A 260,039-nucleotide genomic window follows, 5' to 3' on the forward strand; every position below is an offset into this window, starting at 1 on the left:
TTGGTAGTTCTGTAAAGTCAAGTACCTAATGTTAAATCTCACTGTTATGAACAAACTGCTAATTCATTTTGCTGGATGGATTCAGCACACTAAAAATAAAAATCAAATACAATTTGAAAAGTATAGGTGTTACCTGGGGGACAAAATAAATGGCAGTAGTAGATTCCTAAGCCACAACAGATGTTTTAAAGACTGAAGAAGTTAAGTTTCTTTGCACTGTAATGACAGACCATGTTCTGGATTAATTTTGTATGTGTGTGTATACATATGTTGGGAAGATATATATATAGAAAAGTTAGATTGGTTTATATTACCTTTAGATAATGTATTCATACAACAAAGAAGTCTAAAGCTTAAACACTTTTGAGTCTTTTGGACTGCATCTCATTAAATCTGCCTCTATTAATGGAACATCCCAAATTACTTTCCTGTTTCACTTGGTGAAGTTTGGTGACAGAGTGTGCTGTCTAGTTACTTAATTGTTTTGGTTTTTTCTTCCCCAGAGAGAATGATTGTCACTATGTCTTATTTTAGGATAGGACTTTATTGAATCCTGCAAGTAAGGTTAAAAAAGGGAACAATTTGCAGTAAATTCTAAAGGGAATTTTACATTGTTATGGGACAGTTAATTCAAAATTAAAAATTGTTATTTCTTCCCAACAACACTAAATAAGAAAATGAAAGGTATAAAACTATGTTTTCAAGATTGATTATTCAATATTGCTGGGAAAGCTATTTGCAAAACATACTCAAGTGTGTTAATTCATCAGCAGAATGTGGCCAAAATTGCCTCACTTTTCTACCAGCTCAAAAATGATAGAGATTATATAGTAAAATAATCACATTCCAGTTGTGCCTGCATTGATTTAGCAGACAGTCTGAGGTGTTCCAGGGTTGCTTACAGAAGATAGATTTTCTTCTTTTGCATTTTTTTCCCTACCTCTTTGTATAATATGAATAACTGCTTCTGTTGAAATCTAAATGGGTAACCCTTCAATTAATATAAAAGACACCGTCAAAAAGTTTTCTAAACATTTTTTTGCTATTTAAAAACTATCTTCGTTTATCACAGCATAATGTCTTATGGTCTGTCTTTTTCTATTAGGTAGGACAGGAATTGTTCCTTTCTTGTGTAAATCAAATTCCTTCTGTATGCACTAAAGCTGTCTTCGGTATGTTTTTTTACTTCTTGCTTGCAGAATAATACCAATGTTTTTGAAATCACAGATATTCAGATGTGCCTTAGGTTTTGTTCTAGACACCCAGTGTTTTGCTGTGGAGCAAGGAAATCCTACATTTTTACATGGTAACCATGTTATTTAGACAGCCTTTCTAAATTGATATATGCTAATTAGACTTGGAGAGTAAAGTTGATTTCTCTATGTGAAAGAAGGAAATACCCTTTGACCTATGCTTTTCTTAAACTGTCACTGTTTTACTGAGTAAGAAACGATGAACACTCTAATTACTTTTGGAACCGTACTGGGTAGTTGGGTGTTCAGGAAAATCCCGATTTAGATAGCCCACCAGTAATAGCTGGCTTTGTGCTAAATGCTATGAAAAAACAACCCTGGAAAAACTCTTGCATAAATCTTGTCTGTTGTGTGGGGAACCTATTCACACAAAGCTAACAGACTTAGAATCATAGCATGCTTTGGGTTGGAAGGGACCTTTAGAGGTCATCTAGCCCAACCCCCCTGCAGTGAGCAGGGACAGCTTTAACCGGATCAGGTTGCTCAGAGCCCCGTCCAACCTGGCCTTGAACGTGTCTAGGGATGGGGCCTCCACTACCTCTCTGGGCAATCTGTTCCCGTGCTTGACCACCCTCATTGTAAAAAATTTCTTTCTTATGTCTAGTCTAAATCTATTCTTCTTTAGTTTAAATCCATTTTTTTTAAATCCAATTCCTTGTCCTGTCACTTCATGAAGTCCAGTTAGGTTGACCCTGGGTGGTTACACAGCTTCTTCAGTAAGTATGTAGGCCAACTATTTCTGTGTCTCCCTTACCTATTCTCATTCAGCTTTCTGCCTCTCTTGAAGTTCTTAGCAAGAGCTCTGGGAAGGAGACCACTAGGCAAAGACATTTTGTGTTAGCTCTTTTTCTCTTGTGCAGAGTGAAGCATCCAGAAATTCAGTCTGACCCTTGGGGTGGTGGGTCGTTGTCTGTGTGACTGAAACTGTTCATGAGGATGACAGATACCTGAACTAGGAACAAGGTCTTGACCTTTTTTATACCTCATCTGTTTAGATTTTTTTGTAGGAGTTCAGAAATCTTTTTCTTCTCTACTTCTCACAGTTCCAGGTTGTGTCAACAACCGTGTCTAGGAATGAGACAGAAATTCATGCAACTTATCAATAAATGCATGTCTTAATGTTTATCTTGCACACTGTGTTTCTTCCTTCCTGAAAACATGGAGCCGGATCCAATTCTTACATTTGAGTGTGCTGAAGCCTCTGCTCTTTTGTCTGTTGACCTTAATCAAGTTTGTCCTCATTGCTAAGGCCTTGCAAATTGCTGTTTCAGCACAGTTTGTGTGCTGAAAAATATAGTCGGTTATGATTAACAGTTATATGAGAGGTGAGAGATCCTACACTTACATTTACTTCCTCCCTGGTGGTGAATGTGTATTCAAATGAAGATACTGCACTTCTGAGCAGATGCCATGCAGCAAAATCTGTAGGCTGTTTCCTATATTCTTAACTGTTGGAACATTCCCACTTTGAAACTTAAGCAAATATTAACTGGATCACAGCAGAAGAGAATAAATCGAATTCTGTGTTAGTTTCAGCCCTGTTCTGGGAAGGTGTTATCTCTTGCTTCTCTATTGTTTTCAACATTTGTTTATCTGTATTTCAAATATTTACGACAAGAGAGGTTGATTACCACACCCATTCCCCAACAAGACTGTAATATTTTAGAGTAATTGCTGGGAATGGACACAACTCAGTCCAAGCAGAGGAGGTTATTAAGCTTGGGTCTTCCGTTACATGAATTCCTAAACTCTGATGTGTTGATATGATTTGAATTGAAATGATATTAACACTTCTCACAGTATAAGCATTCTTTTCTCTTGTATTAAACAAAACAATCCACAAAACCTCCCAAAAAACCTGAAAACGAGATTCTACTTTTTCATACAAGTTGGAAAACTCAGTTTGCTATCAAGCACTTTCTTTTTGTTTTTGAGGAAAAAGTATTTATAACTGGACTGTCTGAATTAAATTTAACTTAGTTTGGCATCATGAAAGCTGAATGCTTTAGAATCTTTAAATTTCTTATCTCTGGTAAAAACTGTCTGTGGTATAAATGCTACTTTCAGGTACATTTCACAATATGCAAATATTGACACTTCGGGGACACAGCCATATTTTCAAATATGGCAGATATTTAGAAGTATGAGATAACTGAAAATCATTAAAAAAAATGTACATAAGTGTCTAATGACCATATTTATTAAAAGTAATAATTGTTTACAGATCAGCTTGATAATAGTTGTCAAAAAGTTTAGATAGAGTTTGGAGGAAGAGCAGATTCTGGTGCTTTTGGTTTGGTTAGGCGCCTACATGTGTGTCTCTAGGCACCTAAATGAAGTTCTGAAAATGGCTTATGTTCCTGTGATACTTACAGAAATGTTGTTCAGATATCTTGTAAAAAGTGAGAGTCTTTCATAGAGCAGGGAGGAAGAAATAGAAGAACTCCAAACCACTTGACCAATAAAAAGGTATTAAAACCACAAAATAGCTCAGATTCCCAGTTTTGACATCTGTTTGAGAAAAGGAATAAGGACGCACAAAGAAAAGGCAGGGCTTCCAAATGGAACAGGGCTTCCAAATGGAACAGGGCTTCCAAATGGAACAGGGCTTCAGCTGCTCCTAGGCTGGCTTAGCTCTGCAAGATCAAAGCAGATGTGGAGTTAGGCCCTGCACCTCTGGTTTGCTTTAGCATGAGGGGAAGGGTCTATAGGACTTTCAGGTCTTCCACTGACTACTAACAAAAAGTATGGATTATTACACGCCACCACTAGGAAATTGCTTTACGCAGAGTTGGAAATTAAAAATAAATAAAACCCGATATAATTCTTTACAATACATTGTCATCTTCTCCATCCTAAAGGATGACCCTTACCCTTCAGCAGAGTTGGTTCGCATTTCAGAGTTTTTGCATACACTATATAATGTGTATAGGAAATAGAACAGTTTGGGGATTGTCTACATTGCCAAGGAACAGTACCCCCTCTTTTGTCATATACATAAATGCATAAAATCAAGGAGGAAAAAAACCCCTTGTATAAACGAAGAAATAGTCACAGACTGCTAAAGACTTAATATGTCCTTGACTGATTTACACCTTCAGACTTACATGGGAAACTTAACAGCAGCTATAGTAATGAGATACTTCATTTTTATATTAAATCACATTGAGATTAATGTCTTTGGAGAAACTTAAAACCTTCATTAAAGGATTTGTACAGGAGGTGAAGTTGCTCACATATCCAGGAAAAGTTACAAGAACCCAGCCAAGGATAGTGTGAAGTTCCTGGGACACTGAACATGGGAAGAATGATTCTCCCTCTGGTGTTTGCGATGCCTTGTTAGAGGACTAAGTTTCTGCTTTCTTTAGAAGTTTTAATACACTGGACTTATTTAAGTAACAACTCCATGTAAAATACATCTTTTGCATATTTATAGATAGGCAATTGCAATTTAAGCTATGGATTTTGTTTGGGATATATCAATAGGACTGTTACCTCCTGTAAAATTTCCGGCAAACTTAGCAGCTGGCATTTTCATTTGGGGGAAGTTTCTTTCAGATGACAAAATTAGGTTACTTCAGCCAACAGCAACAGCATAACTAGACTTTACATATTTAAGAGGAACTCAAATAGAGGGCTATTAAAAAGAGGATGCAATGCAAGTCTGTTTTGCTGGTATTTCCTTTCCCTTTCTTGGTGTGAGCTGTGCTGAATTTGCCTTCCAAATGATATAATATTTGTTTGTTTTCCCTGTTATATAACCATTTCTAAAGTTTTGTTAAGTGCTGTGACACTTAGACCAAGCTGTCTTTTTCCTACCCCTGATGTGCATTAATTGAAGTGAAATGAAAAACAGACAACTGCCACATATTATTTCTCCTTGAAAAGCTTCCCCTGTGATTGATTTTTCAATCCCATTTCTATGTTGCTCTACTTATTAGTATTAGTCTCATTACCTCACTTGTGTTCCTTGCTGTGATCGTAGCCCATCTAAAAATTACATCTTACAAATTCCCTTTATTTAGGGAAGTGTCCCACTGGTTTTTGGTTTGTTGTTTTTTTGTTTTTTTTTTAACAGCTGGGCCCTGGTTGAGGAAATGTTTCTTGTGCAAGCACACGGGAGCTCCACCTGCTCCCTGCTTGCATTGACGTTATTGAGAATAGCATCAGCAGCTTGGTTTAAACCTGACTCACGTTAGCCCTGAGAATTCACTTCTGTCAAGCTGAGTTTAGAGTTTTTGGATTTGTCCTGTTGTTGCAGGTGACTGCTTAGTAAAAGCTGTGTGGCTGCATAGATTTTTCTTGCAATATTTACTCCTCTTTCCCACAGAGCAAAGAGAAGCTAAGAACGTGATAGGGAGCTAATAGCTGACAAATCGCCATATCACCTTTTCCCTAGCTAAGGCTCAGCAATTTTCCCGCTAAAAACTCATGCGATACGTTTTCAGAAATGACAATTCATGCTTTAGCAGCTCTGCTGTTCTTAAGGGAAATTCCGCGCTGGCAGCGCGCTTCCAGGCCTCCCAACGCGGGGTGCCTCCCCCGAGCACCCCCCGCGCTGCCCGCGCTCTCGGGGCGCTCCGTGGCTCTGTCGTTTCCCACCGTCACCAGTGGGTGACTCTCTTGGCACTGCTTAGCGTGCTCCCCGGCCGGCCGCTGGGACAGGGGCTGGAAAGAAACGGATCGTTTTCTTGTCTTGAGTTCTGCACCTAAGGAAAGGAAAATTAAAAAAAAAAAAAAAAAAAAAAGCTTAAAGGATTAAACCACTTTCCTTAACAGTACAAAACTTGTTTTCCCTAGAAAGCAACTCTTTAGAATCAAGGCTCTAAAATAATAAACGAAAGAACCGAGAACCATTTCTTACTTGTTTTCAAGGAACGATGTAGCCTGTGGTCGTTTATCTTGCTGCGCACATCCCAGACAAAGACCTGAGTGTTTGCTGAGGAAACAGAACGGTGGCACAAGCAACTTCCACTGTGCAGCTGCCAGGCTCGCTGCTGGGCTGGCCCGCGGGATGCACTTGTTTCCATTGGTATTGCTTAGCCCCTCCCAGCTGGACCAGTGGGTAACGAAATGTGAATTGGACCCTTAAAACAAAGTTCGTAAGCCCACAACTTAGCAGACATACAGATGTCTCCACTTACCCTTGCTATTTTTGTAGCAGCTACGCAGAAATGCCATAAAGTTATTGTCACTACAAGAACAGAAGAACTTTTTAAAGTAGTACTTTCCTACCTTAGAGAAGAGCTGCAATATCTAGCAAATGCTGCAGAGCTGGAAGAACAGCTTCATGGAAGTAGAGTTTCTCAGTCATTGACTTAAAACCATTTTGCACTATTACAGTTCGGGGAAGTTTGGTATTTTTGTTTTGTTTGGTTTTTTGGTTGTTTTTTTTTTTTGAGATAGGAAGTTATTTTTCCCCAGACTGCAAGTTAAGTCTGAACTTAAAGTGGCTTCTTCTTTTGTTCAGCTCTGGTTTTATTTTGAGTTATACTGAGACTATCTTACAATGTCAGCTGTGATAATTGAACTGGATAAGCTTTCTTCAGATGCAATTGAGAGCAAAAAGGATTCCAAGTCAGATTTTAAGGAAGGCAAATTCAGTGAATCATGTGCCGATTATCATGGGTTTCAACTTCACTGCTCGCATTCTGCTCCAGCTGGTAAGCATGCCTTTATATAAGCTATTTCCTCAGATCTGTGTCTATTTACACATGTAACATATTGCAAGTAAACTGTAAGACCCAATAAGGAAAACACTGAATTCGTTGCTGTCACATGCATGCAATATATGAATTTCTATGAAAATATGAGTTACTTTAGGTAAAGGGTAGAACATATGTCTATTTAAAAAAAAATTCAGTGTCTCCCGAACACTCTAGCACATGGGGTACTGCTGGAAGAAGAGCCAAGGAGATCGCTACCTTTGCATTACCTGGAAGATGAGCTTTCTGTAGCAGATGACATAGATTTTGTGTAAGTTAAGAGCAGCCTTGACAGCTGCTCTGGTATTAGACTTTGCAAGGTGTGTGTATATAAGCTGTGCTCTCTAGTGCTGTGGCTCCTCTTCTGCTTTCCTCTGCTTTTTTTTATCACATCAGGGCTTGTAAAGAAGGAATTGCGCGTGCTGTAAGGTTGGGTTTCTTTCATGACCAGTGTGGCTCATTTGTTTTTATTTTGTGACAGGTGTTACATATATCTAGAATAGGACCCCAAAAATGTCAGTTAAATAAGCATCATGACATTTCAATTTTTCTGAAAATTCATAGTCATGAAAAGTACAGAATGTAGCTGCCTTGGATTGTCTACTATAACCAAGGGGAAGCATCTGCAGTTAATCAATGGAATCTCAGTTACGCCCTTAAAGCCATCTAAAGTATTGGATGGTCATTCATCTAGGCGCAATACCTTTTAAGAATGACGACTCTGATTTCTTGTGGACTACATTTGTATTTTGACTTGCACAACCCCAAAGGGATAACTTGATTTTGATCATGTTTTCATTTGCTCGTGACCCTCGGAACAAAGCATAAACAAGAGAAATGGAGATTATCTGAATGTAAGTGACACTTTAGCCTGTGACAGGACAACCAACCTGCAGTGGAAGACTGCAACTTTCACTTGGCTAAAGTAGGTGAACATGTAAATAAAACTTTGATATTTTTTAACTCTGTAACAAACTTTCTGAACATTGTTTTACTTATAAATTTGGTTCTTACACATTATAACGGTCAAATGTTTGGAATGTCATGCTATCTATTCTTTTGCAAGAAAACCGGATAGCCTGTGCTTTCCCTAATCGAAATTTTCTAACTTTACTTCCCATAAAGCCTTCACTAACTTTTGTCAAACAGAGTTTTCTCAGTAGATTCACTTTTGAAAGTTTGTCTTGTATGTTAGCAGGTTTTTGCAAGGTCAGGAATCAGGTGTCTGTCTGTTCTCCTGGGATCCTATAACATAACTTCATACTTACCTCTCCTACCCTAAAGAAGTGGCTCTAAAGAGTTTATGCCTTTGCTAGCTGATATACTTTGCTATGTTCCCTAAGCATCAAAGTAAACTGTTCTAGCCTGTCCAGTAGATCAAGAGAAAATGAACTTTCAGCATGAGCAGCATATTGTTTGTGGAACTATACCATGCAGAGTTCTGTGGGAAAGAGATATTAAAAAAATCAAACCTCCTTGTTGGGATTCTTCCATTTGGAAAAATAGTTGTTTTCTTTTTAAAACAATTACATCTTGCAAATATTTGTTGCAAACACTGTTTACTATTCCTAAAGCAGGAACAGTGCTAGTACGCATCTTTGACAAATGTGTTGTCAGAGATTGAAGATTTTTCTTGTTTTGTGTGTTTTGCATCATGGGAAGAATCAAATAAATGCTGATACATTGTCTTAGTATTTTGGGGTTTTATTAATTATGACCTAAAGCAAATGCAATCTCATCTTTTGCCTTCTGAAATTTTCCTTGGTATATTTATTTTACCGGGGTTTAAAGTAAGCAAGCCCTTTGTAGTTTCCAGTGTTGCCTTGGGTTGGCTGAAGTCTGAATGGACCAGTGTAAACAAGTCCTACTTGGCTTCTACATGTCATTTCCTAAAAGGAACTTCTACTTGCTCAGCCATGGCTGTTGATAAAAATAAACAGCTTTTGCTTACACTAAAATGATGGACTTTATTTCTTCATGGGTAGGCTATTTCCCAACAATGATGTTTCATAGGTAAAATGAAAACTTTGAGCTATGGGAAGTAACTGAAACTTTGCTCTTAGAATTTAGTTTTTTGACATAGCAATAAGAGCATGAAAATCTTCAATCGAATCAACATCCTACATCAGGGTGCTGTACTGAGGTTTGCTAGTGTTGGCTCCTCTGCCTCACAGGACTCCACCCTCTACAGTTGCAGCCTTGGGAATCTTACCTCTAGGCTCAATGCTTGTTTAGATTTCCAATGTTTTTAAAGACAATTTAAAGAACTCTCCTCTAAAATCTCTCAAATCACCAACAAATGGTAGCTTAAGGTACATAGGCAATGCAAATATAAGTACTCGGTGTGAACCTACAAAAAAACAGCAAGAGAAGAACATGTCCTTTTTCTTCTGTTCAGTCTGCTGGCCACACACTGAGTTGTGTTATGAGAGGTTTATTGTTTAAAATTTATTATGCTGTGCTTGTACTATGATATTTGTATATAAAGCAAAGTATTCAATATAGAGAGATTATCACTTAAGACAAACTTTTCTTCTTGTAGTACTGACGTGTTAATTTTAAATGTAACACCTAACAGTGTAAATACAGAAAAGTGAATACTCTGACAAAGTAAAGTGGCATCCTGAAATAGCCTGATGTCCTTGGGATGGAAAATGGAAACATTGCTGGGACAGAAAAATATTAACCATATTTTTATTTTGTTCCTGCTTTAACCAAACCCATTATAATAGGATGTAAATGTTAAATTACTTTCCTACACCTCTTTTGTTAAATGAGAAAGAATGTTGTTATAAATAAGCTTAACTTTCTGTATGTCATTCCATTTTCAATTCTGGTGCAAGTCCCAATCCTGAGGCATATTTATTTGGGATCTGCAGGTATGTCAGAAAATATTGCAGAGAGTAATAATACTAGAATAAGAACAACAGTATTATTAAATTAACATTCTGTGTATAGAATACAGACTTTTTCAATGCAGAGCATTACTGAATTCTTTGGGAGTATATCACTTGCAGTGTAATATTGAGACATTGTTTCAAAAGATGAAATCCTGAAATGCGTGAACAAGGTCGGTTGATGAATGCTGCATGAACAGGTCGATGACCAATGTTGGTTTCCACAACACTTAGGTTACCTGGACTCTGGGTGAAAGTTTGAATGGAGCAGTGATTCTTGTAGACACAGTGGATGATGTGAGGTTGATGGGTTTTTAGAGATGCCAAGCTATCTTTAAGAAAATAAAGCTTATTTTGATTTACATGCTACTTACCCTGCAAAGAAGAATTTTTAATACAATATGAGAACATGAATGCCAGTGTCAAAGCTACAGCAATTTGTCTTCACCAATGGGCAACAGAAGGCTATTCATGATATAGGAATATAGAACCAGATCTCTGTTGCATTTGCCAGGGTAGAATTTCCTCCAGGGCCTGTTGCATTTGCAGTTCAGACTTCTCACAGGAAGCAAAACTAATCTGAATATTCCAGCTGTAAACATTTGTGCAGATTTAAACCTTATTATCCCTGAGAGATGCTGTTCTGCTTCATCTCTTATTAGCCTGGAAATGACTGAAAACATTCAACCTACAATAATGGCCTTTATCTCCTAATCTTTGGTTTACAACTTTAAGACAAATCATACTCAGAAACATTCCTCCACATAAATTCTCTAATGTGTTCCTAGGGATGGTTTTGTCCAAATAACTCTTGATCAAGAATAAAGAAACCTCTTAAAGTATCTATACCAAAAAAAAAAAGCGTGAGCCATAAGTAAGGTCTTAGTGGTCTTAGTAGCACAACTAGTAGTGGTGGGGTCAGAGTGCAGCACTCAAACTCTCCTGAAGTGAGACATGCACTAAATTGCACAGTTTTGACTCTGTGACTTTTGGTAGAATGGTACAAGGCTAGAGAAACTTTTTTTTTTTTTTTTTCTGCCTTTTTTGTGGCTCCTTTACTGATGAGATTTTAGGGGAAGGGATGTGAAAGTTGTTTTCCAGAGAATAGTTGCTATGTTTCAGAAGTTATTTTTAATGCTGGTCTATTTATGTATTAGAAATCACCCATATGCTTATGAGGGTATAAAAGGAACAAAATGAAGTATTAAACTCATAGCAACTAAAGGGTGAAAAATTAAGGACACATTCCTGCAGAATGCTTTGATCCATGTGGCACAAAGAACACAGGCCAGCAGGGTGCTCAGGGAAAGGAAAATGGGGTAAAGATGATATAACTGAGTAAATACTTTCAAGTGTTCAGTATTTTGTGTTCAAGACCATCAATGTAGCAGGTGTATATATAGAGAGGTAACAACCGTATTTTTCTATTTTAGCAGAGCTTGAGGGGTAGAAGAGCAGAGGGGATGGTTTGAGTTTCACCAACATAAAATGAAGTCCCTTTCTAAACATCAGAACATGTGGCGATTAAGATGAAAGGATGAGCAAAGCTTGTCTTCATTTGCCACCACAACAAATATGATGAAAAGGACAATAATTTAGCAAATTTCCCTACAGCTATCTGCCCCTCTTTTCCTTTCCAAGATGGTTATGAGTAGGCAGCACCAGAGTGAGCTCCGAGTGCTTGCTCTTATCCCTCTCAGCAACCTGTCTAGATATCTTGCTGCATCACCCCCTCTGAAAAACTTTTCACAATGCACGTATCACAGCTTTATGGAAGTGCTGCATAGCAGAGGAATAAAATTATGTACTGTGTGATATCAGATGAAACTAGAATGCAAAGTGGTGGAGTGCTGTCTTCAAAAAAGAGCATTTCCTTTATTGAAATGGAAATATTTAACAGGAATTTTACTGGGGAGAAAATCCAAACTAATCTACAGCTTTTACTTGAATTTTTTTTTGATTGCGAAGCCTTATATGAATATCCCTTAACTGAATGTATGTCTGTCATTCCTGAAACATCAAAATACTTCTGCTTACTGAAAGTCTACTAAACCAGTGTTTCTTATTTAAAAACTTTAGAAGGTAGTTTAATTGCTGAATGAAATTTTCTCTTTCTCTTTTTTTTTTAATTTTGAGAAGTGCTTCAATCATGGTTGCATCACAATGTCCAGGGAGCTGAATAAATAAGTTGTGGCTTTGTGCATTTTACCACATCACCAATTTGCCTTAATTACTCACACTATGATTGTATAATCAAAACAAAAAGGGAGCAGACACCATAAACAGGAAATTATGTCTAATGGTTACAATCCAACTGAAGTCCCTGTGTTCAAGTGAGCTCTGTAGGAAGCTGCAGTGCAACGCAGAATCAGAACTTGAAACACCTACACTAAAGTAATTTTTGAAACTATGTGTTTATTTGAAGTGAACAAACCTAACAAAGTAATCTTTGCACAAAGATTAAGTGCTATTTTTCTGCTTTTCCATTTTCTCTCATAAAACAAAAGGTGAAGAAATGCATCTTTTTTCTGTCATTTCAAGGAGCAATTGAGAGACTCCTGTCAGGAAGATCAATATTCAGAAATAATCCTTCTACTTGTTATGCCACGTCAAGCCAACATTTAGTTGAAAGCCACCAATAAACAAAATTAATTCAGCAGTAGAGCAGAAATACAAGTTATTAGCAGTCTCCTAAACTTAATGCAACAGTTTGTATGTCATTATTTCTGACATATAACATTATTTTTAATTCTAACTTTACCTTGGAGGCAGACTTTGTTATGTCTAAATCACCATAAGTAAAATGCTGCCAGTTTTGAAAATTATGTGGGCATCTTACATAGTGGAGGGAAAGGGGGGAGACAGCGTGTTTGTTCATACGTGCGTGGAGGCTGGGAGTCAAACTTACGTAGTATGTCTTCAGTCAAACTGAGACTTTAGTATTAGCAAGAGTCAGTCTTTTTGCTCTTCAGTCCAATGATGTACTAGGAGCTACAACTGGAAGATCTTTCTCTTTTTGGCACTACCCTTTTGTCATGGTTTAACCTCAGCCAGAAACTAACACCACACAGCCACTCACTCACTCCCCCCTGGTGGGATGGGGAAGAGAATCAGAAGAGTAGAAGTCAGAAAACTCGTGGGTTGAGATAAAGACAGTTGAATAGGTAAAGCAAAACAAGAAATTCCTTCACTACATCCCATGGGCAGGCAGGTGTTCAGCCATCTCCAGGAAAGCAGGGCTCCATCGTGTATAACAGTTACTTGGGAAGACAAATGCCATCACTCTGAATGTGCCCTCCTTCATTCTTCTTCCCCAACTTTATATGCTGAGCATGATGTCATATGGTGTGGGATATCCCTTTGGTCAGCTGGGGTCAGCTGTCCCAGCCATGTCCCCTCCCAACTTCTTGTGCCCCCCCCAGCCTACTCGCTGGTGGGGTGGGGTGAGAAGCAGAAAAGGCCTTGACTCTGTGTAAGCACTGCTCAGCAATAATGAAAACATCCCTGTATTATCAACACTTTTTTCAGTACAAATCTAAAACATAGTGCCATACTAGCTACTATAAAGAAAATTAACTCTATCCCAGCCAAAACCAGCACACCTCTGTCCCAAAATTTCATTAATAATACACAAAATAAGCCTGTAGCTAATGAATAATTCAGAGATTGCGGAGAGGCCTAATGTACTGAGGCATTTACCTCTGCCCCCGGGGGTCATGACTTCTATCCTCACATGGCTGCAATAAATGGAAACTAAGCTGGATATAGAAATTTAATTTTTCCCAGAGGCATAGTTTCTCTTCTGTGCTCTCCCTTCCTCTAATGAGCTATTTACTTTCAATTTGAGACTGGTGTAGGTCAACTAATTCTGAATGAAGATGCTCTAATGATTTATAATTGTGGATTTTATTTCCCAAATTCCCTCAGTAGCAATAGATGAAGTATGTCTACACAAAGAATATGCTGCCCTCCCAGATATCACTAAAACATTCCCTGATTTGAAAGGTGAAGTCAATACTTACAAAACAGATCAGTGCAGACTTGGTAATAAAGGTCAAAAAATGGACCAGGGTGTATCTTATGGCACATTATATCTTACACCTGCAAAGCCTGAATACAGCAATGAAATTGTATTTTAGTTGTTAAAAGTGAGTCTGTATGCTTGCCTGTTCTCCTTGAATAATGAACATAAATCGACAAGCCAGTCTCCAGTATAATATAGGATGCAAGATGACTCACTGTGGATGCAGAGGTCACTAAGGTATTTAAGGTTTCTTAAAAATTTAGGTCTGGGGATATGTCTCTATATGCTATTATAACAACATGTTTTAAAAAAACAAGTTTAAATATCATGAGTGTTATAAGTAGAGTGGACTGATGGCCATGTATCGATAACTTTGACGGTAAGTAAAGAAGGATGCTCCTTTGGTGATGCAGAATACATTTGTGTTCCATGTTTGAACACAGCCTTTACTATAAGATCTGATGGCTGTGCCTAGACAGCATGCAATGAGGAAACAAATTATGTCATTGAGTATATGGTCTATAAGGTATTGCTTACTATAGCTTCTTTCTTTTGTATTAATAAAACAGCCCATATTTGGGTTTCTGTTACACTGTCATATATATATATATATATATAAATATAAATATAAATACATATAAAACTCTAGCAGATTTTCCAGACCTTTGTGATATTTATATTAGTATTGTAATGTGGCCTAAGTTAATCTGATTTAAAAAAACCAACAACACTTCCTGAAAACACAAGTTTAGTAACATTTAGAAGGGATATCATGGGAGAGAGAGTATTATACAGAGAGTTATCTGTGCAGGCAGCTGAATGTTATAAATAGAAAGAGTTTTGAGTGGCGCTGGAAGACACAAGCGTGTTTTTCCAAAAGCACATGGTGAGAAAGAATTTGGCTGCCTATTAGTCTCAATCCTAAAATGTACTGCTTTGCTGGTAAAATAATAAATTGAGATGGTATCTTTAGGAGTTATGCATTCATATATGCAAAAGTATTAGTAATTATTTAGGTCTTTATCATATTTGTGCTCCCACCTTTGCAGGGGGGCATGGTGAAGTCACTTAGATCCACAGACACCAATCTCTCGAGCCAGTGCTATTATGCCAAGCTTCTCTGGTTGTATGTATTTTGTAAAGAGAATTAACTTCAGGTTTCTGTTTTAATGCATTGATTGAACATTTAAGGTGACTATTTCTAAAATACATATGTCCTTTGCCGTATCAAAACGAAATAGATAGCACTTCAAAACAGCATCCTAAGTTACATCACATATCATAAATGTTTTAAGTAAGCCATAGTCTTCCTTATTTCGGTGCTGTACTTCTGTTTTGCTTTGTAATGCAGTGTGCTTTATGAAAACTCACATTGTAGTCAGCTACTGATATTAATTATTTCAGAATGATACTAACAAGAAAGGTAATAAAATGTTTAGTGAATTCCATTTGAAACAGAATGATGTATGTTGAAGATGAACTATGTCAGTCTTACCTGAGTCCTAAAGCACAAGCTAATTTCTACAGTGCCCTTTTCTTGCATATTTGGAAGTAAAGAGTTTTCTTGTACTTCTATTTAGAAAGGAAATTCTCTCTCATTTACATGTATCAACAAGGTTTTCTTCTGGTTTAAATGCTCTTTTCCTTAATTTCTTTGTTTCTCCCATTCTTTTCCTTGCAGGATTAGGAATAACAGGTCAATTCATTGTTAGTCATTATGGATACAAAGTTTGCTGGCAGTTATACTGTGCATGGTACTGGGACTGTGAATAAGAGGTTAAAACAGATTTCTGCTTTCCCTACCTGGGCATCGAGAAAGGACTAAATACCAGGATTCCACGAAGTCACTGAAATAATTTGAGTCAGACTATAGTGCAAGCTTTTTCTCATCTCATCTCATCTTGGTATATCTTTGCCTTTTATATTCCAAATATTTTGATTTTGACTCTCCAAAGCGGCTCCCACATCTCTTTCCATTCAGAAGTTTTCAATTCTGCAAGAAAAGATTATAAAATATTCAATGAAAACACTCATGTAGGAATATTAATTTACTCAGTCTTTCCTTCACCCCAACAACATTCTGCAGAACCTGAACAAGGAAGATAATGAATTATTTAAGTGAACCACCATCAAAATCTCATGTTGCCATGCCATAGATTTATGCTTCAAATTCCTGCTGTCTGATTCTATTTTGCCAAAGGATGAGATATAGAAGGTCTGCACAGTTTCTTTTTCAGGATCCTCACTAAGGCAAGCTCCGTTAGTGCAGCTTTAAAGAGGCAAAAATTAATGTATAGAGGATCTTGACCTGTAGGCCTTGCCAAGCCAAAACGACTTTTTTTATTCAATGGAGTTTTGGTAGACTAAAGACTAGAATATGGCCAGTCTTTCGGAAAGGCAATTTCTGATGTACATCAATCAAGAGTATAATTATATTAATCTGTAGGTTTTCTAAAATGACTGTCTTGAAAAATGCATGGACTCTGGAAGTTGCCTCTGAGAAAACAAAGGACTACAGAAAGATGAGCCTAGTTTTGCTACAACGCTTCAGCTGGCTGCTCATTGTGGCTCTGCGGAATGCCTAATATGAGGTGCCAATTGTCACTGCTCACTTCTATTGACTAAACAATGTTATTTTAGAGATAAAACAGTAGTAAAAATAGCAAGTGTAATCATGGTAGCACTGATATATTTTCTTTCTGTCAAAAAAGGACAAAAGCTTGAGTCATTCAGGATTAAGGAACTCTGTGTCTGTGTATATTTATGTGCCTTTTTTATTTTTGTTTATAAAAACCCAAGGAGAACATAAATCTTCAGAATTCAAGGATGATCAAAACTAAGTTGAATGAAGTTAATTCCAAATGTTGACATCTTATTCTTCTTGAGAGTGACTTGGCCTTGTTCTCTGACTAATTTAAGTAAATGATGTATCATATGTGGGTTTTTATATCTTCTTCCTTCATTTCTGGAAGAACAGTTTTGTACACACTTTTCACACAGGATACACTACTGGCTTGTTCACTTACCTCAGGAAGGAAATAGCGAGGGCTATTTGAAGAAGTACAAATAGGTGTCCCATTTATAGGCATTTTGTCATCCTCAGAATTCTCAAACTTTAATACAATGCATTTTTTCGACTTTCTGCACTTTCTCTTCATATTATCTGTTACAGTGGACATATATGTGATAAGTATTACTTTTATTTTTAGAAAACCTTGTTTCCTAATGTTATAATTTTGATGGCCATGTGCTTTCCTTTTAATCTTCTTCGCTTTGCTGGGAAAAGCAAAGCACAGAAAATAAGGGAACTCTTGGGGGGAACTGTTATGCTTTTCTGTCCTTCATAAGACTTACAGAAATTCCCATACAGACTCAGGCCTACCTTGTTTGGTATCCTGTTTCTGGCAGTGATCAGTATCTGCTGTTTCAGAGGAAACAAAAGGAAAACATCTTGTTGGCCATGTTTCCAGTACCTCCTCAAGGATATCCTACCACTTGATCCGACTAAACAGCACTGAAGTCCTGCAGGAGGTATGGCACTCGGCTTGAGAAAAATCAGTCTTCAGTTGCATAAATGCAGAGTATAGTCACTTGAAACAGAAGTTCCCAAACCGCTGCATTTAGCTAGTTCAAAACTGGGGTAAAATGTACTTAAATGAGTCTGAAAGAAGAAGAAGAAATAAAAAAAGGACCCTCTAGAACGAATCATCTTATGATTTTCACTGAAAACCCTTATAACTGACATTAGGAATTTGGCTCGTAATCTTGTACTCACGTTTTGGCACCAATGTTGATTCCTTTCTTTCTATGTAGCTCATATTTTTGAGTTTCACAAGGTCTGTTACTCTCATTCTTCTTCATGACCAGAACATACTCTCCTCTCCTTTTTGATTTACTCAATATAGAGCACTTGAAACAGTCTTCCTCTCTGCTCAAATTCCTAACTTTCTTGCTGACCTCTGCACAAAGGTAACTTTTCTCATCTGTCCGTCAAGATTTTTGATTCAGTTTCATCTCACTTGTGACTTTTCACTTCACAGTGCATGTCTATTTTTTATTTTTAGCATCTGTTTTCTCACTCATTCCTTTACACCTCTCACTTTTGCAGTGACAACTTTTTCCAAGTATATCACACACTTTAAACATGCATCTTCAGTTCCTTTCTTAAAACCAATTGTTTAAGTTTCAGGTAGTTTCAGTACCTTAACTTTTCTTATCCCACTCTTTTATTACTCTAGCTTATCTCTCATTAATAAGACACTTTGTGACTTTCTCTGCTGGTGCCAATGGCATGATCCTACTGACATTAATTATTTCCATTTCTTTCATGCTTTTCTTTTCTATCTTAATCTTAAAAAAAAAAGAAAGAAACTGTTATTCTCTCCTTTTTTAAAAAGTCTACAAAATTGTATTTTTAATATATACTTTCTGTGGAGAAGAGAACTAAAATAAGGAGGGGAGTTTGAAGTTGGTATTTCTAGGCATTTTTTGTAAGTGCAGTTCACAAAACTACACAAGATCTGATATGATGTACGCCATCTATGTAAATTTGAATGTCTCTTTCTCTGTTATTATTTAGGCAATTTTCTGAAGAATGAGATGTGAAGAGGTTGAGGACCCTCAATTAAAAAAAAAAAGAATCAAATGCTAAAGCTTCTTCTCATTTTGCACAGCTATGGGTTGACTTAGCATTTCTGGAAAAATAGGTCCTGACTCATGTGCCCAAGACCATGAAGGAGCTGGTGAACCATAAACTCTATAGAGCTGCTTGCAGGATTTTTAAAAAAATTAATAAATAGTGAATGTATTTTTCAATTTTTCCCAATTACATTATTAATTTGGCATGCCTTATAAAGCTTACTGAATGTACTTCAGCAAGAATAAAATATAACACTTCCTACTTCTAGACAGGAAAGATATTTTTAAGGTATTGGTAATCTCTTTTCATAAAATGGCAAAAATGTACAAGGAATCAGGATATGCTCTGTTAAATCCAAAGAGAAGGCCAAGGCCAGTATTGGAGCTTGAGTGCCTTTTTGATCTCCAAGTGATAAGCGTGTTATCCTTTATCTTTCCAATTTTAAAAGTAGGCACAGTAAGGGCAAGGTTTTCTGCTGCTGTAAAGCTGAGAACAAGCCATTCATTCACAGAATTACACCTGTTTGATTCAGCTGGGGGATTTACCCCAACTTGTAATGCAGACATACATAATTTTTAATCCTGTAGAATATTGCCACAGGGAGGTTCAACTGTGAGCATAAAAGTTGTCTTGTCTGAATCACATAGCGAAACTCTTGTGAGAAGTCATTTGGAGGAAGTGAGGACGCTACAAAGACAATTCCATTGTTTCCCCTTCATCGGAGAAAGCTTTTGGTGCAATAAAGTGGCCATTTACTCATACTGCTACACTTTAAGAGTTAATCTTTCTGTTAAAAAATATCATAAAGCAACTTTAGCTACTGCGAAGAAACAGTTTAAGTGAGTTTTGAAGAAAGATTTTTACTTTATGGGGTTTTTATAGAAATGCAAATTGATTTGTTTGGAGTAATTCTTGCAGATAGCTCTGCAGAAATGAATTTGTAACTAACAGCTTAGAGTGAAAAAACGTTTTGGCTGTTTCTCCTGAAAAGATGAGGGAGAGAACCAAGGAATCTCTTGGATGTGCCAAGCTTGTGGCAATGTGCTTTTCGAAGCATTTTATGTGGTGATTTGAGATCTTGTTAAAACCTGGAACAACTCACAGTGCATATATACATACGTTGACTTCTTCAAGAACAGATTGGGAAGGCGACCACTTGGCACCGTCAGCGCTCCTTTGTTCGGTGCCGTGCGTGCCATGTGCGAGTGAAACAAAGGTGTGGGTGCGATCCAGGCTTTGGTTGTGTAACGGCAAGTGAGACATAATCATACGCCCGAATGTTCCCTCTCTTCTTCTGAGAAGATATTTAAAAATAAGGGATATAAAAACCAGATGAATGTTACAAATATGAAGCTACCACGCATTCCAAGTTGGCTTGTTAGCTTTGTTCAAACTGTCCTCCAAAAATAGCTCTGATGATAATGCCACAAGTTTAATGATGCCATGGGACTATTTCTCTCAGCTGCTGTGCAGGGCAAAAGTTTTCTCTTATTCATCTTTTTTTCTAAATTAGGAGAAAAAGCCCTAAATATGCTGTTCAAACACATGAAAGAACACACCATCTTGTTAGTTAATTAGCAAAGGTTATGCAGGCTTGTTCTGGAACACCATCATGGGGATTTTTTATAAGAAGTTAGAGTAGCTACTTGCTGTCAGACTACCTGACCAGAATTTTCCTTTCATTACAGGTACGATTAATATTAGGAAACATGATCCCAATAATGTTAAAAACTTGAAATAACTGTCATGAACCTGATATGAGGCTGCAAAGTTTTTAAGGACTTTTCATCCAATAGTATATCTTCCATACAAAGCAACTACCAGCAAGCCAATTCCTTTCCTCTCTTCTCTAACAAAGTTACCAGTATCGAAATCGGCTCCAAATGTGCTTTTGTTCCTCAAACTGAAGATGATGATAAGATGCAAACAAAAGCGACTCTGCAGAGCTCTCTTAAGAAATCCAAACGGTTTTGGAAGAACTTTTTATAACAAAAAAAAGGGTTTGACTGTTTAAGAGTCAAGCTGATAATTTTGTTCCCAAAAGTGGGAACTACTATGGGCTCATATTTTCCTCTTGCCATTACAGTATGAATTACATTTTGACACATTTTATAACTTTAAAAAGATCCTCCAAGGACCAAGACTCCAAGCAGCAGTACAAATAACTCCTACTGATATTTGCATGTCATGGGAGAAGACTTGGCTCCTGAAATTGCTGTTGTGCGAGCAGTCATCCTGGGCAGCACATTGCTAACACCACAGCATGGTACCCAGTGCTGTCTTAAGCTCTTGCACTTCTCTTTCACACCGTGTCATGTATCTAAATTTTCCTATGAAAGGGATACTGAGCAGCCTGACTGCACAAAGTTCTTTGTTTTCCCCCTCTGCACTGGCACGCACGAGCACTGGCTCTGAGGCTGCTTGTTTAAGAAACCCTGGGCCTTGTCCTGCATTCCTCTGTGTCAGCCTCGGGTAGCTGCAGCACAACATGGGGATATAATGGAAGTTGAAACTGCAGTCCTATTGACTTGGACGTTGTTAATGCTTAAAACATTCTCCAGCAGACAGTAGTTGCACAGCATCAGCATACTACAAATACACTACACCTTGAATTTAAAGTTCCTTTGTTGATTATTCCTTCATGAAACTTTAGTTCCAACAAAAAATGACAGTCAAATCTTACAGGGAGTCACACAAGTAATTATCAGAACTTAGTCTTTAGATATTGGTAGTTGCACAAAATGTCAAAAAGATTAAATTATCAAGAAATTCCGAAGGTGAATTTCAACTTAGCCATGTTCTTGCAGCATATGTTTAGGCTAAAATCTGATATCAGTGTTTCAAAGTATGTAGCTAAAATTAAACATCACAAGGTGTAGTGGGAAGAATTGTAAGCTTAGTTATCTCAAGAAGTTTGACCACTTCTTTTGCGAAGGTTTTGTTGTATGGAAACAAATAGTGAAAATTACATCCTTTAATGACAGAATATGGACATTTCCTGATTAAAGCTTTTTTTTTTTTTACAAAAGTGTATAAAAACACCCCTCTGTTAGAAACCCACTAGTTAATGGGTTTTCAGAGAAGAAAACTGGTTAACAATTACTATTAACAAGGACTTTGGCCAACAGTGTGTTAATAGAATTTTTGTGTTTCTTGACACTTTTTTCATTATATATGCCTTTGCAATTGTAGCCTAGAAAAAGGATGGGGATTTGCAAAATACCTTTTAAGACAATGGCATTTTTTAATTACCAGCCTTTTGCAGACTGAACATACAACTGTAGTTTTTATTTAAATAAGAAACCTTGATATAAATAACTTCTGTGATGTACATGTTGCATTTTAGAACTTACGTTAAATTTTATCAGATTCGATGACACTTTATAGGGAGTAATGTGGGCTTTAGATTTTTTGTCTTTGCATCTGTGTTAATGAGGAGTGTTTTCTAGCATCACAGTATCAAGATCCTGAATGTACAGGAGCTATGTGGTAATGCTGCAGCATATGTTAGCAAATCTTTGAAAAACACCTAGAAAATCAATAGCACAGCAAAACAAAGGTCTTTCTGCTCCACACAATTCACTCAGATGGCATTTACTGCAGAAACTGGACACTGCGTACAAAGAAAAGAATTAGCAACTATGACGTGACACGATATTTCTTCAACTTTACTGCTTCTGGACTGTTTAATACATTTTTTTAGCTTGGGCACAAGTTAGTATTTATAAGGAAAGTCATCAGACTTCACTGTTGATGTAAGAGTATCATTAATTAAACGTTAAAAGGTAATTTTTTAATCGTATTCATTTGTGAAAGCTATTTTTCATAGTATCTGGTTTGACACGTAGCATAGTTATTTACATGATGTATGTTAAAAACTACTACATTAGAAAGTTATGCCCTTCTGTAGCTAACTTTGCTTTTGAAGAACACTGCAGAACCAGGTGTAATATGTAAAAGCTGGCTACTTGGTCTGGAGTTGGCTTAGCTGAAAAATAGGTGAAAATTGGAGGATTTATTAGTTCTGCAACCATACTCTGAAATGACTAGGGCTCTGCGTGAGCACAGCTTTCCTTTTACATAGTGCACTGAATCAAGGCTGCTGTGAGTACTGTTATTTCTATATTCTCACATTACTTAGAAACCATTAGTAGATGTGTCCACAGCTTTTTTCATGATGATTAAATTTGGCACAGCATTCAAATAGGAGGGCTTCCACAGAAACTTGGGAGGCTTTGTGCCAACTTAGGCTAGGAAACGGGACTTTAAGTTTCGACTTCCTTATTTACTATTCAACCTTTCCCATGTGGTCTCTTCCGTGCTGTTTTGGGCTACTGATGACCCCTACATTTGTTACTATTTTCGCATATATAACAGGAAGAACATGATTGTGGAGTCATTGCATTCAGTTTGCAATCCTCTGTCAATATTTGAAATGCTGAAATTCCTTTTATTTTATGTTGATGTCTTCAACATTTGCTTCTTATACCTGTAGGCACTGATGTATCACAAGTTTCTTGCTGTCCTTTGGCATGATTTTACTTCCTAAAATCAGACAGGCAGAGTAGTTGGTAGTATTTGGGATGGTGTACAAAACCAGTACTGTTTGCACAGTTTCTACTAATCAAATTGTCAGAAGTGACTGGTATTGAGACTAGGGTTTCCAGTATTTTCTTAACACGGAACGAGTGGTCTTACAGTTGCACTATAGATGAAGTTATAGAGGTGGTCTCTGTATTTTTTTAAAATAAGACTCAGATCAAAAGTTAACTTATTTTTTTCTTTCTTTTCTTTTTTCTTATTAAACTGTGGCAAATTTACTTAGCCAGAATGCAGATTTTTCCCCTGGCTGAATTTGGTAGCTCAGTGTGGACTTTTTAGGACAAAAGCTGGAGAGTGGTGAGAAAGCTACTCTCTGTTGATGGTGAGGAAGCACATCTTCAATACTGAAAATGTGAATCCACATTCTCCATAAAGAAACAAGCCTGTAATATGTATGTCACTGATAGACTCTGGAATCAATAATTAAAAATAAATCAGCATTGTGTCACTTAGCTAATGAAATATATTGCCATAAATTCCTCTTTTTTTTTTTTTAGATGCTGGAAGTTGTCCTTGATTTATTTTACCAGAAATGACTGTGCTAACATGGTGATGCTGAGACATTCAGTCTCTGTTCTTATCATGCAATCCTTCTGCAGAACATAAAAATGATCAACGCAGGCATGGCTTCATGGATAATTTCTTTTCATCTTGTGTATTCCTCTATCAATAACCTTTCTGATTCCCTTTCTACTTAATTAACATGATGGAAGATTTTTACTTTGAAATATGAAAATACAGATCCATAAGTACTGGGTAAGATGTGCTTTGCCTGTTTTTATTTCTGTCTTTGCGGTATCATTGATTCATTTCTTTATACGAAAGAGTGTTGTTACAAGAAACAAAAGCTCAGCCTTTGCTTCCTTGAAATCTTGGAACAGTGAGTTTCATACTCAGCTTATCTGTAGTACAAGCACAGCATTTTCCAGCAGGCCAAGTTTGGACTAGCTAGTTATGCAATGCCAAAGCCAAGCAGAGTCTAAGAAGGAGAAATGAAATGGTATCCTCACTCAGAAAGGGAGATGATAGATTTTTGCGTTAAGTGGTGCATTAGTGGTCCCTGCTGTTCAGTGGCTTCTTTGGAGTCCTTCGGTTTCCTTACATTTATTGAAGGATAAAGGGCTACTTCTAGTCTTGGGGGGGGGGGGTGTAGGGTGGTGGCGTCTTTTTTTTCCTCCCCCCTGCTTTAAACAGCCTAGAGGAAACCTGAGGAAGCTGCCTCCACCAAATGGCTGCAGTAACTTAAAGCTCTTTTTTTTATGTTTTCTCCTATTAATATTATTCTCATCTTCAATATTGATATTCCAACTCTTGTGTTGTGATTCTCACCCTCCTTAGAGTTTGAAATAGAGAACTGATATGACTGATAGTTCAACACACCCTCTTTAACATGAAGAATGAAAAGAAATACTGGTTCTTCCAAGGGTAAATTTATGTTCCAGCAAAAAATCTTGTCGGATCAAATTCTAAATCCCTGTTGCAGTTGCATATAATCTTTGTATAGCATTGTCAATAAGAGAAAACCTCTCTAAAGGTATACAAATATGGTTTGTTTACTACTTTGTTTTGAACTTATTTAATCTGTGTGACCTGAAGCAATCATCCATTAGGCTGATTTTAATTTTTAGCCTAAATTATAATGGCTTGAAATGTATAATTGATTCAAAACATAACTGTTTCACTGTTTTGGAAGGTAAGGCAATAAGGTAGACCCACCTCTTCCTTTTCTTGATCCCACATTGCTTTTCTGTGTTCTTCCTCCACAATCGGTGTTTTCCTGAAGCCAGAGAAAAATAATGAGAAATCTTCTTTAGAGCTTTCAGGAGTGGAGTTTTTATAGGGTGATACCACAAATGTGTTTGGTCATGACTTGAGAGTTAGGCATCTCCTGAAATACTGCTGAAGAACCAACCTAGGAGTGCACCAGTGGCATGGTACCATTGAAATTCATGCTTAGTAATTGCTGACCCACGTTAATTCCTGAATCATGCAAGGGATTTCCTTGGGAGTACTGTGTCGACCGTTCAGCATGCTGGAGACTGTTCTAATAACTTACTATGTTCCACATTGTTAACAACATCATAGCAAAGACCATCACATGCTTCTGCCCACAGCTGTTTAATTTGCTGGTAGAGACATGGCCTCAGAACTTCGGCATATTGGACCTACACAGAAAGCATGCTCATTCAGCCAAAATGCCATTGGCAAGTATTCTTTCTTGTTGAGTTCGTACTCTAGAAGGGATGGAGAAAGCAATTGCAGCAACTGGGTTTTGCACTCTGAAACGTTACTAATGGGACATTGCATGTTTTGTCTCATACGCTAAACACCCATTTTGTACCACCTAATAGTTTGGAGGTGGAGGGAGGAGGGTTTTTTTTTTTTACTATAATAGCTACTTTTCATAAGATACCCATGCTTATTGTTTATCTATAGCATTTATGACAAAACAATAAGACCTAGGAGAAACGGGTCTTGAAACTGTACTTTTCATGCCAGATCTGTTCCCCCAGAAATTGTCAGATGGGATCTCTTCCTGGAGGATTAACTGCTGCTTCCTCTTCCCCATCCTTTTCTCTTAAGCCAAGTGCTTAAACAGTCCTGGAAGTTTGACTGCTAAACCCCAATTCTTACTCAGTAATGTTGTTTGTCTTATACTGAAGTCTTGCTTAGGGATGGTTCTATAGCATCTGGGTAAGGTTAGCCTTTTCATTTCCAGAATTTTTAATCTAACGTTTGTGTTAATACATTCCTGTTTCACAATGGGTCAGATACCAGAGGGATTGAGTTAGAACTCTTGTTCAAATGATCTTTTTTGGATTAAAGTGGATTTCCTTGCTTTCTTATTATTGTCCCGGTCTTTGTTTAAAGTGATCTGGCAGTTCCCACTCCATAAACTGAAGGACTTGCTTGTTTAACCTGAAGTTACCATCTGTTGAAGGATAAAAATGTAAATTCACTAGTTCAATGGGAATTGAATATTTAAATGTTTTGATTATTCCACTTGTGCTTATTTTAGGGACCTGAATAACCTGAGTTAATCTCACTCTTGTGATTAAAGATGTAGCTGCGCTAGTAAGTGTTTCAGGGAAAAGCACGGGGCAGGTATATACTGTATTACCTGCTCTCATAGCTGCTTATCTGCATGTTCTTCCTCTGCACTACCCACTGCACTGTAGCTGAAAATTAATCATCTTCTCTGTGATCTGAATGTGGACATGAGCAGTTACCACTGCTCTGCACTACACTGTTTTCTTAATGTTTCTCACGTTGATTTTTTTCTTAACACCAAAAAGTTTCAAAAAGCTCATCCCTGATTTCTGTCTCTATCTTTTAATTTGAGCAGTAAATTGGAATACCTTCTCTTTGAAAACTTGACAATTAATGTTTCGGAGAAAAAATTTATTTTTATCATTTAAATGCTCTGCAGAAGGATTTTTCTTGTTTCTTTTGTTTGGTTTCTGTGGAGGCATTTTTGTTTGGTATTGAAACTATATAATTACTTGATAGCATAAATATTAGCCTAAGTAGTCTCAGGTATCTGCTCCATAGAAATTATTTTTTTTTACAGTCTTAACCTTGGCTTATTTCCTTCTTTAAAACTCAACTTTTGGTTTGATTTAAAATGATCACACACTACTTTCATGCAAGTTCGAGTCCAGTCTTCTGGTAAAATTATTTATAAAGATGAAAGCACAAAAATCTGTGAAGTTGCTTACATCTACTTGAAGAGGGTCCCCAGTTGGTAAATCTCTAAATCTCTCCCCCTCAAAAAAAATTATCTAAATAGATTTCATAAGCCTTAACCTCTTTGGAATCACTCCTTTTTAAAGATATTGATACATTTCAATGGCTGTAATTAATCAACATATTAACATTGTTATTATAAGCTAATATATTTATTATATTGGAGTAATTTTTTCATTAGTTCTGCCCATCTTCACCCATCTTTGGTGTTTGTATATTTTGACCATACACCACAAGGGAGTCTGGACAAAAATTATGCACTTATTTAATCAAACAGGCTATATATAAAAACTCATACTTTTTCATACCTTCATAGCAGCATTCAATATACTTTGTTTGATTGAGTTGATATAAATTAATCCTGACAAAACAATAAGTTGTAGCATACTCTGGCCTTACAAAGCAAATCAGACAAGTAAATCTTATAAGAAAATTTTCTTGTCATTTGGATATAGGAAGAAATGTCTGAAATTGTGTTAAAGAATTCAGTACAGATGGGAATTGTTATTATGGAAATTTTAACTGCTTGGATATAGAATAGGGAATAAATACTGCTAATTACATGAGGATTCATTAATTGTAAACATAATATCGCATAGGGTTTTTTTTCTACTGCTGACCGACACAACAAGGTGAGTAATAGGGTAAGTAAAAAGCATGATCTAGAAGAACAGGCAATAAAAAGCAACCCGTGGAGGAAGTAGATTATTTGTATTGCAATAATATGAAACACACATATGATATGAAGGTATAGGAAAAATAATTTTTTAATTAGTTTTTCACTTTGAGAAATGGTATCAAAATGTGTATATATCTGAGGAAGACTTCCAAATAGAATCAAATTCCAAATACTGCAAAATGCAAACAAATTATCTGTTAGAAATATTCTGCAAAATTTTGGAATAAGTGTTGATAAAAAGAAAACTGAAGGCTTAGCAATAGATGAAGAATTAAATGCAAAGTATGGTTTCAGAAAGGTAGATTTTATCAGGCAAAACTCTTAACTTCTACAGTTTAAAACAAATTTCTTGGATTTAACTAAAACACTATGTGAACCAACCTGGGAAATTAGCACTTGAATGAGACAGGCAACCCCATTTAGTAGAAGAATTGTAAATGCTAAGATACAGTTGGAAAGAATGAATGTGGCCAAAATGGTACATATTGTTGTAGGTATACATTATGGCATACTTTCTGTTGAACTTAAGCAACATGCAGGAAAGCAATGGAGAAGCCTCACATTTGCCAATGTTTGGAAAACAAGGAAAAAGGGACTGTTTATATTTTCTTTATTTTTTTAAAGTGCTCCAAAAAAAAAAAAATTCCAAAGTACTTCTTAATGTGAAAATTTTAAAATTAGTTTTTTGTCTAAGAAGCAAAATTACAGATTTTCTGTACATTTTTAAATAATAAAAGAGGGAAATGGGAAGCCTGTTAGCAAATTGAAAGGCTTTTATTGAATCCATGTAGTACGGCTACTTTACAGAGCAAAACCCCTCAGTTCTCTCTTACATACTTGTATTCCCAACTGAAATGAATGGGTCTGAACAAATACAACCACTTTCACAACACTACATTTTATTATTTTTTATCATACATTAGTCCTGTTCCCAGGCAAACATATTTATTTGAAGCACATCTGTCTGTTCCTGACTGTGCTATTGCCTCCAAATATATATGACTATAAGCTGTGAGTGGCTAGTGACAGTCCCTGTATTAAGGAAAATACATTCTATAATGTGTTTTGTGTAACTATCACTGGATCTTGATCATTGAGCCCTGGAGGCCCTTATGGGGACCCATAAAAACATTACTGGCAAAGACAAATAAAATGATGCCAAGAATTACGATCCTGGAGGGACATTGGTCCAAGAAGTGCAGCTTCAGATTTGAATATATTTGATCATATAAGTAATGTAAATATTTCATTGACTTCGATTTGGCCTGCAATTCTTTCAGTCACAGAGACGTCTTTCTCACAGAGAATTTTTCAGGCTCCCTATTGACACCAGAGAGTAATACTTTGCACTGCAGGATCTCTATCAGCCTCGACTGTATTGTATTAATCAATTTAATTTATACTATTAGATATTAAGTATTGACTAAAACTTGAGTTTAGTCAAGTTTTAACAGTTTTGTGTCTAATGGTGCTAAATGGTGGCTTCCAGCATTTTCATATGAGCAAATGAGAACTGAAGAGGGGAGCGGTCTTTCCTTCTGTGGTGATAAACCATTACTAGTTTTGAAAACTTGAATATTCTTCCTATAGCAACTTGGAACAAAATGCGCAAGCCATTTATCTGGAGGAAAGAAAAAATCACCACAAAAAAACCACAAAAAAAGCCCAGCTCTTTCTTAGATGAGATATTTTTTGTATCTTTTGGTTTGAAGGTGAAACAGAACAAAGCTACAATGATGATAGGTTTTGGCAGAAAAGGTTGCCCTACCATGTCCTAAGAAGGGCAAGGAAGCTGGTGAAGGGTCTGGAGCACAAGTCTTATGAGGAGCAGCTGAGGGAACTGGGGTTGTTTAGCCTGGAGAAGAGGAGGCTGAGGGGAGACCTTATCATTCTCTACAACTACCTGAAAGGAGGGTGTAGTGAGGTGGGTGTTGGTCTCTTTTCTCAGGTAGTAAGTGACAGGACAAGAAGAAATGGCCTCAAGTTGTGCCAGGGGAGGTTTCGATTGGATACTAGGAAAAATTTCTTCACCGAAAGGGTTATCAAGCACTGGAACAGGCTGCCCAGGGAATTGGTTGAGTCCCCATCTCTGGAGGAATTTAAAAGATGTGTAGATGTGGCACTTAGGGACATGGTTTAGTGGTGGATTTGGCAATGTTAGGTTTATGGTTGGGCCTGATGATCTCCAAGGTCTTTCCAACCCAAATGATTCTATGATTCTGATTTATTAACATGGTCCATGTTGATAGCTTTTATTTTCCAATAAGACTTTTGAGAGAAAGTCAGAATACAGTTATATATTTAAGTCTAATCTAAATGGATCTCTCTTCACAACACAATAGGATTTTTTTCTTTCTTATGGCTAAAAAATGTTGTAGTTCTAGACTTACCCATTGGGGTGTTTTTTTCTAAGTGATTGACTTTCTTCTGCGTAGCCCACCTTTGTCTGTGTGCTACAGTTCTGGTATTCCTTGACCAAACAGCAATTTAAGCCAGCATTAAACTAAACTGTGGTTGATCAGCACATGGCACTTTCGCAGAAGATGGAATCTCATCTGCAGTGCTCTGCTTGGCTCAAGGTTGTCTGGGATCAAGTAGTTGGGTTTCTAAAAAGGATGAGTGTGCTTTATCAAGCCATTTCTGTATTGCAGTAATTGGTTTCCCAGTTCATGTAAATTGATTTTAAAATGTTATTTTTTATGTTATCTTTTATTTTTCAAATGCTATCTTGGTGACGAGTATGGTATTTTAGGATGCCTATGCATCAAGATGACTCAGTTTTACTGTTCAGAACAAGTTTCAATTTTAAAACCTGGCTTTTGTTATATTTTTTAACATATTTTCATATGATTTTTCTGCAGTGTACAGTACTGTAACATTTAATATTCCATTTGTGATATGGAAGTAAATGTCATTAATTGTTTCTGTAGCAGCAACCTGCCTCAACTAAAGGGATTTCAAAGCTATAATTGTATTAATATCTTTGCAACTAAATTATATTTGATACAAGTAAGTCTCATGAAGGACATTTTCAAAAATTTAAAAGTTATTTGAAAACATTTTGTGGTGCAGGACTGATTTTCTCGATTGAAAGCTAGATTTTCTTTGGAAATATTTTGCATGTCAGAAAAGTATTTTTCACTATTTTTAATAGCACAAACTTAAGTTTTTTACTCCAGTGAGGCACAAGGTAGTTAATGAGTATTCTTTTGAATCTATGCCTTTAAATTCTGTATTTTCTGCACATAGTGTGAATTATCATGATTTATTTCCAGTTGCCTTTTTTTTTTTTTTTTTTTATAATAGTGTTCTCTTTTTGAAAGAGGAGTTCATGACTAAGAGACTTAGGGTTGGTCATGACTAAGAGACTTAGGGTTGAAGACTGTTATTTTAATTGACCGCCCTGAGACTGTTCATGTAGCTTTCTCTCGTGTTGCTCTGGAAACATGGAAGTGGCCTAAGAGAGGATGGAAAGAGTTCACAAGGCTGGCTGGATGTCACCTCAGCTACCACAGGATTGACCTGAAGTTTCTCTATTGCCCCTGCTCTTAGCCCTGACCCCAGGAGAGGCCTTGACTAGCTATCACTGGCCTTTGGCTATTTTCAGGCCCCTGGAGTCAATGTGACAGTAGCCGGAAGGAACAAAAAGTGGAACTGGTTAAAAATGAGTCCTTCTCAAGTTCTTCCTGACCCAGATGCCAGAATGAAATAACTAAGAGTTTCTTGCTAGGGTGTAACTGAACTTGGCTTGATAGATGTCATATTTCAAAAGCCCGAGCCTGTCGACGGTTGATAAAGTGCTGTCTCTTGCCTTTAAAATAAACAGAAACTCTTCTGTGTTTAGTACTTGAAGGGAAGAATTGAATACAATTAACAGTTTATGCATTATGTAAACCACATGTTAAACTTTTAAACCTAAGGTTTTCAGACTTTAAACAGTTTAGAAAATTTCTCAATAAAATTATCTGCTTTCTTTCACAGTATGTAGAATGCAGAGAGATAATTTTCTGAGGGGACCTGTTGTTCTTTTCTTGCACGCTTGAAGCCTGAGCTCACCGAACCGAGCTCTTCTGTGGCTGCAAACATGCAGGACCTCCGCCTGCTTGTCAAAGCTGCTGTCCCAGCGCTTCTCGGTGCTCCAGCAGCACCGTGTCCCAGGGACAGTCCTCTGCCGGGCTGGAGCTTCCCTTCTGCAAGCTCTTGGTAGCATTGGAAGGTTTGGGGTGAAAGTATGGTCTGCTACAAACAGTGCCCAAGTGAATTCAAATGCTTCAATGGATTTTGGATAAGACCCAACATACATATATAATGCAGCCAGAAATGATTGATGATGGGATGGAAAACACTAAAGAAATCCCCTGCCATCTGGTATTGTTGATAGTTTGCTGGCATGACGTCTTGCAGATTCCTGTACAGGCTGCCTTTGAGAATAGGTGTAAATATTGGTCTTTGCTATTATCATTAAAAGATGTAAATACATTTGGGAGGAAGGGTGTAACAATGATCTGACCAAGATCAGTTATGTGCACAGAAAAAGAAAGCAAGCTTTACTTCAAAGTAACCTGTAGCCATTATCTATTAACTATTACCGCTTCGACAGTTAACTGTTGACAATACTTGGAAATGCAGTACTGGTTAGTGCTGTTTTCCAAATGAGATTCCATCAGCTTCAATTTATTTTACTACACTTTCAGGAAGTGCCATTCTGAGTGAACAAAAAAATTCTGTAATCTCTCTGGCTAATCCAAGTATAACTGTTTATAGCGTGGAGCAACCCAAGGGTAAGAGATTGAGTTTTATAGGCCAGGGCGTAGATTTTTTTTTGATTGTGTGAGCCTTTGTTATGAATTTACTAATTAATAAAAAATAAAATAAACAGAAAGATCTCTGAATCAGATGGAAAACATTTCCAAACTGACTTTATGATGATCAATTGCTGCTTCATGCCTAGCTTTTTGTTTCAGTGTTTATAGCAAAAGACTCATGTGTACAGATACCAAGTGCCAAGTTCAGTAGCAAACAAATTTAATCATTTCACCACGCTACATGCTTTGAAAGTACATATAATTTATGCTGCAGATGTGTTTTCTTCAATGAAGCACTTTTAAGGAGAGGTAAAATGTGTGGTACAGAGGGGCCAAACTAGAGGTTTAAATTATATCTTTACCAAAACCACCTGATGAATGGTGTGTCTCTGTCATGCACGAACAGTGGTTGTTGAATTCAGATTACTTTGCATGTGTAGATGGCAGTGACCTACTTTTAACTACACCAATTAACTTTTGTGAAAACAGATCTACCCAGTGTACCAAAACAGATTGAATGTGCTGTCTAGTGTCTCGAGTTTGTGATAGCAAGTTTCCCAGGAAAAAAAAAAAAAATCTAGTGTATGCAAGATGAAACAATTACAACAAAGCAGGCAATGAAATGTTGGAGGTCTGTTTATTTTGCATTTAATTTGAACTTGGCATTTTTCATTGTTTGATAGGAATGGAACTTTGCATTGGTGTTCGTATGCGTGTGTTCATGTACCCATTTACAGCTGGTTATGCTGTCAGTTATGAATTGGGGGAAAAAGTTAGTCCCTTTCATGGCTCTGTACCACAGCTGTAACTTTAACACAGCCACTGGTACTGTCAAGCTGTGTAGAACACAGTTTTTATTTCTGGGGAAAAAAAAAATTTCAAAAGACATGGGGTTGCCTTATGAATGTTTTTTTTTAATTGCAGAAATGTGTAGCTAATATTTTCATGACAGTCATAGTCTATTTTCACTTTTCAAAATGAGCTGTGCACAATGTTTCTGAGGAATCGAGTAATTCATTCTATATGGTATTTCTTTTAGTAACTGATGAACTATAGCATCTTATACTATCTGTGCACTTGAACTGTATGTGCAGCAGTATTAGTGGTGATTTGTGCTCTTTGAAACATTTTGTGAAGCCTTTGGGTTAATCTGTGTTCAGTTATGTCTGTCACCAACTGTACCATGTAAGATGACTGGAATGCAACTGTACAGGAATATTTGCTTTAATTTTTAGGGTTTGCATGGTCAAAATTTCTGTTCGCTCCTCTGAACTGACTTTATGGAACAGAGCTAAGGGTTAACTTTAAAAACCCCACAAACAAAAAAAAAACCCAAATTCCTTAACACCAAGCTCTTGGTATGTTCAACTCTTTTATGACCACTGTTCACATAGCTGTACTGTCTCCTTATTAGTATTTTTAGGTGAACTCTTGTAGTCTTGGATAGAAAGTCAAGTACTTTGAAACATCAACTCAGATGATCCAGAGATATGTAGGGAAAATGGTACAATATGTCCTCCCATAATAATTTGTTGGTATTTGTGATTCAACAGATTTATTGGAAACAAAACAAACTTTATGGGAGCTTAAAGACAGCTATTGCAAATAGTACTGTAAAAAATCTTTAGTGATTTTAATTGTGCTTAGAAGCAATGAAGCCTCCAAAGCTGGTATTTCCTATAAGAATATTATGACCTCAGGATAATGTAACTAGAACTATTCCCATTTCTTTTCAATCCCGTATAAGGGAAACAAAGGAAAACCAAGATCAGTAGTATTATGTAAGCTATCCAGACTAAAATTCATCCCAAATGCTTTTCAATAAAGCAAAGCATTCCTTTCATCTACTCAGTGACAATTAGAAGTGAAAGCTGCGTAGTTTATTTGAAAACCTTCTAAGCAATGTCTGAAAATATTATAAGCAATGATAGAAATGAGGGGTTTTTTTTCCTGTCACCAGCTACCCCAGTGTTCTGACTGCTTCATGTTACTCTCTAACTTAGCAGCTCAGATGTTTCAGGTACATTTACTGTGAAAAGGAGTAGAAACAACACTGCAAAATCCTGCATAGTAGGATTTATTTTACTATTATTTTTTAGGTGATGTATGAAAATAGGATACCTTTTTAAGCAATTGCTTTGGAATGAAGACACTGATAAACCAGAAAGATTTCCTCAGATAAGGAGTAGTAACACTCTGCATCTTTCATTCGAGCATAAAGTGCCTGAAGCATCTCAAAGAATATTAGAAATGTTAGTCAAATTGAGCCTTGCACTGTGCGTGGATAATAGTGGTTGACTGGATACAGAGCTAGGATTTTGCATATCACAGAGTAAGATGATGATGATAAGGACAACTCTACTCTTTTGACTGCTCATTTCATTCAGGTTTAATAGTAGCAATATTAACAAAAATGTAAAATTAATGAAAGTTCAGTATTCATTAATCTGGCAAGATGCCAATGCCTTTACAGAGAAGAACAATTGTGCTGTATCTTGTTAAACATTCTGGGCCTGAGTTTCCAACATGAAGGGTTTAGATTGGCTTTTATCATTTTAAAAAACACATCACTAGAATAATATATGCAGCTCAACCAAATTTCCCTCTCTATAACCTCATTTGATGCTTTGCAGTGTCCTGTCCTTCGGGACTTTTTATACTGCCAAGTCAAACTGCAGTGCTGTTACATTTCGGATGCCTAGATGAAGTTACTGGGAAACCATATAGTTTGAGTCAAAGAGAGAATATCTCCAAAAAATACTATAGAAAGTATTTGGAATACTTCTAAGATATTGCAAAGCTACCAGATAGAAAAATCCACCTGTTTTCTTTGTGAAGGTTTTTCCCACTATTCAACTGAAGCATGTATTTCAAAGCAAACTTTCTCATTAACTTGCACAAAATCTTAATGTAAAGAAACACCCTATTAGCAAAACCGTAATTGATGCAGACTAGGTGTTTCCATGGCAAATGATCTGTTCCTAAGTTCTGGTCTCGTTTCATGCTGTATCCTGTGGTGGGCTATATGCCGACTGAGGGCTTTTTAAAAATAAAGATGTATTTAAAACAAACAAAACCAAACCACAAATGGTACCCAAAAGGTACGTTATCTTGAAAATATCTGCCATCACTTGGTATTTGAAAGGTGCTCAAACCTTCAGGACTTTTACTCTTTTGATATCCATAAATACTCATCTCTGCCTTTGAACTAATGAGGGCATACACTTACTTTAGCATTATTTTTCTGTAGCTTCAGGAACAGCTGGTAGGGTAGCTGCCTGGTCCCTCTGCTAGGTCATCTGAGACTCTCTTGCTGACTTGTCACATTCTGCTTCCTAAAAATGACAGAGACGTAGGGCTGTGGCAAGGGGGGAACACCCAGGTCTCTTTCTTTGTGCTCACTAAATTCTGACTTTGAAAGTGTGACACTTTGGGTTTGTTTTTTATACTTGTAGTATTTGGGATTTCCTGTCATATTCACATCCTAATCTGTCACCACAAGGTAGTGTTCCAGATCACTTGATTTTCTCTTTGCTTAACAAATTCAAGTTGTCTTGTCCAAGGTGACACAGACTCACCATCATGGAAGGTCAGCACTGTTCCCAACACGACTCTTTGCAAGCTGAATGGAAATGGGTAGATGAGAGATGGCTGCAAGCCCCATTTCCATGAGGAATGTTCGTGTTTTCCTAGGCTACTTCTTAGTTTACATTAAATTCTCCAATATATTTTGAAGAGAACCATGCCTTTTCCTGGGGTTAAATGCTGATGTTTAAATGAATGTCAGTGTCTTCTCTCTGATCTGATTAGCTGTATCTGTCCTATGTACTATACTAATTTAAGTCATTAAAGAAGGTAGAGGATTTGAAATATGAATTAATGACTCCAGTTTTCAGTGGTTGTTGGGTCTTTTGCTTATTTGACTAACTCATATGCTGTTTCTGCTATAGCTGAGTTTTCAGAAGCAAAGGTAGTGAGAGTTTGTGGCACCATAATTATTTTATGAAAATTGGTAAACACTGATGAGAGAAGGTTGCACAAGCTTGTTGAACTGTAGCTGTGTTGATGGCTTTGAGTATAATGGTACATTATGAAAGGAAGGCATGTGGTCTACTGATTAGACCAGGGCATCGGGGTTTCTCAATTCTCTTCTCAACTATTCTACAGTCTTGCTTGGGTGCCTTTGAGTAAATCAGTTGAGCTTTTTGAAGCTATGTTTACTCATTCATAAAACTGCTTTAATGCCTGTGGTCTAAGGTTGCTGTGTGCTTCCTGCTGTTAAAATTTAAAACTTCATTACTCTATATTTGTATGTTGTAATTATTGTTAATTATCAGTGTGTTCAAAAAATGAGAGGCGATCAAATTATAAAAATGGACAACTGGTATCAGAAAATAACACAAACTGTAATTGCTATTACAGATAACTTAGACAATGAATGAAGTAGGGTACTAACTGCCAGTGGTACAGAGCTGAAGGTCCAAATCAAGAGAAACTATAGGGCTATCTAGAAAAAAAATAATTAGTAGATATTTATTATACTTTGCACCAGTAAAACTCGTGTTGACCTTATAATTTTTGGAAGCTTATTCTTATTCTGTGTAAGTATATGTCAGTCCACTTCAAGGGGTATGGCAGAATTCACCATCATGAAATACACTTGGCTTTTATTGTTGAAATGAAAAGCTATTGATGTTATTTGGAGCTACTCAGCAGAAGTTAAACTACATCTGAAAAGCCTAACAAGCCATACAACATAATTTTGCTTTTGCAAGTATATTTTCTTTCAGTATTTTTCTGGCATTGTATGGGGGTTTTTTTTGTGTTCTCCAATTTAATACATCAGGATTTTGCAATGACAGCAGTGTTATGAGAAGACATGTTCACAGGACATGTGACTTTGTGATTCTAGTGGGTACCACTGAAGTGAGCAGCAGCCCAGTCACAGCAGAGAGGAATTCCCGCTCCCCTTCCCTCCTGTTCCCTGTGCTTGCTCCCACCCGCAGCACACAGTACGCACCAGCTCTCACATGCATTGAGCTCGTTGGTGAGCTGCTTCAACTTGCAAACCCTGCAGACAACCTTTTTTTTTTTCCTGCCGATTTGATTTTCTGTTATGTTAGCTAACTGAAACAGCCCAGGGATGGATTTGATGGATGCCAGAGCGAGAGCGAGGGAACAGGCAGGAGTGTGTGGCTGGAGGAGGGGGGAGCAAGTTTAGTGGGGTGCAGAAGCAAAATGCTTTTGTGACCAGCTGGAATGACTTAGTGCTGCCAGAACCGTATATAGCTTGTTCCCTTCCAATCAGCAGTTTCTCATTTTGTGGCAGATGTCAATGTTGACAGATTTTGGAGTCTCTCTCCTTAAGTTTGCAAAGAAAGGTTTTCCTTCTTTCTTTCATTTTGTCTTCCTTATTTCCTTTTCTTGTGTCTTTCTGCTGTGACTGTTAAGTAAAATAATGATGCAGGTATAACAGAGCTTATTTAATAATCCCTTGTCTATACACAAAGGCACTCTTCTCCTCCCACTTTCTTCATACCATCCATAATCTCCAGAGGGAACCCTGTGGTACATAATTTCAAGTGGGTGGTCAGGCTCTGCATATTTGAGTGCTCCCAGATTTGCCTGTAGAAGCTGGAATGTCTGCAGTGTGGGCTCTATTGTTCTCTCCACTTTTTAGAGACTTGTGGATGACTGCATGACAAATATTAAAACTATTCCTGACCATTAAACATTTCTCGTCTTTTCCTACTCTGTTGCATTTAGAGCTATTTTCACTTCTTAAGAAATTTCTACATAAATGGCAGGCTAGATAATCGCTTGAGCACTGGGCTATACTAGGCTCCTTTTGCCGTCTCTTTCCATAAATGTGGGTTAATCAGGTGCGACTCGCAAGGAGCTGCAGAATCTGAAAGACACAAGAGCCAGGATGGAAGTTTCCTCATAGAAATGCGTGAGCTCATATGACAAAGTAACTGTTTTTATTAGAACTGCACTTAAAAAAAAATTATTACAATACACTGATTTATGGGGCAAACTGTAACGGAGCAGTTGGCCACATTTTTCTGTTAGCCTTTTATCTCTTTTAGACATTAGCGGCACTTCTAAACACGTTTTCTTATTACCCTTGTACAAGCCAAGGGTGAGTCCAGTGCCACGTAAATCCAGTTTGTTGTAAACTGAATCCAGTACTGCATAAAAGTTTCTTACTCAGTGTTTCTTCATATCTCAGGTCATGTTAAAAGTATTTTCTCCCTGATAGTCTGAAAGAAGCAGAAGCCGTTATCTTCCTATGCTTTGACCATTAACAAAATGCTCACCATCACTGAGAACTTTTTTTGTCAATACATCCAAGCACAGAGACTAAGAATTTCATTACCTTATACTGTACTCTTGACTCTGTGCTGTTTGTGGCTCAATCTAGGATGTAGAAAAAGTTCTGGTGAGATCTATCTGGTTTGTGCTTCTTTTCCTTACAAACTACCACGCTTGCTCTCTATGAATGGGAAAATTGAGATTTTATTCCATTCCTGCTGAATTAGGAAACGTTGAACAGCTTAATCTAGGGGAACATCCACTGTCCTTGCAGAATTTTGGGTCAGGCAATACATACTCACTCCTTCAACATTTAGGTTTTTCAGATGTCTCAAGTCCTTCATAATGCAGCAAAGTGAGTAAAATTGCTGGATTGGTCACAACTAAACAGATATTCTACTTCCAGTTTGCAGTTTTAAAACACATAAGGATTAGATATGCACCTTTTCATGAAAAGATATTGCTAATATTTTTCTGTCCTTCATTTTACAGGAGGTATGTGCTTTTTGTATGAATACTTTTTCAAATGTTAAATTGCCTATTTGTAGAGCATTAATATTTTCCTTCAACCCTGTGAATTACTAGTTCACAGCAGTTTATTGTGAAGACTTGAAACTCTCAGGAATGGTGAGAAGATGTAGTACTTGTCGAACCCCCACTTTTCTGACAGGATGTTTAAAGCAAGTTCTCCTAACCAAGCAATAGAAAATTAAATCCATAAAATCTCTTGAGATTAAATCCATAAAATCTCTTGAGAGCTTAGTCCAACTCACACTGGAAACTCAGTGTTATTTGTCTGCTCCCTGAGAAGAGATGGTGCCAGTGAGCATTTTTTTTAAATGTGTGCAGCCATTAGTCTTAAATCCTTGCATTTAGGTTATTTTCACTCAAATTCCTTCAGACTGTCATCCATCAATTTTGAATATGTTAATTAAGGACATCATTATGCACACTTGGAGTCTGAGTAATGTGGGCTAGCCGGGCCCCGGGGAGGTCTCTGGCCCAAGCTGATGCTGCCAGTGGGGCTGCCCACTGGGACAGACCTGCGTGCCCTGAAATCCCCCAAGGACCAGAGCCCCTTTGGGCAACCTGAGCCACTACCTGACTGTCCTCATGGGGAAAATGCTTCTCCTTATACCCAGCTTAAAATTCTCTCATTTGAAACTTGTCTTTTGTCCTACTTCCATGCACCTGCACAAAAAGCCTGGTGCCATCTTGTCAGTAACGTCCCCATAGGTGCCCAGGGCTGCTGTTAGGTGTCTCCAAAGCCGTCTCTTCTCCAGGCTGAGCAAGCCCAGCTCTCCTGAAGCCCAACTCACAGGGCATGTGCTACAGCCATCTAACATGCTGGTCCAATAAAATTGCTGCATTCGGTGTTTTGTTTAGTAAAATTTTCCTGATTTTTGGTATGTACTTGCCATGCACCTACTTTGTAGCTGTTCATTTCTAATAGTATTTATGCAATGCTGTTGCTGCTCAACACAACAGCTGAATAGCAAAAACTATTGGATTACCTAAGTGATTACCTCTAACTACTTCGGCTTCTATGTTGATAAACTGTGCCCACCCATATTACGCAATTCCTGTGGAAAAAAGTACCTTCTGTATGATGCTATATTCTCTGTGTGGTTTCAGGGCATGCTTGGTTAAATACTGAAAATGTAGAAAGCTTTGTGTGGTATCCTGAAAACATAGTATCCCACGTATTCCTTATGGTATTATATAGTGACTTTTTAAAAAAACTTGCATTACTCAATTTCATATCTTAAATTGTTTCAAAGTATACTCTGAGATGTAAAGTTTATGAATTTTTACACCCTAAAATCTGCATGAATATTTTCCATGGTATTTTCTTTCTTCATTTTATTTGAAATCTGAAAAGTAATAGCAGTAATTTTGTATTTTGCTTTGTCGCCTGGACAGATTATGGACAATATTTATTGTATTCATTATATTAAAGAAAGTGAGAGTCAGCCTGGTTGCATTCACCCTAACATAACTGTTGATTTAACCAGAAAGCTATTGTGTACAAATCAGATTATTTGGTTCCTTAAACTTAGTCTTAAAACTATTGTACAAGTATGGCTTGACCAGCCCCACATGTGTATAATGGTCAAGCATATGGATAGCTTGGATTTTGTACTGGAGGGACTCCAACCATTTGCATCATTTGACATGTATTTGTATGTGCATTTGTATTGATCAATGCATCATTTTCAGTCTCTTTTATTTGGAATGTATTGCCAAGAACAAAACAGAAAACTGAAGTAATAATCATGTATATATTGAAGTGAAAGAAAATGTAAAACAGCTAAATTTGACCAGTGTTTCAAATTCATGTTCTTTGATGAAAAATTGGAGGTCAGCATAAATATTTTGTGAAATGCACATTTGTAATGAGAAAATGCTTTTATCCCTATCAAAAAATAGCTAGCAGTTTGCAGCTACATGAGGTTTTATTGTATACACCTAAATCCTAAGCACAGAGTTAATCTGTGTGCTTTAGATGCTGAGATCTAAAAATATGTTTATTCTACAGCTAGAACATGCTTGTACTGGAAAGAAAAAGGGGTTAGAATTTTGGTTGCTGAAATGCCCCTTTTTTCTTTAATTCATATAGCTTACTAGAACTTTTCATGTCCTTTTAAAGCCAGTGAATTTTCTGGGGCATAATACCTCTTGCTTTGAACTGTCCAAATGAAATATAGGACTTCAGATAAAAAAGCTAAAGTCTGCCAAAAACCAAATCAATAGAATCCTGCAGCTTTACGGTACAATACATGCATGGGTTGAGGTGGGTTGCAAATAAAAGATGGTGAGGTGGACTTGGGTATTTCCAGAAACATCACACAATTGATGGCACCGGACAGCAGGTGCAAGCTTTACTGGTTTTCCGTGTCACTTATATCTCCTGTATTTAGCTGTGCATGCGCCAAACAGTATTTTTTATATCATGTTGCAATGTAAGATAAAGTTGGTTGCACTTTTTGAAGTGACCAGCTTACCCGGCGAATAAAGGGCTTCATGCTGACCAGTACTTAGGAGTTTACCATATAAGGAAACCTTTCATCTGGTTTAATGGTGTTTAGTACAGCTTAGTAGCCTTGGGCCTATGACATCATCCGCTATGCCATAAAAGGCTTCCTTGGGTAGAATTGCTCATTGACATTTTGTTCTGTTATTGCTTTGCAGTGTAACTGAGTACTTGAAGATTTTAGCTAATTATTTGTCTTCAACTATAATGAAAACTGTAGTCATTGGGATAAAGAAAAGCTAAGTTTCTTATGATGATGTTGAATCCTTTATCTGACATGGTGAACACTTTAAAAATAAGAATTCAGTAATCTAATTATAAAGCATGATTGAGTTATGTTTGGGTAACTTCAGCTATCATTGTTTTGTGTTGCTTGATATTTTTCATTTTCTTAAGAAAAAGGGAATCCCCATTTGTCTGCCAAATTAACTTTTTTTTTTTTTTTTTTTTTTGTTATCTTTATCTATATTTTCTATTCTCCAAAAATTATTTTGGTAACTTCTTTGCTGCACTCTTTAGATCCTGTCAGGAGCACAGTAATTGCCTCACATCGCAAGTCTTACAGGCTTTAATCCATGCATTGAAGGACTCCAAAATTGGTATCTACCTAACTCCTTCCCAAAACCTCACTCGCACAAAATATATGAAAGAAGTTCACTTCATACTGATAACATAGTTGTGGCAATCAGAGTTAATTAGGCTTTGTATGAAAATGGTTTTGTTTGGTTTAAACCTATTTTTGAGAACGAGGTGGAGGGAGGAAAATCTTTTCCATGTCATAATGCATTGTTCTTATCAAAGTGGAAATTCAACATTGAATTTCATCTCACGCTTTTTTACCCAGTGACTCATTACCATGAGATCATTCTGCAGTTCTTCATTCTTTGACTTTAAATTCTGCGAATAATTTATTATCAGCAACAACTGCTGTTACTTCACTGTTCACTCTTTTTTTCCTCCTCATGTACACATATTTTGAGCAGCTTAGGTCCCAGTACATTATCCATTAATAATTTTTCTGCCATTATGAAATCTATCCATTTATTTTTATCTTTTGTTGTTATCTTTTAAATAGGTAATAATCTATTTTAAAAAATCAGTCATATGTTATAGCACCTCAGTTGTTGAGGGGTTTTAAGAAAATTTTGTAAGAGAAATTGTTGAAAGGTTTTTTGGAAACAACCATACACTATACCAGGTGCTTCATTCTTGGTCATATGCTTGTCTGCTTCTAGTAGCTTTATGAGACACGATTTCTGTGTTTGAGAGCCAGTTTTTTTGTTTTGGTTTTAATTATCTATGCATCTACAAAGTCTAGATTTTGCCTCATTATTGGTAATATGTCTAGCTAGGAATTCATACTTATTTCTTCACATTTCCAGGGTGTACCAGGCAGATATGTTTAAATAGCAGTCACCTTTGGTCTCTTCATACCTGTTGTATGTTGGCCATTTCTAGTGATAGGATAAACCACTGTAAATAATCCTACAATTTCTTATTTACCTTTCTATAAAACCCAACCCACAGAATATGCAATTCTATCAGTGATTTTTTTTTTTTACAAAACAGATTATCATCAAAATATATATTTGGGTTTTTTAAGGTTGCAATTATTTTGATGCTTCAAATGGCTCTGTTCCTGAATATAACTCTTAGCTCTGTTCCACAGAATATATCAAAGGCTTAGAAATATGGGCTTACTTTTTACTGTTAATTTTTATTATTTATATTTTGTGTTATTAGTACAATAAAAAATAAGACTGTAAGGCACTACCTCATTTGAAGCATGCAAATAATTCAAATTCAGTGGAATAATGAGTGCCCTTAGAATACACTTCTTGCATATGAATTTTGACAGATAAGATTGGTGTCCTCTCCACCCTTCCAGTGGTTTTATGGCATAAACTGTGCATCATGGGTTATCTACCTCCTCAAAATATGAACTGAAGAGCTGTACCGGACTTAAAGTACTCTGAGACTAAAATCTGCTTAGCATCCTGACTTAGCCAGGGACTTCAGTTTGGTATTTTGTTAAAGGCTACCCCTTATGTTGCTCTGAAATTTTTCCTGTGTATACTCCTGCTACCAATCAGAAAAGTATTTGGTCAAATGAATATTGTTTCAAAAATCCAAGAACTTTCAGAGAATCAAATTTCTAAACAATTCTGGCATGCAGGGGAGAGTTCTGCTTTTTCCTCAATTGTGTTTATACAGAATGGTCACATACCCCATAAAAAATGGATTGTGTTCTTCTCTTTAGGAGAGAGAGATTTCTCCCTTTTAAAACACATAAATCTTTGAATCTTCCCAATTCTACAAAAAAACCCTGTGTATCACAGTACAATTAGAGCTGTAGGGCAGTTAATTTTGTAAGCAGCAGGCGGACAGTGCAAGCGAATGTTGCTCTGTATTCAGCTGTTGTCCTGGCACAATATTCCTTGCAAAGCACGGATCAAATGTCACTTCAGTTCACCGAGGACACTGAAACATAATGTTAAGAGATTTCAGCCTTAGCTAACCTGGTGTTTTACTTGTGCATCAAAAAAAGTTCACTCAGGTTTGAATAGCTATAAGATAGGAAAGGATGGTTGTAAAAAATGCTGTCACACTTTAAAAACAACTTACTTGGGAGGATCAAAGAGCGAAGAACCCCCATGAACGAGTCAGGTATGATACTGTAGTCCCATGTGACTGCTTTGGCCTTTTGTGAGCTCACACTAAGTTAATAGCAGTTTATACGCATATCTCTGAGTTTTCAGCTTATGTGAAATTAATAATAAGTGTGCTCAGATAAACAAAAAAATCCCCCCAAACCCTGTGGCCAAATACCATAAGCAACAATTTACAGATTCAGGAAAGAATATGACTTCATTATAGTATCTTGGGATTTTTTACAAGTACTTTCCTTACTGTGTTGTGAAATGTATCTGTAGCATCACAAAAAAATAAGCTAAATGTGAAATACAAATGAGCAGTGCACAGGATCAGGACTTCAAATTTTTACCACTGATTATCTCAAATTATGGAAACAGACAAGCCACCCAGAACATGTGTTGTCCATACGGGCAATTTCATGCTAAAATTAAAAACTAATGTCCTCTGCCCAGTAACTTTGTAAATCAGATACTAAATTTTTAGTAGGGACAACTAAAATCTTAATTACAAGGCTTAAGAGATGGGGATATTTTGGAAAATCCCCACAAAAATCAAGATTTTTGTTTTCATAATATATGATATGTATGTGAGCACCTCTAACAGATCTGGTGGGTTGTATTTATATGCAGTTAGACCTACCAAGTTAGAGTTATTTACTAGCAGCTAGCTGGCAGAATCTTGCTTTTATAATAGATAGATTTGTGAATGACATGAAAAATGGTAGGACCAACCTTATGCTATTGTTAATGTGCCAGTGGAACTATGCCAATTTTTAAATCAGCCGAGGATTATCCTGGTCGTTTTCTGTTGTTCAGTGTTGTCTTTCTGATGTAGTTAAGAATTCACAGGCTCTGAAGAACAAAAGGCTAAATTTTTAAACACATGATTCAACAGGAGAAAAAGGATTTGTTGTATCCTTCAGATTAGTGAGATAAATCTCTGAAGCTGTAGCTTTGGCTTCATATTCTAAAATGCCATTATTCATTGTCTTCCCATATTTATCAAGTGCAGTGAAATCTAGAGTACTACTTAGGGTGTGGGACATCTCTTGCCACCACTAGGAAAGGCGATCAAAGAAACAAGAAGACTGAAATGAAAAGAGATTATTAAGATAATGTTTGGTGGTATACAAAAGTTTATGTATACGGAAGGTGAAAACACCTAAACCTAATAGGCTAAAAAATAAGCTAAACTTATTTAAGATATGGAAAAAGAAATATCAAAGACTAAACTTTAACTAGCCATCTTTTCTGGTGTTGATCTTGTCATTGAGAGTTAAGACTAAAAACTGAGTTGACATATGACTATTACAAAAACAATTTGTGTTTATTAAGTGCTGCATGTTTGAATTAATTTGTTTGTAGCTACTGATTTGATTGGTACTATGATTTGAAATTTAGCTGTAACTAAGCATCTTTTAAAATGTTGATGAATACCATGCGACAAAAATGATAACACAATCTTTCTGGAGCAACATACAGATTAGTTTGCTCAGTGTGGTGCTAGCTGTCTGACTGCTACTGCTTAACATCCATCTATGAATCCATCACTTGATAAAAAGCAAAGCAGTGCCGGGGCGGGGCGGGGGGGGAAGCAAATACAGCCTAAATACAGTGAAGAACGTCATATTTTCTGCTAGCACTAGAAACCTTATTTCTCAAACCAAAGTCACGGCCAGAAAACAAAATGAGAATTATTGCAGAAAAAAAATTGAGAACCAAACAGAAAGCATAACTAAGCCATAGCGTATATCACTGTGTACTGCATCCTCAGCGTGCTGTATGGCCCTGGATACCTCACTGAAATACAACACAGCAGAGCCAGAAGTACTTGGGAAAGGGCCAGAGCCAGAAAATGCCTTCTGTCCCAGGGAGAAAGCAAATGGCTAAAAGTGGAAAGGATCCATCAAACTAAGACTAGAAAGAAAATGGCAAGCAGGGACCCAGTCAGTATTTAGTCTTTTGTATAACCCAGGGATTGGAAGATACTCCATGACAGGATCAAATGAGCAGAAATAAGGCAAAATGAAGCAGAGAAGGACACGCTTTGCCTTGCTGCTATGTGTCGTAGAGTTCAAGAGAGTTGAAAGGGGGTTAGAGAAGCATGGAGGATGTGTCGGGGCGACAGAAAACCTGGCTCTGATGCTGGAGCTCTCCACGCTACACACCGCGGGAAGGCGGCAGGCCTTGCTAGCAGAATAATCAATCTCCGTCCAACCTTTTTCCTCATATTCTTTTTCCAGTAACCCTATGTTTATATCCCTCAGAAACATGGTATTAGGCTAGACAGGCATTTTCAAGAGGCAGTATGCCCGAGCTAACCAGGTGAGGATTTATGTTGTGTTAGGTCAGCCTGGCAAGGGCTGTTTCTGTAACTCTCATGTTCCCCAGTATCTGCCCGCCTGCCCGAAAGCCTTCAGCATCACCAGTGGTCATTGGAAGACTTTTGGCTGCCCCATTGCTTTCATGTGACCCATTCCCCATATATTGATCTAGATGAAATGGGGGTCCACGCCTTATCTTCTACATACAATGTAGGACAGATGATGACAGCGTTTATTAAGGCATGCTGGGTGCTTGGTTTGGAGGCATACTATGCTTAAACGGGGAATACTTTTTATCTTAAATCAGACTTGTGGCAGGTTAAGGTAAAATGTTAGCAAAGACACTCCCTCGCAGTGCGGTCTGCTATGTTTATGGGAGTTTTGCTGTTCAGCTGCAGCATAGCCAGGATGCCACATTGCTCTGCTGCAGAGGACAGGAAGGATCAGTCAGCTGTTCCTCACTATGAGGTATTTGAGAGAAAAATGGTGTGATGGAGCTCTATGCTTGCATCTCAGGGAACTCAGAGTGGTGAGCAAACATGCCTGAAAAGGGGGGGAACTCATATGTCTTAAGCTGCGTGCTCTTCTCTACAACATCTTCACTAGGCCAGTGTTCTGCAAGGCTGATGCTGAGCAGCTCCACCAACAGTTTCTGGGTTTTCTTCTCACTAGCAGGACAAAGGAAAGCATAGATTCAGAATAACAGAACATGGGTGTTTTGCTTACAAGTATGACAGATGACTGGACTTAAAGGTCCTGCCCAAAGCTTTCTTGAAATCAATGCAAAAAAATGACACGAGTTTAAATAAGCTTTAGCTGGAGTCAACACCTCTACATCCTAAATTTGTGTGTTATACAGGGGACAGACACCAGCAGCTGGGAGTCAAGTCAGTCCCCCAGACATCTTCAATATATAAGGAAGGATTCTTTTCCAAAGGCTTATTGATATAATTAATAATGCATATAAAAATTAATCAGTCATATTTCAGAGTTTTTGTACCAGCTCTTTATGCTTTTATTTGATATTACTCTTTTTAGAGCTTATACAATGCCACTTAAAATCATCTGAGAGTACAAGTCTAATAAATACCCCTGTTCTGAGTTTGACTGTAGAAATGAGATGGAGACATCTCTGGAGCCATAAGTTAATTTCAATTGACATCACTGACATTTGCAATTTGAAGGACTGACAATCTGCACTTCCCATGGGAAAAATCTGCCATTGGAGAAGCTAAGTGGGCTTGGCCCAAGTGAGCTTTCTGACTTGTGTTGTTGCTTACCCAATCTTATGATGATTATACTTGTCTTACAGAACCAGAGGAAGTCCTCCTGCACTGTTTCTCTTTGTTTTCTCTCTTTTACACATCATATGAAGTAAAAAGAGGCCACCCACTTAAATAGTATAGTTCTTATCAGGGTAGAATTTATCATAAGGTATGCGTTCATATTAAACCAATGTAAACACTAAGCACAGGTATTTAACCAGATATGGCAAATCTTCATTGATAATCAAAATAATCAATTGGTAATCAAATTATTTAGTCTGGTTATATCAATACTCAAGGCACTTTGCATAAATGTCTATGTTATATGCCTGTTCCCTTTCTTATGAGCTGTGTCATGATTCATATTCACAAACAAAGAGACTGGAAGAGGTTAAATAATTTGCTTTATTGTGCAGCATGTGTCTTGCAGAACCAGGAGAGGAGCTCAGACCACCCATCTTCCAGAGTCACTGTAGAACTAGTCCCTGCTTTATAATTCAAATAAAGATTATAAAAAATTCTTTATGAGAAAATAAATTGTAATGTCAGGCTCATCTATCAGTTTAATCTTCTACTACATGAGTTTTCATTGTTAGAATGAAGCAATTTCTCCGTGTTTACTGTAAATCATATTTATGCATTCCTTTCTAGCCCCACAAATGCCATCACTGACCTTTGGAGGAACTGAAAGGCTCCTCATTTGTTAAAGCACCAGCTTGCACATCTGGTTTTTGCTACATCAGCTGACAGAAGTTGTAACATTAAATATGTTTACAGACCTTCATTTTTCACATTGGTGATGCTATTTAAGATATCATTACCACATTAAACTTCATTTTGTTTCTGTTGAACAAATGAGAGAAGAACTCATCTTTATGAATAAATTTCACTCTGCATTCATTTTATTAATTATCTGAGAATTTAAGTAGTTAATATCACTACAGTTCACTGTGTTGGGATAAATTTTGAGTCTTTCCTACAGACTGAATACATTTTGTTTGACCTATAAACCAATATAGACAAATCATACTGGTTATCAAAGTTTTACCCAATAATGAAGACAACTCATACAACTATCTCGTATTTTTTCATTGCTTGGAGAGGAAAACAGAAGGAACAGTCTCCAGTATAGTTCCTTCATTTTCATATGAAAATAGCTAACTCATTACTATAAATATGATTTAAGATTTGTGAAGGGGAGTTTAAAGATGCTCTTTTCTGAGTGCTCAAATTTGACTTTTTTTCATGCTGAAAAGTTTGATTTTATCTAGACTCTTGTTCTGATCACTCTAGTTTTGTGGTACTTAAGCATACTTTATATGTAGAAATTACCATCTAGTCTGGATTTAGGTTGATTATTACTATAACTATTCTTCATGGCAGCAACAAAGCTAGTGTCATGTTGGGTACTGTTGAGCTTCTATTAATAGCTATTCAGAATAGCTATTAAGTTTATTTTTTATATTTAATGCTATTACTAAAATGTTATGAGAACAGCTTAATGTCAAACCTATATAACAAAAATGTAATGCAAAAATAAAAATATATTGATTAAAAAATCTTTTTATGTAACTATAGATTTAGATGTGTTAAACCTGTTTCCAACAGGTGACAGTACTGGAAAAGACTACATTTGGTCACTTTGGAACTCTAGGGTCAAAATATTTTCATGATCAATTCCTAGAAATCTTCCCATGATAAAAGATTTTAATCTGAAGAATTTCTATTATGATTTGTTGGGGACGAAATTATACATCCCACTTACCCTAAATTCACAGGTGTGTAGTGAAGAAAAACTTAGTTTCACTAAAGAGGGCTTTTGTTGTGAAACAAATGGCTATGGCACTGCGATGACCAAAGCAGAGAGTCGATATGTTTTTACATGATTGAATTAAAAAGATAAATTTAAAAGCTTATGTTAATATAATTTTGCAAAATCAAAATGCAAAAAATTTAAGAAATCGTGCTTTTAAAGTTGACTAAGAACAAAAAAATTTCTTCTCTGTGAGATGAACCATAATTGCATACAAGGGAACATTTTTGCCCTACATGGGTGAAAAAGTATGTGCTATGTAATTGCAGATTGCATCATAACAGATGTATAAGATGCTAATTCAGATTCTACAAGTAGCTCTACAGTTGTCATTCCCAAGCTTTCAGGTACTTGATTTTTCTGATTTTCCAAGTACAATAAAGTTGTCTAATAAAGTTTTTTGTGGTGGGTTTTTTTGTTTGTTTGTTTGTTGAAGGTATGTGTCAAACGCAGTACTAATTTTTATCAACTACCTGAAAAGTATTTCAGGATTACTGTGAGAAATGTAGGCTGTATAATAAGGATGTGCAACTCCAAATTTTGTGAGACTTAACGAAGGCAAACTGCACAAACAGACTGTAAAAATAATCAAAAAGACTAACGCAGGTATATTCCTAAAATGCATCAAGGGTTCAGAAGTACTGGAGTATCTGCTGCTTCTTGTGGTACTTCAACACTTTTATTTATTCAGGATGGGAAAATAACTCAGGAACTGGTGCACTTTTCATTTTTTAATCTGAAATATGATCAAGGACCACTCTAGAGCTGAATTTGGCTTGTTCTGTCTATTTATCTATATATCTACCACATTTGAAATTATTTTTCTTTGTTTTTCAGCTTCAGAAATTCCTAGAAGGACTGTAAGCCTTTAGCACTATTGTGTTGAAAGATATTCTCTTTCAGTTTTTAAGTTGATGTGACAAATATAACGGGAACTGTTGGAGCTATGCGGTGAAGTAGGATCATGCTGTCAGAGCCTACTGCTAAGAAACAGAAGGGAAGGAAATGATGAGAAAGTGAGCTGTGGGGAAATTCAGCATTTATGGCTTTCACTTTTTTCCTATATTTTTATCTTTAGTGTTCCAGAGGGCCATTGAGTTTCCTGTTAATTTGCTCCACTTTTAGGTGGTCAGATGGTACTGTCACTAGAGGACATAAAAATAACTGCAGGTCTTATCAGTAGCAAAACCCAAGCTGAAACACAGGTCGAAGTTCAATTTTTAGTTTAATCTACAGGTCTGCTGGAATACAGAACTGAAAAATTGAATGTTAGCAGAGATTATGGACAGAAAAAGGAAGAAAATTATAGCAAATGCTCCTGGTGGGTCATTTTGATGTTCTCCGATCCTTAGTTTACAAGTGTTGAAGGACTTAAAACCTTTGCACTGCAGGGGAAAGCAGAAGTAGGATTTTTTTTTAGCTGGATTTAGTTAGTCAATAGGGAAAATGGTTTTGTATAATACACTCAAAGCTATTCTGTTTGAGATGTTATAAACTGCTTCTATGAGGCAGTATATTACTGTCTATAATGAAATTTGTGAGGTCAAAGGAAAACTGGTTGTCTTAACCGTATTTCAAAATCAGTTTGATCTGGGTTTTTTTTCTGAAGTATCCTAGGGTGTGGATTTTGCAGTCTGGCCACGATCCTGTAGCTATTTATTAATACATGTGAATAAGAGATTGAGATGCTTTAAAAAAAAAAAAAAATCATTTGATAGTTAAAATGCCACATTTCTGAGTCTTCAAATAATGGTGCTCAGATGGTATCACTGGGAAACAGCCACCATGCCTCATCCTTTCCTGCGGGGGGAAATGCTCCTGTTCAGCAAGGGCTCCTTCCTGGCTAGCACGTATGTCTTGTGTGTGTGTTTTGTTTTCTGGCTTCAGTCTTTCTCATATATATGCATAATGAAAAGAAAAAAAAAAAAAAACCATAGATAGGAAAATATGAAAGCCATAATCGCAAATCTCTATGGTTGCACATGTAGCTGTGTGGGTTCATCTCCTGAAAATGACACAGTTAAATTCCTCTTGAAGCCAAGTAACTGGCCAAAGGTCTATATTTCAGAAAGATATTCTGCCTATGCCAACAATGTTCTCCTAATAGATTCCAAGAACTAGAAATTTCTATTAATTTGGTATCATGTGATGGGGAGCACAAGCTCTGATTAGATGGTAAGTGAAGTGATCTTTGTACTTTCAGAGGCTGTTAGACCATATAATTATTTCTTTTGGGCTCCATTTCTCAGAGGACACAGTGAAAATCTGCTTTTTCCAGAAATGAGAATGAAGATGTGTAGTGATGGGCAGTTTTTTAGTGGCTGATGGACAAGTCTTGTACAAATGTGTTCATCATTAATCCTTAATACAAAATTTTAAAGCCTATACTTCATTCAAATTAATCTAGTTTATCAAAAATATATAGATTTCCATAGTTAGAATTACAGTCCTTCCTTACCTCTGAATCTTTCCACACAGACTTCTGTTTCTCTGAAGTACCTGCTCTGGGTGATATAACAAGCAGCAATTTCTTCTTTTTTTTTTTTTTTTATTTTTTTTTATTTTAATCAGTGGGATTTGTTCAGAGATGCTACAGCCTTTCATCCCTAGCATTCTCTGCCCAAATGTTCTGCAGGGATCCCCTCATACCTGTCAGCAGCACAGACTGCTCAGGAACTCAGGCAAGACTTGTACTATAACCTGAAGATGACAAGGTGCAGATTTTTTTGGTGTATATTCTGGTAAGATGATCCTCAGTCCAGGAGCTGCTGTTCAGGCAGCTCTGCCTTGTGCTCTCTTTAATTAGCTGTCTGCTCTTGTTGCAAAATGCTGCTGCAGTGAGCCTCTGGAGGGAGATTTTTTCCTAAGACAGTGTTGCATTGCTCCAGCAATGTTTCCTGGCTAGAGAAGAGCTGCTCTGCCAGAGCGCTGCTTGGGAACTCGGGATGATGCACAGGGATGCAGGGACAGGCCATGCTAAAGCAGTTTAGCTACAGAGCAGTGTACCACTGAGATAAGTGACTTTTTTTTTTTCTTCTTCTTTCTTGTTTCTCTGCAAATTGAAGAAATATCTCTGATGGAAAGATGGCATTTGGAAAGAAGCAGCAGGTTTTGCACTAAGAGGTTCTACAAACATCTTTTAGTTTAGGGAATTTTAGGGAGTCTGAATATCTGTCCCCAGGGAAGCCCTGTGGCTGCTTTGAACACATCAAGGATGAGCTTAAAGCTACATTGGTCTCTCTTTTCCCATAAATCATGCTTTCTATCGTACCTGTTACCCAAGGTGTAACACAGAAAAAAATGTTGTGTAAAAAATCCTGACAAAGATGTGTTTGGTAGAACTGGGGAACAAGTACTGGTCTTACGCAACTTGCTATTACTTTTTGCAGATGATGTTAGAAAATCTGTGTAATAGTCAAAATATTAATTTATTGGACTTCAGATTATTTGATTACTTAGCTTTTTGTGAATATTTAAACTTAACAGGGGACATGATATAAAAAAATACATCAGGAATAGTTAAATACATAATCCCATAACATGTTGTATTTCTGTGAGTCCCTATGAGATTTCTTCGGCAAATCTGGGATACGCTCCCACAGCAAAGTTCTGTCTAATGGTGGCTACAAAATGTCATGTCTTCTGGCTGTGGCAGTATGTGAATGAAACGAGGGGCCTTGTCTTTGAATTATGGGCTGAAAAAAAAGAATAAACTACCCATAGAAACAGTAAGATCTTTGTAATCTTTCGCTATATCTCCTGAATACTGGAGTGAATCTTTGGGTTATTTGGGTTTTTTATTTCCCCTATTTGATTTGCTTAGTAAAGTAATTGGATAAAGAAGAAAATATTCATTCAAGTTGGCAAAACTGTACCAAAACAAATTATGAGATCTCATACATGCTTGCTTCCCCAGTTATAAATAAATTCAGAGCTCCCTCTAGTGACATTTCAAAATACAATGTTTTTTCTTTGAGTTAGTCCGTTTTAAAGTAAAATCAAACATTCCATTAGTCCATCGAGCAAAAATAATTAAACAAATATGGATAATTAATTTAAATCATTTAGGAGGTGCAAAAATGTGGGAACTTTTCCTCTGCAGTTCCTTGTTTCTCAGCCCTCAAAATGTTGTAACCAATTTCCAGTCACTGTGTCTCACTGTTTCTTTCCTCTTCGACAAATTCTTTTACTCTTCTGAAGTACAATATCTCAAAGATGTGAGCCTGTACACTTGCCAGATGTGTTTTCTCATGAGTTTCCCATTACTTCCTGCTCCCAGTCATTAGCGTGTGAAATGCCTTTCCTGTAATATTTTGGTGCTTCAAGGCTTGATGTCAGCAGGAATACGAAGAAGCATTGACAACTGTGAAGATGAAGAATTGTCAAGGAGTCCTTCAATTAGGTTAATTTTGGCTTTGTTTTGAGAAACAGGGGAAAAGAGAAGGCTCAGATTGGCAGTTGATATAAATAAACTCTATTTTAGGCCCAAATCAGATCTGTCCCAAGTCACTTTGAGGGGGAGCAGTATCCGGTCTGCCTGTATCTAGTCATTTTTTTTCCTTCTGTCAATGCCCAGAGAGCCCAAACAAAATCAGACACTCACTATAATAGGAAAGGCTCGTACATTTTGTATGAGAAATAACCAGTGCTCCAAAGTAATCATGAGCTAAATATAATATAGATAAGAAAGGAAAGTGGTATTATCCCATATGATAGGAAAAAAAAAAAAAAAATTGGTACTCCTTCCATAAAGGAATCAAGGGTTTGTCCTCACTGTTGGGTAGAGGTACATATGGGCTCACTCTACCCAGCCCTGAGTTTCCTTGCCTGAAATAATAAAACCTGCTGGGAGGAAGGGTATCTCCATTTGGGCACAGTCCTCTGTCTGTGTGTTTAAAAGTCTACTGGACTCTTGTTTTGCTGCCTGAGAAATAGATGAATCAAGGTGTTTATTGACTGCATCTGACTTAGATGCCCCTCTCTGCTAATAGGCATTCTTCAGCTTTCATGCTGCCAACAATTTGTAGCCCTAGCTTAAGGCTAAATCCAGACGAGCTTATTTCCAGCTGTCCTGACTGTAGGCTTTGATCAGCCTGGCATTCATTAAGCTTGCTTCTCCTATTCAAAAACCTCAGTTCAGACTTTGTTAGGAAAGTTCAGAATTTAATTGCAGCTAGAGTAAATGCCATTCATCACTGAAACTGCATAAGCAAACACCTTCTAGAGTTCACTTTTAAAATGAAATACCAAAAAAGTTTGGATTGACTCAGTGCCTGTGCCAAATTAACTGTTTAAGGGGGACAGGAGGTACCAAGAAGAGGTTCTGGGTTTTTTCTGTAAGATTTTTTAAAATAAAAGTGGTATGTTAATTTCTCCTCTACAGGATGTTCTCTCCTAAGTTATCTTCCCGTAGTTAGCTTCGTGAAGCTAGTCTGCATTGACTGTGTTATTAACTGATGCGTTCAACTTGAACCGATTTGTATGACTCCCTAATCATATCACATCTCTGCAGGATAAGCAGAGCAGCACAGCTCAGCCACGCTGATCTTTCACCCCAGTGTATCTATATATCAGGGAAATGGAAATACGATTTCCAGTAGCTGTTTCTGCTAGATGCATTGCAGTACCAGATGCTTTCTTTTAGGGAATTTTTGTTTGGACATCTGCAGGAAGACTCTGGCACTTTAGGCTTCAGTATGTGATGCTTTATAGCCTCTTTCTTTTTTCTTAGTCTGCATATACTCTTGGAAGAATATCTGTGAAGTTGATGGTTTTATGATATGTTTGCCTTACGAAGCATATAGCGCTTATAATGAAACTTGGCCTTTGACTTACATTCTTTATCTTAAGTTCATTTTTAAGGTTCTTTCTTGCATGAGAATTTGAGATTAAATCTTTTTTGGTGGGCATTTCCCAAATGCTGTCTAATAAAGAACTCTATGAAGAACTGGTGCAGATTGGGGAAATAAACAATTGTATCGGGAATAGTTGTCAGGACTTTATCCTACTGATTTCTTTCCAAAGGTCCCTCTGAGGACCCTTTCTTATAAGGTCATGACATTTAAATGTTCATATTTTTGACTACTATTTTGGTGTCCTGTCCAAAGAATCTGTAAGAGTTGTGCTGCTGCAAGCTCTCTCTTTAATTCATGCAACACAGAATAAATAAACCTGTGTTATTTAAATAGAAAAATTTAGAGAAATTTTGGGAAAAAGATTCTCAGTGGTTTTCTTTCATGCTATAATGCTGTCTCCTCTTGGATAATGGAACAACAGTGTGTTACTTAGGGAGATACAAAGATGGTAGAAAGGTTTAAATGTGGTTTTGCAAGCTATTTTAATATATCTAAAATAAGAAAATGTCTTTCAATAAACTTCTGCATAAAAACAACTTTTTGGCAGATTTCCCAAGAGAATGGCCTTTGGACTATTTTAGGTAGAATAGGTCAGTTTACCTAATGCTGAAATAAGACTACGCAAAGGTCATGTTTGTTGCTTACACCTGGAGTGATGCTTTCATACATTTTACAATGATGGAGTTAATCTTTTGAGTCTTGAGAATTCAAATTAAATTGATTGAAATTAAGACTTTTTTCTTCCTACCTATGGTACCATGAGGAAAAATATTGTTACTGAGCCAAATATCCTGCTAACCAGCAGCAGCAATTTTACCCATGGTAACACAAAACCACGAAGAGGACCTGGTGCTTTCCATTAGCATCAGTGAGGGTAGAACTGTTAATTTCTTTTGATGTTTTGATCTGCTGCTGTAAATTTAGTGACAGAAAGTTGCTGTAAAACTTTCCTTACGTGCTTATCAGCTAAATAAATCAGAGGCTAGTAAAATTCTGATCAGATAATTGTGCAATCAAAAAAGAACACGTAGAGAGTACAGAAGATCATTTATCTTTACGTGCAATTGAACTTGTACATAAAATGAAAACATGCTTCTGTTTCCAATTAATGAAGGAGACCATTTAAGTTGATACTGTTTAAGTGTGAGTTGACATGAGAAAAACACAAAAGCATGCTGAAGAGCCATTCATTCCCTCTGAAGCTAGAGTCTCACAATTTTCCATCTAGCTGATAGGAGAGCAGTAGAAATCACTTGGCCTTGAGGCAAGATAACTCTCATATAGTAATAATTCAGCTGTTCAAACCAGTCTTGTTCATTTCTAACGACTACTGACTTGAGTGAGTCAGTTTTAAACCTTACACTGTTCCCTGGAAATTCATTCTGAAATAACCATTGTATTCCCATTTTACTTAAATCATCTTTCGTTTAAAAGAATAGTATTTCATATTTCTTCATTTTCATACCATTAGTCTACATGTGGAGAATAGATTCAATTATCTTTTTGGGTGTCTACTTTTAGATTTAAGTTGTGATTGTGATAATGGATATTATCAATCTCTTCAATTAGTTTCAACAGTTCTAAAAAATATCCAAACGCACATATGGGAAGATTTACTGAAAACTAAAGTGTAATGTATCCAGTTCAAGAATGGTACATATGACAGTAAACAACATCCTTTACTTTTCTGGTTTTTGACATCATCACTTTTGACCATATTACCTGGGCACACAAAAACTCTGCAGATTCACACACAGAAGTTAAACTTGTATGGCTGAAAAGAATCTCATGGGATTTAGCATATCATAGTTTACTTATTCTACTTCATGTCACAGGCTTTCTGGTTTGCCGGGACGCCAGCAGTCCCATTGTTGTTACCCTCACCCAGACAGAATTATTTAAATTTGGTGATCGTTATACTAACATTTTTAGACAGAACATAAATTATTTTCCTGTTGATATTATTTACAGAACTATCCAAGGGGAACATGCCATTTCTAAAGGAACCAAAATTTCATCCATTGGAAATTTATTACTACAGGCCTGTCAGTCGATCTCGGTGCTGGGGAAGGTTATGGAGCAGATCATCTTAAGTGTCATCACGTGGCATGTACAGGACAACCAGACGATCAGGCCCAGTCAGCGTGGGCTTATGAAAGGCAGGTCCTGCTTGACTAACCCGATCTTCTATGACAAGGTGACCCACTTAGTGCACGAGGGAAAGCCTGTGAATGTTGTCTACCCGGACTTTAGTAAAGCCTTTGACACAGTTTCCTACGGCATTCTCCTGGAGAAACTGGCTGTTTGTGGCTTGGACGGATGTACTCTTCGCTGGGTAAAAAACAGGCTGGATGGCCGGGCCCAAAGAGTTGTGGTGAATGGAGTTCAATCCAGTCAGCGGCCGGTCACAAGTGGTGTTCCCCAGGGCTCAGTTTTGGGCCAGTTCTGTTTAATATCTTTAACCAATGGTCTGGACGAGGAGATCGAGTGCACCCTCAGTAAATTTGCAGGTGACACCAAGTTAGGTGGGAGTGTTGATCTGCTCAAGGGTAGGAAGGCTCTACAGAGGGACCTGGACAGGCTGGACCGATGGGCCAAGGCCAGTTGTATGAGGTTCAACAAGGCCAAGTGCCGGGTCCTGCACTTGGGTCACAACAACCCCATGCAATGCTACAGGCTTGGGGAAGGGTGGCTGCAAAGCTGCCTGGCCAAAAAGGACCTGGGGGTGTTGGTCGGGAGCCATCCGAACATGAGCCAGCAGTGTGCCCAGGTGGCCAAGAAGGCCAACAGCATCCTGGCCTGTATCAGGAATAGTGTGGCCAGCAGGAGCATGGAAGCGATTGTTCCCCTGTACTTGGCACTGGTGAGGCTGTACCTGGAATACTGTGTCCAGTTTTGGGCCCCTCACTACAAGAAGGACATTGAGGTGCTGGAGCGTGTTCAGAGAAGGACAACAAGGCTGGTGAAGGGTCTAGAGAACAGGCCTTATGAGGAGTGGCTCAGGGAACTGGGATTGTTTAGCCTAGAGAAGAGGAGGCTGAGAGGAGACCTTATCGCTCTCTACAACTACCTGAAAGGAGGTTGTAGTGAGGTGGGTGTTGGTCTCTTCTCCCAAGTAGTTAGCGATAGGACGAGAGGAAATGGGCTTAAGCCGCGCCAGGGGAGGTTTAGGTTGGAAATTAGGAAAATTTCTTTACAGAAAGGGTGGTCAAGCATTGGAACAGGCTGCCCAGAGAGGTGGTGGAGTCACCATCCCTGGAAGTGTTCAAAAAACAGGTAGATGTGGCACTTGGGGACATGGTTTAGTCTAGTCTGCACTTGTTTGGTTTAGAGTGGACTTGGTAGTGTAGGTTAATGGCTGGACCTGATGATCTTAAAGGTCTTTTCCAACCTAAACGATTCTATGATTCTATGACATGCTGATTGACACCAGCCAATAGCCTGCTGGTTAGGCCACCCTTGGTGGACAATTGAGGTTGGCAGTCCTTGCTCCACATCACAGTGTGAGGATTTACAAGTGCTTCCTACTACCGTAGTGAGGGTCTACATTAATACAGCAGGCTGTTGTTACTGAACAATAAAATTTGTGCGTTTCTTCATACTCAGTGCTGTATCAAGGCCTGGTCAAGCTACTCACTCAGTACAGAAACACTGACCATCGAAAGGCCAATAGAAATGTTCATTTGTATCCCATATTTGTGGGTGTAAGAGTATAACATGCACCAACAGCGACTTGCTGGGTACCGTCATGAGTTGAGCTGTCCTTAGCAACAAGATTAGTGGGATGCAGTCAGCAGTTTTGAGATTATCACACTTTGGAGCATGGACTTTTTTATTCACAACCATTTACTACATTTTAGCTTCTTAATGCAGGAAAATAGCTGTTTAAAACCTCTACCTTGTACTTTATGAATAACACCATTTTTTCATGCGTTTACAATGTCTTGCACAAAATTAGAAGCATAAATTCGCCAAATGCAAATTGAAAACAGTGAACTTTTAAAATTTCACATACCTTTATAAGCAGCAGGAATTTGAAGTACATCATAAGCACACATTTGAAGTACATCATAAGTACATCATAAGCACATATTTGTATGGACAGGTAAAATTCTGTGGTCCGCATTTCTGTTGGCTGCAGTAGACCTGAGATGGCATCCTTGTTTCTCATGGCAATGGGTTGGACTACTGCTATATTCGCAGCAGCCATGGTATATGGATATCATAGACCACTGGCATGTAACAAGTAAGGGCTGTATGCTTGGCAAGTCATGCAGCTGTATCAATCTGTCCAGCCTGACTCTTTCTACAGGAGAACCACAACTCTCCATCGTCCCATCCTTTGCACTCAGTCTCCCCACTCGCGTGGCTTTTAGGAGTGTTTAAACCAAGAGAGTGTTGTTCCAGGGACAATGGGATGGACAGATGATGTTACTTGCAGTGGAATGAAGGCAGTCCTTTAACAGCTGTCTTTGGTATTACGGTATTCTCTTAATAAAATGTGGTACACAGAAACGCTACATATCAGCTCAAGGTGTTGTAGAGGAGCAGTGGGGATTCCCAGTGAAGAAAACACTAGCCCTGTTCATAGAGGAGGTCAGACTACTGATATGGTTAAAAGAGAGAGACTGTGTTGAGAGAGTCCAGAACGTGTTGAAACAAAACCAAAATAAATGTTAGCATACAAAATTATTCAAAAATAAATACACTCCTAATAAAGCAGAGTAAGTATTCAATGTTTTCTCTATTTTCTCTCTTCCTTTACTATGAATTAATTTTTGCAGTAGGAATTCTTTGTAAATAACAGAAGGGAGGGACAACTCTGAGGGACAACTCCTGTTGCCTCAGTGCAGCAGCCTGGCAGAAGCCAGGTTGTCTTATTCCCTTTTCTTGGGGCTCAGAGCAGAGGAGATGGCACCCCGTCAGCAGGTGTAGGGGATGGGAAAGAAGGGCTCACACTACCCGGGGCAATCAACAAAATAATCGCTGGTGCTGGGAGATGGAATGGGTGAGCCCGCAGGACGGCCAGGTACGGAGGCTGGGCCTCCCGGCTAATGCCAGGTGCAGAGGCTGGGCCGGTGGTAGGGCCCTGGCCGGGCACTCCTGCGGCGCCATGTTGATGGCGTCGTGCAGGGGAGCCCTGGCACGGTGTAGTGGTGGCAGGGGAGCCATGCTGGAGGTGGATCCACTTCCATCGGTTCTTCTTGGTCTTCCGGTGGATCCACCTCCATGGGCTCCACACCATCAGCCACATGAGCGATGGCCATCGCTACCGTGTGGCTGATGGTTCCCCCCGTCTGACGCCGCCTCCTCTTCCTCCGCCCCTCCTGCAGCCGCCTCTCTGCCTTCCCACGCAAACGTGGGCAGCCGCTTGCCTTGCTGCGGTGGGACCCCTTTCTTCCAATCATTCTTGGAATCCAAGGGCCTCAAAGCTCAGCGAATGGTGGGCCAGCTGCTGGGGTCCCTGTATTTATAGGGTCTTGAACAAACAGCAGTGAGGTAGCTCATGGCACCAGGAGGCCACTGTGATGGCAATGCATGTGGCCAAATATGGCTGTTCTGGGAGCTGGGGGGCCTGTGGCCTGAGAGATGGCCTCACGTGGGAGCAGGAGGGGGGTCAGGGGGGCTGAGGGCCCCTTTCCTGGGATCTCTCCCCTGCGCCCTTCTGCTGCCCCTTGGGCACAGGGACTGCCCTCCACCTCCCCTGCGTGCCTGGGCTCCAGCCCCCTCCTCATCCCGTGCCTGGGCTCCCCTGGACGAGACGGTAGCAGCAGTGTTCCAGGAGGGTCGGGGGTCCTCGGTGACCCCCCACCAACCCGGGTCCCTGCAAGTGGGGCAGCCCCCCGTGCCCGACAGTGGCTGAGAAGGGGGTGAAGCATCCAGACATCCCGCCGGCAGGAAAGGGAGGCGCAGCCGGCCCGCGCGGGGCCTTCCAGCGCTCCATAAAAGAATTGCTGATTGCCCAGTGTTGCGTGGGCCCTTCTTCCCCGTCCCCTGGCCCTGCCCCGGGAGCGTGGGGAGGTGCCGTCTCCTCTGCACGGAGCCCCGAGGGAGAGGGGAGGAGAGGAGGGGGCCTGGCGTCCTTTGGGCCGCTGGGCAGGTTTCTCAGCACTGGGAGTAGGTTTAACCTGTGACTTTCCTAACATTTTCCAGTGTTAGGTGTGCAAGCGTATGCGCTGTGTGCACACACGTGTGCATAGGTATATAGTCCTAAAAAATTTCTATTCGTGATATCTGGGGATTACTCAGTGTTTTTTCATACTGACAGCATAAACTATGATATTAATTTGTCTTGGAGTACATTATTGCAAAATATCTCTAAAAGACTCTGTTATTTGAAACCACTTTTCAAATAATTTTGTGCCAGTGAAATCTTTATGTGAAAAAGGTTAAAAAAAAATCTCTTAAATGCTCTCCATGTAAGTGTCTCTATGTACTACAGATAGCCATTTGCTTTTCCTTTTTCCTTCAAGCTGACTTTTCAGTGGGATTGATCCATGCAGTGAGTCAGTCAGTACCTCATGATCACCAGACTGGGGCTTTTGTTTCTCCTTTTTGAAGAGTTTCACCTACTCAAGAGTAGGGGAACAGGGGGGGGAAAAAATATCTGTGGAGGATGTTTTATAGTTTGACACATATTTAGAAGTCCCTTGAAAAGTTAATACTTTTGAGGTGGTTAATTTTTGAGAGTTCCTAGTGGACACTGAACTGTTTTTGTGTTTCCCAACAATGTCTTCATCAAACTAATGACAGCCTGAAAGATCCAGTGTTTGGGAGCAGCTGTAGAAATACCCATTTTAGAATGTGTAAAAAATAGGATGGGCAGAAACCAAAAGGGACAATTTAAATGTTACATCTTTTTATCATTTTTATGCTTTGGTTCTATAAATTTCATGACCTGTTAAGGATTTAGAGATGGTGTGGTTGCATACCAGAACAAATCAGGAAAAGAAATCTCTGTAATTGCTACTGTTTAAAAGAATTGTCTGTTATTTCTGGATGAGGGAACCTGGAATGCAGGAAAGTTACTGTATCAGAAAGTATCTATGGTGTGACAAAAATGAAATATTTAATTTTGGAAACTGGAAAATAAGGTTAGGTCTTTGATTACTTTTAGGAAATGCATAGAAGGTTGATTTAAATGACTGACTTAGAAAACATGTAAGGGAAAAGAGGAGTATTCTCCAGTACCACATGTATTTACACAATTAGTTTTTTGACCCCTAATATCTTTTTTCTTTCTCCCACTTTCATTATTGTTCATCAGTTTCTGCAATGAAATAAAAAGAAGACAAATCTTTGTTACTGTACAATCCCAGTTCAGTTCTAGAGAAGATCAGGCCTAAGAACATGATTCCAGTTCTCTGCTACTAGTGACTTTAACTAATTAAATTGTACATAATCTCTTTTTAGTTTAGGTCTGACTTTTTTTTTCCTCTAGATATTGGTGGTGTAGCTGCTCAAGTAGTTACATATAACCTCAGTGTAAACATTTGCCCCTACTCCAATTTTGTTTATTGTCCTCCTTGGAAGTTAGGTTTGAGTTTTATGAAACCACAATTTATGAAAACTCCTTTTTCTTTTTTTATTGCTCTAATCTTTCAAAATAATTTAAACTTAATGCAGTCTTCACAAAGGAAGCGGTTGTTTGCCAATGGCTTTGTTTCAACAGTCAGATTACACCGTGTTTTCCAATTATCAAAATATTAAGAAGCATATAGAGGGCAATAAAGTCTATAAAAACATTTTACCTGCCTTTCATTTAAATATACATACATATAAGTTTTGCTTTCAAATCTATTTTCCTAAGTGTTCAGTTTCTTCTTCACACTTTTTTTATATTCAATGAGTTTCCACATCCTATCCTTTTTCCTTTCACCTTTGTAAATTACAACCTGTGTATTTGGAATCTGTCTCAGTTCCTTAGACTTACAGGGTATAAGGGGCTTGCACGTGTTTGCATGTCAGTGAGTGTGTAATCAACTTTTGTTAGTAATTACAAATGATATTCAGGTAGTTCACCTTTATTTTGCACTCCAAACCTGTCTTTCTTTTGGTAGATGCTTACAGGAAAAATGGTATTGGACAGATGCAAGGGAGATTTTTGCAAAGATATTGCAGATAACTTGATTGAAAATGGAAGTTAACAACCTTTCAGACTTTGCTGATCTTCTCAGCACCACCTACGGCCTGAATCCAGCTGAGTTCCTGCCCCAGTTTCCATTCCTCTGAGCAGACATACTCAGACCAACCCCAGCCCTGCAAGTGGGCAAGCCCATGCCTATTTTACTGCTGGAGCCTGGTGCTGTCAGCATGCTTACACAGCCCCCCAGCTGAATGTAACTCACACCAACCACAGCTCCTCAGGAAACTTTTAAAATGCATTTAGCATGTATGCACCAGCTTCAGCAAAGCAGCTGGGTAGGTCACGGGCCAGAAAAAGAAAAATGTAGAAGCTGTCATAGCTGTCTGTGATAGCAGGGGGACAACACTGTGATCTTAAAAGATTCATTGAGTGCTGTGCCTCAGAGCATATAGCGGTGTGTAAACTGTCCCAAATTCCAGGTGTCTCCTATCTAGCAGATGTTTCCTATTTCTTTTACCAAAGCAGTTCTAGGAGGCACTGGTTTGTATAAATTATTAAGTATTTATCATAGCAGCAATTTTCACCCAGCTGAAATCACATGCCATCAAATACCTTCTCCTGTGGTCAAATAAATATTTAGTTGGTGTGAAATGGGCTTAGGGAGAGCAGAGATTTGAATTATTGTTATACTTTCTAGAAGAACATTTATCATCAGTCTCATGGCTGTTTGGTGCTGGTAGATGCAGCTCCATTAATAACCAGGGAAAAGGGGAGGAAAACCTAGGACTGAATGCCCAGCTGTGGGTAGGGCACAGACAGATGGGTCCAAGGCAAGAGAGGCATAGAAATGAAACATTTGAGTTTCTCTGAAAATTATAATATCCTTAACATCTTGTCTCTCCCTCACCCCACTGCTTGTTAACATAGGAATAACCTTAGCACTATTGATCCCTAGAGGACAGAACTCATGGGTCATGACAGTGTTTTTTAAGTTGATCCTTGCAATTACTGGTAACTGGATTATTTTCATCACTCTTGGTTGTGATTTCTGGTTTCAGCAGCTAGTTTCAAAAGAAAAAAAAAAAGCTGAGGTGTTCACCTATGGGTGTCTCTTTCAAAATACAAAGTTGTAGTTGAAAGCCAAGAATGCGTAACAGTGAATGGTTCAGTATTTTTTTAAATGAGGCCAGATAAGGCAACAGAAGCAGGGCTCCCTTGTGGAAGGTAGAGTAGTTCCTACAAGCCCCTGCCTTCTGCAAGCAATGGTCTACTTCCAGCCCACCTAGCAATGGGAAATCCACATCCGTCTTAGTGTCATGCTACCTCTGTGGCATCCGTGCAGTCCTCTCCTTCCAGGCGTGTAAGGGAGGCTACACCAATTTACTTCATGGGCTGCTTCAAGTCCTGTGTCTTACCTCTTGTTGAGAATAAAGGCATCTCAGTGCATGAAATGCTCTAGGTGCTAGGTTGAGAAAGCTGCATGAGCACAGAGGCAGCATGAGCTATCCCACTGCAAAGGAGGAAGAGCAATAGCTGTCAGCTGTTCTCTGAACAGGCTAATTTTTTTAATTTTTATCACTCATGCTTGAGTCTGTTTACACAGAAAGGAGAACCCCATGGCACAAATAACTCAGACAAATAATTAACTTATTTATCTGAAATAAATCTAAGCCTCTCCGGGAAGTTGCAGCATGCTTCCTCTTCCTGATGCCTCTCCTGAAATCTGCATCCCAGAGAAAAGCAGTGGCATAAAAATGACAAGTGCCTCATATTCAAACAAACAGCTGTTTCAGGGACATATCAGTGAGCATTTTCCTCCCACCATAGTTGAGCATTATTTTGCACATTTTTTTTCTCCAGTACTGACAGAAGGACAGAAATGAAAGCCAGAAAAAAGTTCAACTGTTCAACTGTCCAAGCTCACTTTCCTCGTTTACCTCCTGTTCTCATCTGCTGCTTTTTTCTGTGAACACGGGCTCCTTTTCACAGCATAAACTGTTTCCCCGTTGCGACTCCTTTCCTGCAGAACAATTCATCAACACCAAGATTAACTGATTTATGTTATTACCATTTTTCCTGCCACATGTCACCAGGGTGGTCTTTGCTTTTAAGTCCAGGGAAGAGGTCCAGATACACCGTGTTTGTAGCAATAGGGATTGTCTTTATTTGTGTACATTCCTAACAGATAGACAGTTTACAGAGAGTATGCTGTGATTTTTCTTTGGGGGAGAAGGAAAAAAAAAAAAAAAAAAAGAAAAGAAAAGATGCCAGAGCCATCATTTTTGAAGGAACAGTGAAAAACTTTAACTTGGTTTAACCATTCTTGACAATGCTACCTGTGAAGTTAGATTAGTTCTCTTAGGCTTATTCAGGTTTTGCAACATTTTTTTCAGAACATTAATACATCTATATATTGGGTTTTATGCATATTTTCTTTTTTTTGCTCTTTGTTCTTTTTTTGTTTTGTTCTTTTTTTTCCATTTAATTCTTCCATAAGCCATCAGCAAATAGGAAATGGATTTATAATCTTTCTTTTCTCTAAATTTTACTTTTACCTGATTTCTCATACAATGTACTTCTGTCTCTTGTGGAGGGTGGTTACCTTGCAACCTCCTAAACTTAAAGCATCAGCAGATCTTTAATGAGGCGTATTTCCTCTGCTCCTCACCCTCTCTACTACAGGTACATGATTTGCTCTTGCTGTTGCTTATCATGCTAGTGTTATTATATTGTTATGTACTACTGTTGTTATATTGTTACTATCACTGGTATAAATTTGCCCTTGTAAAAAGGGAATCTCTTTTTTGCAATACCCAGAATTGAGTTAAATTCTAACATGTCAAGAAATTCTACATTATTATTTTCTTGGAGACTGAATGACTGTAAAGCAGATGTCCTCAGAATAAATAAATACCTGCTCACCATTACTATTTTTTTTGTAATGAATATTTCTTTTCAGACTAGTTTTCTTTTGCTGCTACTTTTGATTTACTTTTACTTTTCATTTTTATTTATTTTAGTTTTATCTTACTTGAGGAGACTAGGCTTAAATGTAAAATGTTTGGTACTACAGTACTATAATCTCTAAAATATTCCATGTTTCACTGGACATTGAACAATTTTATTTACTTTAATCCTAAATAAATCTGTTTAGGTATATCAAGCCTCTATCAGTTTAATAATTAAGTCCTATTCAGCGGAAAATAACCTGGCGCTATTTACATTGGCCAGTGGATGTCACTGTTACAATGCAAATATAACTAAAAATAGCCATGGATAACTTTGAATAGTGATATCAATGAATTAAAAAAAAAAAAGGCTTATTTTTCTTAATAAGCCGTTATTGCTGTGATTCATTAAACTTGGGGATGAGAAAAAAATACAGGCAATTAACCTATTCCAACTATTGGTCGGGATGGGATTATTTACTCTGCCTGGTGTGCAGACCTTTGGTGCACAGCGCTGAATCAGCCGCATCCTGCTGCTCTGGGCTGTTAGACATAGGGTGGAAGCAGGCTGTGGCTGAGGGAGCAGCTCTGGCAACCTCTTCTTGTGGCTCCATCATCGTGATGTGACTGGAAGCAGTTGTCATATACACTGAGTCATGCCATGGGAACCATCTTTCATTCAGAAGCTACATTTACATTTGAAAAATATGGCAGTAACAACATGGGGTGCCAGGCTCGCATATTTTCTTGACATCTTTTTTGCTGTCTTTTGCCAAGCAACTACTAATCACAAAATTCATGGTTTTCATTGTTCATTGCCATTGCAACATCAGTCAGTATAAACAGAACGATTGCTTGGAGCGATGACAAATATCTCATACACACACACAAATTTTATATATATACACACACACGTATGTATATATATAAAAAAAAGTATGTTTTTGTCTCAACTACCACTACATGACTCAAAAAGTGTTATGCTTGGAGATGGAGAACTGGCAAAGAGTGGTCAGAAAAAAATGCACAATTTTCAGGGGGCTCTAAAGATTATTTTTCACTCTTCTCCTTTCCCTACCTCCACCTGCCTTTCCCAGAACAACCTTCACCCCCTACGCGGTCCCCCGCAGCACTCCATAGCACAGCGTGCTAAAGCCTGCTGTGTTAGCGTGATTCTTTTCCTGGAAAAAGTAGTGAGAAATATGCATATGTATATTTGTATGTATATATTTGTGTAAATACATGTATACATAAAGGTACAGACACACAGAGTTCAACGTGCTGACAGTGTGCAGAGGCAGCCTGAGCTATCCAAGCCAAGCTGATGGTTCTCAAACCCCCATGGATTCCTCTAGGCTGTTACTGCCTGGGGGTTTTGCAGCCATAAAGTTTCTCAGGTAACATTCTCACCTGGTGTTGGATTGAGCTTTGTTTGACTCGTAAGACAGTTAACAGCAAAAACATATTAAAACATGGGGCTTTTCATTTGGATAATATTTGTTGAAAGCTAAAACTGCTAATAACATGCCCTATCTCCCTTTAAAAGTTCAATTTGCAGAGATCATGCTTCCTCTCCATAAGCACCTTACCATTCGTCTTCTTAGGTTCCAGAATGTCTTCCTTCGGTCACACCAGTTTAAGTGCCTTAATTGAGCTAGAAACTTAGGTGTTGCCAGTAATCTGGCAAAACATTTTCCTGAAGTAGTTAAAAATATGACTCTGCTTCTCTGAAGCTTAAAATAGATGGTAGAATGGCTGAAGCCTACCTACCCACTGGCTTTTCCCACGCGCATGCGGGCTCGGGAGAAGTGGTACATTTGCCGGGTTACTCTCTTTTCTCCTACACGTGCTGTATTGGGGACCTATCCTTGAGTATTCTGCTGTACTGTTTTGGGGAACTGAAGGATCTGGTTCAAGTGACGCAGCGTATGCTTGCAACCATGCAACTTAGACAATCTTACTGGAATATGATTTCTTTACACTTCTAAAGGAATAAAGGAGAGAAGAATGCTTCAATAATGATTTTAAATAAATGTTTTGCCACTGTTCTTAAACCTCTGATTGCACATCATACAGCTATCAAGCACTTCTGCAGCACTGACAGTACGTGCTTTTGAGATAAGCAGCAAAACAAGAAGCATGTGACTGAGGTGAACTGGTATTTTCATCTTGAGAAACTGCAGTCCTTGGATTTGGACAACATACAAAAGTACTATATATCTCTTGTTTTCAGTTTGTAGAGGGAAATGGTATCTATTTGATTTCAAGTGTAAAGCTTTTGTATATATTTTAAAAAGAAGAAGTTAAAATGAGTATGTGAAAACAATTTGCAGATTTTGCCTTGGGTGCATAGAGACTGACAAATATTTTTCTGCTCTTGACAGCTTACTTCATCTGTATAGCTCTAAATAATGCTGAAATAAGATACAGTACAGTCAGTCAGTTCACGTTACTTCTGCAGCAGTACGAGTCAGGAACAACATTCACTTAAAGAGCAGTACAAATCGTTGAACACCACTGAACAGGCTATTGAGACATACCACTTCAGAGCATGTGAAATCAAAACACTATATGCAAACAAGTAGGTACGTACTGATTTCTATTTTCTTTTTGTGACGATCATGGAAATAGAACTGATTACTAATGTCTCTTCATCTGCTACCAAATATATGTTTTTCAGTAAATAAAACGCATGCAAATAAGTTGACAGATCAAAAACTGCTACTGTCTTACAGATGAGCATTTTTAAAAAGTTTTTAATTTACAAGAATACATTTTCAGAGTAACTAGCGTGGCTAACTTACCTAAAACAATGAAGCATTGTGTAATTAATCAGTAGAATTCCATATTAACACCATAATCATGAATACTTACATTACAAAAACATTGCTGTTTCTAAAGATTTTGAATGGCTACAAACCTACCTAATACAAACAGAAAAAGTAGACTTGGAAAGCTGTGTCTGTGCATACACTATTATTGCCTGAATTTACAGCTATCTTATTAAGTAAAATAAATGCAATTCTATAGTGTGCAATTCCATTTCGACTGAAGATAATCAGCCTTTTTTCAGGTTGTTTAGAATCAGATATTGAATAGCTAGTAAATTCATTTCACGTGAAAGCCTTTTAAAAATGGATTTGGAAATAGAGCCCTACCAACTTTAAGGTAAATAACCTGTTATACTTAAATTGAAGATATTATACACAGCGCTTCTAGCTTTCTGTTAATTCAGGCCTGCAAGGTAGCATAAATGATGTAGCCAGTAGGATGAAGCAAGATGGAAAACTTGGCCTGAATTTAAACAGATGATAGATTCGGTTACTCAGTAGCGCTATTTATGTATGTCATTCTAATACATTTGTGTTAATTGAAATGTTCCTAATGACATAAAGACAAAAGCCTTATGAACTTTCATCTTAATCTTGAACTCCAAACCTTTTAGACACTCTTACACCTCTCCATCAGCCAATTCCACCCCAAAACCTAGCAACTATAGAACAATATAGTAACAGATTTCCCAAGAAAGTTCAGAAAGCGGGTTTGGGAAAAAGCATCCATTATCGCTGTTTCTCTGTTGAAGTCAGACGGAATGTCCCTCTTCCCCTGGGTGGGCGCTGGCAGCAAGCTGGTCCCCTTACGAGCCTCCGGGAGCCTGCAGGAATGCCCTTCCCACTTACGTCCTATATAAAGTCTATAGACTATATCGCGAGAGAGACACAGGTAGTACCTGTATGTATTCCTTTGTGTTCTCACCCCACAGTGAAATGAGAGTATGTTGTGCTTCTTGCATGGATGCCTCACAGGGAAAAAGTGAGAGGAAGTGAGGCAGAACAAACTATTTGCTTGCTATTTGCTTTGTCTAAAGAAAATCATGTTAAAAATGCTCTATGCCCTTCCATCTAATGTAAAAGCCAAAAGAAAAATGCCATTTTTCTCACAGGAAAAAAAATTATTATATCCTTTGCACTGATATTTGTGCACTTTCACAACTTCTCCATTTTCCATTTAAAAGAAGAGGAAGAAAGAGAAAGTTAAACTAGTAATGACCTCTTCAGAGAAGAAAACCTTCATTTCACTGTAGTATCTTAGAAAATTATACGTAAAGGGATATGAAGCTGACTGCATTTTTGTATTGTTTCTGTGGCCACACACACCTCATTTTTTCAATATATGGTATCTTTCAAATGCAAAAGATTCAGGATAAGACAACTGGAGAAATACAACACTGCCTGAAACTGTAAAGAAGAATTTAAACGGGGAATGGGGGAGGAAGAGGAACAATAAAAAGAAATCTGTTTTTTTGGTTAACTCTGATTTACATTCTGGTTTTGCAGGTGTGCCTGGTGAGTAGTCCACAAGCCCCAGCATTCATACTTTTGTTTATTATTCTTTAACAGTACATACGTGTTCCAAGAGACTGTTCTTTTTACAGCATTTGGCATGTAATTACTATTTGTCCAGCGTACAAGTAATGTACAAATATCCTGTCTGCAGTGAGTTCACTTGGCTAATGGAAGAGGTGTAGAAATAAATATATCTTCTGAGGGTAAGCCATGTTTTTCCAGACTAATAGACTATCTGTGTGTGCACAGGAACAAAGTGTAATCTGGACATCCTTTAAATAAATCCTTGAGAATGTTCACAGCTGATTTGACTCAAGTCCTTTTAGCTCATATGGAGCTAATTAAGTGCCATTAAATTAGTGTGGTGTTTGCAGACAAGGAAAGCACTCCTCTCCTATCATCCACTTCCTGAGGTACAATTTTTCTTCAGGTATCATGCACTACTGCATTACTTTGACTTTCTGGGTTGCAAATTCAACAAGACGGTATTTAAATTCTGAAACGTTTTTTCTTCATGACTCTTTAAAACAGAAATACGTAAGCTTTTTTTATTATTTGAAAGTTTCAGAGATGCTGATAAATCATGACCAAATTAAAAGCAATTTGTGATCACAAATATATTACGTTTGAAAATCTCACCGCACTTTTCCATCAGTCTTACGTATTTTGAAAATCTACATAAAATAGTTATGGAACAAAGTGCTGTACTTTTGCCTTGTAATAAAAAGAAAAAAAGCCTTTTTTTTTCTTTTTTAAGCCCACCTTATTGCACTTGAATGTGATGTTAAGGACACTCAGAGAGATCAATTTTATAAAAAAGCATCTGCAACATTACTATTGCTTATCTTCTTGTTTTGTAACAGTATAGCTCTTCCCAGGCCAGAATATAGGATCGCTAGGCCAGATGGCACCATGCTAATTTCTCTGCAAAACATCGTCTATAGCATTAATGCTGGGCGGCATGAGTCTTGTGGGAGTTCACCTGGTAGAGCCAAGCAGGCGAGATCTGTGGTGGTGGAATGCAGAAGTCTGTGGGATGGGATAACCCACCTCAGTATGCTTCTTCCAAAATGATGGGGAGGTGATTGATGCATGGTAAATATGTGTGTGGGCTTGCAGCTCACACATTTGGCATCGATCCGCTCTCAGATGCTGCTGTCAGAGAAAATACATGCCATACTTTAGCGGAGAGCTGGAATGAGGACGTAGTACCCGGCATGGGGCTGCGCGGCCATGAAGGAGCCTGGTCATGCAGCAGGACATAAGGCCAAAGCTGCACGTGAGCGTGATACTGAAGAGAGAAATTTCTGTGGAGATGCTAACCGAAACACCCTGTTGTGATTTCATTGATGATGCTGCAATGAAGAAATAGGCATCTTTGAAGAAATTCTCAGTAGTTGCTTTCGCTTTGGAAGATGGCAGGTTGGCCGACAAGGAATTCAGGCATGCTGTCAGATAAATTTAAAAGTAAAATTGCTATATCTGAACTTCAGTGTTTTACACAAGTTGGAAAGGAAAAGGCTGATATTGCTGTGCCGTGACATTACAGTACTGTGCCAGCTGCTGCCAAGAGGATATCCTAATGCGTTCGTTGAACTATTTTGTTTGTATTAGTGTAATCCTAGGACTTTCATCTGCGGACTTGGACTTTGCTGTTCTGAGTTCTGTAAAAAAATGTATAGCAGGAAAGACTGTCTTTCCTGAACGAACCGTATCAATTAATTTTACTACTCTCTCATGTACAGGTAACATGTCAAGCTCACGTACTGTTGCCATACTGTTTGCATCTTGATATGAGTGGAAATAGCCAAATGACATGCAGGTAGAGGTTTTACATAGTAAGTGGCTGGCCACGCTCATAAACCATGTTCATTCCTCCCCCATTTCGCCTTTTCTTGCTGCTCCTTTTAACAGTTTGTAAGGTGCCTTTTCTTGGCTTTGTTGGGGGTTGGAGAGATCGGTTGAAAAATTGTAGTTGGGCAACAGAGCAGGTATGTGGCCGAAGAAATCCAAATAGTAAGAACTAACAGGTTCTAAACAGAATTAGCTTGGAGGTGATGAAAGACTTGGCTGTCAGAAACGCACTAAGCAGTAATAGAGGGTTAATCTCTAAACCAAGGAGCTGATAGTAAATCTGGGAACAAATACCTAAATGATTTTTTTTTTTTTTTTTTACTGTAAATTTAGACTATACAGCTAAGGACTATGTTAACCTCTTTTTTCTAAAAGTTTCTACTACTGTCACTCTTCAGGCTCCTGCGCAGAGAACACGGTACTAAAGAAAAGATGCACACATTTGCAGAATAGATCTATACAGTGGAAACAAATTAAACAAATTAAATGACAGATAACTTCATCATTGATAGTGATTTTTTTTCTTTTTTTAGTCTATCTGGTTATTTTCTTCTTTATTTGACAAATTAGGCTGCTAATCAGAAATAGAATTATATTGCAGCAGTTTGGCAGCTGCTAATGCAGAGCTGGATAACAATAATTTTTCTTGCTGTTTGCTTCAGATAAAATGTGAAATAAGAAAACTGAGATGTATAATAGAAAAGAAAAATATGACTGTGCAGAAGGTTGCCCACCTGGGAAGTTTGGATAGGCACGTGTACTGGATGCTGCTACTATAATTCTGTTTTTTCCCTCTTCACCTGTTTCTGGACATTGGTGCTTTCTTTATAATCTCTTTGCATTATCATAGAAGGGTTTTTTAGCAAACTGACATTTCCCTGTCTTTTCACTTTTGTTCCAAGGATTCCAGTGTATACCAGGCACAAGAATACTGAACGCCTTTGAATTCTAGTTTGGCATTTTGACCCAAATACTTTAGAACAGAATTGAGCTTCTTTGCTGAGGGAACTTAGATTTTCCTAAACACATGAACTGTAAGTTTCTTTCTGTTTCTCATGTTAACTGGATAAGTTACAGCCAAAACTGGAAAAGTAACTTTATTCAGGGAAATTACTAGGATGTAAACATGAATCTATAAAACACAAGCTTAAAACTAAGCATGCAATTACTGAGCTACAGAATCAAGGCCCAAACACTTTATATTATTCAGAAAACACAGTCAAATCAATGGATAAGACAAAATTCTGTCTAGCCAGAGAGAAAAGGTCTCTTTAATTACAATAAAAATTAAATATTAAAATATGTAAATCAGTGAGATTTCAAGGGTTAGTGTCTTAGCAACACAAAGTAAAATCTTTATAGAAATGTTCAATTTTTCAATTCATCTACTACACACTTGAGCATGCTCCATAATCTGCCTTCTAGACCTTCTCCATAGTGACTGACAGCTTTATCAGAGCTAATGAAGGACCTTCTCATCATGCTAGTGTCTATGGCAAGATTCCCATTGTTTTCAGTAAGATCAGAACATTTGCAAACAATTTTACTGCAAATATTGAACAAGATGAATTTTGCATTGTAGAGCTTTAAATAGTACAGAACTGTCCTTCTTGAAAGAGATGGACTCAACAATTCTGTAAGCATTAAGTTTTCATACTATTTAAATGTATTACATAAAAAGTGATAGTAAATCAATAATTTTGGGTGCTGCTGTAAACATTTAGTGCCTTCACTCAGACAACATTTTAGACTAAGGAATCACCCTGATCTCAAAAACCTTCTTGCAAATTGTTTAGAAATTGTACTTTGCAAGAATTTTAGAAATTGGTATGTTTGAGAAAGGACATTTCATTTTGAATTTATATTATAGGCCATTTAATATCACCTTGCTATTTTGCGCTTTGACAAGCTGCATAAGCATCTATTCAACAAAGTCCTTCATTACAGATATGAAAAAATAATGTAACTTTATAGTTTGTTTTAATAACAATTCAAAATTATGTGTCTGCCTCCTGGTTTGTTAGTCTGGTTCCAACTCCCTTGCATTTGCTTTTTACTACAACCTCTGTTATAACCATTGAAGGTCATCTAATCCAACCTCCCATTCTGAAGCTTTACCATTGCCGTCACCAAACTGGGTCAGACATAGCTTGGTTAAGGCAAATTTTGAAAACCTTCAAGGATAGGTATTTCACTACTGTGTGGGTAACCTGTTCTGACAGTGCATTACCAATGCTGTAAAAACTTACTCCTAGGGTTCAGTCTGAACCTCACATGCCATAATGTGTGGCTGTTGCCACTAATCAGACCATTTAGCACTAAAAAGTTTGGTACTGTCATCTTTGTAAGTGACTTTCAAGTAGTTGTAGGCTGCTGGAACTCCTTAGTTTATTTTTCAGATTAAATAAAACCAGTTTCTTCAACTTCTCACAGTTTATATGTTGTAGACCCCTGACCATCTTGGGTAGCCCTTTTATGGACCTTCTCCAGTTCTCCAACACCTTTCCTGAACTGAGAGGATGTGAAGTGGGAAAGCTAAACACAAAATTGCAGGTGCAGCTACAGTCATGCCAAGTAAAGGGGATTAATAACCCTTTGATCTGCTGGCTACATTTCTCCTAAGGTTTGCCTTATTTGTGATGCAAGTTGGCTGGTATTCAAGCTGTTGTTTCCCATAACCTTCAGGTCCTTCCTGTCAGAGCTGCTGCTCAGCCTGAACTGATGTATGGGGTTTTGCCAGGTGCACAATTATCCACTCGCTGAACCTCAGGAGTTTCTTTTGGAGTAAGTTTAGTTTTCTTTCTGGGCAATAGTTAACAGCTGGCTATTATTAACTTTTGAGATGGCTTTATTTCTTAAGGAAATAATTGGCATATGCCACTTACCACAGGCTAATTAGGTTTTAATTTAAGGTTCTATTTCCTGTGACTTTCTGAAAAGCACTATGGAAGTACAAAATTTAATTAAAAATGTGTCTGTCTCATAGTCTATATTTCTAGCAAAACAACATCCTAATAGAAAGTAAATCTGGAGGCTCAGTCCTCCTGTTCTTATCAGGCAAAATTATTACAGATCCCAAGTAATACAGATATGCATAGAGCTACACATATGATGATGAAGCGAGACAAAAATAGCAAATCTTAACTTTCTAATCTCTCCTGACAAAGACTCTATCTCATGAAAAAGGTATGTCTATCTATAAAACAGAGTTAATCTTAATGTCAAAACCAAATACTTCAAACCCGAGCAAAAACTCAGTCAGATGTGCGGGTACATGTGGTGGGTTGACCCTGGCTGGATGCCAAGTGCCCACCAAAGCTGCTCTATCGCTCCCCTCCTCAGCTGGACAGGGGAGAGAAAATATAACAAAAAAACTCATGGGTCAAGATAAGGATGGGGAGAGATCACTCAGCAATTACCATCACAGGCAAAACAGGCTCAACTTGGGGAAAATCAGTTTAATTTACTACCAATCAAAACTGAGTAGGAGAGAGGAGTGAGAACATGTGGAGGGTAATGAGAAATAAACCCAAATCTCGAAACACCTTCCCCCCACCCCTCCCTTCTTCCCGGGCTCAACTTCACTCCCGATTTTCTCCCCCTGCTCCCCCGAGCAGCGCAGGGGGACGGGGCATGGGGGTCGGGGTCAGCTCATCCCACGCTGTCTCTGCCGCTCCTTCCTCCTCAGGGCAGGACTCCTCACCCTCTGCCCCTGCTCCAGCGTGGGGTCCCTCCCACGGCAGACAGTCCTCCAGGCACTGCTCCAGCGTGGCTCCTTCCCACGGGCTGCAGCTCTTCCCCAACTGCTCCAGCGTGGGTCCCCTCCACGGGGTGCAGCCCTTCAGGAGCAGCCTGCTCCAGCGTGGGTCCCCCGCGGGGTCACAGCTCCTGCCAGCAAACCTGCTCCAGCCTGGGCTCCTCTCTCCCCACGGCTCCACAGGCCCTGCCAGGAGCCTGCTCCAGCGCGGGCTTCCCCCGGGCTCCCAGCCTCCTTGGGGCACATCCCCCTGCTCCGGCGTGGGCTCCTCCCCGGGGGCAGGGGGATCTCTGCTCCCCCGGGGGCCTGCATGGCTGCAGGGGCACAGCTGCCTCAGCAGGGGCTGCACCAGGGGCTGCAGGGGAATCTCTGCTCCGTGCCTGGAGCCCCTCCTGCCCTCCTCCTGCACGGACCTGGGCGGCTGCAGAGCCCTTCCTCTCGCATCTTCTCACTCCTCTCTCCGGCTGCACTTTGGGGCCCTGCTTGTTTCTGTTTCCCCTTCTTCAATCTGCTAGCCCAGAGGCGCTGCCACCGTCGCTGCTGGGCTCGGCCTTGGCCAGCGCCGGGTCCATCTTGGAGCCGGCTGGCACTGGCTCTGTGGGACACGGGGGAAGCTGCCAGCAGCCACCCCTGTAGCCTCCCTGCCCCCCCCCCCCCCCCAAAAAAAAACCTTGCCATGCAAACCCAAGACAGTACATCAGCCTTAAGCTTTTGAGTCACAATTTTGGTTCTGTTGACTTGCAGAGGTATAAGGTTTAAGTCTAGTTCTGTTTGATCCTGATCTCTTCACTAAGTCCAGAGTTTTGACCTATTTTAGAAAAGGTTTATAAAATGTTACAAAGAGATAATGTGAGACTTTGCTTGATATAACTAATGATTTCAAAAGATAAAGTATTCATTAGCCATTGAGTGTGAGGTTAGATTTTTGTTTTAACAAGCTTCAGAGCCAATGTAGCTTGTGCATATGAAGCTTAAGAATGTATGCATTTCCTACGTATCTTAGCCATCAATTCGTAATTGTTCTGTTGTCTGCACTCTAAAAATACTGTTAAACTGGACCAATCTCTCTTTATTTACCAAAGCATTTTCTTTCCGGATTCTCATATTATTTTACAATTATCAAGCTTAGTCAGTTGGCAGTGTGAAGGATTTATTTTAAAATACCTTTGTAGAGATTTTTTTTTTCTTCTATTTGCAGACCTTACCCCCAGCTGTCGTATCTGTAGTTTCATGCATATGTGCTATCTACTGCTAAAAATAGAGCTGTATTATTAAGAAACAAGTAGAAAAATAACTCATTTCTGTCCCCAGAATTTAATTCTTCTGCTGGGTTTCTGGGCGCTATCTTAGCCTGCCTTTCTCTCCCCATTGTTCTGTGCACTAATAGGGTCGGATAAATCCATTTGAATTTAGGAGTTCTGTAACTCTCCATGGAGGACTGTGGACCAGAAATTAGGTGGATGGCCCTGAGTACCAGGCAGCCGACAGCCTCTTTTCCAAGAGTGTGTGAGAGAACCTCTTTAGGCTGTAATTTTACTAATCAACACCTTTTCTTCCCCTCTGCATTTTGTAGTTTATTATCATCAGAGAGTAGTTAGTGGTCCTCTTTTGTTTTCCTCTAGTAAGAAAGGGAGCAGCAGCATGCTACTCTTCTACCTCACCTGCAAGTCAAAGGTGCCCGCCAAGGTCTCTTGGAGAAATAGGTCTGGCCTAGAACTTTATAAAGGTTTAGACCATTACAGTGAAAGAACTACACTTCCTGTTTGCAGACTGCATATGACTAACGGCTAGGTTTATAGTGTGTATTATACTTACTTTTTTCCCCTGGTGACTCTCAGCTGCTGGGTATAGATTTGGTTTCAATCCCTACTTATCCATTCTAATGTCTACATTAAAGCTTGCAAGAAACCAGAAGGACTTGATTCTACCTCCTCTTTTGGCTTGCTCCTGGTTTTCCAGCATTTGTTGATCAACAAGAGGCAGCCTGGCTGGTCTCCACTTGCCTTATTCTGCCATGCAACATCTGTTGTGCTGTCTCTCAGCAGGAAAGAGCTGTTCCCAGCAGTTTTCCTGAAAATGCAGGAGTGTGGAGGAATGCATCTATTACTTTCAGTGTGTAGAAAGCCACCGGAGACTGACAAATGAGTAGGATAATGCCTTCACAGCACCATAGCTTCTGCATCTTTTCCTGAACTAACTTACAAACAGCCTTCTGCCAGTGTTCCAAACAAAACCACAATTTGCTCAGCTACCCTGAGGAGGTAAGGTTATTTTTTTCCCTTATGGTAACAGTTGGATGTGTCAGCTGCGTGTTACATAAGAGCAATGTCTGGTATACTCTAGAAAACTAAAGTGCTGGAGAATACCTCTCCGGTTAGGATGCAATTTTTATTTTATCTATCTACCTATATGAGCCCTTGTACGGATGTATTGCTTTATATATGGCTGTTCAGTATGTTTTCATAGTGGAAAAACATCCTTATACTAAAGAAGAAGCATGTATCCATCGTGGTTGTTTAACTAAACTGATATAGACACAGTAGTACGACTTTATAGTACAGACCGGCCTGTAGTAAGGGGTGGCAGTTGTGTAATTTTTTAAGCAGATGGTACACTACAAACCCCAGTCAACTATGGGGAAGTTCGGGCTTTGCTTTACTGTCGGAGGAAATCTCTGGCACATCTTCCAGCACACAAATGGAGCCACAAACTTTGAAGGAATGATACCGATTTTGCCGCTAGCTGCACAGGTTACAGCAGGTGGTTTAATTAACCTCTGTCGAGTAAGTAACGTGTGTATCCCTAATGGAGAAGAGGAGATACCTACTGCTAGACGCAGGCTGGAATATTGGACTGACTGAATTTAGGAGGATCAGAAAAACAGATTATTGTGGTAGAAAAATTAAAACCAAAACATTCTACAGTAGTTGAATGATACTATCATGAAACTTAATCAGAATCCAGAGAGAATAACATGAGCGGAGGGAGACAGGGAAAGAAATTAAAGCCTTATAAATTTGAATCTTTTATCATCGATGATCTTTCAAGGTCCCTTCCAACCCAAAGCATTCTATGATTCTGTGATCATCTGGAATGAGCCTCTTGGCATACGCTGTGGAGAAAAGGGAAATTATAACACAAATAGCATAGAAATGGGCCACGTCAGGCCTCGAATGTGCATTTTAGTGTCTTTTTGTAAAAAGCTATCTCCAGTAAGATTAAGACTGTAAGTTTTATAACATATATGGAAGAAAAAAGCTGGTGACGCAACACAGGTTTATGGTGCGAGGACAGGGACGGAGAGGCTGAAACACAAACTTAATTTGCGAAGCCTAGATGTAAATGCATCTGTTGCCAGGTAAAGGAGGTGCGATTTATACGCAGCTTCCCTTTAGCTCACAGTAACACCTGATGTCTTTTGAAGAGACACAAGGGTAACAGGAATAATAAAACCAGCCCGCTGACGGATTTTCGGGCGACGCGGGGCTGGGGCCGGCGCTCCCCTCACAGGGGCCGGGTGGGCTTTCCCGCCCGAAGGGCGGGCGCTGACCCCGCCGGGCATCAGCCGCAGCCGGCTGCCTTCCCCTTCACGGGCGCCTGGGGGAAGCCGCCGGCTCCAGCCCGCCCCCCGCCACCCCGGGGCCCCGCCGGGCATCAGCCGCAGCCGGCTGCCTTCCCCTTCACGGGCGCCTGGGGGGAGCCGCCGGCTCCGAGCCCGCTCCCCGCCAGGCCGCCGCCGGCGCCATTCCCTCGGGCTCCGCTGCGCGGCGGGCCGGGCCGGGCCGCTCCCCCCGTTGCCAGAGCAACGGCGGCGCCGGGGGCTGCGGGCCGGGCCGGGGCGGGCCGAGCCGGGCCGGGGCGGGCCAGGCCGCGCCGCTGGGTTCCCGCCCCCCCGCCGCCGCCGCCGCCGCCCCGCAGCCGGCGGGCTGGCAGCTGGCGGGCTGCCGTCCGCCAAGATGGTTCACCATTCGGGCTCCATCCAGTCCTTTAGGCAGCAGAAAGGTGAGTGGAAACCCCTCTGGCCACCGGGGCGGCCCCGGCGCCGCTGCCCGCCGTGCAGGTGCCCGGGGAGGGGACACCCACGCACATATCCACACACACCCACGCACATATACGGACATACACGCCGCCTCCAGCCGGTGCGGGTCCCCGCTGCGGTTTCCGTGCAGGGAACGCCCCGGGGGGTGCCAGGTGCATCGTGTATGTGCGTGCCTGCACACACGCCCCTGTGTGTCCGCATGCGGGCTGCCAGCCCGGCTTGTGCTCCCGCAGGCGCCTTGACGCTTTCGGCTCCCGTGCGGGGTTTGGAGCGATGGGGCTGCAGCGCACGGGGAGCAGCCGGCGGGGCGAGCCGCCCTCCCGCGCCCCAGCGGCTGGCGGGGGCCGGGCCGGGTCGGGCCGGTCAGGCCCGGCCCGGCCCGGCCCCCGCCAGCCGCTCCCTCGGCGGGAAAGTTTTTCTCCCTGAGAAACGGTGCCGCGTTGTTGTTTCCAGTTGCTGCACAGGTGATTGTAGCGATGTCCACATGCGTGGTGTGGGCAGGTCGTTCACTCTCTGGAGTTTGCTGCTGCTGTTTCTCCTTTAGTCTTCCTGTTCTGCTATCATCCAAATATAAATCCTGAGAAAGAGTAAGAACTGTAATTGTGCGTGGGGGGCTCGGGCGTGACAGGTGCAAATACTACTTCGGGTCAGTCCTTCTGTCTGGTTGGTTGGTTGGTTGGGGTTTTTAATTGCAAAACAAAAGCTTTTGCTCGTCAACAAATAAATACAAAGGTAAATTTTCAGTTGTGATTACAGCCGCCATAAAACCTTTATTGTGTTCGCAATAGAAAAAAGTGAATTCCCACAAGAAACTTTGTTTATTTTTCTCTTGATCCTGGAACTGTTCTTTTTAGTGTATTTTTTTTTCTCTCTAATTCTACTTTGACAGGAAAGATGAAACCAAGATTATTTTCATTATGAGCATCCCTTTGAACTCTTCCCATTGTTCTAGTTGTTAACAAATTCCTTTTTTTCTTACAGTATGCCATAAATTATGATTTAATATGGTATGCTTCATACATAAATCATGGTTTCACTTATTGGATTTTGCCTCATTGAAGTTCTTCTCTTTGAATGGTTGGTGGAAAATAAATAATTCAAAGCACTTATTCCATTCTGGTAATTCCATAATAAATTTAGTTCCTTCCTGTAGAGGATTTGCATTTACTGCCTATCTTGTGTGCAGTAATGAGTGGTGCTGTTTCAAATTGTAAAGTGTCTAGTTTAGTCAGGTTTGAAGTTTAATTCGTATTAAAAAAAAAAAAATCTTTTTTTCAACTGATATATATGTGTTTATAAAAGTATCAGGTGACCTGGAGCCACAGTGTTAATACTCAGTTTTTTATAAGAAAATATTTCTTATATTAGAGCAATGATTAGCAAGCTCCTGAGTCCCTGTCAAGACCCGTCAGGAGCTATTCAGCTGTTCTGTAATAATCTTAAAAAAAACCCCACCCAAAAACTAACTTCATTAAGTTCAGGGATGAAACTTAGTTGCTTGAAACTAAGCTATGCCATGTGATTTATGAAATTGTGTGTTTGCGGTAGTTGCAAAACTTCGTAATAAGCTAGTGGGTTTTGCCAGTTACTTATTGAGAAGTAGATTGTTGTTCTCTCCTCCTTATTCCTGAAGAAATCCTGATTAAGGTGCCTTTCCAGCCATAAGGCTTTGGAAGAGAAAGGATGCTCTTACGGAGCTATGGAGCCTGCACAGATTGACTAGAGGGCATACTGCTTCCCTGAACATCTCATGCGCAGTGTGGTGTGTGCTAAATCCACCTGAATGAGTTTGGTCTCTGTTTTTCTCAACCTACAGCTTTTAGGGATGGGAGAGGACAGCATGAAATGTTGGGCAAAACGCTACAAAGAAACTAAGCAAGCAAATTGGAATCAAAAACTCATCATCTAATTGTGAGGTATTTAAAAGAAGCTGAGAATCTGGTACTCTGAAGTTCATAGGCACTGATCTCTCAGCAGCAGAGAGCATTGTGTTATTTTGAATAGTTTTTTCGAATTGGTATTTTATATCATTCTCCTACTTTAAGATTTCAGTTGCTGTCATTTCCAACTTACTGTAGCTCAGATTTTGACTAAAGGCACTGTTTGTTTTCTAGCTTTCTAGCTAGTTTTCTAGCACAAAACAGTGCCCTAAATTCCCTTTTTTACAGAATCAGTGGTAATCCTCATGAAATGGCCAACTGCCCATCACAGCTGTGCCTTGTATGCTCCACTTGCATTAAGACCAAGCTTCATTTCTTTGCGGGGGACTCAAAGGGCATTATTTTTATGTGGATTCTCAGTTATATAGGAAAGACATGAGTCAACAAAGGTAACAGTTCCTGAAAACAAACAGAAATTAATTTTAACCTTTTTAGAAACAGAGCCTGCACCTATTGCCAGGTAATATAATACTCAAACTTGCTGAAGAGAGGTAACTTTTAAGATGGGAGATAGAATGGGCTACAGTGCGTTTTATTTGCTTACCCACAATTTTTGTTCTTCTACTTGTATCCGAAGGTACGCCTGTCAAAAAGAGCAATGTCCTAAAGGTAGACTAATCTGTGTCTCTGCACAGTAGTGTGTAGATCTGTTGAGCCATCTGTATAGTGTTTTGTGGCTATTTTTAACCTCTGCTGTGGCAGAAACTGCTTTTTCTGAAACTACTTTCTTTGGTAATATTCTCAAAGATAACAATTTTATTATTAAATGTCTACCCTTATACATTTTACCTTCAAAAGGTGATGCAAGCTGTGACCTCTGAAGAATTATGTCGGAGGAAAAAGGACAAAATGTTTCTTATTTACTTGTTTTTTCCCAACCATCCTTTAGAAAAAACAAATCTCCGTCCTCAGACATTAATATACAGTTTTGCTTAAAACTGCTAAATAATAAATAGTTACCCAGGAAGGAGAAATAGTAATGTTGATGAGTGCAAAGATCATCTCCATAGATAATTTGTAGCTTAATAATTCCATGGAAAGACAGCTCGTAGGATTTGGTATCTGATCTCAATCACAATTGAATAACAATCTTTTAAATGCAGGATATAAAAGTATACGGTAGCCTTACAGTAGACTTTGTTTTCTGTAATGGGTATGGGACTGGTGCAAAGCAATTGCTTGTTTTATTAGGAAGCTCTACTGAAAAAAATACATCCTTTAGAAGGAAAGGCAATCTAATTTGCAAGAGGCTCTTCTTTTAACAGATGCTTGATGATGAGTGGGTTTGAATGTTTCTGGCCTGACAGAAGGTAAAACCTGCGTTTAGGGTGCAGGTCAAGGCAATTATGATGCTTAAAATTTTAAATACCTAGGACTTTGGTCCTGATACACAGACTGCAATTTCCTGTATACTCTGCTGGATGTTTTTATTGGCTATTGTTTTTTTTAATACCCCTATCAAATCTTTTTAATGAAAGAATTCAAGGCTGGGGAAAAAAAAAAAAAAGAAAAGGTGTTCATGCCGTAAAATTGAGTTGCTTTTAGCATGGTGTACGAGTTTTAGGACCATGGACCACAGATGAAAATCCAGTGGCTACCTTGGGGTACTTCTCATGCTTCCTTTTCAAAGTGTCTAACAGGACAGGAAGGAGCTCAGCAACTTCAATACTCATTATGTCTTTAATGAGAGTGCTGATTTAGGTTCTCAAGGGATTTATCTTGAAATTGCTTGACTTCTGAACAAATCATCCTCAAATCCATTATCTCCCTAAAAGATGTATTCCTAGATCTGAACTTCTGATCAGTGCCAAATATTCTGTTTAATTTTATATGTTAGCCACCTGAAGTTGCAGCATGGTTTAGATGGACTGAGGGTTGGGCTGAGAATCTCTAAAAATCTACATTCTCCCTTCGTGGAGGCACTTACTACTTCATTAACTGGTCTTGTTAAACCACTTTGAGCTACTTAGAGGAATGCTGCTGTTGTAAAGTAGAGCTTTTTCTTATTCTTCTACTCTAATTTTAAGATCTTAATGACCTGCATTCTTTATAAAACAACTTGTGAATTTAATTTGCATTTAACTTGTGCATTTAAATGCAGGTTTGTAAAGATCACATTTTTTATATGGCTCCAGAGTTGTCGCTATTCAGAAACTTGGACTTGTAATTATGATTCCCATGGAGAATTCTCCAAGGATGTTTGATACTTCAGTGGCACCAATGGATCTAGTAAGTTTAGTAATCCAAAGAGACTGCTGAAATTACTAGAAGATGCAATTCTGTCGTTAAAAAATTTATGAGAGATTTTAACTCTTAGCTGTTGTTCTCCAGAGCAGAAAGGTCAGGTTTCCATGTCAGCGTGAGTAAAGAAATTTTTAGGGCTCAGCTCTTTCATTTGCATTCCAAGGAGCACTAACATGTACAGAAAATTTCAAAGCTACCCTCATCAATACGTTCCCTTAAAATGATACCATAGTCGAATAGTGCCATTTATAATGCTCTTTCAGGCCACTGAAAAGCAAGGCCCAATTTTTAATAAGATTTACCTGGCTATATTTGCTTTTACTTTTGTTGCCTGGTACAGCTGCACAACTTAAGATGCACTTCACCTTTTTCAGTCAGACACCTCAGAAGGGCCCATAGTATGTCTTTTTATTCCAGATTATGCTGTTGTGGGTTGTAACTCCAATAAAATAGAGAGCTTCATTGAAAATAATCATTAAATATGACATATTAAACCTTATATTATACAGGTGCATGAGTGCTGTAGATATAAGTTAAATATTGTTTCTATTTTTTTTTTTTTTCACTGAATATTTTAAATGAGAAGGATAAGGAAATCAGAAATTTTTGGTTGGTCGCATAACTCTGCTATCTGACAACAGACGACGATGCTGTGGTAAAATGTCTGGGCATTAGCTTCCTACGTTCTGATTTAAGTATAGCTTGATATAGTATTATCTGTGGAAAAAACCTTGTACCTATTCCAAAGCTTTTCAAAAATTCCTCAGTAAGGACCTGTTAAAATAGGCAACCCCCGCCAACGCTAATTATCTTTAGAATCCTCATTTTACCATTTATATTTCATTGAGTATCACCACAAAATTGCAAGTTCCAGTTCTGCTTTCATATTTTGGTTGGTTTATTCTGCTTTTTGTCACTTTTGAAATCTGCTAAATGAGGACAATAAAGGAAATCATTCTGCCAGTGTAAATTCTGTTGAATATTTGTAATAGTAGTTTCACTATACCAGATTTTGATAAAAAGTTTTGCAACAAAATTAGCAGTAGTCAACATATTTTATGATCAGGGTATTTTACAGCTCCAATAACCATGAGAAATTGAAGCATCATCGTAACTAGCAGTACCAAGAGCCCTGTGTTCCAAGCAATGCAGCCAGCTAGATAGCAACTGGAAAAGTAATGATGCTTTTTTTTTCCCCACTGAGAAGTGAGTTAAAAAATAGCCATTCGTATTTTAGACATACTGTAATAGCAGAAATTAACGATGCTAATTCACAAGCTTGCTGAGCAACATGAAGATCTCTTGTTTTCTGCTTGGGCCTGTCTAGGCTGAAGAAGGTGTCTGTGTTGTCTTGAGTCTGCCACACAATGAGGTTTTCAGAAAGCATCATACATGGGGTTACCCAGGTTATAAATCTTAAATTCCCTTGACCAAGTTCGTTCTAGAATTAGTTCAGTTCTACATATCCTAAAGCATATGTTACGGTAGATTATTTATTGGAGACAAGTGTAACTCAAAACTAAGCTACAGTGTACAGCAATATGTTTTAATGACTCTGAGCATCAATGAATGCAAATTCATCACTGTTTTCTAAGAATGAGATTCTGAGTCTGCCTCAATTTGGGTTATCATCTGGCTTGTGAGGGCTTCAAGCCAGTGCAATTCCTTAAGTAAGGAATTGTTCATTTGTCTGACTGGTGAGGTCATAGTTAAATTCATGATCCATTTGAATATTTTTGAATGGGATTTTGAAGAAGCTGGTATCTTGGGTCATCTCCAATATGCACACATCAGGAAAATAGTAACACTTACGATGTAACTGTTTGATCTGCTTAAAGGTAGGGTCTCTTGAGGAAAAAAAAGAAACTATGAAAATTAGATTCCATCTCTGCAATTCAGGAAAAAGAAGTGCAGTTTGAAGAGCATCCCGTATGAAGAGTATCTGCAGAAATCCCTTTTGAACAACGGAGTGTCACTGGTCGTATGGGTTTTATTTGTTTCTTTAGTAACAACGTAGGAAAAGAAGACGCATGAGTTTTGTTTCTTGGCTGTGATTCTTACTGGGTTTCTGTGTAGCACTGGTAGCTCAAGAAGGATATGCAAACAAAGGAAGCTAGAGCTCTCTCAAATATGCGTTGAAAAATTCATAAGTACGTCACAGTTACTGAAGAGCTGTAACTAGTCACGTATGCTCCAGATAACTACTGTGATGATGGCAAGCTTTGGAGTTAGAAAATGTTTGAAATGTCATATTCTATTCACTGCTTGTCTCATTCAGTAGGATTACTCTTGCTCAAAAAATTCCTTATTCCTTACTGTTTTTTTTATTAACTTCACCAGTAGTATGCCTTTCTAAGCCAGAAGGTCTGATATATATAATATTTGCATTCTGATATCCTTTTGCCTCATTAAACCGGTGGACTTAGTACTTTTAATATATTAATTTTCCTGAACTGTTCATCAAAATTTTTTTTGGGGGGGAGCGGGGGGGAGTCCCTTTTTATCTTTGGGCTATTTTGCAGCAGTCCATTAGCTTCCCTTTCTGGGTGGTTAATAGTATGAGAAAATAGCAACAAAAGAGCAAAGGGGATTAAACAGTGAAAATGCTAGAAGAAGCAGGCAATCCTAAGAATTTCCAAAATTTATGAATGAGTTAAGAGATTATAGCGAGGAATTTTTACAGCACAAAAGAGTAAAAAATGAATATAGAAAGGTGAGTAATGATGCAGAAATGGTAGGTGGGTAGATGGATGGATAGATAGATACATAAAATGATACCAGGTAGTGAAAACAGACTGAACATACTGAACAGTCTTCTGTGTGTAAGCAGCGCTCCTTAGCTGGTTTTGCTGAAGTAGGACTGTACGCTGGGGATTTGCAGATATCTCAACAGAACCCTTCACATAAAGCCATGTCAGCAGCACCAGCTTCAACACTGTGTATCGATTTCAAAGTCACTTCCTAAAAGAAAGAGGACAAAGTAACTTACAGAGGCAGACGGTGTTCAGATTTCAAAAAAGGTGATACTGTGAGTGTGTGAAAAATTAATGTAAGTTTGCAGTTTAGGTGAAATTCCACTGAACACAGTCACACCTGAGGGGCATTGAATCACTTGCAATCGGATTTTTTTGAAGACACAGGCGAGTACTCTCTCAGGGTTTTTAATAGCGCTTGGATATCTAACAACGCAGTAACTGTGAGCAGTTGCGTACCTAATGCTGTTTGCACATTGTTGGAATTCAGTGCACTCCGATACTTTAAAAAGCTGACCCTAAATATCTAAAACTTCTTTTTAAACAAGTCTGTGTTCACCAGAAGATTCAATTCTTTCTTAAAAATATGAATTTAGACCTGAACAGCTGTTCCTGGTTACCTCTTGTATAGACACATTCGTTATGGTGTAGTTATGGCTACACCCAGAGTTAGCCCAGAATTCTGACTTAGGCAAGCTGCAAGCTTGATCGTAAGTCGTCTAGCCCCCTGGGTGTAGTTGGTAGATAGTGTGTGTATGTCATTGAAGTAAATGCAAACTAAAGAAGATACAAAGGCTATGGGTTCCTGGCATCAGCTCTCTGCAGCACATCACAGACTGAGGAGTCCTTGCCTAGGGATATGGGGGACCTCATGGGATGCAGGGGGAGAGCGTTTGAGGCCTATATGAGACTTGTTAGGGGAGGAACCAAAGCATGGGAAGAGGAATCAGCATGCTTTGGGATCAACATTTTACAAGCACTACAAAACCGTTTTCTAATATGCCAAAGCGAAGATTTTTCAGATAAAGTGTTTCGCACTGCAGTTTGCTTACATTACAATGATAATTGTAATTACATTACAATACTATAAGCAGGTGCTGTTGTCTATTCAGCAACCACCAATGCATTGCTCTTGCTATTGTGAAGTGCCTTGGCATATAGGCTTCAGTAAAAAAGGAGAAGGATTTTCAGAAGCACAAATAGTTGGTTGGAATAAATGAATAATGCACAGGAGCATAACCATGTTGCTATTAATAATTCACGCTTTTCAGAAATGCCGGGCTTTGAAGTTGCTCTTTTAGAAATCCAGCATCTAAATAAAATGGAAAAACAGAGTGGAAAAACAGCCTGTCATAAGAAAACACTTATTACTGCTGTCCTTCCTGAAACGTGGTTGGACTCAAAGGTATTTGATTTGGTAATTATCTTGAGCATACTTGAACATAAATAAAACTTTGCCATAAAGGTTTTATGGATGTAGTCCACACAGAAGCCCCACATAATCCCATTGTTATCACTGAGAGTTCAATGGATACCTGAGATTTTGATTGGATTTGCTTTTACAGGGTTTAGCTATGAATAAGAAATGATGCATCCTGTATCTCATTATCAAATGTAAGTAGTGGATGAAGAGGAATAAAAAGATTGTATTAGTCACGCTTCAAAGTGATAAGGAGAATAGGCTAATTAGGTGAGAACAATACTTCAAATTTTGGCCCCATGTAAAGAGAAGTTCCCTGATCTTTATTTCCTGGACTGTCAGAGGTTTTTCCACAGCTGAGGCATGAAACAACTGCCTTTTGGACTACTACTCTGAAGTAGATATAACGTGTTGTTATTAGGGATCAATCCCAACTTTCTATTATTTTGTACTGTAGGAGAGGAGCATTTCCAACTTTCTATAATTTTATATTGTAGGATATCTAGAAATAAACATGAGATAGACTTGTATTCAGTCTGAGCAATAAAGTATTTTGAAATTTGCATTCGTAAGTGCTTGTACTTTAATGGAAAGATTTTCTTCAGAAGGAAAAATGATGCTTCATATTCTAATGACAAGACTTTAGATCTATCTGTTTTCAGTCCGACTGGGCTGTTTTCCATCTCGGTCCCCACATATAAATTTATGTCCAATTCTGGTGCATTGGTTCTGGAGTGAGTTATCTGAGGGGCCACAGATTTGTTTTCTGATGTGTTTGGGATTTGTTTGTACTGAAGCCTAGTGCCTAGGATCCAACAGTAGTAGTACTGTAGTTGTTGTAATTATTTAGTGATATAAGCAATCTTTCACTGCTTTGTCTTTTATTAGACTTAATGATTCAGTTTGAGATTTGGAAATTAAAGCTTCTCTTCAGATCACATGGGACTTCCCTGCAGCTTTCTGATGCTTTTATGTTTCTCACAAGTGTGCTAGCTGGTCAGGTAAAGAGCCTCCTTCACCTCTTGCATCACTTCTGTATTATTAGCAGGGGTGAACTGCTAGCTCTTGGAGGATCTGGGCACAAGTCAGATGTTCTCATGGTCACAATAAAATCGAAGGAGGAAGCTGTGCCTGTTACCTGCTAGTGCCATCATCTAGTTTATATATAATCTCTTAGAAATAGTTAATTTCATACCTATGGCCATCCATAGGTATTTTCTGTCAACCTTTTTACCTAGGCAGAAGGAATCCAAGTTTCTTGACAAGGCAAGGCAAGGAATCAAGAAATTGATGAAACTGACTATTCAGCAATTTTTTCCCTTTAACGAGAGGAAAGGAGAAAGAGATAAATGCCTTCAAAACAAGTCTTCCTTTAACTTAGAAAAGCATTTTTACTAGTGCTAAATTGTGTCTGAAGTTAACACGCCAATCCTGCAGTTGTTTTAAATTTTTTTGAGAGTAACCTTGGGCTGCTAAGAAAACCTTGTAATATAAGTAAAAAGAACAAATGTCTTTGGTATGCATGGTTAATGAAAACTACAATCAGTGAAAATATTAGGCACACTTCTTGATAAAATACTATGTAAAGTTCAAGGAGAAAGAGAGGGATCTGGGAAAAGAGAGATAAATACCTGGAAACTGGATGGTTTTTAAGATGAATATGAAAACTAGTTTGTGCTCTCTGCTTACCAGGTTTCATGTTAGGAATATATGATGACTGTGTCTCACAAAATGGACAGTCTTCTTTATAATACACCAAGCAGTATAGAAAATGTTTTTTCAAAACAATGAATATTTTTATGTGGCTGTTATTTTTTTTGTTTAGTTCTTTATTATCTACAGGCAGGCGTTCGTGTATGCCACATCAGTTTCAGAATTCAGCCATAAAAAAAGAGCACTGGGGATGTTCTTCAGAGTCTTTCTTTTTTTAACATGTGGAACAATTAGTTCAAAAATACCAAAATCATTAGGTAAAAAGAAGTAATAGTAATGTGATGCTTGTCCGTGAATTAAGGGGGGGAAAAAAAGATGGATTTTATAGTTTAGAGTACATCAGTGGGGAAAAACTCCCCCCCACCTCCCTAAACTCTGAAGCTCCAGCTTTTTTTAAAATTTACTGTAGAAAATATTAAGAAGAAATAATACTTTTTTTATTTTCCAACTTTTAACTGTGAACACTTTTCTTGTTCACACAGAGGCTCCCAGGAGAAATGAATTTTAAGATAGCAACTCAAAGTGCTATGCAGAGGTGGAATAATTAGGGTATCATGATTTTAATTTTCTTTTCTGGTTTTGATAATTATTCACTTGTTTCTACTGCCAGTCACTTTCTTTTTACTGGAATTTTAATAGGCTGTTTTGAAAGCTGCCTTAGTGTGACTGGTTGGAAGAGTTGATCAAATTTCAAGAAAATTCTGGTCCCATCAAAATTTGGACTTACTGCTGCAGAGTCACCGTTTTGAGCATTTCTGACCGTTTCTGTTGGTGGTGTTACCAATTCATGACTAGGTAGCTAACAAGAGTAAAGTTATAGAAGGATTGCAAAGACACCTCACTTGGTGTCTGGTCAACTGGGAAATGCTGTGAAGAAAGTATCTTATAAATTGAAGGCTTAAGATAAATCTTCTCCCTTTTGCTCTCTGAATGCTCAGATAATCTAATCTTGTAACCCTGGAGGTGGTGAGAAAAATATCAGATAACACCAGATAGAATACATAGAGACAAACCAAGAGAAAATTAGTGGGTTTATTCTGTTATCTCTGTTGATGCCTGAAATGGTAGATGTTTGAAGTGATGGAAGTTGACAGTGTGCTCCACCAAGGATAGGACTTACATTGCTAGATTTCCCTACAGTGTAAATACCTGTTTTTGTATTTTTTGTAATTGGGTCATTCTTTGTGACCCACGTGTTTATATAATTTATTCTTTTTTAAGAGTTCAAGCGACACCCTTCCTCCCTTCCCATCCCAGCTTTCAGATAGTAGAGGACAAAAGGCTTTCCAGTTTCCCTTCCAACTTTGCAGTACTTTGTGTAGAAGCCTATGCTATTAGAAAGAGCATATGAGAGGTATCTGTTACTTTGTGCTTATCGGAGCCCTTTCATGACTTCTAGAGAGACAGGGAGAGAATAAGTGGCTGGGAAGAAGGCTGAAGCTTTGGTAGCTGTCTCTCATCGTTGAATATGTGAAGCTATTTCTTCCTTTGCAGTCATCTGGGGATTCTTGAGTGACACTGGGGCCCTGAAATAGCGCATTTCTACATGGTTAAGAGATTTTAGTTCATTTCCAGAACTCTTGTTAAGCTGCCAAATGTACATTTATATTTTACATGTCCGGTACATATGTCCATACCTCAGAGAAAGGAAGTAGCTATCAGTGAAAAGATGCTAGCCTCTTACACCATCACTCTCACATTAATTATGTGGGCGTTAATACACCATGAGGAAGCAAATGATGGCAGCTGAATTCAAACCAGCAGCAGCTTTGTCCAGAATGTTTCATCGATTTCATCAAGAACATCCTCAAAATTTATACTCTCATGAAAAATACATTTTAGTTTAGATTTTAGCCTTTTAGTTTACTTTAGCCTCTTTTAGCTTCATTAGGGTATTTTCCTCTCTTCACTTGAAATTCATGGTTTTCATGGGGTGTGGGGCTGGAGGGGAAAGGGGCAATGCTTCTTTAGCACATTTTGTCGTTACTTTTTTCATTCATTTTTTCTCCTTGTGTTTATTAGATGATTATTTAATACAGTTTCCCCTAGAAAGTGTGCATTAATGTGGTTTTGGTTATGTACTTTGTTTTCCATGCTGTTACACTTTCCATTTCATGTGTTAATTTTTCTTGTAACAATCTATTTTTTGTAAACACAAGGTTTTCCTCACTGATTCTGTTTTGAAATTTCATTTTATATTTGCTAAATACTTGAGTGCTGAAGTCACTGTAAAAAAACTGTAGCCTAAAGATTGACTATAACTATTGGATGAAGGTGTATTTTATGCTACACATAATTGTTGAGTTACCAATTTTGTGAATTTTTTTTTTTTTTTTTTTTTAGTGCTTGCTAAAACTAATCAGGTAGCAGATGCAGATCTGCATTACTATTGCAAGCTTTCTTGCAAATAATTCTGGATGTTGCTGGACATGTGAGTTCATTATATGCGAGCAGTTCATTTTATGTTGCTAGTAAGACTTAACTTTTTTTTTTCTTTCTCCTGAGAACTGGCATCATGGATGCTGATAAGGTTATAACTGTATGTGAGGTCCTTGTATGCTAAGAAGTGAACCAAAGTAATACGTTTGGTGAGAACTACTTCAGCATCTATCAACAGCACAGTATAGCTCTAGGGTACTGATAGCAGATTGCCTGTTGTGTTTTCTGCAGATTGTCTGAGTTTTAAAATGACACAGTACTGATGGTCCAGTTCTCTTCAGATTTGTAAAATATGCTTTATTTTTCTTTTTTTTTGACAAGAAAACATAGATAGCTAAGAACCTGAGCAAAATTTACAAATCTTTCATTGATAGTGTCTGAAAAAAATATGAAGGTACTGATTAATCTTTTTTTTTGGGTTTTGCTCAGTTTTGGTTTTTGTTGGGTTTTTTTGTTTGTTTGGTGTTTGGTTTTTTGGGTTTTTTAAAAATAATCCAGTAATCTGGGCATCCAACAGGTGAATATTCTATCATACTGCATTATGGCAGCAGATGGAGATTGAAATACTGGTAATTCTCATCCAAGAGCCTGCACTGAGAGAGAATGAAGTGGCGGGGAGAGAGACTGAGAAAGGGAGACAATCTTAACCCTGCTAGGTAATCTACAGGAATAATTTTTCCCAATGCAGGGGAAAATACTACTCATCAGAATAGGAAATGACACTTTTTAATAAATGCATATTCTAATCAAGAAATTGTTGATTCTTGATCCTCTTCCAATTTTTCTTTCATTATTTTCTCTCAGTTTAATGCAAATCTGCTTTGTAAACTTTTTATAAAATTGTGCCGGGGGTTAGGTTTTGCACGAATTTTAGTTCATGAAAAAGGGGGTCTTGAGGACAGTACCAGGAAATGTATGACAACTGCTTAGGGAATAGAGCTGTTTCACAGTCTCACAATTGTAGGTGCTGAATGAATATATGACACAAAGTCAATTTTCCACAAATGGTATTTTTTCCAATGCGGGAAGTCCATGCAAAAACTCAAGTCTGTAATAGTGGTAAACTGATGGTCCTAAATGCACTGTAGTCTCTCTTTCTTGGTAAGCAGATGGATTTTGCAGAGAGTTGTCGTCTTCCTCTATTTGGAAGCTGTTGTTTCATTGAAGATAGTTGCAGCTGGAGAATTGTGTGCCTCTGTAACTGCAGAGTTTAGGCAACTTTGTCCATCGCCAAGTTCTCTAAAATGGACATCCATATTTTTAATAAAAAAGTGCGAGGAAAACAGCACTTCTCAATAGATCACTTAGGTAAACCTAAGGTGGTAGAGAAAAGACTCAGAATTCCCATTTCTTCAGTTTCACAAAACCTTTACATTTTTGACAGTACTCTAAAATAAGAAATTATCCCTAAACTACCACCAGCAAACCCTGCATACTTATCTTTAGAATAAATCTGCATAAATGCTACAAAAGTCAAGACTGAGATACTTAAACAGTAAAATATTCCTTACAAATCTTGTGAACATAAGAAGAGATGTAGTTCCATGGGATCATCTGCCATATCAACTTGCAGTATTAATCTTAGAGATATAGAAGGTAAAGCTTTGTTTTTTGATACGTGTAACTTCCAATAACAGCCACCTTGAATTTGCTGGACATCTGACTAGCAAAGGTAAGTTCCTTTCAGGAAACTCTTTAAAGTGGTTATGATTGTGTCAAAAGACATCTCTACTCCTTTGCATCTTTTTATTTCCTTATTTCCTTTCTCTGCTAGTTTGCAGAACTCCAGAGATTCTTCTTAATTGACAGTTTTTGACTTCTCATTGTCCCTTCTGTTACCATATTTTGAACCTTCATCAGTTTCACTTAGAAAAGAAAGTATCTATAAAAATCTTTTGTCTTCATTCTGCTGTGGTTGCTCTATTAGCTTAACTCTTTCTGCAGGCTTCCCTCCCTGCCCCTCTTACTCTGAGGAAAATCTTCCAGAACTGTATAAGAAATTAGGTCAGAAGGTGTCTCTGGAGGCATCTAGTCTAAAACTCTGCTCCAAGCAGCCCAACTTCAAAGCTAGGTCAGGTTGCTCAGAGCCTTATCCAGTCAGGTTTTGAAAACCTCCCTTTCTATAGCCCTCTCTGTCCCGTGCTTCACCGCTCTCACTGGGATGAATTGTTTCCGTATGACCAATTGAAATTTTCCACATTGCATCTTGTGACTGTTCTCTCTTGTCTTTTTCCTGGGCACCTATGTCTCTCTCCTCTCTGTAACTCTCCTTTTCAGGACGTGGAGTTATCTGCAAATAGTGGCCTGGATGTACCGTTAAGTTGTCCCTTAGGCTTCTGTGGTGAAGCGTTGTCTCACCAGCTGCTCTTCTGTGCCACATGCTCCAGCTTCTTAACCATCTTAGCAGCCCTCCATTGGACCATCTCCAGCATGTTGGGGTCTCCTGTACAGGGAGGCCCCAAAACTGGGCACTGTTCAAGATGTGGCCGCAGGAGGGTCAACTAGAGAGGAATAATCCTCTTCACTTGACCTCCTGGCTTCACAGTTGTCAAAGCAGCTCAACAAGGAATCAGCCTTCATTTCTGCAAGGGCTCACTGCGGACTCCAGTGGGAGTCAATGTTTTCAGAGGTGCACAGTCATTATAGCCAATAGCAATCACCATGAATTTCTAAATTTAATTGTTTTGTTGGTTTCAACTAGTATTAAGGCTTTCATCAACAAAGTGAGCAGGGAACTATTCAAAAGAAGTATGCATGGCTCTATCATTTGTTGTGAATGATGAATGATTTGGCTGCTGGACTGGCTAACGTTTGTCTTGAGAAGCAGAAGCCTGTGAAGTATTTGAGTAGGTAACAGGTCACATATGAATCTTTAATTTAAAGGCTCCAAATACTGAGTGCCTTCTAATTTGAAGTCCTGGCTGTAGTTGGAAGTTCTCACAGGCATAGGTAGATCACCAACTATAGATGAGCTCTGCTCATTTTATTTATTTTTAACCCAACACACTGAATAAATAGAGCCCCAAAAGCTGCCATCAAAAAAATAACTATAATCAAGTCATGTATCCTACCATTAGCAAAACAAAAAGAGCAAAAACCCCTCGCCCTCCTCAAACCAACCCTGCAGGGCTTTTTTGTGAGGAGGGCAGGAAAAAAAAACACTAATGGGAGATGTTCATCTGTTTGTCAATTTGCTAATCAGAAATAAGACTCTAGCAGTGATTTGAGTACTTAAGAAAACTGAGTTCTTGGTGGTCCTGGAGTGAAATATGGAAGTGCAGAGTTTACAGATAGAGCTTTGCAAAAAGTTGAAAGCAACCAAATGCACTGAAGAGAAGCAGTCACATCTAACAGAAGCAGCTGATGAGCCTCAAGAGATGCAAGATACCTATCTGAAACTGTTGTCATTTACCTTGGTGTGCAAACCAGGAGGATGTAGGTGACTTTTGATGCAAGGCAGTATTACTTGTTACAACTTTCCAGCAAGAAATCTGGGCTTATTGTTTTGCAAAATCTATTTGCTGTGTTTGTTTTTTTTAACTTTTTTTTTTTTTAGTTAATTAAAAGCTTTACAGCACTAGTAAACCATTCCGTTAGTGTCTATTGATCACACCTAGGATTCAAATCACTTATGAAAATATTTACTGGCTAAAGCCGAAGCTATAATTATCCTTTTATTAACTGTGTTTGAAAGAAAAGGAAAACTTTGCATCCAAACTGGTCTTGCTGACTAATGTTAGCACTGACTCTATTGAATAGACGTAGCTTTACTGGACTTTTACAAGAATTTTAATTATAAAGATTAATGTGAGATCATATTTATTTTTCAGTCAGATCAGAGTTTTTAAGACATGCTTGACAATTTTTTTAATAAGTCCAACATCGAATGTATGGAATGACTTTCCAAATCACATAAGTAACTTCCATGGTTATAACAGTGATTCAGTGAAGACAGCGAATAGCTTACATCTAGTTTGAAGTTCCATTTAATAAGCATTCAAAAGTTAATTTGCTAATCTGGGTTGAGTGACCATTCTGTCCTCCACATCTGATTGAAGATCTCCAAGAAAATTTCAGATCTTTAAATGTGAGCTTTATTGGCACTGCTTCTTCCAATCTTGTTTGACAATTTTAAAAGACAGGGAAGTGCAAGCAATTTTTCATTCAACCATTCTTTTTTCTAGCAAAAAAGAGAGAAGCTTTGAAGAAGTTTAATTTTTAGAGTAGCAGAAGACTAAAGACTTCTTTTCTGAAGTTTTCACTTCAGAAGTTCTTTTTCTTTAAATTAAAATATAAACCAAGGATTTTTTTTTCTATTTAAATAAAATATTTTTGAGACAAAAATGAATGGTTTTCATCTTTCAGGTGTATTAGAAACAGCAGACTTTAAATTAATTGGAAGAATTATGTAAATCTGTTGGTTTGGGGTTTTTTTCAAGTTAGTTGCTTATATACCCCATATTGTAACATCTTTACCATTATGCAGAAGCTAGTTCTATATGGCATTGTCAGAGCTTTAGAACAGAAAGCTGATCTTTTGCATCTGCTCGCTAAAATTTTGTATGAATATTATAGGAAAGCATGGTGCTTTTAGTTTGTTTTAAGAAGATATTCCTTTAAGTTTTATTTTTCAGATAAAATAGGTAATATGTATTTCCATTGCCATCAGTATTTCTTTGTGCTTCAGTAACTAGTCCAGCAAGAAGGTAATCAAAATGAACAGCTGTAGTGATAAAGTGTTTCTAGTGATAATGTGCAAAGGTTTTCTACCAGCAAAATGTACTTCCCTTAGTATCTGGAAACAACTTTTGAAATCAAAGGCTGAAAGATTGTGGAGACAGACAGCTGGAATCACTGTAGCAGAAAATGTTTATTCTTTTGGCTTCCCTGCAAATATCGAGTAAGATTATTTTTTATTCTATCTGAAATTGAAGCTAAGCAGTTGGTTGGATGTAGTATTATGATATTAATTCAGTAGCAGGGCTGAAGATCTGTTTGGTGAATTGGGTTCATTTGAGAAATTTTGGATTTCTTTTTATAGTGGAAATAGACATGTAGTTCTCATTGGAAGCCAGTTTTATAAGCACTGGCCAAATTTCATATAATAAGGCAAAATAATTGCTCTTAGGTAAAAGCAAAAAAATGAGAGAAAGAACAGTGTTGAGATTCCCCTTTTTCTTTTCTAGAATGTATTCTTACTTCTTTTGCTATTTTACCTGAAGGAGTATAAAAGCAGAATAGCAGGTACAGCTGCAGCTTTCAGTTGAAGCCAAGGAAGAATACAGAAGTGTTACTGTATCAAAGGAATGTTTCTATTGAATTGCTTCACAACAAACATTTTTATAAGAAGTTGATTTTCCCCTTATTTATGGCAGTTGAACTCCAGAACACTTTTTAAAACAGTGAATTCATAAGATTTATTCCCCAAACGCCTGTCTTGCTTTTGTCTCTCCCTCATATAATAGCATCTTTTTCCTCTTTTTTCTCCCCCCATGCCCCTGTTGTCTTTTAGGCAAGGAAAACTTACCCAAATGTCTTAGGCATAAAAAAATAATCATTCCTTAAAAGCAATTGCTGATTGATTTTTAATTGGTTGCCATTTGATTTTTGGCTTATTGGTATATAGCTCTCCTTATCCTTTACGGTAAGAATTTCCCTGGCATCGTTTGGATCCTTTTATTCAAGCAGTATAAATTAATTGAAACTATCTTTTACAATTCAAACCCTGAAACATCATTATGTATCTGTGTCTGTCATGGTTTAACCCCAGCCAGCAGCTCAGCACCACGCAGCTGCTCGCTCACTCCCCCTACCCCGATGGGATGGGGGAGAGAATCGGAGGAGTAAGAGTGAGAAAACTCCTGGGTTGAGGTAAGAACAGTTTAATAACTGAAATAAAATGAAGTAAAATAGTAGTAGTAATAACAACAATAACAATATCCAAAGCAAGTGATGCACAATGCAATTGCTCACCACCCGCTGACCGATACCCAGACAGTTCCCAAGCAGCGATCGCTGCTCCCCGGCCAACCCCCGCCCAGTTTCTATACTGAGCATGATGCCATATGGTATGGAATAGCCCTTTGGGCAGTTTGGATCAACTATCCTGGCTGTGCCCCCTCCCAGCTTCTTGTGCACCTGGCAGAGCATGGGAAGCTGAAAAGTCCTTGACTAGCATAAGCAGTACTTAGCAACAACTAAAACATCATAAGAGTGTGTTATCTGCATTCTTCTCATCCTAAATCCAAAACACAGCACTATGCCTGCTACTAGGAAGAACATTAACTCTATCCCAGCCAAAACCAGGATCGCGTCTCTCCCTTCAGCATTTGTAGAGGCAAATCTTTACCATGTTTGAGGAAGTTGTATTCCATTTGTTGCATGCCATTAGCAAGTCATTTAATACCATTTCAAGTGAGAGAGGATTTTGTTCCCACTAGTATATAGCTTGGTTTTGTCATAGCAAATAAATAGAAAAAAGGATTTATCTCGCATTTCCTCACACTCTTGCCAAATTTTATGAATATAGTTAAAATTATTGGTTCAGGACAATGTGTATCAAAATGAAAGAAAATTCTAAGCAGATTAAGATTTTTAGTTTGATTCTGAGAGGGACCTGCTGTCTTGTCTGACACTTTCGTTATCAGAACCACTAAACAGTTTCATAAAGATGCCTAAATTCATGGACAATCTTTCCTAGTGAAATCCTCTTTATAGGTTACTTACAGAATATAAAAATTGCCATTCCCCACCCAAGTAGTTCCATTTTTATACTTATGCATACGAAGGAAAAAGCACGCCTTAGCTTAACCCGATATCCTGATTATGCTGTCCCCATACATACTTTTTGGCTATCACATTAACTTACTTGTATTGAAATAGTGCAAAGATGCCTCACAAAGAGGGGAAGGATTTAATTTTCTGAAAGGTGAAGCTGTGCTTTGTCCCAATAATGAAATCTATATGCCATGCCTAAACCACACTAGGTAGCATAACTTCTCTATACCTTCCTTTTTTTTTTTTTTTAAGAGAAACTTTCAGAGTTATTGGTGATTATACAATTTTTTAAGTGTAATGTTAAATGTTTCATTTGATACCTTTAATAAGTGGGATTATTAGGGGTCCATCTTAAAATTTTCAGGTCAGAACAGGAGGATGACAAATTTCTTCACTGAGAGGGTGGTCAAATACTGAACAGGCTTCCTAGAGAGGTGGTCAATGCCCCAGGCCTGGCAGTGTTAAAGGGGCATTTGGACAGTGCCTTTAATAACATGCTTTAACTTTTGGTCAGCCCTGAATTGGTCAGGCAGTTGGACTAGAGGGTCTTTGTAGGTTCCTTCCAACTGAAATATACTATTCTAGAGTTTCTTTTTTTCTGGTCAGACTAGGAAGCTCTTCCCTGCCTCTTTCTCTCTGGCAGTGGCAGTTTTCTAGGTGTTGAAGCTTATAATATGAACCAAGAGTTTTTATGCTCTTTCATAATACCCAAGGCATTTCATTTTCTCCTCATGCAGAAGCAGAGTGTGCAAATTGGCTGTCATCTTTAAACTGCTTTTACTTCACCAGAGTCCTGGGCAGCCCGAGGGTTGGAAGTTCCCATGTGGTACTTTAGACAGCCTTGGGAATGTGCCAGCTTGTGAAAAGACCCAGCTCTGCAGCCGCCTTCTCATTAGTCTTCCTTTGCCTTCCTCTCCCTGAAAATGCCTCTGTCCCCTGTGAACGGCCTTGGAAGGATGTGGGCTTGGTGTCTTCTGTAATGACCTGACTGGGACAGTCTCTCACTGGTCAGAATGGGATGTTTAAGGCTGTTGAAAAGGCAGCTTGCTGCTTCTGTGGGTGGGAGGACAGGAAAAGCAGGGAGGTCCATAGCTATGTTCTTGGCAGCCTAGCCAGGACTGTGTCATTACAAATAATTAAAAAAAACTTTCCAGCTATGAAAAAAATTTGAAGGCGACTTTGCCATTTTATTTGGAAGACACTTATTTTCCTACATTTGAAATGTTCTGCATAGCTCATGAAGTGGAAGGAGACATCCATAAATATAAATTATTAGAAAATAATTTTCAGGTTTTGTAAGTCATGGTTTGTCGTTGCTTTGTATGCTGATGCTTAGAAATGGTTGTCAGCTGAACATTGCTGTCTTCAGAATTAATATATCATTAAGCTTTTTGTTGAAGTGTACTTGAAAAGAGCCTTTGTACATTTTCACTCTTTTTCACTGTTCAGGGATATGTTTCTTTCAAATAGATTATCAGCCCTGGCAATTTATTCAGAAGTTCTGTTCTTGTTCCTTGTATTTTCTTTATTTTACATTAATCTATTATTTGTGACTGGAAACAAGATTGCACAGAAAGATGAGGCACCGGGACATGGTCTTTCTACTTACGCTAATTTCATATGAATTACTGTTCTTTACATATCTAAATATAAACAATATGTTATAGCCTCTAGAAAAACAAGAGGTTTTCTTAAGTGAATCTCAAATGCCAAGTAAATTTTGCGTGCGTGTGTGTGTGTATGTATCTAAAATAATTAATTTCATGTTTTACATAAGGTTTTGTGAAAGTGTTTCTGACAAAAGATACTTAACTTTAGAGGTGTTCAGCCCATTGTCTTCAGCCAAGGTACTAATTTTTTTATGCCTGATGTCAGCAAGAGCAATCAATATTTAGCCTAGCTGGGGACCTAAGCAATATAAATCCAGAAGAGTGCTATAAAGTTTTGTCATAGCACTGGATAAAATCTTGGACCCATTTTTGTCATCTTAGCAAGTTGTGATAGAAAGGCAGATTTTGGTAGTCAATTTGATGTAATGATTTGCCTATATGATGGGATGAAGAAAAGAGTGGACAGTGAGAAATGGTTTGGAGCCCTGCTAGCAACTGGTCTCATTGTGTCTTCTTCAGCATGGCCCTTTGTTAGAGATAGCTGTCAGGATGAGACCATGTTGGCTGCGATGGCTAGTAGTATAGAGATATGAAGTGGAGTTCTTTACTGGCCATTATGGGTGAGGACCAGAATTTGGGGCGGGGGGCAAACAAACAAAACCAAATAGGCTTTAGGCTAGCAAATCTCAAGGATTGAAGCATCCTTATTTCTGAAGTCCCAATATGGTTGATCCATCTACTCTGTATTAAAACCTTGATATATGTGTTCATTAGGTGGTAGTCTGCTGTTTAATCAATATTTTCCCAAGTCAGCATCATTCTTGCACCTCTTCATATTTTGATTTTGGTCCATGGTCCGCATGCTGGGCTTGGTGGTTAGAATGAGCTTTTTAGTCAAGTTTCATTCTTCTGAACTCTGCTTCAGCCAAAGTGGGTGGTGTTCAAGTTGACTTATGCTGATGCTGATACATTTGGAAAATCTTGAAGATATCAGTTCTTTTCCCTTTTACTGTGAGAATCCAAATCTTGTGACGTGATCCATCGCTGCATGTATGCCAATGAATTTGCTGGATTGTTTGCTGGGAGCACATTACGTGCTTTTCTGGATAAGCTCAGAATGATTCTACCTTGCAGGTCTGAGCTGCAAAGACAGTATTATATTAAACAAATATCATTGCTTATAATACCATCACATCACTTATTTCTAAGCCTATCTTTAACAGAAGTATGAAAATTGAAAAACTAAACTTAAGTAGGTATATGAGTCTTATCTTGTTGAGTGAAATGGGTTAACTGCAAAATGTGAATTTTGCAATCTCACTTGTGCCAGCTGTTCATACTATTCACCATTTTTCCACTCTGTAAAAAAATTAAATAGTTCCCCCCCATTTTTTTTTCACTAAGATATATAGAAATATTTTCCAAATCCTAAAACAGTAGTAGTAATTTTAAAAGGCCAATAATTTCCTATAGAAAAGCTTTCCATGGATTTACACTCTGATTTTGTGTTGGATGTAACTCCTCTACATTTAATTACACATAATACATAATAATATTAATAAATCTAAAGGCAATGCTCTAAGAGCAAAAGTAAGGCAAGTTTTGCAGTGGTATTGATAGTATCTTTTATTAGTTAGCATAATTGAAAAGTTAGACAAGCTTCTGAACTGCAAACTTCAAATGTAAATTAAGAAATTGTTGTGCGATTAATAACCTCTATTAAACAGGGTCCACTATCTTGTCTTTCAGATAGTTTTATTGATTTAACTGAATTTTAGATTAATCAGGGGCTTCTTGGTATTTGATAACTCTTATTCAACTGTGGTTAGAAATAGTTACAATTTTATGCTGTGACATTACAAAGGTGTGCATGCACACTTGTTTTATTATAGGAAAGTTTGATGTTAATGAATATAATTTACACAATATTGAATACCTCTTGAATGTCTCTTAACTTTGAGCACATGAATAGTCCTGAAATAATGCATGGGACTACATGTTATTAAATTGATGCTATGTACGTTGCATTGTAGTAGTGACTGTGATAAATGCTAACATAAAAGTTAGGCTGAAACTTTTTCAGATTGCCTGTCTCCACTTCTAGGTATGAAATCAAGCAGTTGTGGGTTAATAAAGGTATTGACTTAGGATTTGAACGGTGTCAAAGTATGTTTCACTTTCAGAATACCTTCCATTGAATTTTATGTAACTCCAACTGCAGCGTCTGCTGAGAGCTGTTCTTTGAACAGTACGCAGAAACTACTTTTTGATGCATATTTGAATTTAATATCTATGAATTGTTCTGCCTATCCTGTACTCCTGGATGTCCCCCACAGGAAGCTTCTCTTTCTTGTGTAAAACATGATTTTTTTCCCCTTCTGCCCTATCATCATCTTCACCTTTTGTAAATAAATGCATTCTCTGTTACTGAATATTTTAACTAATAGATAAACAGTATAGTAGCATCAACTGTGATTAATTTTTTCTCTTAATGTTAGATAACTTTATAGCCACAGAGAAAACAAAAAAGCATATTTCCTCTGGCATTTGACACGGTGTGACATTCCAGCCATTTTGCTGTGCTCTCAATCTGGTTATAAACTAACTCTGTTTGTGTCAGCAATATACTGTATAAGAATGTGTTGAATTCAAAAATTGCCAAGCAAGGAGAGGAACATAAACTTTTATTTTTAGACTGTAGTCCAAATTCTTTCTAGAGTCACATATATTTTCTTGGGCTTTCTAATGTCTTTACTATCTGCCGGCTTCAGACCATGAAGCTACCTTGATCCTGCATTGTTAAATTATTTTTTGCAGGATGCTAAAAATACAGAACTTTGAAAATATTTTGAGACAAAATTTTGAGTGCTTTCCTGGTCCCCAGTTGGTGTACGATTCTGTATTAATAAGATGATTAAACACAATCTGTGATACTCATTCTTGTGAGATCCTGCAATCTACTTAAAAAAAATACATCTATGATTAACTTGATGGTATTTGTACCTCCAAGTTAAAAAAAAAAAACAAAACATTGTAGTTCTGCAGGTGTTTTAAGTTAAGATAGTGAGACAATTCCTTATTTAAACATTGTTTAGTAAGAGAAACTGCACACTTAATTTAAATTTATACTTTGCAGTGGCCATAATTTTATTTTACATAATGCAAAATCAGTGAAGCTAATACTCTTCAGCCTGTAGCGATTGTGGAAAACATGTTTTATGAGGCATTTTCAGTCCTTCCACCTATAATAGCTGAGCTTGTGGCAATAACACATACATACTTAAAAACAGCCTTGCCTCCCTGTAGACCATAGTGACTACCACCTCTGGCTTTCGAGATGGTCCTGTAGCTTCTTGCTGTACAGTTTCCTTGCTGCCCAGGAAGGGTGGAATTAATTTGTGTGAAAGGTTATATGATCTGTGCTAAGTGGAAGGTCAGACTATGGTCTTTTCTAAGAAAGAACAAAATCTATGTCTTACTCTTAAATGACAGAGTAATATGCTTGATAGGTTTCCGGAGGATGCTTCATTTGTGGTTACTATATAGTACAAAGATCAGATCAGTCTTTGTAGCTGGATCCTGTTACATTGTGTGTGCTCAATGGAAGGGCATTATCAGGAAAGACCTTTTGTCACGCTAATTTTTCGCATGTGTGTGTACTAAGACATGTATCCTGCAGGATGCACAGTTCTGCAGCCTCTCCTGAACTTGTTGCAAATTACATCTTTTTCTACCGCAGGCACTGAGGGAATAACATTGGTTGGAAGAATGCTCCACCTTTCTATGAGAGGAGATGCAGTGGATGAGAAGTGACAAAATAATGGTTAAAGTGTATTTACATTTGGGTTTGAAATAGAGAAATAAAAATTATGTTCTATATGAGCAGTTCTGTAATTTCATAAAGTTATAAAACATTAATAAAAGACATTATTCTTGATCTGTTGAAAGACATTCATGAAAAGAAAAAATACCTTACAGTAATACTGAAATCTAAATCAGGTGCAAAGATGAATATAGAGTTGCATAGTTCTGTACATTTTGCTTAATTGTGTTTGTTGAAAGGATATCATTTTCTCTTTAAATCACAGGCTTTGAAAGAGCACTGGTAATTTTTTTCAGAGATTTAACCTTTAGAGTTTTTAAGTGCTTTAGTAATGATCTCAACTTTTCCCCTGTAATTTAGGAAAATTATAAAATTACAGATTTTTAAAATAGCTCTGTACACCTCCACAGCATGTCTCAAGGCACGTTGAGCTGTCTACGTGGGCCTAATGTTCAGGTAGCTGACTTGAGTTTGGTACAAAGGTTGCTGAAGGAGGCTAAAGAAAGGCATCTAATTAACAGACTTTTCATTGTATCTTGCTCTAAGGAGCCTTTGTCACATGCTAAATCTCATCAGTCACTGAAAGCTAACAGGGAGCTACGCTGCAGTTGGCAGAGAAAAACATCACTCAGTTCTTCAGCATCACCAACTGTAATGATCCGCAGACAAATTCTCAGGCGAGCAATAATTGCACAGCGATGAACTGCCAACACGTGATGAATATGGATTTCATATATGGCCTGTGAGCAAGAAAATCGCATCTCCGTTTGCTTTGCTGTGTGGAAACAAATGTGTGAGAACAAAAACTGAATGTCACTTTCCTAGGGGCAAACTGGCAGCTGAGGTTAAGGAGAATCTTCTGTTCTTCTAGGTGTCACAACTCATTGACTCTTCTGGGTCTCATATCAACATACTGTGTGTCTCTTAGCCTTTGTGTGTTTGTCTGTAGCCTCAGACATGAAGTCATCCATTTCTGTATCTTATACAAAAGCATTTAGGAGAGAAATTTATGTAGCTCTGCTTGTAAATAGTTATGTGATACTCGGGTTTGGTTTTGTCACCAGTGTTGACTGTATGCAACAAATGTGTCCATTTACAAAGCTTCCATTTTAAAAAGCTTGGGAGTTATACTAGATTTTCACAGTGAAAAGCAGACCTATTTAATAAGCAAATTAAAAAAAAATCATGGTCTTAGAAGGGCTTCTGAGCTTGCTTCATCATGTAAAGATTTAGAACAACCTAAATCTTTATCTTGGTCCAGATAGAGCTGCAGTCTGTCTAAGGGAACATGACTGTAGTGTGTTTAGCTGTATTTAGGAATTTCTGTTCCTTGGTTTTTCAGCGTATTTCATGCAGAACAAGAGTAGTGTTACCCATACAAAATGGAAGGTACCGACATCTTTGGTTCAGAAAAATTGAAGTCTTGTCTGGCTGAGGCTCCTTAGGAGAACTTGTATGCTCAGTAAGTTTTCTAACATTATTCTTGTGTACCGTGTTTTTCAGTAATGAGATGACTGTGAAAAAGATGTCTTTTTTAATTACAGACATTATTAATTAGGAGAAATAAATGTTTTCATGAGGCAGTTAATTGGTGTAGCCATTAGTAATGCCAGTTATTAAGGTCCCTTTAGGGCTTCAGATCCTTGATATTAACCTTACAGGCACCAGTTTTAAAGTGACAGTAAAATACATGTACTTTTTCCTCAAAAACTTTTTAAGACTTAAAAATATAACCTAAGCATTTCAGATAACCCTGTGACAAAGAAAAAATATCGCCATAGCAGCTGAAAAACAAACTGCCAATACACAGAGTATTAAATAAATAAGTTGGGTTGAATTCCCACAAGATTAAATTTGGTTATTTATCTACAGTGTAGGTGCTGCATACATAGTAGTAGGTTACTACCAGCACGTACACTCTGCGGTCTGAAGGACGTAATTCTGGGGAATCTGTACTAATTATGCATGTGGCTGGGTGTTGCAACTCAGTCTGTTTGGTCCATCTTTTTATCTTTTTAGTCAGAAGAATTAGATAATCATAGAAATCAGCAAGTTACTGAAGCAAAATTCTCACTTTTATATTAAATAAATGGATGAATGGTATCTTTGACACAATACACGATCTCAAGAGATAAATGATTCTGAACTAGAGGATCTGAAATATTTAGAAATTAAACTTCTAAATACTTAAATGGATCAGTGATGAGTATATGGTACAACTCAAGAAATAATTAAAAACTGTTTTGCTTTTATCCTGTCTGATAGATGCAGGTAGGAAACATGCTAGAAGCAGGTAGGAAAGGACCTAAAAATTATTTCCTGTTAATACGGGAAGAAAAATATGGCAAGTAACTGGAATCACTGAACCTGACAGTCCTTTCCTGGTCACATCTTATATTAAAATGTTTTTTATTTCTTAACCAGTAACAGATAAATAGAGTTTTGGACCTCCTCTTGGGAGTTAAAATTGTCCATAACATTATCGTGCATCTAGGTGCCAAAGACAGTGATTTTGTGCAAACAGCACATAGCATCAATGAGCTGTTAAAGCCTTGTAAAATGAGCCATTGAAAGCTTGAAGTATCTGCTGATTTAATCAACTAAACCATTAAATTTATATGGGAAAGTATTAATGAAAATGGGAATTGTTTGAGGTCATCTTGCTGGTTGTGCATAAAGTCCCAATTCCAGTAATGCAAAGCAAATTACTCTGGGCTAAACTCCATCGGAGTAAAAGGGAACCGTGGGAGCAGCACTGAAATGCACACGGACTGCATTAAAAGGGAAAGTGAATAGCGATGCAAATAAGATACAGGTGCAAGATGCAAATGGCCAGTAAGGCAGCTAATGTAATACCAATGGTCAATAGAGTTTAAAGGCAGCATTAAAAAAATCTATCTGAAATGAAATGAAAAGTGAACAAAATGCTGCCATAAGGGAAAGAGCCCTTATTTGTTACAGACTGAGATCATGAAAGGCTAAACAACAAAAGTCAAAATAGTAAACATTTCTGTATTTGGAATGAAGCAGAAATCATACATCCATTTATGTCATGCTGTACAAGGAATAGAAAGTTTAACTTTTGTAACAAAGGATGGTGTTAGAGATTAGACCAATTGATTTGATTAATTTAGACTTGGTTAGCGTAGACTCTAGGCAATGGGTGCAAATAGTTGCACGTTGGCTTTAGGTACGGTGTAAACCAACAGGATGCAAACCAGCTCCAGTCTGAAAGCTAGACAGATAGAGTAGAGGTGAGCCTGCGCCTTGCCTTTGGCAGTGCTTAATGCTTTGGCATAGGGTTATGCTGCCAAAAGCATGTATTGGTTTTTGCAGTAGAGGTCTCCTGTCTGCGCCTGGTGGTGCATCGTAGTCCTGACTTGCACTGCTGATAGACAGGGCAACCCAGGCTGTGTGGGGTCTTGCCAAGGCTAGGCTGTGTCCTGTGCCTGTGTTGGCACATTTGGAGGTACGGCATGGTGCATTGGGCAGCGTGGTCATGCATGCAGTCGTGGGAAATGCTGTTTGGAGAAGGACTTGGTGAGAATAACTGTCTCGGCCTGAGATCTGTGTGTGGTGGGAAGAAAAAAGTATTCGCATGACCAAGGGATAGATTTAAATATACAATTAAATAAATGCTGGAATTATTTTTGCTTCTGTACAATGAGTTAGAGAGCTGGGAGGGTACATTTGGAGTATGTGGCAGTAACTAATCGCCTCAATGAGAAATAAGGTGACACCTACTCTTGTGCTTTCTTTTTTTAAATTTTTAAAATTTTTTAAAATTTTTCCTGTATTATGGAAAATGGATCTTCTGACAGGATACTTGGAAACACCCTACTTAATGAAGCACTTGTGATGGGTGCCACAGGTGCTGACTGGGACATGGTCTGCTTTGGCATGGTGGCATGTATAAGTGTTTTGAGAATGGGTGCCTTTGGCTATACCGTGCTTTGGGGCTTGACCTAACCTAAAGGAGTAAGATTCAGGAACTTGCACGGTATAGTGGCTTAGACTATGTGATTTCAATCTTTTGAAACTGTACCTTCATAGTGGGAAGGGCCAGCCATACTAATCACCTCCCTGCCCAATAGCTTTTTTGGATTGGTGTCTGCACAGAGATGATTGAGTCTTCTTATGTTCCAAGTGCTGCTGGCCTTCCCAGTACTCTGTATGCACCTCCATTGCATTCCACCTTTTGAAGTAACGTTATCTTCTTTTCTATGGTAGTTTTACAGAACAGAAGATGGATATTTTAAGTGTGTAAGACAGCTGTTTTGATTTATCGTTCATATATAGTTTGCCCCATCTTAATGCAACTTCACAGGACTTAAAAATACAGCAAAAGATAATGCAATAATGTAGATATTTCAGTATATTTCTACCTGCTGGGCGTAATTAAAATATGTAGGTAATGTTTACCATTCCGCTGTACTGTATTGCATCAATCTCAAACAGACTCAGCCTTAGGAAAGAACTCTCTAACCAGAGTTACTTATATTTGAACTTTCCTATACCTTGAGTCAGTGGATACCTGTCTCAAGAGCAAAGCATATTTTCAAAAGTCTAAAGACTTGAAGAGCTTTGGCAATATTGTGCTACACGTACTCTGTAGCTAATCCAGGGAAGTACTATTAAGAATAAATGGTAGGCTTCATTTTGTTTTGGATTATTTTTCAGTTTTCGCTGAAGAGTTTTCCAAATACATTACTGATATTAATAAAGACCACAGTAAAGTCTTAAGAAAATAAAATTGATGAGTGAATGTGTACTTAGAATTTAGAAGAAAGATAAGAATTGCGCTTAAGACATGGGAACTGGAGTCAGAAACTTAATTATCTTCCTGAAATGCCGAAGATTATAATTTTTTTTCCAGAATTTGTAAATCCATTAATGATTTTGAGCATCCAGGAATGCCCATGCTACATAAATATCAGCAATCCATTGTCCAAAAAATAACATTAGCAGTCTAATATCCCCCTGGTTTAAATGCTTGTGAAATCGAACATTAATGATCCTGTCATGCAGAAGGGCTGTATTGTGGGTGTTACTCGCTAGCTCAGAGAAGGGTGCTGTATACTGCACACACAGTGTGCTCTATTTGTTTCTTGGTTTATGATTTTATGGTATGGATGATTATCACAGCTCCCTGCATGCAGAGAGTGAATTTTAAAATGAGAGATGCTATGATAATGCTGCAGGGATCATGGCTGTTTTCTGTATGCTGGATGTGAAAGAGTGTGGCTGTTCCTTGCAAACATATGAGCAAGCTTCCGTATCTCTCCACTGCCTCATAGTATTTTGAAGTCACTGCTGCTGTTCTGCAGCTTTTCCTTCCTTCTTGGTGAGCATAACCAGACAGCAATCTTCATATGGGCCTCAGGTTCATTATCAGAGTACTGCATGGCACGTTTAAAATGATAACAGAAAGCTGTAGAATTCAAAACTATGAGCGAAAATAGTTAAGTTCTTGCTTGCAGTGGGTTTCTTATAAGTGTTGAGACCTTGTCAGGATGTCTAAGCTGTCTGCCTGTTTGTGTTCCTTGTGACATGCACGGCAAATTCATCCTGGTGCCTGGTGCAGAGCTTGGGAGTGTCTGGCTGGTGCTCTGGCCTCCTCACTCATCAGTGGAAATCCAGGTTACATTAGCCAGTCAGTGTCATAAATGACTTTCAAAAGAGGGATAGTGTCAGTAGTTTTTCATTGATTTTTTTTTTTTTTAATTGATTCCCCCCCCCCCCCGCACAATACAAGGGGCTTTCTGACTGATTTAAGAGGACCTTCCTAAAAAAATTTAAAAGATGGCTGAGACTTATCCCAGACTCAAAATGCTAGGAGAGCAATGTGTACGTGGTGTATAAGACATCAAATGCAGGTTGCAGTCATTGAAATACATTTATTTTAAAATTCTCGTTCCAATCTAGGTGATGTTTAATGAAATGTTGAAGTACTGTATCCCCTAACCAAATATTATTAATAGCAATCATTTATAATACCTTGTTACACATCCCATCCATGACATATTTAAACCAATTTCTTGCAAAAACAGTGTACCAGCAGAGTAGGAAGTGTTGATGGTTTAGTTCTGAGTGCTGTCTAATACCACATCTGAAACAGATGTATCTTACTGTACTCAGAAGTGTGCCTAGCATACAAAGTATTCCTTCCCAGACATCAGTCTGTCACTGCTTTAAATCTAAGCCCATAAAAGAATCATATAGGAGGGCAAGTATAATCATTTGTACAGGTACTAAGGAGTCTGAACAGAACTGCTTCACTCCAAGCTATAGGAAAATGTGAGAGGGGAATGGGTTACATAATAGTGGCTATAAGTCAGAGTAAAGGAAAAGTCTCCTCGGGGTGATATTAACGGTTACAAGAGCAAGAACAGACTTTAAAGATAGTCTGGCGGAGCGCCAAAAAAGTGCTCAAAAGCATGGGCACTGACCTGTCTTCCAAACAAGAGAACTTGAAAAATGCATGCATAATTGATTTTAAAAGCCATCCAGAATATATTTCCTTTCCATGTGGAAATGGAGATGTTGGAGAGTAAATGGGCTAAAAGGATCTATCCAGCCTTTCAAATTTAACCCAGGCATTTCTCCTTTCCTAGTACTCCTCTGGGCATATTCTTCCTCCTCCTATAACCTCAGCAATAATAAAACACAAATAATAATACAGGAACTTGCTGAACCTGGAAAGTCATGAACAATAAGAAATGATTGCTTAAATATCTCTGTGTTGGCTTCACTTGTGGTTGTGTTTTCTCCCAATGAACACCCCATTATAATGTGGTCTTCACCCTCTGTGCTAGTATCGGAAGACAGCTGTATGCTGAGACTTCCTCAGATTTTTATTTCCTTTTCCCATCCTTTTCTGACTGCACATTCATGTATTAATGCTGTCATGCCTTCAGCGTGCATTTGACGGAGCAGAGCAGTCGTGGAACTGGGCTGCAAATACAACCAGTGTCCGGTACTTCACTTTTGACTTGCAGAAATTTTCAGAAAATGAGCAGAACTCAAACTGTGAAACATCATAGCTTCTCAAACTGTGAAACGTCATAGCTTTCTGGAGCATGTAAATATTCTATTTTGTAAAAAAAATTATTTGGAATATGTCTTGATGGTCCAAGTGGTCCAGATAAATACAGACAATTTCTGATAAGAGATCTTGGCTTCCTGTCTCTACTCAGATTTTGCTGGAGTAGCCTGCCTCTGTGTGACACAACTTTTTTTTTTTTTTAATGCTATATTACAACATTATCTTTAGTACTATAGGCCTCAATATTTATCTCCTTTCACCACGTTGGAAGCTGTGATACTGTAGAAGTCATGCTCAAATGGACACATAAATTTTGCACACACATAGGTATTTTTCAGAGGACGTTTATTGTCTTGGTCTGTGCCATCAACTGATTCACAGTCAAAGGGACAGAAACATTTCTCAGGGCGATGGCTTATGGACAGCCTTGCTTTGGGAGTGTAAAAGTGACTGCTGGAGGTTAGAATCTCAGGAGAGCCAAACCAGGAGCGTATTTGCATTGCTCTGGCAGCTTCATTACACAGCCAAGTGGGGCAGACAGCGAAGGTGGGCTAGGCAGCAAACACTGGGTTTTTGTAGTGACTTGGTTTAGTGCTGCCATGCTTCAGTCTTTGCAGTGGGGTAAGCAGCCCTCAGCGGAGGGGCAGGACGGAAAGGTGGGAACAGAGGCTTTTGGAAGTGATGCAGCTGGTTTCACCTCAGTTTGGAAAGGCACGCTTATGCATTAAACTATTTGATCTTCTCAGTGCAGGGTGAATTAAGCTTTACGCGAGCCAATAATCATCCATTTCTAAAATTGCTGGTTTCGCTTTTAGTGCAATTAACAAGGACAGCACAAGTAAGAACAATTGTGGGGAGATGAAGAGCGAAAACCCCAGCAGTTTTCTCTGGGTTGGTGTGTGTCCCCCCCAAATGTGAACCATATTGCTAAGTGTATGCTCTAGTCATCTTTAACAGGTTTTACCTGTAAATGTTTTATAAAGGACACTGTAGATTGCCTTCCTCCTGCATGGCACTTGAATCTAAATTATCTTATGATAAATTGCTTATTGTGTATCTAGGCTTGATGATTACTAATTCCAATCAGAACTAAATTCAAACATCATCTGTTACGATAACTTAATCATAATTTCTGAAGGCAAAATTGACAGCTTTAAGTATATGTGCTTTAAACAACAAAAAAGACATATTGATGTGGTGGTGGGATTGTAGTATTTCACTAGTGCTATCTACTTGGATCATGGCTAGTTTTCAAACAATGAGCTAAGCCCTCCTATATGCGGAGAAAACCAGTATATGATGAGTGAAGGTTTAATCCTTACTTCAGTGAGCCCACAACTAAATTCCTGGTGACCTTTATTTTTCCCCAGTAAATACTTCTCAGTGTATGTAGATTTTGAATCAATTTTTCATGCAGGAGGACTTGTAATACTTCTCCATTCCTTGGAGATTGTCTATCGAGCCAGTGACAGACATGAAAGAAACCTCGTTTTTCTGATCCTGAACCCTTATCGTCACATATCTGCACATAAGTAATGGGTAATATAATTTCAGCTTACATGTTCATTTAAAATATTAACAGTGATTTCAATATGATTCACTTATTTTGTTTGGCTTTAACAGATTTGAATTGATTTCCTTTAATTGAGTTTACTTTTCATACACTCGAGAAGTTTTTCTTCTTTTTCTTTTCTTGCATCACCAAATAAATCATGGTGATTCCTGGTCTCGGCTCTATACACATTTTATGTACTTTTGTTATGTGTTCATTATCATAGCAGTATTTAGAGGCATTTTGAAATGCATATGACCATATAAATACATATTAAAGTCTGCAGAAAGAGCTTTGAAGCCATTAGTGTCACTTTTGTAGATAAGTACTCAGGGATTCTTATATCCAGGGATTATTTGACTGCCTCACATGTTGAGCCATTAAATCCTCATGTGAAATGTAGTATGAAATTTTTGGTGATTATGGATTAGCTTATCACAGAGTTTAGCAGCAAACTCATTTGTCTTCTTTGAAAGTAGAAAAGAACTAGTAAGCTAAGCAAACAGAAGATTGGCTGATCCTTGGCTGTGGAAGCACACAAGCAAGTGAAGAAAGAACAAACCCCTCCAGCTGCTTAATTTCTGTCATGGCTTAAAGTTCTGAGAGGTTGGTCCACCGCTTCCTTCTGAAAGAGTTGAAGTCTCTAGCACAGTTTTGGTTGCTGAGATAAAGCCTTGGAGGCTGTGAATCCTAATGGAACTATTGTAAAAACTAGGCCATCTGCAGGAATGACTTCGCTTGTATCAAACCCTTAAAAGCACCCTGTGAGCACATCTGAAGGGATGGGTTCCTTTGGTTTCTCCAGTCTTTTGTATTTCTCCAAATCGTATTGACTAACCTATTTTTTGTAGTTTTGAGTACCAGAGGCTGGAGAATAACTTTCCTGAGTCATCTGTTGAAGGCAACTTAAAAATAATATCATGATTTTAGCTTAACACACAAGGCAAAGGGAAACTAGAAGATGTGATCTCAGTGCGTTGAACTAAAGCCAAGGACTTCGTGGCCTTAACTCAGAAACAGCTCTTAAAAGGTTATAAAAGTTGATAGGGAAATTACTATGAATGTAAATTGTAAATAGCTGATACTTTTCATGTTGTATTTAATGTAATGCTGTGCTAACTCTTATTTATTCAGTTATTTCTGGAATTCCTTTCATATGCAATTACTAGTCTTTTTTTGTAGAGTGTACAGTGCTAATCAGAAAAGCCAGAACAGAAATGGCTTCTGCCACCTTAATTGCTATATTGTCCATCCATGCAAAACTGTCAATTACTGTCTGCTTTGATCTCTCAGAGCTTTTTTTTTTAATTTAGCACCAAAAAAAAGTTAAATTTAATATTTTTTTCACTCATTTCTTTTCAAAGTTTATAATACTTGTATTTGTCCACCATCTCTTTCGTTGTTCCAGTCCATCTGCCAAGTATATACTAATCCTCCTCAAAAAATATTTGGGTTTTTCTCTGAGAATACTAGTTTTACGGTTATTCTCCAGTACACTCTGGTATAATCCATAGCAGAATATTATCCCAAACCAAATCTCTTGTGGCATGAATTCAGTTTTTTAATCAGTACACAAAATAACATGGCTTGGTAATATACTACACCTTTGTCTTAGCTGAACACTTTTATTGTTGCATCAGTTATAATCTGAATTAGGTCATAGGACCCTACTTTTAACTTGTTGATTTATAATCTGAGCAGTGTGACAGAATACACAAGGTGAATAAAGACATTTCACAATTTATCTTGCTCATAAAGGAGCTGGTTGCTATCAGACCTTTCATCTCCTAAGGTGGAGCCACTTGGATATGTAAGTGAGAGAAAGCACCAACTTCCTGAGTTTTATGCTGCCTTGGGCTGTTCACTCCAGTTGTTTGCTCTTTTGTTTGGCTAGCAAATAAATATTATAACCTGGCTCAAAACCCTTGATACCTGTTCATTTTATGCTTGGTGCATTTAAGCCCTGTCTTGCTCTATTAAAAGGCAATAATGCACTTTCTTCTTTTTCTGTAACCTCATTATGTTGTTGCTAAATCAACTCAATTGTACCAGTGCCAGTCTCCTGAGGCTGCTGTGAGAAAGCATTTTCTGAAGAATTCCAAGAATGGGGCCCAGGGAATAGGCTACTTTGATGAGGACATACAGCCTTCCGGACATTTACTGTGTTATTGGGTTTGGGGGAGAAAATAGAATATTTTGTTGGATTTCTAATGTTTTCTGGCAGATGTGTTTACAACAACTTTGGCGATCTTCCAGACTAGTCAGCAGCCTTCTGAAGCCTTTTAATTCCCATGTTCAATTAAGCACAAAAATATTTTGCTTTATTTGCATGCAAGTATTATTGATTAGTCAGGCACCAATTTCATTCGGTTAAAATTTAAGTTTAAATTACATAAGACCAGATAATCATGGAGATAAACTTATAAAAGGTATTGCATAAAGCTTTAGAAGGAAATCACTATTTAAAGCTATTTAATTTTATTAACTGTGCTTTTAATGGCAAGTAGACCCCCTTGGCAAAAAAATCCACTCTGATTGTCTGAACTGTTCCTCAGTTTAAAGCTGTATTTCTCCCACCTTTGTCAGAAAAGATCAAATGTATTGGCTGTTATCTGCAAACCGGACACTTAAAAATGCTTGAAGTGAATCTCACTAACATGGATAATGTCAGAAAAGTGTATAATCTTGTTTGTAGTAGTGATCGTGAGACAGTGATCATGAGGCAGTCTCAAAGTTTTGTACAAAAAGAACAGTATTCTGTAACATGTTAAATTTGGTATGAGTGCTGCTTTACTGATGCAGTACTGATGCAGTACTAAAAACAACATCCAAATTTGTATTTAACTTGAATACAATTTTTGTAGACCAAAAAAAAAAAAAAATCAACTCTTCCTTTCCATTTTGGTGCTCTTCAAAATCCATAAACTAAAATCTGTTTCATTAAGTTATTTCCTTGTGGAGGAGGTGAGAAAACGAAGTCTTAAAGCAGTTCTCAATCAGATATACATAAAGAATAGATTTGGGGCCTGCATTAGATAATCAAGAAAATAGGGTGAAGAAGTAAAGGGTAAGGATGTGAAAAGATGGCCATTTTCAAAAGTTGGCCGAATCATATTAATTCCAAAGTAGGTGATGCAGTTGTACTTAGGTGGGAATACAGCCGGTTTTTATGTGTATACATGGCAACCTATACCATAGAGGGGCCTAAAAGACTTCCAAGTAAAGAGCTGTTGGGGCTGACACATGGTTGTCTGTAATAGAAGCCTTCCTTTTTAACTGATTCTGTGAGCCTACAGTATAATACGACTGCTTAGAGGTTTCATGAGATAAATGTCTTTATTTGCCCAAAAAACCCTAAATAGATTTCTAATCATGTTTCAATACAGCCACCCTTAAGTATTGGCATTTTATTGGGCTCTTCTACAAATCTTGCAATTTGGGACAACTTTTCTACCTTTTGTAGAAATTACTTTTAAATCACAAATGAAAACATACCATACCTATACGTCCTATTTTTAATTTTTTTTTTTTAATTTGTCTCATCCTGTGAGTTCATTATGTAATTTTTATCAAGGTAAAGCTGTTTAAAGTAATAGACATCATTTTAGTTTTACAGCTGATCATTACAGGAATTATCCTAATAGGTGCCATGTGGGAGCAAGGCCAACCTCCTGCTATATTTAGAAGGCGAGGTTTGTGCAGCTTGCAAGCAATTCTTTAATTCCGGCAGTTGAATTTCCTGCTGCTTCCAGAAGGAAATATGTGTTTGCTTCATTGGCCTGAGCACAAGAGGTGTGTAATGGAAGAAACATAATTTCTCATTCTCCGTGAAAGCTCTATAGTAGGTCTGTGCTTGGTTTTCTTGTTTATTTACTCTGCTTTTGGTATCCTTATGAGAAAAATAAGGCCATGGCTGTTTGAAGAGTTTGCAATCAGAGTTACAGAAACAAGAGAATCCTGTTTGCAAACATAACTTAAATGGGAGGAATGTCTTCAATGTTCTTTACGTCCTTTAGTTTTGTTGCATTACTGGTTTGCTCCCATTGGCACAAAGGGAAAATGTGTAGGTGAAGATGATGATGCGAGGGAGTAAAGAGAATTCCATATTAATGGGGATATCAAATGCCAACCCAAAGACGAATATAAAACTTAAAAATAGTAAACCAGTTATTCACGAGTTTTCTTTTCCGGTGGAGTGCTCTAGGGATCGTTTTTAACCCTACTGGTATTTTTAGTAGTGACCTGGAAGTGTACGTAAAATCACCACTGCACTAGTGTGCAGAAGTCATGAGGATTGAATCTCTTACTGAATTGAGTGCTGGCCAACAATAAGCATTTCAGTACAGAATTTGGAGACTTTTCCTGGGAAACAGTGTCTCAGAAACGGATTTTTATTTTTGCAAGGGACAGCTATTTAAAAAAGAAAATCACTGTCCATGGAAGGCAGCCCTATAGCCAAAAGGGCTAATGTGACTTTTAAGCCTCTGTGTTTGCTGTTGTTACAGTGGTGTTGGAAAGTTGAGTGCTGCTCTGTTGTCAAGTCAAGAAAAATGCTGAAATATTGATAGGGTTCCATTAAGCCTTCCTTATAGCGCTATACTGAAGTAGTTCTTTTTAAATAACAGAAAAAGAGGTGATCTGGTATCAAAATCTATGGCTATCTAAATAAGTAAAATAATAGCTTTCTATTTCTTAATCTAATGGATAAAGTACTATAAAATAAAAAATTAGAAACTGAAGATTGCACAAAATGTTGATACTATTTACAAGATCTATAGGGAAAAATTCACCATCTCTGAAAGCTGTTATACCAGAATTCGGTGTTTTTTAAAAAAATCACTAATTGAACTAACCATATATTTTTTAAATCCTGTTATGTGTGTTTTCTTGGAGAACTTTCAGATAATCTCACCAATTCCTTTCCCTTTAATTTGCTATGCTTCTGGATTGAAGGTTATTTCTCACATGTCTACCTTGAGAGGAAAAAGAGCTAGCATGAGTATAGGCATTTACAATTTACTTAATTGTTTTTGTTCCTCTTTTCACAATACTTACAACTGCAAAAGGTTGAAGTAAAATCATGGTATTTAATGGAAGCAGTCTTCAAAGGCATGATTGATGATAACACTAAACCTCATATTATTTCATAAACGCCTTCATAAATCAGTGTTGTTTGTGTAGTGGGATAAAATAGAAAAATACCGTCGCGATGACTTACTATCATTCAGGATGTATTATTGGCTAGCCTAGGAGTTATAGTCACCCAAGTGGCTTCATTTGAAACATTTAACAGGAATAATGTTGGACTCGATCTGTGCTTGGACTTGATGATCTTAAAGGTCTTTTCTATCTGAAGTGATTCTATGTTGACCTGTTCACTTTGTAACGGAAAAGGCAGTTAAGGTGAGTTGAAAAAATATCTTTAAAAAATTTGGATTCATAAGCTTTCATGACATACTGATAGTATTGAAGAGAAATCAGGTTCATCCTTGAAGGCTGTTTTCTCCCATGTTTAGTGTGTGTCTTGTTCTTGTTTTTTTTTTTTTTTTTTTCCCCTTCTCAAGAAAAGGATTGGCTAATTTTCTCCAGTTTTGATGAGGCTTAAGTGTGTTAATATAATAATACTACTTGATGCTGTTTGTTTGTTTTTTTTTTTTCTGTAAGAATATAAAATGAAGTCAGAGGTTATCCAGTTTGATTCTACCTTTTATATAAAAAAGGAAAGTATGGGTACATTCCTGACTTACTCAAATACGGGTCTAATATGTGAAACTGAATACCCTTTATATTTGTTGAGGTATTACAAATAGATAAGAAAACTTCTGCTGCTACTGAAATAATTTATTATTTCTTCATTATTAGGTTTCTTTTGGTTATGGTTTCTCAGAATTTAATAGTGTAATTATCCTACATTAAGTTTTCTTTTGGAGATTGCAGCTGCCGATCAGAGTAAGCTTATTCTTTAGCAGTAAAGTACCTGTTACATCCACTGAGTATTGAAAACTAAATGCTCTTCAAAATTCAGCTGTTTAATACTTGATACTGTAGAAGTATATTTTCACATTGAACTTAAATGTCATGAAAACCGTTGCAAGCTTTTCTTCATGTTTTATGTGATTAAAAATTCTAATTATGATGATGCTGTTGACAGAAACATTTGAGATTTATCAAGTTCTCAGTCTGTTTAATGTGTTTTATGAATCACATTTCATTTTAATTAGTGATGTGTGGTATGTGAAGCCAAAGGCTTTACAGAAGTGTTTTTTACAGTTAAGAAGGTATTTTTATCAAGCGAACTTGAGCTGGCATGAGTAGTTGGTAAGACCTGTATGTTGTTGATATTGATTGTGGGCATTATTATATAGCGTATCTCTATAAAGCTGATTCTATTGATTTGACTTACATAGTAGCTATTCCTGTTTTATGCTCAAGTTTATGCTGGATTAAATGGGCCATAGTTACTGGGCTGTTCTCTTTGAAATTAGCACTGGTCCAGCCTTGCTAAGGGTGCTTCCAGCATTGGGTTAACAGTGCAGATGGACTAGCTGTCAAACTTTCCTCATCTAAAATTAGGAGCAAATAAAATGCATCTTTTTTTCCCTCTTAATAGGTAGTTGATCATTTCTTTACTGTATTTCACAGAATGAGGCATAGGAGAATTTTTCCTTTATGTTTCTAATGGCCAAAACCCAGAGGCATCTGAGAGCTGGCTTCATTTAGAGTCTTTCTAGATCAGCATAATGTTGAGCATGCATTAAATTGTGCATACTGATTTAATGATCAGAAAAGCTCATCATACTCTAGCTCCATCTTTTCTGCCTGCTCTGCCAGGAAGCTATGAGAAGATGTAGTACAGCTGGCTATTCTGGCTTTGAGCCACGTAGGGATTTGCCTACATGACAGGAATCCCCAGCTTCCCCTCAGGAAGAACACTCTCCAAGGCAGAAGTGCTAAAATAAAAGGCAGGATCTGATTAAACCATAAACTTTAACCACCTTTTTCTCTATTGTGAGAAATTTCTATACTCATGCTATACTCATTTCCATACCCATGCTAAGTGCCAGAGGAATATTTTGTAGGGAAAGAACCAATAAATGCAGTTCGAATAGAAAAACAAGTGTATTCTTTTTTTGCAAAGTGTATACATGTCTTGTATTGCAGATCCAAATATCCCTGAACAAGCAAGGTCTGTGTAGCAAAGTTCTGCTTAGAAAGGTACAGATTCTAGAAAACACCCCTACAGAGAAGAGAGGAAGGACTGAAAATAATTTCAGTAAATCAATTTAGTGACCCAGTTGATGATGTCAACCGCAAGTTGGTTGTGTGCCAGAGCTGGGTCAGCATCTGCATGCGACAGCAAATGCCACCAAAACTAGCACATCACAGAACTGGACTCTGACATACTAGGAGAGAATGAATTACCTTGTTAAATTTGAATCAGGATGGTAGATCATACTACTAGCGTAACAGCAAATGTGCTCTGAGGTTATTTTGCTGTGACTCACTCTCTCCAAGCAGAAGCAGCATGGTATTAAGGAATGTTTGAAATGACACAGAGGAATATACAGTGAGAGACAGCAAAAGGGAGTAATTTTCTTTTAAACTGAGGCAGTACCTCATAAAAGAATTACACTCTTTTTCATATGTATCACTTAAATTGTTGTTAAAATTGAATGACAGTGTGTGTTATTTGCGTTACCGTAAATTTCTTTGGTAATAAAATGATTCATCTTGCTACACACAGTGACTCCAGTACAGATGCAAGAAACATTCTTTCTTGGCAACAGTAATAATTATGTGGTAGGGTCTGTAATTACTGACAGCATATCACTGCTTAAGAAATTGATTCTTAAGGCCATCTAGAACAATTATAAAATACATTTTTTTTATATAGTATTCTGTATTACCCATTGCTGTGTCTAACTACTGTAGACTTTGGTCTAATAAACACGTCCATTTAGGAAGAGCTACAAATAATAGTTCTCAGCAAACTTGCAGGTAGCACAGCAGATATATCATGTAGAATTGCTGTGTTCTGAACACAGTATTGTTGGTGCTGCAGCCCAGTGCCACTGCGTACTCGGCTGGCACAGAGCATCCATTTCAGGATCATTGAGAAGGAGAGTCCTTTCTGCTTGTACCTATTTAAAGACCTGTGGCACCTTCTGAAGCAGCAGAAGCTTACCTCTGTGTACCTTCACCTCATATTAAACTAATACTTAATCTGTCTGACCAGGAACAGTTATGCTGTGCTGCAGATCTGGAAGAACTGTCCTTGGTGGACTAATTAAGGTCTGCATCTCTTGATGGAGCAACACTTACATTGAAGCAAAGCATGTTCTGTGAGCTCAGGGAAGTTTTTAAATGAAAGGCCCTTTTAAACCTAGCTATTATATTCAAATAAGGGGAGTATCCTGCTAATCAAAGGATCATCTTTGTGGACTCATAGGTTGAGATTTAGATAAGAAAGACTTGTGGAGTGTGACATCCTTCTTCAGGTAGCACAGATTCTAATGAGGAAAATTCCTTGGAAGTTGGTGGCACTCCAGGAAGCAGAAATGTTTAGATTGCTTATTTCTTTCTAGCACAGTCAGAGAGAGCGAGCTAATATATACATCACTAAGAGACTAAGATTTATAACATGCTGCAGAGTAAATTGTGCTGTCAAGCAGAGAAATAGTGTAGTAAAACAGACCCTCTACCCTAATATTCTGAGGATCTTTGGCACTGTGTGCAGCAATCACAGAATATCTGCTGATCCTGTACAGACAGGAGACTTTAGCACACTTTGTAGCAAACTCCATGTATTTAATTTTCCTTGGCATTGAAACCATAGATAGTTTGGGGTTTTTTTTCCTCTGCCTTACGTTCTTGGTAGAGGTGAATATTAACATATATTTGTAATCTTAATTTCTGTGAATATCCTCATTCATAAAGATTTCCCAGATATTTTGGGGGCTGTATTTTTCTTCTGTGGTGTGTTTGCATATAGTTCACTTTGACAGGAAAGTCAGCAGTCTTGCAGAGGTCACGTTCTTGGTGGAACAACTTGAAGCACTTGAACAAGAGAATTTCTGGCATTAACTTCTGAATGTATCTGCTGGGTCTGGCTGGGATGGAGTTAGTTTTCTTCATAGCAGCCCATATGATGCTGTTTTGGATCTATGACTAAAGCAGTGTTGAAGACACCCCAGTGCTTTGGTTATTGCTGAGCCGTGCTTGCGCAGCATCATGGCCTTCTCTTTTTCCCCGCTCTGCTCCGCAGCAAGCAGGCTGCGAGTGGGCAAGAGGCTGGGACGGGGACCCAGCAGAGACAGCTGACCCTGGCTGACCAGAGGATATCCCATGCCATAGGGCATCACACTCGGCAATAAAACCTGAGCAGTGGGGAGGTAGTCATTGGTCAGAGTCTGGCTGAGCATTGGTCTGCTTGTGGGAGGTAGTGAGTGGTTGCCATTGCATTGTTGTTTTGTTTTGTTTTTCCCTTCTTCTTTCCTTTACTTATTAAACTATCTTTACCTCAGCCAATAAGTTTTTTCACTCTTGCTTTTCCCATTCTCTCTCCCAGTCCCACTGGCAGGGAGGTCAGCAAGCAGCTGTATGGTGCTTAGCTGGTGGCCGGGGTCAACCCACCCCAATGTACAATGCATTTGTCTTTGCAAATGTGTTTCTAATTTTGTAAACAATTTAAAGCTTCATGAAAAATTCAGAATTCCTATGAATCATGCAACTAGCTACTGAATTAGTGAGGGCAGTATGAGACCTTGGCAAATACGTGCAAATATATTTGCTTTTATTTAAATTCTATTTTTAAGTTGCAACTATCAGTTGCCCAATGGCAGAGACCAACTTGCACAGCTGCCTTTTGTCTTTTACGAGTTCCTTCTGCTCTGCCTGCGGTCTGGCTGCTTGCTCCCTGCTTTACACCATAGTTCCTAGTCTGCTCAAACTGCGTGGCCCGGGATGTGTTGTGGCTCCCTTGCTCCCCAGCTTTCAGGCACACTCCATTACCTAACCAGCTCGTGGGATGCCAGCATGTTCTTTCTGCCTGACCTGCCAGTTCCTGGGGTACAATGTGACTGTAAGCAAAAGCAGGAGAAACAAACCCTGTCCATCATGGAGCTGAATACAATAGATTAGCTCTTTAATGGACTTGGATTTTGCTCAGTGTTGAATTACTCAATTTTTACAAGGATTGTGTGCATCAAGGCCCTAGATTGAGTCAGAAGATGTATAATAATGAGTTTCTCTTCCATATAAACTTTAGAAAGCTACTTAATTTCCTTGCATCTCAGAAACAACTGTAATCAGAGAATCATTTGGGTTGGAAAAGACCTTTAAGATCATCCAGTCCAACCATTAACCTAACACTACCAAGTCCACCACTAAACCAATTAAGGGTAGAGTCATAATTTCATGTTTCCTGGCGTGGTGGCTGGATTATTTTTTAATGAAAGTAAAAACTAGGAATCATTAAGGTTGGAAAGGACCTCTAAGATCAAGTCCAACCATCAACACACCACCACCATGCCTGCTAAACCATGTCCAAAGGACCACGTTAAAGTGCCACATCTACCCGTTTTTTGAACACTTCCAGGGATGGTGACTCCACCACCTCTCTGGGCAGCCTCTTCCAATGCTTGACAACCCTTTCCATGAAGAAATTTTCCCAATATCCAACCTAAACCTCCCCTGGCAGAGCTTAAGCCCATTTCCTCTTGTCCTATCGCTAACTACTTGGGAGAAGAGACCAACACCCACCTCACTACAACCTCCTTTCAGGTAGTTGTAGAGAGCGATAAGGTCTCCTCTCAGCCTCCTCGTCTCCAGACTAAACACCCCCAGTTCCCTCAGCCGCTCCTCATAAGGCCTGTGCTCCAGACCCTTCACCAGCCTTGTTGCCCTTCTCTGGACACACTCCAGCACCTCAATGTCTTTCTTGCAGTGAGGAGCCCAAAACTGGACACAGCATTCCAGGTGCGGCCTCACCAGCGCCGAGTACAGGGGGACAATCACCTCCCTGCTCCTACTGGCCACGCTATTCCTGATACAAGCCAGGATGCTGTTGGCCTTCTTGGCCACCTGGGCACACTGCTGGCTCATGTCCAGCCGGCTGTCCACCAACACCCCCAGGTCCTTTTCGGCCAGGCAGCTTTCCAGCCACTCTTCCCCAAGCCTGTAGCGTTGCATGGGGTTGTTGTGACCCAAGTGCAGGACCCGGCACTTGGCCTTGTTGAACCTCGTACAGTTGGCCTCAGCCCATCAATCCAGCCTGTCCAGATCCTTCTGTAGAGCCTTCCTATCCTCGAGCAGATCGACACTCCCACCTAACTTGGTGTCACCTGCAAACTTACCGAGGGTGCACTCAATCCCCTCATCCAGATTGTTGATAAAGATATTAAACAAGGCTGGCCCCAAAACGGAGCCCTGGGGAACACCACTTGTGACTGGTCGCCAACTGGATTGATCTCCATTCACCACAACCCTCTGGGCTCAGCCACCCAGCCAGTTTTTTGTCCAGCAAAGAGTATGCCTGTCCAAGCCATGAGCCACCAGCTTCCTAAGGAGAATGCTGTGGGAGATGGTGTCAAAGGCTTTACTGAGGTCCAGGTAAATGACATCCACAGCCTTTCCTTCATCCACTAGGCAGGATGTGGGTTTTTTTGCCACCATGTGCTTCTACAATGTTTTTTTTCACAAAAGTTACCCAGTAGATAAAAGGATTAAGAGCATTAATATAATTCCATAATCGTGAAGGGGAAATTAATTTTGTAGCTTTGGAAGGAAAGTGTAAATATTTTACAGAATAGAATGCTCTCAGCATCTGTATTTTAGGCTCTCCCCCCCCCAAATTCCCACTCTATAGTGTACAAGAGCCCTTCGGGAATAGATTTATTTTAAGTTTTCATAGTGCCTATAAGCCATCCTTTGTGCCAAATACTGGAACACAATACAAGGTATACTTATTGCAGTCACAGTCATAAATTCATATTGTCATTCTATAATTGTTGTTAAGTACTTATTTACTATATGTCAAACCTGAATGTTTAGAAATATATCTAATTGTAATTACTAAAGTGGAATAATTAGCGTGTTTATGGATAGTGATAGCTGTATATGGCCCTGTTTTTGCAAATATTGACAGGTTCAAATTTCAGTTGTCTGACAAATTCCTGAGATTTTGGGAAGAAATATAAAATGGGAGTTAAATGGGATGATTACTGATAAAATTATCATCTTGAAAGGGTAGTTGCGTACTTTTTGATTGTAAATAGTTATCACACTCAGAACAAAGATAGCCAGTCATACAAACTAAATGTGCTGAAATAATACATACTACTCTGGAAACTAAATTATTGTTAACCAGTGTAGCACAACATCAGCTGATGTAATTGTTTAAAAATCTCATACGACATTTTAGCAAGGATGCTGTAAAATAGATTCAGTATTAAAACTCCTAAGTAATTTTTCACCATTACAGCTTTTAATTTCAGTGAAAAAAAAAATCAAATAGCCAGTTTTATGGGTTTTGGTTCCTTTGCAATATATTAACAGAGCAGTCATATTGTGTGTTAGTGTAGTAATAAGAAACAGTTAACAGTCTGAAGGTCAGCAACAGCTAAACAGAGGAATAAAACCATCTTTTTTTTTTTTTCCCTCAGAAAAATCTGACTTTTGATGTTAATTTTAATCTTACTAAAATATGAAGTTATTTATGGTCAAGCTTAGATACATTAATATTTGTTAATTGGAATTGGGAACTGAAGACCTGTGTAGCTGGTGGCCTTATGTTTTTGCATTGAAGGCCCATGTGAGAACAGTGGGAATACTCAAAATAATTGTGAGTTTTTATGCAAAGTGATGAAAATGATGTTTTCCAAGGAAGAAACCTGACTCATATAGGGAAAAATGAATACTAGACTACCTCTCATTAGCCTTTGATCCAGCAGTGATGGATAGTAGAATGGTAACAAAATAAAATCTGCTTGTTTTAATCACTTATTCGTTTCACAATAACATTTTCAATATTCATTACTTTCTGGGGGTTTACATGGGGGTCTCATTTTATATTCCTAGTCTTTTATGAAATACCTAGTATTAAGTAAGTGTGTGTATTTGAGTGCCATTAAATTGTTTCAGGCCTACATTTTTGTAGTTTAGTGTAATTAAAGTAGTATTAATGAGAAGACTTTCATAGTGCTGGGGATAAAAAGGAAAGAATAATGTTCTCATGGCACATTGTAGCACTTTCTAAATCCTAAATTATATGAGCGATAATGTCAACAAAGTTGATGATAATGCATTATTTGGTATGCGTTGATGAACAACTCCGTACTGGCGCCATGGCTGGGGACTGCACACTGCAGACTGGGCAGGAGTGGACTCTGAAGTTGCATCCTGGCAAAGAGCCTTTCAAGTAAGAGGCAGAAAATCAGTTCTTTTTTCCCCTCTTGTCACTATTACATCATCAATTGTGCTTTCCTAGACAAATGCACTTGGATTATTTAGTATTTCCCTGTGAATTTTTAGCAAAAGTAGAAATCTTAGAAATTATTATTACATTATTACAATTTAGTGCTTATGAGGATCACAGTTAACATAAAGGGAAACCTTGCTTCAGGATTCAGAGAGTTAAAAATAAGTTCCATACGTTCAAATGACAGATAACATTCTTAATGCCTGATACTATAAGCATAAGTTTAGGAAATGTAGCCAATCTCTTGTTTGTGGACAGGCAATATAAACAACTATTACATTAACTTTGCTCTGTCACTGACAAGGAGATACAGTAGAGACCGTGATAATTAAAAAATTGTGAGATACATTTTGGAAACATGGAGTTGTAATGTTAAGATGGGAGAAACTCAGAACAGGGAATGAGTTTTGCATCATTTTTAAAATGGTGCACTGAAAACAGGGATCCCCAACTCCTATCTTTCACTTAAATTAACAGTCTGATTTTTCAAATGTTTTCACTGATGCCACACACTTGACTGGTGCAGGCATGTATGTAGGCACCTGAACCTAAAGCCAGGCAACACACATCAAAACTGAAGACTGGCATGTGTCCCAGAAGAAAAAACTAGAAACAGCTAATAGATTCATCAGAACTTGCAAACAGCTGCATTTCAGAGGAGAAGGTGTTCATGATCCTTCAGGAAGCTTGTGGACGTCTTTTGCTTGTATTTGATTTTTTTGCTTGTTTACTTGTTTGAGGGGTTTTATTCATTTCTACCACTGAATTGTTTAGCACTCATAATGTGGATGACACGAGGTGCTGTTTTTTGCTTCCAAATGACTGTATGACATATGTACCACAGAATCATCAGATTTAGAACATTGCGAATTTGAATTGTGGGATCTTGATGGAAGGGTAGGTGAAGAATTCCTGGATTTTGTTCCCAACTCTGTATTCTTCTTTGAATTTTAAATATTTTAAACATTTTTGTTTAGTTGGAGAGTTGCTTATTAAGTGGATGAATCACCTTGAGTTTTCATAATTAGCTGTCTTCGTCACTGTCTAATATGGTAGAGCTTATGTCTTTGTCTTTTGGTTTTTTTCAGGTATGAATACAAGCAAGAGTGAGACAGTGAAAGACCATCCATTAAAACCCTCTAGAAGATCTATGCCATGCCTAGCCCAGAGCCAAACACATCCTCAGAGTCTGAGCAAGCATTCGTCATTTCTGCAGCCAAATCGGGTGCAGCCACAGCCCCGGCCTCAGCCTCTAAGTGCAGGGACATCTACAGCTACAGTGGATGTAGTGTCAGAACGAGGTAGGAGGTTTTTCTCTTTCAGGAGCTTGTTCCAACACTAGGAATTGAAGGGATCTGTGGGGACATGATCTGAAGTCCTGTGGTGTCTTAGATATAATTTTTTAGCATCTTTCATTAAATTATAGGGGCATCTGATAAACTTTGATTTGTTGGAGAGATGTTTTTGCACAAAGCAGCTAGAAGAACCATGGTGCTGAGTTCTTGAGTGAATTTCTATAATGTTTGAAGTGAGGCTTAAACCAGTTTTAATTTTATTTTTCTGAATTACAAGATTATTTTCTTCTCACTGAAAATAAGACAAGAAAGTGCTCCTGTATGCTGGGGAAGAGCATGAAGGTTTCTGTAGTCTGTCCTAGGAGAAAGAAAAAAAAATAAATATTAGGCTTTTGGCAAGAAATGTCTTTAAGTATGAATGTGTAGGAGCAGATGTATTCATTCTTGAATAGCAGAATCAGGGAAGAGTGGTATGGGAGAATGAGAGAAAAGGGAGAAAATCCCTATAAGTTGTTGGAAAAAGGAACTACTTTTATTTTAGGATTTCTGTTTTAACAGATAAACATGCCTTAACAGAGAGACTAGTCTAGTTGGAGATCCCAGTCACTGTGTGTGTCACCCGTTGCCGACTATTGCCAACTGTGTGTGAACCTTTATAGAATAAATTAACACAGCTGGCTTCTGCTACTAAATTTTGATAAGTCCTTCCTTACAAGTTAATAGGCACTAATTATTACCCTAGTAAGTTATTTCACTGAGTTAAACTTCTCTCAGGAATAGAGTGAAAGTCCTCATTAAAGTGATCATGTTCTTATTTCTACCAATGGAAAGTCCTCTTCAAAATTTCAGCCTAAAGTTTTTCATTTGAGTCACTGACAGCTTTAAAAAGTGTATCTTTTACTTATAAAATACATGCAAATGCTGATCTGAATATTGCATTTATTCCAGCAAAAGTGATGGAAACTTTGGAAAACAACTTGCTTAAGCTGTCTAATACAGAATACAGGGATCCATTTTCAGGTAAGTTTGTGTCTGAACTGAAATAATAATAAATTAATGATACTTCAATTACACTTGCAGTATTTAAGTGTGGAAAGGCCGTGCTTACCCTGAACTGCCAGGTTTTTTGAAAGGGGAGACTGAATGTGACTCGAGAAATACATGCTGTCATAAATTTCCTGATACTTTCTCACCTTTCAGACTAACAGTAAATAGGGACTAAAGACAGAGCAGTATTTTTTCATGCATTCAGTGTAACCTTTTCCCATAACAATCCTTCGTAATACAGTCACTTGGAAGCATGTATTTGAAATTCCTTTGAAATAATTATTATTCAGTTATAATTATTCCTGTATATTCATTTTATTCAGTATTGTCATGGCTGCAGTTGTTATGTTGTTGGTTTTGCCTTAGATATTCATGTATATTTGCTTTAGATATTAATGTATAAAAAGTGTTCCAGTCGGGGGGGGGTGGGGGTGTAACACAGAAAAATAGCTATAATTGGGGCATATTTATATCTGCATTAATGACATTTTGATACTTTAATTAAAGTCAAAGAAAGTAGGAAAGGAGTAGTTAGAATAATCCCATCCTTGCAACTGCAAAATGAGTCTGTATATACACACACGAGTAGTAATTTGCAGGTTCCAAAATTAATTAATTTTGAAATTCCCTGAGTGTGTATTACCCATCTGAAATACTCACAGATATTGCTGGACCTTGCACAATTACTGAAGATCTTTTTGCTCACAGTCAATACAGCATCAAACTAGAAATTGTATCTTCATGCTGAAGGAAAGAGATCTGCTTTCAGAAAGCTATTTCTGCTCACCCGTCACATGTTTTAGCATTGATTTTTCTTGATGCCCAAAATAAATGATAGATAAGAGGCTCTTCAAGGTCTCCTAAGAGGTAGCTACTGGGAACATGAGTGAAATTGATACTTCCTCCAAAACAAAATCAAAATGTTCCAAAATCATGACACAGACCAAAAATTTGGCATGAAGATTGTATAAGAAAATCATGTGTCTCGGTAAGGTTCCAGTTGAAGCTACGGCACTCTCTTAGTGCAATTGGTTTCATTGGGTAGGCATGCATGGGTACTAGAAGTTTTCAATGTTATAATCTGCTTCAATTTTTTTTTAATATCCTGTTCTATTTTTTACTAATTGCTTACACGTATATGTGCTGATATTATTGCATATTTATGCAGCATTACTTTTTTCTCATAGTAAGTAATGTGCTGTTTTTCATTCATATCACCTAGTTTTAACCTGAAAAGAAACATGGAGGGGTCAGCAATTGAGGAGAAGATAGACTGAGTCTCATCGGCTCAAAATTGTATTAAACTTTGGTGTGGATGTTTCTCCTCTTCTGACTACAGCTATGCTCTTTGAAGAGACAGGAAAAAATATTTAAACAGTAGCCCTTTGCTAACTTGATTCATTAATTTGCCCATGTTAATTGAGTCAATCCCAAATTAGACTACTGAAATCTGTGAAGTTATTCTGCATTTACAGAAGTGTAATTGGTTAGGATGTTCAGCTACAGACAAAGAAGGAAACAGTATTTATAAATCAATCCCAGAAGTCAGTAGTAAGGGTTGCCTTAGATAAAAATCAGCGTTATCAGTTTAGGTTCATGAAGAGAAATCATGGACAGTTAAAGGTGTATTTTTAAAAATGGCCTTACTGTAAACCTTCAAAATATGGTTTGTTTGTGCTTGAGGATCATATTTATGTGGGTAAGAATTTGTCTCCAAGACTAAAATTTTTTATTTTATCCTGAATCAGGGAGGGGGGTGGGGGAGAGGGGAAAAAAAAAAAAAAAAGAATATTGCTGCTTGAACTTTGATCACCAAATAGGTGAAAACGATGCAGCACTGCTGCATGCTTTAGTCTGTACTCTGGCACTTTGATGGAGTTTGCAAAATAGGCTGATTAATGGGTATCATCTTCTTAGTGAACCTTTTCAAACTGCTCTCCTGAGAACATGAAAGAATGCTGAATTAAGTGAATGTGGTGAATTTTTAATTAGGCAGCATCATGGAACTGTACATAAAATAGGCCAAATGGCTTTCTCCTCTTCCAGAATTGTGTCCACAGACAAGCTATCTTCTTGTGAGAAGGGGATTAACAGGCATCAGAGAAAAGACTTCAGTGGAAGGGTTCTCTTTTATTTCTATTGATTATAGATGAGGCCATAAATCTCTTGGACTTTAGTTAGTGACATCAATGGATTTATAAAGTAAGAAGATAATGTATTACACCTTTGTTACTGCTAACACAGACAAACAGGATCAAGGACACTATGGATTTATGTTCTTTTTCCTCTGTTAGTTTTAGATGGTGAGTAGTGGTTTTAGTTTGAGGAATCGGTAAATTCAAGCAAAGTAATATGCATTGAGCTTCTCTAACATAGAACATGAACTATGAGGTTTCAGACATGCTGGAATGCTCAGTGCTTAGCCAAAGCTTTGTGGAAATTCCCACCCAGTGAAGGTTATGATCAGGGCTTTCAGATCTTAGCTAAGTGGAAATCATGCATTGCTTGGATCTGGACATTCGGTAAAACGTTACGCCTTGCATTTCTCAAAGCATGGTTGTAGAATTTGGTGTTCAGTCCAGAGCAAAATCATGTTATTGCTTCTACTTCCTTGAAAAAGTGGGGGTTTTTTTTCCCCTATATGTTTGCATTATAGAATATAAAGTTCTGGTTTAAGTGACCTTTGTCACTTGTTGTGACTTCAGTTCACAAAAGATACAACTAAGATCAGAGTTCCCAGTTCCCCAAGGAATGTTAATCTCTCCAGCTCTACTGCAGCTTCCTTTAGGATTTTTACTCATCAAATGAGTGAGTCCTGCTTTTTGACTGTTCAAAAAATGCCTAAGAACTCCAATAGACCAATATGCCTGCTAACCAATATAATGTAGTTAGTGGAAAAACTAATGACAGTGAATTTATTCTCAGCAACAAGACACATTGATTTTTGTCAACTCATTTAGCCGCAAGGAGCTAGTCAAATCCTATAACCACACACAGGGGAATTTTCTGAATAAACTTTTTGATGAGAACATTCCAATTTGTCAAGGCTTCTTCAGAAATATTTATGCAAGGTTAGAAGAGGGTAGGATTTCTCACCATGGGGGAGACCACTGCAGCGTACCCACCCACCCTGCTGCTGACGCTGTGTGTCAGGGACATGGAAGACTGAGGTTCCAGTTACTGAATTATACAGGAAGGAACAACTTCGTAACATTAAGTTACAGACTGTCTTGAGGTAATACTTGAATTTTTTCCTGAAAGATGCCTAAAGTTTTTGTTCTAGTATGAAATAGGAAGACTTCAGCTTTTATAGAGGCAGTAGGAGTATTTACTGCCTAGGTATATAATCTTTGATGCCAGACACAGGAGAGAGACTTACACGAGATGACAGAGACAGTCAGGCTAAGTGTCACTGTGGTATTTTAGGTAACAAGAACAGTATACCTGTGATACAGGACTTAGCTCGACTCCTCTCTCATGTTGATACAATAGTCACAAATACCTAAAAGGCACAGATTTAGCAAAACAGGAAAAATCTTTTTCATACTTTTTTTAGAATTAAGTGTCGGGATCTTATAAGAGATAAATACAAGAAAAAATGAAAATACCTGTGTTGTATTTGCAGATACATGTAAATTTGCATTACACAAGAACCTGGACGTTAAAGTCTGAACTCCTTGCTATAACAATATAATTCCAGTGTCATTCATTTTTTTAGTACATTTGAAAGTCACACCAGTGTTACTCAGACATTTCATATTCATTCTCTCAAAGGGAATTCAACATTATAATTTTTTTTTCGAAGTCTTCTGTCTGTGGATACTTGCTTAAAAATGTAGTGTATATTTATATTCCATTCTGTTTTACTGTGCATTGTTTTTCTTCTGAAGGACGTGCTCAGTAATTACTTTGATTGTGCCAGCTGGATTTAAATGACAGAGCTTTAACTTCAGTTACTGAATCTCTGGCTTTACTGCAGCTTGTGGCTTTAGTTGGAGCTGGAAAAAATAAGTGAGGAATAGTTAGTTCCTAGTAGGTTACACAGTAGCTACACAGTAACTACATACAGAAAGTCACATTAATCAAAATTTGTTTTCCTCTAGAACTTTTTTTTTTAAGTTCTAGACACATAATGTGGCTGCAATTCTGTTATCTAATGTGTTAGTTATTCCAGGAGCTGCTCCACTGGTGTGGGAGTATGTCTGTGTGCACATGCATGTATAAAGAAACAGTAACCGGTACATTTTTAAAATAATGCTTTTCTTTTCCCTTAAAGGCCATCATATGCATAACGGGAATGAACCTCATCTGTGAACTATCACAGATTTGGCTGGCCATCTTTTGTAAAAGAAATCTGAATGTAAACAATTTTGATTAAGGTTATTTGCACCAGAATTTTATCTCCATGAACAGTCGAAAAATCCTCTTCAGTAATCTCTGTTAAAATTATAGGAGGTGGTTACTACATACCTTTTTGGAGTTTTGAGTATGCTTTAGAAATAAATTGACTGAATTTAAGAGAAGTTAGCAGTTCTTTATTGTTGAACTGAAAAGTACTCTTGAGTTAAGCTGAAGGGAATTTAAATGATTTGCAGGAGGATTTGTTTTACTTTGTTTCAGTAATAACTCCCTTTTTCTAAGAAGAGTTTTTTTTCTTGATGTAATAGAGATAAGTGCTCTCTTCTAATGCATGGCGCAGGTGAAAAAGAACTGTGTAAGGTGCAAAGGCTCACAAACCCAGGAACTAATATTCCACTGAATAGCCTGATCTTTCTCAAATTTTCCTTTGGGTTTAGCTAAAGGAATAGAAGGACAGTGGCAGTATTTGGACTGATAGGTGACTTGTTTTTCCCATTTGCTAGGTCCCTTTTTGTTGTTAAAATTACTGTCATTAGTGTTGCCAGGTTTGACTTCCTTTTTTTATGTTCACTTTCAAACACTGTGAGCCAGATCTATGAAAGTGATTTCTTATTACGCTACAGATTAATGCCTTTAAAAATCCAGTTTATCACATATATAGCTAAGGCATCAAGCTTTTCAGGAGTTAGGCCATATTGGAAATTCAATTAGACTGGGAGAAAGACTTGTGAATCTGATAGTCTGCTTGTTAATTGAAAAATCCAATTTGCTCATTCTAACACAAATAAGCATATGAGTAGCTTTCTGCAGGTCCTACCATCAGAAATGGTAGAGGATCATCAAAGGATCCGCCCTCCACTATTAGGCTGAACTATTTCATTTCAGATAAGATGTAAAAAATAAGTAATGGATAATACAATCAATATTCAGGATTTAGATATAGTGAGTATCGAATTTTAAGTTATTTGGCAAATAAAGCCAATACTCATTAGCAAATAAAAAACCACCAATTAATTTGTTCTTTTTTCAGTTCTGTTTTTTTCTGAATTAGATTAATTATGAGCTATTTATGCATAGTAACTCATCTTCCTTAGGACATGAAATCCTTTCTAGATAGGAACTTGATCGTGAATGAAGTAGTTGATAATTTTGCTATAACGGTTACCTTGTATTCTGAATGTATCCTGAATCCAATTACTACAAAGCTCATATATAAGAACCTCCCTTATTTATGTGCCAGGCTGCAATGTAGTGAACTGAGAAATGAAGACCTGAACCAAAATTAGCAGTCTAACAAAGTATGTAATAACTGCATGATAAAAACTTTTTTCAGTGCTCGATTACAGAAGTGCTTATAAGTGAATTTTGGTTAAGTGATGTTATGATAAACTGAAATGGTCAGAATAACCTGTACAATACATACAATGTTAAGATGAAAGGAGGAACTGAAAGATCACAGAGGATATGACTCAAGAAAACTGGGTTCAGTTTCTGCTTCATTCATTCTTCTTCCATTGTGACTTACAGAATAATTTTTTCAGAAGCTTGTAGCCCTTAGGCAATGCCTGCATAGGTGAGGGCCATCACATCTATTCTGTCTGTGTTGTGAGACAGCATTATCAACATATATAAACATACAGTTTTTCCTGTACTGTGTGTGAGGGAATTGTCCAGCTCCCGTATTAGAGCTGGTTCATGCCTGGAGAGCTGGCAGCATGGGTGAAGAAGCTGTGTGATCTGTTATGAGCATAGTGCTCGCTGAAACGTAACAAGGATTAGTTTTTGGAAAGCTTAATATTGAAGTTCAGGATACCATTAGGCATTGAATGTGCCTGTACCAATTCTGTACACCATCTTAACTCCTCCAAACAGCAATAATACCTGCCTGACTCCCTATTTAAAAATGAGAAATATTCTGTATAATGGTTATGACTGTCTGAAAGCTCATGAGAAATTGTATGTTAATAAAAGCCTGTGCTTGTCTGTGATGGTAGTTTTTGATATATACATACACAGGCAGCTGAAAAACCTGTGTTATATATACAATGTAGTATTCCACGTAAACAGCAGAATAAAGTAAGACGACCTAAATCCATCGCAGTGCCACTTATCCAGGTGTCTAGTGATATCCTTCTGCAGGTTATTTGTTGTTTCTACGACTAAAATTAGGACAAAAGGGGATTAATTTCTTGACCAACAGTGTCATTCTTACTAAAGCTTTACCAGGCCTATCCCTAAATGCGTAAAGGCTCAAAGGATTGAGTCAAGAGTCATCATATCAAAGCTTGTGAAACAGAAACTATTTAGGAATAATTTTTATATTATTTTTCCTAAGCGTAACTATGCCACGCTTCAATTGAAAAACATTTGTGACCCTACATTACAGTTATCTAAAATATATTAGTGGATTGCATGTTACAGAGAAATCGGGACAAGTGCTTTGTGTCCTGTAACAGTCTCATAAAAGAAAATGCACTCTTGGCCCTTCAGAAAAATATGATAGAAAGTAGCCAAGCAGTTAAGGCGGCCCAAAAATGAAGATGAAAAATGTGGGCCTAGAAATCAGTTTCTAAACTAAATGCTTCTGCATTGTTAGGTAAAAGACTCCCAGAAATGAAAGTCTTTCCAACATTTTATCCTATAAGTGGCCTTAGGGCAGAAGACTGAAGTTAGTCATCATGGCTCTGTATTACAAGATAGCAAACCAAAGCAACTAGTAGCATGAAAAGATCTGTTATCCTCTTGATTAATGCTTGAATCTTTTTAAAAATCACTTTATACTTGAGAGTGGATCCAAGCTGACAGTACACATTACTTAGTTATATGTTCAGGTATTGTAACATTTATAACTGTATACCTACTTGAGTATGTACCTAATTAAAGAGAAGTCCTTGACTTAGAGTTGAATGGTGAAATTCCCATTCACTTCATTGAAATGTGATTTGGTCTCTGCCTCTGCAATTACAAGCTGTCACGCTTTTCTCTGATTTAATATCCTCATCTTTATTTAAAATTCAGCCTTTTTTTTTTTTCCTATCTTAATTTTGCAGTGTTAGGGAAAGCTAAACAGTTTAATACAGAAACCTTCCTTTTCCTGACTTGAAGTCATAATAGCATATTAATTTTCCTTTCTGTAACAGGTCAGTTGGGGCTTGCAAATTGTATATATAACTTCAACGATTTTTTTAAATAAAAATTTTTATGTGACAACAGTTCAAAAATCTCTCAACTACCACGCATTTTAATTAACGTAACTGAATAACTGAAATACATCAGCAAGATATTGTTACTGGCTATACTAATTGCTTAAAAATGCATTATAGTTACTTTGTGTAATTGTTTACTTAGTTCTGCAAGCACATAGTCTTTGAAATACAAGATTTTGTAGGATTAATATTTAAATCTTCCTTTCAGTAAGTACTCTGAAAACTCATATAAAGAGGTCATGTAAAGGGTCATGCACATTCTGTTTGCATTAGCAATAATATTTTACCTGAACAGCCCTGGAAAAAAAATTAATCCTACCAGGAGCTCAAAAAAACAAAAAAAAAGAGACAGGTTAAGAATGAAGGCAAATGTCCTGGTCACTTTGAGGACATGGACATGAGCATACACCAGTCTCACCCTCCCATTTGCAGTCCTCCCACTGCAGGAGACTTTTTTTTTTTTTACATCAATCATGCTCCCCCCCCCCTTTTTTTTTTCCCTCTTTTCTTTGCATCTCTTAAGGTTTTACAGATTTTCAAAGTTTTTCAGATAACTCCAGATCTGCCATTTACTTTAACATGAATGTAGGAGAGTTGCTTTTAGCCAAGAGTCTCCCCAGCCTGACAGAATTTATTTTTCTAGGGTTTTTTTTTAATTATTTGATCCTGCAGTAAAGGAGAAATGGAAAAATGTTTCATAAACAATTATTACGCTCTTTGCCAATTTTGCCATATTTTTACATTTACTAAAGTTTTTTTAGACATTTCTGGAAATTACAAATTAAAATTCACTCTAGTACCTTACTGAATTAATACTTGCAGTGTACATTAACTGAATGCTAAATACACTATGTCTGCTCAGCTGACACTTTTCAACGTATAAACATTGATCATTGGCGGTTGTAGAGCAGTATTTTAGTGACTAGACCTACACAGCTGAGAATCTGATCAATCTCTTAGCGCTGAAAAGAGAAAAAAATAAAACAAAAAAGATAAAACCATGTTTAGTAAAAAAATCATGAGCACTTGGAAGTCCCCTGGCATATAGGAATGGGACTTCTTGCTCATGTCTTTCAGCTGTGCCCAGTAAAGCACAGATGGGACAACCCTTATTAACAGTGGAAAAGAGAACATAGGCTTGGGGAGGCGAGCGGTGATCTGAGGCCTGTTAAGGAGCATCTTCCTGTGAATTTCTGTAAAAGCCCGAGCCTCTAGAGCAATATGAACTGGATTTGGTTTTTTCTTAATCTCCTGTGGCTTCTTGCTTACACCCTCCCCCTCCCAAAGTCAAGCAGACTAGTTGTGGTGGTTGGCATTAGAGCCCATCCAAAAACTACAAGAGCAGGGAGAGCTGGCAGTTGTTCTCGACAATAATAACCAAATGAGTTATCTCAGGCCAGGGAAGGCACGATGGGAAATAAAAAATGAAGTAAACAGTAGCTTTTGCACAGTGCAGAGGGAAAGAGCTTGAGGCAGCCAAGCTTTTCTTATGACATTTTGTGGAGCTGCAGCCAAATAGAGGCTTCGTGTTTGCATTTAAAGATGAATACTTACAATGCAAGTCAAATAGAAAGACCGTTAGTCCGTATCATTGCTTTTGGGGTATGTTACATTAAAAACATCCTTGGGAGGTACAACTCCAGCCATGACGTTCCGGGATGCTATCTTGGTTTGGCTTGTGGCAATCCCAAATGGCTGTTAAAATGCAAAACCAAATAATAGAGATTGTAGGAGAAAGGATGGCAGAAAATAGTATTACTTTATAGCTTTTTAGACAAACATATACAAATGTAATGGAAGTTTAGAAACTGCAGTTATTGAAGAAAGACTTAAAGTTAAATCACTGTGTATTGTACTATGTATTGGTGATGCTAGGAATGATCAAGCTCAACTTATTTAGATCATGTAAGTTTATCTTTAAGGGAATGTAATTTTGGCTTGGTGGGTGGGAAAATTACAGAAGAGAGACTTTCTTTTTTTAATGAAAGTGGTGGGTACCTTATTACAGAAAAAACAACTGGTCATAGAAGAATACAAAAACATAGTCAGTGCTATTAGTGGCAAAGTTTCATTTCTGTCATCTTCTCTCAAGATCTTTTTCTAAACCCAACATATTTCATTCTCTATTCTTCAAAAATTTTAAAACTAATCAAAACAAATTTACAAAAAGTTCAACTGAAGAAACAAAATGAGCCTCCCACTACATGCACACATTGCAATTGGTCTTTCTAACCTGTTCTGGTATAGAAATATGATGCAATCCATTGAACTTTTTCTTTGAGTGTAATTATTTATATTAAAGATTTTGTTTTAATATGTGCTGCCAAAGAGATAAATGGGACTGCTAGTCTATTCAAAGTATCTACAAAGCGTACTTTAGGTGTTTTGTTGACATTAATGTCTAAAACTAATATTAAGAAAAAGGCACACTTTTGAATATACTTCTAAAATACGGATTGTATGCTATGTCTCTCAGTCTGACATTTTTTCAGACAGGTGTAACAAATGCTTATTCAAGTGCACTGTTTAAATGCTATGTTTTAATCTTCATTCCTCCCCTTTTTATAGTGTTGATACCATTACTTTGTAGGGCAGCCCTTAGATGCATAAAATAAGTCATCAACTACTGAAAAGTACAAGAGCGAGTATTGTTAAATTTTGTACAAGGATTGTACCTTTTTAATTTTAAATTTCTCTATTTTATGGGGGTTTTTTGTTGCTAAAACCTTTTTTTATTACATTTCAGACAAGATAGCAAGTATCTCTAAATGGAAGGAGTTTTGGGTTGTTTTTTTTAACAGAAAATACATACAATTTAAAAGCTATGTCCTTGAAAATATAAAAATGTTTAGCAGGTGAAAGTATGTTGAGCACTAAGGGGAAACTCATTTTGTAACTTTAAATTGTTAAACATTATGTACTTTTGCAAAGGGGTTTTTTTGAGTATTAGGTGTACTTATAATGTCTAATCCTCTAAGACTTCCCTCATAAACATAGATTTTTTCAATGTGAGTCTTTCTTTCAGCTTAAATGGTCTATCTAGATGCAAAAGTTTAGGTTCCATAGGCCTGTTTCTTCTTTTCATTTTACTGGCTTCTGTTACAAGACCTTGATCTTTAGTAAAGCTGAAAGAGCTCATCACATCTGGGCGTGAGTCAAATCTGCAAAGTTGCTTAAGTACCTTGTTTCCTACTTTGTATACCTACTACTTCAAACCTCTTTCACAGTCTTTTTACTACATTCACTTCATTACACAGAACAACCTGTATGTTAGGTTAAAACATTGTTTAAAATAAATAAAATCTGAGTGGTGCTCTGACAATTAAAACAGGCTATTTGATACATCAAGAAATCCCTTTGCAGATATACTGAGGTTAATATCAGCATCAGAAATTACCGAGGGCTCATTTTCTGTAATGATTATGTAAGCAGCTAAATTGCAGAAAAACCAGCTCTTGGTAAATGTTCCAGTTTAATGTTCCATCTCAGAATTGTCTAGGCTACATGAGATAATTGTGGTTATTTTTTTTCTGTACTACTTACTGTGGAGAATTTAACTGAACAACTTAATGAAAAATACTTTGTTGTGGCAGATGAGCTTTTATGAATATAAAATTCAGGAAATTCAAGATTGTGGTTCCCACAGCAACCATGACTAGTTTCTTGGCTTCTATTTAGGGTTTAGAATTACTGGGCTAAATGCTGTTCCCAGTTCCCCTGACTTTTCCCATGTTGATGTGAAAGCTGAGAACTTGGCTCAGGATTTGTGGGTAACTTTTTGGTCAGAATATGTTTCTATTTCCAATTTGTCCAAGATACAATTGTGTGGGAATAATAATTCCATCTTTTTCATCTTTTAAATATTTTTTTCAAGACTAACCATCTTCCAACATTTATTAAAACTTGCATGGTGCAATGTTGTACAGGCATTACCCCTCATTTTACTCCTGCTGGGTATATATGGTAGTCATTGTCATGATTTTTTGATGGAGAATGTGCAAGGAAATCCAATGTCTGGAAAAAAGTCTCCCTTCTGATAGAGGATGTAGAGTGACTCAGAGATTAAGTCCTTCTAACTTGCCTGCAGTGATGATGGAGGAGGAAATTTAATCTGGGAGTGGATCCTAGTAAGCTTTGAGGAAGGTCCTCAGTCACCTGCAGCTGTCTTACGATACTCAGCTGAGTTCTTACAAAAACTTTTATTGAGCAATTAAAAACAAATCCAGTGAAAACAAAACCACTTTCTTAATGGTGTCAACTATCTTCTACTACTGTCAGGTACACCTCTTAAAATGTCTTCTGAAGCGGTCACTGCCATACCTTATGCAAATTTTCAAATACTGTATCTAATGATGAGCAGCAAGTGTGTAGGGGAATTGGGCATTTCGACTGCTTGTTTAAGTTTAAAACATGAGATGTTACTCTGGTCTCCAGGATGCACCTGCCTATTTAATAACACATTTTGAGTCTCGACAATTGTGAATCAACACAAAAGCATTTGAGTATTTACTTTATATCACTTTGTGGGTTTTTTAAACTACTGTGAAGAGTGTTGTGGGCTTTTTTGATTTGAATGGTAATACAAAAAAGTTTTTATAGGCTTTCTTCTAAAAATAGAAGTCACTTCTAGTTTAAAACAAACATGATAACATTTAAATTAAAAAACTTTTGCAGGAAAGGATAGAATATAAGTTATTGAAAAGTGGATACTTAAAAGGAAGATTCAGATGTGGCTGTAACAATACTGTTAGTTTCTCTCCACTACAACCTAAAATGAGCCCAATGTTTTCTTCTGTTTTTCCTTCAGACATAGGAAAGGACAAAGATACGTACACAGATGATTCAGAACATGGAAATTATGATGCTCGTACAGATCAGTCATTGCTTATTCAGAACAAGCTTACCAGACAGAAAACAGAACCTCGGACTAAATCATCTTTAAAGGTAACGGACACAAAACTTTATTAAATTGTATCAATTGTCAGAATGTGCTTAAATATTTTTAAAATACAATTTTTAAGGGATTATATAAGTTGCAGCTTAAATAAATAGGCATCTCATGGTAAGAAATTTAGGTGTCTCCCATATTATAGTTTGACCTACAGAATCAATGAATGGAAGTCTCTGTACCAAAAGCGACCAAAATTATATAGAATCAAGGATGCTAATGATTCGTATCAACTCATCTAAGAAGCAGTAGCCTTCTTTCAAAAAAATCTATGTTGCACAGAATTTAGGACATAGGATTTCCAGGATGGAGTGAAAGTCATGTCAGCTGAGAGGCCTCAAGAAATTAGGAGAGTTTAGAAGAACTAAGTTCATGTAGCAAATGATCAGTCGAGAGTGATCTAAAGTGTAGGATTCTCCTAAGCAAAATCCATATGATAGCCAGACATATTGAATGAAAGATAAAATTTACTTATGTATAGACGAGTGTAGGAGTATTTTCAGGAACCTCAACTAAAGCACTGGGAAAGCCATCTCACCAGAGAAAACGGACATGTTATCTTGCTTAGTAATTACCTAATCACAGTATTCATCACAATACACTTTCTACAACAGTTCATCCACTATAATGCCAAAGAATTATGACGGATTTTTAGTTCAAAACATGTTTGGTTTTTTGGTTTTTTTTTGTTCTTGCTCTGGACTGGGAGACCCTTAATTCTCCTTTCCGTTAGCATAATTGCTTTTAAGTGTATGACAAATGACCTAACCTCAAGAAGTTCTGAATTATTTTCTTCTTCAAGAACTAGCAGTAGTGTATTCTGCAGAACAGTTTTTACCAGCAATTCTCTGATTTTTGGTATATAAAAGCATGAATAATCTATGCTACAAAACTAGAAATGCTTAAATTGCTTTAAGGTTCTATAGTCATAACTTTGTGATTTTAGGATTCAATGCGTGTTTCACAGGAATTGTGTAACTGTTGTGAAGCATGTTCTCTCAGTCACACTGATCATCATTACTACGGGATTCTGGAACACAGGTAGCAGGTTGATGTGATCTCTGAGACAATTTCATGGGATGCTTTTAGAAAAAAAGTTTTTATAATAATAGCTATCTAATAACTTTTAGAAAGGTAATACTATTACAGGTAATAGTATTTACAGATCAGAAATCTCTGGTATGAAAATGAAACTTTGGTAATGACAGAGAAGGGTTATATTTTAATCTACACCATTGCAATGAGAACTTTTTGTGTTCACAGACTTTTTTGTCTGTTTCTGCAAGGCTAGCGAAATTAAGGCAGAAATAGTAGTGGATGTTCTTGTTTGAATTTGTTGATCAGGTAGACAAAGCTTTTTATGTTAAATGTGGCCTAAAAGGCAGAACAAATAATGCAGAATCTGCAGAATTTAGACTGCATTTTAGAGAGCTAAGTATTTTTCATAACGGGTAAGGCCACTACCAGAAGAATCTAGTAATAGATAATGCCTATCTAGTAACAGGCATTTCATTGTGGTAAAGCAAAATATTTTTTGTATGTTCATGTGAAATATGAAATGACCACTAGCTGTGTTTTCTCCAAGCCCTGCATTCAGTACTCATATAAAGTTTATAGGCATCCAGTAAGCTAACTTTCTTTCAAAGTTTAAAGAGGAGCCTTGTATTTGTGTTAAGTTTAAACAAAAATGCCCTTTTTATGTCTCAATCTTCATATGACCTGACCTACTGAACAAAGTGCTTCAGAGTTTAAAAACAGTCTTCTGAAGCTACATCTGGCTTTTAGCCTTGACAAATCCTTTTATCACAGCAATTACTTTGGAAACTTCCTTCTGCTTTTATACTGGTTTTGCAAATCTGGCAACCAAGCAGGATTCTCCTCCTGTTTACTATCTGTCTGCCTCCACAGGAAAAAGGCAGAGGCACTTTAGATTAGTCTCATATTAGAAAAGAAGGTTACTATTTTGCCTTCGGATTATTGTACGAGTCCTTGTGGCAATTAGTGGACGATGTCTAAGGGAAACCTCTTCCCAAAATGGATATAAAACTAAAAAAAGGAGGCTTTTAATTCTTTTTGAGACTGTTGAAAGCACAGAAGACAGATCTGCAGCTTTGCAGCTGGTAAGTACTCTCATATATTTGGAAAATAAACTGATCTATCATGATTAAAAAAAGTCTCCTCAGTCTGACCAGAGAATGAGAATGAGAAACACCACATTGGCAAAGCATACAAGGGTAAAAGCTTATTCTTGTTCTCTGCCTGTTAAGGGTTCTAATTTAGACTTGTTTTGGAAGGGTTGTTTTACACCTGAGAGACTCAGGGAAAAATTGCTAGAAAACTATTTGCAATTAATGCTTGGTACTATTATCTGTCTCAGTGATGAGCTACTTGGATACTTCAGCAATAATGAACTTGCCTTGCTGACGTGAAAGCCAATACACGTTTTTTGGGGGGAATTTAGTGTTTCAGATCACATACATGATGCAGCACTTTCCATAAATCTGGTTGGTATCGCTGCAGTTTTAAAGCTTTAGAAACATCAGATAATTTTGATATAGCACCTGGATGCTGACATTCATCTGGATAGTCATCTACTTTTCTTGTTTCCTTGATTATAACTCATAATCTCCTTTAGTGTAGGTTGGTGTCATTTCAGAATCCACAGATTTCATATTGAAAAACTGTGAGTCGTTCAGACCCATTAAAAAGCTGTCTTCATTATCCATCGCTGCTGTCTTTTCATCGCCAACTGCTGTTGAGATTGTGTAGAAAGTATGGCTTCATGTATGCGATTCTGCCAAGGGATTTCATGCAGAGGAATGATGCCAACAAGTGGCTGCTGAGCAAAGTATGGAATGAGTAGTATCTGCTATTGCATGGGAAATGTAGGAAATGAGGAGGTCTGTGACTGGAAAGTTGATATTTGAAATGTTCTAGTTTCACTAAGAAAGGAAAGCAGGCTAAACAGACTTCGTCACTTGAATGGAAGGCAGCATTTGTCCAGAGAAGCAGCAAAGTCAGTGGCAGTGAATTCTTTTCCATACCAGTTACTATCATGTGTATAGTGGCAAGATAGGAATATTTGAGAAATTACACTTCCATTTTCTTTCATTCACTACATTACTGTTACTCTCTTTGATCTGATGATTTTTTTTTATCAGATGAATTTTTTATCTAGGTAGTGTATTTTGCTATGCGGCAAGGTAAAGAAAGGATTTTTAGAACAAAGTTGACATATTATCACTATGGGTTCAGAAATGCTGCCTAGACAGTAGCCTAGATTACTGCCTTTTTCTGGTATCCACTGATATTCACTATAATACTGCATGTCTAGACTAGCTTTATGTTGGATAGGATCTGAAACGATTTTTCTTTCAGTCTCCAGAAATGTTACATAACTTCTAAGGAGTTTTAAATAAGATCTTAAACAAGAAATTGGCCAAAACATATGGAGACTTGTATCTAATCAGCTGGACATACTGCTGAAAATTCATTATAAGTTGAGCAAGACTCATTATGTTCAGTGTAGATTATTACAGCGATTATTAAAGGATAAATCTACCTGTGAAAACCTGAAATACATTGTTTAGGCATTTTATTGGATTCTTTGTGATTTTGAGCATAGCTGTTCCTCTCTCTCCTGCAAAACAAATACTTTGCTTACAGAATTTTGTCAGTGGTTTTGAAAAATTGAATAAATTAAATGTAGTATCTGCAGAATAAAAATGCTCTTCAATCTTAAGATTTTATTTTCCATGCCTTTGCAGGGATTATTTTCTGTTTTCATTTTTTTCTGTGTAAGTCCATGACTTTGAGTTGCACAGATTTGTGCTATATGTTCCAATATTGTCAATTTATCACTAGTTTCACATACGTTATTTCACTCATAATCCTGCTCCTGTGTTCAGTGGAAGTCAGGCATGCGTGCGAAAAGAGAAGGTTTGGCAATAAAAATGTTTTAGTGTATAAATAAGAACTAGATGATGTCAGCTGACAACAGCGTACTGGAAAGGAGAATAGCAAAGGGAGACTGATGAATAAGGAGTAGTTCACAAATGCAGTCTAATAACTCAAAAGTAAATAAAGTTTAAAAGGAATGATAACAGATAAAATCATTATCCCAGAATAGAATGACATGGTAAAGTGCAACAAAAGTTAACTTCATGTTTATGCTTCTAGTGCACGGCTCTCATCTGCTGTGAGGTTTTGTTTAAAAAGAAAAAAAAAAAAAGCTCAGAAAATATTTCAGGAAATGCAGGGAGAGTAGTAAGTAATTTTATCATAAAGATGAAAGTTTTAAAAAATAAACATGTAAAAAAAATTTTCAGTGGTCATGTCAGTATGCTTTTTGTTAAGGCCTCCCTAATTAAACTTGAAGAGCAAATAGAAGTGGTTAAATATTAAAAATGGGAAGCCTCCTCTTGTCTCCAGACATCCTCCATTGCTGCTTCCTCAGACAGTAACATTGAACAGACTTACTGTCAAAATTTTGCATAAGATCACCTAAACCAACTCCTTTCCTGAAGCAAAATGTTTTTCATATTATATACAAATGTATTTTTCATGCTTACTCTGTAAGCCTGAATAGAATGAAAATGTAAAAAAAGTCCTCTGTGAAGAAGCTAAAATAATTACTAATTCTTTAGTTTACTCCTAAAAGTTAAACTGTAGTTTTATTAGGAAGTCTTTATTCTGGAAGTCTTCCTCTCTGTTCAGAGGACAGCTAGGTTCTGCACGGTACAGTGTAGCATACACAGAAAGCCATTAGCATGGGTAATTGCGGCAGCCTGTCCTGTTAACCAGGCTGTGTTGTCTCTGATGCCCAAGATAGTTTGGATATCTTTGCATATGCAAATATGTCCCCAGTTTTCCTTCCTAGGTTATTATGCTCATGGTTTTTGCAAAAGAAAAAAAAACAAGAAAAAAAAGAAAAAAATGAATACACGCTTAAAATCAATCAATCTATATTTTTGGAATTAAGTAATTGAAAGGATGAATATAATAAGTCTGTTTCTGGCTTATCCATTCCAAAACCCTTCAGACACAAAAAGATGATTGCTAACTTAGTTGTATGCTTAGAAAATTTCTCATAAAGCACACCTTAGAGTATTCTTAATCACAGTATGATTTTTAAAATGCAAAAAATGAGTCTAGAACTATTTTTAAGTCTTTTAAAATATTTTCACAGCTTATTCTGTGTAACTTAAGAAGTCTGTTACCTTGTTAGGGTCCTAGGTTTCATTTTTAAACAACCTGAAACAAAGAAAGCATTAATTAGGAATCTCACTTTTGTTCATGGAAATAAGCCCGTTGTAGTTAGCATCAGAAATGTATTTATTTCTAGAAAATACTTAAAGATAAGAGTTGAGTCATAAGCTCTGGATGCAGACACTAACCACTGAAATAGTGGCACCCTTCAGTGTGATTACTGAAGGTGTTGATGCAAAGTTCATAGTAACAGTATTAGGGAAAATTAGTAATCAAAATCAAAGGTGTTTTTCATGAATCAGCCAGTAATTGCTCCACTTAATAGCATCTTATGAAGTTCTAAGAACAATAATAAATTATATCGGAAGAAAGGTTTCTTTTATGAGAGATAACCATTCTACTCAGAAGGAGAAAGCTATTCATGTAGATTTTGCAGTTTTAGGTAGTTAACCATGCCCAAGAATTTCACACATCAGACTTTACCTCTGTCAGAATTCCTGCCCTAGTTCTTCAAATTGTTTCCCTGGCTACTTCTGTCTTATACATGATTTAATAGCCCTGAACTCATCCATTATTATCTCTAAAACACCTCTTAAAAAACAAGACATGAAGAGTGCTTTTCCTTGCCCCACCTCTGCTAACCAGCGTGCTTTGCATTGTAAACGTCATTCTCCTCCTCTTACTCCTCCATTCCAAGCTGATTTTCCTTGCAAGTGTACAAAGTGATTTTATGTGTTGTGGGACGTTCTATACAGTCCTGTTTGGGCTGTAAGTCTCAGTGCCAGTGAACTTTATGGTGGTGTTTACAGAAGTTTTATGTGGCAGCAGTAGGTCAGTGAACATGTTGTTGTTTCCATGAGGAAGCAAATACATTTCAAAGTCTGTTTACTTGTCTTTCATTCTTCCTCAAATGTTTTCTGGTTCTACAACTTTTCCCTACATCTTTGTCTCTAAAAAATGCTATTGGTGCGATGGTGCTATTACGGAGCAGTGATGCTGGGACTCAGTCCTTCCACTTCCAGTAGTAGCATCACTTTCTACTGCTGGATTCTGCCCTTCCCTTCTCTTACAGTTTCCCTGGGCAAAAACCCAAGACATTTGAGTAAGTCTCTCTTTAATATGTTGCTTCATTAGTGGTAAAAGTTTATCAAAACTATTCTTCTCTAGCACATTTAGCTGTCAGAATTCACAAGCTGTCTTAGGGAGGAAATTAATTTTGTTCTAAACATCATCACCTTGAACTAAAAAGATTTTGGGGAGAGAAATTTAGTAAATTTGGGGTCCAAATTGTAAAAAGAGAATCCTGAGGCCCAGCTTTGCGCATCCATCTATCTTTTGGATCCCAGTTACTATTCTGTTGGTATATTTACTTCCCTTTACATAATTTTACAAATCTAATTCAAAATTACACTGTCCACATGGAGGAACATTGAACTTCATCCTGTCTACTGTAGAGGCAAAATGTGGGGGCTTGATTCTTGTGTACTGTATCAAGAGCAATCACTTACGTAAGTGAACGCTCCTGTTGTTGATTATGGCTGAGAATTTATGTTCTCTGTATGTATAAATATGGAACTTCCTTATATACTTTTTATTAAGTAAACGACAGTCCTTGAAGTCAGAAATTGAAACCGTCTGTTCACTGCCTGAGCTACACCCCAATGTAAAAGTTGTTTCTCCCTGAATGGGTGCCTTGGGTCAGAATAACCTCCTCTGGGCTGAGTCCAGTGCACGCTGTGCACGCTGCCAGACTAGCACTATTTTTTAGACATATTCTAAAGGAACTTACAAAGTGCATCAGCAGCAAACGACTAACAGATGATGTTAAAATAATGAGTTGTCAGCCTCTGTGTTTATGTGTATATATGTATAAAATAGGTAGAAATCATGCTCATTTTCATTGCCATTGCTGGCAAATTTCAGGAAACTGGGGGGGGGGGGGAGGCAAATCATAAAATATAATTATTAAAGGTCTTGTTCCCTGCTCTTTGTTTAGCATTTATATGTTAGATAATGGTAATGAAAATCTTATACATGGAACAGACAATTTAGACAATTTCTTTCATATCAGACTTGATTTACTGGATGTTGATAGTAAATTAGAATAAATACATTTATTAAAATTAACACAATGCAGAATCTAATAATGCAGCTTTTCCTAGGCTAAATTCACACTGAAGTACTTTGAATTTTTCCCTGAATAAGAATTTCTTTGTCACTATTCCTACCAGAGTCAATAATGACATGCATTTAAGGAGACATCAAGTTGATGAATCAAATAGGTTGAAGTAAAGCTTCACAGTTTGGGATCTCAGTTGTCTGTACTATATCATTGCATAAAACAATGCCAACATAATTTAAGAGTCCTCAAATGGCTTTTTAATTAAACCCTTAGAATAATTAACACAATACAAACTGCTGAAGGCTATTTCCAAAAATTGGTCAGTGGTCAAATGAGTAGTGATTGAATTTGCAAGCTTAAGATGAGAAACTGGAACTCCACTGAAGAGGTCCCTTTGTATTGTGAAGGTGAATGTTGTAAGAGGTTAGCTTTTTGCCTTGGCTTGAATGCTGTTAAGTGTGGTTGAATATTAAAATCTAACTTTAGTCTACAAAATAGTCAATATTTTATATTATTAATATAATACAAATGCTATAATATACTATTGCAATATATAGCATATGCAGAATAAGATGCTCATATTTTTATCATTGACATATTAATATTTCCTCTGCATTAATATTTTCTATTAATAGGTCATGTCTGATGGTAGATAATAGTGAAGTTTAGTAAGGAAGTCCATTATAAGAGGAGGACTGTACATGTTTGGCCAAAGAAGAATAGTGATTGCTTTAAAAAAAAAGTCATTTTTCATTTATATAATGTACATTAGGAGTACAGTTAATTTTAAGGGGATATTTGAGTCAAATACTTTCATTAATTGTATTAAAGTAATGATAAGGTCCTACATAGCATAAGATACCACATATATTTGTTTGTAGAATTATAGCCGCGAAACATTAAATAAAGCTAACTTGACCTAAACTCAAACCAAGAAAAGGAGGTGGCTCTCCCAAAAATGAGCTGTGGAAATCCTTATAAAAGGTTTTGGGGAATCTGAAAGATTACATGGATTTGGGGGCAGCTGGACAAAGTTATGGAAGAGGAATTCCATGGAAAGTTATCAAACACATGGCAACCTGAGCTGAAATTAGCTGAATGCTGGGCTAGTGGTAGAGGGAAATACCACGTGCTTCCTAGTACATGTTCTCTCCCAGACAGGTTTCTTTCTGGAGCTTTTATGTATAAGCAAATTAGACAGAACCTTTCATAGTGGTTTGAATGTACTTGGTTTTGCTGTTGCCCAACGTAAGTTGTAAATATTTGGACAAGTCAATGGAAATTTGCTAATTGATTAAAAAAAAAAATAACAGGGTTTTGTCGCTGTTATGCCTAGTGTAACAAAGTTCAGTGAGGTATTGATGGAATTGCAATTCCAATTAGCAGATAAAGTTGCAGTATGGAGTAAATGAGCTTGGGAAAGGGATAGAGAGGAAGAATTTTGGAGCACCATCCCTGTGTGAACCACAGGACTGGGAATGGTAAGCAAGGAAGAGAGGGAGTATCCACAGCCCCGCTAGGCTCTCTCTGCACTTAGATACCTCATGGTCATGCCTGTGTCTGAGAACAATTTGGTCTACAAATCACATATCCACAGGAAAATAAATAATCATTTAAAATTTATAAAAATTAATACACCTATAGAGATTTTGTCAGCCTTTAAGCACTTGCTGTTACGTTAGCCTTGTTAAGGCTTGTCAATGGTTGAATGAAGGTGAAAGGAATGGTTATGACAGATATACTGTAGCTACAGTTGGTTCTAGTTTACCTCTGAACTTACCTAGGTAGTACATATTATTCATTAAGTTAAAATTTTCACTGGTATAAAGTGGGAAAAAAAAAGAAAGTATACTGATATGTTATGGTACATTATTCACTAATTTTCAGTACGTTTCAAAATTTGCTAGTGCCTTTGCTATTAAAATACCGCAAACCTGAAGCCTACTGTACCATGTCATTTACTCTTACATGAACTTTTGCTTACTGTTTTGGGAAAGGTTCCAACTCACTCTTCTAGAATGTTTGTTTCTATGTGTGGGGTGAAAATTTGGCAAAAGCTTAATCTACAGAGCAGAGCTGTAGACTGAAATCAGTGGAGTTGAAATAGTTATAATTTCTGCGAATTGTGCTATTTAAATTAATTGGAGAGAGAAAGAGCCTGTAAAACAGCTGTTCCCACTTTGTAAAGAGGGCATTGCTTGCTAATTAGAATCTGAAAAATTAGCAAATCTAAAAGAACTGCAACAGATCTGTAGTGGCAAAGTCTTAGGTAATATTTTATTCTGATGCAAACCAGTGTATTACGATTCTGCATTATGAACGAGTTTACTGTTGAGTGAGGGGGTGCTTCACAGCCTCAGTACACAAATAGATAAGATTTAAAGTTCTTGTATTTAAAGACTTGGAAAGAACAAGGTGAAATTAAAACTTGGGTTTGCAAGCTGAACTATATAGCAATACTCTAAAAGGAATTTCTCAGATCAAACTTAAATAAGTTTTCATATGTGTGTAAATGTAGGAAAGCTGATCAGGTGGCTACTGTTTCAGAAAATCTGGAAAACTAAGAGGGTAGAAAACATGAAGAGGATTAAAGAGAAAAACAAACAGTGATCAGTCCTGTTTATATACATTTTCCAGGTGAAACAGGAAATCTTAAAAGAGTAGAGAGCTTACTCTTTTTTGCACAAAAATGCTCTTCTGATAATTTTCCCCACCACTGTGTCGAGAAAAAGATGAAATAATGAATCAGAGATTTATTGGTCCGAAACAGCAGATAAATAATAATAAGTAATGGAGTTAAGTCCAGCTGGCGACCGGTCACAAGCGGTGTTCCCCAGGGCTCAGTTTTGGGGCCAGCCTTGTTTAATAACGTTATCAACGATCTGGATGAGGGGATCGAGTGCACCCTCGGTAAGTTTGCAGGTGACACCAAACTGGGTGGGAGCGTCGATCTGCTGGAGGGTGGGATGGCCCTGCAGAGGGACCTGGACAGGCTGGACTGATGGGCTGAGGCCAACTGTATGAGGTTCAACAAGGCCAAGTGCCGGGTCCTGCACTTGGGTCACAACAACCCCATGCAACGCTACAGGCTTGGGGAAGAGTGGCTGGAAAGCTGCCTGGCTGAAAAGGACCTAGGGGTGTTGGTGGACAGCCGGCTGAACATGAGCCAGCAGTGTGCCCAGGTGGCCAAGAAGGCCAACAGCATCCTGGCTTGTATCAGGAATAGTGTGGCCAGCAGGAGCAGGGAGGTGATTGTTCCCCTGTACTCGGCACTGGTGAGGCTGCACCTGGAATACTGTGTCCAGTTTTGGGCCCCTCACTACAAGAAAGACCTTGAGGTGCTGGAGTGTGTCCAGAGAAGGGCAACAAAGCTGGGGAAGGGTCTGGAGCACAGGCCTTATGAGGAGCGGCTGAGGGAACTGGGATTGTTTAGCCTAGAGAAGAGGAGGCTGAGGGGAGCCCTTATCGCTCTCTACAACTGCCTGAAAGGAGGGTGTAGTGAGGTGGGTGTTGGTCTCTTCTCCCAAGTAGTTAGCCATAGGACGAGAGGAAATGGGCTTAAGCTGTGCCAGGGGAGGTTTAGGTTGGAAATTAGGAAAAATTTCTTCATGGAAAGGGTTGTCAAGCATTGGAAGAGGCTGCCCAGAGAGGTGGTGGAGTCACCATCCCTGGAAGTGTTCAAAAACGGGTAGACGTGGCACTTTGGGACATGGTTTAGTCTAGTCAACCCTTGATTGGTTTAGTGTGGACTTGGTAGTGTAGGTTAATGGTTGGACTGGATGATCTTAAAGGTCTTTTCCAACCTAAACGATTCTATGATTCTACGACATTTTAGAAAAGACTAAAAATTAATGTTTTTACCTCTGTCCCCATTCAGAATTCTTAGAAGGGGTGTCAGACTCTATATTCAGTGCACTAATAATCTTGGTGAAGAATCTTGACTACCTTACCTTGGACTTGAGATACTATTTATCTGCATATCTTGAGATAAACAGAAATAAAAGAATGTATAAAAAAATAAATCAATAGAGTATAGGGTATGCTGTTCTTCAACAAATGCTTGATCAATATATTGATAAATTACTTTCCCTTTTTTTTCACTTATATTTAACTTAATTTCTCACGGGAATAAAAAAAGGAAAATCTGAAGTCAAAAGCGAAGCAAAAGGAAAGGATATTTCCTGTTCTCAACAACCTTCCAAAATAATTTAGGATTGGAAGATTATTCCTCCTATGTTTGTCCATTTCTCCTAATTATTTTCCAGTTTCTATATTGTTTCTCTTGGTTACATTGGACATCTTGTCCTCTCTGTGTTTATTCCTCTTTTCTCTAGATTTGGTAGTTTGGGTTTCTTCGGGTTTTTTTAGCTTTTAGAATTTTTTTTGCATGTAAGTGATCTGTATAATTGACTCTAGATAGATTCTTAAATTCAGGTTAATCACATTCTATAATGTATTAGTTACTTTAGTTCATGTTACATTTGATGTGATTTGGCCTGTTTCTTCCCCCATCTTAAATTCAAATTAGCATTTTCCCTCAGTTGGGCCAAGGGCAGGTATTCAGAGGTTTCTGAATTCTACATTATCTGTTATTTTGTGGTGGAGAAAAGGCAGCAGTGGCCTGGGCGTGCAGGAGGAGACAAGCGTGGCGGGGATCAAGCAGCACTTGTACACCAAAAGCCCCAGTGCCTGATTCTGCACTATGCCCTGTAGCCCTGAGCTAGTTACCCATCTCACAGCAAGTTGCACATGAAGCAAATAGAAAATTCTGAAGACGACAAATGCCAGCTCAAAGAGGAAAGAAAAGGATACCACCTTTTATGGTTAGAAATGAAGACCTTTACCCAGGTAGTAGAAGACTCGGGTTAGTTTCAGCTTAGCCTGGAGGGATTTGAATTCACCTCTCCTGTGTTCCAAAGACACAAATTGCTTCCGCATGTGGATGGTTGCACCTGAAGCAGAGTACGAAAGTGACAGCATAACTCTAGCCAAGTGTGATGAAGCTGAGATTTCTAACACTAATTTTGTATTTACGGACTTGTTAATAAAATACATAAGCAGGTATGTACCTTGGAGCAGGTAACAATGCTTTTATGGTTAGTTTTGAAAAGTATCATCTGGAAAAGAAAGACAGTTGATGCCATCACCAGCTGCTGAGGGGAAAAAGAAGCTTAATTGTACTTAAATTGAAGCTTAATGTACTTAAATAATGTTCCCAGATGTGTGATGATGCACTTTTTTGTAACACTGTGTGGTCTGAGAATGACTGTTCCTTCATTGTTCCTTTGGGAGTTAAAAAAGCAGAGAAAGAGGAAGAATCTTGTTAGAAAACTTTAGTTTTTGCAGACTGAGGAGTTCTCAGAAGCACTAAGTAAGTAGAACATTGGCAGTGAGGTATGTGGGAGTAAGAAAAACCTTTCATGTAGAAACAAGTGAGCTGGTATCCAGTATTTATACTGGTGGTAGCACGCACTAACAGTTGGTTCTGTTTATCAATGGAGACTGTAACTATTGGATATAACTCTGAGTATTATAAATTTCATATCAAACAGTCCAAACAGGATGAATTTCTAAGACGGAGTATCCTGTTGGCTAAAAGATGCAGTATTCATAGACTTCTGGTCCCATATGTATGGATGTAATTTATCTTATTTCAAACTAACATACTTGTTCTGGACAGTTTGTGTTAAAATGAGTGCTGCATTCTCCAGAAGATGATGATAGTTTCTCAGTTTACCTTTTCAGATTTCAAAGTCTTCATAGTCTGACACCAGTTGATACAGTCACTGTCTATTCTGAATCATGCAAAACACAGAATGCAAAAATAGCTTTCAGCAGCGGCATGTGAAGCAGGGTTTTTCATATCAAGGTCAGAGAATTCCCGGTGTTTGCAAGCATGGTGGGAAGGAACTAGACAAGATTTAAACATTGCTAACATGACACTGAAAAAGCACTTCAACGGGAATATCCGGGAAAACATTCCAATCAATAGTGCTTCTTTTTTAAACTTCAGATTTATTTCTCTTTTGGAGAAAATATGTTTGTTCTGTAAAATTTGCCCAGGTACAAAGCTGGGAAACTTGGCTTAATTTACTTGTCTTTACATGTTATTAATTCCTACTGGAAAGTAAGGATTAGCAGAAGTTTATATAAACCGTACAGTAATTTTCGGATTTTTCCACAGCTGAAAGAAATAGCTAGAATATGGTGTTTGTGGAGCTATTTTATTTTGTTTTGTTCTAATAAATGTGAAATCCTGAGCAACTGATGCATATGAACTGCCTGTTCTTGTGACTTGTTCTTTACATGTTCATCCTGTGGATATGTGGGCGTTTCCATGCTTTAGGAAATGCTGTGTTACACGGAATTCGTGATGGGGCTCTTCATCTTTATGAATGCCACATTTAGTATATTTTTATTTTATCTTCTTCAGACTGATGCCATGGCATCATCAGGCCTCTTCTTCAAAGATGGCAAAAAACGCATTGATTACATCTTGGTCTACAAAAAATCAAGTCCACAGGTAGAAAAAAGAAGCACATTTGAGAAGAATTTGAGAGCAGAAGGGTTGATGTTGGAACGAGAGGTGAGTCTTGTAGCTTATGCGGTATAAAAACCCTTTGTAATACTGTCATACTTTATGGGATTTATAAATGATTTCTGACACTCTTACCAGCCTTTCCAGTCAGGCTGTGTTTAATGCTATTAAATTAATAATAACAATTGCTTGATAGTGTGTGTTTAGCACACTAACATGTTTTAACATGTTTTGGGGATGCGTGCTTGTATCCATATACACACACGCATGCACCCTCCGAAGTATAATCACTTTTAAATTGGAGCAGGTGTAGTGCAGTATAGAGGGAAAACTTCCAGCTCCTTATGCTTGCACAACAGAAGTTTCAGTAACTCATGTGGTTGCTTTAATATATAACCTCTATGCCTTTCAGCAGAACGCGTGATACTAAATGTCTGTTTTTAAAGGGGCAAAGATTTTTCAGTGTCAAGTTAATCCATCTCTAGTTTACATGGCTTAATCTGCACTGGGTTCTTTGAGCTAGACTAGTTTACAATTTAAGTGCTAATGTTCAGGCTTCTGAATTTTCTTGGATACATTTAAAAAAAAAAAAAGCCTGTTATTCTCATAGTATTGAAAAGGAAATTCGTATTTTATGCACAGTGCAAATTTTCACTGTCAAATCCTTCCTCCCTTTTTTTTAAATACCAAACTTCTAAAAACTTTGAGTATTAGAAGGGTTTTGGTTTTGTGGTTTTTTGTTTTTTTTTTTTAGTTGCATGGGTGTAACTTTGTCGTCTTGACTCTGATCTGTTATAGTTTGTTTTCCCAAAGTTCCAAGGCTCCTAATACAGTTGCTGGTACCTTAGAGATTAACTAATGTTTGTGTCTAGGTGCTCACAATCAATCTTCTAAATAAATGTTAAAACCAAGGTGTTCTTTGCATTGTCAAAAAATAAATTATAGGGAATTGTGGTTTTGCTTGCATTTTATTTTTTCCTTCCCTGCTGTGTGGTAGTGGAGTGTGGTGGATATTCAGGAATTTTCAGTTTCCTTCTGTGAAATGATGGGCAAATGCCTTTATTTGTCCATCTAGAACCATTTCAGAAGCATGTTAAATTGTTGCTGTTGTGATGGGAATATCAGTAACGACAGTATTAATATAAAATTGAAGGAAAACAAACCCAGGAAAACAGGTTTGAATTTTTGCTGTTTCATTAATTACTTGTAAAACGGCCATATATTTAGTCTATCCTGAAGTAAGTTCCTGTACTTCATGTGTCTTTCATCCTGACTTACACAGTTCAACTCAATAGAATTAGCTTGCATGTTCTGTGTTAAAGCAATGAGCTGTTAACTGTTTAAGTCCTTGCAAGTTCTAGCTGACAAGGTAGCATGTTGAATATTCATAGATATTGTTGAATATTCATAAATAACCAGCCTGCCAGTAGTTTAAAATTTGTTTTTAAGGCTTTTTAAAATTGTTTGGAGCCTAGTAGAAAAAATTATCAGATTTTGGGATATTTATTGAAATTGGAACAAGCTTAGCTGGAGTCAATTCAGAAGTGTTAACACTTCAGAAAAAAATGTGGGTTTATAAGATCATAATTCTAGATATCAAGTGTTTTAAATTGTCTTCCAGTAGTATATTTTTATCCACATGTTTTGAGAAAAAGCAAATCCTAGAAGTATTATTATTGAACTGTGATATGACTTTATGGAACTGGTAGGTAGGATTGTGACCATTTTAAACTTTATTAACCCATTAACTAAACTTTATTTTAGCTTTACTTACCAAACCTTGCATTACTTGAGTTTTTGGGAGGCTTTAATCAGACTCAAGTCTACCAAAATACTTACTTATTAAAGCTCAAGCAAATACATCTGGGAGAAGGATGTGGAACTGAAGTGTTCATAAGAAAAGATAAATGTAGGAACCTATAATGCTGAAACTCCTGTTTTATGTACAAATAAATGAGTGATGAAAAACATTTGTGTAGAGTATTCCTTGTCATTTTACAAAAAGTCTCAATTCATACAGAGATCACATTTATAAGTTCATAGCAGATATCACAATTACTCAGCCATTCCCTGCAGTTACCATTTTGGCAGTGGGACCTGCAGTCTTCTCTCAGCTGTTCGTATGTCTCTAGCAGCTGAGCACTCTTCTCCTTAAATGGGAGACACACAGAATGGTCTTCAAACTGCTCATCTAAGATGATTTTGAAAGGATTTAAAATTAATTCATTTATTCCATGTAAAAAATGCTGCATAAAGCCTTTCTCTACTTCTGCTGTGTTTATAAGCAAAGATCTGTCCTACATACTCCTTTTGATGGTTGCTAGTTTACTCATATTAGAGGGTTTGAGAAAAAAGAAGTTACTATTTTTCCTTTCTCTAGCTCGGAGCCCTTAACCATGTTTTCAGACGTGCATGGACACTTCAGGTCTAAAAGCAGAATTTCACCCTGAAGAATGCTTTTAGAAAGGTGAATGCCATAGAAGTTTGAATTATTAATATGTATTTGTTTGTTACCACTCTTTACAGCCAGCTGTGACAAACAGTGATATCATGTTTGTTAAAATTCACTGTCCATGGGAGACATTGTGCAAATACGCAGAAAGAATGAACATCAGGATGCCTTTCAGGTATTGTGGAAACTATTTTAAGAAACTTGTAATTTACTGCTTAATATTAACAGTTCATTACTTACCTTAAGGCTAAAATACAGTCTTTTCTGCATTGTGGCCAGGCATGCTTATATTTAATTTAATGAGGTGATAGGGAGAGAGGAGAGACAAATAATAGGCGCCGTTCTTTTCACATTTACCTGTGGTACTTGTTTTCAAACTTACCTTCCAAGGCAAATCGAGCATATGTCTTTGGAAAATACTGTTAGTAGCTCACACATTGTTTTGGATGTCCTTGGCAGAGTTTCAGATATTTTTCCACCTGAGCTCAAGTATTCTCCGTGATTTTAGGGTATTTCTTAAGTCTTACCCAAAGGCAAGTGAAATGACAGAAATAGCTGGTGTCTTCTCTGTCTCCGGTATAACACATATTAGTATACTTTGAATAAAATGAGATACCTTTATTTCTTGGTCCCCTAGCTTTCCTTTGGCAGAATAATGAACTGAACTGAGTTCCTTGTCTATATGCTAAACAAATTCTATCATATGTTTTTGCAATACATATTTCTTATTTATTTGTAGGACAAGTTAGTATCTCCTGCAATAATACAGCAGTTTTTAAAGGAGAAAATGTCTCTCTTCTAATTTATTAATGTTCTTCGAGAGAGAGGAGAGCATGTAGCGTGCTGTAAACCTCATCAGAAGTTAAAGCGGTAACCAGATGCCAAAGCTGTGTGACTGATGGAAAATACCCTTACAGCACTCCTTCTCACTTGAATTGCCAAGTGCTCTATCTTTCATGTCCCTGCTGATTTCAGCTATCACAATGTGGCTCTCTTGCGTTGGTCCTAAGCCAGAAACAGTCATTGTGAAGCATCCTTTGCTCAAAACTCGCTTCAAATAGCCAGTTCTACACTGAGTTTCCACATCATCCCATTAAGCCCTCCAAGTCCTTTCTATTTAAAAAAAAAAAAAAGTATTCTATAATAATCATCCATACGTTTGAGAATATTATTGTAGTGCCATTTGAGCAGTTTGAATAATTCTTGTCAGCATTTTAAATATAGAAGTGTTTGCATGTACACACACATATAAACAATTTAAATTCCTATTCAAAAATAGTTCTTTCTTACTTTTGATATGTGAAGTCCCAAAATTAATTTAGGATTTAGCAATGGTTTGAACTTTTCATCATTTTAGTAACATCACAGATCAGTAGTGTTCTTCAAGAAAAACAAAGGGTTGACTTTTGCAATACTACTTAATTTGGAAAGCATTCAAAGTCATGTTTGTTTATTATACTATTAACTGACATGTAAATATATCCTCTCTCCGCCCCCGCCCTGCCCCACCCCATGTCTGATCCGTGTTTCTTTGTTTCTCAGCTGTTGCTTTAGCTTCCTTCTGTCCCACTGAGTTCAGTACACCAAAAGTACATAAAATACTACGTTTTGCTGCTTCACCTTGTTGGCAGTTTTGTTGTAGAATTAAACACATTTCTTTGGTAAGAAAACAGCCCACTGTCCACCTCTACCTCCATAATACAACTATGAGAAATAGTAAATTGATCAGCATTTCTTTTCTTTTTTAAAAAGATTTTAATAGGAATTTAAATGAAATTGCAATCTAAAACTTGTGTGAATATTTCAAATAGGCTATTTCTTCAATTTCCATACATTTAAAAAATTTTAAAAATTGTGAACCCAAACTGGACATAGCAGAATAGAACAAAGGTCTGTTTTGCTCTGCCAGCCACCAGTTTAAAGTGTCCAGTAAAGAAGCTGAGCAAATCTAGAGCAGTGTTTCATGAAGCCTTCTCTCCAGAAGGCTGTGGTTTAGAGACTTTCTGAGGCAGAGTTCATATTTTCATCTTTGCTTATATTAGCCTCTGATGGTTTTTCATGGATGTAAAAATAACCATCTACACTTCCGTAACAACATCCTGTGACCATGCATTTTCTAATTTAATTACATGTTCTGTCAAAAGCACTTAAGTTTGTTTTAAGTCTTGAGCTTGCTTATTTAAATCAAAGTTTTCTTAACTGGATGGCATGTATTGTTTTCCTGAGGTAACTATTTTCTCCATTCGGTGGACAGTGGAAGCTTAAATCATACAGTTTTCCCACAAGTACCATGAACTACAGTCATTCCCTCCCAAGAAGTTTTAGGTAGTCCTTAGGTAGCTTTAGGTAGTCCTGCGAGGAGCAGGGAGTTGGACTCAGTGATCCTTATGCGTCTCTTCCAACTTGAGATATTCTGTGATTCTAAGAACAGATTATTTCTCTTAGCCTTTGTCTGATTTATCAGTGCCTTCTGACTGTCCATTTTTAATACATAATCAAAGAAGAGAGCTAACCTTCCCTGCAGTACTTTCATGCAGTTCTCACCCTTGTTCTCTTGCACAGTGTTGCAAGATTTTGTCTTTCGGTTATGGTCACTAAAAGGTACCATATGTTGGTGTCGTATATCAATAATACATGAAGAATTAAACTCATACTTTTTAGGTTCATTTTGCTCAGTCCAGGAATGTAAACAAAATCCATAGACTTATTACACAGGTTAAGAAGCATTTCTCTCTGTTACTGAAAAGTAAAAATGCTTTTTTCTGACCCAAGGGACCACCCAGCATCCTAGAACTGGTTTAGCATGGCATTACAGCAAAATGTGTTGGCAGATATGCAGTACACATCATACACGTAATATAGATGAAATCTCAGTGTTTCAAGTACAAAAGGAAGTTTTTCTAGCATTTCAAAAGGCTCTCTGGTAATCGCTGTTGTCTTGTGTATGGTTTCAAACAGGATTTACGTTAGCGCCAAGGTTAGATCATGACTGAACTATACATTCTTTAACAATTTATGGATATTTTTGTTAAGTATGTGGTCTGTCAGTAGAAATGAAGGTCTGTTATATATTTCTGAAACTCAGACAAAAGGTTAATTTTATCTGTGTCTGCAAGTATCTCATGTGACATATAATTATTATTGTGTGTAATGAATAAATTAGTTGTATCTATAGCTCACCTGGACTCCATCTGTGCCAAACAGCTAAGGGCAATTAAAGGGAATGAAGGAGGGGTTTTGTTAAAAAATGTAATGTCTGAAAATCCTTTAATAATTCTTCATTGCTTTGTTTATAATTCTGCATAGTAGTACCAAGTGTCAGGCTACCAACAGCCTGCAGATTGGTAGATACATAGTTTTTCCAATGGCCACATATTTTCTAGGCAACGTTTCCTTCTCACTCCTTTTAATGTATTCATTTCATTATTACTTGAATGTAAGTAATGTACTTTAATCAATCTCAAATACTGCCCAGATGGGCAGCTGCAGATCTTGTTAACTGTGTATGGTTCTAGGCTAACAAGTGATGGAGAAACATCCAGAGAGAAAGTACCATTTTTGTGTATGTTAGAATGGGGGCAGATAAAATATTGATTGAAAATAATGTAAAACTTCTATATAAATGTATCCAAATAAGCTTGTTTTAATTCCTCCTAAAAAATAAACCTTGCAGAAGTAGAAAGGATTTAGGCAAATTTTAAATAGAAAATGAACTAAGCTGGGAGCAAAGCCCCTGGTGCTGAACTTCGCTGTCCCCAGATGAGTGCCATGGTGAAGATACGGGTACCCTGAGGAACCTGCAAGATTGAGGCCTTTGTGTAGTTGAAATGTGATGTGAAATGATAGGAGGAGGCCAGAAAAAAAAAATGAAAAAATGAAGCTAGATGTGTAAAATATTACATAGCAGCAAATATGTTTCTATATTATTTCAGAATAACTGTTCTCAGAAGACTTTACTGGGAATTTCTGGTCTTGTTTGTCTAAGTTGCTGTGAAGGGTGGAGAGAAAAGTACTGTTAACATAAAAGTTGTTAGTACTCTTAGTTTTTTTTTTTTTTTTAAGGGCCATGTATTGTTCTTCAGTTGTATCCAAAATGTTGAGGGAAGGTGATGGTATACCACTTCAGAGAATGAAGATAGTATCTAATGGCATTAAGTGCTTATTCAGTGCATAGAGTGCATAAGGCATTTAATAGCCTGTTAATTCTTCTGAAATTAGTTTCATGAAATAAAAGCTAAGAAAGACCACGTTAAATGAATGCTAGTATGACACCATTGAAACCTGTCTGATGGGTGTCTTATGAACCAATTATTGATTAGCTATTATTAGCTACAAATCTAAAATTTAATTTTTACTTGGGAACAAATTTTTAATTTGAAAATATGTGAAATCACAGCATTTTAATGACTTTATTTCAGTTGCCTTTTTTAAGTGTTGTTCCCTTTCTGCCTATGAAAATGCATGTTTTCACATGTCTGGTGTTCTCTTATAATGTATTATGTCCTTTTCAACTGTCTCTTACTTGATTATTCTCAGCTGATTTTTGCTGTTCTTTCAGGAAAAAATGTTATTACACTGACTGGAGGAGCAAAACCATGGGCAGGTTGGTGGGTGATGTGTAGTTTCTAATTTTGTCAGATAGTCACCCTGCTAAAGAAAATCCATTCGCAGTTGTAAATTTATCCAGGAAATTTGGAAAATTAGATTATTTTCCTGAAAACTCAAAAAATGTTAGCTCAAAGTGTTAAAATATTCATCTGTAACAAGATGCAGTACTTTAAAGTTTTGCCAGATCTCATTTTAGAAATGCAAAAGTGTTTATGCCAGGAAAAAAAAAAAAAAAGGCCTTATCCTGGCAGCAAAGATTTAATACTGGAGCCATCTCTCCAGTTATGTCTGCTGCTACCAAGGCATAATGATTCCTAGTTTTTACTTTCATTAAAATAATCCAGCTACCATGCCAGGAAACACGAAATTGCTACTCTACCCTTATTTGGTTTAGTGGTGGGCTTGGTAGTGTTAGGTTAATGGTTGGACTGGATGATCTTAAAGGTCTTTTCGAACCTAAACGATTCTATGATTCTATATTTCTTTAGCATGGAAGATACTTCCGAGTGTGCGTCTCAGATTCTGGTAGTCAGCTATTTCCTTAGACATGCAAATATAACTTCTCTCATGTGTGTCCTGGTGATCAGGACCAAATCAACACCACACACCAAAGGCTGGTTTGAATTTTTATTTGATAGCTGACAGAGTAACTTGTACGCTGCAGTAAAAGCTGTTTAACCCTCTGGGAGGCAGACACATGCAAAGAGCACGTGTGGCTGCTGCTGTTGTTCTTGCTTCTGTCAGCCAGGAGAAGGGTACAGGTACAAGAGGACACAGCAGTGGGAGAAAGGAGCCTGGGGGAGCTGGGGAGCGAGTACAGGGGACACTGTGAGCTGTAATCCCTCCCCCTTGCTCTAGTCAGACATAACGATGTCTTGTAAATCCTAATTACCTACGGAAAAGATACGAAAATTTTTACATGACGGAGATGTCCTGAAACAGTTTTCTATCACAGGTTTTCTCGACATAGATCTTGAGATGAGATTACATTTGATTTAGGTTCTCCTGTTGTTACTTTAGATGATGAAGAGCTCTCATTATTTCTCAGGAACAATTTAAGTAGTCTCATGATATCAGTTTGCAAGATGATCGGCTAACAAAAATAGACAAAACACGAATGGTAAAGTGAGAAAACTTTAAATACATAAGCAGATAAAATATATTGAAATAAACCAATCTGTAACATAAATTTACAACTGCTTTTTTCCTCTTCCCAGTCATTCACATGCTTGCTCCATTTTAGTGTGCATTATGAAAAATGTAAGTGATGTACTTTGTAATGCAAAGGCAAAATCAACCAGCTTTACCACAAAATTGTCTCATTTCATCTGTAATCTGTCTGGTGAGTCCTAGATACTAAATAAATTTATTTTCTTTATTGAGAAGGACAGATGTTTGAAATACGCAATTGAAGTTGCACAGTACCTGTGAACCAAGTAATAAACAATTTTCATGCCAGATTGATTTTTCATTTGAGACAAATGTTTTTACTTGTGAGAATTTGGGGATGAATGTTTTTCTGAATATTTTCTCTGCCACTTTACACAATCCAGTGCACAAAAGAACGGTGTGAAGAAGAAAAAGAAGCTTACTCTAAAAATGAAAGCTAACTCTAAAATTGCTGTCATACACATCTCACCATTTTAACGTCTACTACTGTCATTGTTTCTTTGCATGTTACAACTTTTCAAACTTAACTGCTTCTCTGTAATTTATCAAATCTCTCATTAATATTTCCAAGTTATTAAGTGGAGTTTACAAGAGCTATGATAAACAACCATATTAAAATCTTCGTACATCAAAAGTAAAATTTTAAGGCTATAGAGTTTCTATAATTTAAGAATATGAGGTAACACTAGTATATTAGATCCTGCTGTGGCATGTACACTTCTCTGAATTTATTGACATGGTTATATGGTGGATGTATATATCTACAGATGTGCTTTAAAAAGTCTGCAAAAGATTATTAGGAGCATGAATGAAAGGACAGAAGGTAAATGTAATGCTTACTGGTATGCTATCTTACATGTGATAGCTGTGTGCTGTCTCTGTATTTCTTTATTTACATACCTTAAAAAAAGCCCTTAACATTGTACTTAATCCTATGAAGTTTGAATTCTATTCATAGGGCCACACTATGGAAATAATTTTATCTACTCCTTAAAAGCAAAATTTGAAAAGCCTTCAAGAAATCTTTTCAAAGGAAAGGAAGTTGCTAGAAGTGGGACATGCAAGTAAATAATGTAGGTATCAAAAATTGTCTGAACTCTCAGATTTAAGCCTGAATAATCTAATGAATCAGTCTTGTATCTGCCGTATCAGGCACACCAATTTCACGCTGGTTAAGAATGACATTGAGGAAAAGAAAATTAAAAGACAGTTGCCTTAGTATGCAGCTTCACTCTGCCCACTGAAATGTTGAAATAAATTTATACTTCTGAGGATAGAGAACCAAAAATGACTTTGTTTAGCAACTGAGCTTCAATAAGCCTGCTTTGGAAATAGACTTTTAAAACCTTTTGGATATCAATCTGCACACTGAAGTGAAATTGTTAATATCATTCCACTGAATAAATACAGTATCATTTTTTTCCTTTTTTTGCTGATGATTGTGTCCATATATTGAATCTGTCAACCATAACATATTTCCTGTTACAAAACATAGTACCATGCCCAGTAATTTGGTGGCATATGGTTGACAATTCTGGCCTCAGTCTTGTGTATTTTTGTCAATATATGGGAGGTGCAAACACTGAGCAAAATACTGGGTGGTGATTGCTGTCAAAAATACCTAACATACCTGAATTAAGCAACTGCCACTGGTCATCTTGTTCCATGAGTCTGATCAGATAATTCCAAATTCACCTATACTTTGTTTCTGTGCATTGCAGTCTGCTGAGTAAACATAATCTGCAAGGATTTTTGGGCTAAACTATTTCTGCAAAAAAGGACAACCAACCAAATAAAATGTTGAGCATGAAAGTTGAGCAAAGCTGTAATTACAGGCTTTTTCATAAAATATTAATTTTTATACCTAAGAATAAAATATATAAGTGTTTCAGAATAATATCCCATAGTCCAAGGTGTTTAAAGTTACAATAGCACCAGCCGGAGTGGTTTCAATAAGAGCATACCTGAAGTGCTGCCCACATCTCTGCCGCACTGTTCCACTGGGACATTTGTGATCTCATTGCATGAACTTGGGACTTCATGAGTGACTTCACCAGACCAGTTCTGCCTGCTTTTACTCTTATTAGATAGACTACACTGAATAGATTAAGTCAAGAATCTGTTTAAATTGCTACTTTTGACCTAGAAAGCCACTCTGAGTAAGAATGCTAATGCTTTGCCTAATGATTTAGGCAAAAAATTGTCTGAAATTTGTTATCACTTTGAATGAAAGCTCCATAAAACTTTAGGTTGTTCTTTAATTGCAAAATAATGTAAGCCAAGAAGAGGTGTCTCTTGCTGGATTATTTTTGTATGGGGCATGGATGTACTTTTCAGTTGAAATATTCTATGCCATCTGAAGGCACTAAGCTTTGGAGTGATCAACCATAAGTGATGTAATGAAAAAGCAATCGCACCTTAGATAAAAAGCCTTTTTGCCTCAGAAGAGAAATTGCAAATGTAATGTAGACATAATTTTTAATTTATTCCAATGCTGTTCTTCATTACTTTGCATGTTAAACGGAGCAGACATGAATTTTAAAAAAGAGCTAATTTCTTTAAGATAAAAAGTACCTACTAGATTTTTAGATTTTTGGAGGGGGGGGAAGTGATCAAGGCTTTTTACATAACCAATTCTAAAAGATTTTCATAATGAAAAATCTGAAATCAGATGCATGGTCTTTCTGTTATTCTTCTTGATGCATCTGCATATTTTCCTCATTAAAAAGTGTGGGGTTTGACTCTGAAAAAAATCAGCATGTGCCCCACAGAAAAAAGGATGAAGAAAATAAAGTGAAAACTGTACTTATATATACTATGTTTAACTTCATACTGAGAGAACTTCCCCTGGAACCAATAAGATAATCAACTCACACAGTAAGGTATGATTTGAGTAAAGGAGACACTTAAGGGATGCACCTGCCTGGGAACTGTATTGTGTTTCAACTTTATGGACATAGTTATTTTCTTTGGCTCATAATGCTTAGTGTCACATAGAGTGGTGTCCCTCAAGTGCTGTACCAGTTACATACAGAGTGCGGCAATACCTTGGCAATATATAGCAAGAAGAAAATTTTGAGAATTTTAAATGTCAGTGTAAAATTCTGATCCGCACTTGGCTTAAATTCCTGTCTGACACAGTATCAAATAGTGGTAGAACTTTTTTTTTGCTGATGTTGATAGTAAGAGATACATTTTCACAAGGTGGCTTTGCTGCCTGAGGGCAACTTATTACCCTTAAGTATGAAAATGGTAGCTGTGCTTCTACTTAGCACAGGCAATTAAGTATTCACCTCAGATAAAAAAAATGTCTGCTACTTAGCTTTACACTTTTTGTGGATATGAGACATATATGCTTTGTATATCATGCATACATACTCATTGAGTAAGGCCCAAATCCTGCTGAAAAAATATTATTTAGGGTTATGTTTTTCTAAAATTCAGACTTTTTCTGGATCTCTGATATGCTTATGGTGTCATAATGTAGCACTCATGTAATATGAGACCTATTCCTTAAATACCCATATTTCATTGCAGTTGAATATGAAAAAAAATATAGATAAGCAAGGAGTGCAAAATTGGAAGTAATGAGGAGGTGACTTCTAGCATTTGCTTGAAAATTATCTGCACTTCCCTAGATTTTCCTCTGTATAAACCATATCCTGAGATACTGTTTAGGCAAGTTGCCAGTGGAAGAAAGCCCTTTTTCTTACCAGTATATAATCTAATTGAGGATACAAAAATCATATTCTGTTTGTGTTTTATAATGTCAATTTTTAGGAAACTGCGTGAAGTCATGCCTAGTTTTTTGTCTAAAGACTGTATAACCATTTCTGTATAACATATCCTTTACTTTATCTGAGGTATAGGTATGCTGTTTTGTAAGACAATGTCAGCCCTTGGATTCTGATGAAAATGTTGCAGGGGAAGGCTTTACTGAAATCGGAAAACCATAAAAATTTGATCCTCAGCAGTCTCGTGTTTACTTCAAAAATTTATGAATTTTAGCGTCCAAGTTACCAGGCAGGGGAGGGAGGAGGAGTTAATTTGCCTTGTCCAGTGGGGCTAGAGAAAGTAATTAGATATATTCTTGAGTAAGACATAATAAGCATCCACAGTTCTGCCAGAGGAACTACCTTGGGAAGTCATTTTCCCCAGACTCAATGCTGTAGTCCCATCTCAAACCATAATCCCACAAATTTTAGGATGAGCTGTACTTGAGTAAAGTGCGCAAGATAGATCACAAATAAATACTGCTAATTTCAGTCTTAATTCCTTATTTTCTTTTAGTTAGTTAATGTGGAAATTTCCTCATTTCATTTCATTTCATTTCATTTCTAGTATGATGTCACTAAATATGCAATGTTGGAGCTAGAAATAGCAAGCAGGTGAAAGCATGTAAATCTGATTTCTTACTGTCTCAGTTTGCAGAGGAATATGAGAGAGCTGAAAAGTTGGTTGCCCAGAAATCCGATGAAGCTTGATAAGGAGGCCCTACCTGATCTGGAAGAAACAGATTGCTACACAGCACCCTTTAGCCGCGCACGCATACACCAGTAAGTGCTGGAACTAGAAAGGCAGCATTAGAGACCACAAGGTTTTTTATTTTCTCACTTCTTCTAAGCAAGTGCCATAGAGGAAGCCATTAACATATGGTCACTGGCAAATACCCAATATCATATTTGATATTTTCTATGGGTTTTCTCTTAAAGCCAAAATCTACTCTCTGTTACTTGCTATTTGATGGTCACTCAGTAGTATAGGCAAAAATCTGACTGAAAAATGAACACTGCCTTTTTGGTTCAGAAGTTTTTCTTTCCGTTATGTTACAAAATGCAAATACTTGCTCAAGTTTGTTTTGCTTAATTACATATTTTACTTAGGCAAAACCTGAGACAGTTGTTGAAGTTGGGAAGACATGGAGGCAAGCTACAACCTGTGATGATTTTTTTTTCTTTCTTATCAGATCTGCATTTTAAAAATGCTTTTGTCTCTGAAAGTATAAATATATATATTCCAAATAAAACCTGTATGTGTTCAAATCGGCATGGTGATGATGTAGTTAAACTGTGCTATAAATTTTTTCAGGACCCAAAAAGTAAGACTTGAAAATTCTGGCTGTTTCTTCATTTTAAAAGTATTTTGTGATAATTCTTTTAGGAGAGAAAAGTTCATTTAAATTAGAAGCATAAATTAGGCTAAATAGGAATTTTTTCTTCTCAGTGAAGAAGCTATATGCTAGTGGACTGACTTTACCCTGGAAAGATAGAGTAATTGCCTTACAGTCTCTTCTCTCCCCCCCACCCTGCACCCCCACCAGTAACTGACTATATTCCATTGGATCAATCACCTGATTTTGGTGGTGTTTCTCAACCAGCTCCGCTGATATTACCAACCATGATAGCGTCACTTTTGGCACAGCTGAGTAGGCAAAAGCTCCTGCATATCAGATTTCTGGCATCCAGAAATCGGAGCCATCTGGGAAAGGATGCTTTATTTGGCTCCATCCTAGGATTCTCTAAGGGAAAGTGGTTGTGAAGCTGCTACTCAAGTGTCCAGTGCATGGAGATAATTTTTTTTTTTTTTTTTTTAATTTTTTATTTTCCTAAGCAGTAGTTCTGGTAGTTCCATGACACAGACATGTGCCAACTCATAAGGAACTTGAATTTGAGAACAACCACTGCTTCTGAAGATCTTTTTTTAATTATATCCAGAACAGAAATTACTTAGATAGTAGGATATTTTAGAATTTAGTTTTAGTTGCTCTGTTTTCCCAACAATAATCTGTGATGATGATAGATTTATTGGACCTGAGAAGATGCTCTACAGATGTAAAATCTTATATCTTGTGCAGTAACCAAGGAGGGTAAAGATCCAATAAAACACTGTGAGAAGACGACACTTGAGCAGCTATGTTTCAACACCTATGCATTGTTTGAATATTAAAAGACATTCATTATTTTAATAGTTTTACGATAAACAACAAAGACAGCTTCTTCAGCAATTCCACAAGAAGTAGAATCGTGCATCACATGCTACAGAGAACTAAGTATGAAGATGGAAAATCCAAAATGGGTGAGAATGCTGTATTTTTTTCCTGACCTGAAGTTACAAAAAATTTATATCTTTACCTGCCTGGAAAAGTATCATTTGAGTAAATGCAAGTAATTTTGCCATTCAAGATAACATATACCTCAAAAAACTGTTGAGTGTTTTCTAGGACTGGTCCTAGTAGTTCTGCTACTACCCAGCTGTTCCAGTCCAGCAGAATCAATGTGAGCTACACTTATTTGAGGTCTCCATGCAGCTCTGAGACAGTTGACCTGAAGACTAAATTCAGTTTATATCAACTCTCCTGTTATAGTATTATTTTTTATAAGGGCTATTCTTTTTCTTTTGCAATGAACAGGGGATGTTTGTATGATTTCCTATTTTCTTTGCAGGAATTAAATTAAGAATTAAATACGTATAGACATACTTAAAACGTTATACTTATGAAGATGATAGAAATCACAGAAAGTTGTTGCTTGAGTTTCTGAAGAAAAGCAGTAGTAAGAAAAGCATAGAATACAAGGGTTCAAATCTAATGCCTGTGAAGTTGCTGATGGCAAATTTAATTACAAGATTAGTTTAGCATGATTTGTATATTTAATGGACAAATTTGAAATCCATCACAAGTACTTATTTCTTGGGGAAACTGTTGGCTATGGGTGTGCTCTTACAGGCTACTGAATCTTTTTACTGTAATTGTTAATGGTTATTTATTATTTATTTATTATAATGTGCTTTGATAGTATAACAAATCTGGTTTTAGGAAGACTCTAGGAACTGATTGAAAATGCTGTAGCCAGTATGGTGCAGAGCACTGCTCTGATACAAATTCGTTCAGCTTGTTTATATTTAAAAAAACCAACAGGTTAACATTTAGCCCTGCAGGGGGTTTGCTGCCTCAAGGATTGTCTGTCCATACCACTCTGTGTATGTCAGATCATCTGATCACCCATAAAATCTGTATCACATGCTCTGATGAATACAACGTGAGAATAACTCTCTTCTCACGCTTGATCTGGCATGAGCACCTGACCCTGAGAGAAAAGTTGCAGACATTGGCCCTCAGAAAGTTGCTGTAGTTTGGCAGAGACAGAAATCTCAAGGAATCAGCACGACCTGCACAAACAATTGGTGGGATTATTGGTTATTGTCATGTTTAGCAGCATCCTGTGCATCTAATATTAAGTTAGGTTCTCAATATGTAACTTGAAAATTTGCACTGCCTGAAGTTAAATATGTATTAAAAAAATTGATATCAGAACTAATGCTTTTTTTCTTTTTAGGTATTAATAGATTACTAAATAATGGAACATATGAAGCAGCATTTCCACCACATGAGGTAACCTGGTTAATTCTGTATTTGTCTTTAGATTAAAGCTTGCACTAATGTTTTGAGATCCTACTTTCTTTTTAATTTTGTCCTGCAAACTTTTAATTTCACTATGTAATCTGCTGAGACTTTCTTCTGTTTATAGCTCTTACTTTAATATTGGCTTTTTAAATTTTTCTTACATAGCGCACTGTAATAACTTCCTGGAGCATTTTCTTCCTGAATTAGCATATTATAATCCTTTATTTTTATGAACCGGACGTTGCCTGTGGAGTTCTTAATTGGAATATCAGTTTTTCCAAATTGTTCCAATTTAGTTGTATTGAACTGTTTTTACCTGCTACCTACAAAATGCTCTGGCTTTCTAATAGCTTATGCACTTGATCACAGTTAGGTAGATTGGTTAATTATTTCCCATTTAGTCTTTTCTGAATGGTTCTGGATAACTTCTTGACAATATCTTCTTCAGTAGGTTAAAGTCTACTGAAGACTGTAAACCGTGAAGTAAATGAAAAACTTGTGTTTGACTTCAGAGGGTTTTCAGACAATCTTTGTGTATTGAAAAGAAAGAAGCAAGCCACACATCTTCAGTCGTTTTAAATGCCGATCAGCAGCTTGGTAATTGCAGCTGTGAACTCTGTGGTTGCTCGGGCTGAATATTGTGACTTGATCTTGTGTTTCAAAGGACTGACCTGTGCTTTACAAATCGCTGAGGGTGATTTTTTTTATATGGTATTAATAATTAAATACTGGGGATATAGAGAAGGAGTATTTTAGATAAATAATTGAACATCATTGTTAACGCTTTAGCTGTGCATTACTGACTTCAGGGAAAAGTTGGCCATACTACCAGAAAAAACCTGTGAAGCTTTCTCTGGCTGTCAAAACCATGCTGTCATATCCTTTTTATGTGTATGTTCCTTTGTTATGGCATAAGCTACTGTTTCAAATTTTCAGTTGAGGTTAATTAAGTCATATTTTAAGCCACTCTTACATTAATTGCTGCTTGGCTGGTGCTAAGGGCTAGTGGTTGAACACTTTTTTTTAAAAAAATTTTTTATTTTTTCTTTATCACACGAGCAAATGAGAGTGAAAATTCAGTCCCAGTGGGAATGCTGAGACTTGAACTCTGTTATGGATAAACACTGCAGAAAGAAGCGGTGGAGAGGGTGAGCGGGAGGCAGGAGATTTAAAAATATGCCTGTGAGAATAAGTTGATGTTCTGTTCTTAGGTGTTTCTAGACGTTGCAAAGGTCACACTGTGTTGACATTTTTTGTATGCTTCTTTGCTGACTGTAATGAGAAATGGGTAGAATTGGACTTTTTGCTATGTCTAGCTGTGTTTTTAACTCATTCTTAAACTAGTGGGTCAGCAGATTGCAACAAGTAAATAGTGCTCTTTCAATTGCAGGGAATGCTCAAGATTTGAAATAAATTATAAAAATCTAAATGGCTAAATTACATGGATCTACCAGGGCCAAGAATCTTTCTGATTGCTAACTCTGGAGTATTGCTCTGGGGAACTCTGTTCTCCTCCTAAGAAATTATTTGGCTCACTTGCAGTTATTTGATGAAAGATTTTCTTTACCATAACCGAGTGGTGGGGTCTTTTTTGGGGAAAAAGTTCAACTAAAGGAGATGTCCTGCTTCAGAATTGGAGTAAAATTACAAATACAAGAGATTCTGCTTAGGGTGGTTCTAGTGAATCTGTGTGTTACCTTTCGACTGCTAAGCATGAGGCTGTTCTTTCAGGCTGTCAGGCAGTCTGTAAATGTCAGGCATGGCCTGGAAAGACTCCTTTTGGGTCAGACTGACTCTGTGTTTTGCTTCTAATGCCTCCGAGAGTCCTGTGTAGCTTCAAAATAATGCCACTTCTGTTGTTTCCATCATCTTAGAAAATATGTACCACAGAAAGACTATGTTTTTCTATACTTTTAAACAGGCATTAAAGTAATAGAAAATGTCTAGGAGAGGAGAACCGAGCTGACATACCAGAAATTTCTAAAATTTTATAGGAGAGAAAAAAAGATACTACAAACATCTCATGAAAATTTTTGAAAAATTGAAATAGGTGAAAGCATACAAATAAGCATATTTTAGTGAAATAGAAACACTGTACTTGAAGCCATATAGAGGGTTGAGTAGTTCTTTATAGTCTTGTACTAGTGTGGTTCTATCATTAATTCTTAGAGAAACTGGCCGTTTCAGAAGCATAAGTAACTATATCTCTTCTGTCAGGCTCATGTGTTAGCTCCAGATGACATGTCCTAGAGGCGTCCATAATATGAGACCTATTTATTAAAAATAATGAACACCTCATTTAAAATTATATTCAAATGCCTAAGAAATCTATATATTTTTCCATAGTGCCTAGTAATATACTTTTATTTCTGTATGTTTTTCAGGGAAGCCACAAGAGCAGACATCCCATCAAAACACATGGGGCTCAGAATCACAGACACCTCTTATATGAGCGCTGGGCACGGTGGGGAATGTGGTACAAATACCAGCCTCTCGATTTAATCAGGTACTAGTACTTTGAAGAATAGCTTATTCTGTGATACGACCAACCTGGTAACAGCGCATTAACCGTACTGGTAAATTCCTTGTCCTTATGCTTTCCTGTAAAATGTAGCCATTCAGTATTATCAGATAAGACTGAAATTCTTTAAGTTGCTTCTTTTGGATTGTCTTTTGTACAGGGCTGTTAATTTCAAATGAGGCTGCATAAAAGGCACGCAGATCCAGCTCCTTGCTGTCAGTTTTTATTCCTGATCTGACAGTCATAACCAATCATTGTGCCCAGTATTGTTCCACTGAAGGCTGTGGCGCTGAGCATGTGCCATGGGACAATTCTGTGCTGATCAAATAGTATCATCCATGACTGACTTTCTGATCACTGCTACTTTATTTCTTCTAGCAACTGATACCCTAATTTTGAAGAATTAAAGTTCAATCTTCAACTTGTGTTTTCAGTCCATTGTTTTCTCAAATAATAATTTGAAATATGTCACATTACATGATTGTCTATCGTAAATACTTTCTGTAATGGAATACTTAAGTCATAACAGCTTGCTTTATTCCTTTCCAGAAATTTTTTGAGTGTGTGTGTGTGCATATACACACACATATATATCTGTGTGTGCAAATAAAATGTCCTGCATTTAATAGTGTTGAAACTAGTACATCTGCTTAGTCATTTCAAGGACATGAAAATTACAGAGCACTTCAGTTACATCCTTAGAAAATATATGTTCTGGTAAGTCAGCAATTAGTGTCACTAAAATGTTATGCTAGCCTGAAATAAAATATTTTGGTAAACTGACAATAATTTTACCATAAACTTGTGATGGTAGTTCCTCATTAGAATTAATCTACTAATGTGAAGATAGATAGAGGTCACCATAAGTTTTAACTTTAAACAATGTATGTGTTTCCTTTTCACATAGGCGATATTTTGGTGAAAAAATTGGACTGTATTTTGCCTGGTTGGGGTGGTATACTGGAATGCTTATTCCTGCTGCCCTGGTTGGGCTCTTTGTTTTCCTCTATGGATTATTTACGATGGATTCCAGCCAAGTAAGGTAAAATCCCATTTAAAAACATAATAGCCTGTTGAAAATTAAGAACAGTCTAGCATAACTTAGATCATTATTGTACTTATAAATGCTTTCCAGATATGGTAATCATGCAAAAAACCCAAATAGAACACTGGGTTTTTCAGTCAAGTGTATCCACTTTGTATATCTGTTTTGCATCACACTGAATGTGTACCATTCACAGCAAGTGCCCTTACCACTGCATCGCAGTGATTCCTGTTCTGTCTGTAAGGAAAACCAGCAAGTATCGGTTCTAATGTCATAGGTACTGCAATGGTTGTCATTCTAGTAAAGGCTAGTGGATGAAAAAACAGTCAAATATACTCCCTCTTTATCTCCATCTTGTCTAGAACTTCTAGAGTGTAGTACAGTTGCTAAACTTCAACTTACTTTTGTCTATGCCTTTTTTTTCTCCCAGTGGTAATAGTGGCAAACTTTGAGTACAAAAACAAAATTCTTAATGATGTCGGTGTAAACTGCAGCCAGGAGACCCAGCTTCAGGGAGACTAGAAGCACATGAAATGAAGCTAGTTTTCAAGTTTCACACTGTTGTGATTTTGCTCTGAGAGGTTTAGGTCAATTTAGAAATAGTGATGAGGGTGCTCGAGCTAAGTGCTGACTGTATGTTTAGGAACTGTTTCAGAGGACACACCCTTATTACAAAGTTTTCCATTAGATGTCATCAGACACAACAGTATCAGTGGCCTTACAATTGCAAGTGTTGCTCCAAGCAGTTTGGATGCTTAGGCTGTAAGTGTACTTGGAGTCACATTTCATAGGAAGTGTTGTTTCTTGGGCTTTAAGCAGGACTATTATATGTTTTCTTTATGGAATTGTCTATATCTTCTGTTTCACAGTGAGGAGTTATATTCTGCAGTGCTGTAATGAAGGCTTTTTTAGGCTTGCTGTTATACAGCAAACTCCTGAGATACTTTACAACTTCAAACTGCGTGAAATGAAATTAAATGCAATAAATGTATCAGCCAGGAAACTATGCTATCTTTAGGATATTGTTCTCTGTATTAGGATTGTTTTGTACGATAAATGTCCATAAAATGCAATGGGTGTAATGTGAAGTAGAGGATCGGCATCTTCTTAGAGCACAGGGACTAGGACAGTTGAACTGGGAAGCTTGTATTCTTCACATGTACAATGGCACAGTTTCAACAGGGGGGAACAAAGGGCCGTAATCTACTGTTATCAGTGTATAGCTTAATATTTTAGGCAGTCCTTGTGGAAGAGAAAGATTTGGCATTGCCACTCCCTAGGAGAAAGAACAGAATTTCTAAGAGTTTAATTTTTTCAAACTGTAAGCTAATATGTGCTTGTATGCGTCATACATTTCTCCCGAGAAGACTTGGAGATACGATTCCTGCGTAGCTCTTTTAATGGAGAGACGCAGTTATCTTGCTTGCTGAAGGTTGCAGGGTGTAAATCGCAGGAGCACAGAGATAGGCTAGCTTTCATATTTTCATGTCCTAAGTTTTTCCCCTTGGCTGCTGTTGAGTAGCTGCAGACAGAACATACAGATTTTAGTTTGCTCCCTGTGGAGGCTGATTGTGTTGAGCCCCATCCTGTGATAGGGTGCCCATCAGGGGTCCTGGACTCTATTCCAGAAGCAAGAGCCTGAAAGTTAGGTGATCCACCATAAAAGCCCTAGATGCCTACAAGGGGAGGGGAGTATTTATATATTTATTACAGCTACCATTAGCCAGTGTTCATTTCAGAATACTGACAGAAGGTGGGTTAATGCAGAAGCCCTGTGGCAGCCCCAGGTCCTCTGTGCCTTTGACATTGTGAATCTGTGCAGTCCTTCTGGTTAGTCGTGATACAATACTGTCATATCAGGGCATTGCTATGACCAAGTTAGTAAGACCTGCTGTGAGATGTGGATTCAAGAACAGACCTTAACTAACTCAAGCTGATTGTGACTGGCCTGATAAAATGTATGTAGCTGTTTTCTGTATCACCTTATGTACTTAGGAAATTCGAAAGGCTGGTGATAACAGATGCTGCTCCTTGCCATATGCGCTTACTTAGCCTGGAAGGGGTCAGCAAGGGTTAGACAGAAACCTCCTACCTAGAGCAGACAGGAGGCATCCATTAGCAGGCAGACAGGCTGCACAACCTAAATGTTCTTATTCTTACCATATTCTGGGACTGTGAGATTATTTATCTAGTGTTTCTGCAGTCGTTTATAGAAAACTGCTAGATAAACATCCATAAGAGTTTTAAAATATATCATTTGCTTTTGAGCACTGCAGCTACCGCAGCACGCAAATGCAATGTTCGGCAGCCATCAGGAAGAAACAGTCAGGTACCTTATTCTGACAGAATCTAGACTCAGGAAACCAAGTGGCAATTAGGAATTAAACCTTGTGCCAGGGCGTTATGGCACTGTCATAACTGTAGATTGCCCCGGATTCAGTGTTACTCAGTGTAATACTACTTCATGTGAAACAGGTTTCACCCTATTAATGCCTGTTACTAGGATTCAGTGGATGTTAGGATGTATTGATTTACAATATGATAAATTCTGGGGAAAAAACAACCAAACAAACAAAAACTAACCTGTTTTTCATCCGTCTTGTGTACCACAAAATTTGAACTTACTGACTGATCAAATTATTTTTGCAGAAGCATGCTTTCCTCAGTGATGTCCCTTCACCTCTCAGGTGCAGGGAGGTGCCATGAGCCCTCCTCTAGCAGCTGCAGGCAGAAAAAGATCCTTCTTTTTCCACTGAGGTCCAGCACAGTTTCAGCAGAGAAGGAGTAAGCAAATACATGAGCGTACATTCCCATAGAACCAAATGTGGCCTGTGATACCAGCCATAGGTTTTGTGCAGCAATAATTCGAGGGATATATATATATATATATATATATAAAATTATGCAGAATGATGTCACACCTAAGAACTACTTTGTCCTGTTTACAACTTGTACAAGTGCCTGCCTCTGCTCCGCGCTCAAGGTCTGTCATGACACCAGGTGGCTCTTTTTATATATGTATAAAAATATTATATAAATATATATATATATATATCAGCCTGTGCCAGGACCCCATCTCACGCTGGCATGGGGCCATCAAGTCCCTGCCCCCTTTGGAAAGGAAAGAGCTCTGCGTAGTTCATCTGTGGCTGCCACAGGCAAGTTGGAAGTGGTGCATATTTGCTCCCTTTTGGTGGTACCCTTCCTTCTTTCCCAGGGCAAGTGCCCCTCTCACACTGCCATTTGCCCCTTGTTATAGTCTCTCTCTCTCCTTTCCTCAGTTACAGTCTTAGGGAAACAAAAAACTTTCAGGTCTGATTGAGTCATTCGATGATTCAGATGTATTGTACAGGGAGGAGGATGGTGAAATAAGATGGGAAGACAAAAACCCTGCATACAGCACTGTGGTATCAGGGACTAGACACTATTATAAGCAAATATGCATATATGTCCTATGTTTAGAAACAGAAGTTTCAACATTCTACACTGTTAGGGACATTTTTCTTTCACAGAACAAGCACATAAGATGGGCACTGTTACTGAAAGCATGTTGGAATGGAGGATGTTCTTTTTCTTGCATGGGTTTGGAATAAACCTTGGTAATACTGTGGTTGCCAGGAGCTGGCACTGAGGTGCCCCAGGGTACTGAGATTAGTCTCAGCAGCTTGTTGCAGGATTCAGTTGTGAGATGAAGGTAACCAAGAGAAAAATGCAGAGAATCTCTGTTGAAGAAACTCCATAGTAGCTTCCAGAGTATTTGGATTATATTCGCAGGGCTCAGACATGCAGAAACAAAAACACAGAACATGGCTTTGTATTTCTTGTTTCATACACTGTTAAATATATTTTGATCCATTTGCTCCCTCTGAGCTAAACTGGGGGAAATGTGAAGTGGTTGTCATATGGGAGGGCTTAAATAGTCCTTCAGAAGTGCCTTCATCTGGGTTCTTTTCTTTCAACAAATTATGTGCCATATCTATTACCTATTTTTATTCTCAAGTTAGATGTTAAGCTATTACATGTTGATTAGTCTATATAAAAATAAATCTGATGGTTTTAAAGAGTTTGGTTTTGATGGGTTTATACATATCATTAATTATCACTGTTTTAAGTTGGCCCTTTGTTGTCAGTCAAACAGAAATGCCAGCCACAAACACAGAGTAGCTTGAAATGTCTTTGCACCATGTGCTGTAGTCAGATTTCAGCTATATAAGTGAGGACAGTACAAAGAAGTTTATTTTGCTCTGTTGTACTGAAGATTTGAATTGCAGGAACAGTTAACATAGCACCTGTTGCGAACACTTGGTAACAAATACTGTTGCATTTGCAGAGTTGTGCTAAAGCATGTGTCCTATCACTGTCAGTAAAATTTTGTGAAACTTCATATGTGATTAAGATCAAACAAAGATTTTAACTCAAGGTATAGAATACAGAAAATCTAACATTTATGATGTTGAACTTAAATTCAAAGCACAGTAAAATTTAGCCTTATATTTGGCAACGGTTTGTATTATTGCCAAACCATTATAACATATTGCTGAAATATGATTTTCTGTGCTTAATCAAACGCAAGCAAGAAAATTCTCTGGTGTGACACACTATAAGATTTCTGTTACTCTGCAACTCTGAAATGACTGGCTGTGCTCATTCTGGCTTCAGGATTACTTTGGACAATTTCTTTGTCAGGTCCACATTATGTTGTAGGGTTTCAGTGAATTAGTGATTCTGATGTTATGTGAAGTATGACCAAAGATTACAGAAGCAACATCTAGGCAACCAGAATCTTTTGTTTCCATTTACTGTCACATCAGACAGGATTTAATAGATGCACTCATTTGGAAATAAGCATAATCTTCCATACAGCATTAGAACTGTAAATTTAGCTTTTATGAGGAGGGGAGTAAAAGTGCAATGTTTATTAAAACAAATCAGTAGAGATTTCCTGGCATTTGTTTATACTGCTACTTTCCTAGTGTGTCATAGGATCATTTCAGGCATGTCAGCATTGCTAAAGGACAGGGAAATGCAATTGGTGAGGTTCTTTGGGAAGCTTACTCAATGCAGTTAAATGAATTTTAAGGCAAATTTTTTGCATTTCAGTTAATTCTGTTGTGCCTTTGTCAAGACACTTAATTATGTACTACATTTTGAATATGAATGGTCCCAATGAAGGCAGTGACTTCATCTTCCTGAATCTTAGGATCTTTAAGCAGCAGAATATGGTTTGAAGATATTTCTCCCCAAAGTTAGGATATTAAAGTGGTTTGGTTTTTTTTTCTATTAGCCCTATACAGAAGTTCTTCTGCAGGAAACAAAAATGCAAAAACTTGAAATACTACTGCCAGAAAGCCCTGTCAGTGGATTTTTACATGTGACCAATTGATCTAAGTGCACATGCTATCATCCTGTGGAACAGACCTTCAGCTGATGTAAACTGGGATAAGTTGATTGAAATTAGTGTCGTTATACCAGTGATGTCCACCCTCTTAACGTTTGTTATCTTCTACAATGCTTAGAGAAATATGCAGTAAATGGGTTGGCAGGTAGTGAATAATGTTTTGTTCTTCTGTTTGTGATATTTGGGAGAGAATGGGGTATTCACAAGCGTAACAAGTGTAGCATGGTGCCCAAAAATATTGCATACAGCTCTAGGGCCCATAGTTTTAAGGTTATTGATTTGGGATTACGCTTTTCATGCCAAACATCCACTTCTAATTTGTTTTATTGAGCCAGTTTTGTGGTGTAGGCATACCGTTAACAAATAGAGACCACAAACGGCATAACCTCAGCAAATCTTAAGAATGCTAAAAGCCTTTTTATAACCTTTATTTTCCTGTCTTACACTAAAGCAAAGAGATCTGCGAGGCAAATGAAACCATCATGTGCCCTATGTGTGAACGCAATTGCACACTACAGAAACTCAATGAAAGCTGCATATACGCCAAGGTAATTATTGTCTTATTGCTATTAAGATAATTTTTATCTAAAGATCCACTTTCATGATGTAATGGCTGCCCTTGTTTCAGCAAAGATTCCTGCAAAACATGTTTCTCTACAGAGGTGTTTTTTCATCCTTCGTAATTCATGTTTCTAATAAGGGAATGCTCTGAAATGATCAGAGATCATTCTAAAATTTGTTTTACTTTCTGTGAGCATTTCTTTCCTAAATCCTTATGATTTTCATCAATTTATAAAGTCCTCTGAGTAACAAAACTTTTCTTGGAAGGTTTCTTTCCCCTACAATTGACTTCACTCTATTTCCCTTGCTTACTTTGTAATTGAATTTCTGCTCCTCCTGAAGGAATTCTCTAGCATAATGTGCCTGTGATGTCCTTTGCTCTGTCAGACTAATGCAAAGATTTTACACAACTAAATATTTTGCTACAAGAAGCTATCCTTCAAACTTAAATAATCACAAGTACTTCTGTATATGTGCAGTGTTTTCAAGTGAGCAATATATTTTGATGTGTGGTATGTTCACAATGCTGGAAAAGCAGCCTTGGTGTTTTTCTTGGAATTCTTCAGCCTATAAGATAAATCTTGCTCAGAAGCCTGTATTTATAAAATGTGATTGTGATAGGACCGATGTTGAGTAAAACTCAACCTTTTTTGAGTAAAACTCAACATTTCAAATCTGCCTGTGAAGGAAAATTCTAAAAACATTTGATATTTATAAAAATGGTTTATATTTAGATTTTACAAATTTAATTTTCTATTTTGTAATGCCAAAATTTAAAAAAAAACCAAGTTTTGCAACAGCAATAAACACAATTGAACGTGTCATACTTAAGGCAAAACTGGTTTTGTTTTTAAATAACTGCTATACCTTTAGAGCAGAAAATAGCTCTATGAGATTTTTACATAACCTTTTTTTACTTATTTCCTATGTTTTTAAAATGTGTGCTGAAGATAAGAGCTTTCTTAATTGAAATAACATTATGCAAACTATACAACCCATCCCAGAAATGGCTCTCTTTAGAAGATAACAAGTACCTCTTCAGCAATCCACTGCAGTTTAACAGGAAATTAATACATTTAGCATTGTGGCATCCCTTTAACTTTAGGTCCTGTTATTTTAACATCCCCCACTTCATAAGAAGCAGTTTTTGTGTCTCATTCATATTTACACTGACATCCTTTGCTTAAATCATGCAAATTTTGCATTTAATGTCCCATTGCGAATAATTCATTGCAGCAGAAAGAATGTGGCAGTCCAGCCATACTTCCACGTATTTTTAAACCAGTCCCCTTGAATCAGGTGACAACCAGGGAAGACAAGCAGTAACCACTCGTATTCCATCTTCGCAGGCACCCTTTTCTGATGTCTGCAAATACTACGGAAATTCATGTAAGCTCCCAAATTCTCCTGCCAATGCTTTTGCTCTGAAAAACTGATCAACCTTACACTGGAACACAGAAAACAAACGAAGATTGTCTCCTTTCAGGATTTCTCTGTTCTGGATCTCCCCCAAGGGAGAGAATTCTCTTTGGGAAGGAATAGGATTACCATCTGGCCACTCAAATGGCAAAGAAAAAGGAAAAAATAAAAAAAAAAGCTCAATGAGGCTTTTTGTAGCTCTGTAATGCCTTCACTCACCATGCTGTCTTTAAAGAAGGGTTCGCTGCAGCTTCGCTTGCTACCCTCTTGCTAGGAAATGTCTGGTTTCCAGCAGGGATTGTGATCCTTCTGGGTGTCACCGTGTTGCTTGAGTTGAGCAGCACATACCCAAACACGTGTCAGCACTTCCACTGTGTCTGCACCCAAAATTAGTGAATGAAAATTATCTGTAATGTTAGAAAACTACAATCTGATTTCAAACCAAACATTCCTTTGTACTTTCTGAAGCACTGTTAGTAATGCAACTAAGTGGAACTAACATATTTAAAAATAAAGCATCAGATCTGCTCTCTGGGAAAAGAAAATGGCATTTCCTGCTTGCTTTCTTGTTCCTGAGAGGAGCTGGTCAGCATTTCCCTCTGGTTTTGTTGTTGTGGGAACGTAACTTATTGCTCTGTCTTCCTTGCACACAACCAAAGAGCTGATACGCAAGGGAAGCTGTTCCTGATTCTCTCTGGGCACCGGCACCCTTATTCTGGAATAAATGTTTTAATCCTTATTCATTCAAATAGCTCATTATATACGAGTACACAAGCATTGAGTTAATTAGGAAAAGTGAGTTCCTTTAAGTGAAGTTTATCTCCCCAAACCTGCTTATGTCATGGGACCTGCCTCATTTATATAAGGCCTTGTGCTCATATTTCACATTATTAAAACTGCTGTCCGGGTTTCTTTCATTAAATATCTACCAAGTTTCCCTTTAGAGGAGCTCTTCAGACAGAACAAACTAATGCCAGAAAAATCACATCAAACGTTTTTTTTCTGCCAAGTTTTTTCTCAAGCTGGAGACAAAATACAATAGATGCCTTTTTCCTTCTTGTTACTGCCCTCTTCTTTCATCCCCTTTCCTCCCCTCCTTCTTTCTTTCATTTCCATTCAAAAATGCCACACTGAAGTGAAGTTTATAATTTAAGGGAAAGGCATGTAATACCTGAGCTGTAATCTGAATTGGCGCATGCCCAGGCTGTCATTCTTGTCTGCACTAAATGGCCTCTTTGACCCGTGGGTGATGAGCGTGCACCAGGGCTCTCTGGGCTGCTTGCGCGCCCAGCACACCTTGCCCTCAGGCCCTGAATTTGAATTCAGGGTGGATTTGAAGTGCTACACTAGCTAGCCCAAACACTTTTCATAAAGACAAAGCTGGGTCAAGAGCCGGATACGTATTTTCTACTTTTAGCAACATTAATTCTGCTGGTTTAGGTTTGGTTGGTTGGTTCATTTCATATTTCCTTGGAAAGATGCACTCTCTACTGAGCAGAATATCCAAAATCACATCCTCACACAGATCTACATTCAAAACTGAAAATGTTCATCAGGTTTATTGTACTGCTTTTGTTCACATCTCACATTTTTGGTCTCATACCTATTATGTTTGTGTTCTCCTTTATGGAAGCAAAAGAAAAACAAAGCAAAAGACATATTTGTATGTACAATTGATCCCACTGTACGATTCATGCAGGGAACATACTGGATTTATTGATACCCAATACCAAATAGCCAATTCTCATTTCAGAACCTTAAAAAAAGAAAAACAGAACTGACATACAGGTAAAATGTATGTGTTTTTAATAAATTCTCACAATATTATAATAATTGTACTCAATAAGATATAGAGGCAAGCAACACTGTTTCTCTTAACTTTTTCTGCTTTCCTGAGTTAGTTTTCTTAACTTGTGAGGCAAAAGCAAAAATGCCAGCCTTTTCTGGAAGAATGAAAATCTGTCAGCAGGATGAGTTCTTGCAGCAGGCAGCTCTCGCAGGAGCAGATTAGGTAACCTGCCTGAGGTGGGCTGTCAGCCCCAGCATCCTGGCACACCCCGCATACTGAACATTCCTTCTGGCCAGAGTAACTTCAGATGTAAGAGAAGGTCACAGTACAGCAAAACTGAATCTGGTTACCTCTGCCCTTCCATTGGCATAAGGACAGGTTTCTTTTCATGATAAAAGCTTAAAAATTGGTCCTTAAGTCAGCAACAGAGTCAACACTAATGAAAGTAAAGACTTTTCAAGAATATTCTATTTCAGGACCTTCTCTTCTTATTTGAAAGAGTGGGAAATGACCATGACTTTTCTGGATGGTTTAGGACAATACATATCAAAGCCATTTGCAGCAATTTTTTATTTCATTTTCCTCTTCAGATCCTCTTTCTAACACATGCCTGTTGATGATAAGTTGGTTTGCTGTAGTATTTTAAATGATTTGTGCTTTTTTTCAAATAGGAATTTGAAGCCTGTGCTTTGCTTACTAATGCTCAGAAACATCTTAAACCACCTTTCATTAGAAGAAATGTAGGCCCATTATCCCTGAATCAATTACATTGCTGTAAATTGACAGCATTATATCTATTGAAAGTACATTGATCTTAATTTCAGGTTCCTAAATACTGTTTCATGTTATGGCTTGAATATTAGAAATTCTGGTTTTTTGTAATGTAAATTGTGATGTTTTCATAATAAGTGAGACATTAAATTCACCCACTCAGATGCTTAGAGTGATCCATAGGCATGCAAAAACTAATTACTACTTATTTTCTATTGGTAAGCCTTGGACTTCGCAGCAGAATATCTGTTCTGCCTGAAAAATCTTACAACGAAAAGTAAGAGAAGGAATAAATCCAACAAAAAGGAGAGCATTCATGAGGACAGATTAGGTGCACAATTTAGAATTATGCTTTGGGGGGGGGTATTTAGAATTTATTTAATGTTTCTTGGAGTTTAGGGGTACTAGCCTTTTAAGAAGGAGAACACATCAACAATTTGAGAGTCTGTGATTTCTGGATAAAAAGGAATATATACTATTCTTACCTGCAGAAGAACTGCAAGATAGCTTGGGAGAAGAAGAAAATGGAACCAAAAGAGACGTTAACTAAGTAATAGTTAAAAGCTGCCTGGTGGAAAAGGACCTGGGGGTGTTGGTGGACAGCCGGCTGAACATGAGCCAGCAGTGTGCCCAGGTGGCCAAGAAGGCCAACAGCATCCTGGCTTGTATCAGGAATAGTGTGGCCAGCAGGAGCAGGGAGGTGATTGTCCCCCTGTACTCGGCGCTGGTGAGGCCGCACCTGGAATACTGTGTCCAGTTTTGGGCCCCTCAGTACAAGAAGGACCTTGAGGTGCTGGAGCGTGTCCAGAGAAGGGCAACGAAGCTGGTGAAGGGTCTGGAGCACAGGCCTTATGAGGAGTGGCTGAGGGAACTGGGGTTGTTTAGCCTGGAGAAGAGGAGGTTGAGGGGAGACCTTATCGCTCTCTATGTGAAAGAAGGTTGCAGCGAGGTGGATGTCAGTCTCTTCTGGCAAGTAACAAGCAATAGGACAAGAGGAAACAGCCTCAAGTTGCACCAGGGGAGGTTCAGATTGGGTACTAGGAAAAATCTCTTCACGGAAAGGGTTGTCAGGCATTGGAAGAGGCTGCCGAGGGAAGTGGTTGAGTCCGCATTCCTGGAGGTATTTAAAAGATGTGTAGATGTGGTGCTTAGGGATGTGGTTTAGTGGTGGACTTGGCAGTGTTAGGTTAGTGGTTGGACTTGATAATCTTAAAGGTCTTTTCCAGCCGAAACAATTCTATGATTTTATGATTCTGATATACAGAGGAAGAAAAGTGAAAAGACAGAAGTTATTTAAGCTTATAAAAACTTAAAATAGAAAAATGTTGAGGTTAAATTTGGCCCAGCGTGAGAGAACTCTGGAGGAATTTTTAGCCTGTCTGGACACGGACAGAGCAGCTCTTAGTGTCTGTGAAACAAATAGACTGGAGATACATGAAGTGACAGTCTTCAAAAAGATTTCAAGTTCTACAGAAAGACAGAACAGGACAAACCTTGACAGAAGAATTGTGCAAGTAGAACTTCATAATAGAATTCTTAGCTTTTAGTTTCTGCCACCAGTTCTGTACTTTGGGATTCTTTGGGGCAAAAGATAAGGTGGCAGTATTATTTGTTCCTGATGTATTTATCTTCTATTCAGGTTACACATTTGTTTGATAATGGAGGGACTGTCTTCTTCGCTATTTTCATGGCAATTTGGGGTAAGTACATTTTTATTTGTTTTGAACTTTTAGTTCACCTGACCCTTTTATAAGATTACTGGATAAAGGGAGATTAGAGCTCTTGATAATATTTAAAGAAGGATTATGGTTTTGTCACACAAACTTTTTTTCCTGTTTTTGTCAACTTCAATTTCTATGCTAGTAGTGGGTGAAAATAATACCTTTTATCATTAACGTAATGACTGTCTTTAGTGTCTTAAATGTCTTTAAGCCTGAATTTTATATCATGCAGGCAGAAGTCTTTTTAGAGGCAAACATGTAGGTTAATTTACTGATCTGGAGTCAATGTAAAAATCACGTCTTGTAGAGAATTCTTGTAGAATAAATGAGAATGTCTTTGTGGGAGCTAATTAGGGGGAAATATAGGAAAGATTTGATGTTAAGTGCTTACAGCAATTTAACTATTTATATTCAAATTCTCAGTCTGAATATCTCCTTATGTTCACTCTGACATCACATACATCATGTCATGGGGTGACAAAGCCAAGCAGGGTGATATCCACAGAGGCCACTGTTGAACAGGAGTTACCTAGAACAGTCTTCCCTGTCGTTGAAGGTCAGTGTAATAACACCATAGAAGACAGATATAATGGTTCCACCATGAAATGCCTGACGGAATTAGCTTTCACTGAAGCTAATAATATTTAGCTGCTGGAAAGTATGGAAGACTGGTATTAGAACAAAAGTTAATTAATTTTACCAATGTAAATGTTTGTCTGTGTAAACCCTGAGAAAATAACACCAGTTCACATACATACAACTGTCTGAATTCAAGCCAGGGTTTTACAATTTTACATAGAGTCAAATGGCAAACAACAGCTTTATTTACGTAATATGTATGAATAAACATTAATGATTCTAGCTTAAAGCAAAGGATGAACAAATGTCACAAATTTTGGAGGATGGCCTGGTAAAAACAAAAAAAACAATATACAAACAACAGCAAAACATCAAAGAGGTACATAGACAACATAAGTACATTCTCATACATACAAAATCATAATTAGATTGTTAAAAATTGACACAACATAAATGTGACTGAAGGGCACACTTTGATTGCTTGCCTCAGTGATATTTCTTTATTGGCTCTTAATCTTGTTATAGCCTTGCAATTACTAATAATTAGTTTCATAAATTCCTAAAATACATTGCACTTGGTTATATGGTTACCAACATAGACAGCGCTGGTAGTTTCTTGGTATCTTTTCATCTCTATCTTCACATTCTCCTTAGAGAGAGCTCTTTCAATTTGCAGCTGAGTCCAAGGTTTAAGTGTAGGAAGGAATTCTGTTTATGTGATACTGCTTTAGCAGTTTCAGGAGATACGGCATAATATGTGCTAAGGAAGATGAAAGCTGAACATTACCTTTTTCTTCATTTCAAGTAGCAGAGTGATATTCTCACCTAATACAGGTGAATGTGTCTCAGATTTTCAGTCTGCTATCCAACACGCTAGATACAATGTTAGAAATCAGGTTCTGGTTTTGATGGAAGTGTGCTGTTTTCATGAGTGACCCCTGTAGGAATGGCAACACCGCATGTATGCACTCAATTCTTCAATCTTTTAACTTTGAAATAAGTACCTGTTTTACTCATCTGCAGTGTGACTGCCATTGTTTCTGTCTCTGGTGTGTGCATGTGTGTAATTTACTCTCATGTATACTCATTGCAACATTCACAGTCAGTTAGTGAGATTACATCAACGTGATCCAGTCTCAACACTAAATAAAGCATTTTAAGGGAGTCATAGTAACAAGCATATATCCCATGTGCATAGTTATTTTCTCTGCACTTTATTTTTTCTGTGCCTTTACAGCTATGTCTTTTTCATGTTCTTTCTATTTAGACATTTCTGATAATTGCAAACAGATAAACTATGCAATTATTGTTCAAAAAATGGGTGGATGTGGCACTTTGGGACATGGTTTAGTGGGCATGGTGGTGTTGGGTTGATGGTTGGACTGATGATCTTAGAGGTCCTTTCCAACTTTAATAATTCCTAGTTTTTACTTTCATTAAAAAATAATCCAGCCACCATGCCAGGAAACATGAAATTATTACTCCACCCTTAATTGGTTTAGTGGTGGACTTGGTAGTGTTAGGTTAATGGCTGGACTGGATGATCTTAAAGGTCTTTTCCAACCTAAATGATTCTATGATTCTATTCTATTTGCATTATACTGCAATAATTTTATTCTTCAGCTGGACAAAACAGGAGGGTGCTCTTTAGGACATCTATATACATGGCAGAGATAATTCCTTTCCTTTCATGTTAAGTATTTCTTCTATCTAACCTGTACCACAACCTTTTACATAATTTCTACAGATCTAGCCTGCAATGCAAACAAAAGATCAATTTGACAGAGGAACAGAAGCTTGTCTTCTTTTTTTCCTTTCTGATAGTGATTTTAACTCTGTGTCGTCATAGTCAAAGGTTAAATGTAACCTGTGTTACTCAGTAGTTCCATTCTCCCCAGCGAACTTCAACCTCTGAGTAATCCAAGTAAATCTAACTCTTTTTGTCATATTCACTGAGGAAGGTACAAATGTAGAGTGGGGAAAATAATGCCCTGAGTCATTTATCAGATAGGAATTGTATTTGGATGGAAGAGTTTCACCTCAAGGTGGTTAAACTTCAGATTTTTTTTGTATTGATGCTAACATATCATTGCAACCCTGGTCAAATTTTGCTCTGTTACAATGTCTACATTCTTGACCAAAGTTACACAAGGCAGAATTTTACCTGGGCGCTATTTATCTATATTATTCCTAAGAAAGTAAGTATAATATCCTTCCAGGAAAACTGTAGGTTGATAATTTAATCACAAAGTAGAAGAGTGATGCTCTGCCTGTTACTGGGCCCTGCCTGTTGCGTATCAATGTACGCATTGTGATTTTCCCCTTGCTTTCCAAAACTGCGTTTGCACGGTAATGGCTGTAAGATAACAGCTGCCAGGTCATTTTGGAAAAAATGAAACTGTGTAGATAACAGCTGAAAATATCATCTGAAGCAAACATTACAGCGAAGGGTGGGTTGGTGTCATGTCAGCCATAGGAATTGCATCAGATGGGCACCCTGCGTTGTCTTTCTCTGCCTTGTCTGCTGCTTTGTCATCTGACACACATCCAAGACTCGTATCATATGGTCCAAGTGAGTGGTCTAAGTGGAGAACTGAAAGGATAACGTAATTATTCTTTATATATTATTTAAAAGATTCTTATCCCCGTGTTCTGGGTACCTCGCAGTTTAGTTCTGCAGTCCGTTGCAGCTAAATCCAGTTAACCTCTTTCTTACATATGGGGGAGCAAAAGATGAAGGACCTGATTCACAGTCTTCTGAGGAGAACATGTGTCTTCCTGGTAACGCCTACATGGGTGGTCAACTTTCAAAGCTAGTTCCTAGTCTGACATTCTGGCAGCTTTCAGCTCTTGCATTTAAGCCAAAAAGGCATATTGCCAGAGTTTTATTTTGATTTGGTTTTATATGAGAAAAAAGTGTGTTTAGCCTCAGTCTTTGTTTAAACATTTAAAGATAAAGTCCAGGAACATGATACAAATGTTTGGAGACTGTGTGATTACACTTTAATACAAGTTTATACATATTCATGGAGAAGACAAAAGCAATCTTTTTAAACCTCTTTACCCCTAAAAAAAGATATAGCTTCATTCCTCATTCTGTAATTGAAGTTGGATGAGTAAGGAGTCTAGCTTTTTTCAGTTAAAGTTTGGGAGAGTTTTTGAGCTATAGTTTTGAACTCACCCACAATTCTTTGAACAGGTTCACTCATACTAGATACGATATTTCCTGGTATTTCAGAGGTTAAAAAATAACTTGTAAGCAGGAGACGTAGAGTTAAGGGGAGTATTGGTTAAGCTAAAATTTAAAATAAAGTACTGGCAGTTGAAAACTAGCTGGACTGGAGTTGATGATATAATTCCTAATAATTCAGTAAGACCAGACTATTTAAACAGCTCTCTGCAGAAATAAAAAAAATGTTCTTATGCAAAACACTTGTGCTTTCCTTACCGGGGTCATTCCTTGTATCATCATAAAGCCGTCTGTGGGAAAATGACTCAGACCTTTTCCTACCACATATAAAATATCCAATCAGACCAATTAATATAGATCCCAAAATGGCTCCTACAATGACACCAACTATTACTCCTTTGCTGGTTTTCTCTAGGAGAGAAAGAAACAAAGAAGAGACAGTTGAATGAGAATAATAAATCTGTAAGATCAAATACTTCACTCTTGCTTTATAGCAGCCAAGGGCTTTGGGGAGTGAGACTTTTCACCAAGGATCTGAAACACTTTGCAGACTGTTTTTCTTGGAACTGAACTTGCTCTCCCACCCCCTTTCCTTTTCAGTCATGTTATCTAAAAATCGGGTACATTGTAATTATTAGAACTATGATGGGAAAACATGAAAGTCTGATGCTCCTTCAGTTCTTAGTACAAACTGTACTGGAGATGATGGATAAGCCTTTCAGTCCTGTGTTAAAAGCTTGAAAGCTAATTAATGGAAAAAAATTACTGTGTCTTCTAATCTTTCCTTTTCTTTTCCTAAAGACCTGATTCAGAGCAGCAGGATAGAAAAGTGCCATGACAGTTTTATGCTCCATTGTTTTCCCACGCATATTCAACTTGGTAATTAAATGCACCATTAGTAATTCCTTTGGAAGTATTTATAAGAAGTCATCTTTGGTCACAAAAGTTTCTGAACTTAAGTAAGTTGACACGTTACACATTTTAAATGTTATTTCTACACATCTGCTTTATGGGTCCACCCCAGGGTGAATGGGCAGTACCTGTCATTCGGTTCCCCCACTCTTGGAAGTGTTAAACAAATAAGTAAATAGCAAATAATTTTTTAAAATATTTTTTATTTTGGGTGAAGCCTCCTGTTCAATGAAAAAAGGTTTGACTTCAGCATTATAATTTTATTAGTCCAGTTGGACTTTAGTTAGATACTTACCTTCATTGACATCTTTTGAATTAGATGATGCAGTAGAAGAGCTGCTAAAATTATGATTCTGCTCTGTGGTCTGCTGAATGGGGTTGAAGTTTGGTGTAGAACTGTGCTGCTTCACTGTGGGTGAAGGAGTGATACCGGTGGGGAACAACGTGATGGGGTTGATTGAAGAGTTATCCCTGGGGAGCACTGCAGCCGAAGGCGTACTGTCGGTGACAGTGGAGTTACTTGGTGTCACTGTGGAAGTAGAAGTAGCTGCAGCACTTTTGGTCACTGCAGAAAAGTCACCCATTGTTGTAAATGTTGTTAAAGACATTGGGATTCTGTTGAAGTTTGTGGCAGAGTTATTTATTCCACCTTTTGATACCATAGTGACATTTGAAGATAAAGCGGTGCCATCAGTGGGCCTGGGGGGTGTGCTCTTTGGCTGACTGCTCATCTCTCTTCTTTTCGTTACCTCCTTTTTGGCATTGGCAGTTGTTGGTGCAGCATGGCTGATGGTAGAAGGATTTATGGCAGTAGTCATAGGCAGAACGAATCTGTGTATAGTTGGTTGCACTGCAGACTGGTTGTTATCTCTGACTGAGCTATTTCCATTATTTGTTTCATTTACTTTTCTGCCCTCAGTATTGCTTTTGTTCCATTGCAGCCTTACAAGCAGAAAAATGAAAATCATTCCACAGGAGGGTTGCATGGTGTTGACTTCAAAGTTTGTTTCGTTATGTACAGAACCTGCAAGAAATTCACTTTCGTCTATTATTTCATTTTTCAAAACAGAGCTACTCAGTTAAGACCCACATAAGCTGGTAAAAAAGTTGGTGTTACACTATAGAAGTCTCAGTAGTTTACCACATGCTGATGCTGAAAACTTTACATTCCTGAGTGTTAATGACTTAAAGAACGACCTAATACAATACTGATGATCAACAAAAGGTTTTTGCACAAGAAAATTCCATGTTTCTATAAACAGGCCTCATACTCAGAGGGAAATAATTCAAAACCACTTTGCTATAGAATGAGGTAATGATACATACTTGGATGGCATGCTCGAGGCAATGTTTTCCAGGCAGGCAGCGACTCCAAGAGCATGCTAAAGAGTTACGCTCCATTGCGAAGAAATATAATTGTTACAATTATCCCTGAAAGTTGGTGGATAATGTTTTGTGACCCTGAGCAATGAGTGTCATATGAATGCTGCCAGGACCAAACTGAAAACTAAATCAGTCTAGGGGTTATGGATGATGCTGAATTTGTGTGGAAACTTCTTTTCCTATAGGAAACTGGAAGCTGTATATTATGCATTAATTTTTCAAATGTTAGATTGAAAAGGACGAGAAAAACTCATCTTGAAGTCACTTGATTGTAGCAGGTATGCTGTTCAGTATATCCATCAGGTTTTGATGGGGGGGGGTGGGGGGAGTGGGTTCTAAGTATGAGACAGATTGAGATCATGCAGTTTTTAACTCCCGCACAAAACCTCTCGTGTGACAGCACAATAAAAAGTATGGGTAAGTTACATCTTTGGCATCCTTAATTAACTAGGTGTCCATGTATTGTGGGTACTTTACCATCTGAAGAAAGGAGATGTACAACTGAAATGTAACTATTTCTTTCATATTCAGCCTCCCCTCCTACTGTCTTACGCTTTTTCCTATGGGTGGGGTTTTTTGGGGTTGTTTTTGGTTTGGTTTGGTTTTGTTCTTTTGTTGTTTTTTTGCCATTTAATTGTGCATTTTTCCCAGGTTAGTTTCTGTGTATGTAACACCATCAGAGCAATGGAAGGTGCACATATAGTAACAGTAGGTAGCAGTCAGCTATGGGTAATGTTATTATCAAAGGATAGATGATAATTAAATATGTCGTTGTGTCTCATTTTGGCTTTATTCTTATTTCTTTTGTGGTCTGTTCTTGCATGTTTTCTGTGTTTAGTGGTTAGAAGGTGGTACCATTACTTGAAAGGCATTTGTATTTATAAAATGCCATTTAATCTGCTTATTGACATATGTTCCACTTCTCCACAGTGCTTATTTCCCAAGTTAAGGTCAGTTATGTAGCAGGCAGGACCTGTGCCTGGAAAACATTTGTAACTTCCTTAGCAAAAATAAAAGAGAAGACTTCTGCTTGAGGATCAGTCAAACCAAGGATAAGCACTCTGACCCCAAATAAGCAAGCCAAAGAAAACCCCTTTGGAGTTAAATTATCAGCTCCAATTATGTTTACAATTTGAATTATAGGCCTTCAGATGACTATGAAATGCTGTGCAATCTGAATATTAGATTTTGATTTGGTAGTACTAATAATAGCTGCAAAACAGTGAAGAAAAAAACCTTGTCTTTTACGAAGTTTTCAAACATGTGCTTTCATTTTAACAGTATTATCGTTTTAATTCAGTGGCATGGTCTTTCCTTCCTTGTATTAATAGTCATATTAGTGAACAAAGTGGATTTGGTCATAGCGCTTATTATCCCTTCGCTGTAAGTAAACTGCATAGGGAAATCATGCTGAATTCCCTTTAACTGTAACTTTCCTTTGCAGAGCAGTGTACAAAGGAGTCAATATCCTTGCTGAATAAATTCCTTGTCATTTTTTCCTGATTGGCTTACTTTTGTAATCTTCATGGGGGACCACAGAGAAGAAACCTCCTTGCTTTGAAGGTTGTGTACTGTAGTTCTCTAGCTGTGATGAACTGCTTCCTGGAAATCCTTTTGTGTGTAATAATTAACTCTTCTTTTTCTAGTGCAACATTAATGTTCATACAGTTTAGAAAAACATTTGAGTTCTTCAAAGATACTCGTTGCCTTTAGAGATTAATATGAAAATAGTGTTATTGCAGTAAAACAGCAGTGCTGTATATTAGCCAAAACTTGCAGAAGACCCCAAACCTTAAATTAGCTTTTAAGGAAGCTATGAACAGATTATTAATTGGGGGTTGGGGGGTGGGGGCGGGAGGAGTATCACTTTTTGATTCAGTACCAGCTCAGTGGAAATCAGTGCAGTAGGAATAGCCTGATGTGCATAGAAACGACATCTGTATGGGATTAGCCTGCAGTTCAAGTTACCTAGATTAGCTCAACCTTTTTTTTAGCATGAAGAATGAGGTTTTTACATAGGATGGTCACCACCACGTTTCTTCAGTGGATTTTGCACTGTGCGTTTGTTTCTGTGCTGCTAGAGTCAAATTTCATTTGAGATCTATGACAGCTGGGTAGAAAACTCCAAAAAGGGGAAGGCTAAAATTTCTCCTTCAGTGTATGGCTTTATGAAGAGATGTAATGGACCCTATTAGAGTAATTCACCAAGATGTGAATGCAATTTCCTGTAAAAATGGCCCTCCGGTGTGAACTTGAGTATACGCTGATTATATCTATACTGGAAAATGTGTGGCTGGGTTGCAAGAGATCTGTAGAGGTGCTGAGGACTTGATACCCACTCTTCACACATTTCCGGAGGGGTTTACTTTGACCTTGCTACAATCTCTTCCCTTTGACTGAGCACCCATTAAGAGCTGGCCTATGTTATGCTACTCCTGGAGCACATCACTTAGTTTACTGACAGGAGTTCCCAGTGGTGTAAGTCAAAGAGCAACAAGCGGAGATGATCAGGAGATTTTAAAAGCATGCTCTTGATGTGGATTAAAATGCTAATGTAGGCACAGCCATGTTGAGGAGGCTGTGGTTTATCGTACAGAATTCTCTATTTTAATTGAAGTAACTTGAAAAAAGGCTCCAAAAATCCTTGTCATTCTGGTTTATTAGTAAAGATTAAGGTTGCTTTGCAGCAGAAGGTATTCAATATGAAGCTACTAGTATACATACATGTACATCTGCACACCTACACTCTGGATGAAGCCCTGTTCCCATTCAAGTCAACCTCCCCATGGACTTCACCGTGAAGGTGGCATTGATACTGCATCTGGCTTTGTGTTTTACTCAAACTGCTCAGATTTATGCTGAATATTTCTGCAACACAGAGAAAAAAATGTCCTAATAAATTCTTATATCGCAGTTTTCATATAAAGGTATACCCAGTGGTATATTAGGTATTTAAAAATAGATTTTTGGCATGATAAAGTAATTGCAGCATGTATTTCCTGAACACAACCCAGCACCTGCCAGTGATAGGTGTAATGTCTGCAAAGCCACTGCAACTGTCAAGAAAATAGTCACTTCAAGTTGTTCTTATGGGTAGATAATACAATCTTCAGAACTATAAATTCAAAGGACATTCTTTTGCATGTCAGTAAATTGAACCTTACACTGTTTCCCTGCCTTACAGTAGTGATTAGGAAGTATTTTAATTTATGTAGTAAACAGTGGCATGACGAGCAAATTATTAATGGCACTTCTGTGTTTCCCATGGTCTGGAGTAACATGTTCATATTTGCAGAGCTTTCATACTTACTAGGCTTTTTAAGCCTCATAAAGCAGATTATTTTTGCCTTTACATCAGTGATCCAAAAATAGACAGAACAAATGTAAAGCAAGATATAGAGAGTTTATCTTCTAGAATTCAGAAAGAAATAATAGCAAATGATGGTCCCAGAAATGTATTGGATTTTTGCTCCTGTGGCTCTTTGCTCTAAAATTCAGATTGTGCTCCAAGGATGAGATACTTCTGAATTTAGTGAGCAATGAATATTCAATTTTCAAGCTTAAATGTATTTTATTTTTTGTACTGAGAAAATGATTTGTAAGTTTTTAGTGAATTATCAAGAGGAATATAAATAAGGAGCACGAATAACCAATAAAGAACAGTATGAATTTGAGTGAAATACTGTCATTGTTTATGGTTGCTACTTCTCTGCTTTAATGTTTGAATCACAAAGCAGGTTTTTTTTTTTTTTTTCCAATTATTTTCTCAGATATACACTGTAAGTAGAATTTGGCTACAACAGCACCGATTGCCTCCCCAAACACTATCTAAAACAACACTGCAATTATTAATCAGATCCACTAATAAGCATTAAAAACGCCTCAGACTTACCTTTGAGCTCTACAAAACATGCAAGACCCTGTTGAAATACTGCTCTGGCCCAGAGTGCAATTAGTCTGGTGGGAAGAGGCAGCGCAGGTTCAGTAAATGTGGCAGCGTGACACTGGTGAGGAACGTGCCGTCCGGGCGAGGTGAGGTGGGGCAGCCCTTGGCCGCGCACAGCGGCACGTCTGGGAACCAGCCCCACCGACTCCGCTGCTGTCGTGACCAAGCTCTCTCATTACAGAGTCCGCAGAAATTGCAGTGTTTATGGTAAAGTGGGTAGGCAGTGCTTATTGCCTCATCCTTTGGAAGTCTTTGAACTGGTATTTCAGAAGGGTGACTGTTTTCTGTAAACTATAGAAGCTATTCTTCCGTGTGCTCTGCAACTATTAATTTAGCAAAAGATAGCTTTTTATTATCACAGACTTTCCTACAGTACACTTTGTGTGATGAAAACTGGAAAAAGCGTGTTTTCTACAAAATAAAGCAGCAAAATGAGTTCTGTTAAGAAAAACATGCTGCTAGAAATGGGTCTGGCCCTATCTCCAAACATGTTCACAGTTGCAATGATTTAAGATAACAATCGAAATGCAAATTTTCTGAATTTATCAGTTGTCATTAATTTTTACTTTGGAACACATAACCAGCTAGGGACCTGAATGTTACAACTCTTACTCCTCACTTTAGGTTTTATATAAACAATACTGGATTAAAGTAAGAATGAGGAAGTCAGGCATATCATAGATAACTTTTAATATACTGATGTAGTCAACCTGTGATTATTACTATTATTCCTTAGTTCGTTCTTTATGTTTATTCTAGGCTGGTATGCAGTGAAGAGCGACTCAGAAATGTTTCAGTATTGTGTGACTGTTGGAGTGGAATGTTATGATCTTGTTATCTGTTTCCACTTTAAATTTTTAAGGAATCAAGTGCAAATACTATTTCATAACTTATCCTCGAGATAAGTGTTGAGGATATGGCATATACAGATGCAAATACTATTTCATAACTTACCCTTGAGGTAAGTGTTGAGAATATGGCATATACAGGTGTTTATATGGGAGCAACTAGGGGTGTTTTCTTGAAAATACTGCAGTGGACAAATGGAAGGTTTTCTGCAAAATGGATCAAGTTCTACCCTGTCTACTTCCCCAAACGGTATATTAAATTATTTGTGTGGCGTGAGGTGGGGTGGTCTGTGAGAAGAGGGAGGACAGAATCTGATACTGTGGGTTTGGTTTTCTTCGGAATGTGGTGTTCTCTGCAGTGTGTATCAACAAGCTTCCAGCTCACATTTATTGCTGTGTCAGGTGGACATCTAACAGATTGACCATGAGATCTGAAAACAAGCACTGTAAATTTGTGTCCAAGTTTGGATCTTTACACAGCGTAACCAAATGACAAGTGATATACTGGGGTCAACGGTATACTTCATGACAGCGCTCACATGTTATGGTGCTGAGAAGCCTTTCTGATAGTTTTTAAAAAGGAAAGGTTATTTGAATAGATATATAATATTTGAAAATCGCAAGACCTTAAATATATAGGCTGCAGTTCTGTTAAAGTGTATCTATTACAGTGGCATGGAAGTCATACCGCACTAGTGCTGCTCTCAGCCTCAGCATGGGGCTTGGGAACGTGCGTGCTCTCTCTCTTTTATTAGCAGTTTCATTCATCTGTTAGGAAAAGTAAAAACTGTTTACCTGAGTGACTTAACACCTAACGGAAGATGCAATGTTTGTGACTCAGTTCTTAGCTAAGTGTCGCGTACCTGCAGTGTGGTGCCAGCATGCTGGTGCTGAGTGCTGGCCCGCTGTTCCTGGGAGGCAAAGCTTCCAGCAGCAAGCCCGAGTGCAAACAAATTTGGAGCTGTGGCCATATGGAGATAAGGTGGTTCAGCGCACTCCAGGAGTGGGAGATGAGACTAAGCCGTCATTCAGCTCTAGTCTGTATTTATTAAGCAGCTCAATTCTGAAGAGTGACTCAGTAGTAGGTGTGGTACCAAATCTGCAGGTCTGTTCTTATTGCATAGCTGTGCTGTAAAGGAGTCCAACTGAATAAAGCTGAAGAAGTAATTGAGCAGCATATTCAGAAGAGCCTGGTTGGCCATGGACAAACTCTGCAGAGAGGGAGTGGAGACAGTGCCCTAGCTCCTTACTGAAAATCCTCTTTGCAGTAATTTTTTAGGGAAATAAACACTCCATTCATTTTGACACAGTGACTCTTATAAAACATTCAGAAGAGATGTGTTCACATAATAGCCTTGGGTTCTCTGGGTTCTTGGTTTTGTTTGGGTTTCTTTCTCTGCTCTCTTCTAAAGAAGAATAGATTTACACTAGACATTAGAAAGAAGTTTTTTACAATGAGGGTGGTCAGGCACTGGAACAGGTTGCCCAGAGAGGTGGTGGAGGCCCCATCCCTGGCAACACTCAAGGTCAGGTTGGACGGGGCTGTGATCAACCTGATCTGGTTAAAGCTGTCCCTGCTCACTGCAGGGGGGTTGGGCTAAATGACCTCTAAAGGTCCCTTCCAACCCAAAGCATTCTATGATTCTATGATTCTTTCCTTCCATAGCATTTAATGGCAGCCATTCATCATTTCCTTTTCTTGACAGTGTCAAACTTTTGTTGTACTTAAGATTGTATCAACACACAACCGATCTTCCCTCTGTCTTAACCATCAAACATCACCCTACTTGTCTTCTGAAAGGTTAAGAACTGCATGAAGCACATGCCTAGAGATTTTAGTTCTTCATCAGTATGAGTACTGGCAGTGTAATGGCAGTAAACATAAGGTAACTTAAATAAGAATTGAAAGAAACTTTTGGAAGTGTACAACGGGCAGAACTGCAGACGCTATTGCAGAGCACTGAGTAACAAATCCCTAAATGAGTGGATCTGTACCAAAATGCTGGACAAAAAAAAGTGTAGTACACCATATATTACAGGATTTAAAATTCAGAAAGGCAATTGGAGCTATAAAATGGGAAGCAATGTGCCCTGGAGAAAGCAGGGGAGGCACCAGAGAATGTTTTCTGTTAGAAACCAGGGGCTTGTGTCTGACCCTCTAAACAGTAAATTATCCAGAACCCTGGAGCAGCGGGATTAGGCAGAAAGAAACTCTGACAGGTCAAAGCAGTGTTAGAACATGAATGTTCTCATCTTGCTGTTCAAATGGTCGCATTAGTCATCTATTGTATGTCTTGGTTTTCTACAGAAGTAATTGATAAAAGTCAAGGCTTTGCATTTTCAGAGCTGGGAGATCAGGGCAAGAGATGAGTCAGTACGAAGAGCCTAGCAGCTGGGACTGGAGGGGCTGGCTGGCGTGGAGAGCAATCAGACGGGTGGTGGTAGCGGTGTGATAGAGTAAAGCAAAGGCAAGCCAGGAAGGATCCAGGCTTTCTGTAGAACTGGACAAATACTTGAATTTCAAAATTCTGATGTATTTTTGCTGTTGTTTAGACTAGAAGTTTACACCACAGGAGAAGTTTTGTGATTTTTTTTTTTCCAACATGCTTTTTTTTTAATATACTTAAAGCTTTTGACACTATTTTCTCAATAGCCTTAGAGCATAGCAAAGTTACCATGAATTTTATTCTACTGTGTGAAAGAGAGCATTGCAGCATTTTTTAAGAGCTCGGGTGAGTGTGGAAAAGGTGGCTTAGTTGGTAGGTATACTTAGTGATTGGGCCTCAACTGCTTCATCTAGATGCATGATTTTCTTGATCATTGCATTACCAAATGCTTCGTGTACATAAGTAACATAAAAGACATCACTTATTATTCATATTATACTAGAGCCTATATTCATGCTATACCAGAGCCTGAAAATTCTAACTTAGACACAGATCTTGATTTAAAGAATAAGCAAATTATCCCACATCTTAGGGGGCAGACAGAATGAAATAAATAGCATTGTAAGATTAGTGTCTATTCAACTGAGGACATCATTTGTCCACAGTCTAGTATTACTTCTAGACCACAACTGCCTCATTTTATTTCCAAAACTTCAATGGATATTTACACAAGCTAAAATACTTCTAAGTTTAGAAAAGTTGCATGTACTTCAATAGTCCACCCTTCCTCATTCTTTTCTTCAGCAAGGGAAAAAAAAAAAGCCTCTAATTCAGTTGCTTGGTTTCAGTTTCTCTGACCGAGGTATTTTAAGTCAGTGGGATTTAAAATTCATTATTTTAGTTCTGATAACTGGGCCACTTCCTTAATTTCTGTTACCTTTGAGTGTAACTAAGTGAATTCTTTGATTTGTGCAATTACAGACATACCACCTTTGGCACAGGGCTAGTGGGTATCTTGGGCACGCTTCTTAGAGCAGCCTGACACGCAGAGGAACACCCAACGCCGTGTTTTGCAGAATGTATTTCTCCTACCTATTTGGTCACATAAGAAAAGTATTGTTTGTTTTGTGTATAGCACGGGCTTCCATTGCTCCCGAGTCCTCGCATGTCAGGAAGGGATTTCTTTTGCAAGGTGGTGTCTTCTGTAACATTTCTGAGTCTCGCGCTGCACTGATTGTGATCGCACTTCCAATGACAGTGAGAAAAGGTTGTTTCACCCTCAGATTACTCAAGTGCAAACCTCGCTGCTGCTTAAATAGGAGAGCTGTATGCTGCTCTTGTTAAGAGCATCCAAACTTTAAGTGAAATGTGTGGTGAAGAATAGATCCTTGCTTGGAAGAATAAAGAACGTGCTAACCAAAAATAATATTCAGGGACAAGTTCCTTTCATTCAGCCATCTGTTATTTATGGGTAGTGGTATGGTGAACTTCTGCTAACTCCTAGTCATTGTGCTTTAATATAGTGTATGGATAAATCATATATATATTAAAAAATTATGATAGCTATGTATAATATATATATATAAAGCCAATAAGATGTTAAACATAATAAGAAATATAGAAGAAGGTAGGAATGTGAAACCATCCTATTCAGTTTGAGTTAGAAATCCTCCTTCTGAGCAGTTGGCTTGCCAGAAGGAAGCAAATTTTCTCAGTCCCCAATTGAAATCACTGTTTGCCAGGGAACAATTGGACAATCCCACATTTTGTCAGGAAACCCACCAAAACAAGGTGTCTTCCCTCAGTGGCAAACTACAGTGTTTGGGAAACTTGGAGTTATTTATCGGTTGTAATTATTTTTATAGGACCTACTAAAAACACTAAGTACATGGAAAATCTGATTATCGTCTCACACATAGATTACAAATAACTGTTTAAAGAAATATTTTAGTAGTGAAACTACTCCAGTATAAAGCTGGTATAGATGCGAAAGAAGAGAGGTTGTCTTGATTCTAATGAAATAAAATGAGATCATAATTTAACTCTTTATTAACGGATACCATTGTATATGCATATGCTTGTTTCTTCAAGGAAAGATTTTAAATGATGTATGTTTTGAATAAAATTAAAAGTGAAATGATGATCTAAAAGGGATGGCAGTGTCTCATATTGACAGGTACCTATCTCTGTACCGTTACAGCAGAAAGCAAAAAAAATTACTCTTAGATAAACACTGTAAAATAGTATTTCAATTTTAACAGCAATTATCCTGAAGTTACTTATAATTTTCAGTTTCTATGGGGAAAACAGCCAGAAAGTGTCTAATGACAGTTATCCTGTTACATATTGCTGATTTTCTTGAGATCTGCACGGCCTTTTTTCTTTCTTTTCCATAATTAAAATGCAGTTGGTTATTTTCCACAGCTACGGTCTTTCTAGAGTTTTGGAAAAGACGGAGAGCTGTATTAACCTATGACTGGGACCTCATAGACTGGGAAGATGAAGAGGTAAGACTAAGCAGAAGTAAACCTGTAAATCTTGCTATCAGCATGATTTAAGTGTAAATATCAATACATAATTGTATGCCAGTAATCTGAATTTGTCATTCAGATTATATTTGTATTTATAACACTGGTTGCAGAATAAACAAGTATACTTGAGACTATACAAGGATACTTTGTCTTCTGCAATTCCAAATATAATTCTACATTTATTAAAAGTATCCTTTGAAAAATTGAGTGGAAATACTGCCCGTACAGAGGACAGGAGCTACTACTGATGTCAGCACAGATGCCTTTCAGTTCTGTGGTTTCTTGTACTGGAAATTCCTAATCCTGCGTAAAAATTGGACAAGACAAGCAAAGGGACAGATACTACTAGGTTTTATACCCTTCTGAGAGGCGTAACTTATCCTTTAACATTCTGCTATCAGCATCAGCAATAATAGAACTATTTTATTACTTTACTTCATAAATCAGTAGTGAACGTAGCTGTAATTTAACTATATTGGTGATTTAACTGCAGTCTAAGTCAATAGAGACTTTATCGTTACTTGTTTTATAGCTTTTCATAGATGCGTAGATACAAGCTGGTGGCTTTTAATAATTGCTTTCATATTACAAAAAGCACCATCATAACTGGCATTAATTTGTAGGTTTCTTATCAATTTCTGCAGAGAAACTAGTGTTTAAGTCAGCATTATGACCCGTGATCCTTTTAATACCCTGACATAGTGGGGAAGGCTCTTACGGTTTCTGTTCATTGTTGGTCTCTGGCACTGTTTCCAAGGATTTTCAAAAGAGCAAATTATTTCGATATTTGAGTTGGAGCATTGTAAAAAAGAACTTCTATCAATATAAATTTCCTACTGTATAGCGCACATATGTCTGATGTTTTGATACTTAAGTGAAATAAGTAGTACAACAAATGGAATCTACCCTCTCTTTCTAGGAAGAGCTGCGCCCCCAGTTTGAAGCTAAATATTCCCAAGTGGAAAGAGTAAATCCCATCACAGGAAAACCTGAACCTTTTCAGCCTTTCCCCGATAAGCTCAGTCGACTGATGGTATCTGTCTCAGGAATATTCTTCATGGTAATGTTTAATAATATTGGAATTATTTGTAGCCTTTAATCTTATTCTGATGTAAATAGTAACGCCAGTCATGAGTGCATTCATTAAGATTAGTGGATTTACATAATATAGGCAAAGCTGATTGTTTATGGATCCCTTTCTTTTAAAAGATGTAATACAGTTATATTGTAAAAGAACAGTAAAGAAATGTTTTAATTCATCGATCTAGTATTTCCGTTCTCTCAAAGTCTGCTCACCAAATCAAATGGCAATCTTTAAAACACTTGTTAATTTACTAATACAGTGGAAATTATTTCAGATATGGTTTATTTTGTTCTGATATCTCTATTCATAAATATTTACCTGTAGATTTCACTGGTCCTCACTGCAGTGTTTGCAGTTGTGGTGTATCGTCTGGTAGCCATGGAACAGTTTGCTTCTTTCAAGTGGTATTTCATCAAGAAGTATTGGCAGTTTGCAACATCCGGCACTGGAGTCTGTATCAATTTTATGATCATCATGTCACTCAATGTTGTAAGTCTTCCGTTCCTTTAAAGGAGGGATTAATTTAAAAGACTAATTTTTACAAGGTTACTGAGCTTACTGTATGTCAGATATATACCTGTTCTTGCTTATTCATATAACAGTGCCTGAAGCTAGTATTTCAGGGGGTTTTCCTCTTCTAATACTATGTTTGTCAATGTTTTTCTCTAATGCCTACTCAATTTGACGCTACACATTGTTGCTTATGTCACCAAGTCACAGTGGTACAGACTACTGCTTTTTCTACGTTTGCATTTTTGGTTTTTTACATTACCTTTTACAATACATCTCTAAATGGAACTACATTATTTTCTTGGCTGAGTATTTTCTTTCTGGTTTTTTTTAAATTGATAAATTTGAATTCTTCCCTTTCTTATTTAAAATGCAGCTGTGATATCAGTGTTGCACAGTCCTAGAATCACTGTGATACATGATTTTGGTTTAAGCTTCTCCTGTCACATATCAGCATAGGCTTAATCATTTGCTGTGGTAACACAATGTACATTGATATAAACTCTATTCCTTCATCTGCAATATAATTTATCATTTTTCTATTCCTGTGCAGGCACAAACAGGTAAAAAGGAATAACAGCACAGCAAACAGTGGCTTTTAATTCTGTTAAGGAGATTGTGCACTTGCTGCAATAAGAAAGCATTCTTCAAAACAGACTGCCATGTATTTATTTGTGTTATTTTATATGATAATTCTAAGTCATAGAAAGTACATTCAAGTGAACAAGCACACCAAAGCTATTGAAAATAACTTGCTATTAATAGTCAAGGAAATATTTTTCAGAGTTGGTAACTACCTTGGGCTAAGTGTTATTTAAAATAAAGACTGGAGATAGTTGATATAGAGCCAGATAAGGAAGTTTTCAGTAGGAGGCTGATATCCTCACCAGTATGCACATTCACGCAAAGGCAAATGGTATTGCGTAAAGGCTTTTGCCTACTTTTAGATCACATGGGTTTGTTCCTGAACCTAGAGGATAAGCATCTAACTGTTCGTTAAGAGAACCGTTGCTGTCTGAACACTTCTCTTGACCTATTGGCTCTTGATTTTTCTTTATCATATAATTAATATATATGCTTACATAGATACATTTACATGGATAAAGAGAATGGGACTGAAGTAATTCAGTAAAGTCTTTACAGGAAACTGTACATCCACATGTAACTACGACATTGCCCTCCCTTCTATGTCCAGATACCTGGATGCTGTAGGGCAGTAGAACACCTATGCTTTTGATGCTTGTTTTCATTCTAGATTTGACATCACAACAGACAGGATGCACTATACTTACGCCATCTCTTATTTCTGTTTTAGGTATATGAAAAGGTTGCCTATCTCCTGACAGACTTAGGTATGTAGGCCTTTACTAGTGGTATGGTTCTTGCTAGCTGTGGCGTATACCTTTATATTTCCATAAAATAAGGTTTTGAAAACTTCATCTGTGCATAGGACAACTCTGGCATTTCCCTAAGCAAGTGGGAAGTATCAGAGAAAGAATTGATGATTATTTCGCTAAGGAAATAATAGAAAAGAAAGGAATTTGTTCTTATACTTCTACTTTTTTTATGTTTTATAGTGTAAATTGAAAAAAATGTTATCTTACAATGGAACAAAAGTCAAAACACATTCTTTCTTAGAATGCTAAAACAGATGTGTTTTCCATTTTTCCCAAATGCTTGGTTATATTTTTTACGATTTTTTAATTTGAACTTCTGTATGGAAGCAATCATAGAATCATATGGGTTAAGATAAAATTACATTGTCCAAGATAAAAATTCTTAAGTCATAAATTTTAAAGTAGCTCTAATTCTGTGACACTAAAAATTTATACTGAAGCCTCTAATTGTGATTCAGTCATAGAGGTAAAGCTTTCTAGCTTATAGAAAACAAGAAAGCAAAGACAGCATTTAAGATCTCCTACTATGTGAATGCTACCTTTTAGTGATTGTTCTTACATGCTCTTTTAGCCCTTGTCAAAATAGACACTTGATCTTGTCATAGTTTAAAAGCAAGCTCGCTGCTTAAATTTAACAGCTCCCTCTTCTGGTTGAAGAGTTAAAGAGCATGCATTAAACAAGATGCTCAAAACCTTGTAGTGTTCCAGATAACAGGCAGTTAAACAGGTTAGAAAGATTAAAAATGTGTAGTCAACTTATTCAAATTATTAAAATATTTTTTCAGATCTGATTTGTATTCCTACTTAACTTTTAAAATATATTATATTGTTACAGACCAGGGAATAGGAAAAAAAATATTTAATTGAAGTATACAAGCTGATTTTTCCCAAAATATATGAAAGAATTTTATTTCAAAAAAAAAAGGCTTCTTGAATTAAGCATGATGGAGCATCAGGTGTTTGAGCTAGGTAGCTCACTCCACTTCCTATGGTGTTTTACATCAAAGAAAAGGAGGACATATTAACTTCTGGGAACAAGTGTCCGTATGTAAAGCTAGTATCCTGTACATTTGTATCCTAATTTAGTCATCATTAGACCAAAGTAATTAAGTAGTACAAATTTTAACTGAAAAATCCAGGCAGTTTAGACTTCCAACTCATACATGTGCTTTAAAACATTTAAGAACGTACTACATTCCAAGTTTGATACATCCATCAAAGAAATTTGAAATTTTTACCAAAAAGAAAAAATTCTAATCATTATCACCAAGTTCTAAATCAGACATAAGTAATGTTCTACAAACTGTAAGGAAGAACATCCAAGGCAGTGCAGACCCACTGAGAATGTTTGTAGCCCTACTATACATTTCTACATTTCTTTTAAAAAAGAAAAAAGAAGGACCTCCATCCTTTCCTTGTTGAACTATAAACTGTTTAACACTTCACAAGCATTATGATAGGGAAGTCTTGAGGATGAAGTAGTGATCTTGCAGAAGTGTGTAGAAGGTGAGATGCTCGGTTGAGATTCCCTCTGCTTTCCTTGGCAGCCCCTGTCTATTACTCTGCTCATGGCAAGTGCTTTTGCTTTTTGTTTGGTTTTTTTTGTTGTTGTGGGGTTTTGTTTTGGTTTGGTTTTAAATCAAGATACCTGTAGCCTTAAAACTAAAGATTCACGCTCAATTCAGAACTTTTTCATGGAGATGGAACAGGTACCTTCCAATAGAGTTGTGACCTGTTCTGTACCGAGGAGCTTGTATCTCCTGTTTCCACATAGAACCAACATAGTCTGAGCTGGGGCAATGGTTTCGTGACCTGCAGACTGCACGCTTTGAGGGAAAAAAAAAAAATTAATTGCAGCCTGATGGGGCACCATGACTTGAAACCATCGCATGTTTTGTTAGTGTTGATTGATCTGTGAGCAAAGTTAGGCATAACTTGGACTTCATTTCTGTTTATATAATGTATATTGTGTCTTTCCGCAGAGCACCCTAGAACAGAATCTGAATGGGAAAACAGCTTTGCCTTGAAAATGTTCCTCTTCCAGTTTGTCAACTTGAACAGCTCCATCTTTTACATTGCTTTTTTTCTTGGGAGGTAAGTTATCTTTGCTAACTGCTCTTAAAGGAAAACTTGCACAGAAGTCATAATCCTAGCTAATTTTATAGGTTTGAAGAAAATAAGCTGACAGATCAAACTGTAAGATTTGGATGCGAGTCAGTTTCTGGGGGTAATTAATAACACTAAATTAACATTTTTGACTGTATGTGAGGGTTGGACCCTTGAAATCTTTACTCATGAAACTAGACAGTAAAAAGTCTACTTTTTTATGTGGGTCTGTGTATTTGACTTTCCTACTAAATGAGAATTCAGAACCTTTGAAAATACAGCCACTTCCTAAATGTGGGTCTGTGTTTAGCCCTGCACTAATAGGCTTTATTAATTTTTTCTTGTTTATTCCCCTTTGGTTACATTTCCCAGGATCCGTTTTTACAAATAGTAAATATTGTCTGGCAGGTCTTGTACAGGAGTAGGAGGCAGAAATTCTGAAATTTTTTTGTGTATCTTTAGCTCAGATCATGAGATACCAGACAGGGCTAACCTTGCTTCGTCTTCACTTCAGTTTTGTTACGAACAGACTTATGATTCCTGCAGAACCTATGGAGTGTTTCAGAGTACCTTCTATAAGTATTTCAGTTCAAGATTGTTTGGGGAGGGAAAAAAAAACCCTCTATAAAAGACTGTTGGTAACATCTGCTTGTTACATCCAGTGATACATTTACAGAAACAAAGAAGTTTCTAAACTTCTTTGTATTTTGCTATCTCCTGTGTCTAGTAGGACCAGACATGGGTTTTTTACTCCCTCATTTATAATTTTCACTGAGGTAATAAGAATTTTGATTCAATTAGTTATACATGAATCTGTCAGATCTGTAAAAAGCATTTAGTTATGATGGGTTTGCAAGTGATTTTATGCTTGTATGTCCGAGGGGGCAATCCAGTGCACACTTCACGTGGGCAAGCAGATCCCTGTGCTGCAGTAAATTCCTATGTATTGCAATAGCTTATCTTCTTAGAAGTAGATTAGAGAGTCTGAATATCTAAACCCTCTGAAGCTAGGGTTTTTGTTCTGGACATGATAAAAGCTTAGGATCACTTGCAAAATGATGGTCCTTGTTTGCATTCTGAAACTTCCATATCCTACAGATACCAGATTTAAGCCTGTGTGATTTAATCTGTTTATATTTCATGAGTTTGCTCGGTGGATGTTGTGAAATAACTACTGATACAGGATGTTCTTGAAATGTCCACTGAGAAACAGAAATCTTATTTTCCAGATTTGCAGGCCGCCCAGGAAAATACAACAAGCTTTTTAACAGATGGAGACTGGAAGAGGTAAGCAATCCTATTTTGCGTTCCTGTGAAATTTCCATGAGTAGAAAGGAAATGGCTGAAGGACGTGAATTATGTCCAGTTTGAAAGATTTATTATTCCATGCAGTGAAGAGTAAACTCTTTATTTATAGCAAAGGATAGGAAACAGGAGATGTGTTTTTTCCTTCTGTGTTCTTCACTGTGCTGAGTGACTCTGCCTGAGACATGCAGTTCTTTCTGCCTCTCTCTTTGGGAAAAGCAAACGGTGATAGTCCCTTACCTCACAGGCACTACTAAGTCCTACATGATGGGAATCTACTGGGTATGCAGAATTTTTGGATAGAGAACATAAATATACTACCATCAGCTTTTTTATTAGTTTCTTAAGTTTCTGCTAGTACACGAAAGACATGGACCTGTCAGAGCAGGTCCAGAGGAGAGCCACAAAAATGATCAGAGGGATGGAACTGCTCTCCCATGAAGAAAGGCTGAAAAGAGTTGGGGTTGTTCAGCCTGGAGAAGAGAAGGCTCCAGGGAGAACTTATTGTGGCCTTTCAATACTTAAGGAGGGCGTATAAGAAAGATGGGGACAAACTTTTTAGCAGGGTCTGTTGCGATAGGACAAGGGGCAGTGGTTTTAAATTAAAAGAAGGTAGATTTAGACTAGATATAAGGAAGAAATTTTTTATCATGAGGGTGGTGAAACACTGGAACGGGTTGCCCAGAGAGGCGGTAGATACCCCACCCCTGGAAACATTCAAGGTCAGGTTGGACAGGGCTCTGAGCAACCTGATCTAGCTAAAGCTGTCCCTGCTCATTGCAGGGGGGTTGGACTAGATGACCTTTAAACGTCTCTTCCAACCCAAACCATTCTATGCTTCTATGATTTAAAAGAAGAAAAACAGTATTTTCAAAATTTAGCTTGAAAATGTGTTAGAATTGCACCTCCCTGGATATCACTAGCATGCTGAAGTTATCTCTGAAAAACAGGTTTCTTCTATTGAACCTTGGTAGCCACATAGTAAAATACTGTAACTTTGTAGTCCATAGTCTAGAAAAAGTTTCTGTAGTTACTAAACATTTTAATATGGCAATTTATATAGCTAAGATACTGGTACCAGAGATTCAGCTACTACGTCTCTGTTGGGACTTAGGATATTACAGATGAAATATCGCTCCATTCTTTTGAAATGAATACATATGTATTGGTCTAAGTGAAATGGACTATATCATTTATCACATATCTAGCACACATACCCTTAGGTTAGGTAATACAACCTAGTTCTCCAGGAAATAATATGTCTAAAGGTTGTTCAACTAAAGTCTGTGTTAATATTTCTGTTATTAATATATCTTTTCATATTTCTGTAGCTGGAGGTTAATGTTTTTCACCAAACATACCTGAATATTTTTCATTCACCCTCTGAACAAATAAAAATTAAAGGAATTCTCTGATTTTAGCTGCTGATGTTTTTCCATTTCATTTCAGTGTCATCCTAGTGGCTGCTTGATAGATCTGTGTTTGCAAATGGGAGTTATTATGGTTTTAAAACAAATGTGGAACAACTTCATGGAACTAGGCTATCCGTAAGTTCAGATGTTAAAATTTGCTTTACAAATAGTGATGATGCATTAGTGTGATTCAGTGGTAGGGAAAAATACTTTTGGTTTTGGAGAATGTTTTCACTTTTTGCATCTCACATACTGTAACTTTATTCCCAAGGGAAGCATTAACTGCTACTCCAAGATAAAGCTTCTTGGGGTATGTTTACCATCTAAATTGTTTATTGTGATTTCATTTTCCATAATACAAACAGAGCTGTTCAGCTGCTGAAGAGAGTAATGGGCTAAGAGTCTTACAGTTCTGTTGAAACTGGAAGAATGTTTTCAGTAAAAGATTGCTCATCAAATATTCATTTAATCAAAGTCTTAACCTTGAAAATATGTCAGAAAGGGTTATGCTCACAATGTGCAATCATTTGGCAAATGAGGGGCAGTATGCTGTATTTTTTGTGAGACATGGATTTCTGAAAAGAAGAAACCTACTTGAAGTATCAGGCTTCCTGTCTTCTCAGCCCAGCAGCATCTTAACTCTGTCTAGAATTTATTTTAGAACATGCTTATATTCCTTTACAGAAAGCAGTATTTTGTTTTGACAAAACCATTGTTTGCAAGTGAGGCAACAGTTGGTCTTTCAGTAACCAGAGAGATCAAGAGCTAAACACTAAATTAGCCTGAGAAAAAATAGCAGCCTGTTAATAAAAATACTTATAAGAAAATTATTTCCTATCTTCAGTCTCTTTAGTAATATCTAGAAACAAACAATAATGTTTAATTACCACCCGTGTCAGTACTGAATAACATTTTTCATTTGTATAACACTTTAATTTGTGAAACTATTACCTATTTAATATTTATAACTACTTTGTGAAAAGAATTCTGCACAGCTTTATAAAAAACAGTCAAATATTTGCAGCTTCAGCAACACCTTTTTAGACACTTCTTCCTGCTTCAAGAAGAAAATACTCTGTAGAGCATCTAGATCTTTAGGTTTGTTCAAAATTAGTAGACATATTTTACTATTCAGTATATTCTAGTATCAAAGAGTTCTTGCTGAGCTCCGCTTATTTGGTTCGTCTTTTACAGGATTAAAAATAAAGCATTACTTACTTTTTTAATACTATCACTATGCATGATTTTTTTCCTTGTTCTTTTTTTATTTGGGCATGCAGGTAAATTTTACAGAAAAAGTCTATGCAAGCAAATTCCATGTTCTTGAAAAAGCTTATTTGTACAATGCGTAACACGCTACATTAAAGACATAATTAAAATCGTAATGCAGAATTTGGAGAACTCTTGGAAGTTCTTTGAATTGTGTCTTACATGATACTGTAAATATTTCCAGAAAATACCTAAGTAAATATTCAGGTGCTATTCAAAATAGGCCCACTTACTTCAAAGCAATACCAGCAAGTATTGTAAATTACTGAGCAAGTACAGTCACTAATGCTTTGTTTATCTAATAAAGTTTATTACAGAATTGGTGGTCACGACGCAAAATGAAGAGAGGAGGTCAGTTAATGGAGCATAAGATTTCTCTACCTCAATGGGAGAAAGATTGGAATCTGCAGCCTATGAATCTCCATGGTTTAATGGACGAATATTTAGAGATGGGTGAGCAAATTTAGGGAGGTGTCAGTTTTCTTAAGACACTGGAACTATGTTGCATGTTAAAAGATCTTTTGCATTTCCAATTTCTAACCATAGAAATGCCTGTCCAGTTTTACAGTTTGGCTTTACCACCATCTTCGTTGCTGCCTTCCCGCTGGCACCTCTCCTGGCATTGCTTAACAATATCATAGAAATAAGGTTAGATGCCTACAAGTTTGTCACTCAGTGGCGAAGACCTATGCCTGCAAGAGCAACAGATATAGGTGAGAAACCTAATGACTGTCACCACCGTCAGGTACAATCTCTTTGTGTTTCCTTCTTTAATGCAGCTTAACTCTTGAAATATTTCATGCATCAAGAGTGAAATTGATAGTGTAACCTACAGATCTCAGTGACAACTCTCCTGTTAAGCAATAAAAGGATACTCAGTTGCTTAGCTAAGAGGACTCCTCAAATTTGCTTTCCATTTCCAATAAGGGATCATAATAGTTGGAATTTTGAAAACAGACTAAATAGTATTTTACGCTTCTGATTTGTGGAACTCTAGGTCTAAAATGCTATCCAAAATCAATTTAATTTAGAAATTTAATATAAGGACTAAATTCACTTTTGGTTTAAAACTGAATTAAATAAAAATAATAAATCCCTTTCCAACATCTTCTGTTTGACCTTTATAACCAAAGATTATGGTTATACCTTTGCTGCTTAGCTATTTCTTCTCAGCAGGGTGTGCCCTACTGTAAGACTTCATTCAGTGGTGGCAGGAATGTGGGGACCTGGCTTAATCCTGACTATCTTTTCTGACTGAATAATTCTTCCTCAATAAGAAAGGAAAACTGTATGACTAATAATTACTTTAATACCACTAGTATGACTTTACATGACTTAATATGGCTGTAAAAAACTAATGACTTCGTTGTCATTTCTCTTATTTCTAGGTATCTGGTATGGGATTCTGGAAGGAATTGGAGTTCTGGCTGTCATCACCAATGCCTTTGTTATTGCCATTACTTCCGATTACATTCCACGTTTTGTCTATGCATACAAATATGGTCCCTGTACAGATCAAGGGTACAGACAAGAAAAGTAATTAAGATATTCTTTATATATACATGTATATTTCGGTGGAAGCACACTTTCGCTGCTGTCTACTTAAGATATATCGGTAACATTCTACCTTTTACATCTGTGCAAACCTTCACAGATGTCAAGTGCAAGTAACTCAGCCATTCCAGAGAGTTTGCAAACTAACTCCACAGTCATATAAGTTGAAAATTACGTCTTCCCTTCTGAATGCAAACAACAAAGTTCAATATACATTGTAGCAGTTTTCAGGCTTTCTCTAGATAAGCTTTTCTTCTTTTCTGCAATAGTTCTGGACTGTCTTCTCCCACTACACTCCCACACACATATATATGCTCCAGAACCCTCTTTTATCCTAAGCCTCGTTCACCCTCAGACTTCCCTGCCTGTTTCTTCAGAAGCGTTTGCAGCCAAGCTCCAGCAAGACTGGCCTTGACACTATCTAGCCTAACTCCATATATAGTGTATCTTAGCTTCAAGCAAGGTATCTTGCCTATCTTTGCACCACCAGGCCGGTTTCTTGCACTTCTGTCCAGACACTCACCGATGCCTCTCAACTGTGGGTCCACCATGCTCTGTCTGCATTTCCCAGTGTCTGTCATGGCCTTTTACATGATCTAAACAGATCACAGCACTCATGGACATCCTCTCTTTCATTTGGAGACCAGTGCCCTACAGGTGTTCTTGGGGGATGGTTTTGGAGGGTTTTTTTTGGTTTTTCTTTTTAATATGGGAATCAGGGTTACCTCAAAAAAAGGAAGCATCACTTTGCTAATACTATAGCATATCTCACAAGCACAACTTACCTTTGTTATTGCACAGGAGGAAGGATAGGAGTGAAAGCATCAGGGCTTGTCCAGCAAGCCAGTACCACTGCATTCACAGACTGTGCCTCAGCTCGAACCACCTGTCCTTCCTTCCCTCGTTTCTCCATCTCTAATGATTCAAAATAGAGATTTACTCTTCCTGTGCTGTCACAGGAAGAGAACATTTAAGGGCAAAAAGAATGAGGCAGGATAGGATGAAAAGAGACAATAGCAAAAAAACGTTAATGCTTAATGCGCACTACTCGTTAATAGAGAACTATGTAATTCTATTCCTTCTTTTGCCAGTAGTGATTTGAAGTGTCACAGCAAACCTGAAGGTTCAGGACGTATAATAAGATCCCTGATGCATCTCTTTTTAAATGTTCTTTGCCTTTCAGAAGTCCCTTTGTTAAATTACAGGACAGTTTTCCAAGAAGATGGGGTGTCTTACATGTCCATGGGTTTCCAGGAACAGATAAAAATTTTACTCCTACAGTCATAATTCAATGTATTGATGTGATTTCTGTCATTAATACTAAGAAATAGTTGCCTTTAAGATGGCTGTTTGGCATATATGCACTGTTCATTTTTGCTGTTGGTGAAAATTCTTCTTCAATTCAACTTGTAAAACCTGTCATTTTTGGTATATGCTGCCTGATTGGTGGCAGATTCTGCAAGGATCTTAAGTTATTCTCCTCTGTGCCTCTCTGGCCATCTTTCTAAGTTCAGTAATTTTAGGAGACAGTGAAGAACACTGTAGCAACAATTCTTGCTTTGTATCTGCTGATAGATAAGAAGCAAAACCATGAAGAGTGCTGAAAATAGATTTTTAAACAGGGTTATCCCTGAAACAGACCTATTTGTTTCTTTGCAATAAAACTTTGCTTCTCTGCTTAAAATTGCTTTTGTCCTGATAAGCAAATAAAATAGTATGCTCACAATATGTGATAGCAGAATACGTTTACATACAGGATCTATGCTATGAAGAAAGTCCTGACCGTATGTCTCTTCCTTTCAGATGCTTAAAAGGATACGTCAACAGCAGTTTATCAGTATTTGATTTGAGTGAACTTGGGATGGGATACTCGGGGTACTGCAGGTATGTTTCAGTGCTCTCCCTTCTTGTAATACAGGCATAGACATTAATACAGACACTAAATTGAAAGTCAGTGCTTAAATTACTGGCAGAATAGTTTCTTTTTTGCCTGTAAAAGCATTGGAGTTCAAGTTTGTTCAACATGAAAGTCTCAGGTGCAAACACTGTGTGGTAGGATGCATTACTAACACACTGGACACCCATGTTCTGAGTTTTTCCAGGACTCCTGCAAGCCATATCTTTCATGCCTCTATGAATTATTCATTTTGAAGTTCCCCAGCTGCCAAGAAGGGTGAAAATTCTCATCTCAGTTTTGTTAAACATTCTGAGGTCTATTAATTAAAATACACAATTAAAATTTTTGTTGTGACTCTAACCCTGGTTGAGATCCCAAACAGTTATGCAGGATGGATACAAGAAATTCAGCATAAAAATTAAATACAACATTGCATGAGTGCACACCTTCTGGTTTCAGATTTAGTTTTACAGTGAAGGTTAGCTTGAATTGACTAAGAAGTTACAGAATCATGTTACATTTATGCGAACTTTGTCTGGAGAATCTCAAATGCTTATAAGCAAAGACAAGAACCAATTTAGAGTCAACACACTTGAACTTAATACTCCAAGGTGTCAGCTTTGTACCAACAAAAGAAAGTGTTTGCTCTGGATTTTTGGAAGCAGAAAGTGCCATTTTGTAAGCAACCCTATTTAATTGCCTGTATTGTGGACTATTCTTCTCCTTTTCTGTTTAATTCCTCTCGAAGTATGCTTTCACTACAGTTTCTCTCCTTTTAGCCAGATCTGGGATAAACTAGAGAGCTCTTCACCATATTCAGGTTTCTGAGCACAGGCTAACTAACTGGGTTTTTCTTTGCTTTACAGGTATAGAGATTACAGAGCCCCACCATGGAGTTCGACTCCTTATGAATTCACTTTGCAGTTCTGGCATGTCCTGGCAGCACGGCTGGCCTTCATCATAGTATTTGAGGTTAGTCATGGAAAGGAACAATTCCTTTCTACCTCTTTAAAGTACAAGATTTTTTACAGTAGTCCCATAAATAAATTGTCAGTATCATCAACGGCTTGTTCATTACAGTCAACAGAGGAAAAAAAAATCACCCTGCCCAAACTGTTGTCAATCAGCTGCTTCAAACTGAATTGACAGAGCATGCACAGATTTTAGAGTCCCTCCAAAATCATATTTTCTTAACAGTCATCTTATACATCATGTTATATTATACAGCATCCTGGCTTGTATCAGGAATAGCATGGCCAGCAGGAGCAGGGAAGTAATTGTCCCCCTGTACTCAGCGCTGGTGAGGCCGCGCCTGGAATACTGTGTCCAGTTTTGGGCCCCTCACTACAAGAAGGACATTGAGGTGCTGGAGCGTGTGTAGAAAAGGGCAACGAAGCTGGGGAAGGGTCTGGAGCACAGGTGTTATGAGGAGCGGCTGAGGGAACTGGGATTGTTTAGTCTGGAGGAGAGGAGGCTGGGGGGAGACCTTATCGCTCTCTACAACTACCTGAAAGGAGGTGGTAGTGAGGTGGGTGTTGGTCTCTTCTCCCAAGTAGTTAGTGATAGGACAAGAGGAAATGGGCTTAAGCTGCACCAGGGGAGGTTTAGATTGGATACTAGGAAAAATTTCTTCACCGAAAGTGTTGTCAAGCATTGGAACAGGCTGCCAAGGGAAGTGGTTGAGTCCCCATCCCTGGAGGTATTTAAGAGATCTGTAGATGTGGCACTTAGAGGTGTGGTTTAGTGGTGGACTTGACAATGTTAGGTTTATGTTGGACTTGATGATCTTAAAGTTCTTTTCCAACCTAAATGATTCTATGATTCTATGCCAGTTCCCAACCAAATCTTTCATGTTTTGTTGAAAAAGAAGAAATGCAACTTATGTGTACATTAAGCACAGTTATTACAAGTTAAAATCTGTGTCAGGAAAACAATACATGATTCTAGCCTAATATAAAAGTAGAAATGTGTGTACTAACTTTGAAGAATGTATTACGTACTGTCCAGGAGTCTGGTTACTTCGATTACAAGCTCTTAACAAAGACTGATTGTAGGTAGTGTTTGCTATTGTTATTCAAACTAGCATATCTTACAGTCACATCTTCATTTAGGTTACTAGCTATACCCTTTGTTTTACTTTTCAGAAGACTTTAGCATTTTCACATTTCTGATAGGCCACTCATTTACTCCCATATATGTGTGTGTGTATATTAAAAAACCACAGGAGTTGCTTTTCAGTCATGAATTGAATCTCAGTTCATTTTTGCCACAGACTCTGAGGCCCTAAAATATGGTCCTAGAAAAGAATACTTATGTATCTTTGAAGCAATTATTTTTGTTCTTCTTTTCAGCACCTTGTTTTTGGAATAAAGTCTTTCATTGCCTACCTGATTCCAGACATGCCCAAAGACTTGTGCGACAGAATGAGGAGAGAGAAATACTTAGTCCAGGAAATGATGTATGAGGCTGAACTGGAGCATTTGCAGAGAGAAAGGAAAAAGAATGGGAAACAATATCACCATGAATGGCCTTAGTCACTACCATGCTGCAACAAAAACACTGTTTGGAAATTGAAGAGTGCAGTTACAAAATGAAGGCAGAGTCTGGCATCAGTGTGTGAGATTTGTGGTGTATATATGTTCTTGCTGGGCAGTACAGTTGCAGGCTTTGGTGGGAACTGGAAAATAGATGCTTCCAATGAAGAAAATGAAAGCCTTACTTGTAACTGGTCTGTGGTGAGCACCAAGGCGAACTGGCGCTCAGGAATGTGCAGACAGATTAAAAATTTGGACACTCTGGTTTAAAAAAAGGCAATGAATTTTCATGCTGTTCATGAAGATACTAACAGCATAATGAAAACAAAAAATTACCTGTGAACTTATACAGTAAGGGCATGACTAAAACCAACTTACATGATATCCACAACTTCTACAGCTTCTGATTGCTCAGCTCCATCTGTAATGCCTCTGAAGAAAAGAGCAATTGTTGCCTTCGTGGCCATAACTTGATATAAATGATCTTTCAGGCTTACTGTTTTGTCAGGTTTGTCCTAGTCTCTTGTTGAGATTGTGGATGTGGTCCTACCCTAAAAAAAGGGGTTTATGGCTGCTTAATATATACTATGCAGTTTAAGATTTGCACATCAGTGTCATTAATTTATCCTTCTAGTTGAAAACCAAAAATTCTAAATTCAAAATGAAAACAGCAGCACTAAGAGAACGCATCGCATTGCCCACATTGCAACTATATTTGAAAAAGACATGGCTATTGAGTTGCCTTTCCACTTCCGTGTGCAGAAAGGCCACCTCCACACACTTCCAGGATGAAAGAACTGTCGTTTTCATGCTCTGATGTAGCATGCAGATGTCTAACTGTGTTACTGTTCCCTTTGACCTGTCCGGGCAATGATACCATGACTTCACAGAATGCTAACTTGAAATATTCTCATACAGTGACTTTGTCCTGAATATACAATTAACTCTTTATAGTATGCAAGCTTATGCAGATATATATCAGACATACAGTATAACGTTGTGACTTGCTTGTTCAGGGAAGGAGAAGCAGAGCACTTTATAACAACAATGCTCTTCTTATTGTAATAGTAAATGCTCCAGTAATGTGCACTTCTTTTATTGGCCTAAATAAGTCAAAGCATGGGATTTAGATACAGGCAGATATGTATACAGATTGTATATAAATGCACACACACACGGTGGTTACTTTTAGATTTTTTTTTATCATTATTTGTATGCCGCCTTACACTTTTGGGGGGCTTTTTGGATAAAATCACTATAAGAGGTAGATGTTTACGTAAAGAATCAAATTTCAGTTTTTATGTGCATACAGCAGTGTTGCTTATGGCTATAGTCACATTTTGGTGATGAAATTGTCTATTACTAAGATTTCATAATGTGGGAAAAGGTAAGCACTTAATTTAAGCAATTTAAACAAGTGTGCAGGGTTCACTTGCAGAGAAGGGAGTGGAGAAAGAGTTACAATCATTCTGTTTCTCTTGTACGATTTTAAATAAAGCTTCTCTATATTGGATAAGAAAAATTTAAAAAACGAAGAGTCAGCAAAGCACAGTAACTATAAAGGCTGCAAATTTTAACATTATTTTTAGGGATAAAGCTGCAGCAAAATCACTGCTGACAGATAATGAAGAAACCTGATTTTTTTTACTACTTGCAATACCCTATTGAACCAAAAGTGTGATTCCAGTATTCACTTGCATGTATCAGCACAATCATTTTATTTTGTGATGCCATATAAAATTAATTTTAAGAGTCAAGAGCCAGTGAAAGTGGATGAGTATGTTCTATTGTATCCAGAGGGCCTAGCATCAGACCTTAAGTTCTTTGGTCGTTTCACCATATTCATGAGATTTCTTGGTTAATTCCAGCTCTCTGTGGGAGACAAGGCAATTATAGGAGTATCTACAGTATTGCACAAAGGAAGAAATTGCTAGGTATGGTTTAATCAGATATATTACCCATTAGTTCTGTCATAAAGGGCTGGTGGGACTCAGCTTCCCATATTTTGGAAAGGCTGTTCTGCTCTTTCATATTCTGGGTTGTGCGTTAAGTTCCTCACCTTATCAGAAATAATGCACTCTCCTCAGTGCTTATAGAATCACACTGTTTAATTTATTGTCTCCCTGTTTCATTCTGTGGAATATCAAACACCATTTGACAGCATTAACTGTGTGTCACAGCTTTTGTTTCTGTGCCACATAGTGATCGTACTTCCAGTTCTTCAGAAGGTCACAGATGAGCTGTCTTTTTAATGTTTTCTCTAAAAACAAAATGCCTTGGCTGGCCCAAAGTATAAAGATACAGGATAAAATTAGGCAAGAATCAGAAATATTGATTGTTTCATACTTTCGTGTTTCTGCTGTGGATATTAGCACGTGTCAATACATACTTAGGCAAATTCCAATTGGACTTAAAAAACACATAGGAAAGAAAACCTTTTTGTATTTGAGATTGAGAGAGAGAGATATATAATGATTTGCAACACCGGTGTATAGGAGTTACATCAAAGGCAAGTATGTAAATCTGACATTGTGCATTTTATGCACTGGAAAAGCACAAGAAGTTTTGGAGAAACACTGTGTGTGTTCCTTTATTTTTGGAGGACATCAACAATGTCTAAAGGTTTTGCCACTATCTAGCCATTTGCTTAAGCTGAGAAAACTTTATGCTAGACTTCGTTTAGTGTGCTGTTTGCATTGACTGCACGTTATTTTACTGAAGTATAAGGCACACGCTGTCCTCAGGAATAATGTGTTTTATGAATGGTGAATGATCTTTTCATATTCTGAATATTGTCTTTCCAAACAAATGACCAGTATGAATAGACTGTGCATGCAAGCTGCGTTTGTGAAATCTGACAAAGCTTTAGAACTTCAATTTGTGCAAAAATGCTTTAGATCGTTGCAGATCTAACCTATGACAACTTTGCTCTATGCATGCGCCCTTAGAGAGACTGCATGAGCAACTAGATATTTTTAAATACAAAGGATTAGTCCAAAATGTCTTAATTATTCCTAACCAAATTCCGTGACTTGATTCAGACAAAAGAAATTTCCATTTCAGAAATAGCAAAAACTCCGCATACATTATACACATCTCATTTCTAATGACTTTTCATTCTAAATTTGTGCCTAATGTGTGAGATCTGAGTTCTGGTGACTAAAAAAAAGGAAAAAAAGAGTTCTGCTTCATTAGCCATCTTAATGAGAGGTTCCTTCTTCGAGCTCAAAGTCTGCCTCCATATAGAGGGGTGTATTAAGAGCTCAATAGTCACAACTGAGTGCTAATGGGGTTGCCTGAAGATTGAGCACAGGCTCTCTGTTACACTGTAATTCAGTTTCCTTACCAGAAAGACAGCAGAGTGATGGGGCATTTGGAAACAAGGCAAACCATGTGATGACTTTTTTTTTCTTATACTTTTTTCCCTATCTCTTTTTGTTAAAGGATTTATAGAGAAAAATTAGATGAACATTGAAGTTAATAGTGATGATGACAAGACTAAAATTTCCATAGTGGTGATGGACGATAAGTGGTTTTTTGTTAGATGTTTCTTCGGAAGTACATATCTTCATTACTACAAAACGCTCATCAGCTGTTCCTATGCCCTTTTCCAACAGCAACTTGTCTTAAATTGTGTTCTGAGGATCAGTTAAGCTCAATTGTGATCTGTTGAAAGCTCAAAAGAAAAATGTCTGGAGTGCCTAGTGAAAATAGGTTAATAGGTACATACTTTAATGCATAAATTCATAAATCTCCTGAGGTTTCCTTCATGAGAAGTTCTGCAGAAGGAAAAATATCTTGGGAAACACAGCTTTAGGGGGAGTGTTAATATGGGGAAAGGCAAGAACTTTGGTGATATTTTATTCTTAATGTGCCATTAAGTTGATCAGTCTAACATTAAGTAGTGCACATCTGCAGTTTCCTTGCTGTGGCTTCTTCCACAGCAGACTCCAAGTGGGAGTGCTGCCAGAGAGAATTTCTGGAGCCGTGGGATCCAGTGGCATTACCTGCAAAGGCCTATGCGGCATCGTGGGATTTTTCAGTCTTTTGCATTATGTCACAGTTTGTTCAGGGACAAATTAGTATATACATATTTAGAAGCATCATATCATTTTGATTAACTGAAAATTATCCTTGTCCATTAAATGAAAAGAAATGGTCTCTCACATAGTTAACTTACAAGTGTCACAAATTTTCATTAAAACTATTATAAACTAGATTTTTTTACGTACGCTGGGCAATGGCCATATCAGTAAAACTCATTTTATTCAAAAAGCTAAATTTGAAGGCAATAAAGTTAAAGGAAAATCAAGCAATCACATTTTCTATTAAGTGTTACATAGGAGAAAAGGGACACAGATAAAAACAGTGGTATCAAGTCACTTACAATGCAGTAGTACTTCCAGAAGCATTTTATTTTTTGTAATCCTCATAAACTACTGATGTTGCTTATTTGGGGGTAAAGGTTGAAACAAATATACAGACAGCCTTTCATAATCGTGTTTATTTGGTGTTAAATTCAAACAGAATTCCACATTTAGACAGACTTGTTATTTTGTTAGTTCCAATGCATACTTTGTCTGACTAAAATGCACGCAGTGACACTTTTTGAAAGCGTTTAAGTGACTTGCAATATAAATTCCTGTGGTGGAAGATTTAGCCACTTGAAAAGATCCCTAAGTCTTTTCATACTCAACCTCATGCTTGCAAAGCCCATGATCTGCTGGGGTAAAATGCAACAAGCCGGCATGTTGAGGCTGAGGATGAGTAGAGGAAGCAAAGGGCTCCTGCTCACTTCAGCAAGTTTTTCTCCAGAACCCCGGCAGGTTCTGCAAGACAAGAGTTTGAAGATGGATCGTGGTGACAGCCCTCCTGATCCTTTTCTCCTCTGGCTCATTCTTTACTTATCCTGAGTGTTTTATTAAACGATGCCTTCTTGCTGACAGTCCAATTTCCAGGGCAATTCCGTAACTACAGAATTTTTGGCAGGCTCTTTTTGCATGTCCCTAACTGAGAAGCCAAAGCAGAAAGTGCACAAATACTAGTTTGTCTGGTGCTTTTTACATGTTGATATGCATTGGACGGAGCGGTGCGAGGAAGCACGGGGTCCATCTAAATGTGCCATTAGGCCATCCGTTTCTGGATCTGTTCCTTCAGCCACTTTCCCAAGCACTACATTTTGCCCTCCTCATGTCTCTCCCTATACGCACACAGGCATCCTAGATACCCTACACAATCATAGCATTTTTAAATTTATATAATGGACTCGTATTGACAATTTTTGTCTAATGTTGACATTGCAACCACATTTACCAGAAATTTGTATTGGCGTGATTTTGGCATAGTCATGATAGCACAATGTTACCACAACAGCACAAAGTTCTAATGGCACAACAAGGAACTGTAGAGAAATCACTTCGCTATTCCATGTTCTACAGGAACTTTTTTAATCCAGGATTGGGATTTAGTCTTGACATGTTAATGGTATAGTCCCTCCTCACTGCACTGGAAATGACCTTGTGTTAGTTCTGTTGGCTCATTCTAACTTTCTGCCATAACCTCGATAGCGTTATATGTTCTCTGTAGTTCGCATTCTTACTGCCATGAGCTAGTTGTTAGGATGCTACTGGGTGAGAAATTAGGATTAAACTCAGTGCAGTCTAAAGCTAATGAGATTCTAAACGCCGAGAACACAATGATTTTTCTGTTAATAACAAAAAATTCAGATCACCTTTTTATTTTGTGTTCTATTCAGATAACTCAAAGTTTTGTATTGAAAAACGTTCCAAACTAATTCTTACCTAGAGTAGCATCACTGAAATTTCAGTTCTTTGAAATAATCTCATGTAAAATCTAACTGAATAACAGTTCAGTCATTTTTTACTCTGATAGTCCTGGCTAACTTGCAATATCATGATCGTAAGAGATTTCTTAAAATGTGTATATATTTGAAATTTATGTAATATTTAAATACAACTTGGTTTCTAAGTAAGGAATGAGAATAAAATTTCAACTATTTTTTCTATTCATAAATCCACACTTTGTAAGTAATATTTAAAATATAGATTACAGTACCACAGAGTGTTTCAGAGAAATTGACTTTTATGCACTACAAGCTAGAAGTTCCTCTGGCCTGTCAGCTTTAGGGTTTTTTTGTGTTTTAAGATTACTTTTACAAGCCGATATGTACCCCAGAACTAAAAAAATTCACTGAGGAAAAAGTTGTTGATCTGATTAAATATTGTAAGACACTTTTGGCATAAATTTGTCTTTGAGATGCTGTTTACTTTATCAAGGTTTACATGTACAAATGCAACTACTTACTGTATCATACACATTTGAATATTGCATTTTTTCAGTAATAAACTTGGATATCTTTCAAAGAGACTTTGCGCTTCATTATTCTAAATATTCAAAGTTAATTAAAAAAAAAATTGTACACTTGAAAAGTGAGTGCTCATGTGCCTTCAAACCATAGTATTGTAAGGAAGTAATTTAAGGGTTAAACTTGGCTTGGACACTTGTTTAACAATTAAATATTCAACTTACTGTGGTCTCAAGGCACATACAGACTTACTTTTCAAATTTGCAATCATTTATGGCCTACTGCTTTCACCAGTGACTAACAATTTCTTAAATTCAAGCTCTTGTTTTAGAATTTACATGTTCCTAGTTTCTTAATCTCATTTTTTCAACTCAAGTGCACAGGCTAGCTCTTGTCTGGAAGGATCAGTGGCTCAGGACGTAAAGCAAACGTGAAGATAAGATGATAACTGTGAACGACCCTGACCTCAATATTTAATCAGAATGGTAATTTTTCTGAATTCCAGGTTTGCTAGGCCACATCCCTGAATCTTGGTAGAAGACTGCATAATGAACTACTGATTAACGATTTTAGCCATCATACGTAAGTTCACGTGTTGGACTTGGTTAAACCTTGTGGAACGCCTGGCTCCTTTACAAATACAGAAAACACACTCAATGAGCAGCTTTAGTTGAAACAAAACTAGTCCAGAAATACGAAGTTAAAGAGAAATTTTTCAAGGTACTTCTTTGAAGACTTTTTGAGACAATGCAATTCTAGCCAACCTAACTCACTTTTTGACATTAAATGGACAAATTAAGATTCTCTTTCGTGGCAAAGGACTTGGAAAGATGCTAAGTCTGTAGCAAATCCAACGTAAAGGTGTTGCTAAACTTGTGAAAAAATACTGAAAAATGCAAACTATGCATCTTCTGGCATGCACAGCATAAGAATACTGCAATGAGTAAGCGTCTCAAAAAATACTCAGAGCAGACTTGGTCGTTTTCACAGTTAGATGTCTCTGAGTCAGGTATTGTCCAACTACCAGTAGAGAGGATTTTTTCATCCAACATCTAACTATGTACCTTCACGTTGGTGTTTTGAACCACTTTCACTCCAGAATTATTTTACATCCTTAAGCATGATAGTTAGGCTCGCTTAATATAACCTAAGTGATAATGTGTGTGGCCATGAGATGTAAATGATACAACAGTATTATTTACTGAGTTTCCATCTCTGCCTTGATACCGTATCGAGCATGGAAGCATGACCAGGAAGCATGCCATGTGAGACAACAGGCTGCCAGCCAGACTCAGCTGTAAGCTTTTATGGGATTATAAAAGGGATTAACACAAATATTGACTTAACTCTCTGTTTGTTGACAAACTGTCTCGCACAAGCAAGGCAGTGTCATTTACAGACTGCTGTTTCTGTTCTCTGATTGAATATCCTGGGACCGGTCCCAGAGGTAGGGCATGAACACAGACAGGGGAAGTAACTGCAAGGACCAGGTTGACCTCGATCCACATCATAAAGATGGTTCTGATAAAGCAAAAGCGACAGCTGGGTTCTTCAGAGCAGTAAGAGCTAAATACCAGCTGGGTCCATAATTCTCTGAGTAATCTTTGATATTTTTATTCAGTCAGTTTCATTCAGTTGTGAGTTTTGCTTAAAAACAAATACATTCATCCAAAAAACTACATCCAGAAGTTTGTCAAGGTGAGGGGTGGTCTACTGAGTTTGATCTACATCAGGCAAATTTTAGAGGATATGTGTTTCATTGAAACAGAGCACTTAGTGGACAAGGTGCCTTCTTCCAAGAAATTTTACCAGACAGATTATTTTGCCTAATTACATGCCTTTTTCCAAAATTCAGCATGGATTATCAATTAGGAGGCATCATCATCAAATGTCATTTTATTTTCTTTATTGCATAAAGGTGGTAGGTGGATCTTTCCGAGCTGAAAGGATGTCTTGGAAGACTAACACGGATAAAGAACTATCCTGAATTCAAAGTAAAATTTGTTACTCTCTCCTATAGCTTTTACAATAAGATATTATAATGAAATCTTATGTCCACAGAGGAAGCAAACACTATTAACTCAGCCACTAAAAGACCAGTCTGGTCTATACACCACTCCTGAGGAGGCTTTTTGCGATACCTAAGAACAGGCAGGGCTGTAGTAGCTCAGGCTGACCTCCCTCCCCTCCCCGCAGCTCCCTCCGTCAGAGGGCAGTTCACAGTCTCACCTTAGGGACAGACCTCAGAAACTTCTCCAAAGTCTTGCTTTATCTCAACTTCACCTTTGCACGTTTCCCTTCAATGGCTAGTTACTGAACAGAGTATCTGATAGAGACATGTTGTGGCTACTTCCGAGCAGGAGCTTCCACGACAAGATTAGTGAACCATTTCTTCTGAAATAGCAGTGCTTCCAAAACCCCCTTGTCCGATGACTTCCCGGGTCTGTCATGAAATTCATAAATAAAGATCTGGCTTTTATTGCTATAGAGAGCAAATGTTCCCTTTTGGTTATCTACAAGCTGGTAAATACAATAAAAAGAGCTCTTCATTTCTGAAGCTGGAGAAATAAAGTTTGATTAAATGTCCGTTGTCCTTCAGCTTCTAGAGGCGAGATTCTCTGCTCGTATTGGTATAGGAATTTTCCTCGGGATTGTAACCAGGGAACTGGCGTTTGTTTTCTTTGTTGATACTGTTCTTGAAGGTGTCATCTTTTCCAGTTTTATTTGCAATAACTTTAGGCAGATTTTTTTCAAAGTCCACCTGAAAAAAGAAAGGAAATATCCTATTAGTTTGAAGCCTGTATTCACTGTTTTTTTTCCTTTGCTAAAGGGTATCTTGTTGCATTTTGAATTTTTGACAGCCTTTCTAATAAATCTGAGGAGTTACTTCACTCGTATGAAGTGACTCACGGACCCACGAACAGGCAGAGTTTAGTGTGTGTCCCCTCCATACACAGCCACTGATTTTCTCATTCCCCCATGGAAAGTCTTTGGCAAAAGCAACAAAAACAACTTCTCAAACTCCTCTGCTCATTTAAAAGTCTCGAAATGTGCCCTTGGTGCATTCCCAATCACTTAAATTTAGTTTTTCATTTGCACATTTAGCTACACTTTAGTGGATTGGTTTTTTGTGCGGCCTACACTTGCCTGGGTGGTTTCACACTGCAGCTACTTGATTAATGTTGTTATTCTACATTTTAAGCAAATATAAAGGGGAAAATGCATATGTGATTTTTTTTTTTACTGCTTTTATTGAGTTGATTTTTTTTTTCTCCAGTAAAGTTCTAGATGAAGTCTGTGTTGAGCACCTAAAAGCCAAGTGAAACAGCTGAAACAAATCTAGAGCCACAGCTGCTCTCCAAATTAGATCGCTAACTTAAATGTCAAATTTAATGCAAGCTGAGTGGAAGGACAGCTTCTGCATTATGGCCAAATGCTGTGAGCCTTGCAGCTGAAAGATTACTTTCAAGATTTAAAGGTACCTGTAGAGTACTATGAAGGAGCTGAAAGCGTACGTATTGCTTTATGTCCCTTTTAAAAACCTAGCCGATTCTGCTCAGATGGAGCAACGTGGCTTCTCTGCAAACTGTTACAACAGTGCAGGAAAATGAGGTGCTCATTCCTTATGGCTTCTTAACGAGCCAGGAAGCCCTGAGACACCTGGGGAAGCTGCTCTGGTTCTGCGGAGGAGGTGGTGGGCAGGAGCAGCCCAGGGGCCGGTGGTCGCAGCGCTGATGGCGGCCCAGCCGACGGCCGGCCGTGCTGCCCCGGAGGGTCTGAAGGTGGGGATGGCAGCAGCAGGAGAGCTCTGTGGACGTGTGAGTGCTAAAGTCTTTCTGTGCTCTGTGGGAGGAGGCAGCAGCTCGGTGAACTCCTCCCTAGGGTGTAAAGTGCGGGTTTGTCCCCGCTCAGCCGCCGGAGCGGGGAGAGCAGGGAGAGGGGGGTCAGCCCCCGTTTCACGGGCTGCTGGCCATCCCGGGAGCTGTTTGTCTCCAGAGGCCCCAGGTCCCCGCGTGCTGCGTGAGCAGGGGCAATAGATCACTTATTACCCATGTGGAGCAGGAGGGTTTGGCTGAGCTCGTTTCCAGTCCACGGTGCCGGTGCGGCATCCCTTGCGTAAGTCCAAAGAGCGATCGCTGAAGGCTAGTCTGCTCTCGGCGTGGCACGTGCCCTCGGGTACCTACGTGCACGGACGCCCATGGCCCCCGGGCCGCGGCGGGGCTGGCCGAGGGCTTCAGGTACTCACCTCCCCGCTGTCGTGCGGCACGCCGCACCAGAGCAAAGCTCTGAGTCTCCTGGACCAAAAGCAAAACGGGTTGCAGACTGGTTTAATTAGCACTGGTGGGATGTCTTCTCCTTTACTAGGTCCTGAAAGGAGAAAATAGTCATAGAATCATAGAATCAATGATACCTAAGTCTACGGAAAGCTGGCTGTGAGCCTTGGGAGCCTCAGAGCATGAGGTGCTGGGGAGCGGGATCGGAGCCCGCTGCCCTCCCTTGAGTCTGTGTCTCACGAGCCGCTTGCTGGGCTTCCTGAAAGCTCTTTTAACAGCTCAGTCAAATTCTTGTGTGAAGGTATTTTTATATATAGACAGATATACTGTACACCAACCTGTTATAAAGCTTATCAGCAGCCCTGCGAGGGCGCAGCCTAGGCAGCCAATGGCACTGAAGTACAGGTAGGACAGGGAGTACCAGGTGTCTGCCAGCAAAGGCCTGTGAAGAGGTGACAAAAGGGAAAGAAGCAGCTAGCGATGACCGATGGCTATGTTTATGTTGCTTCTTGACTGTGCCAGCAAAATACAGCTCACATTGCAGGCGGTGTGTGATCCGGCAGTGGTCCGTGCTCCCAGCCCGCTCGGCGGTGACCGGCTGCACCCCAGACGCACGCTGCAGGCTCAGGCTGCACGCTGTGCCAAAATGCAGGCTCGAGTGGTAACGATAGGGAAAATACCTGTCTGGAGCCGCCGTGGGAGCTGCCGTCGTCAGCGCCTCGGTGCTGTTAGTCAGCGTGCAGTTGAGAGTCGACAGTTGCAGAGGAATGGACTTTGTCGGTGGTGCAGGGTAAATGAAAGAGCCAGTACCGGCCCAAAAAGCTAAGGTGATCCCAGCTAAGAGGCCTCCGATAGCACCCTTGGCAGGTATAGAAAGATACTGTTAAAGGTGATGCATGGGAAGAGCTTCTCGGCGCACGTGAATTAGGCAGGAGCAGGTGATGGCTGGCTACGGTCTCTGTCAGTGTAAATCAATTCTGTTCTCTCTCAAAAGAGGTATAAAACATGGTGATTTATTGCCCTCTGTTAGTAAGAGTTGAAGCAAAACTGTGACGATCAGAACTGCAATACAGAATTTAGTTATATTTCTGCGTAAACGTGATGGGACCGCTCATGGGGCAGTATGAAATGAGTTCATACGGTGTTTTGCCTGAGTTAGCAAAGGCAGAGTAATCGAAATCATTCTGTGTGTCTCAAGGTGAATGTAGGCTGGGGCGAGTATTGATTTTTTTTTTTTTTTCTTTTTAATGAAAGAGAAGAAACTCAGAAATAAAAATAATTTTTAAAAAACCCTCATGTGGATCTAATCACCAATTATTCCACAGTTGGGTAGAGTTAAATTCAAATGGGATAAATTCAGACAGTGAAAAGGGACCTCTAAACAGACCTTGGACCCCTCAGGCTCTAAATCTGAAAAGCAGTCCAGAGACTAAATCTAAAAAACCCAAACAATTTTCAAGATGGAGTTTTAACCAAACAACACCAAGAGATTTTCTTTTAGATAAGGATTTTTTTTTTTTCTTACCTTCCAGTTAGCACAAGGAAACACAATTCCCAGGGTAAATAATCCCAGCATGGGCCCCCCACACATCCCGTGGATGGAGAGGGAAGCCTGCGGATGCAGAGAAGAGACAGGAGCTTAGTGCAGCAGCTGGAGGGAGCGTGTGCAGTCCTGGTTTCGGTCTGTAATTTTCAGTGGGAAATGGTGGGGAAGAAGGGACCGACAGTGATTTCAGTGCACAATTAAAGAATCACATTCAGTATTGTTTCCCAGCAGTGAGGAAATAGTGAAGAAGTTGAGGGATTTATGGTTTGGGGTTTTTTTGGTTTGGTTTTTTCCTAGTTATTTTTCTCAGCAGAGTGTCCACAGAAATTGTTCAGGTAATCTAGCAGCCCCCAAGGATGTCGTCATTATTTAGTTCATTGCATTTCTGTTCATTCATGTTCAGTTCACCGCATTTCTGCAGCATGAGATACCTGCACAACTCCTCCCAGCAGCGATGCTGCTGCAGCCATTGAAGTGCACAGGGTGCCATATAATATACCTGGAAAAGATGAGGCAGCGAGGTTATCAGTGCTGGTTAATAGTGTGGACAATTTCTAATTCGTCTAGTGTCTGAAGTGACCAGGCAGCATGGAGGAATTTGCACTTTGGGCTTTTACGTTTAAAGCAGACCGTTAAGCACCTGGCAGCGTCTTGCTTGAAGTCTTGTTGGGTTTTTGGCTGGCTGGTTTTTCTTATGAAGCAGAACTTAGCAATGAAATTAATTTAGAAGTTATGCCTCATGTAGGAATGTTTCTGTTGTCTTTTAAATAATGCTTTTTAAATAATCTAATTAATTAATTGAGCAATGATAAACAATATGGCTTTCTTCCTTTGACACCCGTTTTAACTTCGTGGTAGACAAAACTCTGTATGTAGTAGTCTTGAGGAAAGCCAACCAAAACTCATCTCCTGTGCTAGCGCACCTCGGTTTCAGAGGTAAAAATGATCTTTCTCGCTCAAAAATTAAGTAGTAAGTGGGAAAGCAGGAACAGAGAAGGTTGAGACAGTTACAGAGGCAGAGAAAGAATCGGTTTCGCTCTTCTGTGATCTTTGCCAACATCAACAAATGGTTATGATATTATTACAATACTTATAAAAGGGTTATGATATTACTGCAATACTTGTGAAAAGTATCTTAAAAAATTCAAAGCACTTTGGATGCTTGATATTTTGATGTTTTTCATTTGTCGTCTTTACATTTTTACTTTTCTCTGAAAAACTGAACAACCTGCTTATGCAATACTCTAAGTTTGAATAGAAACGTCTTACTGTGCTACTATAAAATAATAGTATTTAGTAATACTACTATAAAGTAATGTGGTAGTAACTTCATTGATATACTTTCTGTATTGTAAAGAAGATGCCAGAGTGTTCACCAGTATTTTCAGTAGACAAAGCTTTTTAAAGGATTTTGAGTAGTGCACCATATAGTGCACATGCTTAATTTTACTGAAGCATCATGCTGATGTTCATCCTGAGAGTTTATAAAGGGTTATGTTCCTGTGGAGGTTTCTGAAGCACAAGTGTGTTTCTGAAGTAGTGTCTTCTCTAGACAGTGCTCTTCACTACTCGCAGAACTGCTCTTGGAGTCAGTTGAGAGCCTGAGACTCTCAAGGCTCCAAGTATAAAAAATCCCGCCCTATTTTCTCTTGTAGTGATAGCAGCTGGTGGGGGCATGGACACCTTTGCTGTTAAACAAATGGATCCCATCTGGGGTACCTACATAAGCCTTTGCTGATCCATGTGCTCATCTTGTCAGAGAGGTTTGGGAAACCTTTCTTGACCAAGTCTTCAAAGGTAACAGTTGCTAAAGCGTTGATGCTGGCAGCTACCGTGCTGTAGAAATGGAGAACGTTAAGTAAAAAGGAAGCAATATAATCTGAAATAAAGTTGTATTTATAGAGAAGTGCTGCCTCTTGTTCAGCATTAATACTATAAAATACACAGTTCTTGAAGAGTATTTTTCACATACGCTGCTGGCGCTGGTGATGTTTCTGTCCCTTCTGTGATTGCTAGGGGCCCTGCTTCATGCTGGCACAGAGCAAGATAGAAACTTGTCCTAATTTGACCCTTCAGTTTACCAAGCTGCAGAGACTTTCAAAATACAGACATGTTCCAGAATAAAGATATTACTGCCTTACAAGTCAAATGATGTGCGGTGACCACTAGTGATACACTGTTCCTCCACAAAATGCCTGTTCTGTTTACTCTCATAAATGAAGAATATGGACTAAGAATCATAGAATAGTCTGATTCTTTTAGCTAGGTGAGTTAACCCATATTTGGTGAATATGATTACTGTGAATTTGTTGTGACAATATGGCAGCATCAATATCTACAGCACAGTATTTGGTATTCAGTGCCCTTAACCGTGCTTTCTTAGTCTCCTGCCAGGAGCAGCCAGCACCTTTTGGTTTGGGCTGTGTTGTCGTGTCATTGTCGTCGTGTCCCCCCCACACACACACATTTTGATAAGTCTCTCTTGCTTTTTCTACAGGTAAGAGTCTTTAGCAACAGGCTGTTGAAGATTGACTCTAGGGCATTTGAATAATGTCACTGTGAACTTGAATCATCTCTCTTTCTAATGTCCCATGAAGTATTGATGTCTGGCCTGCAGAGGGTAGAAATAACATGCAGGTACAATAACATGCAGCACCCCCTTGAAGAACACACAGTCTCTAAAACTTCTCTATGCAGACATCTCTTCTCCTAGTCTAACTCTGTTTCATGTGCAGATAGACTTGCTGAAAAGCTCTTTATCCCTAACTGTGATACTGTGGCAGTCAGGTTGAGTAAAGGCAATTTCACCATGAGCAGCTCCAAAGGTATTTCAGGAAGCTGAGCTCTTTTACAAAGAGAACTTGTGTTTCCTCAGGTTTTGATACCCTTTTGACTGTGTCGATAATGTTATTCTAAAATGTATTTGGGATAAAAAGATACTGGAGAAGTGAAGCTAGACTTTGGCGTAAATATCGTGTGACTCGACAAAGCACTACTGCTTCTTCCTAGAACTTGCTAAGAAAAACAGCAGAGCCTTTCTTAGGATTTCATGCTTTGACCTCCTTCTGGGTCCGCCAGAAATCCGTGGTACACAGCTAAAATGTCGTTTCAGATTTACAGACCTTAGTGTTCCACTGAATGCACAGGCGACAAACAGTCCCGGGACTCCTGGCATCGAAGAAAAAATGTCCATAACAAAATACGGCATGAGCTGGGGTAGAAGGAGCACAAGAGCAACACAAGCAATTAGTTAAGATCTTCCTGGGTAATGGAAGAGAAGTACCTGCACCCGAGCATGTTGCTAAACTCTGGTTTTGTTCCAACTAACAAGGGGTGTCAGTGTTTGAGTGAAGGGGATGTTGTTTGGCAGAAGTGGTCACTCAGATTGATACTGCAGGAGTGCCAGAACAGATATATTCTAGCCCTGATTCAGCAACCACCTTAGTGTCTGAGCGCTGAAAGGACATAAAGCATCCCACAAAACTTAACCTGTCTCTATACGTGCTATGTCTGGGCCCAAAGCAGCTCCTAATTATGATAATATAATATATCTGTACCTGATCAGGTGCTGAAATGAAATCAGCAGTCCAAGGGTCACAACTCTTGTAATGAGAGTACATCACCAAACCGCAAAATACTGCACACACCAGGACTGTCCAAAGTCCCAATAAATTCAGGTAAAGTGCCCTAGAACAAAGGAAAGAAACTATTTAATACAAGATAAATATAGAAAAGCTGTTACGGGTTAGTTATTTCCAACTTTTTTAGAGAGACACCCTAATCAAAGCTAGCTATATAATCTCTTAAAGGCATCACCAGGATAAGAAATTGTGTGTAATAGTGATTTTAAAAAACATTAAAAGATACAGCCTCTTTATGCTCTAGGGCAAGGTTCTGGGTAACTCTGTACGTCTGGAAGAGACTGATCTACCACCAGTAACTTGTAGGCAGAACAGGCTGCACCCAGCACTGGCTCTGTCCCTCTTGTCCCCCTTGTAAAAGCAGATTTTTGTCTGTCCAGAGCTGCTGTTGCTGTACTCCCTTTAAGCCACACAGAGCATTGTTTTGCATCGTTTCTGTTGTGGTTGCAATGCTGCCGTTGCAAAGTAACACACTTGGATTTTTTTTTTTTGCTACTCCATGAAATGGATGTGGGTGACAGGATCTGCTGGGGAGGTTGTGTGGCTGCGGTTCAGTCAGCCTGTAGTTCCTGAGAGCTGCCAGATTTTCGACAGCCTACATCACGTTTAGACATCACCTTGCACAAGGTCTCTTGCTAGGGCCAGTTCAGAGCTGTGCTACTGGGACCCAAAGGTCTTTCAGGACTTGTTACTAGTGATGTTCTCACTGTTGTGACTTCCAAACATTTTCAGAGACTGAATTTCAACAGGGTAAATTCATATAATCTGTCATGACCTTAAGAAAAATGAGTATGATTGCAGCTAGCAAAAAAGCTAACTGTTTGAAGAAGGAAGAAATTAGCACCTTTATGCTTTAGCCAGGCGGGCAAGTAGGCATATGAAAAAAACCTGGTTGTTTAGTAAAACATGTGTAGCTATGCACATACTAATGCTGAACTTGAGGAAGGTAGCAGTCTGGGGACCTATATGTCTATATTGTGAAGTTTCGCTAGGTTCTTTGGCATTGATTCTCATTATTCTTATATTTTAGAATTTTAATAACTTATTGATCTCATTTTATTTAGATCATGCCTTGTACTTCAGTGCCCCATTAAATCAATAACCACATTTAATAAAATACAACATAAACACAATTCCAATAAATACATTTTTCCAATAAAGCTGTAGGTAGCACAGCTTCTGTGTGGGCATCTTTTCCATACTCTGCTTCTGAGGATTAATTTGGCAGCCTGACCCCAAATTAATAAACTGCGAGAGTTACATAGCTACCCATTTTTCTTTCTGGATTTGTTTGTCATTTAGGGCCAGAGGAAGTAAGACTGCAAAATTAGCTTACTACCACCCAATGGGATCCCAATATTTATTTAATGTAACTGACAAACTCTTAGTATAATTCCACATCAGTATTTTTGATTGCTAGAATAGGTTAATGACAGGTAACTTACAGTTTAGCATGCTTTTCCGATTTGCAAGAAATGCATCTCTGTATTGTGGACTGGTTAACTCCATAGAGCCCTAGCCATGTAAATGTTCCCCCAATAACAATTGTCCAAACAGTATGCCGTCTCAAAGGATCTACATCAAAGCTAGACAAGAGAAATAAGTAACTCAGTTCACTTATTTAAACACACATTTATTTAGCAAGAGCTAGATGATTTTGCAGAACTGTCTGGTACATCCTACCCTTTGAATCAGAAGTACTGCATAATACTGTTTTCCAGCACAGGCAACATCTAATGGGGTTGAGGTTTGGAAGTTTTTTAACTCTTATACTGGAATACATTACTGTCAAGTCAGGATAAACATATATCATGTAGACTCAGTCAGAGGACCAGTTAATTGAAATAAAGCACATTTATAAGGCTTATTATGCTCAGATTTCAGATCTGTGTCATATTGCATCAACAGACGTGCAGCCATCCTGCCTGGGACCCAGTCTTCTGCAAGGAACAAAGCCACTTCCTAAACTCTAAAAATCCTCCAAACTCTTAGTTACATCATCAGGATGTGTTATTTCCTTTACAAGAAATTGCTTCAGCTGGAGTGCTATCTTTTTTTAACAATGAAATTTCATTATCCAGTAATTCTAACTGGTACAAGTACATCTTTCTGTCTTGTATCTGTTGTCTTTGCAATTCTATTAATCTTGGTACGTATAAGCGGATAACATTTGACCTTGCCGTTGGATTCTGTCAGTGACTTGCCTTGATCAATGAACTTTTCAGTCAATGCCACAAACGGCTAAAGGAAGGTCAGTTTACTATCCCAGTGCACTGGTGCACCGTTGCTAGCTGCTGCGGTGAGCGTACTTAAAATGTAGTGCCAGTTTTACAAATAGAAAATTAAAGGTAAATGCAATTGGAAGGAATAATTGAGCTGCATTTGTAGCTACAGAGAGAAAAATGGCAAAACTCTATTTGAGTTCAGCAGGGCTTTGACTTCTTCAAGGAGGGTAACAGAAAGAAGAGTTAAGCTCTCCTGGAAGGACAACGTTGTTCCCAAGAACTGAAGAACTGGGGAATAGACTCCTCTGAGTCACCAAGGTGGTTCATTGGTAGTGTAATAACAAGTCTGAGTGATTTTGGCATAGTGAGGGTAGGGTTTCTAAACATTAAATACAAAAAGAGAAGTTTTGCACCATTTGTTTCTTACTCAAATATGTTTAGTCGTGATCCTTCGTAGGCATCTTCCCAGACCTTGGTCAATCCACCATTCAGAGTAGTTCCTCGAATCAAAACCGTCATGAAGCCAGCCACCATGACAATCATTTGAAAAGCATCTGTCCAGACAACAGCTTTTAATCCTCCCTAAAAGAAACAGAAACTCTATGCTCTCATCTTCTTTCCTGTTGTTCAAGTACAGGAAAAGGTAGAAAGACCCCTTATTTCAGGAGCTGTATGTATAGCATCTAGCAAATCAGGACTATTCTTAGACTTTGTATTCTCCCATGAAGGTTGTATTTTTGCAGATCAGAAAATGACACGGAGCCTAAATGGTTTGTCCAGTTGTATGAGAATATTTGACCTCCAGTTAAATGGGTTTTTTTCTGCCTCCTTTATATGCATTTGAAGACTATATCATGGTGTGGAACAAAAGCTTAGGGAACACAAGCTGGCCTGTGTTTGTGCTTCCCAGAGCACTCTGTACACTTCTCGGAGCCCAGTGGTCCACAATTAAGAGTAACACAGAAAAATAGCTCCAGAAAAACTGCAGTTCAGCTTTCTTCCACAGCTACTTTCATACTCTGTGCTAGAGCAACATAGTAAGTGCTTTCAACCAGGGTGGACTGAACTATTGAAAAAATTCATTGGTGGTAAGGAGAACAGAAACTAGGTTGTGTCCCAAGCCCCAGGGCTCTGCCACTTCCACTGCAATGTTTATCTTTTCTGTTATCCAGCATCTTGTATTGCTTCCACTCAGAAGCAAAGCTCTCTCTGACCTGTCGATCATCCTTCCTAGGCTTTATCACTCTGTTCTTGATCTGGGGTGACACCAGAGGCACATTTTTCATTAACAATGTTTTTCAGTCTGTAACTTGTAAAAGATAAGAAGAAGCATCTTCTGAAAAGATTTAGTATGGCTGGGGGAGGTTATCGCCTCCTTATCAGGACTCTGCCTCAAGCTGTCTGGTTTAAACCTTGAGACATACAGCAGAGGATTTGAGAGGAAATATTTTTTTTCTCCAAATAGACTTACTTATACCACAGAGGCTAAAAGAAATTTATCTCTATGTTCTCCTACTTTAAACTTCAGTCACTTGGACTGTATTTAGAAGCCGCCCTTCTGCAATGGCCTGTCATGTATAAAGAATGGTTGAATTAACAATCTGTGTTCCAGCTGTTCGGTTATGCCTGTTACGTACCAGAGTGCAATAGAAAGTGCAGACAATTCCTGTTGCAACTACAGAGCCCCAGAGATCAAATCCAGTGACTGTGAAACCAAAGAAAACCACAATATTAGCGAAATGGGGGTAGGTCATCTGGATGGTAACAGAAAAGCTATGATCCTTTAGCTTTAGAAGGGTGGGAGTAATTATTAATTTTAATCTTCTGTGTCTATTTGGAGCTTTGTGGGTTGCTCAGGTTTCTTAACACTACTGGATACTGTTTTGCATTGTTGTTCTCTTGCAAATTGGATTTAACTAACTTTCAAGTGTGCAAAAGTAATATGTAAGAAGAATAACTGCATAAAGCAAAAACATCATTCCTATGGGACACAGCTTTATAAGCAATGCTTTCCTTCTGTTCTTAGTCCAGAATTTTCTCTTGAGAAATCAAGTTCTTCAGAATCCTAAGAAAAAAACCCAACCCCAAACTAAATTCCATTCCCTGCAACTAGGAACAGTTTAACGCTAAAATGTGCTGCATTAAAACATTTTTGCACGTTCATTTTACTTCATAAAGTTACTTTATACAAGATGTACAAATTTTTCTTTGGCTTATATTGAAGTCTCTCCCACCAGGCATAGTTTGTGAGGGCAGATCTATTTGTCAGGGTTCTTATTACCAAAGTTAGTATGGCCTAATAATGAATGGGAGCTGTCACATAAAATTCAGTTGAGCTCCAGAGGAAGGAAGCTCGGCACTGTGTGAGAGGTGGGATTGGGCAAACTGGATGCAACTCAGATGATGAACAATGAAAAAAGCCTCCCAATCTCTTCCCAATTGATTTTGGTGAAATCGGGATTTGGGCCACGGTGATTCCTTTTGCCCTATGACAGTGAAATTGCTAATCCCATCTATCATGATGGATGCTGTAAGCCTGGTTTGCAAAGATTAAGTAAAGAAGTGTGTGGAAGTCAGCACAGCATTGAGCTCCAGCTATAGGGAATGGAGTTATGCCCATGGGAACCTGAACATGGGTGACAGGGAAGGGGGGAATCAAAGTGCAGAATACATCTTGGATCATCAGCTTGTACTGTGAACTTTGTCAGGATGTTGAGAAATTGTTCATTGCTAACCTCTTTGGGTGGTTACTGAGTGCAAAGGAGAGCAGAACAGCAAACGTGGTGCTCCTGCTAATGTACTGGTGTGAGAGAGAGATCTGGGGCATCAGAAACAGAGCTATGAGGTGCAGGCAAAAACCTTCTTATGAAACTTCTGAGGATTTTTTTTTTTTCAGACTACCTATTTTCCTCACTACACTTATTCTAATTGTCTTTTGATATGCGTATTTGGGGTAGCCATGGAATGTGGAATGGGAACTCACCTTGGTTGAGTGCCAGTGATGGAGCATAAACCACTATTCCCGTGTAAAGGATCTGAAGGAGAAAAAGTTCATGAAAAAAAACCCCATGTATGTGAATGCTCAGTGATAAGGCTTCTATTTAGAGTGGGGCTCAGAGCAAAATACCAGATCTAGAGGTTTCTTTAGATCAGCTTGTATTGTGTATGGCTTTTTGTTTCAGCCTTTACAAAATAAAAATCTTTGATTTAATTCTTTTCTGATGGAAGGACCATTATCTGTCTTGGTATTACTTACTTATTTCACCCATTGCTAAGATGACTAGATGACAAAAACATCCTAGTTAAATGGAAAGAGGAGCTCTCAGGAAAACACAAACAGTGATGCAGAGATAACTTGGATTGATCTTGGAAATTAAACCTCCCTTGTTCCATTCAATCACTTCCAAAGTATCTGACTCAATGCCCTTCACATGTATGTTCTGACAGAACTGAGGGAGAAAAAAAGCCTGGAAGTCAATAAGCATTCAAATCTATTGCTAAAGGTTTTGGAATTAATAAAATGGAATTAATAAAATGGAATTAATACAGAAAGAAATGTCTGCCAATGTCCCAAAACTTCCCATCAAATACATAACTAATGTAATCTTTTGAGAAGGTTGGTGAAGCTTTAAATCGAAGGGCAAAAAAACTATTTGACATCTACAATAGTGCCTTGGGTGGCTCCCTAAGTGCCGGGGGCAGGGGGGGTGGTGGTTAAGTAGGTAGGTAAAGTTAAGTAGTAATAGCAGTAAAGTGGTGTTTTAGGGTGTAAGTAAAGCTAGTCTCTGCTCAACCTCTCCATCCAAGAGCCAGGAGTGTTATTTATTTTATCTACACACATAGGGATGTGGAGTGGCTAGTCAGTAATGCGGAGCAGTATACAAATGTGGAGTCCGCACACGCTAGGCAGCAATTTCTGCCCTGTGGGCTGTTGGGCTTAGTCCCTGGGACCCAGTGCTGGAAGCTGCCCTTGCCACGTGCAGCTGCTTTGCAATGGAATAACCTCACCCTGGTGTCATAGATGGGTAACTGGTGAACTAAGTGTACCCAGTACAGCTCATCTAGCTTCTCAAGAAAGGCCGAATCCTCTCATTTAGAAAGAGAGAGACTTCAAGGGGACATAATGAGACCAAGAATTTGAGAAGCTGTGGGAGTTCAGCACAACATCCAAGTATCAAAGACAGTAAAAATGGCATTTTTGATATGAAACAGAAGAAAGCTAGAAAGTAACCATAGTTTCTTTTAAACATTCACAGTCCAAACGAAAAAATTAAGGAAAAAAGAGTACTTATTAAAACACCTCATTGCGAAACACGTACAGTCTGAGACCAGTCCATCAAAATAAATGCTGAGTGAAATTAGCATAAACAAAAAGTCAATGTCTTCTTACTGTCTGCAGGATGTAGATCAATGTTGCAGCAAGACGGACAATCTTGTTAAATCTTAACTCCAAATACTAGGAAAAAGAGGAATCTCAGTAAATCGCACACGTAACATCTGTGACACAGCTATTAACCTTCTGTTCACCCTGAGTAACAGCTTGCTGTGCAAGTAAAATTATTGGCAACTGGCACCATTGCTATGAGTAATGAACAGGAGAGCATGATCGTTACTTGTCCTGGTTTCGGCTGGAACAGAGTTAATTTTCTTCCTAGTAGCAGGCACAGTGCTGTGTTTTGGATTTAGGATGAGAAGAATGTTGATAACACACTGATGTTTTAGTTGTTGCTAAGCAGTGCTTATGCCAGTCAAGGACTTTTCAGCTTCCCATGCTCTGCCAGGTGCACAAGAAACTGGGAGGGGGCACAGCCAGAATAGTTGATCCAAACTGCCCAAAGGGCTATTCCATACCATATGGCGTCATGCTCAGTATAGAAACTGGGGGGGGTTGGCCGGGGGGCAGCTATCGCTGCTCGGGAACTGTCTGGGTATCGGTCGGCGGGTGGTGAGCAACTGCATTGTGCATCACTTGCTTTGGATATTATTATTGTTATTATCATTATTATGTTGTTATTATTATCATTACCATTCTACTTTATTTCAATGATTAAACTGTTCTTCTCTCAACCCAGGAGTGTTTCTCACTCTTACTCCTCCGATTCTCTCCCCCATCCCATCGGGGTAGGGGGAGTGAGCGAGTGGCTGCGTGGTGCTGAGCTGCTGGCTGGGGCTAAACCACGACATTACTACACATAGAGATAATTACATTTAAGAAATCTTCTCGTCACTAGCATGTACTTGAAGTTGGGTTGCAGTGTTCAAAATCTACTTTGTATCGGGAATAACTGAGAGAGCTCAGGGGCTACAAGGAAAAGAAACTTCAACCTCAAATGAAAGTATATTCTAACTATATGAAGAGGAAACTTGAGGTCATCTCTAGGAGAAATAATGTAGTTTGATTCCTGTAGCGACAAAAGTGGTGGTGGAGCAGAGGGAGAAGCAACAGCATAGAGGCTTTCACAGTGCTTGAGCTAAGCTGGCTTTCTCATGTGCTGTGTCTCAGCCTAAAGCCAAATCTGCATATCATCAACAGGGAGAGGCAAGTGGGTTTCTTGTGGACTTCCAGGTGGATGTAGAAAGTCATTCTCAATTCTCACACAGCTGCAAAGGTGAGTAGATCTCTAGCCCCAAAAGCCCAGATTTTAAGCCTGAGTCACCACCTGGAGTCTTCTGTAAAGTTGACCAAAAAAATGAAATCTGCGTTGCTAACCCTGCAGCAGCCTCCCACACAGCTTTGGGTGGGCTGGGCGTCTCCTTGGGCCACAGTCCCAAGAGCTCCCCAGCTGACACCAGGCACAGGCTGTTCAAGTCTTCTCTCTTTTCCTTCTTCCTTAATTTTGTTCGTGTTCATCTTTCTTGTGTCTCTTGCCTAACAAGCCACACAGTCTGCCATACAAATACGTAGCTAATTTATGTAACTTGACTTGTTTCTAAAAATAATTCATTAAACCAGCAGAGTCATCTTTCTAGCATGCTTGAAGGGGCTCTCTGGCTACAATGATGCCTTCAGTGGTTCAGATGAGAAAAGTAATTCATTGTCTGATCTTGCATCAAGATCAGTGAGAAAATGCAGTTACTTGTGGCAATGGGAATAGATTGTCAATTTTACTTTTTTCCAACCTGCAACTGAAATATTTCCAAATACCCAGGCAGAGCTGTTTGACCAAAACCCCTCCTTAGGTTTGGGCTTAGAGAACATGAACAGCCTTTCTGTTACCAGGAAGCTCCTCGCAAACTACCCTGGCTTTCTTCATCCAATTCTTGCTTAGTTGAAACCGCCTACAAACAGAAGCAACTGAATTTGGGGCAGTTGATTAAAGTGACTAAAAGGCTATTTCCAAAGGCTTAAAAGCTGTCCTGTGGGTGTGCAGATGACAAGGGCTGCACACTGCTCCTAGCCATAACATCACAAGGACTACTGATTTTATTTTTTTTCCCCCCACTGCTGAACAGTCATATGAAGAAAATACTGTGTTCCAGGAGGAATGCCAGGCAAAAACTCTAGAAAATTCAGAGATCATTCACTTCATTTCCTAGAGAATCCCTGAATTCATTCTCCAGCTCTGACTTTTTTTTTTTAAAGAGAACTGTCATCTTCTTCCTTTTTATCCTGTCCTCCCACCTCAGCTTTTTAGGTATCAGATAGTCCACTTCTATAGCAAATTGGACCAAATTGCCAGATCTAGACCAAGTTTGAATTGGACACTCTTGGATTTTGTTCTTAATGTCCATCTTTAATACCTGCTTTCTAAACCTGGGCAGAAGAGTTACCTATAAGATCAAAAGCATTTGGATACACTTTAAGTATTTTCCAGCTATAACTTCATTTGGTGCTGGTGTGTGAACCCTTACCCTGTCTTTGCTATATGTGCATAACAGGAGCTCTGACCCTTAGTTTGTGCTTTCAACTTATGCAACATAAATAACTAGTTTGAATTAATGCAACCAGTTACTAAAAATAATTAATGTATGAATACACTTGTTCTGTAAAACACTGCAGAAAGTCTTCTGTCAGATTTTTCTCTAGAAATACCTATATACATAATACTGACTTTTTTGTTAGAATAGCAACTTTTTAATTATTTTTACTTACCTCATAAGTGCTTGTAATGCCAGATCTGTAAAATACAGGTAGAAAAAGTTCGGCAGTAAAAATGATGACAAGCGCATATGAGAGAAAGAACAGAACAAAGGATGCCCCATAGCGATAAACTTCGGAGGGTGTCCCCAGAACAGTGACTGCTGACATGAAACTTGATGTGAGAGAGAAAGCTATTGGTCCACATGTCATCTGCTTACCGCCCACCAAAAATTCCTTTGAAGTTTTCTTTTTCCTCTCTTTAACTGCAAAAAAGACTCCAATGCTAGCACATACTAAAAATAGTGCTGCAAAAACAACATAGTCCCAAGCCACAAATTTTTTTACTTCTGGAGCTACAAAGTTTGACATAGCACCAGTTGGACAATTTGCTGGTGGAGGATACTGGTTTTCTATTGCTGTTGTTCTGAACAGATTAACTCAGTTGACAGCAAAGTTGAAGCTTATCTGCGGTTCATCAATGACAAATAATAAACAGAAGGACTGTTCCGCGAGGAGACTTTTTTTTTATCCAGTTCACTTCTAAAGAGGGGAAAAAAAAAAATAGCTAAGGATGAGTTAGGAAGGTGCTGAATGCACTTAGACCCTAGTGCTACTGATGCTTCTGTCAGGTAGGCTGGAGCAGGGGACTTAGCTGTGAAATCTGTAGTACACTCCCTTTTTATCTGTGAGGTTTTAATTTAAGGTTAAACATTAGCCTGCCACATTGACTTGATCTGACTCTTTTCTAACTTCTCAGCATTTTTAAATAATAAAATGAGAGCAATAAAGAAATAAAGGAGAGCGAAATGAAGGAAAGCTGAGTGTACGGACCTATGACCCCACTGGTGCGTTTGTTTTCAGAGGAGCAGTTCCTTCATATGGTTAAAAACTGAACTTGAACACCAACGATAGGATTCAGAGTTGTCTTCTGATGTTCTAAGTGTGCTCCTTGGTAGACCCTCTGGCAGTTAAGGCTGCCTAAAGAACTGGAGCCTTTAATGGCTAAAAGTAACTGTCGTGCCTTCCCCCGACCCACCATAGCCCAGCCTTGGTATGTTTGGGAGCCCCGGGGATCTCCAGATGAGCAGAAGTGCAGTTTGTGCTATGCTATGTTTGAGGAGGACTTTCAGTTAGAAACTAATTTTTCACTGACTGCTACTAACAGCAATTTTACTTACAGTTTATATAGGTTCATGTGAGAGGTGGCTTATTTTATTTACCCATGTACAACTTGGTCAGACCTGCAGGACAAGAGGACCAGAGAGAAACAGATTAGACAGCAGCAGTTGTCTTTGGCATAATTTGTTGGATTCAATTAATTAGGTTTTCCTTGTGTTGGTTGGTTGTTGTTGGGTTTGGTTTGTTTGCGTTTTTTTTTAAATAAGTGAATATTCATTTTATCTCTACCTATGCCATAACATTACATTTTCCAAAGAAGCAAGCAATGACTTGTCATCCCGAAGGATTAACTTGTACAAAGAGGTAGTGTGGTAGTCATAGCCCTGAAGGAAGAGTGGAGGGTATGTTTTGGAGATAATCAAGAGATGCAGTAGCCTGGGGTAGCCTTTAATAGCAAAAGTCCTTTTCTTCAGCCTTGTCTTGGCTGGGGATGGATCCCCACTTCTTCTTCTTAAGTCATCAGTAAACAGAGATGGTTTTGTTGTGTCAGTTGTACCCAGCAAATTAGTGAGCCTCCAGACCTGAAGCCTTGCCTGTTCCTATCCATCTGCTCAGGAGAAAGAGCAGTACAGGTACAGCAACCTTCATTGCTTAGCATGGAGTCAAAGAAAATCCAGGACAGCCTACAGCTGGAACTGACTTCTTCTGTCCGCATGTGCAGTAGAGATTGTGAAATTTTTGTGGTTGACTTCGGTTCTCTGTTTTCGGGGTGGGGTTTTTTTTGGTGTCCCCCCCCCCCCCCCCAATTGTAATAACATGGATGTTTTCTGCAAGTTTTAATTCATACCTACAGAGTCTGATTAATAAAAGTCTCTGGCAATGGTAAAAGCCATACTATTACAACGGTGAGGTTCTAGGGTCAACCATCAACCCAGGCTGTCAGGAGGCTGATTTAATGGGGTATGATGGAGCATGTAGGGCTAACCGCATGTGTGCTTCTTCCCATAAACCACAGCTGATTGCTAGCTCAATCACAATGACACCAAGTGAATACACAAAAAGCTGCAAAGAAACAAACTTGGGGGTATTTCCTCTTAAACTCAAGCCACTGAAATGCACCATGTAAGTAAGACTGCATCAGTCTTAGTCACATTGCTGAGAGGGTGAAGACCTGTTTGTGGGGGAGCCTGGGATAAAAATTAAAAAAAAAAAAAAGTTTTTTAAAAAAAAAAGTCATCTGGGTCAGAAGGTTTCGGTGCTGGTCATGTTACCAGAGAAAATCGAAGTGGAAGATCCCTGTAACATCCATTCTAGGAAAATAAATGTAGTGTAATATATTATTACTGGCTTGAACACATTTTTAAAATGGTCTGTTTGCCATCGGCAAACACTGCTAATTAGCAGTTGGGCTAACTGTGCTGTCACACAGTGACAAATAAAACTGCTTGTTGGCTTATATGGGCTCAGTGCATAGTAATTTGGGTCGGATTCCAGGAAGCTTTTCCAAACAGCAAAATTCCTATTGGCATACATGTAAGCCTACCGAGATTCTTTTTTTATTCTTTTTAAATTATGAATGGTCTTTCTAGCAGAGAAGTGGTTTTGGATAATAGTATTTTACACAGAAAGTAGGAAAAAGCTAATGGGATAATAAACTGGAAATCAAGTTAGAAATGTAAATTTGTATATTATGTTATAGCCTTCTGATACATTTTCAGCATAGCTTCACGCTGTTGTTCAGAATAGCCATTTTAGCTAAATCTCACATAGAAAAAAAATAATATACCTTAGAAATACAAATTCTGAAGAAGAAATGCTATTTTAAAATAGTGTGAAAACACTTGTTATTCTGTCATGCTTATATTCCTTGGCTGGGATAATTGAAATTTTTATTTCTGTGAAATAATAAAAATAGTTTTATATTTCACTTGTCAAAACTCCTGTGAAATAAAGTTTTAGCCAGGGGTAACCCAAGGAAGAAGCTTCATTTCTTGAAGCTTCAATACCCCTTTCAGTATCTGACTGTGAACCAAGAATTGGTCAAAAAATCCAACTTGAGTGAGGGCCTATTTCAGGCCCCATTTTGGCATCTGAAATAGGTGCTTGAGATAACAAAGATAAAGGTGCTTCTAATGATCTGCAGCCTGGCTTCCTGCAGTCAGGCAGGAAGACCTGCAACGGATGCTCTTTCCCCTGAACTGCTGTACTTTTTTGCCCCTGTTTTGGGAGAATGTAAGTCCGTTAAGGGAGAGAGGAGAGATCAGTGTAGTTTGAATGAATGGGAATATATCACTTGCATCTTTCAGTTCGAGATTAGGAAAACAGCAGTCCTTAATTGGGCGTTATATTCACTTGAGGATTCTCCTCCAGCACTTGCCAGATTCACTTGCCTTTTCCTAATGTCCTAAAAAGTGATGCTCTATGTACCACGCTTTGCATATTTGCAAGCAATTCCCTAGGAGAAATGTAGCAATGCTGCAGCTGCCTCTGTCTGCTGCTCTCCCCACCATGGCCCTCCCTATTACAGCCTCCTTGTCCACCCAGGTTCTGAATTTCACACATCCACAGGGGCCTAAATTAATCTATAGTGAAAATCTCTCTCATCCAAGCAGTGCATTTAAGCAGTACAAGCAAATGTATGCTACAGATTTTTTGTACATAATTACTACCTCTCTAAATAATCAAATTGCTGAAACTAAATCATTGACCAATATTAATGATATTCTCTACTTCTCTAGCTCAGACGTATGCCTTTCACCTTTACAACCTTTTGATTAAAAGTACTTCAACTAATGGAAAAGTTATTGGCTCCTTATTACTGAAGAGGTTTAAGCTTGAAATACAATGCAGAATTCTGTGTTTAAGATGGAATGTTACCATGCACTACCACAAACGAAGTGCAAGTGCGGTTAACCCTTTGCTTTATGAGCTTTTCTCATCTCCATCTTTAAGTGATCCTCCCTTGGGCTCCTCTTCTTCCAAGGCAGGGAGGGGGAAGAAAAAAGCAAGCCCGCTCAGCAACATTTCCAGCACCTTCTCAGTGCACGCCCGGGCAGCCCTCGCTGCTGCTGTCCCCAGTGCCTGTGAAGGGGTGGCTTGTGCCCTGGGGCAGCACAGTGGCCATCCAGCACCTCCTGGGCTTCTTGTCAGCCGGACAGTGCGGGCTCCCCGAGCCCTACGGCACCCGTCGCTCCCACCCATCCTCCCTGGCCATCATGACAGGGGCATGGGCAGCATCGGTGCCTCCATCTCTAGGACCAAAGCCTTGCTGCCGGGGGCTGTATCTACTGCCTTGTCCTCCTGCCGTGCCTCAAAGATTGAATTCCTTTCTGGCAAACTGAACTTTCTGATTCAGGAGACTGCTCTGGGTGGGGGCTTTTTTGGCACCAGTTCCCTTTGGGCTACTTGAATCTCTCTCACATGCCAGTCTGGCTCTGAAGTGTGAGCTGCTGACGCAGAGCATGGGGGCTTTGGCCATTTGGTACAGGGTCCTGCATGTGTTGCTGGTGTGCATCAGGCTGGGCTAAGGGCAGCAGAGCGTGCTGCCCATCCCCTTGTGTCCTGTCCCTTCACTTGCTGTCAAATTTCAGATGTGCGGTTTTCTTTTCTACAGCCACATTTCTCTGTTCCCCCCACTCCCTGCCTTGGTCTCTTTAATGAGTCAGTGAAATTATTTACAACTTTTCACAAAGGGCAGGTCTTTAGATATAGTGCTGTTTTGGCAGCTTGATCTGAGGTCCATCAGGAGAGGTCTTGCACGTGGAGGTGAACCCCTTGTGGGGGACTGTGCAGAACAGCAAGGCAATTTCTTACCACGGTCAGGGATTTGGGGACTGAGCTGTGTAGCCCCCTAGGCCTGAATTAGAGATGCTGCAAGTGTGAAGATCCTGGTATGGCAGCACAGCTCTTGCAGTGCTCAAAAGCTTATCTAAACATTTATTAGATTCTTGCATCTAGACTGATAATACTGAAGCATTCATTAGAGTCTTGCATCAGAGGAAACTAATTGAGCCACAATTAGCTCTTCTTAATTATTCTGATTAAAAAAAGTTTTGCTTTAGAGACTCCGATAAAGCATAAGGAAAGATCTCCTGCTATCACCTCAATGGCTGCAGCATCTCATGATAGCTGATGTTTGCATAGTTATAATAACTATGGGGTTTCCTCATCTTCTAGGAAATTAACAACTTTAAGAGCTTGATTTTGCTGAGTCCTTTTACCTTCTATTCCTTCTATGATGCCAGTTAGTTATTAACGTAATGATAAGAACAGGTTCAAGCTGAGAAATCTGACAGGTTTTGGTGCCCACGTGCCATCCGTGTGGGATGGTGTCACATTGCATAACCATTGACAGCATTTGTTGGCTGTAAACTACTCACTTCGAGGCCATATTTGACCATACACAATGACTAACTTAGAGCTAGCTTTTCAAAAGTGGCTAGCACTTAAAGTTTCTCAGTGTGATGCTTTATAGGTAGATTTTTAAATAGCCAGGGGATATTACTTGCAGCTGTTCTTCATAGACCTCAATGCTGCTTGCTAATGAAGCCTACTGATGAGAGGACTTCAAGGCTTTTGAGCAGAGAAAAGATGACCAGAGAAGAAAATATATAGTACATGAAATCACTGGAAACTTATAAAGTGAAGAATTTTCAAAGAATTATATTTTACCATTGTGTTTTAAGTTGGCAGCATCCTTTACCCTAGGTTGTGGTAACAGTTTCACAGGTGAAAGCATGTGAAAGAACATTTTTCATCAGTTATTCATTTCTTTTTTTGGAATTATATCCTGTCTCGAATAACCTATGTGCATTACCTGCTTTTATGCACTTCAGTGAGATTGTTTAAGTACTTTAGTTATATATGTCGATATTTATTTGGGGGGAAGTGAAATAAATGGTTATATCTAGCAGTCTTGTTTGTGCAATAAATGTAATCATGTAGAACAGTGATTTCTCAGACTTTTCTGCAGTGTATTTTCTGCTTCCATTAACCCAAATTCCAGCTCGAACCTTTTTCAGTCTGAAAAGAGAAATGATGACTTTGTCATAAATTTTTGGTGTAATACAAATATTTTAAAACTTGTCATACTAATACTTACATAGACTCTTCAAATTTTAAAGTCGTATTTCATTTTGTATGAGGTTTTTCCAGTAAAAAGTAGCTCCCCTTTGAGGGGTGGGCAGGGAGGCTTTGCAATATATGCAACCATGTTTGGGGGTTATATCGGCTGAAATAAACTCCTGAGTCAAAACTTTGCATGATTTTTTTTTTTTTTTAAATAATCTGAAACTTCCCTCCAGATCACAGTTCCTAAACTAATTTAGCATGGCTATTTTATAACTAGTAATATATATCTCAAGTTTTGGTTTTCATATGTATTAACGTATTGATACAATGATTGCATTGTAGAAGATGCCATGAATTTTAAGATGAGCCTTACTCTCTTAGTAAGGTAAAGACTCTCCTTCCCCACAAATGGGAGACGAGTAACAGCTACGTATTAAAAAATGGTGTAATGTCTTTCCTGTCAATACTGAATAATAATCTACAAAATACAGTAACATTTCTGCAAGACAGCATCCACAGGAATCATGAGCTCTGACTGTGGGTTGAGGGTTTGCCAAGAAAGCTCTAGAATATAACTTAACTCTTAATACCTGACTCTTCCCTGGCTTTGCCCAAAGACCTTTTAAAGAAAGTAACTCTTCACGTCCTGTGAAAACACACTGTTTAAAGGGGTCGCTTGGGCAGCCTTCACAAGTGCACCAGAATGCTCAGTGTGAACAGTTTCAGTGAAGCTTTCCTCATCCCACCTTTAGGGCTGAGAAAGTTTTAATTATTCCTGTCTATTTGATCCCAGTCTTCCATGTCAAAGAAAACAAACACCAACCCTGGAGATCCCAAATGGGGGTCATAATATTTTTTTAGGAAGTGTCTATCAAGTGTTCATTAATAATCAGCAGGTGACAGCTTGGTTTTTGGTAACTATCCAACCAGGAGTCAGTTCTCCCAATGACTTTGGGCAATATCATTAGATGGGATGAAAGAAGAGGGTAAAGAATGGTGAAATTGATCTCACGTAGGCTGATAGAGAAGTGAAAAGATTGGAAGAACCTTCAGAAAAATTGGTGCGTGCATCTGCATTAAGATAACACGTAATACAATAAATGGCAAAGTGAGGATATGCACCTGCATGGTCAGATGGTCTCTTTGAGACACCTGATAGAACAGGAATTAATGGGACCAAAATCTAGTAGAGGAAGTGGACTTGTGGCATAAAGCTTACAGGATGGTCCCCTCTTTGAGCAGCCTCCCCCACTTACTTGCTAGTATTAGGGAGAGCCATGATGAAATTTTTCTACAGATTATCTAGGTCCAAACACAAACAGCAAAATGTGAGTTACCCCCAAGATATTGGTGTACTGAACTGACTTTCTCTTTGTCATAGAGAATTTGCTCACAAGAAAGAATACAACTGTAAAAGGAAGGCAGAGAAACGTATTCTGAGTTTCTGCTATCTGGTTCTCCCTTATTACGGACAAATTCAGGGTCCTGGAGAAAAATTCCTGTTCTTTTACGATAGCCCTGCACATAGCCTTGGAGATTCTCAGTCTTGAAATACGTCAGCTTTTTTCTGAGCAGCAAAAGTTATGGCACACTGATGCAGAGTGATGCTAAAAGGCTTCTTCCTGAGGACACAGCTCTCTCCTAGGGCTGCAGACGTGCTCCTCCTGGCCCTTGTGGGGTGTGGGTGGAACCACACACCGCTGAAAGCAAATGCCACCCTTTGCCCCATCCAGTAGATAATTTGATAGGGAATCGATGAATATTTAAGAATTCCTTCCCATGTGGTACCAGTCAACTTGTGTCTATTATTGATAATGGACAAGTGGTTTACTGTACCCTAACACAACTGAATTATTTTTCAGCTTCTTTCTCAATATTTTTCTATACAGAACTATGAAAAATTCATAGAAATAAGCATCGGATTATTTAGGACACATTTAACTAGGTGGCTGAAAAAGCAATAGTAACTAGTCTACTGAGGAAAAGTAAATTTCTGGAGCACAAAATACACTGAAAATCAAAGGTGTATCATTCAGAAGTCCCTGTTAAACTTATGGGTTATTATCTTTCCTTGATGGTGGACTTTGTCTTTTCTTAAGAGGCTCCTCTTTAATGATTACTCTTTCCTCAGAAAGACATGGTCTTTTATCTATGCAAAGATCATTATGGCCTAGTAATGTGGGGAACTGGAGGTATTGCGTATAGTTTCAAAATAGACTTCCCTGGGGACATGGAGTCCTCCCCATGATATTACTCTTCCCCAGCAGCGCCAGGTCATATCAGGATACCCAGCAGGGGCTGCACATGAAGTCCCATCACGTCCGTCTGCTTCCATCTACTTTATTTTGTAGCTTGGGATGCAAAGTTTGCAGAGTTACTTGCAAACCCGGTTGCACGCTTTGTGAGCACAGCCGTTTAGGCTGTACAGAGGTGGGTTTTTATTGCATGCCTGCTTAAGGAGAAAAATGCATGGTTGGCACCGAGAATTGGATTCTCTTCTACAAAGACAGTGAGCTGGGGAGCTGCATGAGAAGAAAGGGCTAATCTGAAACCCTGAATTTCCAATAATCCTATTTAAAAAAAAAAGCCTAAAATCATATATCAGTTCGCATTTATCCCTCCTATCTGTTAGCATTTATCCCTCCTAGTCTGTAGTGCAGTTGGAGAGGGTCCCTCTCAACTGTGTGGCTGCAGTTTCCCAAGGACCCAAGCCATCCTTGCTGCTTCTCCCATGGGCTCCTCCATGGGGCCACACCAGCCACCCAGCATGCGGGGCAGCAGCCTGGCTTCACTCCTTCAGCTCCCTCTTTTTTGTAGATAGAAAAAATAGAACATAGGAAAGTAGTTTGCTACTTAAAATAATCCATTTTCCAGGAATGGCATAGATATGATGTAGAAAGATGTTTTTATCCAAATATCAGTCAAAACAAATGACCAGATATTGCAGTTGAGACCATAAGCTACGAAGTCCCTGCAATAGTTCCCGTAACAGAGAGGAGCTGGGTGGAGGTGCTGAGATGGCTGGCGCTGACCTGGTTGCGAAACAGAACGAGTCAGAAAGGCTGCCGTACTCTTGGTGTGGACACCCAGGAGATAAGACTGTCCTTTGGATCATCTCTATTTTCCACTTAGACACTGTGGTAAATACTCCTTAAAAGGTGGGGCTGGGAGATGTCCCATCCTCTTTTGGAGCGCTCCCCAGTTATCACATTGGTATGCTTTACCTGTGACGTGTCTCGTCCTTGCTCCCTTCTGATGTCCGGCCACTGCTGAAGTCCCCGGGCTTCAGAGAAAGCTTCCAGAATCAGATTTTCCTTGTTTTTTCCTAGTTTTGCTAATGGAAGTGTCTGTGTGAGAGAGAGGGATCACACGTGAGGGTGAGCATGGCAGGGAGAAAGGACGGAGATGGACCGAGGGAAGGCAGGGCAAGGCTGTGCTAGGGACATTCATACTCCATCGGCTATTTCAGATTCTTGCAGGGAAGAGCAGACTATTAATAATATGAGAAAATATAACTTATTTCTGTTTGGTTTGCGGGTAGAACAGGCTTTGCAAACTAAGGCCGTTAAGCTGGGTTTTTCATTTCATTAGCTGAACAAGTTTTACTACCTGTTAACAGAGGGCCGTATGGACTGACAGAAGGATGAGCCATCTTGATCCCAGCGTATCTCATCAAAGGCAGCCATCAAGGACTGAACAAAATAGCAGCATTACGTTCTAGTTTGTTTTAAAATGAGGATAAGGTACAGCAAAAGTAAGGCACCTTATATGCTGATCAAAAAGCACTTCAGGAAGCAGGTAGCAGCTGGGAAGGAAAGAGGGAGCTGACATCTCACTGCAGGTGATTTAAGGATAAAGCAGCACAGAGTGCACTTTAAAAGGATGAAAAAGTAACGTGTGCTTCACTATCTCTGTGTCATTAAAAGCTCCAGAAACCAAAGGTCTTCAATTGTTAATAAATAGTGGAAATACTGCCTCAACACTGCAAAGAGTATTTGGAAACAGTTTCACAGCATGCTTAGGGATAGAAAGGTGACGTATACTTAACAGGATTGCTCTTAATGGTCCATACAGGAGGCCTGGGCTGTTCAGGCACGGCTTTAATGAGCATCCCTACTTACAATATAGCTGAGGATCACAACCCTTCACTTACCTGCAAGTTACCCTACTAAAGGGGAAGGGGAAATTCAGACACTCCCTGAGGAATGAAGCTGTTTAACACTAAATTGGCCTGGCGTCTTTCCCCGGATTAGAAGGTTCATGCACTCCAATGAAATTGTGTTACAAAAAGTACCTTTTCCCACATCATAGAAAACCCAAATTGAAGGAGACCTTTTTTTAATAGGCCTTGGAGATCAATCATCTTTAATACTTCTTTTTTATTGATTAATTTTATTTATTGTATCGCTTTCACTTTTCTTAATATACTTCAAAGGGATCTCTCCATCTTGTTTTGCCTATATAATTTCACTCTCCTTATGTACTCACATCCTTACCTTGATATAGTTACAGAACAATATTACCACACTGCAAAAAGGTTCATGTATTTTTCTGCAAAGAGAATAGCTTGTCTTGAACTGTTTACCTAATGAGGTATTGCTTGCCATCACTGTACTCCCCAGATTATTATCCCTTTTTTTTCCTAGCTTAAAATAAATTAAAATAATTAATTTAAATAAATAAATACATAGACATTTGCCTGCAACTATACAATACATTTCTCTTGAAAGAGTTGGGTGGAAGAGCTGGCCTGCTCTAGTCTTGCCTCTAACATGCCTGTGGTGGAGCATGGGGTGAGGAGGAAAGAAGCCAGGCTGTGGCTTTTCTGTAGGTCTTTGCCCTGATGGACCTTCTCTTCTCTCTTGCATCTGAGGGCCTAAAGCTCTTACTGCTTTGCTAAAATCTCTTAATTTAAGTTCAGGTACGTGAGCTTTTGTATGGACCTTTACTTGGGCTGTCTTTAAGGCTGTAGAAAGCTTCTCTTCTTATCCTTCCCTGAAAGGCCAAAAAACAGAGAGAGGGGGGAAAACTTCTGGAGGGTATAAAAAAATAACATGACATAAAGTGAGCATTAGCAATTGGAAAAAATGTATTTGGCTTAATGGAAAACAGACTTTACCCCTAGACAGCAGATAGTAGGGGAGTTGACGTGCAGAGCCACGTTAGCCTGTTTTTGTAAGAGCTGAGTGTGTGCTCTGCACCTCATGTGAAGTTGGACGTGTGATGTGCTGCCACAGTAATTGCTTTGAAATCAGGCAAAGAGACGTCATAACAGCATGAATAGCTGTAAAAAAGTCTCTGGAATTTGCTTATGTGAACAATTACTCCTACATCTGTTCGTGCTTTTTGATAAATTGCTTGGCTTTTTACGTGCTGTTGACTCCAGTATAGCAGGGACACTTTTGTTTTACTTGGTTTGGGAAACCAGAGGTGTAACTCGGGGATAACTTAAGGAAACGTGTGCCCTGCTTACCTGGGCGCAGAGGGTGCAGACAGGAGAAGCAGATTGCATTTTGTATGCCAGCTCCAGAGAGGGTCTCTGAACGGGTGTCACAAGGACTCCAGCTCCCAGCAGGACTGGGTGGGCTTGGCAGCATAAGCCAGAAAAATATCTCAGGGTCGACCCAACTATTATGAACCATAGTGAAGGAAACAAAACCTCAGCTGGAGGCACACATCAACAGCCCTTTTTATTTCCTTTAAAAGTATATAAATGACAGCTCCCTGGTCAGAAGCGAGCATCCTCCTGATGCCCAGGAGAAGCATTTGCAGAGTACTGGGGCTGTGCCCATAGCCCACCAACGCAGCACATGGCATCAGCAGGGGTTTGGCTTGGGATCTCCAAATCCCATAAGTGGCATTTTGGTTGGGATCACACACTAGGTGAAAAGTCCTAATTGAAATTAAAGCCAGTTAGAGCCAAAATTAGGGCTCCGTTCTGCATTTGCTGAGCTGCTGCTAACTTCTCTGCTTGCTGCCTGCTGAAGCTTTTCTCTCACAGTTAATGGAAAAAGGACAGAAATTGTGTTGGTGCCTAGGTGGCAGCTTAAATCACAGGTTTTTCTTCATCATTGATTGGCAGTAAGTTTCTTGTAAGCTGGCAAATGTCCCAAATATCATATTGTATGTGACACGGTCTGTATCTTATTGTATAAAATGTGATTGTCTTATGGTTAGCTGGTTCCCCTCCTTACATTTTGTGCCTTTGTGTGTGCATGTGTGGGTACATATTTATAAAAAGCATATATGTATGTTTGTGAGTTAGAGGAGCTATGAAGATTTGGTGTGTGGTGGTTCTTCCATTCATCATCTTGGTTTTGTTTTGAATTTTTTTTTTCTTTTCTGGTATATCAAAATGTTTTGGGGTGGTTCTCAGTGTAAGCTGCAGGCAGTTGAATGTTATTTTTATTCAATCTGAGTCATTTATTCATTTGAAAACTTGACTCTGAGTACACATGTTGAACAGTTTTGGAAAGCTAACCGCTGAAGCTAAGCAGGGAAAAGAAAAATATTATGATAGTAGAATGTGGTCTATGAAGGGTAGTAAATTAGACATTGAAATTAAGGACATTGGAAATAAACTTAGGTTCAGCAATAAATTCTGGATCTAGATGTTTGCTATATGTGAAGGCCTACGATGGAAAAGCTGCAGTTTTAAATGCAGAATATATTGTTCAGGAGAAATGAGTTTTCCTCCTCATGTGACACATGGAGCATTTTAAACACATCCTTTGAGAAGAAAAACTTTTCCTTTATCTTATTTTATGGAAATGAAAACAGGACATCTCTCTGTTGCATCTTTGCTCTATGGTGCCTTGATGGACAAGCAGATGAAAAATTAGAAGTGGAATAAATTTTGCCTGTCTACTGAAGGCTTGAGAATAGATCAATTACTTTGCTTTGATTTTATGTTCCTTTTGAATCTGTGACAGGGTAACTGAAAAATTTGGGGTAAGTCGCTTGCTGTCTTGAGTCTGATAACTTCACTGCCAAAGAATTTTGGACGCGGGGATGACAGGTGATGGCAGATGATGTTTTTCAACCTTCTGGTTTTTGCAACTTGTTGTGCTGCTTCTCCCTCTTGTACATACTGCACCCAGCACAGAGTAGCAGTATGCAGAATTTTTGGATAATCTGTTTACTGCTGTCGTCTGTTTGTTTCAAAGTTTGGTTGTTTTGGTTTGGGTTTTTTTGTTTGTTTTTTTTTAATTAACATTTTTGTTGTTTTATTTTTGGTGCTGTTTTGCCCTGTAACATCTGTGGAACAGTAACTCTCTATTGCTTTCTATTTGGAGGAGCAAAGGGAAAAAAAAACCAGAGGCAGCTGTCTTTTTTGGTTTTATTTTTCGAGGAGGGTTTGTCTGTGGGTGAAGACTTGGAAACAAGACTTCCGATCCGATGCCTCACTCCTGCCGACTGTCTGCATGGCTCTGGATTAGTAATTCAGTCTTTTATCTTCCTTTTCCACAGGAAAATAAAAAAAGACCAAATGCTTAACTTGACATCTAGGAAAAGGCATGACTAATCAGCCTTTTAACAGGTAGCCAAAGGTTAGTGCATCTACTGGTGCTGTATGGGGAAACACTTTCAGATGGGTCCAGATCCCACTCGCAATGCAAAAATATCTGTGTTGCTGTATCCCTACTCCTTTTCTCAGCTCCATCAGTAGATTTTGACAGGCTTTTGGAGTTAACGACCTGAATACTCTTTACAGGTTGTAAATCTTTGATTTATAACTGTAGGACAAGCTGTGGGACACTTTGTTCTCAAAATGTTATCTAATCTGGTAATTTAATTATGTTAATACAAATGAGCACTCACAGAAGTGCTGTTCCTCTTGACTACCGCAGCATGCGTTGAACATTTGTGAATTCATTTTGCAATGTGCATAGTTCCTTATCATTTTTCTTCAGAAGACTTGGTGTCTAGGCACAGCTCCATAACACAGAAACAACTGATAATTGATGTCTCTAGAGGAGAAATGAGATAGGAATAATCTGGAAATGATAATACAGAAATTGGAACACAGCTGTATTGAAGGCTTAGACTAATACTGGTTTAAAACAAGTGGCTGGGAATGAGTAATTTTTTCCCCTTTGGGACTCTGAGTGAAATTTGTAAGACAGGGTTTGATCTGCTTTTATATTGACCTGATGGAGACTTAGGCAGTGTGATTAAGCATCTTGCTTGCAACTGAGTGGTCATAAGAGTATTAGTAAGACTATCACTCTTGCACTTCGCTTTCATATTTACATCACAACTTTCTTAGGAGTTGGCTAATTTAGAAGAAAGGACATAAGGACTGTATACAATTCATTGCGTAAAGACCTTTATAATTGGGGTAAAACATCTATATCAACACTGTTTTGCTGTTTGTGTTCCAGTGACTATTGTTTCTGGGCTTTGTGTGGGTACAGCTCAAAGGCAACACACAGTATGAAAAGACACTGTACCGCTGAGCAGCATTTTTGCAAAGCAAGCCATGGTTCATGTGTCGAGCCTTATTGTTGGTGTAAGAGCATGCTTTGATTCCGAAGGTGAATGTCCTACATTAGCAATGATCTGGTAGCATGAATTAGAAGTTTTAATTGCTCTATTGTCCACATCAAGGCAAGTAATTGCCACTTCTGTGGAAATGAGAAGCCCATTTTAACAGTCTTCCACCTGAGGAACCTGAATGTACACAGGTTTATGGGACCTGATGAGATGTATCCCAGAGTCCTGAGGGAATTGGCTGATGTAGTTGCCAAGCCACTCTCCATGATATTTGAAAAGTCATGGCAGTCAGGTGTAGTCCCTGGTGACTGGAAGAAGTGGAATCTTGTGCCCATTTTTAAACAGGGAAGAAAGGAGGACCCTGGGAACTACCAACTTGTTAGCCTCACCTCTGCGCCTGGGAAGATCATGGAACAGATCCTCCTAGAAGCTATGCTCAAGCACATGGAGGACAGGGAGGTGATTCGAGACAGCCAGCACAGCTTCACCAAGGGCAAGTCCTGCCTGACCAACCTAGTGGCTTTCTGTGAAGGAGTGACTGCATCAGTGGACAAGGGAAAAGCAACAGATGTCATCTGTTTGGGTTTCTGTAAACCGTTCGACACAGTCCCCGACAACATCCTTCTCTCTAAGTTGGGGAGATGTGGATTTGGTGGGTGGACTGTTTGGTGGACAGGGAATTGGCTGGATGGTTGCATCCAGAGGGTCGTGGTCAATGGCTCGATGTCCACATGGAGACCGATGACAAGTGGAGTCCCTCAGGGGTCTGTACTGGGACCAGTGCTGTTTAATATCTTCATCAGTGACATAGACAGTGGGACTGAGTGCACCCTCAGCCAGTTTGCAGGTAACGCCAAACTGAGTGGTGTGCTTGACACGCCAGAAGGATGAGATGTCATCCAAAGGGACCTGGACAAGCTGGAGAGGTGGGCCTATGTGAACCTCATGAGGTTCAACAAGGCCAAGTGCAAGGTCCTGCACCTGGGATGGGGCAACCCCTGATATCAATACAGGCTGGGGGATGAAGGGATTGAGAGCAGCCCTGTGGAGAAGGACTTGGGGGTACTGGTGGATGAAAAGCTGAACATAAGCCAGCAGTGTGCGCTTGCAGCCCAGAAAGCCAACCGTATCCTGGGCTGCACCAAAAGCAGCGTGGCCAGCAGGTCGAGGGAGGTGATTCTGCCCCTCTGCTCTGCTCTGGTGAGACCTCACCTGGAGCACTGCGTCCAGCTCTGGGGCCCTCAGCACAAGAAGGACATGGACCTGTTGGAGCAGGTCCAGAGGAGGGCCACCAAAATGATCCGAGGGCTGGAGCCCCTCTCCTACGAGGCCAGGCTGAGAGAGCTGGGGTTGTTCAGCCTGGAGAAGAGAAGGCTGCGGGGAGACCTGATTGCAGCCTTTCAGTACTTAAAGGGGGCCTACAGGAAGGATGGGGACAATCCTTTTAGCAAGGCCTGTTGTGACAGGACAAGGAATAATGGATTTAAACTAAGGAAGAATAGATTTAGACTGGATATAAGGAAGACATTTTTTACAGTGAGGGTGGTGAAGCACTGGAACAGGTTGCCCAGAGAGGCAGTGGAGGCCCCATCCCTGGCAACATTCAAGGCCAGGTTGGACGGGGCTCTGAGCACCCTGATCTCGTTAAAGCTGTCCCTGCTCACTGCAGGGGGGTTGGGCTGGATGACCTCTAAAGGTCCCTTCCAACCCAAAGCATTCTATGATTCTATGCTCAAGTGCATGTATATGTTTTGTTCCTCATTTGTGCTTAATTTACGTGAACGTTAACAGCTTTGAGATGTGTAGCCATTGGAAAATTTATTCCAAATACTTAACATTTGCAATTTGCACTGTTCAGGTTTTTTTCCCCCAGTCACATTTCTCCTGAACACTGATTTTTATTTTGCTTTACCCAAAGACTTGTATTGAATCTCAGCTACAGCTAAACCTTAGGGAAAAATACATGTGTCTGTTGTCTTTAACGTTTATGGGCTGCGACAGTAGTTTCCCAGTAACAAAGTGTGTAGGGAATATCAGAGACTTTGGAAGAGTCTAGTCTGTGTGTGTGTGCACATGCATGCTTAGTAAACAGCCTGTATAAATTTATCTGGTACGCGTTGGTATAATTTACTGTTGGTATACCGAATACAGCAGCTTATGTATGTAGCTGCAAAGCCACGCACACCTGGACCCATAGTGCTTGGTAGCTGCTGTTATACACAAGAGATTGCTTCTGTATTGTTTAGGGCGGTTTTTTTCTTCTCCATGTTTCTCTACAAAGCTGTGATATCCGGAATGATTACACTGCAGGTAGAGTAGTTGCTCCAAGGTGAAGCTCAGGAGGAACCAATCCAAGATCTTGGCAAGAAAGCTGGGGCAGGGGGCAGAGGAGGGTTTGCTCTTG

At 38.2% G+C, this 260,039-nt stretch overlaps 3 protein-coding genes across 5 annotated transcripts; 1 reads left to right on the top strand and 2 right to left on the bottom strand.

Annotated features, from left to right (window-relative positions):
- Positions 1 to 6,734: 6,734 nt before the first annotated feature.
- Positions 6,735 to 217,933, top strand: ANO3 (anoctamin 3). 3 transcript variants are annotated; one of them, XM_075712002.1, is made up of 27 exons: positions 6,735 to 6,916; positions 128,523 to 128,735; positions 129,678 to 129,749; positions 142,149 to 142,285; positions 156,053 to 156,205; positions 158,684 to 158,784; positions 163,168 to 163,212; positions 168,812 to 168,943; positions 170,356 to 170,462; positions 171,722 to 171,777; positions 174,174 to 174,295; positions 175,218 to 175,352; positions 181,205 to 181,301; positions 186,933 to 186,993; positions 202,684 to 202,766; positions 203,710 to 203,850; positions 204,199 to 204,363; positions 205,700 to 205,736; positions 207,764 to 207,875; positions 209,117 to 209,174; positions 210,642 to 210,739; positions 212,181 to 212,326; positions 212,434 to 212,586; positions 213,262 to 213,409; positions 215,231 to 215,311; positions 216,191 to 216,296; positions 217,676 to 217,933. In XM_075712002.1, exons 1-27 carry the CDS (start codon positions 6,763 to 6,765, stop codon positions 217,856 to 217,858), a joined length of 3,096 nt encoding a protein of 1,031 aa, XP_075568117.1. In that variant the 5' UTR covers positions 6,735 to 6,762; the 3' UTR covers positions 217,859 to 217,933. The 3 variants fall into 3 exon arrangements, with proteins under 3 accessions (XP_075568117.1, XP_075568118.1, XP_075568119.1); XM_075712003.1 differs by lacking the exon at positions 6,735 to 6,916 and adding an exon at positions 80,544 to 80,604; XM_075712004.1 differs by lacking the exons at positions 6,735 to 6,916; positions 156,053 to 156,205; positions 158,684 to 158,784; ... (19 more) ...; positions 216,191 to 216,296; positions 217,676 to 217,933 and adding exons at positions 80,559 to 80,604; positions 145,468 to 145,557.
- Positions 190,032 to 192,681, bottom strand: MUC15 (mucin 15, cell surface associated). The gene is made up of 3 exons (XM_075712169.1): positions 191,991 to 192,681; positions 191,042 to 191,194; positions 190,032 to 190,186 (listed from the first exon to the last, which is right to left on the bottom strand). Exons 1-3 carry the CDS (start codon positions 192,679 to 192,681, stop codon positions 190,032 to 190,034), a joined length of 999 nt encoding a protein of 332 aa, XP_075568284.1.
- An 8,852-nt stretch (positions 217,934 to 226,785) lies between the features above and the next one.
- SLC5A12 (solute carrier family 5 member 12) lies at positions 226,786 to 243,319 on the bottom strand. Its single transcript, XM_009488875.1, has 15 exons — positions 242,963 to 243,319; positions 240,260 to 240,325; positions 238,853 to 238,904; positions 237,507 to 237,574; positions 236,297 to 236,451; positions 235,090 to 235,230; positions 233,561 to 233,690; positions 233,126 to 233,214; positions 231,727 to 231,839; positions 230,435 to 230,502; positions 229,983 to 230,069; positions 229,138 to 229,316; positions 228,796 to 228,899; positions 228,430 to 228,551; positions 226,786 to 226,944 (listed from the first exon to the last, which is right to left on the bottom strand). The coding sequence occupies exons 1-15, from the start codon at positions 243,317 to 243,319 to the stop codon at positions 226,786 to 226,788; spliced, it is 1,890 nt and encodes a 629-aa protein (XP_009487150.1).
- Between the last annotated feature and the right edge of the window lie 16,720 nt (positions 243,320 to 260,039).

Source organism: Pelecanus crispus, chromosome 6 (assembly GCF_030463565.1).
Source record: "Pelecanus crispus isolate bPelCri1 chromosome 6, bPelCri1.pri, whole genome shotgun sequence".
In the NCBI taxonomy this organism is placed as follows: domain Eukaryota; kingdom Metazoa; phylum Chordata; class Aves; order Pelecaniformes; family Pelecanidae; genus Pelecanus; species Pelecanus crispus.

What these genes read in the sequence shown, in the direction of transcription:
- MUC15 (XM_075712169.1), bottom strand. Translation starts at nt 192,681, where the DNA reads ATGCAACCCTCCTGTGGAATGATTTTCATTTTTCTGCTTGTAAGGCTG. An exon ending in TTCAAAAGATGTCAATGAAG is followed by an intron (nt 191,195 to 191,990) that starts GTAAGTATCTAA and finishes TTTCTCTCCTAG; the next exon opens with AGAAAACCAGCAAAGGAGTA. An exon ending in TGATACAAGGAATGACCCCG is followed by an intron (nt 190,187 to 191,041) that starts GTAAGGAAAGCA and finishes TTATCCTTTCAG; the next exon opens with TTCTCCACTTAGACCACTCA.
- ANO3 (XM_075712002.1), top strand. Translation starts at nt 6,763, where the DNA reads ATGTCAGCTGTGATAATTGAACTGGATAAGCTTTCTTCAGATGCAATT. An exon ending in ATACAGGGATCCATTTTCAG is followed by an intron (nt 129,750 to 142,148) that starts GTAAGTTTGTGT and finishes TTTTTCCTTCAG; the next exon opens with ACATAGGAAAGGACAAAGAT. An exon ending in AAAGCTGCATATACGCCAAG is followed by an intron (nt 181,302 to 186,932) that starts GTAATTATTGTC and finishes TCTTCTATTCAG; the next exon opens with GTTACACATTTGTTTGATAA.
- SLC5A12 (XM_009488875.1), bottom strand. Translation starts at nt 243,319, where the DNA reads ATGTCAAACTTTGTAGCTCCAGAAGTAAAAAAATTTGTGGCTTGGGAC. An exon ending in GCATTACAAGCACTTATGAG is followed by an intron (nt 240,326 to 242,962) that starts GTAAGTAAAAAT and finishes TCTTTTTCCTAG; the next exon opens with TATTTGGAGTTAAGATTTAA. An exon ending in ATCACTGGCACTCAACCAAG is followed by an intron (nt 237,575 to 238,852) that starts GTGAGTTCCCAT and finishes TTGGTTTCACAG; the next exon opens with TCACTGGATTTGATCTCTGG.